General features: G+C 48.6%; 15 protein-coding genes and 1 long non-coding RNA gene across 32 annotated transcripts in view; 11 read left to right on the forward strand and 5 right to left on the reverse strand.

Moving 5' to 3' along the window:
* Positions 1–9,302: 9,302 nt before the first annotated feature.
* MAPKAPK2 (MAPK activated protein kinase 2) lies at positions 9,303–31,510 on the forward strand. The gene is made up of 10 exons (XM_065854638.2): positions 9,303–9,743; positions 25,760–25,899; positions 27,578–27,642; positions 28,387–28,466; positions 28,575–28,701; positions 28,984–29,059; positions 29,165–29,289; positions 29,547–29,632; positions 29,722–29,802; positions 30,037–31,510. The coding sequence occupies exons 1-10, from the start codon at positions 9,495–9,497 to the stop codon at positions 30,178–30,180; spliced, it is 1,173 nt and encodes a 390-aa protein (XP_065710710.1). The 5' UTR covers positions 9,303–9,494; the 3' UTR covers positions 30,181–31,510.
* Positions 31,511–40,749: 9,239 nt separating this feature from the next.
* IL10 (interleukin 10) lies at positions 40,750–45,271 on the reverse strand. The gene is made up of 5 exons (XM_065854595.2): positions 45,113–45,271; positions 43,850–43,912; positions 43,450–43,602; positions 42,762–42,827; positions 40,750–42,568 (listed from the first exon to the last, which is right to left on the reverse strand). The coding sequence occupies exons 1-5, from the start codon at positions 45,269–45,271 to the stop codon at positions 42,479–42,481; spliced, it is 531 nt and encodes a 176-aa protein (XP_065710667.1). The 3' UTR covers positions 40,750–42,478.
* LOC139829585 (uncharacterized) lies at positions 42,816–46,551 on the forward strand. The gene is made up of 3 exons (XR_011742118.1): positions 42,816–43,192; positions 43,474–43,617; positions 44,017–46,551. It is a non-coding gene; the product is annotated as an uncharacterized lncRNA (long non-coding RNA).
* Positions 46,552–48,696: 2,145 nt separating this feature from the next.
* On the forward strand, positions 48,697–62,764 carry LOC136110956 (interleukin-20-like). The gene is made up of 10 exons (XM_065854706.2): positions 48,697–48,790; positions 49,400–49,479; positions 51,068–51,287; positions 53,070–53,173; positions 53,271–59,717; positions 60,290–60,452; positions 60,552–60,617; positions 61,367–61,519; positions 61,845–61,919; positions 62,026–62,764. Exons 6-10 carry the CDS (start codon positions 60,294–60,296, stop codon positions 62,101–62,103), a joined length of 531 nt encoding a protein of 176 aa, XP_065710778.1. The 5' UTR covers positions 48,697–48,790; positions 49,400–49,479; positions 51,068–51,287; positions 53,070–53,173; positions 53,271–59,717; positions 60,290–60,293; the 3' UTR covers positions 62,104–62,764.
* Positions 62,765–66,125: 3,361 nt separating this feature from the next.
* Positions 66,126–77,000, reverse strand: LOC136110802 (polymeric immunoglobulin receptor-like). The gene is made up of 11 exons (XM_065854456.2): positions 76,786–77,000; positions 72,788–72,883; positions 72,209–72,541; positions 71,645–71,974; positions 70,700–71,023; positions 69,955–70,269; positions 68,714–69,044; positions 68,067–68,185; positions 67,612–67,737; positions 67,408–67,466; positions 66,126–66,732 (listed from the first exon to the last, which is right to left on the reverse strand). The coding sequence occupies exons 2-11, from the start codon at positions 72,867–72,869 to the stop codon at positions 66,601–66,603; spliced, it is 2,151 nt and encodes a 716-aa protein (XP_065710528.1). The 5' UTR covers positions 72,870–72,883; positions 76,786–77,000; the 3' UTR covers positions 66,126–66,600.
* Positions 77,001–94,187: 17,187 nt separating this feature from the next.
* On the reverse strand, positions 94,188–101,958 carry C21H1orf116 (chromosome 21 C1orf116 homolog). Its single transcript, XM_065854548.2, has 4 exons — positions 101,215–101,958; positions 98,169–98,299; positions 96,695–96,872; positions 94,188–96,223 (listed from the first exon to the last, which is right to left on the reverse strand). The coding sequence occupies exons 2-4, from the start codon at positions 98,259–98,261 to the stop codon at positions 95,004–95,006; spliced, it is 1,491 nt and encodes a 496-aa protein (XP_065710620.1). The 5' UTR covers positions 98,262–98,299; positions 101,215–101,958; the 3' UTR covers positions 94,188–95,003.
* A 2,113-nt stretch (positions 101,959–104,071) lies between these two features.
* Positions 104,072–108,162, reverse strand: YOD1 (YOD1 deubiquitinase). The gene is made up of 2 exons (XM_065854645.2): positions 107,910–108,162; positions 104,072–107,163 (listed from the first exon to the last, which is right to left on the reverse strand). The coding sequence occupies exons 1-2, from the start codon at positions 108,115–108,117 to the stop codon at positions 106,457–106,459; spliced, it is 915 nt and encodes a 304-aa protein (XP_065710717.1). The 5' UTR covers positions 108,118–108,162; the 3' UTR covers positions 104,072–106,456.
* A 149-nt stretch (positions 108,163–108,311) lies between these two features.
* On the forward strand, positions 108,312–123,299 carry PFKFB2 (6-phosphofructo-2-kinase/fructose-2,6-biphosphatase 2). 5 transcript variants are annotated; one of them, XM_065854829.2, is made up of 16 exons: positions 108,312–108,448; positions 109,163–109,288; positions 109,403–109,499; positions 109,892–109,958; positions 110,116–110,190; positions 110,304–110,360; positions 110,835–110,959; positions 111,313–111,520; positions 111,706–111,852; positions 112,419–112,523; positions 113,143–113,272; positions 114,243–114,305; positions 114,827–114,900; positions 116,443–116,622; positions 117,485–117,507; positions 118,085–118,285. In XM_065854829.2, the coding sequence occupies exons 1-16, from the start codon at positions 108,373–108,375 to the stop codon at positions 118,140–118,142; spliced, it is 1,611 nt and encodes a 536-aa protein (XP_065710901.1). In that variant the 5' UTR covers positions 108,312–108,372; the 3' UTR covers positions 118,143–118,285. The 5 variants fall into 5 exon arrangements, with proteins under 5 accessions (XP_065710901.1, XP_071673658.1, XP_071673659.1 ...); XM_071817557.1 differs by lacking the exon at positions 117,485–117,507 and having other exon boundaries at positions 116,443–116,634; positions 118,085–120,091; XM_071817558.1 differs by lacking the exon at positions 116,443–116,622.
* A 2,719-nt stretch (positions 123,300–126,018) lies between these two features.
* LOC136110761 (complement component receptor 1-like protein) lies at positions 126,019–133,884 on the forward strand. 3 transcript variants are annotated; one of them, XM_071817790.1, is made up of 13 exons: positions 126,019–126,244; positions 126,742–126,841; positions 127,355–127,440; positions 127,721–127,933; positions 128,667–128,849; positions 129,323–129,511; positions 129,993–130,190; positions 130,645–130,827; positions 131,147–131,335; positions 131,601–131,780; positions 131,937–132,103; positions 132,301–132,468; positions 133,805–133,884. In XM_071817790.1, the coding sequence occupies exons 1-12, from the start codon at positions 126,034–126,036 to the stop codon at positions 132,454–132,456; spliced, it is 2,055 nt and encodes a 684-aa protein (XP_071673891.1). In that variant the 5' UTR covers positions 126,019–126,033; the 3' UTR covers positions 132,457–132,468; positions 133,805–133,884. The 3 variants fall into 3 exon arrangements, with proteins under 3 accessions (XP_071673891.1, XP_071673890.1, XP_065710452.2); XM_071817789.1 differs by lacking the exon at positions 133,805–133,884 and adding an exon at positions 133,016–133,219; XM_065854380.2 differs by lacking the exon at positions 133,805–133,884 and having other exon boundaries at positions 132,301–133,219.
* Positions 133,347–138,702, forward strand: LOC136110760 (membrane cofactor protein-like). Of its 4 annotated transcripts, XM_071817793.1 has the most exons (9): positions 133,347–133,747; positions 134,098–134,240; positions 135,053–135,250; positions 135,383–135,562; positions 136,046–136,228; positions 136,788–136,976; positions 137,242–137,421; positions 137,753–137,952; positions 138,171–138,702. In XM_071817793.1, the coding sequence occupies exons 2-9, from the start codon at positions 134,204–134,206 to the stop codon at positions 138,327–138,329; spliced, it is 1,326 nt and encodes a 441-aa protein (XP_071673894.1). In that variant the 5' UTR covers positions 133,347–133,747; positions 134,098–134,203; the 3' UTR covers positions 138,330–138,702. The 4 variants fall into 4 exon arrangements, with proteins under 4 accessions (XP_071673894.1, XP_065710451.1, XP_071673893.1 ...); XM_065854379.2 differs by lacking the exon at positions 134,098–134,240; XM_071817792.1 differs by lacking the exons at positions 133,347–133,747; positions 134,098–134,240 and adding an exon at positions 133,821–133,958.
* A 4,213-nt stretch (positions 138,703–142,915) lies between these two features.
* Positions 142,916–145,892, forward strand: LOC139829575 (uncharacterized). The gene is made up of 5 exons (XM_071817795.1): positions 142,916–143,376; positions 143,583–143,642; positions 143,764–143,892; positions 143,988–144,600; positions 145,703–145,892. The coding sequence occupies exons 1-4, from the start codon at positions 143,136–143,138 to the stop codon at positions 144,182–144,184; spliced, it is 627 nt and encodes a 208-aa protein (XP_071673896.1). The 5' UTR covers positions 142,916–143,135; the 3' UTR covers positions 144,185–144,600; positions 145,703–145,892.
* Positions 145,893–147,028: 1,136 nt separating this feature from the next.
* Positions 147,029–157,036, forward strand: LOC136110759 (uncharacterized). 2 transcript variants are annotated; one of them, XM_071817791.1, is made up of 15 exons: positions 147,029–147,655; positions 148,637–148,828; positions 149,281–149,472; positions 149,677–149,773; positions 149,925–150,010; positions 150,245–150,439; positions 151,012–151,083; positions 151,475–151,498; positions 152,077–152,137; positions 152,323–152,433; positions 152,677–152,862; positions 153,237–153,305; positions 153,852–153,953; positions 154,601–154,805; positions 154,933–157,036. In XM_071817791.1, exons 1-15 carry the CDS (start codon positions 147,601–147,603, stop codon positions 154,942–154,944), a joined length of 1,659 nt encoding a protein of 552 aa, XP_071673892.1. In that variant the 5' UTR covers positions 147,029–147,600; the 3' UTR covers positions 154,945–157,036. The 2 variants fall into 2 exon arrangements, with proteins under 2 accessions (XP_071673892.1, XP_065710449.1); XM_065854377.2 differs by having other exon boundaries at positions 147,610–148,354.
* Positions 157,002–165,009, forward strand: LOC136110705 (membrane cofactor protein-like). The gene is made up of 12 exons (XM_065854306.2): positions 157,002–157,065; positions 157,510–157,689; positions 158,375–158,471; positions 158,876–158,958; positions 159,222–159,413; positions 159,802–159,984; positions 160,316–160,498; positions 160,634–160,727; positions 161,092–161,174; positions 161,793–161,996; positions 162,333–162,356; positions 162,599–165,009. Exons 1-12 carry the CDS (start codon positions 157,002–157,004, stop codon positions 162,640–162,642), a joined length of 1,431 nt encoding a protein of 476 aa, XP_065710378.1. The 3' UTR covers positions 162,643–165,009.
* Positions 165,010–165,727: 718 nt separating this feature from the next.
* On the forward strand, positions 165,728–184,856 carry CR1 (complement C3b/C4b receptor 1 (Knops blood group)). The gene is made up of 37 exons (XM_065854376.2): positions 165,728–165,800; positions 166,679–166,861; positions 167,473–167,655; positions 167,833–168,006; positions 168,189–168,371; positions 169,011–169,193; positions 169,361–169,534; positions 169,717–169,899; positions 170,186–170,410; positions 170,708–170,899; positions 171,156–171,255; positions 171,575–171,660; positions 172,290–172,484; positions 173,307–173,486; positions 173,593–173,784; positions 173,940–174,039; positions 174,199–174,284; positions 174,969–175,151; positions 175,523–175,702; positions 176,139–176,321; positions 176,463–176,645; positions 176,817–176,999; positions 177,176–177,358; positions 177,508–177,690; positions 177,871–178,066; positions 178,263–178,471; positions 178,720–178,819; positions 179,357–179,442; positions 180,181–180,360; positions 180,774–180,821; positions 181,178–181,360; positions 181,638–181,820; positions 182,964–183,143; positions 183,377–183,406; positions 183,553–183,628; positions 183,887–183,971; positions 184,629–184,856. The coding sequence occupies exons 1-37, from the start codon at positions 165,728–165,730 to the stop codon at positions 184,650–184,652; spliced, it is 5,550 nt and encodes a 1,849-aa protein (XP_065710448.1). The 3' UTR covers positions 184,653–184,856.
* Positions 184,857–185,938: 1,082 nt separating this feature from the next.
* Positions 185,939–214,478, forward strand: LOC136110754 (membrane cofactor protein-like). Of its 6 annotated transcripts, none has more exons than XR_011742110.1 (13): positions 185,939–186,170; positions 187,124–187,315; positions 187,521–187,617; positions 188,319–188,404; positions 189,474–189,680; positions 189,916–190,095; positions 190,532–190,711; positions 190,902–191,093; positions 191,420–191,446; positions 192,626–192,692; positions 208,304–208,410; positions 208,729–208,833; positions 209,371–214,478. XR_011742110.1 is itself a non-coding variant. In XM_065854371.2 (12 exons), the coding sequence occupies exons 1-11, from the start codon at positions 185,954–185,956 to the stop codon at positions 208,368–208,370; spliced, it is 1,512 nt and encodes a 503-aa protein (XP_065710443.1). In that variant the 5' UTR covers positions 185,939–185,953; the 3' UTR covers positions 208,371–208,410; positions 208,729–208,876. The 6 variants fall into 6 exon arrangements, 3 of the variants coding, with proteins under 3 accessions (XP_065710443.1, XP_065710442.1, XP_065710444.1); XR_011742109.1 differs by lacking the exon at positions 209,371–214,478 and adding an exon at positions 203,457–207,396 and having other exon boundaries at positions 208,729–208,876; XR_011742111.1 differs by lacking the exon at positions 209,371–214,478 and adding an exon at positions 203,457–207,396 and having other exon boundaries at positions 186,038–186,170; positions 187,146–187,315; positions 208,729–208,876.
* A 14,930-nt stretch (positions 214,479–229,408) lies between these two features.
* The window catches only part of CD34 (CD34 molecule), a 13,713-nt gene continuing 10,602 nt past the window's right edge, over positions 229,409–232,519 (reverse strand). The window contains exon 8 of one of the 2 annotated variants that reach the window (XM_065854556.2): positions 229,409–231,063. In XM_065854556.2, the coding sequence (XP_065710628.1) occupies positions 230,878–231,063 (186 nt within the window). In that variant the 3' untranslated portion in view covers positions 229,409–230,877. Of the gene's footprint in view, positions 231,064–232,309; positions 232,462–232,519 lie in introns of those variants that run through there. The other variant, XM_065854557.2, reaches the window with a different exon arrangement.

Raw genomic sequence — 232,519 nt, forward strand, 5'->3', positions numbered from 1 at the left:
GGAGGAGAGATGTATCAGAGAGAATTCTTTTCCCAGGCGAGCAGGTAGGAAGGCAGAGACCATGATTATAATAATTAAGTATAATTAAGCATAGCGGAGAAAGGATTGAAAGAAGTAAAGCACGTGCCCCATTCGCCCCAGAATCTACTGTTGTAAAGACCAGTAGCACTGTTGAATTTAATATGAAGTTCTTCACCATTTTAATTGCATTGTGAGAATACCTCGGATGTGCTGTGTTAGAGAAGGGTGCTATTGAGCAAGGGGATCTCCAGACTAGAAATAATGCCACCAGTTCTCTCCATGGGTGGTTTTGTGGCTGCGGGGATGCTGGAAATCCACGTGGAAATGCAAAAAGACATAAGCAAGAAGGAGCTGGGACCTTCAAGGGCTGTGTGGTGGAACCAGATCTTGCAGGGTGAGAAAAAGAATTGGGAAAAATAGGATTTCCACCCTGCCACCCTCAGCAGGAGCCTCAGCAGCTTGTGCTGCTCATTCTGGCATGGGCAAAGGAGGAGGAGAGGGCAAAAGAAGTGTTTTACTCAACGCTATTGCAGGTCTGACCGATAATGCCTGATGTCCAATTCGTGTCCTGCACCGCCCAGGGCTGTGTGCTGCAGTGATTTCTGAGCCTGTGTGCGTGCCCATCTTCTGTGCAGCCTCTGCCACGTCGCCGGGTGATGGTGACACTACTGATGTTAATGACAGAAGCTGCCAGTCTCTCCAGCAGGTGTTGGTGATGGATGGCATAAATGAAATTATACTTGAGGTGTGGGCAGCCGGTTGTAAAGTCATCACACAGGAAAGGTCATGCAAAGAGTTTACACCAGGAGTTCTCTGCTCTCCAAGCTGTAAGCACAGAATCAATATCTGGAGCGAGCAGAGAGGGATTTCTTTTGGTCTGATGTTGAACCTCTGAGGCACGAGCCGTATATCCCTTGTATATCCCCTTCATTGCCGTTGCCCTATGCACAGCTCGGGGTGTCGGAAGCCTTTGGCGCAGTTGGCTCTCGCTGCTGCCAGCTCCTGCCTGACACGGGACAGAAAAGGGCTGGACATGGGCAGCCCTGGGGCTCCTACGGCTCCTCGGCTGCTGCCTCCGGGCTTGGGCTCCTCAAAGTGCTTGGAGACGTGCTGCCCACCTTTTACTCCATACTGATAGGATTTAGGTGCTTAATTACCTCCTTAGATGCAGATAGACATGGAAACAAGGTGGGTGGTTTAAGACGTTCCTGGCTCTTTGCTGGATGTGCCCCGCAAGCACCACGTGAGAGCCTGGGCACTAAGATGGGATAATCACATTTTCCAGCGCTTTCCACCTCGGTGATCCCCAAAATCACCCCTTGAATCTGGTCATTTCTGTGGCTCCTGCTGGTCACAGAATTGCTGGGAAAGGCAGGAGGGAGTGTGTGGTTTTGGGGGGGGTGAATGTGGGGAAGCCGCTGGTTATTTTGGGAGCTGCAAGAGGGGAGCAAACAGCCCAGCTTTCATTTTCCAGCCAGCTGGTGCTGATTCAGGATGTTTTTGCAGCGACAATTACATGGAGCTGAGCCACCGAGGGCTTGGTTACGCGTTCCTGCTGCAATTAGGTGTGCAGCGGCATTTTACCGCCCTCATCGTTTTATTCCTCACTCCATGGGACACTGGTGGTGCTTTTAGAAGAAGAAATAAGGTGACAGGAGGGTAAAAGAAAGCCAAGACCTCCAAGATGGATTGTCTTCTTGTTCCTAGTCTAGTGGGATCACATGCTTTGCTATAACTATTTCCAGACCCCACTTTAGCACTTGCAGGACAAAGCATGATGCTTTGACACATCCCCATGTGATGGGAAATGCACAAGAACGACACAAACCTTTATAAATATTCTTTGATGATTCATGGGTTTTTTCCTATTAGGCTAAAACCAGAGCATCGCGCGCCCTTCACGCTGTTAGGCCTAATCACACACAGCTGATAAGATGGCTTTTATGAAACACCTCCTCAGGTTCTGGCCTCACTCTACGGCCCTATCTGTGACATGACAACGGCACAAAAAGATATTTGGCTTTTCCATAGAGCCACAACAAGCGCGGTTTCTGGTAGACCCCATTTCAGGTGCTCTCCCCCGTTCCTCCCCCTGTCTCCAACCTCCTTGATGCCATTTGCAGAGTTCTTCCTACACGATGCTGGGAGGGATTAAGCACGGCCGGCTCTGGGGACGGCAGGTGTGGGAGGTGGGAGGTTTGTCCATACTCTACCTGCAGCCATGGGGTGACCTTGTGCTTCTTTCACCCATCTGTAGCTCACGTAGGAAACTGTAGCCCTGGAAGAGCTGCCCTGAGCAGCAGAGGGGCCCTATGCTTGCAGGACGGTCTTTTCTTATTTTATATACATATATATGTGTATATATATATAAAAATATACAGTATGGCCTAGTTCAAGCCTGTATCTGGCTCTGGTTTGTGCTGTATCCAGCATGTTCCAGTGCACACCAGCACCCAAAAGCCTGTGGTACATGAACGCTCCATGCAGACATTACTGGATGGAAACGTCCCCGCTGCTCACAGCCCAAGCAAAACCCCTTTTAAAAAGTGAACAAATCTCTTCCACCCAAATAAATAAATCTTTCTAGCCTCAAAAAAAACCCCACAACCAGATACACCTTTAGCTCGTGTTGCTATTTTCTCAGTTGCTACACAAACAGATTTATTTCTGGCTTGCACCGCATGCCAGGTCCCAGCCCGCTGCAATGTAATCTGGTGTTATTGGTTTAAGCACGTCGGGGTGGATGCAGCGGTCGCAGAGCAAAGCCCCCTCAGAACGGCCCCCAGCAGCTGCTCGCCCTGACCCTGGCCACTTTTAGCCTGTTGCTCGGTGGCCCAAGTGTTTTTTCCACCATGTGCAGAAGCCCAGATAAAGTCCCAGCAGCGCCACGATGCCACCAGCACCTGCGCAGGAAGGGGGAGAAGCGAGGGGTGAGCTGGCTGGGGGTGAGCGGCCACCACCCCCCAGTGTTGTCCCCACAGCCCCTGTTCCCAACTATACCCAGAGCAGGGGCTGTGGGTGCCCATGTGCCATGGTTATGGCTCTTTGCACATCACTGACCCTCAATATAACCAACTAAGGGCATTGTCACCCCTCCCTCATCCACCTTTTCAGGGGATTCAGGACTTCACACGCTTTTTGTCTTCTCACAAGTTGCTCACACACCTGGGTGCCTGGGGTTCAATGAGCTCCAACTGGTGGTCATTGGCAATTAATATTGTTAATTGCCATAGGAGAAGCTTTGCTCCTGTAGTAGGGAGTAGCTGTGCTGCTGTAGAGGGGTGAGGGCTGTGTCTTGGCTCATTCTGTAGCTGATCCCCATGAGCCTTTCAGCGCTTTGCTTTGGACTCTGCTTGCAGGTAAGTTGAGCTCCAACGATGAGTCTTCTGTGGGTGAAAGTCAAGTGGTGGGTTATTAAAAGAAAAACTATTTGTGGAATTGTGGAATTGTTTAGTTTAGAAAAGAGCTTTAGGATTTTTGAGTCTGTTCTATTTGGGTTATAAAACTGCCTGGGTTTGAGTGTGTGGGGCTTTCCTAGGTTATAGCCTTGAATATATGCTTAAAAGCTTGTTCTAGGCTGAGGATTGAGCCCTGTTCCCAAGAAAAAAGATGCAAACAACAGTGAGTTGCTTCTGCAGGCAGCTTGGCAGGGCCTGAGCTACTCTGACCCTTTGTTTGCTGCACAAAGCACCTGCAGAGGCTGCACTGCAAAAACAGAGGGGAAAACTGAGGACCCTGTACTTGTGTTAGAGCAGCTGGTGGACTGGAAGGTGGCTGGGGGAGAAGGAAGAGCCATTCCAGTGTGGCCATCCCATTAACATGGACACATTGGTGAAAATTGTCCCCTCCAGCTCACACAGCTCCTTTAGGGCAGCTTGGGAAAGACAGCGAGTGGCAGCGTGTGGGCTGCATATGTCCCCCTGGATTAGGGCCAGCCTAGGAGCTGCTTATGCTAACGGAGCTAATCTCCATAATCTTGTCACACAAATGCCTTCTTGCTGCTGGCAGGCTGGCGAGGATTTGGGTTATATGTGGATGCCAGCAGATGTAAGTGCGCTGGGAGGTGACATGGAGAGGGGGCACATCTGGGGCTTGTGGGGTTCAGCCTGGGATGGTGTGAAGAACCTTTTCCTGTGACCTGCTCTGGGGTCTTGCCCCATCAGTCCTGAGCTGGGGCAATGTGACAAAGCAGACAGCTCTGTCCTACAAAATAGGACACATTTGCGTGGTGACCTCCATGGACTGCAGTGGCCCAAGAGCCACAGAGGACAGGGTGTCTCTCTGATGGGGTCCCTGGCACCTGAGGGACCTCGTTTTGTTCACCAGATCGGGCGTTCTTGGTCTGATTGCTGAGCTGAAGTCCCATCCCCCTCCATACTGGCATTGCTATGGATTTTCTTAGAAAATAAATAAAGTAAATCTGTGTTTGGGGTAATTGAGGTGAGGGCAAGATGGGAGAGGCTGATTGCTCCTTGTGTCAAGGCCGTTGTCTTGCTCTGCTGCTCAGATGTGCCTTAGGCAAAAACTAATATTTGCTTGCAAGCTCAGTTTTCCCTTGTATGGGATCTGTGGTTTTGCTCATCAGTTGGCCTACATCCCTTTCAAAGCAAATTATTTTAGAAGATATGTATTTCTGAGTAGCCGTTTTTGTGGCTCTCAGTTAAGGAAGTACATTTGGCATCATCTTGTGGATGATGAATCAGGATACAGTTTCCAGATAGGAAAAAATCCCCCTGTGTTGAGAAAAGCAGTGTAATGGGTCAATGCTGGGGGCTTCTATGTGTTTTTAATGTGCTTTTTCCTGGGGCCGAGTGTTCCTGGAGGCCGTAGGGATGCTGCCCGAGGTGGATGTGCATAAGATGCACCCATGGCACCGTGATCTGGTCCAGAGAAGTCCAGTGACCACGGGGTGTGCGTCCTCCCCTGTGCTGTGTGTCGGGGCAGCTGCCTGGCTGGGAAAGCGGGGGGAAAACGTCCTCATACCCGTCAATCAGGCAGATGTAATCCTGACCAATATTTCCCGACGTGTCTTGCGGTTACGGGCTCTGAGTGTCAGCTAGAGTATGTCCAGCAGGAAGGGTTCGCAGGGCCGTCCCGCTCCGGTATGTGAGCAACGCCGGAGCCTGCTGAGTGCTAATCTGCCGAGGGGAAGCCCGGCCCTGGAGCTGCTGCCTCTTCCCACCATGTGCCAAGGGGCATTTCTCCTCCTTATGCCGCAGAAGGGTGGTGCCAGTGGGGAATATCCCTGGCAAGAGACTGATATTGCCAACCAGAGACATCCCCTCCTCTGGCAGGGTTAGGAGAGAGGGTCTCTATCTAAATGCTGTTGCTCAGACTTGTCTCTAGACAAGCAAATCAAGGGTGAAGTGGAGAAAATCTGTGGTTACTTTTTGGGTAATAAATCTGGGTTATAATAGCTCCTTTCATCCTAAAGGATTCCACAGTGCTTTATAAATAGATACGCAAACCATGCACCAGGATCACTTCCAAGCACTGGGACGCAGCCGCTTCCTGGGAGAGCGGAGCAGCTGTTTGGAGCAGAGCTGGAGCTCCCGGAGCAATGCAGCTCCATGCAAAGCAACCCAGGGAGCTGGGCTGGCTGCTGGGGGTGCAGCGGGGCAGCATCTCCTTCCATCACATCTGTTCAGGTCCCTGCTGACATAGAGAGCTACACCAGGCTCCCTTTGTGTGGAAAACACTTGCAATGCTACGCTTCCAGTCCTTCCTCCCATCCGTATTCCAATCCTCCCATTGCTTTCCAAATGACATTAATAGCTGTAATGGGGATTAACAAGATCTTTTCAATTCAATTACCTCTGTCCTAAAAGCATGTGGGATTATTTAAAAGTATTATCATTTTTTTAAAGTGAGAGAGCTTTTCACCGGCCTCATGCTCACGCAAATCTACCTGGGGAGAAGAACAGGATGCATACAGCCTGAACCATCATTACCCTGATCTTCACAGCCTGTTTTTCCTGGTAACTCTGCTATAATCAAATAACAATCTAGTTTATTAGTTGCCAGGGAAAGCGTGTTAGCAGATCAGCCGCTTATGCCACGTAGATGTAAAGGCTGAGCCTGCTACTGGCTGTTGCTTTTTTCCCTAATGGGAGTGGAAGGAGGGAAAAATCACTTCCCATTCACATCCACATGAATTTTCTCATGGTTGAGGAGTGGAGGTCACTGCTGCTGCATTCCATATCCATAGTGTATTTGTGTGCAGTGGGCTTTTTCCTTTCTTTTAAATAGCAGAGGCTGAAGCAGCCAGATCTGCTGGGCTGTGCAGAAGGGGTTGTTCCTGTGATGAGCCCTGTGTGGTGGTTCTTCATCTGCATGATGTGTAGGGAGGGGAGTGGGTGGGTGGCAGAGGATCTGGCTGTTTCACACTCGCATCCCTCTGCCTCTGCGGGATCATAGGGGAGATGGATGTCCTGGTGCTTGTGGACCAGATTTCAATCGATTAAGGGAGTACCTGGGAATAGGTCCCCAAATCTGAAGACTAGCCTATTTCCAGCCTGTCTGCAGGATGAGGAGAGAGCGTTTTGCTGTGATCATGTGTGCCAGTGGCTGGGTGCTGCTCGCCTCTGTGCTTCCACATCCAGCCCAGACAATCTGCAAAGCGTTTGGCAGGTTCTGCACAATAAATCATGGTTTTGGCTTCCCTCCGAGTAGGCCTAGGAACTGCTGTGGGCAGGGGTGATCAGGGCCGGTTTAATGCATGTAGAGACCTCCTCTTGTCTTGTGATGTGGGGAGAGACCCTGGGGACAGCAACCAGCCCCGCAGCCCTCAAAGATGAGTCGCTTTATAGGGGGGACACGGATGAGTGGCGCATCTGGGACCCCAAAAGTGCCGGCTGGCTCCTGGGGAGCCCCGGGGCTCCATCCAACACCCCCCACACGCTGCAAAACGCTCCCACCCCCAGCACGGGCGGGGGCGGCAGCAGCCGGAACCCCCCAAAACCCGGGGCGGGTGGCGGCTGCGCGGGGACCGGGGGCCACCTCGTGGCCGTTCGGCCGCGGCGACACCGCGACCCGTTTGGGGCGGCGGGGAGGAGAGTTGAACTTCGCAACGTGCTGGGTGGCCTCGCCACCATCTTCCCCCCACCCAAGACTGAGAAGAGACCCCGGAGTCACCCGCCCCAGGCAGGAAAGTGGGGGGAAAATTTGTACTTTAGAGTCCCTGTTGCTAGCGGAAGGGTTGTCATTTTTTGGGGGCTGTTCCTGGAGCGAGAGCCCTCCCCTGGGATGGGGAATGGAGGAGGTTTCCGTGGGAAATGTGGGAGCTGGGGCTCCCAAACTGTGCCTCCTCTGCAGTGCTGTTTATCTTCGAAATAGCTGCAGGGTCGGGTTACAAGGCAAAGTGAATGAAACACAAGGAAACAAAGTAGCAAAATGGGGTCAGTCATTGAAACTAAAAGAAACAAAGTAGCGAAGTGGGACACTCATTTTCCTGTAGCCAGATTGCTCTGTGAAGAACAACTTGGGTTTAAATGCTGATTTCTCCAGGCGTGCTGAGACGAGCCGAAATAAGGGGAGGCAAATGATGGGAAAACCCCACAGAGCGTGCGGGCAGCTTTAAAGCATCTTTGATCTATGATCTGTTGTTACAGGGTACATTGGATTTAACTCTGACCCCCCTCAAAGCCCCTGGTTAATTGGGGTGAAGGACACAGGATCAGGTTCCAGGAGATGCCGCAAGTCCTGGAATTAATGTGCTTTCCTGGGAGGCAATTTTCTTGCTGCAAACGCTTACACCGTGATGTGCCACTCCACGGGTTTTGCAAGGGAACTCAGGGCCTATGGTGAGAGGCAACTCGACAAGAGTTTTATTTATAAAACACCAGTGCCTGGTGTAGGTTTACTCACTCTCCCATCTGGTGACTATCGCTGCCACCTCCTGACAGACGCTCTGTCTCTTGGTGCTAATGACGTATTTTGATTAGCTGGATCCGCCACTTCACCCGGCTATCGATCAGTCGCGGATTAAAAACTGGCTTTTAAAATCATGAGCTGGCTTTTTAAAATTATTTTTTTATGGGTGAGGTGGCTTTATTGGCTTGACTAAAAAATCCGAGAGGATGTTATTGATCACAGAAGGTGCTGGGCTGGCAGACGTGCACCAGATGCTTCCCACTCCAGTGCAGGCAGCTCTGCCTGTACGTAGGGACCGGCAGAGGTTGTGGCTTTGTCTTCACTGTCCTGGCCCGTTCAGACTCTGGATTCTGCTGTAGTCATTTTCTTTTGCTATTACTTTCCTTTGGTTGCAAATAGAAGAGGGAAGTCCCACTTGTTCTGTCCGTTGTGACACCAGTGAAACTGCTGACATTGGTGTGGATGAATGGGACGTGTCAGCCCCTCGGCTGTGCTGCTCAGGCTGGGCTTGCGTGTGTGGCTGGGCCTCAGGATATTGCTGTAGGCTCTGCTTTTTGCTCCTGGTATGGCTCTGGGCACACTTCTTCCTCCCTCTTCCTCGGGGCATGCTCGCTGCTTTTTGTGGGACAGCTGGGTAGGAGGGGGATGAATGTAAAAAAACACACACATTGTTTATTTAGAAAACAAGGATTATCAGTGACAAGCAGGCTGTGCTTTTTGTGTCCATAAACAAAAAGTCTTGATTTCCCATTGGAGAGATGTTCACTGGATATTGCTGGATGCCAGGCAGCTCCATGGCACATTGCACCTCGGTGCAGATCCCTTCTCTCTTAGCTGTGTCTCTGTCTTTATTGGATTCTGGACTGGACATGGAAATAGGGGTTAATTCGTTACTGTCAGAACAGCCCTAATTAATTTTGGACTGGTTTCTCATCCCCTGCCTTTCACTCGATGCTCTGACTGCTTGTGGTGGTGTTGACATCTCTTCTCTTCCTGGGAATCGGTTATCGATGGAGCGATCGGTGAACACGGTGTTTGGGCACCGACAGTTACCGCCCCGTCAGAGCTGTAGGGATGCTTTTCGGGAAGACGCCAGACGTGTTGCTTGGGTGTCACTGGGGGTGGGACTGGGAACCCCACGACCTGTTGACATCCCACCACGAGAGCTGGAAAACGGTGGGTGTGCTCTCCCCTGCCCTCCCGATGTTCCGTAAGCGCTAAGAACCCCCGCCAGCCCCCTCGGAAGCGCAAGGACCAGCCAGGGAAAGCGGCGGGACCGCGCTGCGCCGCCTTCCCGCGCCCCCCCGCCCCGTCCCGGCGGGCGCAGGCCCGGTGCCCGCCCCGCCCCGTCCCTCCCCCGGCGGCCGGGGCCGGCCGAGGCGAGGCGCTGACATCAGAGCCGGGCCGCGCCGGGAGGAGGAGGAGGAGGAGCCGCCGCCGCACCGGAGCGATCGCTCTTCTCGGGGCCGGGGCGCACCGGCGGGGGGCGGCGGCGGCGGCGCTGCTTCACCCCCCCGCCCCATCCCGCTTCCACGGGGCTCCGCCGGCTGCGAGTCCCGAAGCCCGGCCGCCCGGTCGGTGCGGCCCGCCCGCCGCCCGCCATGCTCTCCGGAGCGCCGCCGCCGCCCGCCGGCTTCCCCAGCCCGCCGCCGCCCCAACCGCCGCCGCCCCCGCCGCCCGCCGCTCTGCCCCACGGGCCGCCGCCGTTCTCGGGGAAGGGCGGCCTGCAGATCCGGAAGAATGCCATCACGGACGACTACAAGGTCACCACGCAAGTGCTGGGCTTGGGGATCAACGGGAAAGTTTTGGAGATCTTCAGTAAGAAGAGCGGGGAGAAGTTCGCTCTCAAGGTGCGAAAGGGGATTCGATATAGCGGGGGTGTAGCGGGGGACGGGGACCGGACGGGCGGGCGGGCGGCTCAGGGCTGCCCCCGCCCCGCCGCGGAAGGGGCAGGAGGAGCGGGCAGCGGCGGCGCTGCCTGACAGTGATGGAAGGTGTCTGCTGCGGGGCGGGGGGGTCCCGCCGGGGCCGGCCACGGGACAACGGGCAGCGACAGCAGGAACCGGGAGCGGGGCGTGCGACCGAGCCGGCTGGGACAATGGAGCCGGCTGCTGCCCGGCCGGCCCGCCATGCTTTAATTGGTTTTGTGTTGTTTTTCCCCCGTTAAAAGCATAGAGATGTGGCTTTCCGGCTTTCTGATCTAACATCTGGGGAGCCCACCTGGGAGGTTTGGAGCGGAGAGGAGCCCTCAGCCTGGCTGGTGTCACCCCGTGGGGTGACATGTGGAAACGGGGTTTTCCCTGCATGGAGCCGCTCATAGCACTTTGTGTACATGTGGGCAGCTGCTCGGGTGTCCCTGTCTGCTGGCAGGTCACTCCTGGCTCCAACTGTCTGAAATGGTGTGTGACACCGAGCAGCTGTCATCCCCTGCTCCGGACTGGGAATTTTTCGGTGTTGTTGTGTTTACCCCTTGTCTAAAACTTCTTTTTGTTTGAAAGACACATAGGTAAATAGCAGCTGCAAAGGTGTATTTTAGCACACGCTTGGTGATGCGACAGCTCCCTTGTTTTCAAAGGAGGTTTTGGAGTGAAGCGGGGAGCCTGTTCTCTCTGCCAGAGGGACTTGGGGAAGTTTGAATGGATTCACGACACGCTGAGCGGCGCTGGGTGACGTGGGTACAGGCAGTCTGTGCGGCGGGAGCGCCGTGTTCTCTAGCATCCGTGCAATTTGTGCCCACACATGAGCTGTTCAAACCCTCGGTGTTACCCTGAGAACCGTGAAGGCTACAAAAAACCCCACCTAAATCCATAACCCCCCACCTCTTTTGTTTTTAGAGCTGCCCATCTGTTGGTATCTGGGATTCCTAACCTGAATGAATGAATGAATGAACAAGTGGCTTCAGAGGCACAAGTCACACCGCAGGGGTGGTGAGGTCGGCAAGGGACGGTGCTGAGCCCCTGCAGTTAAGGAGGAGGGTTCAGTTGAGCAATAAAAGTTTGACTTTTCCTTCGGAAACGCAGGTATTTCTCATGAGTACTCCGAGATGACATGTGTTGTCATCTTGGTGGTTGGAAATCGCTGAAATCCTCTTCTGTTTTGACAGCCGGGCTCCTCCTCGCTTCTGCAGTTGACTCAAGTATTTAAAGCGTAGATTCCTGCACTTCCCTTTTGTAGCCCTGAAAGGGGAAGAAGCACAGAGGAGACAGAACACCGACGGTTCCTCCTTGCCCCTGTAGGATGCCCGGATCCTGGGGTTGGTGCCGTTATCCCGCCTGTACCAGAGCGCGGTGCAGGAGATGGGGTCAGGACTTAGTGCCGCGAGTCGTGTTCGTTCCTTGGCCGTGTTGAAAAGCGTCTTGGAGCGCGGGACTTCGTGTTGTAATGTAGGAGCGCGGTGCAGAACGTCTGCATGGCTCTTGGAAGGTGAGGTGTATTCGATGCTGAATCTCTGTTTTGGAAAAACGTTGGTCGTCTTCCCTCTGTCCCCTTCCCCGGCCTCTTCACACGTCCCTGCCGGGGAGAGAAGAGCTCAGCTGGGTGGTTGGATGTGTCTCTGGCTTTTCAAACAGCAGCACAGCTGCTACTGTAAGTGATTCCTTCCAGCCCCTTAAAAAGTGCTACTCTGTGAGTTTGGGCTCTTGGATGGGCCGGTGTGTACCCAGCTCACGAGCTACAGGCGTGGGTTATTTGATTATTGTATTTGGACTGAACTGCTGAGCCCAAACTCTGTCCTAGATGTGATGTGAGCTGACTTCATCCCCTCCTCTGACACGCAGCCGGGATAACATCTCAGTTAGAGACCTGAGGAGAGGTATTTGGGCCTGAATTACTCATGGGCTGCATCATTGTGGAAAGATGACCTAAAGCAGGATCCACAGAAATGATTGCATCGAGTTGTCATCTTTCAGATGATGCTTAAAAGAATCCTGATGGCCCACGGCCAGAAGCCACAGCTGAACTCTCTCTGTGCTGCCTGCTTTGGTTGTGCAGCAAACCTTTCCATTCGGAACATTGCTCTTTACATTGACTATTCCAGAATCTTTTATAATAATGCAATCCTCCGCTGGAGGGAAACAATTGTATCTCTCCCTGATATTAATGGTGTCTTCTGATTATGCTGTGCTTCCTTTTGGATCGTGAGCAGTTCCTATGCTGTTAAACCTCTTTCTCTCAAACAGAGAGCTGCATTTGCATTAGGGTTTTGCTGAGAGTCACTTTGCTTAAGTGAACTTTTCAGTGTTCCAGGAGAGTGTGGGCTTGGAGACACCATTCCAGCAGCAGTGAAAATGTTACAGCCAATTTTCTCCTCTGTCCAACGCAATAGTCCATGGTAGAGACACATCATTAAATAGAATGTGTGTGAGTTGTTGGATGGTAGTTAAATTTTGGTATAGTACCCAGGTGAAAACAGGAGTTATTGCTTATTTTGCTAGTTTCCCACCCCCCACTTCTATTTTATTGTTTTGGTATCGAACAATACCCGAAGTGTGGCATCTCTGAATTATCTCATGGGAAGCAGGCCACTGACAGTCCCACTGACCCACGACTTGACCCTGTTTGATGTGCAGTGATTTACTGCAGGACGAGGACATAAAGTCCGTGGAGAGGTGATGAGCGGAACTGAAATGCAAAGCCTAGGTGGTTTCTTACCCCTTTCTTCTTTGTACCTTGGTGTGATTTATTACTCGGCAAAATGAGGGTTGTAATTTCGGTAAAGCCTGCTGTATGTAGGTCACTGCTGACCTGACTTGGCGTTGTTGGTTGTGGTCAGGCTGTTGGCATTAGTGACTCAGGCTGCGACAGTGGGGCTGGGAGCAAGGTCTGTCTCGCCTGCTGCAAATTCCACTCCGAAGACTAATCTTTAGGCCGGATACTGGGCTGATGGCTGGCTGCCTTACTTGGGTGAGGAAATCGGTAAGCCAGACCAGAGAGCAGAGGCCAGTAATGGTGGATGGTGAGTTTTAATCTGTTGCACGCGTCATTTGATGGAGCTGTTTGTGGAGCGGGTTTCCTTTAAAACAGATTAGCAAACCTCACTCCTAACCCCAGCTTCGAAGCAGGAAATCCTCACCTGGGCTGATGAGCTTGGAAGAGCTTTGCAGGACCTTTGAGACTGTTTGCAAACCTGCCCTGTTTCTTGAGCACCCTTGGTATTTCGGGGCATGTTTGTGAAACCCTCTCAGTCTCGTTCTCAGCCTCATCAGGTAATCTGTGAGTGGTGGTTCCTCTGGTAGAGAAGAGGGAAGGAGCCCAGTACTCGTGCGGTTTATTATCCTTACAAGATGCCTGTTGTGGAAATGGGGCAGGCATCTCATAGCTGGGAACGGAGCTATGTGTCTGCTGTACTTCTGCTTCCCTCCTGGTGGAAGGATATTTTCTTCCTAACTCTACCATGTATTTTATATAACCAGAAACGTCTTTGCTGTGGCCTACTGTGCAAGCCATGGTCGAAAAGCTGTGGAAAGTGTAGTGCGATCACCGGGACTTTTCCAAGGCAGTGATTTATTGACCAAAGGAGCCTACTGACTCAGGGTTTGAATTTATTTAAACCATCTAGGATTTGCCATAATCTCTTCTAAATACATTACACGTTCAGAGCAGTCAAACCTACAGCTGAGAAGGACTGATGATGGCCTGGGAGCAGGGGCTTGGTTTCTCCTTTGGCACATGCTCAGGAAGTGGTGGGGTTCTTCCTCTTAATAATAATCTAATGTCATCAGCCACAGGTCTTATAAAAACAGAGCGATGTTTCCCACATTTTCAGAGATGGGGAACAGTGATGCAGTGATTTACCAAAGGTCTTGTGGTTTGTTAGAAGCGAGACTGGGTTTAGGGGCTGAGCTGCTTGCTCCAGGATGAATCCTTCACTTGCAGAAATCCTGCAGGGTGAAAATCCAGCCTCTGTGTGTGCGATGGAATAGCCCAATACAACCAGCTAAAACGATTCGTTGATCATTCACACTGAGCTCCTACTGGACTCTGGCAAGGTTTCTGCTGAGGTGCCGGCTCTGCCTCCGGGTATCGAGCGACGGAGAGCAGGTGCTGAGCTTCGTCAGACACGTGCTGATTATTTCAAAGCATTCAAAGCAGTGTATAAATAATAATTTGAAGTTAGGCAGACTGAGAGCTGGGTCTCCTAGTGTGTTTGCTGGATGATGGGTAGGCACAGATGATGAAAACTCCCAGAAAGGTCCTGCCTAGGAAGCCTGAAAGAGTGAGTTGGTGACTTCTCTCTTCCCAGAACCCTCCAGGATGTGCTCTGGGATGTGATGGGATGAACTCCTGACGGGCTGTGCGGGTACGTGGGAGGCATCCGGAGGAGAGGCTGGATCAGAATTGGCCATTTGACCATTCCTGCAGCACAGAGAGCAGCGTGGCTCTGGCTTTGGCGTCTCCTGAGCCTTCATGGTGGGCTCACATGCCCCACACTGGGGTGGTCCAAACGCTTTGCAGCACAGGCAGTCACTGATACTATTTTAAACCCAACCCTTTTGCTGGGGTTTGCTCTCTCTGCTGTGAACCTGGGAGGAAAGAGGCTTCGTGAAGCAACCCTTTCCTGCAGACGTCACCGGCTTCCCGACGGCCCTCGCTCGGCTGCAGAAATCAGGCTCCTCTCCAAGCACAACTGGCCCCGCGCGCCTGGCCTCAAGTTGCAGCATTCAGGCAGCATGACCTCACCTCCTGGTTTCCAAGAATAACGCGCTGCCTCCCCTCCGTCCCGCCGGGGCTGTCTGCAGCAGCCCAGGGTGGCTCTGCTGGGGCTCCACTGTGGCCAGATGTCCCTGGGCAGCCGCAGTACATTCGGCTCCTCTCCCCTTTGCAGGCAGGGGTGCGGGCAGGAACCAGGAGAGGGTCTGCTGAGCTTGCAGGCTGGTTTTGGAAAAGGGAGGGTTTGGTGGGGGGAGGATCTGTGAGGACCAAGGTGATCCTATTATCAGCTTCAGGAGCCTGGCTTGAGCATGGGCAGTCACCTTGGGTCGGTGTTTTGCCAGAGCTGTTGAGCATCGTGGTCATCTCTGGTGGGGACATTGGATTTTAGAATCATAGAATCACAGAATGGTTTGGGTTGGAAAGGACATTCCCAGCTCCCCCATCCCACCCCTGCCATGACAGGGACATCTTCACCAGCTCAGGTTGCTCAGAGCCCCGTCCAGCCTGGCCTGGGATGTCTCCAGGGATGGTTCAGCCACCACCTCTCTGGGAACCTGGGCCAGGCTCTCACCACCCTCAGGGCCAACAATTTCTTCCTCATGTCCAGCCTGAATCTCCCCTCCTGCTTTAATTTTAAAAGCTCCTGAGACCTGTATCCCACTGAAAGTGGCCCCCATCCCCTCTGTGGATGCTCCTCATCTTTCCTGGCTGCAGGATGCTAAAATATATTCTCCTTTCAGCTCTGGCCAGCACGAGGACTGTGTGTGTGACTGGTGCCTGGAGGCTCATTTTGGAGAGGGCTCTCGTCTCTCCGGCCAGTTCCCCTCTGGAGAAGGATGGGGAGCAGCGCACAGGGGTTAGAGCAGGGCACGCAAGAGCGAGTCTGAATGCAGAGAGCTTTAACAGCCTTTTAAGCTGTTGTTTCTTTATACCTCATGACTGAATCATTTCAAAGACTTCAGCCTTTTAAGATCTTACCAATTTGAGGTAGGGATTATAGTGACCGGAGGGTTTAATGGTTGCATTAACTTGGTGTTTACTTCATGGCCTCAGGAAGAGACTAATAGCCACGAGTGCTGGTAGATCCCCCTGACCTAAAAGGACCGGATACATGAGCTTTGCTGGAGATTCTGAGAGCCACAAAAATGTCATTTGGAGGGTGGTGGGACAGTACCTGCCATCAGCAGGGGGGTTACAGGATGGGTACCAGTGCAGCTCCTCTCTGAGCGCTGTGGGGAGCACGTGGAGCTTTGCTGCAGCTTCTTCAGGCTGGTGCTGCCAGCAAGGACAACAGCATCTTCCTGAGTTACTCCCATACAGCTGCTTTGCTCTGACAAAGTCCCTTCTCCCAGCGGAGAGGACAGGTGAGCACGTTGGCTCAAGTGGTTTTCAGCCGGCACGGCATTTGCCGTCATATGTAATGAGATTATTTAAGCTATTGGCGTCAGGGCTGCATGTGATTATGTGCCTGGCTGGCCCAGCAAGCTGTAGCCTAAACTAGAGATAAAGTTCAAAACGCGAGCCCAGATCTGAATGTTCCTGGGGCGCCCAGCCAGGCTGGGGCTTTGCAGCCCTGCTCTTCCTAGGTATCCTTGCCCAGTTTGGGCTATAGATTTGGGATCAGTGGAGGGATGAACTCATTTCCCTTCATCATAATTAACTTTGGTGCCTCGCTTTGTGTGGCTGCAGCCAGCTCCCCTGGGCGCTCCTCTTGAGTTCAACCTCTCCAGCTCTGCTGGCCCCAGAAAAGGGGAATTAATTTGGCTCAGTGTTGTCATTGCCATACACATCTCACACTGGAACAGGTCCAAAGGGGTATGGCACCTCCTGGGTTTCCGTGGGATGGACATGGGTGGGAATGTCTTCTGTTAAGTGTTCAGAAATGGAGCAACTGCCCTCTCCATCTGCTGCTCTCCTCTGGCCCTGGTTCATGGCACTGAGCTGGGGCAGCCTCCTCAAAGGCTCCTCGGACCTCCTGCCAAACGCGTATTTTCAGGGAATACGGCTGGAACGCGTGATGGGGCTGCTGCGGAAATTCGGCAGCTCGACCTGCAATTCCAGTAGCTGCAGCTTGTCGCTTCTTGTGCCCGTAGGTGCGGATGGGAGCTGGGTGCAAGCAATGCTACTTGGAAATGGTGATGGCATCCACGACATCTTAGCTGGGCTGGGGGGAAGGCAGATACAATCAGAGCCAAACAAACCAGCAAGTACGCGTAGTTATCCTCAACCTACTTCAAGAAAAAAAACAAAGCAGGGGGGAGCTGGTCTGGGAGGATGGATACGGTCTGATTTTCAGTAATAATGACAGCCTTATTGCATCTACCAGCTCAGTGTTTGCATCAGGAGAGTTTTAACATACTATGTATTCACTTGTTTCAGCAAAAAGGTGTCACCGTGCTACAGGAGCCATGGAGCTACATGAAGCCATTGTCACCTGTACCAGCCTCTTCCCACCCGCCCGGTCCCCTCCAGGCTCTGCTGTGACTCCCTCATCCTCTGCAGCCCTTTCGCAACCTCCCTGCCCATCGCGCTGGGCAGATTGCGCAGAAAACCCCGGCAGCTCTTGCGCAAGTGGCTGCTGTGCTGGGAAGGGCGGGCTTGCCAGAAGCTTTAAACCCAGCTTATCTCCTGGAAGTCGTCAGAGCTGTGAATCTGATGTTTTTGGGTGGGTACCTCCCGTGCCATGGGCAGTGCTGGTGCAGGGCATGACTTTTGAGGAGCCTGGGGGTGTCACAGCCACACCTTCCTGGGCTTCCAGAGAGAACATCTTCCCCTAGGAGATTGGTAGAGATTTGCCGAGGTGTTTATTTTTGTCCACAGTGCTTTTCCCAGCAAGGAGCGACCCTATTCCCAGTCCGTGTGTTTGTGTCACTGGGGCTGCTGGAGCCCTGGGGTGGGCGGGCGGCTGAGCCGCACAAAGGCTGCCCTGTCTGCTCTTTGGCTCCCCACAGCCCTAAGCCCTTTTCCTGAATAAGTGGGATTGAAAAAGCTTAAATTTGTACAAAGCAGGACCTGGGAGCCCCTGGCCAGCCTGGAGAAAGCAGCTTCTCCCCGTGCCCCGGGGCTGCCCTGGGGTGAACTGGTGTCAGTAAGGCTGTCTGTCCATGGGGTTTTTTTTTAAGGACTGGGTATGGGAATACCTGAGATGAACAGCCTGGCTTGCTGGAGGAGCAGCAGTAGCTGCAGGAGGAGATGTTTTTGTTAGTTTAAATAGCCCTGCTTTTATCCTTTTATCCCCCTTTCTATTCTAATCTACCAGGCAAAATGTGTCCAAAGCGTTCTCTGTCTGTTCTGTTTGGTGAGAAATCAAGGAGCCTGTTGGTAAACGCTGTCTAGCAGTGGGGTACTGGGCATCCATGAGAGGATCAGTGAGTCTTTCCCAAAGTGCCTGTGCTTTTGTATATCAAAAAGATGCAAGGGCATAAAACCTCTGCTATGGACCCCTCTGTGCTGGTTTCTTTGTGGGAGCAGCCTTTAGAGACCAGAGTTTCCCTCCTGGTAACACTGAGGGGCTTAAAGTTTCTCCTGCTATGGTGTTTTTGGAGGTGTGTGCACCCAGACACTTTGCAATGAGTTTTGCACGCTTGTTGGCTGAGGTATTTTGAGGTTACAATGCTGGTGGTCTGGGCTCCATCCAGGCTTCACCAAACCCCCTGGGCTCTGCGACTGCTGCCAACAGGTGCCGTGGAGGCTCTCAGGGCTGCCCAAAGCCTGGAGGGAGCTAATAATAACCCCTGTGTCCCGAGAGCTTTCATGAGGTGCCAGCAGGATGCAGAGAAGGGCTTTTTAAAAATAGAAACGCAACTGTGTTTTCCTCCCAGCTGCAAGAGCTTAAGGATGGCTGGGGTGTGCATCCCAGTCTCCTCTCCAGGATATGTTTGCTGTGCCCTGGTGGTGACAAAACCCATGATGAGGGTGAAACTCTACTAAACAAACAGCCAAGAAAGGGCAGAACGGTGCAAACTGTGCTGTCGTCACCAGGCTCGCAGGTTGTGTAAATAAACCCCTCCTCAGGCTTGGCACGGGTGGAGGAAACGCGTCCCCAGGTTGTGCCACTTGTAGTGTGGGGGGTGAATGGCGCTTCAAGAGTGGTTGCCCTCCGTGTGGCTTTGTGTTTTGTTTTTCTTTAAATATATATATATATTTCAATATACATTCATTTACACTGCTCCAGGATCAGTGGAGGCTGGGCCAGTCTGTCTGTCTGTCTGTCTGACACACAAGGGAAAGCCCCCGGTCATGCCGTAGAGGGCTGGTGGAGGTGACAATGTGCTGTGCCTGGGGTGAGAAGATCTTTTTTTTAACCTTTTTTTCCAGCTGTGCCTGTGGGAGGGAAGTGCAAAGGACACAGGCCAGTGCTGAGTTAATGGTTACATTAGTGTTTGTTTCTGTATTAATCATGCCTGTGAAGATCAACCACTTCCTATCATAAAAGCACATATGTGCACTTTTCCGTTCACGTGCCTGGTAGCTCTGGTAGGAAATCTGGCGATGGACAGGAGTTGGGGAGGGGTTGGAAGGAGGAACTGACCCAATCCCCAAAGCTTTGCAAGGAGGCAGTGGTGGAGCAGATCCACCAGCCACAGCCGTGTCTCACATGAAGATATCTGCTCCATCAGGACCTGCTCTGTCCCCGTTGGATTCACAGGAAGGTCCTGGCCTGGGTGGTGGCTCCAGACCATTGTCCTCCCTGGGATGTCCCCCTGCGTGGCAGGACATGATGACACTGTTCATCCATGGCTAATGCCTGGGCTGAGATCTTGGCCTGGTGCGTTCTGGAGAGACGAATATCAAGTGAAAAAAACCCATCATCACTGAAACCCAGTGCTGCTTCTGATGTACAGGAAGAGGATGATCCCCAAACAAAAGCCTGGGACTGAATGCTCCCCTAAATCTTATTTTTCTCAGATAAGTCAAGCTGAAACTATCTATTTCTCATCATTAAACACCAGCTCCAGCCTGCTGCTGGTGTCGTGAGTCAGCGGGGATGATTCGTGCTGCTGCCTTGTTGCCATTCACCTACTTTGACTTTTCCCTGAGAGTTTCGCAGCCCCCTCCTACCCATCCCCTCCCTCCATCCTCATCCCTAATGTCCCCATCATCCTGGTGGCCGTTCCCTCGACATCCAGGGTGCTGCCCCTGAGCACCCGCTTCGGAGCTTCATCTCCTTGAAATCAATGTGCCCGAGAGTACTTTTGCTGCAGGGAAATGGGTCCTGCAGAGTGGGGCTGGCTGGGGGGGAGCACCCCAATTGTGTGAGGGGCACGGGCCCCTGGCAGGTGGCTCTTATTTAAGCCCAGGCTTCACTTCTGCTCTTCGCCTTTGTGTGCCTGGAGAGGCTTTTGTTGCAGCCTGAAAAGGCTGAATAGCTGCTGCATCTGTCGCAGGGGAGAGTGGGGTGAGGAAATGCTCAGCAGATGCCCTGGGGAGGGGGTGGCTGTGGGATGGGGGGTCCTAAGCATCCCCCAGTGGGCATGGACCCCCCTGGGAGCTGTGGGCAGGGGACTCGGCAGCGCCTGGGCATGAAGGGTTGTGCAACCAACTGGTGCTGCGGGTCTTCTTGTGCAACAGCTGCCTCTTCCCTCGCCCCATTTCCATCCTCTGCCCCTTTGCAAAATCACCCCCAGGAGCAGGGCCGAGGCTGCGTGTTCCGACATCTGCCTCTGTCAGCGTGCTGCCTGCTTCTACTGGGGTTTTTAGGGTTTTCAGCTCGCCTCTCGCACACGCAGCATCTTCGCGCCTGCCTTATTGCTTGTGTGCGGCCATGCGGGGGCAAAGCTTTCCCTCGATAGCTCCAGGTCTTCCTCTGATAATTCAGGCTCAGAGAATGCGGCCGAGCAGCTCGAGCGTGTGTGTCAGTTCGCGTTTGCTCGGCCTGAATTGCATCTCTAGGCTTGCTCGCTCTTTGTCGCTCTGTCTAATCTAAATAATTCTTTACTGCCGGGATGCTTTTTCCAACATCTCCATCTTCCCTGAGGCCAGAGAATGTGTGGGATGACCTTTTATTCACAGAGGTGGGGATGAAGCCACTGCACTCACGTGCTGCCCGAATGGTCAAAGCCTCAGCGTCCACCTGGGTGCTGGTGGCACCTCCAGAAGGTGGGGAGCTGGCGGCTGGTCCTGTCCTGCCTTGCAAAGCGTGAGGCTCTAATAAAACCACCACCATCAGAGAGCAGCAGCCACTCTTCTAAATAGTCACCACAGCATGGGACACGCTGTGGGACCCATGCGTGGTGGCTCTTCTGGACATGTCACCTCTTCTCTTTGGCTTTCTCTTGGTAAAACCAACATGAGGATGAGGCTTTTACCTGGTCTGTTGGAGCTTAAAGCTCTCCAGACAGGGGATCTGTGTGCATGGGGAGAGCAGGAATTACCCTCAGCTTCAGAAAGCCCTGTTGCCTCAGCCACTTCTGGTGGTGGTGGATGTCAACAGTGGGGCTGGGGTGAATGTAAAGGTTTATGTAAGAGCCACGGTGATGTGGGGGAGGTTTCCTGAGCTGCATGTTTAGTTGTTATGCATTGCGATTGAACCATGAATTTCCCTGTGTTTGGTAACATAATTCTTCTCACAGGCTTTGGGACTCGTGATTTTATTTCTCTTGCATAGTTAATAAACGGTAAAAGCAGAACGGAGCTTTGCTGCTTCCATGCCCTTCTGCTGCTTGCTCCCTCCGAACCGCCTTCAGCAGAGGCTGGAGCAGCTTTGGGGCGATTACCTGCGGGCTCCCAAAATGCACTGGCATTAAAGGCAGAAAAAAAGACACACAGGAGATGATCAGCTGGATCCAGGTCCCCCAGGGCTGTGTCTCATTGGGTGGGCGTGGGGGTCGATGGGGGCGATAGGGCTTTGCCTTCCCGGCGCTACGAGGTGGGAACAGCCTGTGCAAAGCATCCCGCACCGGCTTGACAAATGTGTTAAGCAGCTGATGCCAGTTGGCAACTACTTCGTGTGGAAAGATGAGAAGAGGCAAATCCTTTGAAGAGAAACCCTTTGACTTTATTAGGAAAAAATGCTCCTTGCCCCGTGCTAGGGGAACCCGGAGCCTGTGTGTGCAGTCCAGGCGGGGAAACCTCTGCTCTGCTTCCCTGTGGATAACTTGGGAGGGTGACAGCCTGCCCTCTCTTTACTGTAGGTTTATTTTTGTGGCAACTTAAGAAGGGTTTATTTTAACCCCCACGGTGCGGGCAGGTCCCAAGGGGAGCTCCTCGGGATATGGGTGCGCTCCTGTTGCAGGGGGTTGTTGGAGAGGCGGTTGCCGCACAGGGCAAGGCATGTGGGGTGTGCTGCTCCACTGGGAACCGAGGTGTGATCAAAATAGACATGGGAATAAAAATACCCTCCCTGCAAGAGCAGCTGGAGCCAGAGCACAAAGGGGCAGCCTTGGAAAATGAACAGCTCGGCATGCCGGTATGTGCCTGATCCTCAGTTTTCATGGAAATCACCCATGGGAGATGAGTTTTTGCTCACAAGCTCTTGGATGGGGATGTTTTGCCAACGTGGGTGAGTGCGCCGTGTTCTCATGGCTCGCCGAGGGGCAGCAGCGTTTGGGGCTGCGGTGGCACCCGTGACAGGTGGCAGCGGGATGGGACGGTGTGGTTTGGGACCTCTCGCTGTGCTGGTGGAGGAGGGAGCTGGGAACCCGCCGTGATTCATGGCTCAGCATCCCGGGAGAAGGCGGTGAGACTGAATCAGCGGTGCCAGAAGAGGACGCGTGCGGGCGAGGGAACGTGAGCGGCTCTGGCCCCCGTGTTTTCTCTGGCATCTTTCTTCCTTCCTCGCACCCGCCCGCCTTCACTGTGCTTGGTGTGACGTGATGGGGGGGGAAAATTCAGCTCTATGTGCTGCCAAGAAATGCGACAGACCCCTTGACCTTTTTTTTTTGAGCTAAATCTCATTTTTGATGGCCGTGGGGAACAGCAGGACTGGCCGGAGCCCTCTCAGTTTGCAGCCCCATTTCTTGCGCTGCGGATGCAGCTTGACAAGGTTTGGGTTTGCTGGGTGGTGCCGTCCCCCTGTAGATGCCCCCGTGAGCTGTTTTCTTTTCAGAAGCTGTTTCTAGGGTTGTTCTTTCAAGGGTGGTGAAAAGCCCAGAGCTGCTGTAGGAACCCAGGAGGAGCTTTTGCTGCCAGGGGGCTCCCAAGCATGTAGAGGCAGGGGCTGCACCCCGTCCGCTGATGCGACAGCTTTTGGAGCCTTCAGCTTGGGGGTTTTAATGAAGCTAATGAGCGCATTTAGCTTTGCACATAACTAATTTCTCTCGCAGCATGTAGTGGCTCCTGGGGGAGCTGGGCTGAGCCAAGGCACAGAATGGTAGCAAACGCCGTCTGCCGAAATCTCGGAGGTGTCAAGCTGCTGCGAGGAGAGCTGAAATGAGGCTGAGAGCTGAAATGAGGCTGAAAGCTGCATTTCTTCCCTAATTGTGATGATGGTAGAGTGGCCCTATCCCTGCTCTCCCTCCTTTCCCGCAGACCTGGTGGGAAGCAGAGAGGGGACAGTGCAGAGCTCGGAGGTGGCACAGCTTTCCTGGCTGCCCTGTCACACCTGCTGAAGGGACACCAGGACATGGAGAAACTCTCTGATGATAAGAGGTTCAAAGACCTGCACCGGTTGCAAAGCTACATCTAAAGCACCTAATCCCGCATCGAGGGAAACGCTCACAACTCGTCTGTGTGTGAATGAGCCCCCTCCGCAGCGCTGCCCTTGTCCCCTGTTCCAGGGACACTTGTGTAACACCGGGATCCAGTTACTGCCCGTGGCGGTGCCTGGGATGTTGGTGCTGCAGCCCTTCTCTCCTGCTCTGGTGAGAACCATGCTTCCCATCTGAAATAGCAAAGAGTCTGATCTTCAATGAGCCCTCCCTTGGAAGGGGAACAGGAGATAAGAGAGATGGAAAAGCTGAACCGAGAGCAGCTGTGGGCTGCTGGGGGTTTCCAGCGGGTTGTGCGTCTGCTGCCGTCTCCCCTCCATGAAGGGTCAACTCTGGCTGTGCTCTGGATTGCTGCGGTTGCAAAATCTCCTGCTTCTGAAGGTGCTGGGAGGGGACAGTGACCCCAGGCTGGTACCCTCAGCTGGCATGGGATGGGGGCATTTCACCCTTGCTGAACCTCGAGGAAACACGAGATGCTTTTCCCATTCCAGCCTCCTCATTGCGAGCCAAGAAATATATGGTTTGGGCATCGCCACATCCCTCCTGCATCCCTCCGCAGCAGTGACAGCCATCCCCGCGCAGCCTCCTTGCGTTTGGCCTTCAGCTCCCTGTCACCACGCTGTCACCTGCCACTGGGACCATGTCCTAAATAGACCAAATGATTCTCTTAAGGAGGTTTAATTTGCTCCTCTGCCAGGCGGGTGAGCAGCCTCTCTATCCCGCGGCTGGAGAGCGCAGGGGCAGCTGTTTGCTTGCCTGCGGGTGCCTGAATACAAAAGCAAATGTCAGGGCTGTGCTGGTGCAGGTAATGGGGGCTGCTGCCTCCTAGTTCATTAGAAATATAATTAAACCCCTTTAAAAGTGCTCTGAGTGGCCTTTAAAAATTAGAGATGTATTTCTGTACATCTCTTGTTTGTCTTGTGCAGAATGATGTTAACTGTCAGCTTCCTGCTGTTCAATTTTCCCAGCGCATAATTACGAAGTGTTTTTTTTCTCTTTTAATTTTTTTTTTTCCTTTTTGTTTTGTATTTTTATTTTCCCTTCAGTTTCCTGGCTCCCTGTGCCAGGTTGCTCGGGAAGGGGCTGCAAATAACCACCAAGCTTTTCTCCAGGCCCCTTCCCTGCCTGTGCGGCTGCTGGGGGGGCTGGTGCTGCGCTCACTTATTGCTTCAGCAGGGTCCGGTTTTTAGGGTAATTAAGCAACGGAGGAGCAAGGAGGGACTGAACAACCTCCTGCCCTGTCTTCCTTTCACCTGAGGCTGTTGGTGCAAAGTGGTTGTGCAAAGGGTGGTTGTGCCAGACCAGCAAAGCATCCAGCGGCTGATGCTTTTCCGCTCGCCAGCTGGGCGCTCTCCTTCACCAAGCAGCGCTGAGAGAGGACAGGGGGGCAAGAAGTAAATTTCTGTGTCTGGCTCGGTAAAATGACCAAACTTGCTGTTCCCTGCCGCTGTGCATGGGGGTGGGATGCGTTTCCACGTGCCCCCTCCTGCTGCCGCACCGAGGTGCAGACCTGCTCCTGCGCCTTTCGCCAATCCTGGCCCCAAGAGCTGCTGGGGACAGGAAGGAAAATGAACTCTACTTAAGATAGGCACGTTTGTTGCTCTATATTTAGGAGTTTAATAATTAATGCTGGTTGTTTATCCTGACAAACATGGTAATTAATAGGCTGTGGTAGACGAGCAAATCCTTCCTGCACCTGGGAACTGCGGGTTGTCCCTGGGAAGGGCAAGAGCTTTATTAAAGAGCTGCTGCTGCTTATGAGAAAAGCTGCTATTTTTAGGGAACATCTGGCTGTTCACTTTGTCCCCTCCCCAGCCACGTGTGGCTGGGTGCTGGTGGCATCTGAATTGTGGAATTTTAGAATCAGAGAATTGTTTTGGTTGGAAAAGACCCTTGAGATAATGGAATCCAACCATTTGCCCACCCCGGCACTGCCCCAAGTCCCTGAGAACCTCATGTCCGTCTGTCCAACCCTCCAGGGATGGTGACTCCACCACTGCCCTGGGCAACCTGTTCCAATGCCCAACAGCCTTTTGGGGAAGAAATTGTTCCCGATATCTGTTTTTGTGCCTGGCACAGAGCAGGAGGGTCCTGCCAGCCCCACAGAACATGATGATGTTGTACAGGAGGTGATGGGTGGGCAGCACAGCCAGGGGGTCTGCAAAGGGGAGAGCAAAGATGCTTGGTGGCACACAGGGGTGCAGTGGCATGGGTACCAGTGTGCAGAAGCTTGTTCATAAATGCAGTAAGATGTCTTGCTGTTTGGTGGCACAGGCTGGTTGGGCACTTGGGAGGCATCTTAGAGGGCGGGAAGGTGGAATAAGCTTTTACAGCCTTGGAAGGGAGGGCAAGGAGCTTATGAGAGCAGGTGGCTTCACACTCTTCCCACTAGATGGGGATGGAGGCATTGCAGAGCACGCTGGAGCTTGCCTCGATGCGCCCACAGGGAGCACCCACGCTCACCCTTGGTCCCTGTGTGTGCTCCAGGTGGGTGCTGTGCTAGTGGGGTGTCACAGCCTGGCTCTCCTGGGGGGTTCGGGACTGATGGGGTCTCGGTTCTCTGGCAGATGCTGCAGGACTGCCCGAAGGCCCGCAGGGAAGTGGAGCTGCACTGGAGAGCATCGCAGTGCGCGCACATCGTCCGCATCATGGATGTCTATGAGAACCTCTACCAGGGGAGGAAGTGTCTGCTCATCGTCATGGAGTGGTGAGTCCCCGGCGGTGCCGCTGCAGGTGGACTCTCCCCACCGGAGCACCTGCAGCCCTGCTGGGAGATGCTAAAAAGGGGGGTGAGCACCTTCCTGCATGGCTGTCGGGGTGCTGAGGACCCCAGGGAGCTGCTATGCTGGGGGAAGCAGCCCACGAGTGGTTGCGGTGCTCGCCCTGGATGCGACGCTGCACCGCTGGCGTTGGAGGGACGGCGGGAGCTGCGCTGGTTCTGAGTCATTCTGAAAAACTCGCTTGGCTGTCAGGAGGCTTCAGGCCTGTGGTTATTGCTGCAGATAGATCATAACCAGACTCGCTTTGGCCATTGAAAGTGGGGGTAGCCAGCGGGTTCCTGGCATCCCAGCCACCTGCGGTGGGGTCTGCTGGGCAGCGCGCAACCAAGCTGAGCTAGTGCATCTATTAACGCTGCTGCAGCCCTTGCAGCAGCAGTTGAGTGACTCTGGTTTGGGTAGATGTTTGATATAACCTGGGGAGGAGCAGGAGGAATGAAGGGGAAAGTATTGAAACCACATCCCAACCGCAGCTGTGATTTGATGCAGCTTCCTTGCCAAAACCTCTCCTCTGGCAAGCCGGTAGGTCACCTGGGGGGGCAGCGGGTGCAAGGAGCTTCGCCGGCAGCTGCCCGGGTGGCTCTTGTGTGGGAAGAGGCTTCTGAGAACCACGCTGGGGTGCCTGGGGATGCAAAAGGTTTGTGCGACGCGTCAGCTCATGCAGGAAGAAAGTGGTAGTTGAATGGTAGGAAATGAATCCCAGGGGCAGTGACAGCTCCCAGCAGCGTGTCTCTGCGGTAGCTCCCCATGGTCCGGGGGATGCTCTGGGTGTGACGCCCATAATAAGGCACTGTTTGACTTTTAACGTGAGCACATGTGTCTCCTCGTGCGCTCCGTGCAGCTGCTCTCTATCTGTATTGCAGATGTCTAGTGAACGTCAAGGGTGCTGGCAGGAGATGCTATCTGCGCTGGGAAAGCCTGGAAGTGTTTCTGCTCGAGTTAGATAAGGCAGGGACAGGAAGCTCTGTTATCCCTGTTCTCATGGAGCATTATCCTGATCTCACTCCTGATCTTTCTGGGAGCTGAGATTTTCCTTGAGGTACCTGGGGAGGGAACCACACCAAGGTTTCCATGGTCGTCCTCCAACACGTTACGTGAGAGCTTGCTCTGCTGCAGCAGGGTTCAGGCTGTGCCTCCCCCATCCCATCCACGAGCCCATATCAATACAACGATTCTATGATACTGCTGACGCCTTGCCTGAGCCACAATCTTTGCTCAGCACTTCTGCACGGGGTTAGCACACCGGCAAGGTGGTTGGCTTGCGAGCGAAACGAGGCCAGGCATACCGGGAGCGCTCTCGCCACGTTCGAGCCATGTTTGCTGTCTTTACTGTAAATGTTTTTCTGTGGGCTGGTGGGGAGACCACGTCCGTTTGAACCCGGTGTCTCCACCGCCAGCGTGAAGCCTCTGCCCAAATCTTTTCTGGAAGAAGGAGGCTCTGAGGTGCCCCGTGCTCAGAAACACCGACCCAAGGGCTTGGATGGAGAAAGGGGTTTGTGTCTTGCTGAGCTTGCGCAGCTCCTGGCTGAGCAGCAGAGGTTTCGGTTCCGCTCGTGTGGGGTGCGAGATGGGCACTGCAGCATCTCACGCCTCCTGCTTCTCTTCCAGCTTGGACGGTGGGGAGCTCTTCAGCCGAATTCAAGACAGGGGAGACCAAGCCTTCACAGAACGGGGTACGGAGCCCATGGGGATCTGAGTTTTCATCTTTAGACCGTTTCTTGCTGGTTATAGGTGCAGCCCATTCCCTCAGTTGCTCTTTTGAGTTCCCAGCAGAGTTTTGTGCTTGAGGAATGAGGAATGTGGGTGCAAGTGGCCCTACTTTTCACACTCAGTTGAGAGCAGGATTAGGGGATGTTTTCTCAGCTGTGCCTGTGCTTCGTCCATCCCGTGACAGCACTGGCAGGAGCATCAGTGACCTTCAGGAACACCCGCTCTCCCTCCAAAAAATGATGACCAGGTCCCGTGGTTCTCATAGGTCTCATGAATCTCAGCCCCTCTACTCCTGTGCCTGTGAAAAATGCCCACACAACCCAAACCCTGAGCCTGTTGGCCCCATATCCCACAGGGAACAGTTTTCCCAGCTGGTTACCCTGTGGATTTGGGGTCCCTGGTGATGCTGGAGGCCAGATCAGCCTCCCAACCCTGGAGTGGGGCTTGTGTGGTTGGGTTTTGGGGCCAGGGACTGGACCCTGCCCCATCCCTCCTCCTGGGAGTTTCTCTCCTGTTTACTGTGGGTTCCTGACCCAGGGGTGGGTGCTGGGGGGGGGTTCTACTTCAAAAAGGGGACTTTGGGCAGAGGAAACCTCTTCAGCCTCAGCCCGGCTCTTTGGCTTCTGGACTGTGGAGTAACCCAGGAGCAATGCTTGTTTTAACTTACTTATAAAGGTTTCTGATGTTTGTTTGTTTTCCTGCTTCAGAGGCTTCAGAAATAATGAAGAGCATTGGGGAAGCCATCCAGTACCTCCACTCTATCAACATCGCGCACCGGGATGTGAAGGTACCATCCTAAATACTCGCCCAGTGATGCTGAGCCCCACCAGGCCCATGGCAATGCCACAACTCCTCCAGCTCTGCTGCTCACTTCTTCTTCCCTGTCTTTTCACAGCCCGAAAACCTCTTGTACACCTCTAAAAGGCCCAACGCTGTGCTAAAACTCACGGACTTTGGCTTTGCTAAAGAGACAACCACGCACAACTCCTTGGCCACCCCATGCTACACGCCGTACTACGTGGGTAAGTGGCTGGGGGGGTCTGAGCTGGCAGGTTTGCAGGGCTGGAGGGAAGAGCTGGGGCGGTTGATGATGCTCAGTCCATCAACTCTGTGGCTGAGGCTGCGTGGGGCTGCAGGCAGCTCTTAGTGACTCCACCATAGAATAGGTTGGGTTGGAAGGGACATTTAAAGGTCACCCAGTCCACCCCCCTAAAATGAGCAGAGGCACCTTCACCCAGACCAGGTAGATCCCTCTCGCCTGGTGCTGCCACTTTGACTCAGGACTTTGTTTCTCTCTTTACCAGCCCCAGAGGTTCTTGGTCCGGAGAAGTATGACAAGTCCTGTGATATGTGGTCGCTCGGAGTCATCATGTACATTCTGTAAGTCCCACGGGTCCCTCTCCATCCTGGTGAGGTCAGAAACCTGTGGCGGAGCTGAGCCTTATGGGGCAACACGCTGACTTTCTGCTCCCCATCCTGGCACAGGCTATGCGGGTATCCCCCTTTCTACTCCAACCACGGCCTGGCCATCTCGCCTGGTATGAAGAAGCGAATCCGGATGGGCCAGTATGAGTTTCCCAATCCTGAATGGTCCGAGGTGTCGGAGGAAGGTAAATGCGGTCCTTATGATGTTGTGTCCCCAGGCTGGGGTCTCCTGCTGGGCGCAGCCCCAGGCTTGTTGTGGGTCACCTCTTGCTGATGCAGCAGCTTCACCGCTCTGCTCAAGAGGCTTTTGCTGAAGGGTTTGACCAGAGTGAGTTCTTTGGCACAGAGGGGATAGAAGGTGCGTGGGGCCACTGATGGGTGTTGGAGCATGGGATAGAAGACCCTCAGGAGCTAACTCCCAGCCTTACCCAAACCCTTCCAGTTAAGCAGCTGATCCGTAACCTGCTGAAGACGGACCCGACCCAACGCATGACGATAACGGAGTTTATGAACCACCCCTGGATCATGGTGAGTGTGGGGTTGATGGGGATGAGGATGGGGATTGGGATGGGATGGGACGAGATGCCTGCAGCTCACGCTCCTCTGCTCTCTCGCAGCAATCCATGCAGGTGCCCCAGACCCCGCTGCACACCAGCCGTGTGCTGAAAGAGGAGAAGGATCTATGGGAGGACGTGAAGGTAAAACCTCTCTCCATGGCTGCTCGCAACTCTCTGTGCCACCTGGGGACTGTCTGCTTCTGCCTTCTCAGTGCAAACTGGGCTGATTCGCACACGGTGTGAGCGTGCTGGCTCCTGGGGGCTGGGAAAATTGGTGGTGGGATGCTCAGACCCTGCTGTGATTTGTTCCTATGGGGGTTCAGGGGGAAAAAGAGGGTGCAGTGCTTTGCTGATGGTGCTGCCTCCTGCCCGCAGGAGGAGATGACGAGCGCGCTGGCCACCATGCGAGTGGACTACGAACAAATCAAGATCAAGAAGATCGAAGATTCCTCGAACCCTTTGCTGATGAAGAGGCGGAAGAAAGCGAACCCCACCGAACCCGCCGCGCTGCCACACTGAGGGCCGCCCGCGCCCACTGGCCCTTGAGAAAGCAATAACTATATATATATATTTTTTAAGAAAAAAAGACAAAAAGAGACAGACTGTTATATCGAGCGCATGGAATTCAGACATTTTTACCAGACTAGTTATTTTTAGCTACCCACCTGTGTTTATGACCTTTCTGGAGCAGGTGGTAAGATCCCCCCGTCAGATCCACATGTTTCGGCCGGGGGTTTTTGTCCTGTAGGTGAACGCCGCCGATAATTGGATTTTCTCTTTCTTTTGTGAAACAGTTTTGACTTTTATTATTTTTTTTTCCTTCCTTCCAAAGACATGGAAATTCCTGTGGTGACCTTTTTAGGGTATATATAACATATAAATATTTTTTAAAAACTACTGTAGAGCTGAAACCCAGACAGTGTGTTCCCTGTGTGAGTGCTGGTTGGAGATGGGCTTTGGGTTTGGGAGGGGATCAGGGGGACAGGGAGGGACAGCTGCCTTGTCCCCATCCTACTGTGCATGGCAGGGCTGGCACGGGGGGTCCCCATGGCCACCGTGCGGCTTTGCCAGCCTGGAAAACTGCTGTTTTTAAAGCAGGGTAGCCAAAAAATAACCCCAACAACCCCTCCCTGACGTGGAAGCCTTGACTCTACCTGGCGGCGCGTGGGGCAGGTCTGTGTGTCTGTCTGTGCGTGGGGTGTGTGTCGTGTCCGTGGGTGCGGAGCTGCTCATGGCTCCCCCACCGTGGCTGTACCTGTGCCTGGAATCCAGTTCTGACCTCAAGGGGGGACGGGGGGGGATGAGCAGGAGGTCAGGACTCCCCCACATCCCCCCCACTCTGCAGGGACTGCTTCCCCCAGCCCTGGGGACGATGCTGTCCTGGGGGGTCCCCAGGGAATAGCAGGTGGTGTGGGGAGGGGGTGGCGATGGTGTGGGGCTGTAGCTTGAGCTGGGACAGCAGCACTGTCCCCTCCCTGGCCAGGGCTGGGGGTCCTGCTGCCCCCCCACCCCTGTTTGGCTCCTGCCAGGGCGCTGGGAGCGATCCTCTGCTCCCCAGAGCAGGATGGCTGCTCTCAAGTCTTTAGTCCATGAGTTATTATTATTATTATTGTTATTATTTGTCATAATGTTTCACTGCGTTAAATGTGTTTGAATGGGGAAAAAACAATTTTTTAAGGCAATGTTTAGTTTTTAGGCGATCTTTTAGACACTGTATGGAATTGTAATTTGTTTTAAAAACCAGTTTTTATCCCTTTTTTTTTTTTTCCTCAATTTTTTGTCTGTTGGCTTATACTAATCTTCCCAGTCTGCTCTTCAGTCCTTTGGATTAAAGACACGTAATGCGTCACCCAGTCTCTCCTCCTTGCTTGTGTGGCTGTGAAGAAACACCCTGATGCTCCAGGCTGGGCAACCACTCACCTGATGTCTCGAAATTGCTGCTTTCTTTTCTTTCCTTTCCACCAAAGAGGCTGAGCTCCCCCAGATTGTTCTTTAGGGATGCTCCAAGGATAGAAATGCTGCATCCCTTTGCTTGGGGCCAATCACTTGAGATCTCATGGCGAGGTCTGTCCTGGCTGCTGTCAATAAGATTTCATCCCAGGCTGGGGTTTTGGGGACGTGGCTGTGGGTGCTGCGCCCTGGTGCCGGCAGGGGACACTGCGCATCCACTGTGGTGGCCTGGCTGTGGGTGCTGGGACACGGGTGGCCCCGGGGCTGTCACCAGCCCTGCCTGGTCCCCGCTGTCCCCTCTGCACTGGTGGCCCCAGGGTGCACAGTGAGGGCTGCACTGTTTTTTTTTGGCTGCTGCTCGTACCAGCACTGAGCTCCAGTGTGTGCAGGAGGGGAGGAAGTGGTGAGATCCCCAGATGCCTTCCTTCTCTTCCTCCTCCTCCTCCTGGGGCTGTCAGTGTGGGCAGCGAGGGGGTTGTAGAGGGACTTGGATGGGTCCTTATGGGTCATTCAACTCCAAACCATCACTTTTTTGCTTCCTGCATTTGGGACTTTTCCCTGGGGGACTCAGGCTGAGCTCTGAGCCCCGGTTGGGGACCCCTGGGTGAATTTGCAGCCCCCGAGCTGAGCGCTGGGCGGGGGGGAGCACAGCGATGCTGCTCAAGAGCTTTGCCAAACCACAGAACAGGGAGACTCCAATACAAAGGGCTTTATCTGATTATTTGTTTCATTATTTCATGCTTGGAGCCTGGTTACTTTCCACTCCGACTGATGGAGCCGCGTTTTCTGACAGCACTGGCTGAACAAACCTTGCGCTGGGGCTGCCGAAATCTCTCCTCTGCCCCAGCTCTGGGTATCTCTGAACTACACGAGATCCCTGGGGTCAAAGGGCTGATGGTTCTGCCCCAGCATGTCCTGGGATGAGGCAGTAAATACTGGGGATGGGGGCACGGGGAGAATAATGGGGTGTCTCCCAACCTTTCCTCCCCTTTTGGAAACAATCCCAGTGCCCCAGATGCCTCTGGACCTTTTTGGGGTATTGAGATGTGGGGTGGGACGTGCACCCCATAATGCAGGTTGGCTGTGGTACATGTGATGGAGGTTTTGGACCAGATGTGGTGAACTGGAGGGGATGCCCTGATGCTTCCCCTCATTGATGGGAGCTCCTTTGCTCAACCCAAACCTTCAGCCCTGGCTCTCACTTGACGCTGCATCTTGCTGGGTTTAATGGGATGGATGGGGTGCAATGGGCACCTGCAGGAGTGCCCTGAGGTATTTTCAGCCTACACTGGGCCAAAATTCAGCCTGAATCTGCTCCAAAGCTCACGGTCCCATGCCATGGGGTTTGAAGTGCTGCACCAGTTTCCCTGCAGCATCTCTGCGGGTCCCACGTGGAAGATCCCAGCCACAGGTGTGTGCCAGCAGCAAACAAAAATTGCTGGCACATGTTGTGGTTTGGAGATGCACTGACTGAAAAGGTTTTGTCTTTTCAAGAAGTTGGCAAAATGCTACCACCGTGCAGCAGCGTTTGCTCAAAGTGTAACGTGAGAGGCTGAAAGTGGAACTCGGAGCTGCCGGGGTCCCGAGCTGAGCTGCCTCTGGCTGACGCAAACTCTTTGCACTTATAAATGCTTAAACAAGCACTTTTTACAGGCTTGATGTTGTATCTGTCTGGAGGAAGCATTTGAGTTGTCTTACAAGAGCCTGGAAGGCTGCATCTCTTTATGGTGCTTTTAATTAATTTGCAAAACCTGAGGGTGTTGGTTCAGATCGTTTCCCCCCCTGAGGAGCTGGGGGTAGTGCAGGTTGTGTGTGTAATTGGTAGGACATGGGGTGCAATTGTTGGCCTCAGCCCTATGGGACCCCTCACCTCCCAAGCATCCCGTATCACCGCTGGTGCTCTGTTCCCAAGGTTTCTATGCTGTGACCGCATCGGGTTGAATCAGGCTCATGTTTTTCAAGGTGTAAACGATGCTGAGCTGCAGTTGCAACCTCAAGGCTGTAAATTGGGCTGTAAATCAAGGTGTCATCTCCCCTGCGGGTCTAAGGGTGAGGAGAGGTTGGAGTTGTGGTGTCTGTGCACCCCAAAACCCAAATCCCATCTTTGCTTTAACGGCAAGGCTGTGTCTCTCAGATGGAGGGTGCAGGATGACACGTTGTTGCTTTTGCTTAAGTGGGTGTTTTAATGACAGGGTGGGAGCAGAGGTGGAGCAGGGAAGGCTCTGGATCATTTGTCCCATTCCTGGCAGGTACCCGGGCTGCTCTGAGAAGTGCTGCTGCAGGATGCTTCTGGGCAGGAGGGAACGAAGCCAAACCCCACAAAGGTGCTGCAGGATGGGAGCTGGAAATGGGCAAGAAGAGAAGCTTTGGTGACCTCCTCCTATCCCACAAAAGGCAAGCAGGGAGGAGTCATTTCTTTATCTGCCAAGTTCCAAAACAGTGAGCTAATACTCTGAACCCTGACAGTAAATCGGGTCTGTTTGCATGATGCTGTTTGCTCTACCAAAGCGGAAACGTGGACTGTACAAACAGGCGTAGTGCTGAGAGGTGTGAAGTACAGGCAGATTTTTCCAGGGGCTCAGCCCGCAGCCACTGTCAGCTCTGACGGGCTTGCGCAGCTTCAGCGTTTTGGAAAAAAACCTAAAGATTTTATAAACAAACAATCCCGGTGATAAAACTCCAACCTTGCTTTGGGGAGTGGAGGAATAAGGTTTGGGTTTCCTTTATTTCCGAGAGCCTGTTTGGGAATTCACCGTGCAGAGTGACACAAATCCCAACTCCAGCGGGAAGATTGGTGACTTGAGATGGTTTCTGCCTGTGGATGTCACACACGTCCCTGCTTTGGGAGAGGAAAGGGTGGGCACGGTGTCACCCATTACCACCACTCCTCCTCATTCCCACCCCAGCAAAACTCTCTTTGGAGGGGCTGTGAGTTCATCGCAGCACCCCAGACTCTTTCTTTCTGTCACTGCTTTCACAGTGTCTGTCTGCGCGGACAGAAACAGAGCTCTGTTTTCTGTAAAGCTGTCGATACGAAAAGGAATAGCTGGGTCAGTGTGGGCGTCGGGTGAGAACAGAGACTTACTCATACAGGGTGATATTTTGTTGCTTTGGGTTTGAAAACAAGATTTTTAGACAGATTTGTTCACAAAGCGCTGTAAATAAATAGGCTGAAGAAGAGAGGAGAGGGCAACTGCGAGCTGGGGGAATACTCGGTGCTATTTGCTCACCTGTCTCAGGTAAGGATGGGAACAGCAATGTGAAGGAATCTAGTTTTGTTTGGGGGAGATGAGACTGATGCTGTGCATCTTGCTTGGGGAAAAACACTCAAAGGGGAGCCAGGATATAAAATATTTGAATTCGGCACCTATCTGGGCCATGTGAGAGATGATGGCCACAACTATTTTCCACTTTTTGCAGTACAGATGCTCTGAAAGTACAAGTTATTCAGCAAGAGGAGGAAGTGGTCTGGAACCAGTAAATAGTAACACTGCACACTCTGGACACCTGTACTGGTTTGTACTGTCACTGGGTTTGTCACTGGGTTTGTACTGACCTGTGCTCGACTTAAAAGAAGACATAGATGGTTGAGTTCAACTCGAAGCTAAAAACGAGCCACCAAGATAAAGGGCAACCAGATAAGCATCCGTGAGTCTCTCTTGCCAACTCTTTGAAAATGCTTCAAGCCTAACTGGAAATGGAGAGCAGTGAAATTCCACACCCACCCGCTGGAGCCTGGTGATGACTGTCAGTGCTTTTGGGTGATAACGGTGAACAGAGGCTGCTCTGGTGTGTCAGTACCTTGGCTTCCCCCAGCCCGACATGAGGGACCGGCTGGCTCAGCTGCCACCCAAACGTGCCCCAGGCTCCTTGGCCATCGCTCTGACTTCTTCCCAGAAGCAGGACTCACAACAGGACACCCTCTCCAGTGTCTGCTCAATAGGGTCCTCCTCTGAAAACCGGTCTCCCATCACCCTGGGTTTGTCTTCAGCTTTGGAGAGCTGTCACAGAGAGGCAGCTGGATTTTGTAGCTCTAGACACAGACAATACACAAGCAAAATGAGCAAAGCAGCGTGCAGCTTCCTTCCTGAGGTGCCCTCTATCCAGGTCTTGCGTCTGAACTTGATTTAAGGTCTTCTGGGTGTGTTTGGGGCCATTGTCCCCTTACACAGTTGCATTATGAGCTTGATACCCTTTTCCTTGTTAATCCCTGGGCTGTTGTGTGACTTCTGACTTTCCCCTCACCCCTGTGACTCTGGCACTGGGCTGGCTTCATTTTAGCCGTGTCCTATGGACATGATTTGGACCCAGGCTTGGAGAAGCCTTTGGGCAGGTTCCTCCCCCACCTTGTATCCAGAGGACACAGAGCTGATCAGGAGCAGCTGTAGAGGCTGAAGGGACATCATTTGTGCCAACACTCATGTCTTGCTTTGGAGCTGAAGCTGCAGAATTCAACTTGCATTTAGATTTCATGTAACTTTCGGCATCCTGGTCCACCACGTAATCCATGTACGTATGTACCGTGACGACAGCTTCGTACAAAATCAAGGGACTCTACGCGTGACCTGCTGACTCTGAAGGAATATGTGAAAGATTCACCACAACATTTTTAATTTTTAGTAGCTAGTAGGAAAATAAACCCTTTCTCCTCGCACCACCTTCTTATTTTTAGCAGCGAACTTCCTGCTAAGGAAGAGAAAGAATTTCTCACTATTGAGTGGATTGGTTTCAATCAACAGCCTGGCTCTGCTCCAGGTAGATCGGCCGTGCTCGCTGCTACCTGAGAGATGAATCACGAAGATCTCTGTTTCCCTGTCTGTCGATGCAAGAAGTACTAATAGCTGCTGGTCCTGCAAGGCCGGATTGCTGACGGCTCCTCGGTGCGCGGCTGCAGCAGCGCTTTGCTGCTCTCCCACAGTGTTGGTCAACCCTGGAGAGCCCCAGAAGGACAAACTGTGCTCGGGGCCTCTGTGGATGTGTGGGACAGGAAGGCACGTTGTGCAATTGAGACAAGACCGGTTGTGCATCTTTGCTCATTTGCTGTTACCTCCAGTTTTCTAACGATTATGATTGAGAGCAGATGTTTTCCTGCGGGCTGTCTATACTTGCAAGCCTGCTCTAAACCTAGTGGAAGCTAACTTCAATCTTCTGGTGGCCAAGCAGGCTTAGACTTAGGTTGCATTTCTCTCCTGGGTCAGCTTGCACCCCAGGTACGGCTGTACAATTTTAAAAAAGCAAAACTTTCTGTGAAAAATCAGATCATGGTTATATTTTCCTAAGAACTGGGATCAGTTGTATCATAGTGTTGTCAGGATTTCCCGCTGCAGAGCTTAGCATGAAGCATCTTGGCACAGCTAAACTGTTTAATGCTACAAAAATACCAGATTAATGAAGGACCTGTTAGCATCAGGCTTACTTGAACCTGGGTTTAGAGGGGTTTTGCTGAGGGTTTGCTGGAGCAGACTGTGAGGTTGCAGACTGTAAGCATTGCAACAGAGTCAGGAAATGAAGTTTCAGCTCAGGGATAAAGAAATTGGGCATTAGTGCCAGGAAAGGAACCTCATAGTCCAGCTCCATTGTCTGGAGCAAAGAAGAGTATTTTGTTGCTTCAGGGTGTGATGAAATGGTGGAGAGACCCTGCCAAGAGGCAAAAAGCAACAGAACGCAGAAGGCAGAGGTGAAAAATGAGAACTGGCTGGGTTAAACTGCTGAATTGTCAGCCCTATCCAGCTGAGGATTTCTCCCTGGGATCTCCAGCTCCTCCTTCATCAGAAAGCCCAGGGAAGCGCTTTGATTTAAGCATCCAAAGCGCTGACATGGATGGGAACCAATTCAATAAAATCCCTTTCTTCCTTCCTCTTCATCATCATCTAATATCCCCGAGAGCAAGTCAGTGCATCTGTGCCATTCTCTTTCACAAATTAATGGGACAGGACCCAAAAATGTAATGAGCTCCATGTATCTCTGTGGCATCACATTGTCATCACACGCTGCAGGGCTTCTTGTGAACCACCCTGGGGCCGAGTTTCAACATCACGAGCCGAATCCTCCCCAAAAGCCTCAGGATGTAGCGGGATAAAGCGATTTAGCGCAAAGGGGAAAGGCAAGCGGCTGCTGTTCCTGTTAGGTGGCTGTTTCTCCAGCCTGCCGCGGGTCTCTGCACCGCGGAGGGTAACCAGTGCCCAGTCATTGTGAAACCGCCCGCGTGCGGAGCAGCCGGAGGCAGAGCTGCCTTGGTTCCCCAGTGGGTGCTGGGGGCTCGGCGGGCGGCACAGCTTGGGAAAGGAGCTTCGCTGAAACCAGGCGCTTTTCTGAGAACCAACCCCATCGCTGCCAAGCGTCCCCGCAGCCCCTCGCATCCCCCATTCACCAACTGCAGGTGCAAGCGGGGGAATTGCGTGGCTTTGCTAACCCCGTAGCCCCCTTTTATCAGACAGCTTGGTTTGCTTTCTGTTCCTGACAATGTCTGCGGCAGCAGCAGAAGTGATGCAAAGCTTCCTCTGCTGAATCCCTTCATCTCGCCAGGATGCTCATCTCCACTGGCTCTATGAATAATGCAGGGAATTTGGTGATGGGGAGAGTGGGATGCAGATGTGGAGCTGTTCAGCTCCAGCTTCCCATCACTGCCCTGGTGCTGCACCTCGAGACGGAGGTGGGTGTCTCCTGCAGCTCTGCACTGGAACTTTGGACCCTTACTGGTGAAGCAGGGTGGACATGACTGGGTGCAGGGCCATACTGATGATAATGATGCCTGTTTGTTGTTAAGGGCTTTTTTGGGGGGGTGTTTGTTAACCTACGCTTTTTCTATTTCTCTTGCATCTTCCTGTGCTGTTGGAGAGTGGATGACTTTGTGATAGGAACCTGCAGAGCTCAGAAAAAGGCCAGGACAAACTGCTGTTCAGTGTTAGAGGAAAGAAGAAATGGTAATGGCAGGGCAGCTGCCAAACTTTTAAAGCATGCAGAAAACTGATGGTTGGGCTCTTGCAGGTGACAAAGTGACAGGTGACCAACTGACTTTCTAGAGAAGCAAGGCCTATTCCTGAACAAGCTATAACTGTGCAGGGTTCCCACCCTGGGTTCTATCCCCAGTGAGGGGCACAGGCAGGAGCGATGCTGCTAGTTCCTGCCCACAATCACTGAGCAACTGTCCTTGCTCCTTGAAAGCAAGAGCATCCGCTCATCGGCCTCACGTGCAATCCCTGTGGGAGCTCTGCTTGCCAATGTTACTGGTGCCAAGACCACAAAGGCTCCTGGCAAGGAGAAGAGCAGGGCAGGGCAGCCCCCGGCCACCCTGTGTGTCCAGACCCCACACCACAGGGCACAACACTCATGTCCCTGCGTGCCTCTTGCTATGAGACAACCGGAGATGCCGCTCCTCCACCTTACAGGTAAAGCCAGAGCACAGATGAATAGGTGTCAGGCTTAGATTTTACTTGCAGAAATACTGAAAGTGGAGCCCCACGGGGAAAGGTGGGATGTGTGGGGTCCCTGGGTCTGAAGGGACCATGCTCTGGTTGCTCCATGGGATGCTGGACCCAGGTGATGGAGATGAGCCCTTCCCAGAAACAAGGCCCATGAGCACCAAAAGCGCACTCGTGGTGAGAGGGGCACCGGCAGCATTTAGTAATCCTGTGCCCTCCCACACTCGGTATTAGTCAGGCTCTTGCCACCCAGGTGCAGTCGAGATAAGAAAGTGGCAGCCGATGCCGTGTGCCCAGCCGGGGCACGCTGCCCTGCTTTCCCTGACCTCTTTCGTGACAAAAGCCCCAATTTCAGTCACGTGCTGCTAAAATCTAGGGCGCCCAGAGGCACGAGCTGCGTGGGGCTGAGTGTTACAGCCGGTTAAAATTAAATAACAAGCAGCTGATGCTTGAGCACCTCTGGAGCCCTCAGGAGTTTTGTCTGTGCGCACATGTGCTTGTGCACAAGTTGCAGCAATTAAACTAAAGCGCTTGTGAAACCACTAACTGCTTACCTGTGTGAAGCCTGTGTGCACACTCTTTTCTCTGGCTGGGAATCACATCTTCTTGTGAACTGGGATTCTCTCTGATGGGGAAAAAAAAAGCGGAAGAAGCGAAGTGACTGCCTGTGCTGTGGCACCTTGTGACAAAGCCATGTTGCGGGCAGCGGGGACGATTGCCAAGTGCTGGTAGTGATTCATCTGCTGCGGCTCAGCTGGTTTCACCATGAAAAGCCTGCGTGCTGGACTTCGCCAGGCACTGCGGGTTGTCCATGGTCCTGTGCTGCTCCGGGCACGCTGCTGGGCTGTCACAATCATGTGGCTTTAACCACAGACGGAGCTTCTGTTGGATGAGCACGGAGTGGACTTGCTGAAGAGGAAAGTGAAAATCAGGTGGTGGTTCTCGGCACCGGTGGCACTGGCTGATGGGTTGTGCTGGGAGGCAGAAACCCCCAGAGGTGGCTGGACTTGCAAGGGCTAAGAGCAGCGAAAAAGCAAGAGGCTCGCAAGTGAAACAGAAACATGGCCAGGTGGGAACAGCAGCTGCCCCGGGCGGCCAGTGTGAGCTTGAGTTTGGAAATGATTCTGCTGGTTGAATTCTGGGTTTGTGAGTAGCAGAGCTGCAGGTTCCCACGTACACACCTGCTCGGTTTTGTTAAAGATTCAGCTGCTGTGCATATGGATCCAGGTGCATAGATACATAATTCCCAGTCTGGGGAAAAGCAAGCTGTTCTGTTGTTAATTTATAGTAGTCTAGTTCTTGGCTAGGATCTACTCTCTGATCTAGGATCAAGGTCTCATGCTGCCTGAGAACAAATGGAAAGTGAAGACCAACTCAGTAGATAAATGGAGGACCATGGGTCCAGCATTTCTCTACTGTAAGAAATCACTGGCAGGTATTTTGCTCCAGCAAATTTCACCAGAAATTTGCATTTAGGTGTGAGGATCTCATGTTTTCTCACTCCCCGGCTATTAATGCAGACAACACATCCTCAGTGATTCTCCTTGCCTGGATCCGTGCCCGTTGGGCTCTTGCCCAGCGCAGTGACACTGGGCACAGCATCCATGCGCTGGTGCCAATTTACAGCCCCGTTAACAACTTGGGAGAACAGAACAGAGGCTTTATTCTTTAGGAAGTCTTTATTAGCAAAAATAAAAGATTTCTTTTCATACAGATACATATGCACAAGTTCACACAGTGACAGGAGCTGTGGCCAAGGTACAGTGCCCCCCACCAGAACGGAGCCGCTGATGCTCTTGGCTCTCGCTGCTGCTCTGGGAATGTTGTTGCTTCTCCTACAGCGCTGCAGTTGAAGCGTTTGGTGGAAAAACAGGTACAGAGCTGGCTCAACAGGAGCTTAATGTGTCCTAGTTAGAAGCTTAATTAAAGTTTTACAGTGTTTGGCTCCCACGTTGCCCTTGAGCCAATGCCACCCGGAGCAGCATTCCTTGCTCTGGGATACCCAGTGTCTGCCAGTAGGAATGCCCTTCTGTCACCATAAATATACAAACAGAATAAATCAAGTATAAATAGCCTCTCTTCAGCGGTAACCTACACAGCAAACAACAAGCTGACAGTGTTTCACCGTATCGGTGCCTTAATACTTCTAAATATTAGAAGCAGATGTCTCTGGTTTATGGTCCTGTAGTTCTTGTGGGGACACGCAGGAGACAAGGGGAAGGGGAGCCCCAAAATCAGCAGCTCTGGGGGGCACTGAAGCGACTCTGGTTGCAGGTTCCCCCCCCAGCCCTCGTCTGCTGGGGCTACTCGGGTGTAGGGTTAGAAATAACACAAACCCGAATGTTGTCAGTGCTGTTTGCAGCTTTTTGAATTTGAATGCAAATTACCCAAGCCACCTTAAAATGGTGGTTAATTAAACAGCCTCTAACTTCTAAAAGAAAGAAATAACCCGACAAAACTAAAACCAAAGAAACAAAACTCAAAGAAACAAACACACTAAAAAATAACCAACCAAAAATACCCCAAAAAACCAAACAAACCCCCTCCAACAACATGGCAAGTAAAACCCAATCAAAGACTGGAAAATAGATCAACCTTCGAAAGTGCAGAGTGGCTGACCCAGCAGCTCTGGAAGTCAGTCATTAACAACATTTAAGTCAAGTTCTATTAGAACCAAGTATTTCTTCCCTATTACAGTTTTTTCTTTCATCTGGATTAATATATAGGCTGAGTCTGGAGGTGGGATTAACTGATCTATTTCTCTACATGATCACAGGAGTGCAGAACCTCCTCTACTTTGCTTTTCAAGTACAGAAGAAAAAGTGCCCTTGGTTGCATTTACGGTTCTTTTGCTCGGTGCAAAGCCATGGAATAATTTTGACTATTTCAGTGCCTAATTCCAGCTGCAGAATCAGACACAGTGACATGGCCATGCATTAAGAAACCAATTGATTGCATAAATAAATAGAGGGATAGAACACAAGGAGAGCTCTCATTTGCTCAGAATTAAACTCTGCTGAGCTCGGAGCTGGAATTGCTCCTGATCAGACACCTGTACTCAGTGAAACTGCTCTCAGGATTAACTCTGCTTGCCGTCTGCTCCCCACAAGAACGCTGCTTTGGGTGTTATGAAGCTATGAATAAAATAGCCCTATCATAAACAGTATTAAAATATTAAACAATAAATAGTATTTTACAAGCTCATCACACTTTTCTTTAAAACATATTGTAAACACAAACACTGAGGTATTAGAAGTAATAAATATTAAATTCAGCTGCAAAAAAACCCCCAACTTTTAAATACAATACGAAACTTGAAGATATTGACCTGTAATTCATGACTTGAACCCTAAGATAACTTAATCTCTTGCGTGCTCTTGCAACTTGAAGTGATTCCTGAAAGAACAGCAGGATTTGGTGTGGAAGGTGCAGACCCGTGGGCATTTTCACTTCCTTCTCATCATCAAGTACTCTTCGACATAGTTGATGAAAATGTCAAACTCTCCCATGGCCTTGTAGATTCCGTTCTCATGCATCTGCAGGTGAAAGCCAAGCCTGTTTAAGTCTGAATGTGGCGATATATGTGATGCACAATCTCTAAATATATTCTTACTCCACCAACATCTGCTTTTCTGCCCAGCCGCTCTCTTCTCTGTCCTAAGTTGAAGTCAGCAGTAAAATCCAGTGGTTCCTCCCCACCCCAGCGCAGCCACGCGAGCGGGTCCTCACCTTATCGAACGTCTCCTTAATGTGCTTGATGGTTTTGCTCCTCTTCTCGCACGTGAAGAATCTGTGCTGCAAAGGGACGAGAGCAGCGGCTTCAACCACCCGGGTTTCCTTCCCGGCTGCACGACAGCGGCTCTCCCCTCCTCCTGCCCCTCGTCACTGCCGCCCCGGCCGTCTCCACCTTCCCCTTCCCTACGTGGGGCTCTCGGGGACAACAACTGCGGATGCTTTGGACCATCCGTGGATGAGCGGAGCTCAGCAAGACCCGAGCATGGACCCGAGCTGTTTCCCAGCCCTGGGCGATGGCAAGCCCGCCGTGGTTCCTCCCCAGGGCAGGGTTCGTCATCTCTGAGTGAGCCTGCGGTGGGGTCACAGCCGCACCAGGCGTGGTTTTGGGAGGCATCATTGAAGAATTGCGCTGCTCAGGCACCCAGGTAAGAGACTGGATGAACCCTCCACCCTCCCTTTCCTTATCTTTTCAGGCATCTCTTGGGCGGAGCTGTGCTCCTGAACAGAGCCTCTGAATCATCATTATTTAACTAGTGAAAACCCAGAGCCCTGCTCCTCCGCACCATCCCGTGTCCCTGCTCCTGGGGAAACCCAGAGCCCGCTCCCCACCCTGCTGCTGGTCCCTGCCTTGCCAGAGCGCTGGTTTCATCCCACCCACACCGTGATGCTGAGCCCCACTCACACAGCGCTTCATCATTGCCTTCAGGTTCCGCAGCAAGTTGCCCAGGTCGCCCATGCTCTGCTGGTGAAGGGTGCTGGTCCTCATGGCGCTGGGCAGCACCTCCTCCATGTAGAACTGCATCATCTCCGACACCGACTGGCAGCCGAAGTTCCCCTGGGGCGAGAGGAGGTAACGGCGTTGGGGCCGGGTACCAGCACCCGTATGCGTGGGTGTTATTTGAATATCACAATCATGGTGTGGGGGGAACCACGCGTCAGCCCCACCACAGCCACACGTGTGCTGCTCGCCTGGAGAACTGTCTCTCTGTGACACTGAAAACACCCCACTTTACAATCTGCTGCCTTTCTTACAAACCACTGGCAGAACGGTAAGAAACTTAGATGAGATTCGCAATTCTTACCTTAAATTCATCCAGCAGTTCAGAGCTGAGTAGCTGGATGCTAAGTTCATCATCTTTTGATTGCTGTAGAAGGATGCAATGAAACATGAGCTTTAATTAGGCAGGCAGTTAATGCTGATTTTCGCTTCACTTTACTGAACGATCATTTTGCTTGCTTGCATTCACAGTTTCCCTGAAGCGAAGGCAGAGAACGCACAGCACAGTGATGCCAGACACTGGAGTCACCGATTCCATGGTTCATCATCTTGCAGGGCAACTACCCTTAGGTCAAGACAGCAAGATAATGAAATCACAAACTCCAGAACCACTGATTTCGTTAAGGTGACGCTCCTCCCGCTGCTGCCAGCGTTGCACGCTTGCAGCTGCAGAGGGTGTTAGTGCATGAGTGCTGGTGCAAACCCTGTGGCTCTTCAGGTGGGTGTCAAAGTTACAGCAGGTAAATGAGGTATCCACCCCAACAGTGGTACCAGAGCTTCAAAAATATCCCTTTTAAAAATATATATTCCTTTAAAAATACTCCTTCCCATCATTAACTAAGGAGATTCACAGCAAGCTTTAAATCTAAGGTCTTGGTTGCGTTCGTTTGATAATAAATTCAAGCCATGTCGTTAGCCTGAGATTTAATCTGGAGAATTATCTTGTTTTATTGCTAAAACACACTGACTTCAACTAAACCAGTAACACAGATGCGAGCAACTATCCCTATCAGTACTGATGCAACAAGTGCTCCGAGTACATCTTGTGCTGCTTTCTCAGCAACCCTTGATGCTCCGTTAGCTGTGATGCAAAGCAGCGACCTTTCACAGGGACTACAGCAAGTGCTGGTTACTGCAGCATTTCTCCAGTCACAAAATACCGCGTTCAGTCTTTTGTGGCTCTTTCAAAGAAAAAAGCCTGTAGCAAAAGGTTTCCCTTTTCATCCAGCAGTGATTCAGCAAGGCTGGACCTCATTGCCATGAGGAAGGGACTATTTCCTTCCTATTAATTCAGTGAAAAATTTGGTATGCAACATTCAGGGTGAAGCCTGGCTACCAAGGTTCGCAAAGATTCATTATGAAATCTCTTGTAACTAAAACTAGGAGGAAAACTTTTGCATGTTGTCGCTCACCCAGCAACGAAACTGAACTTCTCTTGCTCACCCCCCGCAGCCCATAGCACAAGACACAACCGAACCATTCCTGCCAGGAGGAAGCTGCCTTCCCCCTCATCCAAATCACTGAACTTTGCAAAATAAAATGAGAAGGAAGAGAGGGTTATACTCACAAAATAATCCTTGATTTTCTCGAACGTGATGCGCAGCTCTTTGAGCTTTGCAGGCAGCAGCTCGGAGAAGTGCAGGCAGGAGGGCTGGGGGGCCGAGCAGCGGGCGGGCAGGGCGCAGGCAGCCAGGAGCAGCAGGAGCAGCGCTGGGCAGGTTTGCATGTTGCCAAATATCAGCTTTTCCCCTCCTTGGTCCAACCCTGGGTTGAATTTCACGGGAGGGTTCAAAAAGCCGATCTGCAGCCTTCACCTTGATGGAGCCCCTAATTTATACTCTCAAAACATCACTCCATTTCCTCTCCCCATTTCCTGGCGAGCAATATTGGGGTTTTAAGTCATTCATTAAAACCAAATGTCACTTGGGTTTCCCGTCAACTTTGGTTTCCTGTTCACTTGACCCCCCTCCTCTCCTCACACCCCATCAAATCTTTTGTGCTTAGACTCTGCATTTTTTTTTCATTGCTTGCTTCTTGTAAATTTAAATGTGGCTAAGGAGGAAAGCTTCGCATATAATGGGAGCAGAAAAGGTGCCACGTGAGGTTACTTCTGCATTCGCACAGTTACTTTTTATTTTGAGATGAACATCTTATTGTTAGAGGGGGGAAAAAGTGTTTCTGTTTTTAAACCTCTGTATTAAACCTGCACTTGGGATCCCCAGTACTGTGTACAATGCAGTAGCATTGCTTTAAATGAGCCTGCACAAATACGCTGTCTACTCCTTCAGCATTCTGATGATATCCTGGAAATATACATTATATATATATATGTGTATATTTGTCACTTAATGCATGTCTACTGAACTCAATATGCAGCTGGGTGGAGTGGGGTTTGTGCCACAGAATGCGGTATTTTGATGTTGGTGTGTGCTGCTAAAGTGGACAAGCAGGTCATGAATATTGGGGTTTCTGGCTTTTTGATCCTATTTTGTTTCCTAGAAATGGACACTGGCTCTGTGAACTGGGTGTACTGTGCTAACTGAGACTTATTGTCCCAGCTCCGATAAAATTACCATTTCAGAACTAGAGATCATTCCTCTGACGTCTCTCTTGTTTTCCCTTTTCCTCTCTTTCATGTTCTCTTTCTAAATATATTTAGTGCACACACCCTTGCTTCCTTGTGATAAAGATTTCACTGATGAATTTGAGAATCTGTTACTCAAGAAAGAGAAAGTGAAGATGAATTTGGCTTTTTTGAATCCCGATGGTTTTCTCTGAAAGCTCCCCTGTTATTTGGGAATAGCATGTTCTTCCCAGCCTTCCTGCAGCACATTGCTTTGGACAAATCACTTGTTCCTTCGCTGCACTGAACCTCTTTCCAGTCAAATTTGCAAACCTCTGTGAAGGGACTTATTGCAAAAGAAAAAAGAAGCTGGAAAAATGCAAATTATTTTTTGTTACTGTATATTTAGTTTTGTTTTTAAAAAAATAAAAATGAAGAGCAAAAGAGGGGAATATTTGGTGTACGTATGTATGAGTAAGAGTAAAGGGCATGAAACATTAGTAATCAAAGTGTTTGAGGAGAAGACAATGTGGGATTTTGTGTTCTGATTTGTTTTCCTTTGGTTGTTGATGTTGCCCCTTCCAGAGGGGCCGGGGAAGGCTGCTGCCAGTGAATCACTGCAGGCACACTCGGTTGTCTGAATCACAGCGTGTGTCACGTCTTTGGTGACCCATTTTCTTCCCCTGCTCTAATGCGGCCGTGCGGTTTCTTCCCTTGACCGCCAGCAGAAGTTTGAGAGAAGAGCGAGCAGCAGGCGGTGGCTTGGACAGAACCCACTAGTCTTAAACTCAACCTGTTTCTACTGGTAGTTTCCCACCTTTCTTTGCTTTCCCCCTGAGAGATTTTTTTTGCTTATTTTGAATTAACTCGAATCTGTCACAGGTTGACAAAGCTTTACTGCCAGGGGAGGTTTACATTGGATATTAGGAACAATTTCTTCCCAGAAAATGTTGTTGGTCATTGGAACAGGCTGCCCAGGGCAGTGGTGGAGTCACCATCCCTGGAGGGGTTGAACAGATGGAGATGAGGTTCTCAGGGACATGGGGCAGTGCCAGGGGTGGGGGAACGGTTGGGCTCCATGGTCTTGAAGGTATTTTCCAACCAAAATTAGTCTATGATTTTGAGACCTGGCCAGCTGCTTGAGTTTCATAAGGGCATCCAAACTGATGTGCTAAGAGCAATGGGTATGATGCTGTCAGGACACAGTGCCCTGGAGCAGGTCCATGGCCCCAAGCTGGCTCCATCTCTGGGACCAACGCCTGGGACTAAACCCGCTCCCTTTGCTAGAGGGTGCAGCCCCAATAACTCCTCTGCAAACGGGGTCCCCTGCAGCAGAGGGGTCACTCCCAGCCTCAGCTGTAGGTATTTTTGTGGGATACAAAGCCAAGGGGCTTTGTGGCACACGGGAATCTCCTCTGCAGCGGCACGATGCCAGGAACCCTCCTTCCATCCTACCCAAGGGCTGAGCACTCATTTCCGAACTTCTCTTATTTTAAGCCATCTGCAGGTCTCCGTGAAGTCATTTCACTTTGACACCCAGAGCGGTTCTTGTGCAATTCCCTCCTCCCTGTTTTGGAACCTGGCTTGTTTTTGGTTTGGGTTTATTTTTTTTGATACAAGCGTAAGCCAGATGTGTCCATTCCACAAAGGAAACTCTGGCCTGCGCACAGATGAGATGCTGCTCTGTTTACCTGTATTTCCTTTGCCGTGTCAGAGATCTTGACGGTGCAGTTTCGTTCTGACTCACTCCTGCTTACTGCTGTGGAAAGGCATTGACTCTGCAGTATTACGAAGTAGTTGCATGAATGAATAAAGCACCTTTTCCTAAAGAGTGTCCGGGGGATGTGGGTGTATTTCTAAACCTTTAGGAAACAGCTTTCATGTTTGCCAAGAAGATCGTTTCACGAAGGAAAGTGTGTTACTCAAAAGCCATTCATGCACTTTTACCCCACCTCCCACAAACTTCTGAGAGCTGCGTGTTCACAAGAAATACTCGACAAGACAGCAGAATTGCAGTTCTGCGGTAAAACAGAGGCATTGAGGCGATGGCTTTTCCCCCACAGCGTGGCATGTGGAAAGGTTTCTCCTGGACATGGTCCTGGGCAAACTGCACTGGCAGGGCTGGGGTTCGGTGATCTCCAGAGGTCCCGTCTGCTGGCGCGGGTTGGCATCTCACACTTCTTATCAAAAGAGATGCCTACATGTGTAGATTTTCTTCTGTGGGCAAGGGGTTTTTGCCTTCTTGACCTCTTGCATTGCTCTCAGACAAAGGAACATTGCATGGTTTATGCACTCTGTATTCTAGATATCGCTTTGGAGGATCCCCTAGATTTCCAGGCTATCATAATGATGTGTTTCTTTCTTTCCTTTTCAAAAATTCCCCATTTCTCATCCCTTGAGGTTCGGGAGATCTGTTGTCAGTGATGCTCTGGGGGAAGCAGGGACTTGGTGACCTTTTATTCACCTTGGGTGAAGAGCAGTTTTGAAGTAACGTCATTTGGCCTCTCGGCTGCCCCATTGCTGATGACTAACAGTTCCTGATGGGTGAAGCATCAACTGGACCGCATTTTTTTTCCCCTTTTTTTAGCTGGCAAGGCGTGACGTTGGATTTTGTACTTCTGGAAACCTCCTTTCTAGCGCCCTTGTCACAATTAGCAGTGTGACTCATAACGGCCTCAACAGGTAAACCCCAAATTACTCTTTGGAAATTTAACCCATGTCATTGTTCATCTTGTAACATCTAAGTGTCCAGAAATAGGTTACTAATCATGAACAGAGGACATTATTATGACCTCTAATGTGACTTATACTATGACAAAGGGAGAGCCTTACATAAGAATTACTTACCAGGTCCAAAAATTCCGTTTTACTTAAATCAGGCTGGAATCTTGACCTAAAAGCATCGAGTAATAGAGACTTCCATCTGTAGATTCAGTGTTTTGGTGGTTAACTTAACTGAGAAATACTTGCACTTTTTAAATTGCATACATAAAACTCCCAGTATTTGGAAGTCTGATGCATCCTGTAAGGCAGGTGGAGAATAACATTCCTATTTAATATCTTGCCCTGGGATTTCAGGCTGCTTTCTGCAAACCTAGAAGAGCGAGCTGGGCTTTTTTCCCCACGTTGCATGTGCTTTGCCATTTTCAGGCACTCTTGTCACTGCATCTTCTGATGAGCCCATCAATGCAATGTCAGGCCAGGAGGGGTTATTACCTTTCTTCTATTTTATTTCCTCCTGAAATAAGTTATTGGCAGGGATTTTCCAATGTCCTGTTTCTGTCCTTATAGGAACTGATGAGATGTGGGTGCTGTCATTTCAGAGAGTGGGGAGTGGGTGCTCTGAGCAAGGATAAACGAGGCTTTCTCTGGTAAGTTAAGAAGGTAAAAGTATGCAAAACCTCCCTAATATGTGGTCCATTTTGACTTACCCAAATATCTCCTGCACTGAGTTTTGGTTTTGTTTTTTGAGCATCCTACAGAGGCAATTTTGAGCAACTCCTATCTCGAACAGGTCATTTCACAATTGCTGTTTTGATGAGTTTCTTTTCTTCTAGTTTTGGTATTACTGGGCTGTGTGCATCTTCTACAGAATGTTGTCTTTGTCATGATTTAGCACCAACACTATGACCCATAATACAAATACAAACTATTTATAGTTGCGAACGGTCATAAGACAGAAACTAGTTATCACGGTTTGAGAAATCAGATAATGCAAACCAGCTGCTCGGAAGCGTAACGTGATCGGCGAGGTGAATTACGGAGGCAACTTCACTCACTTTCCACAGCAGCAGCAACCCCCTTGGCCTGAAGCCCGAACATCAACCCAGGTCACTCACGCAGTGGAGTTTTGGGGTTGTTTTTTTGCCTTTTTATGTCTTTTTTTTTTTCATGGTGCCAAGCAGCTCATGATGTGGGTTGGGAAATCCTGGGCTTTCTTATCTTTCCACCCTACGACACGCAGATAAACACGTGCTGCGGCCGCTGATGCCGCACGTGATGGCTCATTCTCGGCGCTGTGAGGGATGCTGCAGCATCCCCGGTGCTGCCAGGGGGGTTCCCACATGCCCAAACCACAGTTTTCTGCCCCAAAATCATCAACGTGATAATGGCACGGCCTCTGGGACACCCTTGAGAACCATTCTGTGCAGGGCAAACCCACGCTCTGAGCCAGAGTGTTACTCAACCAGGAAGAAAATAGCGATGGCCACGCAAGGCTGTATTCAAACCTGAGATTTCTGCGGCCACTCTGAGAAGCTGGGGCAAAGGGAACAAGTTTCATGATGCAGATTCCCAGAATAATCAGCTCGAAAGCTGCTGCTGGCACTGCTGCCCTTTCAGAGAATAATGCAATAGAATAGGGTTCCTAGAAGGCGTTTGGTTCGGTTGGTTAGTTTGTTTTTTTTATTGAATTTGTTGATTTTAAGCTGAGGAATTTTAAATTAACCCTAATTAATCTAATGAAGCCCTAGCACAGGGTGAGCATCTGTCTGTGCCACAAGTGGGGAGAGAACAAAGCAGCTTTGACCTCACCTGTGTAAGCAGAGATTGTTTGAATGAAAACACGACCCATCAGAGATGTTTTCCAGTGCTTTCAGAGGTTCTTAAATATTTCTTTATAACTTTCTACCTTTGTGTGTTCAGATCTCCCTTCTATTGTTGATGTTTGTTTGCCTTTTTCTTGGTCGGTTGGTTTTTTTGATTGGTTTTGTTTGTTGGCTTGTTTTTCTCCCACAGAAGAAGACATTGCTGGTGATATGATCTGGTTGTTCCTCCTGTGAGGTATCTTAATTACATAGGACCTGGGATCTCTGCTCCGCTTCTGTTCAGCACAGATATTATCATGCTTTTTAGGCAATTTTCCCCTGGATTTATCTTTTTGTGGAAGCCCAGGGAAGGTTTATTTCAGTAATGAGATTGACCACTTGTGTCCATTTTTGGTTGTTGCTTTCCATGTAGCTTTTGAGGGCTGTGAGTGGGAAGTGGAAGATGAGTCCGAATGGTGGAAACCCCCTCTCGCTGAAAATGGTGTTTAAAAGAAAAAAGAAGAAGAAGAAGAAAGATCTGAAGCGAACTTCCCCTGTTGTCTCCTGCCTGTTGGGAAAGGAGAGATTGGCGGTTTATTGCCCTTTCGGTAGAAGAGGTTGGCAGCCTCTTTGCTGCAAATATCAAGACAAATGTAAGAACCTCAATCCTTGCAATGCCCTGATTTAAATTTATGGCTAAAAGGGGGTTTTGCTGGTTGCTGGGAGGGATGTATTTCTGCCAGGCCAACCGGGATTAATGGAATTGTGCAAACAAGAGGTGGAAAAAAGTGATTAAAATAGCACCCAAGCGTTGGGGTTTTTTAATTACACATGAAGAATTTTTGACAAATATTTGGATCTGATGTATTTTAAAATCTTCATAGTGGAATAACAACACAAGGAGACTTGCCAGTGTGGGATTTGGTACCAATTTGCCTATTTTTTGCCTCTTTTCCCTGTCCTGACCCTCCCATCTCTGCCCGGGGCTGGAGCGGGTAGAGCTCTGAGTCCTGCATCCCCCAGCATCACCGAAACCACCTGCGACCCCTCATGGTTGTGAAATCGAGACTGACTCCCAAGTTAACACGTGCTCAAAGCAATATTAACCCAGTCAAAACCAAAACTTGTCTTTAAGAGCTGGGCTCTGTACAGAATCCACAGATAATTTACTGAACCGTAAGTTTCGGTTTTGGTGAAAGCTATGACAGCTCTGACCAGCTATTGGAGTGATTCATTTGCTCCCCAAATCGAGCAGATAGCAGTGAGCACTCAGTTTCTCCTCTATTAGGCATCATTTGTTGCCTGCACCATCAGCACATTTCACCCCAATGGGCAAATCCAGGCGCCGTGGGACAGCCTTCTAAAAAAAATGCCCTGCATGACTTTTGCTATTTCATCGGTTTTTAGTCCTTCCAAAGAACAAGACCGGAGGAACGTGAGGGCTGGGTGTCGCTCTCAATGGCAGCAGCAGCGTTTGTGATGGATATTCCTCTTCTCCCCGAGACTTCGCTGAGGTTATTCAAAAAGCCACACCATCCAAAGCTCTGACTGATCCTGGGGTGTATTAGAAGGGGGGTGGTTAGTAGATCGAGAGAGGTTCTCCTTCCCCTCTACTCTGCCCTGGTGAGACCCCATCTGGAGTATTGTGTCCAGTTCTGGGCCCCTCAGTTCCAGAAGGACAGGGAACTGCTGGAGAGAGTCCAGCGCAGGGCAACAAAGATGCTGAAGGGAGTGGAGCATCTCCCGTATGAAGAAAGGCTGAGGGAGCTGGGGCTCTTTAGTCTGGAGAAGAGGAGACTGAGGGGGGACCTTATTAATGTCTATAAGTATATAAAAGGTGATTGCCATGAGGATGGAGCCAGGCTCTTCTCGGTGGCAAACAATGATAGGACAAGGGGTGATGGGATCAAGCTGGAACACAAGAGGTTCCACTTAAATTTGAGAAGAAACTTCATGGTGAGGGTGGCAGAGCCTGGCCCAGGCTGCCCAGGGAGGTTGTGGAGTCTCCTTCTCTGCAGACATTCAAACCCGCCTGGACACCTTCCTGTGGAACCTCAGCTGGGTGTTCCTACTCTGGTAGGGGGATTGGACTGGATGATCTTCTGAGGTCCCTTCCAATCCCAAACATACTGTGATACTGTGATGCTTTGCAGGAGGAAGTGGGGGTGGTTTGATATTTCGAGAAGAAACAGCCCCTCTGCTTAGCAGCGCCCTTGCCCACTGTGCCTGCTGCATCTTAAAGTCCTTGGTCTGATGTTCCTTCTCTGGGGGTGCAGATCATTAACCCCAATAACTCTGCGCACATGCTGTTCTATTTTTCGTGGTCTTTTTCAATCTCTACGTGCTGCAGACAGCACCTGATAACTGATCCCTTTTCTGTGACTGTTCATTTGAATTTTCAAAGTAAGGAACTTCAGCTTTGGTTTTCTCAACAGTAACGAGTCTGTTTGGACCAAGAGCAAACTGCTGGGGACCAGCACCCCAGAAGCTCTTCCATGAGTCATGGCAGCATCCACGGGCTTCAGCTGGGGATCCCCAGGTTGGCTATGGAAAGCCTCTATCCTTAAAATGACCTATTTTCTTCAATTTCAACTGATTTCATATTTGGATCTTCTTTGGTCTCATGTCTCTTTCAGATTGCCCTCTTTCCAAGCACAACCCAACCTCCACAGGACTCCCCAAGGCTGCAGGAACAAGAGAAGCCTCAGGATGGTTGGTAATGCAAATTAAGATTGTAGCGCTAATTGCAAATGAGGGAAAAATATATGGAAAATTAGAAGCAAGTGTAGTAAAGAAATATAAATTCTGCAGGATTCTGCACAGAGGCTTCTTGTGGGTTTTGAAAGCTTAAGTTTGATTTGCTTAGATCATTTTCACCCTCGCTGATCACAGCTCTCTCCCTCAGAAAGATCTTTCACCAAAGTTTCGTTTCTCTGTGAAAAACTGGTCCCCCCAGCATGAACGCTTCTCACACAGCTCCAAATCTTGCCTGTACTTCAGCATTTTCTTTTTCTGTACACGGCATTACCACTTGTTTAGAGAAGCCCAATTGCTAATATGTCAGATGGCCACATCAAAAAGCCTCAGAAACCTCTCGGAAACTGAAAAAGCCTCACTCGTTAAGCCCGTATTTCATCTCGCTGGCAGATCTGAGTGACTGAGATCACGTTTGGAGACCGGTGCAAATCTCAGTAGGACTTGATATTGTTCTCCTATAAATGCTTCTGTTCATGTTCAATGGCAGGGCAGTGCTTCTCAGGCAATGCTAACTCATTTTTTGCTGAAATAACCAATTTCCTTAACATAGTAGGAGTGGGAATGAAAAATAAAAAGCCCACACCATTGAAATTCACTTTCTGACTTGGAAATCTTACTGAAATGATCACAAAAGCGTAACATGTACCCAAGCAGGGGGACAGCTAAACCTTTCCGATAACTCCTGAGCTGTTACACTTTTGGGGTGAATATTTCCCAAGAGGAATTTGATTTTTCCAGCCTGTTGCTGACACTAGCAGGAATGTGTCAGACTCACCGGGGATCATCCCTCGCATCACATGCAGCTGATTTTGAGCACAGCAGCACTTGGGCTGGAATTGTGACTTTTTGAGCAGGCGCTTTGCACGCTCGTGTTTGCAGGCAGAGGAACCCCTGGGCACAGAGGTGCTTGCTGAAACCCAAGTGATAGACAGTTAAAGAAAAACTACCAGGAGCTGCTCTTTAGCTGTATCATTAAACTGTAAAGACCAGCAATATGCATTTCCCTTTGGGGAAGATGCCATTTGTGATAACCAAAAGATGAATTTGCATTTTATCAAAACAGGGGAAGCAAGTATTTAACCTTCAACGCCCCCCACCCTGGTGACTAAATCGATGGTTTTCTGCAGAACAGATGTGTCGGTGTACAAGATCCTCCACCACGCTTTTCCCCTTCCAGAAAGGTGAATCTTAGAGGTGTGTGTGTGGGAAGCACTCCTTTTTGCGTTCATTTTTACCTTCTTCGGGTGAAATCCTGGCTTGGCGGCAGCGCTGCCATTGGTGAGTGACGCAGATGAGTGTCACATCTGCTCCGTGAAGGTGGTGCCTGAGATAGCGTCATTTTCTGTGACGTGCGGCTCTGCGCAGCCAGGAGCCGGCCATTGGCCACCCAGCCAGGACAGGGTGAGCTCAGGGCCACCCGCAGCAATGGGGTGATGGTCCCCAGGGAGCTGGCTCCGTCTCCTGTCTGGTGGGACACACACCTGGGGACATGCAGAGCTGGGCCATGCGTAGCAGGAAACAGCAGAAACAGCCCCAGAGGGACAGTTGTGGGTGATGCCCAGAACCAGGATGATTCTGATGTTGTCTCGAGGTTGGGGACACTCTCCCAAGCCCCTCAGCACTAGGAAAGGAGCTGCTCTGCCCATGAAGGGAGGTTCTAACGCTGCTGAGAACTCCATGTATCACGAGCCACTTGGGAAGAAACGCCAGAAAACAACCTGAATTTGGTTGCCATGGCTTTGGACGTGTCCTGCGTTTGACTGAATAAGTTTCATTTCGTTAAGTTGAGCTGTGGCTAGCCTGTTGCTCCCTAAAAGGCAGTACTCAGTGTTTGATTTTCGGTATTATTCAAGTGGTTATGGTTAGAAACGTGACTGAGAAGAGGGCACACGATGTACCACACCTAGCAGCCGATAACTCGCTGTAGAGGTTCAGAGGTTTTGTGTTTTTTTCTGAGTCATTTGATGAGTTTACCGAGAAAAACAGTTTTTTGACTTTTGTCAGCAGCGTTGCAGAACTGGGGCTGAGCGGGCACCGGGGCTGGCGAGCCTGCAAGTAACGGCCCCCTGGTTTCTGTCGATAATGAACTGCACTAACGAAGAAAGAGAAGAGCAGCCAGATTTTTGGAGGCTGGGACAGGGCACTGGCATCCACGGAGCACGTTCCCATTGCAGAGAGCAAAGTGCGTAAATGCAGAAGCTGATGGAAAGGGTGACGGTGGGACAGGTGACACCCATCTGGGTGTTGGTGCGAATCCCCAGGTTTCCAGCGCACTGTGCCAGGTTAGCACGTGTTCAAACGAGATCTGAAACGGGCTCTGGATTGGAGGGCCAGGTGATTGCTTGGCATTTACAGCACTACTCAGAGCTGCAGTCATTCTTCCCATTAGCACCCAGGGTGGGGCTGTCTGGCAATTTACACCACTGCCAGTAGAAATTAATGCATAAAACCCAAGCAGAAACATTTTATTCCGTCTGTGGAAACAGAATTATGTTCCTTTGGCAAGGGTTTTGGTGAGCTACAGTATTACCAGGAGAGCTGTACCATCCTACAAGTGTATTTGTTCAGGGTGGCCAATTGGTTTTTGCAGAGGTGTGTCAGGAAGAGTTCCTGAGGTCAGATATTGTTGCTGGACTTTGTTATTAAGTCTCAATTTTTCTTTTATTAAAATTACTGGAGGCATTTCTACCATTCGCACTGTCTAGTTCTGGGGATCTCTACACAAACCATTATCAGCCTCATATCTGAAATGCTGGTGTACCTAAAGCTGCTGTAGAAATATGAGTAATAACAAAGCCTGGCGAACCAAGAATGGTCTGTAAAGTATTATCAGATCTTCTTATAGCATGAAACTACATTGAAATGCACTACTGAAACTGGTACCTTATCACTCGGAAACACTTTACTGGAAATCTAGTGTTAAAACGTGCCTGTGGTCAGTTCTTGACAGCATGACTCCTGCAGATCAGAACAACTTGATTATGTATTTTTAAAGGATTTTTTTAGGATAAACTCAAAGCGTTTGGATATTTGAAATACTAAAGCTGGGTCAGCACTGGGTTGGTAACTCACAGTGAGTAATGTGCACAGGGCTTGGCTCTCCAACCCCAGTGCTGGAGCAGAGCTGGGAGCTACAGCTGAATTTCCCCGACGTAACCGGCTGTCGATGAGTAGGTGTCTCATCTCCTGCCATGCTCCCGGGCTCTCCAGGAACGTCTGATTTATTACTCATTTCAACAAGCCATTTGTCTGCAGCAGTCTGGTGCTTTCGGCTGTTGTTGAGATGTTTCCGTTGCCATAGCAGTGATGCCAGCCCCGCACGGCGGCGCGGATGCGGATGCTCAGCAGGGTGAGGCTGAGCATTGATCCCAGCAGCTGCCAAGAACCTGAGTGGGCCAAGAGGCTGCTCCAAGCGTTGGTTTCCAGGCTGGACCAGGGATGTTCCCTTCGGTCCCACCAATGCTGCCAGCTGCTTTTGTGCCTTGTGGAGTCACATCACTGCAGATGTGAGGTGGCAGGAGCTGTGCTGCTCGCCACAGACTTCATAGAAATGATTTTTCAGACAAGCTGGTGATACGCAGGGTTTAGTTTTTAATTCGCTAGTGTGGTGGCAGCTGCTTAACAACTGTCCATGCTGCCTTTGCTTGTATTTTGGGTCACAATTGCTTTTAGTGTGCGCCGTCACAACGTGCCTACTGTAAAATCCCAAGGGAGGAGCCCTCCTGTGTTACCTGTGAGTTGCCTGGATGGGTTCGTGGGAACAAGACCACCTCCTCACACACTGTCCAGCACTGCTGCACACAAAAGGCTTAGTTATTCTGTAAGTGCCCGCAGCAGTCAGCTGGTATTTTACTATCTGAGCACATCTGCCTTGTCACAGTGCTGTGTTTCAGAAACCCCTGTTTCTCCTTCTCCTCCTTCTTCCCAGAGCATATGAGAAACGTGAGGATATCTTCATGTTGCTGTCTCTGACCAGTAGACAAGAGTCTCACTTAGGCTGCCTGGGGAAAGCCAAGCCTGGGTGATTTGCTTCCATCAAGACTTAGTCCAACGCATGCAGAGATCCCTGCTCATGCCGTCCCATCTACTCTGAAAAGTGAGGGTTTCAGACCTCCCCCAGGTCCAGCCCTTTGGGTAATCAATCACCACCATTGCACACACACTTAAAAATGAAAATGAAAATCTATCTGGGTTGTCTCCCCACCTCTGATGTGGTTATTCTTCTCCTTGGCCTTGTAGTGAGGGTGAAACTCTTTCCTCTGCTTCACAAATGGTCAGTGACAGGACAGAGAGGCCATGGGACACTCAGCCAGGACCCTGCAGAGATCTGGAATGGAGCAACATCCTGAACCCCAGTAATACAACACTTCACTCCTGTTCCTGTATCACCCCAACATCTTTCCTCCACCAGCCTGGCTGGCAATGTTGAAGTGATGACTCTTTCTTGATTCCTGGCATTTAGCTGAACTGTGTTGACTGTCAGCTCAGTTAACAAAAGGAAAAGAAAAATCCCTTCTTCTCATCTGAAATTTACATAATTAAGTAAGAACTCATCACCTCTTTCCTCGTTTCCTCAGAGGCTGGGTGTGCACCGGGCTGCCTGGGAATGCTGCTGATGCTGCTACCTCTGCTCCGGGTGAAATTTTTGCTGCAATTACAGGCAGCAGCTGGGAATTGGGGGAGGAAGGCAGCAATTAGCAGCCTGGAGTTGCTGAGGATCCCTCCAACACCTCAGCAACAGCAAACACAGCCTGCTGCAGATTTGGACCTGCCTTTTGGCCATTTTACTGTGTGAAGGCACAGGAATGAGAGAGGCAAGTTTAGTATTCGAGGTAGTTTCGGCAATACTGTATGCGATACTATGACTAGCCTGGGCATAAAATCTATTTGCCTAGTCTTCCCCTGATGGTGGATTTACTTCTAGATTGAGCTTTGTTACCAGCAAACTTCATCCAACAGCTCTGGCCCACGAGATGCACCTGCATTGCAACAGGATGCTGCTCTCCCCTGGAGCACCGCGGCTGATCCAGATGTTGGCGGTGCGATTAGAGGGGTGTCTTTGCCACCTCTATGGCCTCTAGTCCATCCAACCTTCCCTACTGAGTACAGGTGGTCTGATTAGTTTTTCTTTAACTGCTTGTTTTTGTTTGTAGACTGGACTTAGCTGTCTCCCAAGGGGTCACAGAACAACCAAACCAGCCTCGGAGCCAACAGCATGGTGAACCAGCCTGGGTTTTGGACCAGTATGGCCATATTCATGTGCCAGCACATCCCAGCTGGCAAACCCTGGTTCCCTGAGGACAGTCGATCAGAAATTTTGCTATGAAAACATGCCTGGCTGTGTCAGTTTTGCTCAGCAGCTGATGCTTGTGGCAGGGTAATTCTAGACCTTGCAGTCAAAGTCTTTGCTGGTGGGTAGAAGTTCCCTGCTGCCACTGAGCTGGTGGGTTTTTAAATGTTTGAGTGAATTTTCTGCCTTTCTGCAGGGCGATATGTTTGGATCGTGCATGATGATCACCTAAGTCACCCACGTTCCTGACAAACCAAGTGACTTCTGGCACTGTGGTGGGAGCTGTGTCACCCCAAGTCCTCCCTGCTTGGACCTATGCATTTCTGGTCTCCAAACACCAGGGGTGTGCTAAAGGAGATAAGTGTCCATCCACATGAGGACAAAGCCTGAGAAGTGGGTCCCAAGGAGATAAGTGTCCATCCACATGAGGACAAAGCCTGAGAAGTGGGTCCCTTGATGTTGATGGGTGAGGGCTCCATGTGCCAGGACAGAAATGGAGAAAGGTCTTGCCGGCTTTCTGAGTCACGCTACTTTTACCAATGCACCTTGATCTAAGACCAGAATCTCTCTCATCTTGGTGTATTTGGACCATGGGCATCCCAGGGGGTTATACTGCTCAACTTCTTGCATCCCACCATCTCTGTGATGAGCTGGGAATGGACCTTCTACAAGAGGGACTTGGCAGAACAACTCCAGGATGGGGTGACCGTACCAGCTTGGCATTTTGGGGATGTAACCCCCACAACGGTCCCTCTTTTTGGTCATGTCCTGTTTCCCGAACGAAAAAATGATGCAGCAATGCCAAGATTTCCCGCCTCCGTGGGTGAGTGAAGCACGTGTGGGTGAGAGATTTGGTCCCTTTCACTAGCTCATTAAATCAGTGAGTTGCAAAGGGAAATACAGGCTGGGGAAAGCTAAAGAAAAATCCCAAAGTTAATCCGATTTATTTCCTCCCGATACCTGGATAAAAATGCGTTCTTGGGAGCTCTTCAGGTCAGACATCAACGAGATAGGGGAACCCACATCAAAGAACAAGGTAAAATACTGATCTTTATCCTTTTGCTCTATGTGCTTGTGCCTATTTCCTTCTACTCCTATAATTTCTCTCTGAAAGGGCTCTTTTTTCATTCATAACCTTGGTTTTCAGTGCTATCAGAACTTGCAGCTGAAGGTCGCTTTTTCTGAGGGGAAACGTTTTCTTCTGTGATCAGACTTTGGGATCTGCTGCTTTCAATCACAGTTCCCTCCTGTTGCTTCTGAGTTGTAGACTTTTAAAAATCTAATTTATCTGCATTTATTTTTCAGAAGAACTTTATCTGCTTACATGCAACCTCAATTGGTATTTTATTTGGATTTTTTTCCTTCTTTGGGGATCTTCTGTTAAATATCTGGGTTTATTTGATTTTTGCTCTTGCACATGGGGAGTGAGAAAGAAATGGGTAAGAGATACTAGTCAGTGTGATTTTTTTAATACACATGTACATGTGCTATATATAATACATATATTTTCATAAGCATCTCAACTGTGTTATTTAGGAAATATAGCGAGGTGATATCATCTTCCTTGACCAGGTCTCCCAGGCATTGAGCTGTGTTTGCATCCCACAGCAGCATGAAGGGATCCCCCTTGTTCCTCTGCCTCTTCTCCACCATGTGCTGGATGAATTTGATGCTGACAGCTGGGAACAGAATCTTCCACTTCGGACCCTGCAGAGTTTCAATGAGCGTGACTGAGATCCGATCTGGTTTCACTGCAATTAAAGCCAATATCGTAAGTGTTTGCTCCGGGCTCTTGTGGAGCTGGGGATGCTCTTTAATGACCCCTCCTGAGCCGGGGTGTGTGTCACCATCTCGATCTTGTCCCCCGCAGCAAGCCAGGGATCCCATCAGGACCCTCAGCATCTTGTCGTACCCGCACTCTCTGCACAAGGTGAAGGTAGGTGTCCTCACCCTGTCCCTGCTTTTATTCTGAATAATTCTGACCAGCTAGCATCCTAACACCCCTCCTGGGGTGCACCAGCTCAGGGCGCTTGGGGATGTTGTTCAGCACCGTGACTGCTGCTAAGTTCCTGCGAAACGCAGACACTGAGCAGATCAGGGAGGATAAAGTGCTGTGGATCACGTATGTGAAAAGAAGTGGGTGTCCCGGTTCCTGCACCGGGTTTTCACCCTGACTGGCTTTCTAGAAATGGCTGGCAGAGATTGTTGTTGTTGTATGTGATGTTTCGGTTGCAGGAGCTTTAGCTCTGACTCCCCACCGCCTTGGTTGGTGGAGGCAGAGTGAGGTGAATTGGGATTCGGATGCAAAGTTATTGAAGAATACAAGAGCAGGTGAATGTGAAATACATTACAAATTTTTTGCAGCTCTCCTACACTCTAAGGCTCTAAACATTGGCCACTGCTTCAGGTATCAACCTGTAATACCAGCTGCAGAATCAGCAATTTATTTTGCTGACTAGGACTTGCTGAGGGTGGATCTGGAAAATCAGTCTAAAATAACTTCTTATTTATATTACCAGTTTACACCAAGCATCACTGGAAAAGCTTTATATGAGTCAAACATCCGTCTGCGCTCAGCTACGGTGCTTGCTGGTAGAGATGGTTTATTCTAGAGAAGGGCAGAAAGGTTGGTGACTACAGGTTTATGGCGCTTCGGATCTTTTAAAAATGAATTTATTCCTTAAGTCTTCAGACAGATGCTGCATTGCCCATCGCCTCTCCAACTTCTACGTGGACAAAGTCTTCAGACACTGCAAGACCGAGGATTCATATGTCAACCGCAAAATCAGCAGCATAGCCAATTCCTTCCTGAGCGTAAAGAGGACGCTCGCGCAGTGTGTAAGTCTTGGCAATTGCTAGAGTTTAGTTTCCTCTGTTAGGATTTGGTATATAAATATAGCATTTGGCGTATAAATAAACATAAAGTTACAAAATCTTTATTTATAAAATGTTTTTAAGAGTTTTCAAGAATTACATTTATCCTGTCCTTCTGTCCATCAAAGTCAACTCTGTTCTTAACTGAAGTCTGATTTAAGGACCTGCAGCTTTTTCCAGAGTTTAACAAGGTCTCAGTCTATACAGTAATTTCCAGCATAATTAGAAACCTATCTCTTATTTTTAAAAGTTAACCCCCCAAACTAACGAACTCTATCTTATTTTTTAGCATGAGCAAAATAAGTGCCTGTGTGGACAGAAATCCACTGAGAAATTTAAGCAGATACTTGCCAACTATGAAGCGGTAAGTTGATAACTAAGTTTAGTAATTAACACAGCTATTCAGATTCTCTTTACAGTGGCTTGTACTCTCTACCTTTGCTCACAACCTATTCTTTATATCATTTCAGCTGGATGTCACATCTGCAGCAATTAAATCCCTGGGTGAGCTGGACATCCTACTGGACTGGATGGAGAAATCTCCTTAGAGAGCAGAAGCTGTTAATGACTTGCTAACGAACTGCTGGGACATTGATAACATCAGCAGTGAATGGGAAAATAATGTGCTGTATCAGTGCAATTTCTCATCTATGTTTGATCCAGCACTGATTGTTTCATTAGCCAGGTGCATGAGTGAATGCATCAATCTTGCATTAAGATGGAAATACCGAGTTAGATCAAACTGGTGTAACCCTCGCTTAGCTGACTTCCACCAAAGGATGTTCTCCAAGGGAGTATCTAAAAGGTTTTCTATTGCTAGCAGACATAAGCTATGATCATTTAATAACAGTACTGAGTGCCTGCTGGAACTACTCTGGTGTAGTTAACGCTGCAGAGCAGTGCTCATAAATTTAGGCTCAGTCTTAGGTGAGTGCTGCTGCTGATTGCTCTGGCTGAATCGAGGGGCACAGGGTGGGAAATGCTTCCAAGAACAGGTCCTGGCAGGTGTGTCAGGCCTTAGAAATCTGTTTCTTTTTGAGATGATATTTTCTGCCTTATCTCTAAAAGAAGATTTTCTATGCAAGATACGTGGTTGCTGAATAGAAAAAGGTTCTTGTATGTATTGTGTAATTTACTGACACTCAGTAGTAAGTCGTGTGGAAATCTGTTGCAATTACTGTAAATAAACCCCACTTGAAACTGTCAAAATTCTGAGGAATTTTGTGTTTCTTGTTGGTGCCCCGAATTTGCTGTGGTGCCCTTTCACAGCAGATATTGTCACTCCAGGTGGCGGTGGCATCGCAGAGATGATGCATCGTTCCTCCTATACCACGGAGACCAGAGTTTAGACCTGAAAGATACCAAATCACCCCAGCTTGTCCATGAGACCATTTTTATTGTGCATAATGCATCACTTTGGTCTGTTTTCATCCCTTTTGGGCTCTTTTAGCTGCACGTACATTGCTGGTACCTCCCGGTTCTGCATGCTCTAAATCCCTTTTCTACTGTGTTTTCCTACAAGGTGTTAACACACATATTGCTGCAGTACCTGACAGTGGCAGAGGACTAATGTGTTAGTAAATGAACCAAGACCACCCAGATTCTCTCTCCAAGCAGCTAGAAGGTGTTATGCTGCTTATTAGCACACGCTGTTTGGAGAGCAGATGGAGGTTTATGTCCCTGGTAGCACTCTAGTTCTAATATTTTAAGTGATAAAGTCTTACTGCTGCATTCATTGGACATAAACCTTGATTAAGACTGGAGGGTAGATCTCTGGCTTGGTGCATTTTGGTAACACCTGAGCTGAGCAAGGGGACAACCTTGGGACAGCCCAACACTCTCCAGCACTCCCTTTCCTGCCCATGGGCAAGATTCAGCACCTGAGATGGATGCAGGTCTGGTTGCTCCCAGCTCAGGCAATTTCTAATGATGCTGTAGACATGACATGGGGAAGATTTTAGCTGCAAAAGAGGCTCTTTAACAGGATTTTTGCGATTATGGAATAAGCTGCTCATGTCTTGGAGAAGGAGCTAGTTATCATTTTGGTTTTGCCCCCACCACAAGACTTCCAGCAGCATGTGGGCATCACCAGAGCCTTGTGTCAGTCTGGTGGGCACTGTGCCTTTCATTGGGTGCAGAAGAGGAGGAAGCTCCTTGTCCCTTCCCAAAACAACCCAGTTGGAGACCTGGCTGGATGAGCTCACCAGCATTTGCCTATAGAGCATATCATGCTGAGCGGGATTTGGTGACTCACTTTTAAAGGAAAAATCTCCTTGACGGCTCCTGATCTTTCCTGAAATATTTGCTTATGCCAAAGGAAGATTTCTCAGGGCTTTAATTTGCTTAATTTGCTTTCTCATGGGTTTTTGCAGCATAACTTTCATTTGTCCCAGAGCCAGGGCATGAACGGGTGAACTCGTCCCTCCACGCTCTGTTAGGGTTCACAAAAGCTGATCTTTCAACACCATCACCCTTGAAATCAACCATTTAAGAGTTACATGTCTTGCATGTACCACGGTTTTCTGTCAAAACCATAAAAAACTACATTAGGAACAAAGAAGAGATGCAATGAGATACCACAACTCATCACGGACCATGTTTGCCAAACTCTGGTGAAGGAGATGGGGCTGCTTGGTGAGATCCTCATGGACCTGTGCATTGATCATGGTGGGCTCTGCATCACAGCTTGAGTGACCAGCGTGAGTTTTACTCTCTATTGTCAGCTTATGCTGTCACAATTATTAGTTATCAGATTTAATTGATTTTGTACCCTGTGTGGAGGGTTTTGTGCCTCCATCCATGCCTGTCTTACTGCTCTCATGGCCAAGTTGCCACTTTCCCGCCTGCTGCAGCAGCCCAGGGACATGTCCCTTTGGAAACGAGGTACCAGGTGGAAATGCCAGCGGTGGGAAGGAGCAGAAACCATGGGCTCAGCTCACCCACGTTTCTCACCCTCTACACCTCTCCTGGGAGTGGTTTAATTCATCCTTGTTGCTCCCAGGAGGAGCGGAGCTGAGACCAGGACGCCAGCAGGCAGGCTGAGGAGGAAGTGGATTTGCAAAGGGGTTTTCTCCTCTCGGAACTTGCCAAACCTTTTCCTGAAGCTTTATGACTGCTCACCCCCCTGGGGACGCTTCCCAAGCGCACGCCTTTTGTATTGCACCAGAACAATTCGTTCAATTCCAGCAACTGTGGGCGGGCACAGACCTGTCTTGGCCCCTCCATGCCTTTTCCAATATCCCAGCCCCTTCCAAGGGGATGCAGCCCGGGACATGAGGCAGATGAGCTATAACCAGACATTTCTGGTCCTGGTCTTGCCATTGGTAAGGTGCTGGATATTGCGATGTGGATGTGAGAGCAGCCCTGAAAACACTCATACTGCTGGAGCTGCTGCCCTCCTGTTCACGGGGAGCCAAGCTCGCCTCTGCACTTATTGTGGGGATGTCCATGATTCAGGAACAATTTGGTTTTTATATCCTTAATGAAAACTCAGCGTTTGCAGGCTAACGCAAACAGCCATTGCTCAACACTTCGCTGAGCTACCGTACTGTTTTAATTTCAAAATGTAGCTAATATTTGACTAAAATAGAAATAGACTTGTGGCGTTACTGTAAGACCATCAGCTCAGGCTCTGGCCTGGGTGATGCTCCTCATTCTTTATATGTTATGCCTTGCTATCAGAGCTGCATGTGACCAACACAGGCTCAGGAATTTGAAGCTATCTTTGTGGTTTCTGCCCCTTTTCTCCCGAAAATCCATGGCCCTGTCGGACACCCCGTCACCCCCTCTCTTTGCCAGACGGGTATCAGCCCATCCCATTCCTGTATTCTGGGAAAACTGCTTATCTGCTTAATCACAACTTCTTCATCCTTGATGCTCCCTATGTTGCTTTATCTGAGGGGTATTCAGCTTTCTGTACCCGTTTCTAACTGACAGACAACAGTCTCGTGCTGCTGCTTGGAAAACCGTACATCAATAAATTACTTTTCTCTGTTTAGACATCCACGCTCAAAAATAAGACCAAGAGACAACATTTAATTGCAGTCACTCTCATTTCTGCCTGGATAAAAATGAGGTCGGCCAGGGAAAATGTGTGAGTGACGTGTGGCTCAGGTTTATTAAGCAAAGGGTGGCTTTCCAAGACCACTCTCTGTGGCAGAGGAGGACGGACTGGGCTCAGTTGTTCCACCTCCAAGTCAGAAATGGGAAATGGTTGGTTCAGCTGCTCTGGGGAGTTTAGTCTGTACTATGCAAATGGACACAGTGAACACTGGTGCCTAATGAGCTATATAGGCTGCTGGTAGGTTGTCATGCTAATTAACGTTCATGCTGTGATCAGTTCCTGCTGTTGATGAAAACGCATGTGAGAAACATTACTTGTAATATTGCCTGTTTATCTCCATTAATTGTGGGTTTTTTCTGCTGTCCTGTGCCATTTGCAACACCTGATGTGATGCTGTAATGCTGCAGTAAGAAGAGAAGAAAGCCCCCCCAACCAAATGCACCCTTATTGCACCTTTTTGGGTGCACTTTCCCCATACCCTCCCGCTGACTTCAAGTCCCCCCGGTCTGCTGAAAGCCAGTGGTAATTCTTTATTGCTTCTGCATAAAAACACTTCAGACCATGTCTGGTCTGCAGGTACTGCCCTCTGGGTGAGAAAGCTAAGACGAATCAAAAGCACGAGTCATTGTTCTAAAGGGTTTTCCAGCTGCCTTTAAAAGAAAAATGAGTTATATATGGATTTTTAATGCCCCTTCTGGCCTTTGAGAGCCCCCCATGTTGGAAGAGCGCTGGTGGGGCTGGTGCTGTCACTGGGCTAAGCCACCTGCTCACTCAGACCTGTGTTTCCAGCCCAGCCGCCCTATTTGGCATCAAACGATTCCTCCTAAATCACTGCTCAAAGCTGGGTTTAAGCAAAACAAAAAAGAAAAGGTCAAGCTATAGCAAATCATAGTAGCAATAAATGGTGGCACTTGCTGATGTCTTGCTCTGATCCTCAAGGTAGAGCCAGTCCCAGCTGCTGCCTTGTCTTGGTCCCTCACCTTCAGATCTGACCCTCCCATTTCGGATGGGACATGTCAGGGACAGCGCTGTCCTCGCCGGAGCCGCCCTGTGAGATGGTGTTGGAGGTGAGGAGGTAGGTGGAGTAGGCAAGGTCAGCATCCTCCTTGGAGCTCTGGGGAAGGACAGAAGGACACTGTCAGTGAGCAGGGACAGACAGCAGCAAGTGGTGGGGGCAAGGACAACATTAACAGGGCCATGAGCTTCTCAGGATGACTGGGGCAGACTGGACAAGTGGGACAATACGGCAGGCCATGAGAGCATCACGCCTTTGCTCAACCCTGGGGAAGACTCCGAATATTTGCGGGTTTGGGACTCTGTGACTCTGTCTGTCCCAACGTGTCAGCACCCAGCTCACCTGTCCTAAAGGTTTTACTGCTTTCCTGAGAGTTTCCTTAAATTGCTCCAGCTCAGCTCTTGGCACTTACAACACCCACATATTGGTTAGGGACTTCTAAAAAGAAAGATTTGCATCTGGCACCTTTGGTTATTGCTGAGTGGTGCCACTTGGTCATGATCTTCCCTTTGAAGATCCCTTCCAGCTCGAACTATTCTATACCTGGGGCTGACTTGGTACACTGCATTATTACCTCTGCTAAAATGTGATGTCAGGAAAGGGTTAGGATCCCCCCCATGAAGGCTGATCTGCTGCAGGTGGCCAGATACAGGTACATGGAGAGCACCTGGGTATAAATAAGGCCCCTGGGAGAGGGGATAGCTCTCTTGGCAGAGACTGGAGGGCTGTGGTGGTGTCTCCCATGTGAGTGGCCTTTCTCCTGCTTCCTCTTACCCTTTTTGCCTTTTTTATCTCAGCAGCACTTTCTGGGGTAGCTGCGGCGGTGATGAACTCTGTAGGGAGAGAAAAGGAGGTGTTAGGGTGGGGGGACAGTCCCTGGGCAGGTATTTCTGCACCTTTTGTAGGGTCCTTCTGCAAACCCATCCCTGGCACCCCATGTTCTGGAGATGGAGAACAAGTCCCTCAGTCAGCACCTACCATCCCCTCCGATCTGAGTCTCCTGGGTCTCTTTCACGCAGGCGTTATTGCTCGCGCTGTACTCCTTCACACTTTCAAAGTCCGACATGCTGATGTTGGTCCTGTAGCTCCCGACGGACACCAGATCTGTTGAGAGGGAAGGACATCGATACCTTGCACCCTTGCTCAGAGTCAGTGCAAGCGCATCAGCCTCTGCATGGTTTTGGTGCAAGAAGACACTGTGCAATGCACTGTGCCTGCAGATGGGTGGGCTCTGTCTCAGCCCAGGCACCCTGTGTGCTGGGTGTTGGAGCCACGTGGATGGGGACAGTGGCACAGACCGAGTCCCTCATTTCCCCTTGGTGTGGTGGGGGGACAAGGGGAGCAGCTCAGCCCAGCAGAGATGGCAGCATGCACAGGGTATCACCTTCATATTGCTGATGGTTCTTGAGAGACTAGAAAAGGCAGGAACTCACCAGATCTCTTCAACTGTCTGTATTTAAAAATGGCAAAAGCTGCCACGAGGACCAGGATCGCGGTACCAGCAAGGCCCAGGGCTAAAGGAAGTGTACTGTGGCCCTGGTGTTGATCAGAGCTGGAATGGAGGGAAAAATAGATCACTAAGCTGTGAAATGCATTTCTTTTAAATTATTCAAGACTGAGTAACATATGTGAATGTCTGGCAGTCCAAAAATGGTATAGGATGATAAATCTGAGTGAGTGTGATGCAATTCCAATAACAAACTAGATCCCAGCATGTCACGGGGATAAATAAATGTGTAGGACAGAGGTTGTACCAAAACAGCTGCATCAGCAGCTTGGTTATGAATGAGGGAAGGAAGGCTCTCTAATCTTGACAGAATTATTTTCAATTAGTTTTTCTGTATCTGGAATCTCTTGTCATTCCCTTCTGGGACTGTATTTTCTTACTCGGGCTAGAGATAGATTTCAAGTCATCTCGCCTTTTGCTGCTTTTCCTCAGCTGTTTTGAGCTAAGTCCTTTGGGAACAAGACTTTTTGGTTCTTTTGCTGCTAAGCTTTATGGGCAGTGTGCAAACACAGTGCGAGCAACAGGCTAAGAAAATCTTCAGCAATAGTTGGCAGAGGCTTGCAGAGAACTCACCTTTCTGAGTCAGCTGCACCTCGCACTTCAGCATCACTGTAGGCTCTTCCTTGGGGAATAAAACCATCTGCGGCAGGGCTGGGGACCTCGGCAGGATGATGGTCCTTGGTAGGGATGGGGACATTGGCAGGATGAGGGACCTCAGCGGGGACCTCGACAGGAGGACGGTCCTTGGTAGGAATGGGGATGTTGGCAGGATGAGGGGCCTTGGCGGGGATGGGGAGCTCAGCAGGGATGTTGGCAGGATGAGGGACCTCGGGTTGGCTGGGGACCTCGGCAGGACTGGGGTCGTCAATATCCAGGAGGCCCAGGCTGCGGCCGGCACCGGTCCCTGTATTTCCAAAGGAAGAAAGGGAGTTAATCGCATGAGCATCAGCGCGGAGATGGTGACGCAAAAACGGGTTGGGTGTATTTGGTGCCTATGGGACCTCAGTGGGTTTTGGCTGTGTGTCTGAGGCTCTTTAAAATGGGATTTAGAGATCCAAAATGATCTCATTCCAAATAATTTATTGAAAAAAAATCTGAAGTTTTCTCTCTCTGCCTATATACTTTTGAGAAGTCTTGCATTTCTGAGTTCTGCCTCTAACATTTCCAGAACAAATTTTGAATACTTGATTTGCTTTTATTTCTAGCTCTTTGCCCACCAAAGGCAGTGAAGTGAGGATGTTTCTCTCTGTTTTCATTTTTACCATTATCCACTTGAGATAGTTGTGTGTGGGTGCTATACTTTTTCTATGGTCAGCTTCTAACAATACCCCTCACTGAGAAAAACGTCTTAATTCCAAAATACTGCACTGAAGTTGAGACTTAAGCCCCTTGCTACCCAAGGGGAGTTGGTGATAGCCCTTCCTTTCCTGCTCCCTACTCTTTTCCCCTTTATGAAGATAATAAGCAAGATGTGTCTCTGAACTATGTGCCGTCCTTCACTTAAGAGGTGTCAGATGTTGCTTAATCTAAATGATGCTACAAATTGTCCAAGCAATTATCAGGGATAAGGGATTTTTAGACTAGTAGGGTGTTTTTTTTAGTGCTTTTTTGACTGAGAATCGGGGAGAAGTAGAAACCAGTGAGTGGTTGAAAACATCTATGACATGCTGTGCAAAACCAGGGTGATCTTGGCACCTGGGAGGCTGCCTGGATGAGGGTGCATCTGTTTTGAGGTGCTGCAACCTAGTGGGTATGGAGAGAATTTTTCCCTCCGCCCGAGTCCCAGCCTTGAGGAGCCTTTTCTTGGAGCTCACCTTCAGTCACCTCCAGGTACACTGCCATGGTTTCCCCAAAGAGGCCATCACGCTTCACTCCACACCAGTACCACCCTTGGTCTGTCTTGGCCACCGAGTCAAAGCTCAGGACAACGGTCTTGTTGTCAGTGTCACAGGTAACGTCCAGCTCCGACTGCCTCTGGTCAGCAGCTGGCATGGGGGTGCAGCTGGCATCGCCCCACTTGCACCAGTATTTCTGGTAGGAGTAGTACTTGCAGGGGTAAGAGCAAGTTAAATCCAGCCGTGAACCCACTTGCGCCTCCACTTCCTTCTTTCCCTGCAGTCCTGGCTCTCCTGTGAGGGCAAACAGAACATCAAGGCTGATGTTAGTGGGTTTGGTGGTGGGAATGGTCGTCAATGGGGAGTGGTGCTGCTAGAGATGGCAAACTGGGAGATGTATCTCTGAGGGAAAGTGGTCCTCACATTGCTAAGTGGATGTTAAAGATGCTGTATATGCAACTCTGAGTGAAAGCTGGTTATGGTTTGTTTTTGCAACACTGAAGAAACACTTGCATGAGAAACTTCTATGAATATTTTCCCATCAAACTGAAACATTTTTCCATTTTAAAGCTACTGGGGTGTGGGAGAATGGGCACAATGCATTGTCTTATGTGTAGACGTTCAGAGCTGGACCTCACATCTCTTCCCCGCTCCTTTGTGGTGCTTAGGGGGTTGTTTTGCACCTACTGAGCAGGCAGAGAACTGACAAACCATGAGCTCGTACCATCTATGACCTTCAGCTCAACTGATGATTGCTGCTCCTTCTCCTCGTCTGTCATGCACCAGTAATAGCCTTTGTCACTGTCCTTCAGCTGGTTCAGGATGATGGTCATCGTATTGTTAGCCAGGCTGTCGACCATGGCCACTCTTCCTTCATATGGGCCTGACACGTACCCAGTGGTGTCAATGATCCGAGCGCACCCATTCTGTCTCCACTTGCACCAATACTTCATTGAGGACCTTTTGCGAGGCTCATAGTGGCATTCAAAAGTTACCGAACTTCCTTTTACTCCGATTATTGTGGGCTTTACTTGAGGAACATTCGTCTCTAGAGAGAAAAATGACATGAGCAACTATAAACGTCTAACTTTCGCCCATGTGGCACTCCCCCAAGAGAATAAATATTATGAGATCGAACAAAGGGGTTTTGGCTAAAGCAAGGCTCGGCAAAGCTCAGGGGTACAGGTGGTAGGGGACTGTTCTAGCACTGCTGGGAATTGACCCTAATGGGTCTGTCAGGCCTTTCTTTTTCCCAAATTCTCTGCGTGGTTGTTGGCTTTGTGTACTGATGTTTCTAAGTCCCTTTGATAGGCGAAGGGCACATCTTCTCCCTTCTGTCATTTTGATATTTAAGGAATTAAGACCGGAAGAGAGAGTTTGCTTGTCTCAAACTGGCAGGCTGACTTTGCATTCTGGAATTTTGGGCTAGCCAGGCTAGGGAAGACAGCTTAGCCACTGCTGGGAAAGTTAATTCTTGATACAGGCTCATTAGTGATGGTTTAGTACCTTACAGATAGTTAAATGAATAGAAAGAAGTATCTAGATAGATGAGAGGATAGGATAATAGCACTCTGCAAAGGGAAATTAAAGTCGTTAAATGAAGTGACACCGCTAGTGATGGTTCAAAAGAGACGAAGAAGGGAAAAAACACTGGGAATAGTTCACTCACCCTCATAGACATGCACATCCAGCTCCTTTGTTTCTCCGTTCTCCCCATACTTGCCAGCCCCACACAGGTACAAGCCCGAGTCTTCCCAGTCCATCTGGGTTATCACGACGCTGAAGGAGCCTGGAGACTGCTCGTTCGTCAGCAGAACTCTCCCCGTGTAATCCTCGTCAACATTCCCATGGCTATCGACGATGTCGTGGCAGCCGTCTTTCTCCATCTTGCACAAGTATTTCCTCATGCTGTCGTTGTCCTCCCCGAAGCTGCAGGACATGGTCAAAGTGCTGTGCAGCTTCACGTAGAAGAGCTCAGCTCCCTCAGTTTCATGAGGACCTGTGCATAGAGAGACCATAGTGCTCACCAACTGCTCCATCAATAACTCTGTGCAACTCCCTGACACCTCAAGAGTTTTATTTTTATTATAGGTTTACTCTCTACTTTGCTATATTATATGGTTGCATGCCACTCCTGGTCAGAGCACGATCTACCCAGCTGTGTCCCACATCTGTCACACATTTCAGGAGCCAGAGAAAACAATACTTCAAGGAGCCCCAAGGGTGTAATTACCTTCAGAAACATCCAGACTGACTTTGTGGGAGAGCCCTCTGCCATTGATACCGATACCACACTGGTAGGTGCCTGCGTCTGCCGCTGTGAGCCCGGAGATGTCGATCTGGAAGTTTTCTGCCTCTGGGTAGTCGGTGATGGAGATTCTGCCTCGGTAGCCTGGAGCAGCGTAGCCGCTGGTGGAGGCAACGGTCCTGCAGCTCCTGCCCGATTCCCTGCACCAATACTTTCTGTCGTGTCTGTTCACGCGGGTGGGAGGGTAGAAGCATTTCACAGTAATAGAGCCATTGAGCAGACCATAGACCTGCCCTGGTCCGAACACGGGGCTTGAGACTGCAAGAGAAAATTGTGTTGGCTCTAAATTCTAGTTGTGCTATGTGAACCCATGGGACTGCCGAGGAGGTCGGGTGCACTGAGGCAAGCATGGACCCTGGGCATCGTCTGATCTTAAATGTCCCATGGCAGTGATGGTCACCGATGGGGTAGAGGCACTCCCTGAGCCCTGTTTTCCCCCTTATTAATGTCACCTCTGGTCCTAGGCCACCCACAAGATTTGTGCCCCAGACAGGTTGCACTTACTTGCTGCCTTGGGGGGGTATCTGCTGTTTGCCGATTCAGCTGGGAGAAAAGCAAGCAAAAAGGCAAACGCCAGTAAAGTCATTTTTCTTGCATTCCCTGGAAAAGACATAAAAGTTGCTGAATAGTTTGCAAAATGACTAAGGTAAATGATCAAGTCATCTAATAATCCTTGTGCCTGAAGGATATGAGGGTTGTGGGTACTTGAGAGAAATATAGCGTTTGATGACATCTATCAAGCAATGGGATGGGAAAGAGGGAGCCGATAACTCTGCTCTGGTCTGCGTTGCTGCACGACTGCCCATGGGTCTCACCCCAACACCCCAATCTTGCCTGAACTGAGTGTGCTGATGGTGGGAATGTGCATTTCCCAAGCGTGGCTGTTGATCTACCTGCGTACTCCAGGTTCTAGAGGACACAATAGGTGCCAAAGAAAATCTTTATGAACATTCAGGGGAATTTGATTTCATGGTATCAAGTGACACAGTTTTATTAAGGGTAATTCCCGGTAGAAGAAAAAGGCTTTTATTTCCGTGTTAAGATGAAAGGTGTTCTGTTGTGTGCTCTTCCTTGTATTGTGATTTTTAATTGCTCAGTAGCCACTTGTCCATGACTAATAATTAACTCACTGAGAATGAAAAATGCTCTTTCATACATATCCCAGGAGTAGCCAGCAAGACAAACATAACATATTCTGCAGAAAGCAAACACCGTGGCACAAAAAGGGCCTTGATATTTGCCTCTTGCTAACAGCAGCTCCTCTGGCTGATGGTCACCTCATTGCCCTCCAGCCCTTGCTCTGCATTGCCAGCAGGATTCCAGTTCAGCTTGCCCTTTCTTGGTAAAATCTGAATAATCTGTTAGCCTGATTCCTTCCCAAAGCAATCAGCTACTTCAGGGTTACAGACAGCATAGCTTTGCACATAGGAAAGAGTTACCAAGACCCCTTTTTTTCAAACAAAGATATAGTTGTGCCCAGGAAGATGTGTGCAAAAGTGGTGGCATCAGGGTCCTCACATGCCTGTTAGGGCAGGAAAGAATGTTTGTGTCTCTGAGGACACGTGTGCACTTGTGCCTACACAAGAACAACAGTTCCTGGGTGCTTGCATGGCCAACATCTGCAACTTCTGCAGCTCTGAGTTGCCTTTAGTCCTGTTTCCTCATGTTGTTAAAACCTTCCCACACTCACTGAAGGAATGAATGAATGAAGGAAGAAAGCTGCCATGTATAGCAAGTCCGAGCAAGCACAGCCACTGCTTACGTAAAAATCCGTGCTGTATTTCCATGCTGATCCACTGAGCTGGATGCTTGAAACCCCTTCTCTGCTACCTGTGCTGTGTTGCACTCTGAGACTAAGACTTCCTAGTCCAGAGAAATGGCACAAAACGAGCTTTGCTGGTCACTCTGCAACAAGCAAGAGCTGTTCGAGATGCTGGAGGAGAATTTCATCAAGATATTGGTAAAGGAGCTCTAGTCCCTTCTTGCTTTCAAAGAGCACTTGCTGCTGGATTTGCTGTCTCTAGTCAGAGCACAAGGTTTAAACCTCAGAGCTCCGGGGAAAAGGCCACCGATCTCATATAAGACGGAGTGCAAGTAAGTATCTGTGTGAGTGACCCGTGCTGTGCTTCTGGAGGTGGAGGGGGAGCTGGAATGAGAGAGGAGACTGAACAGCAAATGTTTGCAGGGGGTTACAGAAGCATCAAGTAGTGCTGCTTTGCTATGTGTTGGTGAAAGCTGCCCTGGAGCTGACCGTGGAGGCAAGGCTTCATTTCAACCTTCATATCCAGATGCACAACCACATATATATACCGTAATGACAGGCAAAAACTCCTTAGAGCTTGTAACATATTTCCGTAAGTTGGATTTTGTTATGTTTCTTTCTGTCACTGGTGCATTAGAGCTCGTTGTGCATGTGCACTGCACCAAAGGGGCTTCACTGGTCAGTGCCGAGTGAGACGCGGATGCGCTGCGATGGGGGTTTGGTGCGAAAAGCCGTACAAACGGCAAAACTACAGTGTACTTTACAATATAATGACCTTCTTCTTTGCTTTTCAGCTCATGATAGCCAAATGTTTTTGTTATCTTAGTATCACCTTGACAGTGAATAAGATGATCTGGTTTTATTTGGTATGTTGCCATGAGCTTAAGCTTCACTGCGTTTTGCTTCTGCTGAGTGACAAAGGGAAGTTTTAATGTTGTGTATAGAGCTCTGGGGAAGTCAGAACCCCTCAAACCTCACAGTCACTCTCCCTTGCCAGTACGGACATGCCTTCAGTGTCTCTAGCCATAGAAAGTGGCTTGTGATGTATTTTCAGATTTATAATGATTTGAAAGAGGTCAGGACCCAACCCCTGAGTTACGCAAACCTGAACAAGCAGCCACTCTTGCTGGGTATGAAATGCCAGGGTTCAGCTCCCAAAATCTGCCGACTCAGCTGCAAGGCTGGGCTCTGTGGAATTGGGATGGCCCTAATGCAGCTTGCCAGGGATCAGCACGGTTCAACCCATTAGCTATTAACTATTGCTCTTACCTGTGACCAGTGTCAAGGACGTGCCACTGGATCAATAAAACGTTAAGATTCAGTCGTCACGCTTGTATTTCAAACCTAGGAGTACTTCCATTTTGTAGAATGTTTACTGCTATTCAAATATATGAGAACTAATAACTTACAGAATGGAGTGCATGGACAGAATGGACTTCTTGCTGCACAATGCTGGGGCTCTCTACAGCTTTATGTTGCTCATCAAAATCACAGCATAGGTGGCCTTACTGTGAGTTTTATTTGCTGTAGTGAGACGGGGGAAAGCCACCACTCCGCTTTCATGGAGTTATGAATGAGCGAGCAGCTTGAAGACAAAAGATCAAGCTGACCTAAACACATACAGAAATGAAATATTTCACGCTCCAAGACAATGCCTCCTTTATAATGTGGAATGAATAAACAGTAGGCGCTAATTTGGTGATGCAGTGAGCAGAAACAGCTAGGCAGTTCTTACTGAAGGTTATAAGGATTTACTAAGAAATCAGCAGTTTTTGGGAATTTCTGCAGTACTTGTGACCCTCCCAACTAACAATGTTTGTAAGTGCCCGTTACACATCGTCCTCTATGAGCAATATATCCTGGAAAACAAATGCAAAAGAATAACCAGACAGCCCTGACTGAAATTCCTGCTGAAATTGTGCTGCTGCCCTAACTTTATGTTCCTTTAGACTGTTATTTGCTCCATACGCTAACCTGTTGCTTTACAGATATGAATGTCATGGTTCATTTGTTTCTTGTCTCTTGGGCTGGAAAGTGAAACCAACTCCAACCCTATTAAACTATTATTCTACTTTAACATTGTTGATATTGCAAGGAGCAGGAACTTCCTATAATCCAGCAGCACTTACTGTACAGCCCCAGTCTGTACAGAGAGGTTTACTGGATGGAGGGACAGTGCCAGGGCACATAGGGGTGACAGCAGCACATCCCATTCACTTACACTTCAGTATCTATTTATCCTCCTTTTATCTGTGCAATCTTAATAGCTCTTCAGAGCTTGTTTAGGACATAACTGCTTTGGTTATCTTCTTAAATTTCAGAGTCTGCATCCCTATGATTATCTCCATGCTGCGATTCCAAAGGCTGTAATGACCACAGGTTGAGTTGCAACAGTTTAGATTCCTACAGTAATGTTTGCTAACATTTCTTACCTTCTGTGTTAAAACTTAATGCAAATATCGCAATGATAATTAACTTTTTACAGAAAGGAAAGATTAAAAATCTACTGCAGGGAAGAAAACATGAACATCATAAGCCTGATCCTATGTTTCTGACCTCCTTTGAAAATAAATCAGCCTGGACACCTATTTGCTGCTTTTTCAGAACTGCTGTTTCTCTCCACACATCTGTGAGGAAAAGTCCTTAAAAGTGTCTCAGGACTTGTATTCTTCTCCTTGCCCGTCTCAAAGCAGCAGTACAAAAGATTTTGCATTTCAGACAACGAAGCAGCATTACTTACACTCCAAGATACTTCTGCAGACTGCTTTGAATTCTTGCTTTTTCTTTTCAACTGGCCGCTTCTTGTGTTGCTGGTGTTGGTGGTCGACTCCAGGACCTTCTCTGAGTGTCCTGCCTCCCTGTTGCAGCCAGACACTGGGCTCTGGCAGTGCTGGGCTGTTTTAAATACTCCTCATACCTCTAGCCCTGCATTTCCACCTATTCTGCCTTAAAGGAATAGCATCCAAAAACCCTGGCAGGTGAGCACCTCCCCACGTGAGTGCAGAGAAGCCAATGCCCAGCGCAGCTCTGCTGTTATTTACCTCCTGATTGCAAGTGGCCGTTGCACAGCAGCTGCCCCATGGTGCCTGCGTTGGGTCAGGTCCATGGAAGGTCTTCTGCAGCTGCGATTCCTTGAGTTGAAGATGGAGACCTAGACCTGGCACAAAGCCACAGGGGAGCCCTACGGGGTCTGAGTCTAACACAAGGGTCTAATCAGCCCCCTCCTCTTTGTTAGCATTGCAACCTCACCCTTGAGTTGTGACCATGTTTCCCATATCCCGGGCAGGAGAGCCCATTTCTGCAAAGACTGACCTGGCTTCTGAGCTTATAATAACCCAAACCAACAGTGGAATAGCTTTGGAGGGCAAACCTGGACAAAACCAGGTCGTTGTGTGCTGGGTTTTTGTTTATTTTTTAAGCTATCGCACATTTTTTGGAAACCAGTGTCCCTAAGAAGCCCCTGGTTGGCCCTGGTCTCTCCTTTCCCTGCTCTCTCCAGCCCCTCAGCCTCATGGGGAGAGCAGGAGTCTGGGTGGGCAATGGTTGGTCCTGTCTGTGCAGACCCAGAGTATTGCAAACTCTTTAAAATGAAAAAACAATTAACAGGAGCTTTGCTGCCATCCTCAACCTCGCTTCTCTGCTCTCCTGCTCTAGGGCCCAAATACAAATTCCCCGTGAAGTGTGGAGTTGTCAGAAATGGAACTGCAGGAGACAGGAAAATTAATGAAGATGAAGGTATTTGTGTTGTGTTGGATGAATCATGAACTTTTCTTTACCTTGTACTAATGATGCCAAAGCAGTTATTTCTTCTAACTAGTGAGTCAAGTGAAGCTGTTTGTGGCTGCTCTCAGTGAAAGCTGATGAGCGTCAACAGGATGGCAGCTCCGGGCATTCCTGTTGTGCCTGGGAAAAGTGGAAGCCTGACCTGGAGTTGGGATGTTTAGCAAATTTGTCAGATCTTGAAGGCAACCCTGGAAGTGCTTGTCCTCCAGCTAGGAGTGTCATGGTCCTTTCTTTCCATGAATGTGCAGCTTTTGAGGCGAGGAAGGTGATTTTGAGGTTAGGAAAGCTGTTGCTGTGCTTGCGCAGGGCGATCTGGTGGGGATCTTGAGCTGAGAGTAGAGCCACAATCACTCCTAGACGGGAACAGTCGCTGATCCCCTTGTGAGCAGCATCCTTCCCATCGGTGCTGCTCCTCTGCCTGTTCTGCCATTACTCTTTATTTTTGGACATAGAGTTGAGCTTGCTTGGCCATGATAGGCACAGGTGTGTTTGCTTTCCTCTCGCAGGCACCTGTCCTTTGGGTGCCAGCACATTGGCTTCCCCGTTCGCCTCATCTCAATCCCGCAATTTGCAGGGGATGCATTTTAAAGGCTTATGGAGGGTGTGCAGGGGGAAGGCAGCACGGCCATGGGTTAGGAAATCCCGGCAAAAACCAGACATGGGGACCAGCAACCGCTTGTGTATCTCAGGGAAAAGAGGTTTGTCCAAGGCGGATGAACCGTTTCTTCAATCACTCTGCTCTTCGCCCTTAAGGTTTCTGGTAAAACACATCTGTTGTCCCATGCAAATATATTTACTTGCTTTAACAGAAGAGGAAGCGTCCTCTTGCCAAGTCACAGGTTCCAAAGCACTTTGGCACCTCCAGAAAACAAACAACCCCGACTTTGCGTTTATTTTCCAGGCCGAAGCACAGTTTGCAGCATGGCATGCAAACCAATGCTGCTGGTTGGGTCCGGACTGCGTTTGGGCTGAACAGATTTGATTTTGAAGCTGTGGATAGTTCTGCAGAAGAGGTGGAGGCAAAACAGCACCTGAGAATTTTGGTTTAGATTGAAGTTGGATATGGTTTACACCTTACAAAATGAACTAGTGGATAAAGACTTAAAGAAAAAATAATCAGAAAACTCTCATTTTTTGCCTAGCAAACCTTCAGCCACGAGGGTCCTTCCTTCCCACGCCTCCTCCCCAGCTTTGCTTTTCCTCCCCTGCAAGACCCAGCTGGGGTTGCACTCAAATAACTTGATTTACAGCTGCATTATTTTATTATCTTTTCTACCAATGATGTAGCAAGTGGCTTTCGAGCAGCCTGCGGGGATTCAGCTCTCGGCTTCTGAGCAGAGCAGCAAGCAGCACCGGGCGCTTCGCCGTTTGTAGCCGTGCATCAGCTTTCCATAGGGAAATATTCGAGCTCATGTATATGGGGGCTTTGATGGAAGGGGGTTCTGCCTCAAGTCTTCATCAGTTGCCTTGAAAAGTATTCTTTTCCCTGGAGGGTTGCTGTAAAAAATAATAATTAAAAAAAAATCAATCAACCAAACAAACAGCACCGAATCCAAAGCCCCTAAACAGGCAATCAAAAAACTAAAGAAAAGCAGCGATCTGGCATTGCTTCTCTGCAATATTTTTATAAGTGATTTCATGGGTGTTTCTGGGTTTATGCCCAACTTAATATTTTAAATGGGTCTGATATTTCAGGGAGCACCGAGAACAGAAAACTAGAAAAATGTGAGTTGGAGGGGAGTTCTTGGAGTCAACCTCCCGCTCAACTTAACAGGTGAGTTACCTTGGGCTTCACCCCAAACCAGACACCTAGAAACAAGACATAATTAACAACTTCTGGTTTTCATTCTCATTTTTAGAAGGTTTTCACAGATTGTTTATTCTTTATTTTCAAGGTTTTTTGGGAGTGTACTGTTTCCTTCTCATTCTTTGCATTTAGGACTGCACGAGCCCTTCATACAGCTTCAGCAAGGAAACTTGAACAGTTTTAGCGAGTTGAATCACTCTCCACAAAATATTCTAGATTTCAACCTTATCTACTTTGGTTTTTAAGCCATTCTGAAGGCTTCTTTTGGCATTTATGGTATATTCTGTGAATAGCTTTGAAAAACGGGATATCTGTATATCCGTATTCTTCTTCTGGACAAGTCAATGGGTGTTTCAAATAGGGAAAGAAACACATATGTAGATGTAGTAGCATGCACAGAGGTGGCAGCTCGTTCCAGAGGGTGCAAATCCTCACGATCACTTATTTCCTTCTGCAACGATCTGGCTTTAAAATATTATCACCTGCTTATACAATCAGAGAGCTTGGATCTATGCGTGTTGTAATGAGACTATGAAATGCCATCACCGAATTTTCGAATGCTATCCCACTGTTTGAATTTTTTTTTAATGGAGAAGAGTGCTTTTCACTGATACGAATTTCCACAAATTGGATATACTTTAAAATATTTGCTCAGCTGTTTTCTATAAGAGTTTCTCTCTGAAGAGCATTGGTACTCCAAGACAGGCCCACTGTTCTTATATTTTGCCAGAAGACATTGATTCTTACATATAAGTCGGTCATCCTGAATCTTCCAAGGATAGCATAGATTATCCTGCACAAAAAAAAAAAGAACAATATGATTGCAACACAGTGAACAAGAATTCTCTGTAATACTGCAAGAGGTCAGAAGTAATCAGACTTTATTGAAACGAGCAACCAGGAAGAGTGATAACGTGTTTACTGTGTGTAAGCAAAAATTATAGTCAACCCTATAATAAATTAGAGGATTAAATCCAAGTCTTTTGAAATCTGTGGCTCACCGTCTCTTGGTAAGGAATAAAGGAAGTTTGGCATCAGAACATAAATCCTGGACTGTGAGATCTGAATTGCTGAATTGCAAATCTGCTGTCTATTTTGTAGAGGTATTTTATATACTAAGCTGTAAACACTCTGCTTAAAGTGTTTTTATTCTCTTGTACCAAGGGAGATGATGCTTGCAGTGCCAGCTCCAGAACACCCACCTACATTTGCCACATTCGGTCCTGCATCCCTGCACTTTTTCTGGACTTGGGGTTTCCTCCATCATTTGCTCTTTTACGGGGTTTGGATCAAACCGAACCGGAGCTGCCTCCAGGTCTCCCATGGCACTTCTTTCTCCTCCTTAAAAACCAGAAAATATGCAGGCAATGGAGGGAGCACCTCCTCTAACGCCTATTTAAACAGACAAGCATGTCTTAACCAACACCCGGTTAGGTCCATTATTCCCCAGTCTCACTGCTGTGAAAAATATGTATTTCCACTCACCGCTGTCCTCACTGAAGGTTTTTGCCCTTAAATTTATCTCTGGGGACTCAGTGTGTTATAGAATAAGATGTGCCTGTATTTTTTGAAAATCAATTGTTAGCAGGGATTTTTCGGGCAAGGTTTTGTCAGCTTTGCACCAAATGGGTGGATTTGGCCCCAAGGAGCCACCTGGCATGGAGCCGCTGGTCCCTGCCCTTTACGCTTCAGGATTTCCGAGCACTCATGGAGCTGTAAATCTTCTATACACAAAACCTTCGCCCTGTTTTCAGCAGGACTTCAGAATTTCCGTTTCCTTCATTTGCTTTTTGTTTAAACATGTATATACATATTTATATATAAGGCAACTTCTCTGGGACTTTGCAGCAAGTACAGTTGCACTTTCAGGCCGCACTGGTTGTAGACTGGGTGTGTGTGTCTAGAGATGGGAATCTTCAGTGGGTCGGACTCCAGCTTTTGGAAATCGCAGGTAAAACCATTGCAAAACAACCACCACAACCCAAAAGGTGTTGCCTGGTCAACTCACCCATCTCCTTTCGAAGCTTTATTTTGATCAGGACAAGAGCAGTGACAGTGATGAAAATCAGTAAAATGAGAGCTGGTAACACGACTGGGAGCAGATGTGATTCACTCGATGAGCTGGAAAGATAAACCACCAGAATTAGATTAGATTTTTATTCTGATACAGGGTGGTTGAAGTACCTTGATGCAGGCTGTCCTTTTTACATCAAAGAGCATAAAGGAGTTATAAACTTTGACTGAATCAAAGGAGAACAGTCAACAAAGTAAAGATGGAATCATTTGATCTGGAGTTTGGCTTATGAGGAAGTAAATTCCACATGAATTATCCCCTACAAAATGAAAACAAGCTATTTTCATGATATACATTTACAAGGGAGGTTCAGACCCTTTCTTTACAAGTTCTCATAGAATCATGTCATAGACCCTTATGCTTTTGGAGAATGTCTATGTACTGTCTCCTTGCAAAAGTGATATAAGTGCTATTTGAGCTTTGCAGACAGAGCAAGCTTTGCCAGGAACTGTGCAAAATCTGGTCCTTTCTACAAGAGCGTGGTTTGTGATTGGTAACGTGCTCTCCCCTCCTCTTTCTGGCTGGATGGTGGGGAGATACAGCTGAGGATGATTGAGAGGATGGTGCTTCTTTCACCAGTGAAACCACTTGCACTGGGATGAGCTGCAGGACTTGCTGTAGATAAGTACCGTGGAATAATTACTGGCCAAAATAGCTCATAGCCTTTTGATTAACCTTGTCCAAAGATAGCTTGTTATGCAACACAGAGCACCCAAACACTGCCTGGGTTACTGGCCACCTATAGGGACCTGGATAGTGTGTGCAGTGAGGTGTGTACAGCTACTGATTCACCAGCAGTATTGCTCAAGCCTGATGTTTCCTAATGTCTTGTCTCCATCCCAAGCAAAGGAAAACAGACCGGAGCGCACCTATCGGCTCTGGCATTTGATCTCCAGCAGAGACCAGCACCAGAAGACTTGGAGACAGGTTCAAAGACACATGCTGCAGATGGACAGGGGATAACCTTGCCTTCTGCTTTTCTAATTTCTGATGTCTCCAGTTGGTGTTTTCAGCTTGCAACCTGTGCACAACCTACACAGTACCCAAGCAGTGGGGCAGATGGGCCATAAACCACCAACTCAGTGCCAATGAGAAGCGTGACCATGAACTTACCTCTCATAGTTTTCAGCTGGTGAGGTTACAAAGGTGCCAAGGGGGTTAGGGGACAATGAGGTGCTGATGGTCCTGGTTACAAAGGTGTCAGGGTGGTCAGTGGGCAGCAGGATGCTGGTGCTCTCGGTTACAAAGGTGTCAGGGTCGTCACCAGACAGTGGGATGCTGGTGCTCTCGGTGCTGGTACCTGTCACGTACATCAGGCTCGTGATGCTGTTCTCGGTGACAGTGTCCACCGCGTACATCAGGCCTGTGATGCTCCTCTGTGTGGGCATCCCGTAGGAGGCTGAAACTGATAAAGTGGGTTTCACCAGAGTAGATGTCTCTGGGTCTTGCAGAGAGCAGGTTTCTACAGAGAAAATTATTTTGAGGCTTAAATATCTACCTTTTTGCAGAGACAAGATGCTAGATTTACCAAAGATTTATCCATTTTACCTTGCATCTCAGCATGAAAAAACATGCAGCACAATATGACCAAACCAAAGCGTTTCTATTTTCCTTTGAGTCCTATAAAAAGCAGCTTGGATGTACTAATGAAAACCCATTAAGACTTGGCAATCATTCATACTTTAACCCCACTATTTCTGTCTTTGCCAGCAGACCAGCTGCATGGATCCGTGTATTTACGTGCTGCAGTTCCTAAACCATAAGATAACCTCCAGCTTTTCTTCAGACCAAAGCACATGTCTCTGCCCTGCGCTTACTAGGATAAGGATGTCGTATGCCAGGGGTTTGCATCGTAAATAATCAATAATATAAAGCAGACAAACTAAATTTCTTCTGAAAGCTTAGCTTACACCCCTGCATCTGAAAACCTTCACCATCACCTCAGTTACTTGCCAACAACTGTAAGGCGAAAGGTATAGCTGATATTCCTCATAATGTTGTTGTATTCGTGCATAGTACAAAGGAGAATCTGTTCCCCCAATGGCCGCAAAGGAGAAAAGAGTGACTTAAAAGGGATTTACTGCATTTCAAGCCACCTCACCACCTACCCTTCTGGATGAGCAGTTTCACAGAGGACGTGTGCTCTGTGTGCCCGTTCTTAGCCCCGCACCAGTACCATCCTGCATCCTCCTCTCTCAGGTGGCTCATCACCACCGTGTAAGTCCCACTTCCCTGGGCACTGCTGGTTATTTGTATTCGCCCTTTGTAGGACTCATGCACGAACCCATCCGCATCCACGAGCAGGGCGCAGGAAGCTTCCTTCCACCTGCACAAATACTTCTTTTCGTAGTTCCCCTGGGGATCGTAGTGGCACTTTAGGGACAGCGAGCCTCCCACTGTGCCGCTCAGAAGTTTGGGTCTCTTGGGAAGGGTGGAGGCTGCAGGTTGGAGGGGACTGTGTTAGTATTTTGTGCTCCTCATCCAGGGCTACAAGAGACCCATGTGGTCCCCAGTGCCCTGTCCTACCTGTGGTCACCTGCAGAGCCACCGCCCGCAGGCTGTCCTGACCGCTCAGCCTTCCCGTCCCGCACATGTACAACCCCGAGTCTTCCTTTTTTAAGTCATTTATCAAGATTTTGAAAGCTCCAGAGCTCTCCTGAGGGGTGATAAAGATTCTTCCTTGGTAACTCTTTCCCACGTAGCCACCGGTGTCGGCTATGAGAGCACAGCTGTTTCTTCCCAGTTTGCACCAGAACCTCTTCTCACCACCTCGAGTGTCCCCGGGTGGGCACAGGACTGTGACAGATCCACGGAGCTCCCCCCGGACAAGCTCAGTCGGCCCCAGCGCAGCAGCGTCTGTAGGGAGAGAGCATAGCATGCACCGTTCCTTTTACGTTTATGAACAGCTGATTTGGCCAAATCTGGGTACTTTTATACCCCATCATTGTAAATATATGGTTAATAGCACAGAGTAGGAAAGTCTGATATGTGTGTTGTGTGATGATGCCCACTGCCCCCCACCAGCACCCTACCTGCCAGCACCGTCAGGTTCAGGCTGACAAACAGGGCCCTGTTGGTGGTGCCGATGCCACATCGATAGGTCCCCGTGTCATTCTTCTTCAGCTCTGTCATGGTCACGGCGAAGGTACCGTTCTGGGGAATGTCCTCAAGGGACACTCGCCCCACGTGTTGCTTCGAGATGTAGCCGGTTGTAGAAATGACAGTGTGGCAAACTCCGTTTCCTGCTGTTTTACACCAATACTTTCGGTCGTGTTTGTTGGCTGGCGTGATGGAGTAGAAGCACTGATGGGTGACTGATCCTCCAACCTTGCCTGTCAAAAACCTGAAGCCGTACAAGGTGCTTGAGACTGGTTCTTTTGGGGAAAGAAAGAAAGAAACAGAAGCTGTTGGTTGCTCAGGGACATGCAGCTCTTTACCTGGTAGAAAACAGGCTCCTTTGGGTCAGGGGGATTATTGTCGTGCCTTTCCCAGCTCTCTGCAGAATTCTACTGGGCAGGGGGGTTTCACCTGTTCCCATTTTGCAGGTGGAGGTGTCTGATGTCCAAGCGAGGATTCAGCCAGGGTTTACCTGTGTCCTCACTTCCCTGTTCTCATCAGCATAAGAGGCTGGAGAGGTGGTTTTTTGGCGACTCACCTTGCAGCAAAGCTGCTAAGAGGAAGAGAATCACCATGTCCAGCCTTCACAAATATTCACCCGGCAAACTTCAAAGATCTAACGTTGGGTACGGGATGTCTGTGTTAGCAAAAAGAAGAGAGAGATTGCAGCTGGGATCTGCCAAAGTGAACCACCCCGACTGCCCTGATGGCCCTGGCCTGTGACATGGCCTGGCCCAAAGATAAGGGAATTTAGATAAAGGAATTTTAAAAAGAAAAACAAAAGTGCTCTGCAGCTCTCACAGCCCTGCGTTAGATCCTCTGCTGTGGGGGTGGGATGGTTACTAAAGGTGTTGCTGGTGATGACAGGTCCCTGGTAGCCAAAAGCTGGGGGTCAGTGGGGCTGGAGAGGCCCTTGTCACCACCATGAGACGTGGCACTTGGTCCTGCAGATGGACCTGCAGCATCAAACCATGTCTTTATTTTTCTTCTTTTGTTTTCAGCTCCAGAACCACTAGGAAACACTGCAGATCCCAGGAATGCCCACATCCTTTAACATTTCCTGTGGCGCCCCACTTATCTTCCTTTTTTATTTTACTCCATTGCAATTTAACTTTGTGCAGAGTGTTGTTATCCTTCCTTGGCTCTGAACAGAATTAGTGTTTGGGTGTCTCTGTTTCAGAGAGGAATTGCTTCCTTGTCTGAGTTAAAAATTAACTGTTGATTGCTGCAGTGTTTTATCCTACGGATTCTCTACTAAAATTCTTTGAGATTTGCCTAACCCCCCGCAGCTTCTCACGCCCTGTGTTGGGGATGATGTGTACCCCCCCAGCTGTGAACTCTCTACTTGCAAACTCAGTTCTCTCCCCTTTGCTGCTGTTCCACTGATGGGAAGCACGAGATGGGGCTGCAGAAATGTCCTCTTCCCTTTGCAGCGCAGGCTGAAGCGCTGCGGTGATGCAGCTGGCACAGCATCCCCTTGGAGCAGGTTCCCCTCCATCTATTTCCCCTTGTACGAGGCAGCTCTGCCGTATAGACGTGTGTGCTTGTGCACAGCTGGCTGACCACATCTGCCAGCACAAAACAGCTTCGTGTGTCCCCAGCAAACAGCAAGGAAGACATTCAGGTCACCTCAGCTCTGTGTAGCTTGACATAAGGCAATGGCTCCACCAGAGCCTCTGGAGTTTCCTCATTGCAGCTGGACAAAAAATCTCTCTGTTAGGGGCTGGCCAGTTAAAAAATGTTGAGTTTTATTTAATGCCATAATGCCTATCAATCTGGAGGACATGAAGCAAGCTGACAAGAATACCCTGAAAGAGCTGGAAGTCCTTATTTACATCCAGAAATCAGGAAAAATATTGTCCCTATGCTCATTTAATCTTTTCTGATGTACCCCACTGCAGCTGAGCCAGGGCACTCCCTCTTTGCCTTATTTTTGGGCTGGGGACATGGGGCAAAGTCCTGGCACCCTGAAAACAGGGAAGCAGCTGCCAGTTTTGCCACCCGGAGGCCAAAACTTCATCCTGTGCTGATGTGATCCTGATGTTCAAGTCAGCAGCTGAACGAGACATTTTTCCTAAGCCGGTGTATTCTGGGCTGGCAGTAACATGTTAAATTCTCCCCAGCATCAGCTCATGAATGACAGAAATGCCATGAACTTGCCTCATTAGGAGGTGGGTGCTGCACTCACACAAGCACCCAGCTGCAATCACATGCAATTATCTCACAACTCTACTTATTCACCCCTTTTCCCACCCTGCAGCAACAAACAGCGTGTTAGCAAAAAGCCTTGTGGAGCATGAACTCCACCTGCTACAGCCACCACAAAGGGCTTTCTAGCTGCTAATAAGGTGATATCTCACTTTTTCCAGGAGAAAAATGACCATGGTTCTCTTGAGTGACTTCAGCTGAGCCCCCTCATCCAACCCAAAGCACTAAAACTGCCTTTCCTGGGTCGTTCGCAGCACCCGCTGCAGCTGAACCACGTGTGGTTTGCAGGTATGTGATGGTTGATGTGCAGGGAAACAAGCAGCTGCAAGTGAGTTATGGATTAAAAGTGCAATCAGCAGATAGGCACTAAGAGAAAATAAGGCAGAAAGTGGAAAGAGCTGGAATTATAAAATCCCAGAAACAAAGCTTTTGCTAAGAAGTAAACTGTATATGGTTGGTGGTTTGGTTTTTTTTCCTGTCTTTATTTCAGTTTTGTATTGTGAGAATGTTTCTATGGTCAGTTTTCTGTACTCATATCATTAAATCAGTGCCCTGGTGCCATGCAAAGTGAGTTAGCTGCCCCTATGGAATTGGGCAGAGTGTCTCTGTGTGGCTCTGCATAAGGATTTCTCTTGTCCGCATGATTTTTGTGTGTGCTCTTTGCAAAAAGAAGTCAGCAGGCTAATTTACAGCTTTAAAAAGGAAAAAAAGCACTTTTTGTTTGTTTGTTTTAAAAAAAGGATTTCAGCATGAGTTATAATGCATTTATTGCTATGGCAATAATGATTTTAAATTTCAGATCTGTGAGATATTGTGGGTGAAATCCATAACAGTAGCTCATATAATTGCTGTGTAATAGTATTTTACTCCAAATAGAAGTATTTTAAGGGTAAATTGAGGCTCACCTACCTTAGACTGGGATGCTCCTCTTGCTGGAAGTTTTCTCCTGCTCTGTCTCCCGTTTGGAATTGGTGTAACAAAGTAGTTTTTGCAGTTTGCAGATCAGTTAGGTTGTTTTTAAATATATTGATGCCCAGGGTTTAAAAATGGATGCACTTAGAATGTTCCTAAGCCCAGATGTGCATTGCTGAGCAAACTGGGGGCAGTCAAAATGCTTCACAGGAATAGTAGCGATGCCACCAATATACAGAGTATGGAACCCAAAAATGGTCATTTTTAGCCACCTAATGATGCAAGTGACATCACAGAAGGGGGAAACTTAAAAAAGCGAAGAGGCCAAGGAGCAGAAATTGCAAGTTGGAGAGGAATTCCCCTGCTCTACAGACAACTTGTGAAGTTTTGACACAGAGCAACTGTTTCCAAACAACAGTAGTAAATGCTCTTTGTGAACCACTTCCACGCAGAACTTCATTTAAAGCAAGAACTTTGTGTGTTTTTCCTCAAACTTCAGCAGTCTGAATGAACCTGGATGCTTCATGTAGCTCACACCTCCTTCCACCCCTTCCTCTTTATGAATGCGAGACAAAAAGATCATTTCTGCTTTGAAGGCTGTTAGAAAACAATCCCAGCAATGAGAACAAAACAAGTGATGATGCTGGGCTGGTACAAGTGCTGCTTAACCAACAAGCACCTTTTTGTAGTCTGGTCTTTCTCCATGAGCATGATTGTGTCAGATCATTGCAGCCGGGCTTGGCTGAGCTGAGTTACCAAGCAGCTAAATAGACCCAAGTTGAGAAATCACGCTGGTGTATCACTAAGGCACAGGGGTTTTACCTGAAAATATCTTTAATGCACTTAATAAGTTGCTATTTCGTGGTGATTAATTTATCTCTAAATTTTATCCAGCCACATTTTAACCATTGCATCCTTCAAATTTGTCAGGAAAGGCACCATCACCCATCACCAAACCCAGAGCTTTGCACAGGTACAACCAAACCCCTGGGCATGTTTGGGGCTTGGTTCATTGTGAGCAATTATGGTTTGTTCTGTGACAATGGCCACGCTCGGCACCTCGCAGGACCTGAAGATACAACTAAGGACAGTTTGTTCACTCACGCACACACAATCCCTCTTCTGCACTAACCAAATAATCTTAATCAAGAGAAGCGTAGATGTGGCGACAGTAATTTCAAAACTATGTAGGCATGGCTGCAGTTGTGTTATCGTGAGGGACTTTGGTCTGGTTTTCCTTCCAATAAAAATGATTGATTGAAAATAAACATCTACTGGTGGCATTTCTGAGAACAGCCTGGGCTGGCTCCAGGCTGTGCAGGGTGGGAGAAGCGGCGTGTGGTTCAGGGTGTCCACGGCAGAGTTGATAGAAATGACTTTGTTCTGACCCGATGGTGTGCTGGTAGGATCCGAAGGTCTTGCTCTTCCCCTCCTCGAGTGCAAGCACGCTTTGAAGATGGATTATTTTGTGTAAGTGAGTCACTGAAACACTTTTGAATCTCCCTGGGTGAAGATAAACCTCTGCTAAGCCGTTTTGCTTTCTTTATCAAGATATGATTACTTATATTGCAGCAATTGTTTCATACTAAACCTGTGTGATAAACTTCCCAATATTGATTAGGCTTCAGCAGAATTTATTGACCTAAGGACATTTATTACCGCATCAATGGCAAAGCAATAGAATTGCCCTTATATTAGCGATAAGATGTGACACACAAAAGTGGTGGTGGGAAACCAGTAAGGCTGCTCAGTGTCATTTCTCCATGCTACAAATGTGGCTGAAATGCTTATTCTGGAGGACCAAGCACGTGCTGCCATGGGGGTGAAGCTGAGACCCCCAGTGAGGACCAAGCACTGTGGGGACCTGCAGCTGCCCTGGGGACACCCCAGCTCTGGAGATGGACCAAAGGGGCTGGGAGAAAATTTACACCCCTGATTTGGGAAGTGTTCTGTGCCTTCGAAGGTTCTTGTAGTTGTTTTATTGCTTCTGATAAGGCAAAGCCTCTCTACATCCGCAGCAATGTTAATAATTCACGTTAACTGTGGTACTAGCTTAATTACCGCATACCTGTTCCTCTTTTCCTAAACCATTCATATGGCCACAGTACTGGGGAAGGCAAATTCCCCTCTGCTGAGCACCCCCATCCTTTCCCCTGGGTATGGGTCTGAGCTGGATGTGCAGGCGGGGAGAGGCACAGGAAGGACTTTGTGCATTATTTCTGATTTACCTTGCGGTTAATGGGGTGTTGGACCCCACGTCCCAAGGCAGAGCGTCAGCAGCAAACCCCCTCGCATCCGCAGACCCCGCTTAGCAGCATCCCTTGCAGCGTTTGTTCCAACCCCTAACCCTCAATGTCCCTCCTGCAAAGGCCCCGGAGCTGCAGAGGCACAGTGCCACCCCGTGTCCGTGTCGCAGCCGGTCACCCGAGGTGGTGTCACAGACCTGATGTTCGCATCTACCTTTGAAACGCGAGTAAAGAGGCTGTTGAGCTCTGCAGAGCTGCCAAGTTTGCTCCCGGTGCAGGTTGGACCTTCTCCCCTGTATCTCTGGGCATGAGGTTCCATCTGCTGGTTTTCTTGGGGATCTGTGAGCAGGGGGACAGCAAGAAGTCCCCAGGCCACAGCTGGCAGATGGGTACAGCTGGCAAACGGGTCTTCTAGAGACTTATTTCATTGTGATTTATTCGGATACGGTTTCCAGACCTCTTTGGGTACAGAGCAGTACCCACCTTTGGCTCCACATTATCCTTCACGTTATTGAAAGGGGCACAACCCATCGCTCGCGGGAAAATAACAAGCACATTGGGGTGTGTTGAAGGTAAAGCAGCAGCATCCCGCTGCTGGCTGGTTAAACACAGGCACAAGGAGTGTGCACTGTGTCACTGGTGGAGCTACCTGTCCCTTTCCCCATCACAGGGTCTGGCATCCCTGGGCTCCTTGTAATAAAATTGATGAATTCAGCTTGGGATTGCTGCATCCCCCAGCAAACTCCATAGCCCACATTTAGATAGAAAGGAGCACAATCACTGGAGAATCGGAAGAAACAGGGGATCCGCACCAGGCAGTGCGGAGTTTGGGGAGGGAGAGATCAAAACCAGCGACAGGCGCAGCGGGATTGCTGTCAAACCAGCTCTCCCGAAAGGAGCCAGTTGAGCCAGGTACTAAGTCCCGAGTTGCTCTGAGGAGCAATGAGGTGGCAAGATGTTTTGGGTGGAGGCCGATCACCTTTGACAGGGGTGATTTGAAGCCGTAATAACAAGCAATCTTATTCACGGCAGCCCTGCTTCCTCACCCATCTGCAACAGGAGCACTCATCTTGGGCTCTGCAGGAGGAACCTGGGTGTCCCAAGCCAACCCCAGCTTTCACAGAATTTGTTCTTCTGGGCTATGCTTGTTAGGGAAATTTATTTTCCTTCCTGTAACGAGCAGGTGCTGGCTGGTGAATCTCTTCCTTATGACCAGTGTGGTGGGCACTGTGGAGCACCAGGCATCGCGCCGGGGCTTTGGGCCAATGTGTTTTACCAATGTACAGTTGTCGGGGTTGCTGTCAGCATCTCAGCACAGCTTGTCCACTCAGAGTTGATCTGAATAAATCACAGCCACCCCTATTTGCCCTGCAGTGCAAGCAGGAGTTAATGATTAAACTCTAGCTGGGGCAGTGTTCTTGGAACAAGGGAGATATGTGATCATTGCGCATAGAAGCCTGTGCAAGGAACGACAGTGACCCTTTCTGTCTCTTGCTAGACTTCAGATTAAAGGACATTTGGAAAGAAAGAACAGCTGAGATCTTTGGCAAGCAGGAGCTCTGCTAAGGGTGGTCTGGTGGCTCACTGAGCCCAAACTGGTGGTTGATGTGGCAAGGGCAGAGCACACAGTAGGAATGAGGAACATTGCATCTAGTTTGGCTTTGAGATACCAGGTAGATTTGCATGGCTGGTAAGTAAAGCAAAACAAACCCAGCCCAGGTTTGATGTTCCCCAGCTGGAGACGTGTTGGGCCAGCAGTAACCAACCCACCTCTGCCCTCCTGTGGGACACCAGCCCCAAGGCTCCCTGCTGACACCCACACCGGAGCTGCTGCTCAGTGACAAAATCTGTCATTAAGGTGACCAATATCTCCTGGAGACTTTGGCCCAGTACAGCTGACATTCTTTGATACTGCCAGAATTTAACAAACTTCTCCTGAATTTGATGTTTGTAATGAAAGATGTGCGCAAGAATGCTTTTAATTGGGATAGTAGGTCTTGACATGCTCATGTAGACATGGAAATGATATGTCTGAGCCGGTATGGGACTGATAGTTAAGGAGGAGACGAATACTCGATGCAAAATGCAAAGCTGAGTGTTTTCTTTGGGTCTTCTCTAACATCACTGCACTGTGTACACACCGTCTGTAGAATCTGCATTAAGGCATTGAGGGCGCATTTATCAGCTCTTCAGGTTACTTCTGAAATACTATCATCTCTCTTCAGGGCTGTTTTCTTGGCTGGGGTCTGCTGTGGTTTTTGCCTTCCAGGTACAAATCAAGCATATTATTCCCAGAATTAAGTAGCACGTGGGCTACTTTCAGAAGTACCCAGAGCCCAGGAGCTCAGCTGGAGTTTGGCTCAACCTGGAGGCAGATTTTATTTCTGTTCTTGCCTTTCTCCTGCCCATCTCCCAGACACCCCCAAATGCCATTAATAGGCAGGAACAGCCTTTCTCTTGCCTCTCTGTGGGAAGAGCAGCATTGCTGCAGCATCTCCTCACACCAGCCGTGTGGGATGGAGGACCACAGCTGGGGCAACCAGGAACTCATCTGCTTGCCCACCAGCTTTTCCCCCTTATACAAGAGAGCCTCATCACCCCATTTGGGCTCCTGTTAGTCTGCAAATTGAGGCTGTTTTGGCTGCTCCTCCATCAGGTGATGGTGGGATCTCAGGGGGTCTTGGTTGAGGAGTTGCTGGAGACTCTGCTGATGAGAGATGCGGGCTAGAGCAAAGGTAAATCTCTTTCTTGGAGACTGTGGATCATGGGTTTTATCAGAGCAGAAGAGTTTTGCTCCCTGTGGTCCTCGGGGAGAATTTATCTGTGTGTCTTTAAATGTAAAGTTGCTGTGAGTGATGCTGCTTCCCAGCCCTCTCTGCAAACAAAAAGGGGGAATATCTGAGTGAACTGACAGACTGGAATGGGCCCAAAGTGCAGAGAGGCAGCAGGAGACGTTCCCACCCAGCGCTGTGCTCCTCAGGCTGGAGACTTTCAAGTGCAAATGACTGAATTTAAAGGCAGGGAGAGTGCAGTGTAAATGAAAGAGGAGAGGAAAATGCAAGATCAAGCTCTGAGTGAAGGGGTCAGCCCTCAGAAGGCGGCTCTTGCAAGAGATCTGGTAACCCCATCTTTTATGGACTGGTGTCTTTCTAGAACAGATTTGCTTGTTCCAAGCAGAAGGTGTTTCCTTCAGGGCTCCCAGCTCCTCCAGTAAGACCAGAGCTCTCTCATCCCTGTCCCATCCACCAGCCCCCTGTAGAAATACCATAGAGAAAGAAAACTTAGCAGGCATCCATGGATAAGTTTGTCAGGACTGAGCTTTCTATTCTCTTCTAAACCTGTGTGGATTTTGCCCTCCCCTTCTTTCTGTCCAAAACCAAAGCTCGGCACATGCCTTTTTGGAGAGGAATTCAAAGCCGGCTCTGGGTATTGCCAGTAAAAGCCTGTTTAGTATTCACAACACTGTCTTTAAAAGCTGATTGTACTGCAAGGTCGGCGATGAAAATGCTCAAGCGCAACTTTATCTTAATGCTGCAAGCAGTTAATTAACATAAGTAAATTGTTTAGTGTAATTGCCTCCACGGGTCAGCCCCTCTCGCTAAAGGAAACCTACATTAGTTTTGAAATTAAATTGCCCGTTAGGACCAAAGGCGCTTGCTTTATTAGCAGAGGCGCTCTCTAGATGTCCAAAACTGAAAGCCAGGATTGCATGGAGGATTATTTTTTGGTGAAGAAATTTAAATGATCCTTTCAAGCTAAGCTGTTAGTGTGGCTTCTCAACCACCACAGCTGCTATGGGAGATGGTGCAGGCTGGAAGGGATCGACTGGAGCATTGGCAGATCCCATGTCACCCATCCCAGCCTGGCAATGCTGTAGCAGACTTTGCACCTGCTTATTGTAGTGGAAGACAAGACAAACTGAAGGTTAGAACTCATCATTTAGCTTTACCAGAGCTTTGATTGCAACACGAGAGTAAACCTGTATTGTGCAGTCATTTTCTCATCATATACAAGTTTATTACAGAAATAAGCCACCTTTGTTCTGAAAGGGGCACAGCATAAATGTTGACAGCATCAGCTGGGTCTGCAAGGTGTGAGGAGAGTTTGAGAGGGAATGAAATGGTGTTGTCTCAGATCTGCATCTCTGTCTTGTTTTGGGCAGCACTTCTGTCACCAACACAGAGTCCATCACTTCTTCACTGTCCCTTCATGCTGGATGTTTGTGCTATATCCAGGGTGTCGGGGCTGGATGTGAGAGCAGGCAGAGGTGACGGTGGGACTGGGCACTTGAGCATGGGGAGCGTTGCTGAGCCCCCTCTGGTGTCCCTTGGTCTGGCACCTTTCTGTTTGGCAGTTGTGGCTCTTGGGAGGCACTTATCTCTGGCACATGAGTGCTCAGGCCCATAGGCTTTTGATAAATTTAACAAAACCCCATCAAATCCTAAAGGAGCAGCAGAGTCCTGCAGTTCTTCCTGGAGAGGCTTTATCCACGGAGAACCTCTTTTAAAAGAAGTCAAAACCTTAGATCCATGTCTTCCCTGTTGTGATGAATCCCCAAATGACCCTGTAGGAGAATATGTTCCATCCACATGCTGAGTGATGCTTTATATAAATAGCTTATAGACACTTGCTATATACAAAATACTATGTACATGTGGCATTACTTTATTTGGTGTGAAGCTCCGAATACCTCTCATGGTGCTGCTCCCAAGATGCTGGGGCAGGAGATCACAGCAGAAGATGCTTATGGTTGTGGTACCTGGATCCAGGATGAAAAGCCCTTTCTCCAGCAGCCCCATCACTTTGTGGGGCTACTCCTTCAGCAGGCCCAGCTTCTTCAGCGCCTCTCGCCGGTTCTCATCCGTCGTGTCCTTGGGGGAAATCTTCACGCTGACAGAGGAGCGGGGTGGCCTGGGGAAGCTCTGCAGAGGGTGGGATCGCCACTTACTGCTCTTCTCTGGCTCCACCTTCTCCACGGGCTCCTTTAGACCAGCAAAGTCCTTCCCTGCCCCAAGGGAAACTGGCCGGGGGCGGCTGCTCCTGAGGAAGCTCGGGGCGAGCCGCTCGATGAAGGACATCTTGCCCAGGGAGCTGCTGCTCTTGACGTTCTGCTCCTTGGTGCTGCTCATGTAGCTGCTCAGCCCCACGCCAGAGCGTTCCAGGGTGTTGGATTTGAAGTTCATCTGTCGGATGCCCGGTACCGACCTCTCTGCCATGCTGCGTTGTGCCCCGGGCTCTTCAGGAACGGGGAATGGCATCTCTTTTGTTTGGGCTTGCATGGTAGGTTGAAGGTGGCTACTGGGTTCCCTCTTGTCCTGGGACAATCCAAGCTTCTCCAAGGCCTCCTGATGAGCTTTCTCCCTCTCCTTGGGGTCAAGGTGCCCTGAATTCACTTTTTCGGCAGCGGTGTTGCTGGCAGAGCTGGATGAGGACAACAGTGGTGCTTTCACCTTCTGGCCAGGTTCTGTGGCCAGCGGCACTGGGCTGTTTTTGCTGCTTTTTAGGATAATATTTGGTGGCAATTTCCGTGGCTTGGGGGCAGTTGGAGGCCCACGCTTGGCATCTGGGTCCTGAGGGGCCTCTTCCACTGCGGATTTCTCTGGCTGGCCCCAGTTAGTCCAAGTCTTGGTCTCCTTGGCTGTTTCCCTCTTGGCATCCGAGCGATTGCTCCGTGACCACTCGAGGCTCACCAGGTCATCCTGGAAGGGATCTGGAGGTTGGATAACCAAAGATCCCAGGGACTTTGTCTGGCTTCTTGTGTTGTCTTGGTCAAGCCTGTTGTCCTTGGCCATCTCCTGTGATTTACCCCCTGGCACTGGGTCCTCCACTGTGCAGACAGTCACTTTGCTCTCAGAAGCTCTGTTTGCTCTTTGTGCTGTTGCCACAGTGATGTTCCTTGGAAGGCTGTGATAGCCTGGGCTTGGAGCCGCTGGTGGAGTCGAGCTTGAGAAGGCAGAGATGTCCTTGGCACTCCTCTGTTCGGCTGCACGCTGCTGACCTACGCTTGGAGCGGGAGCCCCGTTTTCCAAATCTAGGCAAAGAGAGAGATGTGAAGCCATGCAGCACACAGGACACCTTCCAGTCTGCAAAATACACTTCTTCACACCTGCTAAGCCCCTGCAGCCATGGCAGAGTAATTGCACCCAGAGAGTTTACCCTGACCCCAGCTAACGTGCCGTCGCTAAGCAAGCGGATGCTTTGGATTTGTCAAAGCGCGTGTTGAGCAAGGAGCCTTCTTAGTCTGTGTGAGCCTGTTCAGAGCACCAGCAAAGATGCTCTCTCCTGCAGTGCTGCTGCCAGCAGCTCCCACGCACCAAAAAATGCAGTTGCTGCCCTCCCCATATCGCTGCATCCAGCCACCGCTCACCAGAGTGACAAAAACAAGCTGCTTTAGCTTCTCCCATGTATGAAACTGGGGCCATGCTCCCTCCCTACCAAGGGAACGCAGCCCAGCCTGAAAGTCCCTTTGCAAACAAGGCTGGAGCATCAGTTTCCAGCTCACCCTGGGGGAGGGGGTCTCTTTTTGGCCGTGTCCCAGGCAGCTTGGAGGGCTCCACATAGTCGGTGTCATCGGTAGAGACCCCGCTGTCTGCTTCTGCATCCAATGAGCCGATAGTTTCTTCTAAGAACATCAAGCACTCTTTCTCTTCCACAGATAAGTAGTCGTAGCTGTTATCGCTCTGGAAAGGAAAAAAGCAGCCCAGGTAGGAGGCAGAGGTGTGGTGTTATTCACAGCCCTGGCCAGTGACTATTCAAAAACTGATACCTGCAGCTATAGAAAACTAGACAACTTCCTCTAAATATTTAGATACTTAAAGACCATTTTTATATTACCCTACTATGAACACCAGAAGATGGATCATTCTTAACTTGGAAACTTGGTCTCTACCTTTTAGTTCTTTAGTTTACTTTGAAATATGAGCAGATAGGTTACATGGGCGGTCTATAGATACAGACATCTATACTGATCGGCAATGCTGTATCTTAGAAACTTGTATAAATATCAGAAATCCTGAAAGCTTATCTGTGGGTGGTGGTCTCCTTGTTCTCCTATTCATACCCCAGCTTCAAAATCAGTATGGTAAGATCCTGTTTAGTTGTTGTTGTATTTCAAGTATCATGAGCTATGATTGCTGTGGAAGTGCCAAGTTACAAGGTGACACGTGCAATATATAATGAAAAAAATGAAGTGCAGGAAAGGATGGAGTGTGGATCAGATCAATAAGCACAGAGAAGTTGTTGCAGGTGAAGCTGTTTTGCAGAGAAACACCTGTCCAAATCTTTTACCATGCAATATTGCAACCAGTTTTTCCATCCCTAATAAATTTCTGAGGGTTTGGTTCTGGTTTGCAATACATCAAATGGGAAACCTGTCCAGGACCGAGTGTTGCGCTTACACGTATCAATTAGGCTCCAAGTCAGACAGGATGTAATTAGTCCATCAATCTTGGAATCAGTGTTTGGAGACAAACAAGCTCTAATGGACAGAGAAAAATTACGCATCTACACCCATGGTCCAAACTCACCTCTGCCTTAACTGGGAAATTAATCTCTTGTCAGCTGGGAGGAGTACGGCCCGCTGGTTTTTCCAGGTGAAATCACCCTGTTGGAACCAGACTGACCCAGTTCTCCAACTGGTCTCACTGGGGAGCTCACCAGGCTCCCCGTGCACCCTCTGTCTCTGCATCTCCGAGCGATGCAGGAGCCGCTGGGCTCTCAGGGTCATTTCCCCAAGGACACCTCGCAGGAGCGGAGGAGAAGTGGTAGGACGGAAAGTCTGAGGTTGCTTTGGGGCAGGAATTGAGTTGGTCCTTGTACTCCCTTAGCGTGGGGCTGCATCAGAGCCCTCGGGTCCTTCCAAAGCACTGATGGAGCGCGGTTTTGAGCAGAGATCAGACCAAACTCCTTCCTCAGCCACCGAGAGGGGTGAGTTGAGCCCCTGCCGTGCCCAGGCTGGGTCCAACGGGGTTACTTACACGCTGCGAGTGGTTGGAGGCTGTGCTGACCATGCTGTCGCAGCTGCCAGAGTTGCAGCCGGCCATCCCCAGCCCCAGCTCCTTCCTAGGCATATCACAGGCTGCGTCCGGCACGGGGGGCAGTATCCCGGCTGAAGCAGAAGAAAGGAGAAGCATTAAGCTGCGAGAACCCTCGGAGTAATGCAAGAAAGGTGGCTCAGCTGGAGGGAGGACAGGCAGGCTGGGAAAATGCTGGATGGATGGATGCAAACGTGCTCGATCCTAGGTTTTTCTCTTTGGGAGAAGGGGCTTTTGAAAAGCATCCTTGGAACTGAAGGTCTCCCCAAAGGAATTGAGAATAGAGGAAGCTTTGGAGCGCCTGTCCACAGCCATCTCATGTTGGTGGTTTAATCATCTCAGGATGAGGTGGTTCCTGAGTGAAGGAAGAGGCTGAAAGCCCAGCTCAGCAGTGATCCCAGCCCAGTGAGATGTTGTCCCTCTACGTACTCCCTGCCGCCAGCTATGCAGCTGAGCTTCTCTCCAACTTGTGAACATGCTGACACAAAGTGCCACTATTTGGTCACAGCCTTGCTATGCTTTGAGGACCCTCTCGGTGAAGCGCTTTCTCCGCCACCCTGCCGGAGGTGTCACAGCTTTGGGGAGGTTCCCCTGGACCTCAGGGTGCATTTGGCATGGTTCGCATGGAGCCAGGCTGCAGAGATGTCCCGTGTCTGTGGGCACGCTGGGGTGTCACAAGCAGCACCCCAATGTTCTCTCTACCCATGGCAATGCAGCCCTGCTGCTGTCTGGGTGCATCCTGTGCCCCCCACACCAGTGGGACCCCAACATGGTCACTGTAGCTGAAAAACAACTGGCCGGGAGTTGAGTTTTGCTCACAGAGTGCACGGCCAAGAGAGCTCTGCTGCCTGCGGGGAGAGGCTGAGCAGCCTCCAAAAGGCGTAATTACTTCTGGATGTAAAGCATTAACCTCCCAAAATTTACTGCCACCGCCAATTAGGTGTTTTCTTCACACGCACCGCCCATCCTTTGGGAGAGAACGGGGCTGCGGAGGCTGATGGCAGCAAAACAAACGCCTGCTCCAACACACACGGACCCACGCGAGAGGGTTTGCTGGGCAGAAGACAGAGGAGCTCTTTGTGCTGTGACCTGGCCGCTCCTGCTTTGCTCTTTTTTTTTGTAGCAGGATCAGGGAATTAGACGGAGAGATAAGTGAGCAAAGCCAGCTGCTTGTTCAGAGTGTTAGACCCTGAAAGAATTCCTTTGTAATTGGAACATGCCGCAAAAATCAGATTTCGACGCCCACGCCCTGACAGATCCGATCTTTCTGCACAGGAGGAGTTTAATATTTCAGTCTCACTTTTGCATTATTTACTGCTTAAATCATATTTCAGTAAACGGTGGGTTTGGAGCAGCAACACCCTTGATTCTTCGAATTTGAATAACTTTATAGTTAGAGCTTCTACTCATCAGAAAGCAGAGACACCATCTGAGTCTGGGGGTTTTTGTAACCTGCACGGCTTTGCCGTGCACCCGCATATTTGCAATGTGGAATATGAGTCTGTTTCCACGCAGCTCGGCTGGGATTACTGCAATGCTCCTCGCTGCCTGCTGCGCAAATTCGGGAGAGCAAAAGGCTCCTGGGGAAGCCGAAGTCTTGCTCAGACTCGACGCCCGCAGCTGGAGCAGCTGTCAGAGCCAAATCCTTGGTGCAAGGCAGCAGGCTGGCCCGCCTCTAATTAGGGGTCTCCACAGAGCTGATTTCTCCATGAGGATGCCCACTGTTAGCAGCTCATCGGAAGAAATCATTTGCTCTCTTTCTAACAGCATTTTCAGGGCCAGAAAGCGGCTGCCCAAGGTTTTGCACCCAGCTCGCAGGGAGGCAAAGTTCAGCCCGGAGCTCGTCCCATACTGGAGGGGATCTACGCAGAAACAAGAAGTTCATTTTCCTGCTCTCTAGTTCTCTGATGCGATTATGGCTCTAACGCGTTTATCCGACTTGGGAAAGAGGGAAAAGCAGCCTTGAAAAAAATCCCAGTGTTTATGATTCAGGAGGATTTCACAGTTCTGCTGAATAACGTGGCAGTTCAGCCACAAACTAAGCTATGACCGAGCATTACAATTAAAAGACGTGGTACTTGAGAAGCTCTTTTCCAATGGTTTATATCTTCCCCCACTAAAAAAAAAACACTTTTAGAAGAAGCTATTTTTTTAATCTAAAATAAAAGGTCAGTTTATGCAGCTTTTGTCACAGCTGCCATAACTGTCCTTCACAAAGCTCACTGAACCCTCAAACATCAAAGAGGTGCTGGGTAGCAATTAATGTTAATTGCTTTATATGAGCAGCCTACTTTCTTTTTAAGCCCAGGACTACTACAAGCAACTCTACCAAGGCTCTCCAGCAATGTTAAAGAACCTGGGTTAGTTTTGCTGTCTAAAGCAGAGGAGCTGTAATGCCTCCACCAGCAAAGAGCTTTATCCTGGCCAGCTTGAAACAACAAAAACAAAGCAAAACCCCCTTTGCAGGTCCCATCTCGGCAGCTTCTGCTCTGCAGCAGGATGGATCCCACCCTGGGGTGAAAGGAGACTTTGGCAGCAGATCTGCAGTTCCTCCTATTTAAACAAGTAAATCAAGTGCACGGAGCATTTGCCTGAGCTGTTTGGTCTCCCCAGCTTTCCTCCCGCTGCCGCCCCATCCATCTTCACTGCTGCCGCCTCCTGTGCCACCTCCACCGCGCTTTTTCCCCTTCCCAAGCAAAGCCCATCTGTAGCCCCACGGGTGCCCAGAGCCCCGTGTCCCCCCCTGGCAAAGACACCCAGCCCTCCACCCACAGCCCGTTCAGCAGGAAAAGGACAGAAAGCAAAAGACAAGAAGGAATAGAGATGATGATGATGATGATTATTATTATTATTATTATTATATTTTTTCTTTTTTACCAGTTCGTCTGTCGTTCCACGTTGCCCAAGTCCTTGTCCCTGCCGTGCCTACCCCAGGACTTCTTTACTTTTCCGGGCTAACCAAACAGAGCCGGGTTACATATTAACTCACCTTCCCAGCGGAGATAAGGCTGTGTGGGTGCTGGCAGATCCGTGCTCACAGGTGAGTCCCTGGCCCCTCACCTGCAGCACTGAGAGAAACTCATCTGCACCCCTGCTCCAGGCTGGGGGCACAGCACGGCCGAGCCCCTAAAACAGCTTCATATTCTGACCTGAAGCAGCTGGGTCCCTGTGTCCCGTGCTCTCCAGCAGCCCTGCCCAAGCGGTTTTGCTCCAGGTTGCAGAGGCGCAGGCAGCGCAGGGTGCCGGGGAGGCTGCGGGCAGCTGGGCTCGGTACCACCCAGCTCGCTCACTTCCCTGCTCAAGCTGATGGCCTCTGATGTCCTCACACGGGTTTCGCTCCTTAATCCGCCAGCCTGTTCTGCCGCATTGCTGCTCGCTGACACGCCGGGGAGCCCAACACGCTGCCCTGACCAAAGCGCTTTTGTACGTAGTAATTAAGTCCTTTCGCTGGGTGTTTGCAGCGGGTGCTGCTGAAGGCATCGCCCCCACGACAGGTTTATTCTCTTTGGTGGTTTTGTGCATGAGGTCCCTCAGCTCAGGGTAAGACCCGGTTCCTTCTTGGCTCTAAAAGCAGATCGTTGATGGGACGGGTATATACTTGCATATCACCAAAGTTATCCCAAGAGACTGAAAGTTTGCCACCTGTAAGGAGATTCTTGTAAAGATGGGGAAAAAGCTGTTTTAGAAGCAGCTGGGAGAACTGCAGTGATTTGTTATTGCCCTGACTTCGGGCTCTCCTATTAAAATTAGACTTTTTATCTCTGATAAACAATGCTTAGGTCATTGTTCCCCCCCACCCATAGCACAGACTTGTATCTGCTCTGCAAGGTGTTCCTCATTGGGTTACTATAAATACGCAGTAAACTTTCAGGACTGATACAGCCACTAGATTCATTCAAGTTTTTGTGTTTAAATGATTTTTTTGTTAGGAGAAGAAGGAGGTTGTGTTGCAATGTGTGTTCCCTGCTACACAGAACAGGGAAGTGGAACCAGGGGTTATTTAAAGCCATGGAAGGATGGAGGGAAAGCAGAAGAGCCCCAGCTGTGCCCTGTTACAAAGGGAACATGTGCTGAGGAGTAAATCAAGCAGCTGGAGGTTCCTGGAGCCCCAACCAGCCTGTGCAAAGCTGAGAGATGTGGTAGCACAAGGGCTTAAATCTCAGCAATAAACCGGATAGAATTGCTATCTGCAGGGCTCTGCCTAACTCAGGAAAACATCATGATTTATTAAGAGAAGTCTTGAGCTTCTCTGAATCAGATGCACAGACAGAACCTGTTCTTTTCTCACATTCCTCTTCCTCCAACGAATATAAATAGCGACAACCCAAAATAAAGAGTGATTTCATATGGACGGCATGAAGTATATGCAAGTAGTGGAGTGATGCAGAGAAAACTCCACAGTGCCGTGAAAGGACTTTGGCATGTTAACAGACCTGTCGTGCCTCGCCCTGTTCACAAACAACAGAACAGAAGTGATTCAGTCCTGGCCCCGAAGGAAACGCATCCGTGCGGCGTCACCGATAAGATACCTGTCCGGGTAATGACATTTATTTGACTCTGGGGGACTGTTGGACACTTTCCTTAGACCAAATTGTGTGTACAGTACGTATGCTGACAAATCACTTATGAAAAATACTAGGGAGTTAATGTCTAGTGTTACACAGCAGTTTAGAGAAGTAATTAAATCTTAATATGGCTGGGAAGTAAGCAAGGAAACCTATTTATTATCCCTGTTTTACAGAAAAGAGGTAGAGAAGCGTGGTGATGTGTTTCCATAGCCTGGTTAGCATTAACTCCACATCAGCAATGAGGAGGCGGCTCTCAAGGTAAAATACAGTTCCCCAATGTTTTCCCCAAGGCTTTAATTAAAAATCATAGAGAAGGACACTGCAATCTTGGACAACCTGGTTCTGTTGACTGCCCTATCGCATTCTTTTGCCTCCTCAGACTAAAAGGCGTGAAAAAAATATTGATTTCAGCCCATTCTAAGTGATCTTATTCTGCAAAACCACAATAGCAGTTCTACAGCTGGCCACATAGTTTGATATAAAACGCAGGCAGGCGTTTCATTTGTGTGATTAGGAGCTGTAATTCTCCAAATAGCAAGCTGAAAACTTTTTGTTCCTCTTACCCAAGAGTTTGTAAAACTCTTTGTAAAATACGGTCATGAAAGGCCAGGCAATTAGTGCATTAGGCTCTTCTTTAATTAAGGGAATTTAGTGCTGGTGAAACAGCCAGCCTGGAACCAGGAAACCAGAATTCTTTCAATTCAAGCTCCAAACAGATTGGTAAAATCTGTTGGTAAACACAGATTGGTAAAACAATCCCAACAACCTGGCTTTTAATTTGATTTATTTTTAATTGCAGTAGCCAGGGCCCGTTTAGTCCCCACGCTCTGTGCTGAAGCACTCAGTGAGGAAATGAGTGCTCATTTCACATGGGAATAAGAGGACCGGGATTTACTTACAGGCTTTGTGGACTGGGATTGGGCAGGTGACACTTCCTGCTGCTTCCTGAACCCCCTCTGCTCCAAAATATCTGTAACACCTTGATGTAATATTAATAAGAGCTCAGTGTAAGCGCTATTTGTGATGTTCAGTTCATTTTACTCATACCAGGATGCCATTTTTTGATACTTCTGTAATTGTATCAGATGCTGGTAAAAAGCGGAATAATACTTTAAACGTATCTGTATCTCACATTTTAAATAATGTAGATATGTTTTGTTTGGGATGGTTTAGGAGAATCCCACAAGGTTTTCCAACTCACAGGTTACATGTCCTTTGAGTTTGTCAGCACGTAACAGCACCAGCTTTTACACAGATGAATTACAGCAGGTCAGTTGATGTTATTTAACCAAAGAGATTTTATTTTCTAGGCAACGAAAGAAAACATCCAAGCAGTGATATTGACACATCTCCCTCAAACGGAACTGGTTCTCTGTTAGCAGATTCCCAATGCAAACATGATATGGCAAAGCTAAACACTCTGGATTAAATAAAGCTAATTTTTAAAATACTGCAACTGAGGAATACCCAAAAAAAATACTTCTACACGCTTTCGGAAATCCATCCGGGATACAAAGCTAAAAATTGAAGTGTTGCTCCCCAAAAGTCGATGCGTTTGCAAACAATAAATATGCATCTTCCACTTCCCCCGAGGGCAGTCGCCTTGTCCACCTCTCTGAGGTAGCTGTTGGGTCCGTTTTACAGATGGCAAAGGGTGAGGAGCAGCTCCTTGTCCGAGGGGTCTCACCATTCAGCGTGAGAGCTGAGAATACAAGGTAGGATTGACAGTCTCTTGGTCTCAGACAGTATTTCATGTCAAGTAGTTCAAACACAGTGTAATCTTCAAGTTCCTTTGACCTGGCAGGTATTTCTTTAGGTTTATAAGCATCGGTTTTAATGGTTTTGTTTGGTTTTTGTCTCTTTTTTCGTTGTTTTTTTAATCTCCTAATGATAGGCTTAAAGTAAGGCGGGGTTTAACACTGGAAGCTAAGTGTCTATTTCTATAGGTAACTCCCAACAGTGCTAACGTGTGTTTTAATACTGAGTTAAAAAGAAACATGGTCCATAGTGCTCTTAGTGATTCTATTCTTTATACTTAATTATTCATGCCTCAATTTAGCAAAGTACTTCGGTAATTGTGTTCCTTCTTCAGTAAGACCCTCCTGTATTTCAGGGTCCAACTGGGAGCCTCTGCTGAGAACTTCAGTGGAACGCGCTTTTTATAGGAAAGATGATTTTGCTGCACCAGGAGGCCTTTAAAATTGGATCTTGGATGCCACTTGGAAAGCAGGATTATTTCTGCCTCGGTCCAAAGACGCACATTCTTGCTCCCCAGTTGTAAAAGTGCAAGGAAGGTAACTCGAAACAGAGTAACAGAAGAACAGCAGGCTCAGAATATTTTAAAATTCAATTAAACAAACGTGTGGCAGGCATTTCAAAGGAAAAAAAAACAAAAAAATCCCTTTCAGTAATATGCACCTTTACAGCACCTTTTAAAAGACCTCAAAAGCACTTGCTGTTAAGCCTCACAACCCTGCTGTGAGGTGTTAAGATTTATTAAACCCACTTCAACTTCCCTTATTCTGAACAGTACCAGAAGTAGGGCAGTTTATGCAGCTTATTCTGTTCTGGAAATTAAGCTGCACCCTTCATTATCAGAATTAAAGTCTTGCTACTGAACAGTCATCGCTGACAAATCCAACACGTTAAGGCAGATGAAGAAACTTCAAGCCTCCCTTCCGGGATAGCGTTCTGCCCTTCTGAAAAGGGCAAAACTTTTAACCAGTAAAGAGTGAGAACTATACCTTAAAGTGCGAATATACAGTATTCGGAATCTGGTACAGCTTAGTAACACTGTGGCCGCGAAGTCGGCTATAGCCAAGTCAAGTCTGCTTAAATGTATTTAACAGATGCAAATCAAGTCACTTCCCTAACTACTATATTTCCCTCTTGCCAGAATTTCAGACAGTATTATAAAGAAGAATCCAAAGTATTTCAAGAAACATGCCTATGTTCTGATGCAGTGTTAACAAGGGGGTTGGATAGTTATCTTTCAAGCAACTAAATACTACCTACGGAGGATTAATAAGTTTATTCAACACTTCACCATCTACTTGTTAATTTAAAGGCTACCTTAAAGCTTAGAGGCCATTTCTTTCTCTACAGCCACAACTTCACACAAACAATCCATACTATTTCAGATGGTAACATACTATAGGGCAGCTTTGAGAGACTCTTTCCATTAAAAATTGTGCACTGAGTGAGCAGTTTCCCCTGCAAGAACTGCTTGTATGTGCAGAGTCCAATTCCTAGTGTAAGTAATGCTGACACATGTTTCCCAAACTCTTAGATTAAGTTAATTACCCTGAAAACATAATACAGAGAGATTAATTCAGCAACTTAGAGACTAGATTTTTAAGCTAGTGTTGAACGAGCCTGGTTTTGTATGTCGGCTCGGATCACGTACACAGAGATTTTAGAAATCAGGTTTTAGCTGCCAGTGTGTACCACTATACTATAAATTAGCATGTGAGACGCTACCCATTTCAAATCCGTTGGGAAGGTCGCTAAGTGTAACAAACCTGTGCGTCTTGGCCGTCATGAAGTTAATACGCTTTTCAAGCTTTGTGAACGGAATTTTATGATTACATACAGCTTATCAGGAAATCCAGAATTTTATTCCGGATCGGTGAGGTAGTCGATGTAACCATCCTCATGCAGGTGTCACACTTCTCCGAAGTTGGTGTGTCCGGTCTCCTTGGCGTGTTCTCTGGCTTCCACTTGGCCGGTTAGTCCCTTCTGGCACACCATGCATCTCAGCGTAAAGTGATTCACATCCGTGAACTGCCTCTTCCGTCTGGCTTCATCCGCCAACTCCAGCGCTTGTGCGAGAACAACATCATCAGTTGTGGAGAAAATGGTCTGGGGAGGAATGTCCGAGTCGAGGATTTTGCGCTCGAGCGGATCGTAATGAATTCCATCGTAAATTAAAAGCACCCGCTTCGTGTAACCGGCATCTTCCCCAAAACGGTCAATTCTGACTGTCTGCGTGTCCACCACACAGATTTCGCACTGGTAAAATTTGGATAAAATGGACACTTCGATGGCTCCTCCCCAAGTCTCTTCTCTTCTGATCCACTCACAATACTCCCTGTTTGTTTTCCCTAGAACTGCCTCACAGTAAGATTCAGGATCGCTCGCTACTATCTGGGCTATGAGGCTACGCATCTCTGGAGCGCAGGCTGGGTCGTAAACACCTCCCTCCACCACATAGTAGACGCTGGTGAAGAGACAGGAGTTATCCGCCGGAACAACCCTCCTGGTCAGCACAGGCGCGGCTTCCCTCACAGAGTTGGGCATCGTTCTTTTGGCGACTACGGGCGAGTCGGTCTTGGGTTTGGATGTGTCCTCTTCAACTATGAGAGTATCGCCTGGCAAAGAGAGGAGGAGGAAGAATGGTGAGAAATACAGAGGTGGGAGTTCACAGAATCCCAGAGTGTCAGGGGTTGGAAGGGACCTGGAAAGCTCATCCAGTGCAATCTCCCCATGGAGCAGGAACACCCAGCTGAGGTTCCACAGGAAGGTGTCCAGGCGGGTTTGAATGTCTGCAGAGAAGGAGACTCCACAACCTCCCTGGGCAGCCTGGGCCAGGCTCTGACACCCTCACTGGAAAGAAATTTCTTCTCATATTTAGGTAGAACCTCCTGTGTTCCAGTTTGTATCCACTGCCTCTTGTTAAAGGTGATGCTCCTAAAACGGAACGACATGGCTACGTTGTTATTATTAAGGACGGCGTTGTTATTATTAAGGATGGCATTGTTATTATTAAGGATCGCGTTGGCTTTCCTGATGGAAAATAGAAACTGCCAAAACAGCCGGTAGCACCACAACCCGCTGGGTGTAGCTGGTGGGCTCTGCTGTACTCACCTGGTGGGTCCCTGTCCCCGTCCAGCCCCCGGGAGTCCCGCCGTTCTGCCTCCGCACCCCAGGATGTGGCCAAACCCCCCACGGGCGAGCAGAAGCCACCGGCAGCCGCGCCGGGAGGAGGAACCGGTTGGGGATGGGCGTGCTTGGCCGCAGCCTCTTCTAATTAAGGTAATTACACCCGGCGAGGCAGCGGAGGCTACAAAACGCCGGTGCCCGCCCCCCCTTGCACTGCGCAGGCCCCGATTCTCACCCGAGTGGATGCCGAGATCTCCGAGCCGCCGCTCGCCATCGCTGAGGTCCAGGCTCCGCGGCGGGAAGCCGAGCAGGAGGCGCTGCGCCGGGACGGGGACGCCGGTGAGGGCGGCCAGGGCGGCCTGCATGTCGCGGAGGCGGGAGTGGGCGGTGAGGCCGGGCAGCGGGTGCGTCCCGCTCCGGGCCTTGCAGCGCAGCCGCAGCATCCTCGGCGCGGCCGCCGCCGCCCCACCGAACACCCGCCACTTCCGCTTCCGGTCCGCCGCTCCCGCCCAACTCTCGCGAGACCACCCGCCGCGACGCGTCATTGGCTGCTGCGCGCCGGGGCGTGACCAATCAGAGAGGCGACCGCGGGTCTCGTTTGCATAGCGGGGCCCGCCCGTGACGCAGCGCCGTTTCGCCGGGGTGTGATTTGCATATGATTTGCATGTGATTTGCATGTGGCGCGGCGGCGTGGAGCCATGTCGGCGGCGCCCCGGCACGGCGGCCCCGGCTGGGGCAGGGCCGGGGCCCTGCGCGGCGGCGAGAAGAAATGCTGTGAGTACCCCCGGCACGGGGAGGGAGGCGGGAATGCGCATTTAATAGTTAAGATTTGTTGTTTAAATTATATAGATTTCGGGGGATAACGCTGCTCGTGCCGCTTAAAAAAGCGCGCGTCTTCCTCAACGCGTGTTTCCATCCCGCGCGGGGACGCGCTGTCAGTGCCCGTCCCGGTGCCGTCCCGGGTGGACGCGCCGCTTCTCCCGTTCCGCCCGCACCCGGCGCCGCTCGCCCCATCGGTCTCATTTTTGTAACTTTCGGACGCCGTGCTCACCCCTCTGGGTCGTTTTTCCCGCAAACCTGCCTTTTCCCGGGCATTTTCCGAGCTCCCTTTAACTGCTTTTTGAGCGAACGTGACCGTTTTGTTAAAAACATCTTTCTTGTGCCCTTGACAGCTCCTGCCCCATCGGTAAATATTTTTACCGCTAAAAGATGCACATTAGTCCCATTAGGCACAGCGAGTGCACGGTTGCTAATCCGCCTCATTAGCTGGCACCCAGCAGATGGGCCAGCCAGAGGTTAATTAGCTGCAAGGACATTATAGCGAGCCTGTTATGAGATGCACGGTGACCGTCTGTCCGTCCGGGACAAGAGGCAGCTCTGCAACAGAGATGGCTTTACTTGGGGCTTGTGAGTTGCTCTGTGATGCTGCTGATGCTCCTGGGTTGTTGTTTTGTTGGTTTTTTGTTTTGATTTATTTTCCTTTTTCAGCATGGGCTTCCTACATGACCAACTCCCCGACGCTGATCGTGATGATCGGCCTGCCCGCGCGCGGCAAGACCTACGTGTCCAAGAAGCTCACCCGCTACCTCAACTGGATTGGGGTGCCCACCAAAGGTACATGTGGGGGGATCCCCGGTGCGGGGACTGCTCAGCCCTTTGCAGAAAACACTGTGAGGTCTCACTGCAAAATGCCATCAGTCTCACACCCGTGCTTTTTTGTGTGTGAAGTGTTTAATTTAGGAGTGTATCGCCGGGAAGCGGTGAAGTCTTACAAGTCCTATGACTTCTTCAGGCACGATAACAAAGAAGCCATGGAAATCCGCAAGTAAGTCGGCGTCCGGGGGCTGAACCGATCCGCGGTGGTCTGGTTACTCTCAGGTCTTGGCAGGCTCCTGTGTTTGAGCACAAAATAACATTTAATGCCTGTGAAACCAGAGGAGGAGGTAGCGCAGCCCATGCAGGGATCCTGCCAGAGGGGCTGTACGTGGGAGTTTTGTCATTGACTTTGGTCTGACACAAAGAACAGGGGCTGCGAACGCTTATCAGTGAATAAAATACAAAGTAGGTTATAGATACTGATGTCTTATGGCCTTCGCAGCTCCTGGGAAGATGCAGGGGTGGGTGCTCCATGGGCAGAGAAAGGGTGTTTAAATCTCTGCCCGGTGATTTGCAGTCTGAATGCTTTACATCAGCTCTAATACACATTTCTCTCCCCAGACGTTGTGCCTTAGTGGCTCTAGAAGATGTGAAGGCTTATCTCTTGGAGGAATGTGGACAAATAGCTGTAAGACTTTTCTGAGCTAAATGTGGTTTTATTACACATCGGGGTAGTTCAAAGCTTCCCAGGGTGTTTGGGGACCTGATTATAATCCCAAGTGATTTGGGGCTGGTTTAAAAGCTTTAGATAAACTTGCTCTTTGCTACTTACTCTTTTCTTGTAGGTGTTTGATGCGACCAACACAACTCGAGAAAGGCGGGACCTGATCTTAAATTTTGCTAAAGAAAACGCTTTCAAGGTAGCGCTTCTATGTTTAACGTGTCGTTGGAGTTGCTGCACCAAGGGGCTTTATTGCTCCCTTGGGCGGGAGTTCTTGACTCTCTGAAACATCCTCCCTTGCCTTCTTTGTAGGTGTTCTTTGTGGAGTCCGTCTGTGACGATCCAGAAGTCATCGCTGCCAATATCCTGGTGCGTTTTCCAGGCTGGGCTGCCAGCGCTGGCTGCTCGGCACAAGGTCACCCGCGGCGATAGCTCGCAGGAATGCCTGCAAATGCCTTGCTCTTGGGTTTCGCCTTGGAAATGAGCAGCTAAGGCTTGCAGGTTTATAAAAGCTAAAGGCACGGTTGGTTATTTGAGAATGTGGAAACCGAATGAAGCTGAGAAGCGTTTGACCTTGAAGCGCGTTCTCTTTGTCAAGGGAAGACAGGCAGCGAGTGGCTTGCAGGGGCAGCTAAAAGCAGCCAGCTGTGTCTGTCCCGGGGCCAAGGACTTCAGAGCCTTCAGAGTTGCCCTTTGTTTCCTCTCCAGGAGCAGGTTTTTCCACAGGGCAGCGTTAAACAATGCGTGTTTGTTTCAGAAGGGCAGAATAATGTTATTCAGTGTTGCTTTTGCTCCCTGTCGAGTTTGCTTAACTCTCACAAAGCACCGCTGTCTGTTGAGCAGGAGGTGAAAGTTTCCAGCCCCGACTACCCAGAGAGAAACAGGGAGAACGTGATGGATGATTTTCTGAAGAGGATAGAGTGCTACAAGGTCACTTACCAGCCTCTTGATCCCGACGCGTATGACAAGTAAGCAAAGCCCTGGGGTACATTTTGTCCTTGCACACATGAGCTGCTTTGCTTTGTCACGTCTGTTCTCCGGCTCAGGATGCTGCAACGCGTCAGCTGCAGCCTCTGCTCCCCCAAAGCCCAATTTGCTCGTGTGAAGGTGATATCCTCGCGTCCCAAGTGAAAGAAAGGACTTTTCTGTAGTATAATGCAGCTCCTTGTTTAAGCACAGCAGTTTGGGGTCTGTTCTGTCTGCTGGAGTGGTAGTGCCGATGCCTTTACTAGAGGATAGATAGCTAGATTACACCCGCAGATGCACGTGCTTCATTTTTAAAACCAGTCGTGTGGGTGTTCTTATTTTATGTTGACTCCAGAGATCTTTCCTTCATTAAAGTGATCAATGTGGGACAGCGGTTCCTAGTAAACAGAGTCCAGGATTACATCCAGAGTAAAATCGTCTATTACCTAATGAACATTCATGTCCAGCCACGTACCATCTACCTTTGCCGACACGGTGAGAGTGAATATAACCTTGTTGGCAAGATTGGTGGGGATTCTGGTCTGTCGCCGCGCGGGAAGCAGGTACGTGTTTGGCAGCACCCCGGTTGCTGTATTTGCCCCGTGTCGTGCGAGCAGCGGCAGAGCCGGGTTCTGCATCCAACCCCTGCCAGGGGCAGCTGGATCTTGCTGCAACAGCCTTGAAATGATGCTTTGAATGGTGGCGGCAGCTTCTGCTCCCTCCCGACCTCCCCCGGTTTGTTTTGCAGTTTGCTCAGGCGCTGAAGAAGTTCATCGAGGAGCAGGAGATTGTTGACCTGAAGGTGTGGACGAGCCAGCTGAAGAGGACGATCCAGACGGCCGAGTCCCTGGGGGTCACGTACGAGCAGTGGAAGATTCTCAACGAGATCGACGCGGTGAGCGGAACGCTGATTGAAGCTTTTAGCTTTCCTAGGCGGAAAAATCATGTTTAAAGACAGATTCACCGTGATAAATCTGATTATTTCCTGTTGATTTATATCTGTGTCTACACATAATATACTCCAGCCGTCATCATGAGGTTTGGGACAGGGCTGGTGAGGACTGGAGCTGTGAGACGTTGCTCTCAGCTGGTGTTGAGAAAGAAAATACCACTGAACACCCCTGGCTTTTGTCACCCTGGCTGTGACACCAACCTGGGTGGACACAGGTTGCTGCTCCTGCTCGAATTCTTTCCAGCAGATGAAATTGTGGGGTTGTTGCTGTGGAAATGATCGCTCGTTTTCACCTCTGGCAAAGGGGTTTTGAAACAAAACCAAACACCCGTTTTTCAAACCGCCCTGGACGTGTGGTGCACAAGTGCTGAGTATGTGACTGTGTCAGATATACCTGAAATTTGTGTCACACGAAGGGATTTCTGATCTCGGCCACTTTCTTTTTCTTTTTGGCATTATTGTGCCTCTGTGGAAACAAAGCGGAGTGTAACAGGTGCTTCTTCTCTCAGGGGGTGTGTGAAGAAATGACCTACGCGGAAATTGAAGCCAAGTACCCAGATGAGTTTGCCCTGAGGGATCAAGAGAAATACCTTTATCGCTATCCCGGAGGAGAGGTGAAGCCCCTTAAGAGATAACAAGATACAGTAAACATAAATACATATGTGCAGAATGGAAGTTTAACTTTTTCTGCCAGTATTTGTATGAGAAACTGAAAATACCAGGATCCTCAGTTCTCCCTTAAATTAAAGGTTGATTTCCTTTATTGTGGTATGCAAATTATGCCTTTCGGTCATTAACTGGGTCATTTGCCCAGTCCCTTGATGCTCCGATGCAGGGGGTTTGTGCATCGTGCTGCATTGACCGAGGCCTGAACCGTCCCTATGAAAAACATCTTGGAAAGAAAACGGTTGTGGGTGTGGTATGAAGTCATTTCTGGTTTTACTTCACAACCTTCTTGAAATATATCATTTACTATTATATTTGTTTTTCTGACTGCGCTGGTTAAGAGTTACCAGTAACCTGAATCCTCCTGTAATCTGAGTGGTGCTGACATTAAATTTCACCTTCTGTTTTTCACTTCTTTTTTCCCCTGTATTTACCACATCTCCCATAGCTTCTGCCTTTTGATACTTTAACTGATGCTTTCCCGAATGTGAAACTGTGCTAATTACTACTTCTGCTTTAAGCCTCTGTTTACAAATCCCCTTGTAAAAGTCCTGTTTTGCTTTTCAGTCCTACCAGGACTTGGTCCAGCGCTTGGAACCGGTAATTATGGAGCTGGAACGCCAAGGCAACGTCCTCGTTATCTCCCACCAGGCGGTTATGAGGTGCCTGTTGGCTTATTTTCTCGACAAGAGTGCAGGTACGGAAATAAACGCCTGATGTTAAGGGCTGGCTTCTCTCTCCGCTTCCTTTGCTGAGCGTTGGGGCGGGTGGCTTGTAATTGCTGTTTTGATTTTTCACAATGGAAGAACTGTGTAAAAAAAGGAAATATAAATAAAAGAAAACGTTTCTGAAACACTTTTAGCCACTTCAGCAGTGCAGGGAGCTTCGCGAGGAGCTTTGCTTTGTGAGAAATGCACACGCGTGCGCTGCTGCTTTTCTGCTCAGCTCTTGTTTCTGGAGCTGTTTTCACCAGTAGCAATGACATAATATCAAGGGGAGGATTTTTTTAATGTAAAGAAGTAGTTTGCTGCTGCATCGGTTCCCTCTGGAGGGTTTGCAGCAGTGCTACATCTCAGCAAAACGCTGCCCCCTTGCATGGCAGGCTGGTCCAAGTCTGCTGCATTATTAAACTCCGGTTTACACTTGAGTTTAAAGCTACTTTATTAAACTCTGAAAGTTCATCTTTATTAAACTCTGAAAGTTCATCTTTATTAAACTCTAAAAGTTCATTAGACTCCAGTACCACTCACTAGTCAAGTTAATGAACTTTTAATCAAGTTAGCTAGTGAACTTTTAGTCAAGTTGATGTCAAATTTCTAGTACAGTCAATAAACTTTATTTCAAGGTAATAAACTTTCAGTCAAGTTAATGTCAAACTTCTAGCACAGTCAAACTTTATTTCAAGCTAATAAGCTTGAAATAAAGTTAATCAACTTGAAAGTTAATGGACTTTTAACAAAGTTTGAAGTAAAACTCGCTGGGCTGTTGCTCGGCTGCTTTCCCCCCATGTGCTGCTGGGGGGGTTTCTGCCTTGGCAATGCTGGGCACTGGGCCTGGGGGGGTACAAACATCCAGTGTTTGATGTGAAAGGTCCTGTTTGAAGCCTGGAGGGGGTGGAATGGGTGGTCCTGGCCATAACCCCCCACTGACGCCCCTCTCTGCCCCAGACGAGCTGCCCTACCTGCGCTGCCCCCTCCACACCATGCTCAAGCTCACGCCTGTTGCGTACGGTAAATATTGCCTTTTATTCCTTTTGTTTCCTCCTCTGGTTTGTGTCGGTGTGCGGCACCAACCGGACTTGCTGCAAATATCTTTAATTTATATTAAAATCCAGCTCTGGAGAGTGGGAAAGTTTTGGGGAGGGATGTGTGGGTGCAGGGGGGTTCTGCCGTGGCCTCTCTTAAATAAGCGATGATGGTGGATTTGCCCTGTTGCTGAAGCCCATTTGTGCCTCCAAACTTGGATTCAACTCTGGGGTGCAGCAAGTTTAATATAGGTTTTTCTATATAAACCTGTAGTTCGCATAATACACGGCTGTAATTTTGCCATGAAGGTCAAAGCCAGAAAGAAGCTAAAGTGTCAAATTCTGCTAATAGGGTGAGCTGTTTATTTATGAGCTGTTTTATTTTTAAAAAAAACAATATAACACATTTATTCCTGCTCGCTTTCCATGCTGTTTTCAGTATTTAAGAAAGAAGATTTTCAATAAATTAACTTTCCTTAGATAAACTTCTCTTTCTTTTGGGTAAAGGTTGTAAAGTGGAGACGATTACCCTGGACGTGGAAGCCGTGAACACTCACCGCGACAAACCCTCTCTCAACTCAGTAAGTCCTGCTGTGCAGCTTCTTCCCTTTTCAGAAAGAAGTAGATAAACTGAAATGTGCTTAAATACCTGCTAGAAATAGCCGTTTGCTTCCAGTGACCAGACAGACTTCAGAAATAATCCCCAATAGCAGAATTAGTGGACTGAATTAATGTGCTTCCCAGGCCAGAGGGGGGATAGTTTTCAAAGCTGTTTAGGAAGGAGAATGGGCAAATTTAGCATCTATGTTTTAAATTCCAGGTCTCATTCTCAGTTTTGCAGTGAAGTATCAGTCGGCGATGCTCGTTTGCGTTAATTGAGATCATTTCGACAAGGCTCGCTAAAAATGTTTGAGGTGAATTCTTCTTGGTGAGGTTTCTCTTCTAAAGGTGCAACCAGGGGCTGGTTCTTGAAGGCTCGTGCTGAGTTTGCTGCCTTTGGGAGGAATGGAGGGCTTCTCCTTTTCTCTGCAGATTTCATGTGCCTTTTCCAAGTATTCGGTGCAGGGCAAGACTGTGGTTTCCCAAAACTTTGTATATATTGGAGCAGAAGGAGATGAGTCCAATTGACCCCCTTTGCTGTGGGTGTTCTCTGAGCGCAGCAGTGGAAACGCTGCAGATTTTGGCTTTATTTATGAAATCCCATCTCTGCCATGACTTAAATAACCGGCCACCTACCTTGTTCAGCAAAGCGCTTCCCTACATGCTCAATCTGCAGAAGCTGCTGCTATTTCAGGTGTTTGCTTTTGCAAACGCTGTTGTGCAGAAGGACTGAGCTGTCGGAGGATGCTGTTAGTGATCGCCTGTAATTAACTCCCCCATTAAAGAGCACAAAGCAACTCTTCACTTTCCCACCTCATGGCAAATCTAAGCGTATTGCATTTTAATTTTTGGGGTGTGCATTTAGGCTTTTAGCTGCCACCCGTTGCTGTATTGGCTGATTGCCTGGCACAATGGTTATTTCTGTGTCCCTGTGCCAAGGGACCATAAACAAGGCTTGGAGAAACTCAGAACCTGCATCTTGTGGCCGGAGGGTTTGCGGAACTAAATCCAGCTTGGCTGCGAAATGCTAAACTTGAGGAGATTGGGCAAGATTTTGGGGGCTGGTCCCATTCTGGTGGTTTCCAATTGGGTATTTATTAGTTTATTGTGATCTCTGTGCAATGTTCATGTTGGGATGGTTGTCGCCCACTCTGAGAAGCTGGAGGTTCTTTGTGTTCTGTGCTTTCCGTGGGCAACACGTCCGCTTTGCAGGAGACGAAACACAAAGAAGGGAAGGTTTTCTATCTGATTATTTTCTTGTAAATTGCTTGCAGGGGGGAAAAATAAAGGAAAATAAATTAAAAATAAGCCACCTAAGCCAAAAAAAATCCCAGAGGGAAGTAAAACTGCTGAAAAAGCAGAATTTTTCTGCAGACTCTGTGCTAGATGAGCTGACGGAGAGGGTCGTTTCCCACCCCCGGGAAGGCACGGAGCGATGTGGGGATGCCAGAGGTGTGTGTGGTGCAGTTTTAAACTCTGGTTCACCTTTCCATTCCTTGCGATAACGCTGCGCCTGGGATCAGAGCAACCCCCGTGCCCGCCAGAGCCCCGTAAGGATGAGAAGAAACAGCTTTACCCCGCGGGCCAGCGCAGACGCGGTCGAGCGCCCGCGACATCACAGCGTTGGGAGCCAACCTCTTGACCCGCTGGGGTTTTTCCCGTCCCTGGGAGCTCGAGATGGGACCGAGCGGCCGCAGCTGCAAGTTGGTGTCCAGGTGGTACCTTCCCTGTGTTCCCCCACCCCACCATCAGCTCTGAAATGCAGACCCTGCCCAGAGCCTTGAACAGCGTCCTTGTTCCTGCCTGAAAATCCTTATGGATTAGATTCCCTTCAAACAAACAAAAACCAACAACAACAAAAAACCCCACAACCTGAAAAAACACAAACACCAAAACAAAAAAACAGCATCAAAAGTCACCCCATTAAACTAGAATTGTGGTACCAGAGGCTTTAAACGTCAGGCTCCCTGCAGGCAGGTTTTGGTCAGTGTGATAGGGTTAATTCTGGGTGATATCTTGCTTTCTCGGTTGCAAAGAGTGACAAACACCCACTTTATCCAGATTTGATGCTGCAGCCCAGAGTGACTGGGTTGGAAATCTTTGCGTCCGTGATTTTCTCGGTACCTGTTTCCCTGCAGATCCCAGTGTCAGCAACTTATGGAACAAACTTTGGGCTCTTTGGGTACCCAGATTCAAGTGGCTTGGGGTCCCTGTTTGTTTCTTTGCTCATTTGTAATTGTTTCTCTGCCAAATTAGGAGGTTTTTGTGCCTGGCAGAGGGGGTTGCTGCTCAGGGTGTGTGCTGGGCTCCTTGTGCAGGGATGGCACCATTAACAGAGCCATTTAAAAATAAATCAACCTTGAAGGAGGCATCTGGGCATCACAGCACATGATGTCCATGTCTTGCATCATCTCCTGCTGTGATACAAACCTGTCTTGACCTCCCTAACGTGACATCTTTGGGGTTGCTTCACTTCTTTGTTTGTTTTGCCGCTTTTACTATTTTTCGATCTCCTTTAAAACGCGCTACGAGCTATCCTGTGCTGTTTCTCTTTTTCCTTTGCAGCCTCAAGGGGGACATGCTTGCCTGTGAGTACCACTGACACAGCTTGTATGTGCTCGCTTTGGGGTTAGTAAGTAGGACTTCTCTTGATTCACGTTGCATGGAAGCTACTCTGGGGGAAGACAAACATGGAGCAGAAGGAAGTCTTGCTGTAGAAATAACTTGATAATGGGAGGATGGAATATGATACCAGGCTGAGCCCAGGGGCTCCAGCTGGGCTTACTGGTGCCTCCAGCTGGGCTTACTGGTGTCTCATGGTGGTGCTGGCTGCTTGCAAAAGTGCGTTTCACCCCGAGCTCGCTCCATCCCTGGTCCCTCATCCATCTCCTCTCCCAGGATGAGATGTGGTGATGTTACTGATTGCAGGGCTTTGGCAGGAGCCGTTGGATCGTAGCCTGGATGGGAGCGGTGCTGCCCAGCCCCTGTTCCCGGTGACTCGAGGGGTCTGGGTGGGTTTAGCAGGTGTTTGCTGGAGGAACCTTTTTGTGGGGGTGGTAGTTGTCACTGCATCCTCACCCTCGTGTCCGCTCAGAGGCATCTTTGGGGGTGAAGAGAGCAGGACGCTAAGGGGAGAACATGTCCTTGTCTGTCCCCCCTCTGCAGGGAGCCAGCAGCCAGTGTCACCTGCGAGACCTCGGTGTCCCTCCCGGCCCCCGAGTGACAGGCTGGGCTCAGAGGTGCCCTCGCTTTGCCGCGTCCTGCTCCGCTGGTGGCCATGGCAGACCCCGCCGCAACCCCTCGCTTGGCTTCTCGGGCATTTCGCCTCCTGCGCTACACGCAATGCTGGCGGTTTTTGTGTTGTATAAAGTGTTTTATTTGCAGTTTTGTTGTTCTATCTCGGGGATACGGCGCTTGTGTCGCATCCTCCGGGAGGTGCCACGTTTCTCCCTGTGTGCCGGGGTGACAGCAGCACCCAACTGGTCCCTTGGGAGTGTGGGGACCTCCCTCTGCCGGGGAGCACCCAAGGGTGGGCTCAGAGGTGACATGCGCTGTGTCCTTGGAGGCTTTGGGCTGCTGGGGTTGTTGCTGACCTGCTCTTGCCCTCAGCAAAGCTCTGCTCCCTCCTTACCTCTTTCCTGGGCCTTTGGGCAAATCCCCTCGCTCCTGCTGCTCTGGCATCAAAGGGAGAGTTGGGCTTGGCTTGAAGAAAGTAAAGCAGTGGCTGGTTCTGCTTCCAGGTGACAAGTGTTAGGAGAGGATGTGGGTTTGGGTGGTCCCCGTGGCGATGGGACGCAGGTCCCGCTGCCAGAGGATGCTGCTCATCTCTTCCCGACGAGGAGGGCACAGCTCCTGCCTCTGCCATTCCTCCAGGCCACAGAGTCTCCTGTTTGAATGTATTTGGCCATTCGAATGTGTAGTTTTTGACTTTAATTGCACTTTGTCCTGGAGGTGAAGCTCAATGAGACTGCTCTTTCTCCATCAGCGGTATTTACGCACATGTCGTAGGATACAAAGGTATGTGATTGACCCCGAAGTGACGTGCCTCCGTCTCCTATTCTCTAGTTTGTGATTGTATTCTTAATAATGCTGCAGAGTTTTCTTACTGGCAAAGCAGCGTGACTGTCTTGCCAAAGCCGCCGAAGCGCACAAAGCACAAATACTGCTGTAGAGCATCTCCCAGTCGGGATGGTTGATTGGGGAATGGTCCAGCTGGTAGCAATGCAAAAAGGGGGAGTTTCTCCCCAAATTGCCCGACTCCCTGGGTTTCAGAGGTCTTGATGTTGAATATGAGGGGAGAAGGATAAAAAATCTGAGCTGGGGAAGCTTGTGATAGATCTGATAAATCGTTGTTCCTATACTGATTCATATTAATTTAGAAGCAGATTGGAGGAAGGTTATCCGTGGGCTAAAAATCAAAGCCTTGCCCCTTTGGATTTGCCTTTGCTCTGAGCCAAAAGGAGTTGTGTGTTTGGAAAATGAATGTATATGCCAGCTTGGCAAAATGACTTTTCTAATGCTGTGCTTCAAGTGTTTCTTTTTCCTCTGCATTTAAACAAATAACACAGACTTCCTAGGAGGGCTCGCAGATAAATGGAGGTAACTTGGTCCAACAGCCTCAATTCCAATACAAACCTTCCTTCTTCATGCTGGTGTTTTGCTTGAGAAAGTTGCATGTGAGCAGCTATTATGGATTATCGCTGTCTGATGATGGTTACTTTAAGTGTCATTGGCGGGAAAGATGTTTAGAGAGGAAGATGTTTAGGTTTTTTTATTATTTTTAAATTGAAAATAGAAATACATAGGGTTTGGATTTCCTGACTGTTGGATTTTAAGTGTTAATTGTCAGCAAATTGGTTTGTGGAGCCCCACGAAGAAGTCTCTGTGCTCCAAGACTTTGCATGAACAGCAGCTGTAGGAGACCCTGGCTGTCAGCTTTTAACTTGTGTGATTCTGCATTTCTAAATACATATTAATAATCCAGTTGTACTGAGCTGAGCGTGTTCATCTCGTCTGTCGGACCCTCGGTGAGGCAATGGAAGGAGTTTTATCAAACCTATATGTATTTATTGTGGCTAATATACAACATGATGACTGTAATGTTTTTTATGTTGGCCCTGGAAGTGTATTTTCCTATGGAGAAGATAAATAAAAGCGAGTAACCCTGCATAACCAGCCTGCTTCATTATTGCCGTCCTTTGAGACAGCCCAGTAAAGCTGAGCTTGCATGGTCTCGGGCTCAGACTGGGAAACCCTTTTGCGTGGAGCTTTGCAAGAGGTTAAAGGATGATGCGAACTTACCCTGTGTATAACCTGTGCTGTTTGTCTCTTATTTGCAGAGGATGGCTGATTTAACGGTGTAGAGGTTTGCGCTTATCCGGGATGCAGCTGGGATTGCGGTGGCTGGGATGAGCATCCCCGGAGCACAGTGACCCGTGCACCCCTTCGGCCGGTACTTCCCTCTGAAATGTGTGTTATAGAGCCTGTCTTTCCTTTCTGAACGCTGAACTCTCTGTCAATGAGGTTGGAGAAAGCTTATTATGGAGATTTTTCAACCTGCTTTTTAATACGTGTGAGCTGATGTATCCCTGGGCTTTCTGGGTGTTAAAATAGCGCCCTATGTCTTTCCTTCTTGGTTAGATGGCAAAATTAACCGCAGCGTATGTGAGGGTAAAATGATCACATCCACACTTGCTGCAGCAGCTTTTCTTTGGTAGACATGTCATCAGACCCAATCCCCAAGTTTTTATTCGACTGTTAACCATTTTCAAGTTAAAATGCAGTTATTGTGTTATTTAACCAGAGCTATCATTTGACTTTACTTTTTGCTCCTGCTGATTTGAATCCCCCGATCGGAGCCTTTTCCTTCGCTCTGGGAAGGCGTTTTGCACAAGGTGTAACACGAGGCGCTGGTCAGGTCAGCAAATCCTGCAGGACACCTCCTATGAGAACCAAAAAGGAATAAAAGCTCCTACGCTGGGAATGATTTTATCTGTTCTATCAAAAGATGAGAGCACCGCTTTGCTCAGGGTCGGGGAACAGCCAGGGTTTGCAAAAAGCCCTTGATTTTTACCAGTTGTCTTTGTAACGTACCAAATTTTAGGCCCGCAATGAGTTTTTAAACTTGCCTATAAATAAGCTGTGAATATAACTGAGGTATAATGCTGCCTTTAATATAGAATTTAAGCTGCTTTGGTATTTAGTGCATAGAGGGTGCAGCTCATGTGATGGCTGCATGTTACTAAAATCTCCTCCCGAGGTGTGGGGGAAGCAACACCCCAAATTTAGTTTCCTCCCATAAGTCTTGACTTACATTATGCCCAACTCTATTTTACCGCACTCCTTCTGTTCTTGCACTAAGGGCAAAAATCCTCAGGCTGGGTGAAGAAGGGAGCATTTAGGTACAAAGCAGGAGGCTGTTCTGGACCTGCAGTTTCCAGGGACTCCAGGATTTATATGAGCACCTTCTGGGGCCCTGGTTGCGTATTTTAAATGTATAAATGAATGTTGACCATACCCACCCTAGGTGTCTGTGCCCTGGCTTTGGCTGTGGAGGAGCTTGAGGTTTACCTGGGCATTTTGAGCTCAAACCCTGTTGTTTTAAACACTCCCAGAGCTTTAATTTGGTCAAGCTGAGATGGAGAGGCCCATGGTAAAGGCGCAGGCTCTAATCTTAAACCTTTAGGATTTATGTGGAGCAGAAGCGTGTTGATCCAAAGCATTTGCGCCATGCATAGAAGGAGGAAATTCAGTGGGTGAGAAACTGAGTTTTATTAGTTCTTTGTTCCTTGGGCTGTTCCCACTGGGGCACAGGTTTGCTGCACCTTCTGCAAGAGCAGCACTCTCTGGTCTTTGCTTTTACGTGTTCCAGTGCTTAGAAATAAGCCAGAAAAAATGATAAAAGGAAGGAAAAACAAAGTTGAAGGAAGATTTCTATGCTGTTGAGTGGTAAATCGCACTGTCGCTCTCCAGTAATGCTCTAAACGCACAAATTTGCAGCGCATCGGGCTGGCTGCTCCTACCAAGAAACCTGCTCTGCAGGGAAGAAGGAGTAGAAACGTACTGTAGGATGTTTACGCACACTATGCTGTAATTACTTGCTAAGGAGTTAATTATATTTGTATCGTTGGGCAGTTAATGGTTGTAGGGAGACAAGAATATGTATTTTTTTACCTGCCAAGATTCATGAATGTAGCTGCTAATATGTTGGAGGTCATAATGTTGTTAATCACTGCTAAAAATCAGGTCTGCGGTTTTGGATCACTGACTGTGGGCCTGTCATTCCTATCGAGCGGGTCCTTGTTTTGGGCTGCTGGGTGGTGGGATGGAGCCTCTCAGCCTCGGTGCTTAATTAAAGCCTAACTATTGCCTTTTCCTCCTGTATGTTAACTTTGCAAAGGTGTAAATACAGACACAAAGGGTGTCAAGAGCAGAGCAGCAGTGGATTTGTGGTTGGCATCGTTGCTGTGCGGGTTAATCATGATGTGGCAGGTCCTGCCGGGCTGGGGCGATGCCAGGGACCCCAAAGGGGCTGGCGGGTCCCCGTGCCAGGCATTTCCTTGAAATCACCTGATTTCCTTGGCACCGTGCGTGCAAATACTCCAGAATAAACATCGATTGCACAACGTGCCCATGCTAGTGCTGTCAGAGCAAAGCTGGGTGGGTGGAAGGGGTGAATTCAGGGGATTCGGTGCCTTGGTGAGTGGGTTTTTTCCCTGAGTTTGGGTCCATCTGTTCCCAGCACAGAGGTGGCGGTGCCTGCCGTCCCCTCCAGTGAGCGGTGGCAAGGTCACCCATGGGACCTGCATCGCTGTCCCTGAGCTGTGATCCATCAGCATTATGGGTCATTTTAGAGAGAAATGATTGCTTGAGCAAAATCCCTCCTACCTCTGCTGCCCGTGATGGGGAAAATTGGAAAGCAAGGGAAAAGGCTTCAAAGCAGGCTGGGTAGCTTGACTGTGTGTACACTGGCTGTGACGCTGGAGCTGTCACCTCTCTGTAAGGCGTCCCCTTCCCGGAGCTGGGCGGTGGGTGACGGGGAAGCCAAAGAGCAGCCTTGGTTGGAGCAACATCGCTGCCAGGAACCGCCTGCCCCAGGGGTATGTCCCAAATGTCACCCGCGTGCTCTTCTGAAGGTGCCACCTCCACCTTTCCCGCTGCTCCTCTGTCTCTGAACACTTCGAACCGCATCTCTGTATTTAGTGTTTGCCCAGATGGATGCTGCTTGGCATTTTGCTGTGTTAATGCTTTGTAAATTTTCATTTTTAGGTTTTAAAAATGCGATGTGGGTAAACTTGTGCTGTACGTTGTGCACTCTGTGAGGTTGAGCCTGAATATCCCATGAGCTTTTATTTACAATAAAAAGATTTTTAAAAATCTAGATCTAGTTTCCTCTGTTATTTTTCCATTATTGTTTGATATAACTATTTTGTGCTGGTTTTGTGAGGTGATGGTGAATTCAGGGAGCTTGTGGAAGGTGTTTGGAGGGTCTGCAGGGGAGCGCAGGTGTCCCTGGCTTTTGGGAGTTGGGCTGGAAATGGTGAATCCTGCACCCTGGAGCTGCCGTTCCCCTTCCCTCATCAATTTAAAGGGTGTTCTTATTGGGACTTTTGGAAATCAAATTTTCAGGTTTTCTGTGGAACTGTTATGGTAGGAACAGTTTGTTTTGGTTTTATAGCAAGTCTCTCTTCTTAGGAGGAGAAAAAAGGTCGAGAGGAGCAACTGGTGTGACTGGTTTCCAGCATCTGCAGCTGGAAAACAGCTGGTCCCGAAGGGCCTCGCCAGCCTCAGCCTGAATAGAAATGACCTTGGATGTGGTCAAGGAAATCCCCTTTTATCCCATTTATTCTGCTGCAAGCTGTGGGTTGAGGAAGCCTTAGAGATGCTAAATAACCTCTGGGATGCCTGTGGGGGAGCTGCTGATTTTTCCAGCGCATAAATCAACTTGTTCGGAGTCATCTGGGGAAAAAAAGAATAGAAAGTTTGTGTTTGAGATTAACTGGATTCTTGTAAATGTTTAGTGGAGATCAGTGCCTGCTTGGGAGTGATGAGGTGGTTGTGGCAAGCCCCTGCTTGTGGGGTGAGGACAGGCAGCCTTTTGCTGTGTGTTACAGAGTAAGAAATAAATCCCTTTCATTGCATTTTGGCATGGACTCCGGTAAGCTTCAGAAAGGTGATATATCCTGCTCGATATAAGAATGTGGTACATTCTTCTCTCAGATTTGGCAGGACAAAGCAGCACCTGCGAGAAGCCCAACCCGGGGTAAAAGGGCCATTGCCGGGTTCCTGATGGTGGTTCGAGCCTGGATGAAGCTGCACAGCCAAACTGCAAAAGGAGCAACTTCCGCAGAACTCATGTTACTGGAAAATGACCCCAGATTCGGGAAGAGCTTTCCACGAGATGAGAAGCAGCTGGGTTTCCATCACGGACCCGGAGCGCTCAGCTCTGAGCGGTGCTCCCTGGGACCTCGTGTGCTGCTCAGCTCCAGCTGGTGCTGCTTGCAAGGGATTAAGGTGAAGAAACCAAAGGTTTTGGAGGTCAGAAGAGATGAATTGACATGCCCCAGCGTGGAACAGTCCTCTTGAGGAGTCTGCCCCGGTGGAATGGGCGGCATGCTGCTCACCAAGGATTGTTTCAGCAAAGAGCTGGCAGCTCCACACAGAAAACAAACAATTTCAACATTGGCTTGGGTTGCATTCAGTTTTTCTAGTGTTTCACTTTGTGGGTTGAACAAACTACTTCCTTCTCGCTCAGAGGTGGAGTTAATGATTTATGGGTCAACTGGCACAACTCTGGTTTTCTGCAGAATTCGGCTTTTCCGCGTGGAGCCAGATGTGAGCGTGTAGGAGGGTGGTGACTCCTCCTTTAGGGCTTCGGTGCTGGAGCTGGGGGGAGTGGACAAGGACAATCATCATTTTGTCTTTCAAGAGCCGAACACGCCGGGTCTCCCCATCTGCTGCTCCAGGTAAGATGCCTTTGAGCAATACGGCTTTAGGCGATGTTGCTCTTTGGAACTGGACTGGAACCTTCTTTCAACTCGAGCAGGTACAAAGATTAGTAAATTAAATCAAATGAAACCCAGAGCTGTAACAAGGATTGAAGGAAATCCAGAGGAATCAAACAGCAGTGGGGAGAGTAAGGTTTGGGGCAGACAGCATCAAGATGCTTATTCCCAGGAAGAAGGTGGGCGCTTGGAGCGTGCATAATGTTGGGAGGGTTTAGGCTTATAAGTGATGATCTGGGATAACAAAGTCAGAGAGGACTCTTCCTGATCTCTAGGGGTGCCAGGTTAGTTCAAATCGCACTTAAATTTCATTTTGTAAAGCAGATTGGTCTCCTGAATGACTTGTTAGCTTGTTTTACTGCAGTTGATGTTATTTGCACAAAACCATTTTATCTCTGGTTAGATATTCTCTCTCTCTCTGCATATAATATTTGTTATGGGACTTTATTGTCGCTGGCAGAGTTTCATCTGACTATGAATTTGCTTCCAAGAGATTTATTATGCAAACAAAACGTTCTACCCATAAGATAAGTTTCAGGGCACTTTATTCCAAAAGACCTAGATAAACTCATGGCCCTGCAGGTATTAACTTGGCTGGTTGGCCAGGAAGAACGCTATGTTGGCAATGCAGTGGTTTTAAGTCAAACCGGACAAGCTACAAAATACTTCTGTTATGGTTTGAGTGGAGCTGTTAATCTTTCTTTCTTTTCGAACAGGGAGGCTGGAATAAAGGAGGATGCTGGCTTTGGAGCCGGGGAGGCAGCGGGACCGCACCGCTGTCCTTGGGTTGTTCCTTGTTGCTGCTCTTGTTGTGGCCGTCCAGAGTAAGTGAGCGAGTCTGTTGGGATGAACTAAGGTTCTTCTAAGGAAAATCTTCTCCTGAGGTTCCCAAGACTTGGATGCTTCTCTATTCCTTGTTGCTTTGCATTTCGAGAATGTTGTAAATCTTTGTGCACAGAATCCCTCTTCCTTTGGCCCCCTCTTCCTTTGGCCCCCTCTTCCTTTGGCCCCCTCTTCCTTTGGCCCCCTCTTCCTTTGGCCCCCTCTTCCTTTGCCTTCAGAGTAAATCGGGCCTGAACTCCCCCTGCTTTTCCTCCCAGTGTTTATCTGATGGAGTTTCTGTCCGTAGGTGCCTGTGATGTTCCACCACGTCTCCCATCTGCAGAACTCAAAGTGCGATACCAGGGCATGACCACCTTTCCCTATGGTTTAAGAGTGGAATACACCTGCCGTCCAGGTTACATGAGAGATCTGAATTTCCCAAACACCCTTTATTGTGCACGAAACAGTAGTTGGCAAGGATCAATGGAGTTCTGTATACGTGAGTATATTTGGGGTTGACTTTTGATTTTGGTTTTCGTTCGCTGATGCTATCCAAAGTGACCTCATGGGATGGCGGGGGATCTCTTGCATTCTGCTAAGCACTAGCAATGATGGCAAAAGGTGAAATCTGCTTTGATTCTGGCTGTGTTTGCTGCTTCAAAGGATGTTGTTCTGCTCAGGCTCTTTGTAACTCTTGGTTAAAAAACAAATATCTCAAACTTACAGTAGGAGAATCCTTTATATGTGAAGAAACACTGTTGTGCTTGCCAGGGTTACTGCAAAACCCCGCTAAGAATGCAGAGGCTGCCTGCAGATCATGATGTACTTCTTAACAGCATCGTGAATCCTGGGATAATTTAGGGTTGGAGGGGAAATCTGGAGGTCTCTGCTCTACTCCTTACTCAATATTGGAGGAGCCTTCTGCTTCCCTGCCGCATTTTCCCCATTATTCAAGAAGCTGAACTGAGAACTAACTCCAGTGCTGTTGTCCCCCAGCAAAGCCATGTGGCTACCCTGGAGAGCCGGCCAACGGCAGACTCGTCCTAACAGAAAGATTCACTTTTGGTTCATCAGTGAACTTCACCTGCAACACCGGGTAAGCCAGGAGCACTCAGGGCTCAGGTCCCTCTTCCCCAGTGATTTCTCGGAAGTTTTTTCCCCTCTAGATGAAAACCTGTGCTGTCAGAAGCCTTACTACTGTAGGTGATTGCAGGCTGTGATTGAAATACCTTTTAAGCTTTCCTTTGGGAGTCTTAAGACTGAGTTTTCTTAATCCCATACTTTGAGGCAGTTCTTTCCGATCTCAAGTTTGCTCTTCTGGCCCTCTCTAAACCATTTCTAGTATTTCAGTATCTTTATGAAGAAAAGACATCAATGCTGAGCTCAGAGCTGTAGTGATAGATATTTTTCCTTAGAAACCACCTATTTTTTTAATTAAAAAAATCTTTCTGTCAAAAGCCAGTGTGTCATTGAAAAAACATCATTGATGGCAAATTTCTGATGAGCTGCAATTATGATAACTAAGCCACAACCATCCTGATAGTGATGTTATAGGTAAGACATCAAGGCTGAGCTTGTCAAGTAATTCCCTTTCCTGTGTTTCACACAGGTACAGACTGATTGGAGATTCTCAAATTCAATGTGTGATTAAAAATGGGGCTCTTACATGGGACAGAGATATTCCCATCTGTGAGCGTAAGTAGAGTTCCTCAATTATCTCCTGCTCAAATGTTACCGCGGATGGGTAAAGAGGCCGTCGCATTGCCCTGCTGAGGATTTCAGTGGGTCAATAATTTTTCCTTTATATTTCTCTTCCTGCATCGTTCTGGTGTGCAGAGCCCTGCCCTTCATTTCTGACCCTTCTGGCACCTCGTGTTGCCATTTTTTTTTCTTACCAGACCTTTGGTTCAGAATGAATTAAGTTCTTTCTCTCTTGTTCTTCTTCCCCCTACCATTTCTCCCCCCTCTTCCCCAGCAATACCGTGTCCACCCCCTCCAGAAATAGCTAACGGAGAGCACAGCGGAGCTGGCAAAGACCGTTTTGAATATGGAGTGTCCGTGACTTACCGGTGCCATCCTGTCAAAAGGGGAGAGGCGCCTTTCTCGCTGGTGGGAGACGACTCTATTTTCTGTACAACCACAGATAACCTCAATGGTGTCTGGAGCAAGGCAGCCCCAGAGTGCAAAGGTGAGCTGCTCCCATGCATGTTTGCACACTCAGCAGGGTTCTGTGGCAGCATCAGCCCACAGCCCGGTCTGCTAAAGCTGTTTTCTTTCTTGGAGCCGTCTGTCTCCTTGATGTTGCTGGAATTGCCTGTTGCAGATGAGATCTGCTTGGTAGCAGGGACAGGATTTCAGATCTCACATCACCGGGATGATGTCTGCTCGTGGTCACCAAGTCAGCGGAGACATGGGAGTGGTATTTTATTAGTGATTGCAGAGCAAACGATGCCTCTTGCCAGCCTGTGTAAAACATAATGCCTGCAAAGAATGTGGAAAGCTGCTGTGATACCTGCTGTTTTTTCTATGTTCTTTTTATGTTTTGCCTTAATGAAAACTGTGAAACACTTTTGGAACAGGCTGCCCAGGGCAGTGCTGGAGTCACCATCCCTGGAGGGTTGGACACACGGACATGAGGTTCTCAGGGACATGGGGCAGTGCCAGGGGTGAGGGAACGGTTGGACTCGATGATCTTGAGGGTCTCTCCCAACCAAAATGATTCTGTGATTCTATGAAATAAAAGAACGCTATAATAAGGAGTAAGGAGTTCAAAAACATCACATCAGCGTGCTACATCGCCTTGTCCATTTTCAGCCTTTTTTGCTGAACGCATCTTATGCTACAAGTGTCTTTTTAATACCCTCACTCCCCTCTTGAGCATAACCGCTGATTTCCTAAGCAATGGCATTTTCCCTGCACAGTGGTGAGCTGTGAGCAGCCGAGCGTGGAGAACGGGGAGCTGCTGAGCGGGTACCGCGCTGCCTACACCTACAAGGACACCGTCATCTTCGACTGCAACTTTCGCTACGCCATGAACGGCAGCGACACGTCCACCTGCCGAGAAAACGGCCTCTGGGACCCCCCGCTGCCGCGCTGTCAGCTCAGTGAGTGCGGGGGTGGTGGGTTTTGGTTGTGGTTTTTTGGGTTTTGTTTGTTCGTTTTCAGCTGATCTCCCTGTAGCACTGAGGTGACTTTAGGGATTTATCACTCGGGGGTATAGAGAGTAAAACCTTGTCCCGTTCAAGCTGGTGAGCATTTCTCGGTAGGATTCAAAGAGCCTAAATTAACCTTTCTATACTTAATATTTCTAAAGCTTGTTGGTAGAGCCTCAGGTAGTATAAACTTTCTTAGAAATTACATCTCATTATAACAGCGAAAATTACCATGCATTCTAGAATTATTCATGTTTTCATTTCTCTTCTGCATTCACTCTTTAGCATTACTGAACTCAGACAATTAACTGGATTTCAGAAAGAACAATGTGAGCCCATGATTCTTCCCCCAAATTCTCTCTTATCATTATGGGCCTCGCTGATTTATCTCTGGCAATGTCCTTAAATTGCTGTTTCATTCTTAGGTAGCTGTACTGACCCTCCAGATGTTGAAAATGCCATTAAAGCAAAACTTGCTGGCAATTTGTTTCCTGTGGAAACCGTCATTACCTACGAGTGCTGGGAGGGCTACCAGTTCAGCCCGGGAGAAACCACCCGGCACATCAAGTGTCTGCCGGATTTTACGTGGACCGAAATTCCACCTCCTTGCGAAAGTAAGTGTATGTTCCTTTGGTTTATTTACCCTTGTAATTTGGCAAAATTATTACTGAATGAAGAGACTGTCTGTGATTTGCAGTTGTGCAGATTGCAGGGTGGGCGACATGGGGGGATGCTCTGGGTGCCCAGCTTGGCATGTCCCTGCTTTTTGCTGTGACACTCAAACTCCTTTGATTTGTTTCCCAGCCACAGGGTTTTCTGTACTTTATTTACCACCTGTGCCTTCTAATCCCTTAAACCTGCGGAAAAAAATCACTGTGGTGTCAAGAGCCCCTTGCTCCATCCAAGTGGAAGCTGCAGTTGCAGAGACCCATGAAAATACCCTGTCCCCAGGAGCACCCAGGGAAGATGTTGGGGCACATTTAGCATTGTGATGTCTTTGTCTTACAAAAGCATTCATCCTCCTGTTTACAATGAATCTGCTGTCATCCAAATGGCTTTGCTGTGGTTTCACGCTTGCAAATGTTTGTTTCCCAGGAATTCGTTGCGCAAATCCAGGCATCAAGAACGGCAAGCCCTTATATCTGTGGGAAGATAGAGACAGTTATGGGTATGGAGACAGACTTGAAATTACATGTAACGATGGCTACACTTTCAAAGGTCATGGTGGTAGCGTCGTGCTTCAATGTACAAGCGATGGTAGATGGGACCCAGCAGCACCAGAGTGTACTGAAAGTACGTGAGAGCTGGTAAAGCATGTTGGCTTGGTGACTACTAATTTTTGACTGCAAAGGTTTGGCTCACTCTGTGCAATGTAGTTGTCTGCTGACATTTGCAGAAAAATCTACATGTGGCCTTAGATGACGGTAATAGCAGGATGCACTGCCATGTGTCCCCAGATCTAGTCCTGCTGTGTTAACTTGGAAGAAATAGGCAGGAAGAGATCCAGATGGATCATTTTATTGCCTGGGGATTGCTGTGGAAAATGTATGAGGTTTTAGCCTCCTGATTGTAGAAGCAGAAACTCCTTTAGAGTTACAAAGGAAGCTTTGAGACCTCCATCTGGATGACAAGTCACCTTTTTTTCTAGGGTTCAGATGGTTTTGCTAACTGTCTTCTCCATAGAAAGCATCTTCCCTGGAGTTCTTTCTGACAATACATGACATCCTTTATTTCCCATTGTTGCTAGCACCTCGTTGCCCAAAGCCAGATACTGCTCATGGAAAAGAGGTTTATAAAAGCAGAGATGACTACACGGTTGGGACCCGAGTGAGGCTGGCGTGTGATGAAGGTTATGCCCTCAGGGGCCAGGCCTCCATTGAGTGTCAGGCTGGTGCAAGCTGGAATCCCCCCTTACCATTCTGTGACAAAGGTACGTGTAACCCAGCGCTGAGAAGAAATCAAACATCAGTGTTCAGAAGCATCAGTCGGTAGGTGACCTGCCATCAGCAGATGCTTCTGGGGAGTGGGACAGTGATCATGGGCTCATGGGCGGAAGGTGTTCAGGTGTCCTCTCCCTGGAGATGTGACCCAGGTGGGAGCTGAGCAAGCAGTGGGAGCCCTGAGCTGGTGTCAGAGGCGAGGAGCCAGGCAGCGACTTGGTGTCAATTTGCCTTGCTGCAAATAAGGTAACTCTTGTATGTATTTCCCAGATTCTCACTCTTTTCATCTCAATTCTCTCTGTTCCCCAGTCTGTGGGCCCCCTCCACAAATCATCAACGGGCAGCACTCTGGCTTGGGATGGGAGCAGTTCCCCTATGGCGCGGAGGTGCAGTACAGCTGTGCTGAGGGGCTGTCCCTCATTGGGGACGAGTTCATCTACTGCACCTCTGATGATGGGGTGAACCTGACATGGAGCGGACCAGCCCCGGAGTGCAGGGGTGAGTTGTTTCTCCTTCCCAGCTCCCCCATCCCACCCCTGCCATGATAGGGACATCTTCACCAGCTCAGGTTGCTCAGAGCCCCGTCCAGCCTGGCCTGGGATGTCTCCAGGGATGGTTCATCCACCACCTCTCTGCCCAACCTGGGCCAGGCTCTCACCGCCCTCAGGGCCAACAATTCCTTCCTTGTATCCTGGTTCCCCTTGGTCCCTGGGGAAGGGCAGCATCCGAACCCACCGCTGTCTCCTCTGCTCTCTCCCCACAGTGGTCCGGTGCCCCAAGCCCGTGGTGCAGAGGGGCAGGATGACTCCGCAGAGGTTCACCTTTCCCTACGGGGTGGCCGTGCAGTTCTCATGTGACAAAGGCTTCATTCTGCAGGGCGATGCCGAGAGCCGGTGCCTGGCCGATAGCACCTGGCACCCTCCCCTGCCCACTTGCCAGCCAGGTGGGTACCCGACCCGGGCAGGTGCCCCGCGGCTGCTTTGCACAGATCAGGGGTTGCTGCTCCTTTCAGTCACCAGCAACAGGTGGAATTCTCAGGGGATTTTTTTCTTCCATCTCCTCCCATTATTTTATTTGTTGGTATGCATTTTCCTTTCAGTTCGGTGTCCCCAACCAAGACAGGAGGGCCTAATAATTTCCTCTCCTAAATTATGGTACGAAGTGAACGAAAATCTGTCCTTCTACTGCAGACTTAATGACTATCAAGCAGTAAATTCAGTAGCTACCTGCTCAGCTAACGGCACTTGGATACCACCGCCCACGTGTGTAAGTACCACCCAAGTCCAGGTTTTGTCTGTATCTTGCCCTGTTTATAGTCTTGCATAGCCTGGTCTGACTTAGTTCATGTGGCTGCTTCATTATGGTAGCGCTGGCCTGACTGAGGGGCTGCAGTGGGAGGAGGATGCTCAGCACACAGGTCCCTGTAGCAGAGTCTCATGCCTTCTCTTTTGGTTCTTTTAAAGAAAAAGCATGATACATGTAAGGAGATCCTTCATATCAGGGAAGTTTTCCAGTGTGGAGTTCCACTGACAGAACTGCAGACTCTGCTGGAGGTCCGGAAACTCTACCTGGAAATCCAGAAACTGGAAAAGGAACTAAGAACCATAGCAGACGGCTGACCATCATTACTGGTATCATGAGAACCATCCTTTTTGCATGTTGAATAATCATGCTGACTAAGGATTTTTTTGTGGCTTTGTAATTTGTACTAAAACTTAAGTAGCCAGAACAAAATTTATCAATCAGTCAAGGAACAGATTTGGTCGTATGGGGAGTCAGGAAGTGACTTCATTTGGCTCATTCAGTTAGAGCTCACTGGGTTAGGTTTAGTACATCACTTTATACATTTTAAAGCTTTACTTTTAGACATGTTTGTTGTTCTGACGAATGCGCGGCTGGAAAGGAACTGAGTGGACAGTAACTTCTTGTTGGAGCTGTGCAGTTGCTGTATAGACTTGTGTGCCAAGAGCCACCAGCCCAATTCACCCACATCTGCTGCACCTCTTCAGCTGCAATCCAGTACAGCCCAGCACTACTGGGTTCATATATGTTGCATTCATTATTGTGAACAAGCAATTAACCGCCTAATTCACTGTGACCTTCAGAACAGGCACGGTGAAGAAAACCTCAAAGCCTGTTTTCCAGCAAAACGAAAAGCTAGGTTTTCTTCCCAAGCAGGACAGATGTATCTGAGGCCATGGCAGTGTCCATCTGTGTGTGTGCACAGGGAGCAGTTGTTGGAAATATAACTGTAAAGAGAGAAGCAGCTGAATTGTTTCTGCAACGTCCAGCAAAAGGGAAGCGCTCTGCTAGCATGCATCTTGTGATCAGACCAGTACTCCTGCACTGTGAGATTATAATAAAGCTGCAACTGTAATGCCAGCTGTGTCTGCCTTTTAATCGTTCTGTATGTAGTAAAGGGAAGGGGTGCTTCAATAATTATTGCTTGATTAGGCACGGAGGGCTGCTATTCCCTGAGCGCAGTGTGGGGGTGTTTGTGCAGCAGCCTGTCCTGGGGTGAAGGTGCAAAGTGAATGTGCAGCGCCCATCAGCAGCTCCTTGCCCTTCAGAAGTGAGGCTGGGATGCTGCAGAGCTGTTCCAGCTGTAAAACAGCTTTATTCCCGCTGTCCCCACCGGGGATGGAGGCAGAGCGGCGTTCTTCCCCGCAGCACAACCTCGCTGGAGAGCTCGGGGAGGTCAGAAGGGCTGGGGGGTGGCAGCGTCACCGTGGCTCGTCTGGCCTGTCCCCAACTTCCCACAGCCGCTTCCCCTTCCCCAGCAGCGGGTTCTCAGTGCGGAGAGGCTCTCGCCTTCCCACGGGAGCTCTCGCACCATGCTGGTGTTTCTCCGCCATCCAGGGCAGCTCCTGGCCGTGGCGATGCTCGTGCTGCAGCCGGCTGGGAGTCTCGGTGAGTGTCGCTCCCCTGCTCGTTTTCTTCGCTTCTGTCTCTCTGCTTTGCTTGCAGATCAAATACGTAACAAGCAGCAAAATTCAGCGGGTGACCTTCCTCTGGCCAAAGTCGCTGCTACCCTCTTTCTGTGCCTGATGTTCTTGGAAGGATGATATCAGCTCGGGGATGCTGCTAATTGCCTGGTTCTCCTCTTCACCTGCACCTCTAGGTACTTCCAAAGAGCCTCTCAACATTCCTAATGCTTTTCAAGTCTTGTGTTGGGTCACAGATCCCCCTGGCACTGGTGTTCAGTACAGCTGGCTCAGAGGCCACAAGCTTGTCTCCAGGGCCAGGTTACTTGTTTGCAGAACTTCTCCTGGTCCAGACTTCAGAACTTGCGTCACAAGGAATATAAATCACCCTTTGCCTCCATCATCCGTGCAGTAACTGAGAAGTTGTTCCTGGAGTCGGAGGATGTCCTTATGGTCAGGGGCTAAAGATGAGGATGGTGGTAAGATGGGGAAAGTCAATTAGATGGGTAATAGTTTTTTACCATTTAATTACAATTTAATTAAAAAGGTCATAATTAGTGATTTGAGCGGTATCAGGTTGATACGGAGGTTGATGCTGAAGCCCTGAGGCAAATGATGGACGTGCTGAAAGCAGCTGGTGAACTGTCCTGCATCCCACAGGCTGGCTTCAGCACAGAGCTGGGGGTCTGCTGACTAATGACTGTCTCTAGGGAGGGCAATAACTCTCAGTTTCTGTCTGAAAGTCGATAGTTCCTTTAAAAATTGGCCTTTTGAGAAACTTCTCCCTGCGGAGGCAGCTGCTGCCCCCTGGCTGCCAGCACGGCCTTTACACACTTTATTTTATTTTTTTAAATTCACGGTGGTTCTCAGAAGTCCGTTGTCCCAATCGGAAACGTAATACTTAATACCCGTGTCCCAGTACCTAAGCTGAGACCTGTAGAAGACCTGTGCGAGTCCAAAGATGCTCTTCCCATGGGTACCAGTATCAAAAGCAGCATCACCAGCGCTGCCCGAGCACGGTGCAGGTGTGACGATGCCTCCTGGATTGCTGCTCTACCAGGGTATGAACCAGGGATGTTTTTAAGAGATGCACACTGTACCTCTCTTAAAAACATAAAACATAAGCTCAAGCATGCCTCTTAACTCCTAATCTCTCTGCCTGGGTTGCTACATCTACTAAACTGATTCATCTTGTCTTACTTAGCAGATGGAGGTGCAGTGACAGTTGCTCACTGCAGCTGCACTGAGTAAGAATTGCCCTGAAAAGCCCTGTTTGTTTGGTGATCCACAGAGGGTCAGTGTCCCGTCCCAGATATCCCACATGGACAGCTGAAGCCTGCACAGAACATCACCTACGGCAGCACAGCCACGCTGGAGTGTGATGCTGGCTACATCCCCATGGGTATCAGCTACAGCTCCATGGGTACCAGCACCCTGCGGTGCATGGCCAACGGCAGATGGTACCCACGGACACCCGCCTGCACCCTAGGTACGCACACAGCCCTTTTCTCCTTTCCTTGTCCCCCATATGTAATTACCTGCTTGTATTTAGTCCCCAGCGGGTCTGTGGGAGAGCCTTCCCAGCTCTGACCGCTTGTGCTGTCCCCTACTCTGGCACCAGGTCACTGTCCCTACCCTCCTGCCATCGACTATGCAGACCGAAACCCTCAGCGCGAGTTTCCAGTGGGGACAAACGTGATCTACTTCTGCAGATCTGGATACACTTTGCTCCCCGACGTCTCTCCAATAACCACTTGCCTTAAAAATTTCACATGGTCCGCAATCCCAAAGCTTTGCCAGAGTAAGTACAATATTTCCTTCGCTGTAGCAACAAAGCATCAATGTAATGATGTGGAAATAACATAGTTTTCAAAATACCCACTAGTGGTGCTGTGCCATAAGGACTTCGTTGAGCAGCACTTTGGCTCTCACTAATTATAGTTTTGCTGTTCAAAGGGCAGCATGGCTGAAGAGAAGTAACTGCCACTCACGCTCATTATTTAGCTGTTCAATGATGCAGTGATGCAGCTCATCACATATCATCCCTTCAGCACAATTTGTAGCTAATCACAGGGCCCAGATCATTCTTCCAAGAGAAATGGTTGTTATCGCATAATTACCATCCCTAAGCATGGTTAGAGATGTCTGTCAGCATTAACAGGCTGCCTGGCAGGTTCTTTGGGTCAGCAAGGCACCACCGTGGGAAGACACCCCATGTGAATGTCTCCTGTTGTCCTCCCCAACCCAACCCATGGCCACTCTTTCTGATGCTGGTGTTCCCCAGAGGCGCAGTGTCCCAGCCCCGTTATCCTCCACGGGAGAGAGCTCAGCCCCGGGAAAGCCAAATACACCTTTGGGCAGCAGGTGGAATTTCAGTGTGACCTTGGCTACGTGCTGAGGGGCGGGGAGAGGATCCAGTGCTCGTCTGATGGGACGTGGAGACCCCCCGTGCCGTACTGCGACAAGGGTGAGCGTGAACGGTGCGAGGGCGGTGGGTGTTGGGAATCGCATCTTTGCAGAGGGTGGAAACAGCAGTGAGAAAATCACATAACCCGAGCATCACTTCTCGGAGAAGGTGGCGTTAGAAAATGGGGTCTAAGGCACAACATTAAACGGCTTTAATGTTTTCATTTTCTATCAAAACTGTAAGTGAATAAATGTTGAGTAATGGGACTTGCGCTGTTTTCTCGCAGGACTGTTTAAGGGGTTTATGATAGTCACAATGACCCTGTTCATGAGCAGGATCGTGGAAAAGAGGAGGGGGTAAGGGAAGGCCAGCTGAAGGGGAAGGTGTGGGGACAATTGCTGTGGTACTGGGGCTGTGCCGTGCTGGGCTGGTTCCCTGCATCAGCCTGGGAACGCTGGTAGAGCCAGGGCCAAAGCTGGCGAGAAGCAATGAGAACTTTGAGTAGAGTAACCCTAAGTATAAACCTCGAGAACTGGCTTCTTCTGTTACTGCCCTGCACTTCTGTCTCCCTGATAGAAGGAGGAAAATCTTCATTTTTCCTTTCTCTATTCTCACATAGTTTGTGGTCCCCCTCCAAAAATTGCCAACGGGCAGCACTCTGGCTTGGGACGGGAGCAGTTCCCCTATGGCACGGAGGTGAAGTACAGCTGTGCCGAGGGGCTGTCCCTCATTGGGGACGAGTCCATCTACTGCACCTCTGATGATGGGGTGAACCTGACGTGGAGCGGACCAGCCCCGGAGTGCAAGGGTGAGTTGTTTCTCCTTCCCAGCCCCCCCATCCCACCCCTGCCATGACCAGGGACATCTTCACCAGCTCAGGTTGCTCAGAGGCCCGTCCAGCCTGGCCTGGGATGTCTCCAGGGATGGTTCATCCACCACCTCTCTGGGAACCTGGGCCAGGCTCTCACCACCCTCAGGGCCAACAATTTCTTCCTCGTGTCCTGGTTCCCTTTGGACCCTGGGGAAGGGCAGCATCCAAACCCACCGCTGTCTCCTCTGCTCTCTCCCCACAGTGGTCCGGTGCCCCAGGCCCGTGGTGCAGAGGGGCAGGATGGCTCCGCAGAGGTTCACCTTTCCCTACGGGGCAGCTGTGTGGTTCTCCTGTGATGAAGGCTTCGTGCTGTGGGGTGATGCCAAGAGCCGGTGCCTGGCCGATGGCACCTGGCACCCTCCCCTGCCCACTTGCCAGCCAGGTGGGTACCAGTCAGGAGCTGAACCAGCAGCCCGGGTGATGGTGCAGAGATGTTGGGGTGCAGCATCGTGTAGCTGTGTCTGTCCTCAGGGCTCCTCTAGTGCCTCCACCTCTTTGCAGAAGAAACAAACTCCCCAAAGCTGATGCTTACCAGACAATAGCTGAATTTTTCTCAATGGTCCTGTGTAATGGAGGCTCTAAACCAGCTCAGTTTTAAGTTCACCTGCACTGGCTCAGCCTTCACAAATTTCTTAGGTTGTGGGGTTTTTTTCCTACCTGCATTATGATGACCCTGCTGCTGAGCTGCTTTCTGCTGTGGGCTTTTCTTTCAGTTCGGTGTCCACAACCACAAGTGCCCAACGGAAGGCTGAAAAGCACTTTGGATGATCAAGTGTGGTACCCAGCAAATGCGACTGTTACTTTCGAATGCCTTCAGGGATACCACTTTTCAAACAATGGAAACGCATCTTTAGAAGACTCCAGGACAGCCACGTGTTTGCCTGATGGCAACTGGACACCGTTGCCCACGTGTGTAAGTACCGCAGTCTGGCTGAGCTCCTGGATGGATGCTGCCTGGCTTCTAATACAGAAAAATAACTGCTTCAACTTTTTAAAAGCTTTTGCTTTATGGTACTAATGAGTGATGCAGCTCATGGCAAATGGGACGGAGGAGTGGGTGGCTCTTCGTTTGCAGTTCACTCTTACATGCCTTTTTCTGGGTTTTCTTTGTGTTGTTTTACTTTCTCACAGAAGGAGGAAGGTGATGCTGATGTATGTGAAGAGGTTCATTACATTAAGACAACCTTTGAATGCGGTGTGCCTATGGCAGAAGTGAAAACTCTGCTGGAAATACAAAAGCTGTTTCTGGAGATTAAGATACTAAAGGTGAAACTAGGAATCTTGAATTAGTGAGTCCCGTAACACACTGTAATGATCACCTTTCTTTTGATAGTCATAGTATCCATAAGAAGCTCTCAGTGAATTTATGGTTTGTGCTTGCACGCCTGTAGCCAGAGAAATAATAACCAATGTGTGGGGAGATTGCTTTTGTCATGCTGGGTGCTGCAGCATAGAGGGATTTTTGCTCTTTTCCATAAATCTGACAAGCTTGATTTGCTATTTAACAAATGTGCTATTTCACATTTTATATTAGGAAGAAGAAAAAACCACCAACAACAAATCAAGCAGCAAAGATTGTTCTTATTATTCGATAAATGATGACTAGTTTGTCATTCTGTGATGCAGCAATTATTCCAGGATTACAATAAAGATAGAGGTGTAACTACGGGTGTCTTGTCGTCTGTCACGTTGGCTGTAAATCAGGCAGATTTCCAATGAGGTCCCACCTTTATACACAAAGATGCTTTGACAATGCAGATTCCAGTGGGGAGATCTGCAGTGAGAGGTACTCCCAGACCCACTCCAGTTCTCCCAGTGTCACAGGGAGAGCAGAGCTGCACCCTCCTGGTCTGGCACCACATTGAGCCCACCTGGGATGGCAGACAGAAAGTGTCTGACCTGCCTGTGCAAGGCTTGAAACCCATAAGCACGAATAAGAACTCGGTGTTATGTGTGTTTGAGTAGCCTTGACTGATGTCAGACGCGATATTTCAGAGTGTTAGTCAGTATACAGATAGTCTTTGCTCACACCCATTTCTCATTACAAATGAGTCAGGCAATCAGGAAAAAATTAGCCAACAAAAAGGAAAATGCTTTTGTTTGTTTGCCTCACTAACTCTGCTTATGGAAGATGTGTGTTGTGTTACCTGCCAACAAATAGCTAAGGAGGCATTTTCCTACCCTGGATGCAGCTTGAGGCTGGGTGGGGGTTTTTGCTGCTTGAGTAGCATTTGGCTATGGTAAAGTTGTGCTAATCAGTGCTCGCTGCCAGCCTCAGGTCAAATAAAAGTCTTGAGTTATTCTCCCATCCCTTATAGTGAGGCAGGAGGACCAGGAGGCTTTACCCAAGCCTGTGGATGACAGTTTTCCCCCACCCCGACTGCTGGTCTTGTCCTTGCTGGAGGGTTTAGCACCGTGGGTGTTCTCTTTCCACTGCATCTCCTCCCAGCTGCAGAATCAGCCCTGTGGAGCTAACGGTGCTCCACAGAGGAGCACAGAAACTGCTGCAATGAAGTGGGGAGCACCGGGACAGGGGAAGCACCCAGGCACCCTGAGCTGCAGGACACCCACCGGGGCAGGGGGGTCTGGCCATGCCACGCTGCTCCTGGCCTTGCTGTGGCTCGTGGGCACACCTGTGGCTTGTGGTGAGTACATGGGATGTTGGGGGGAGACCAGCAAGACCTGCCCAGCTCCCACTTTGCTGCTCAGCAGCCGGGGTGGTGATGCCACCACCCCCAAGCCTGGGGACCCATTGCTTGATGCTCTCATGGATGCAGCCCTGCCTGGAGGGGAAGCCTGGACCAGCCCAGCCGCCCTCTTGGGATGCTCACTGGGGACAGGGCCAGTGAGCAGGGTTCTCACCTGGGGAGGTCTTCTGCTGCCGCAGGTGACTGTGGGCCCCCACCTCGCATGACCCACTCCAGACCGTCCAGTGATGAGCACAGCAACAGCTTCCCGGTTGGATCCAGGGTGACGTACACGTGCGTGGAAGGCGCCATCAAAATCCCCGGGAGGTCGGACACGGTGGAGTGCCTGCCCGGCGCGCTCTGGTCAAAGCTGCCCGAGCCCTGCGGCCGTAAATACCTCCTTTCTCTCAAACACAGCTCCCTCCCCTGCCTCTCGCTTGGCTGAAAATTGCTGCCCCTTATGTACCTGCCCCTCCTGGCGAGGTAAAACCTGCTTCCCTGAGCTGCTGTTCCTCAGAGCTGCTGATGGGCACAGGACCTGTGCCTGTGATCAAAGGGATCCATCGGATGGGGCTGGAGCTCAGGGTGCTCGTGCGCTGCCCTGTGGTGCATGCACATAATTTCTTACTTCCTACTAACAGCTTTGCTCACGCATCTTCACCTGCGCTTTGCAAAAGATGCGTTCAGCAGAGCAGCACCCTGCTATGAAAACAGAAGTAACCTGCCAAGAACACGCGGAGCTTTTTCCAAAAGAGCATTGCTGAGGTTTATTTTGCACGCTTCCCTATGCGTGTCCTTTCAGACCCACTTTCCTTGACCACCAGGGAGCTGTGCTGCCCCGACAAGGTTGCGGTTTGCTGCCCTGTCCGAGGCGGACGAGAGGATTAATTTCTTCCCTGTTGGGGCCAACGTGAGCTACGTCTGCCGCCCCGGCTACGAGAACACCTCACAAAGTTCCCCCACCAGCACTTGCCTTGAAAACCTGGTGTGGTCGGAGGCTGCTGAGCTGTGCAGGAGTGAGTATCTCTGCTCCGCTTGCCGAAAAGCAGTGGTGGGGTTTGGAGCAGCTCAGGTACCTGTTCCCAAACTGTGGGTTGTTATCCCAACAGCTACATGCTTAATACAAAACGAAGTGCATATTCCTTGATGTTAATATTTAAGGCTGAACAGTAGGAGTATCAATAGCATTCTTTGTTGTTGTTTTCTGATTTTCCTGGCATGAACAGATCTGGTTTGATTTTCATGTAGGGAAATAGGCTTGCACCTGGACATGGCATATGCACAGGACAAATGTCCATTTGCAGTTCTAGCGTTGACCTTCAGAATTAAGACAAAGCATATTTCTTGGTGAAATCCATATCATAATAAGGCTGATGTGGCCTTAGTACATTTTTCACACTTGAGTAACTTACCATCCATCTATCGAAATGGAAACATGCCTACAAATACCCTGCTCTGCCCCACTGCGAGATGCTCGCTGATGCTCACTTACGGGGATGCTCACCTTCACCTACAGCTGATTCTGGCTCATGCCAGCTCGGCTGGCACACGTGGGACATAAAACGCTTTGGTACCTTTGGGTATAACCCTCTAAGTCCCTTTTTTATTCCCCCGTCTCGCAGGGAGATCCTGTGGTGAGCCGGGAGCGCTGCCCGGGGGCAGGATGATCCCTCTCACGGACCTGCAGTTCGGTGCCAGAGCCACCGTGTTCTGCCATGACGGGTGAGTCGTGGGGTGATGCCCTGAATACAAAGTCCAGCCCAATGCAATGGACCTGTGGACATGGGCTGGGCTGATATTTCACAATATATCACCCATATGGTGTTACTCTGAGTGCTTTTTCCACTTGAATTACAGCTTTGGGCTGGGGAGGAATAAGACACAGCTGAAGGGAAGGGCCTGGGCTCTGAATTTATTGCTGTTTTTTTCCCTTCAAGCATCACCCAGAGGCAAATTAACTGCCCCAGGGTATCCTCGTAGCATCAGTTTGTAGCTACAGACTTCAAAACGAGTTACTCAAAGTATTTCAGTGTAGCGTATTTGAGATATATTGAATAAAAAGGGTTTAGGTGGGGATTTTTACAACTCAATGCTGTTCAGCTAGAAAACTGCAATGAAACACACTTTCCATCGGTCAGTGAGCTGACTCACGCTTTCTGCCTGCTTTCAATCAGGGCACACATGCACTGCACTGCCTTGCAAAATTAAGCTCTTAAGAGTCCCACTAGTATTCCTTGATCCCTAGAGGAGCCAGCTGGCACCATCTGGCTTGTTCTGCCCATCTTTGCAGCTGCTTCAAATGTGCCAGAGCTTTTTCCTTCCAGATATTCCCTTAGGATGGACTCTGGGGAAGTGACAGCACATCCCACCCTTCAGGGGTTTGGTTCATCTTTGGAAATACACATCAGGGTGGAGGGATAATGTTATCCATCTAGGCAAGATCAGATAGTAGAATTCCTGTCCAAACAATGATTCTTTTTTGAACAGGAGTATGTGATTCGGAGATTGGGAAAGATGTCAAAAGATGTATTAGTTTCCAGCAAGCCAATCCAAAAGCTGCTTTAATGCAATGTAGATCCCTATAGCCCCCCATCGTCCCTGCAGTACCTACATGTGAATATTTGCAGATACCACCACCAGCCATGACTTCTCCCATCCTTGTGATGGAAGATGCTCTGCAGTGAGTCTAAAAGTAGAATAACAAGGATCCTGACAGAGAGCAAGGTGAAGGGGATCTCCTGTTAACCAGCTTCTATAATACCCACATGCCTGCTTGCACTGTTTTCTACACTCCTGATCATACTGGTATGGGGGAAAAAATTGTTCTCTGTTTCTGGATAGTTGCACAATTTTTTCTTTTATTGTGTATTTTCACTTAGGTACAAATTAGTTGGGAGCAATTTCATCCAGTGTCAACTTAAAGGAAACGATGTGGAATGGAGTAAACGTCCAACTTGTGAATGTAAGATTAATCCAGCCTTACTTTTGGCTTCTCTCTGGTACGTCCTGCACACTAACGTCTGGTCTAAGCCTGTCTTCGTACACTGTTTTTGTTGATATTATGTGGCAGATCCATCGCCAGCACTGCAGCTGAGATAATAACTCGTTTTGCTGCTGACATTGTATCTCAACAGTTTTGTTCCCACGAGATCAACGTTTTTTACTCATGACTTAATGTAGCGGTGAAGGTGATGGGATGAGATCTCAAGGAACCGCAAGCCGCAGCGTGACAAGTTGCCTCTTTATTTTTGTGACACTTGGAGTGAAAGGGAGAACAGCAGGACAACAGAAACACTTCACAAAGCAAAGGGAGATGGAGACAGAGGGCAGCGCTAGTTACTCATCTTCAGTTGCCCAAATAGTTTATTCTCTTTGAAAATCTCAGGTGAACTCTTAAGAACCATTTTGCATGTTCATGATTACTGAAGTTCTTTGCAACACCCTCTTTCCTGCAGTGATCACCTGCTCTTCACCTCCTCGAATTACCAATGGAAAGCATGATGGTGAAGGTGTAGAAAAGTTCGTGTATAACTCAACAGTGACTTACAGCTGTGACTATGGATTCCAACTCGTTGGGAACGTGAGCATCCGTTGTACAAACAGGGACAAAATAAACGGGGTCTGGAGCGGAGCGGCGCCTGAATGCAAAAGTGGGTTAATCTGAGTTTAGTGTTTATTATGAGTTCAGTATTTAGTATGCGCCAGCTTAAAATGTGATTGCTTAGTGCAGAACATAGCAGGTGTAGGTTATACTGCACTTTTAAAGGGAAAAAATGCAATGCTGCTAAAGTAAGTAAGGAATTGTCTGTGCAAGAAAAGCGTAGGGCTGCTGGTAATACTGTTCTTTATAACCTAGAGAAAAGCATCACTGTCAAACTGGGAGCCAAAGAAATGGAAAAGAGTCCTTCTCCCCAAAGTAAGTCGAAATGATTCTACGCTGAATCGAATCCCACATTTCCCAACCTAATTTGCTCCTTTATCCCATTTCTAGAAAAAGCCATCAGACGGATTTCAAGCCTTGATTTTCATTCTTTCAGTTTCCCGTGGAAATGGCATCCGGCCGTCCAAGAAGGCTTTAACGTGGGAAAAGAAGCTCAGCCTTTATAAAAAGTCACTCCAAAATACCATCTCCTTCTCCCGCTCTGCGTCTTTCTCCAAGACACCAGGTCAGTCCTGGAGGCTCATTCGGAGCTCAGGGGGCTCCCTGCTTACTCCCACTCCTATACCTGTGATTTTCATGTTTTCACCTGTTTGTCTTCAGTGTCAAGGGGCTGCGTTTCCTCAGCATCCAGATTTGTTGTACCTTTGTACAAAACCCAGAGCTACTATTCTCCTGGGACCAGACAAGGATCCATGTGTCTTCCAAAGTACACAGGGCTCTCCGGCATCCTCCCGCAAGCCGGCTGCTTTGAAAACTTAAAACGGTCTAAAATTGCATCATTTTGTGGAAGTGAGTGATACTTTTTGTCACCTTCTTCTCTTTCATAAGATTTTTCTGTATAATTTACATTTTTCACCGGTTGGGCATCTGGTTCAAAGCTCAGGTTTGACTGCACCAACCTCCTCTTAAAAAAGCTTTGCTTCGTGTGAAATGTATTTTCATTTGTCAGTTGTTTCTTTGCCCTCATGTTATTACAGATTTAACTCTTTTTCTTTTCCATATTGAAAAGTAAGAGAACTTTGTACCATTTAGCCTTAAGAGTGCTGGGGCTCCTGTCCTTGCCCCGGCAGCGAGAGGTGATGCTCTAACACCAATATGAACCTTGTTCCACACCAGCGCGGTCGTGGGCGGCCAGGAGAAGCCGGACATGGCAGAAATGCTGCTACAGCAGATTCCCCATCCGTTGCAAAGGATTCTTTTACCCATAAAAAGGGTGAGTGTCAGCTGTACCAAAGCAGTTTATTCATGATAGGGCTGCTCTCCTGTGACACCAGAAGAAATTCTGGGAGGAGGCATTTGCACTTTCCTTGCGTTTGCATTTTCCTTGCGTGGTTGCAGACATCTGGTACGTGCTGCTTTTCCTCCAGTTTCACTGCAGATGTAGACAAACCACACAGTTTAATGGGATCCCACCCATCTAAATATATAACTGGCTTTCGCGAACACAAATAGCACTGTAAGCATGAAGCATGCAAACCCTTCCCCGTGTCATTTCTAAGCGCCCCACACGATGCTTGTACTTGACTCTAATTTGTTTTAAAGCAAAGCGTAAGCTAGATCAAGTCTGTCCCACATATCACCATTTTTAAAAATGCATTTTTATGTATATGGTTTGATATTCCAAGAAACTGATTGAAAATCAAGAGAGTGCTAATTCCCCTATTCCTTCCCCGACCTGGGTTTTTCTCTCTTTCGGGAATTTCCCAACATCCCGAATCCAGTTATCATTCCCTACTGATCTGCCCAGCCTGTTTTGGGGCTGGGAAGCTGCAGTTCCTCGGAAACCCCTCAGGCCTTATGCAGAACTTCTGACGGAGCTCAGTAATGGCACAACCCCTTGCACTCGGTGTTTCCACAACCGCACATTTCCTTGCTCACTAGCAACACCGACCTGCTGCCATAACAATCACCGTAAATACACACGCACAGGATGGGCTGTTAAAAAACCCCAATCTCTCTGCTGGGCTGAGCTGCTCCTTTAAATCACCAGGAATTTCTGGCTGTAGCACCATCCAGTTGCAGCTACACCCATGCAATCTGTCCACAGCGTTGTGCCAAATGCAAAATACCCACTTCCCTGTCTTGCAAACTTCTGAGGCCGTTTCTCTTAGGAAATTACAGCGCTTCACATGCTAACGTGCATATTGATCTGATTGATTGATATCTTCAGTCCTTTAAGCACTTTCTTTAGCAAAAACTTTTGCATCGGAGATGGTTTATTTTCAGTTTGTTCAGGCTGCATGGAAGATAACGGCTACGAGTGGTTTGTGTATCTATTACTCTCATATTGTAAAGGAGCCACTTCTGCATTCCAGCTGCGGGAGGGCGGCTCCGTCACGCTGCCGGCTCTGAGCACGTTGACTACAGGCAGACACTGAGAAGTAACTGCTAAATTTACTCCCTGGTGGAGTCACACGCAAGAGAGAAACTGGAAATGTCAGGTTAATGCTGTATATCATCTTTGTCCTATACAAAGCACTAATTGTGCTGTATTTCGGTGCTTTTCTGGGGGGTTGTTTTCATTTAGTAATAAATGGTGATTTTTTATAAGGGAAAGCCTGCGAATTCAACTGCCTGCTGTTCCCTTTTCTTATTTTATGCTATTCTCAGGAAAGTAGCCTCTTTTGGAGATATCCCAACGATGGTCGGGTTTGCTGTTCAATCCATTCTTTATCAGCACCCATATATCCGCTGGTTTTGCTGGAAACCTCCCACTGTTCCAGCCGGAACCTGGTGGGTGCACAGAGCAGCACAGGTCCCGCTCCCCTCTCAATGTTCTTTCGCTTCTGCCATCGCCATCTGCTCGGCCTGATCCGTGCAGCGCGGGCAAGGGATGTCAGAGCGAGATAAAGCAAAGTCGCCCTCGGCAGCCACAGACCCGCTATCGCAGGGCTCAGCTGCTGGGGCACATCCTGCCCTCAGCGTTTTGGTGCTCGGTCACGTTTTGGGGCAATACGGGGCAAAATGGAGAGTGAAGGTGGGCAGCAGAGGGATGGGATGGGCTGAGCCTGGTGGTCTTGGCAGGTACAGGTGTCTCCTGTATGGCCTCAGGTAGGATAGCAGCCTGGTTTAAGCAGTTAATCTGAGCTCTGTTACAATGGGATTTCACCGAGTTGGAACTCCAACAGCTGGTTCTGACATGCACACAAATGAAGCTGTTCCCTGAGGAGGCTCAACATCACAAGAAGCTCTTGCCAAATACTTCTCAACATCTCGCTGTCCCATGCTGAGGTCACTGCTATAAGCTATTACAAGAGAATTCCACAGCATTTAAAGCATTTTATTTTTCCTGTTGGCAACTTCGTTTCGCACTGTGCAGCCACCATCCCAATTCAGATCTCAGGTGACCAGTGACCTGTAAAAACATGTGGCCAAGACACCTCCGTGTAATTTGTCAACATGTTCACAAGTATTTTAAAGGAATGTGTTATCCAGGCTGCTTGACTCCTCCCTTAAGAGAACACCCCTTGGCCTCATTACTTTTGTTATATATGCTTGGAGCTTAAATTGTATTGGAAAGGGAAATAAAGTTAAAAAAAACTATCTCTAACTTTGAGTTTCTCAGTGGAAACATTGCTGTTTCCTGGATAACAAAGGCAGACAGAGGGAGGCGGGAAGGTGCGGGCAGGCTGCTGGCTGCCCTTTGTGTCTAACTGGGAGAATTACAGTGGAAATGCTGGTGTCCTCACTGTGTTATTCTGTGTGTAGGTGTCAGCAGAAGCAGCTCAATTAGCAGCTTCAAAGCGGGGCTGATTTGTAGCCTGCTGGTCTCCCATGCACCTCTTGAGCTGGAGGAAAGCCCTCTCTTCTTGCAGAAAAACTCCTTTTCAGAGGCAACTCTTCCTAGGGATGGGCAAGTGATGTTTGAAGATGGTTTGGGGGGTCTGGTGCCCCTGAGCTGTGCTGGATTCCCTGGGCCAGATGCTGTCAGAGAGAGCAGGAGGCACCGATGAAGACACAGTTCTCATCCCTGCAGGCAGCAGAGCCAGTGCCAAGGGGTGAACGGGACCTTCTCTGTGCCTCCCGGCTTTGGGGAGTCCTGCAGGTTCACAGCTGGAGCTGCCATGTGCTGCCCTTTGTGTGGATTTTTGTTTCTTTTCCTTTAGGACTTAGCTTCGGCGAGAGGGCTGTCTTTAGCGGGAGGTGCAGATAAACGATTTGAAGGAGAGGCTGAGGCAGCGGGTGTCTGGAGAGCCCCACCGCATTCCTCTGGATGCCAAGAACGTCTCCTGGAGCAGAAAAGACTTTAATTAGAAAATTTCCCGAGGGTGAGATAGCAGGGAGGGGATGGGCAGCGGGCAGGAGTCGGGCCATGGGAGCGGCACCGCTTTTGGCTGCGTGTCCCGCAGCGGAGGGTGCTGCTGGCAGCCGCTTCCTCCCGCTGCCCGCGCATGGCAACAGCTCCCACTCGTGTTCTGGAGAAAATCCCTGACCCCTCCCCGGAGCTCCGGGAGTGGCCGCGCTGCCCAGCAGCCCCCGGCTTAACACCCGGCTTGAGCGGGCGCTGCTCGGCTGCCGGTTCCACTCCGGCTCCCGCTCCTGGTTCTGCTCCGGTTCCTCTCCGGGTCCCAGTGCCGCTGCCGCTCCGAGTCCCGCTCCTGGTTCTGCTCCGGTTCCGCTCCGAGTCCTGGTGCCGCTGCCACTCCGGGTTCTGCTCCGGTTCCACTCCGGCTCCCCCTTCCGGTTCTGCTTCGGTTCCTCTCTGGGTGCCGGTGCCGCTGCCGCTCCGGGTCCCGCTCCTGGTTCTGCTGCGGTTCCACTCCGGGTCCTGGTGCCCCTGCCACTCCGGGTCCCGCCCCGGGTTCTGCTCCGGTTCCCGCTCCTGGTTCTGCTCCGGTTCCGCTCCGGGTCCCGGTGCTGCTGCCGCTCGGGCCGACCCGGGGCAGCGATGGGCTCCGGGCGCCGCCGCTCGTTCCTGCCCGCGCTGCTGCTGCTGCTGCTGCTGCCGCTGCTGCCCGCGGCGTGGGGTGAGCCCACGGGGAAGGACGGGGGAACCGTAGGGTGAGCTCACGGGATGGGCTGGGGGGGTGTGCGGTGAGCCCTGTCACCCTGGGGTGTGCTCCGTGGGGTGGGGTGGGTGCTCCACACGTGGGTTTGCTCCATGAGCGGGTGGGCTGCGTGTACTCCACCCATTCTCTGCTCTGTGCGTGCGTGTCCTGTGCTCTCCTTCAGACTCATATGTCCGTGTGTATTTCTATTCACGGAGCTTTAGCAGAAGCCCCGCTAAATCCAGTTTTATTTTGCCGCAGGTGACTGTGGGCCATTGCCAAATATAAGCCACGCAGAGCCCCTAGAGGACACTAAACATCAGGAAAGCTTCACGGTGGGCTCCAAAATCAGGTACAGATGCCTGACAGGTTTTGTTAAGCGCCCCTTGATGTCAGATACCATCCAGTGCCTTGCGAACTCCCAGTGGTCCAACCTCCCGGAGTTCTGTGACCGTAAGTATTGCACTTTCTCTAAAATTAGTTGCTTGGAGATGTGTGCTGCTTGTGAAAACATTTACCGCTTTAGCAATCGCTGTTTTGAGGGTTTCCTCATCCAAAGTGACGCACGATGAAGTTGTTCATCATAGAATCTCTTCCTGCCTCTTTTTTCCTAACTCTGCCTGCTCTGTCAGAGCTGCTGCTTGTGCAGGAATTGGAAAGGAGGTAAGCGCTGTGCTTGGGAATGATCGAGAGAGAGCAATTTTTAACGTTTAAAATCTTTTGCTATGAAATGGTCACCTAGGGATGTTTTTGAATTACACAAATTAACAATCGCACTCTTAAAAATATTAGCGGTACCCATATTCTTAGGGAGGCTTGGACTTACGTTTATTCGTAGTTGAATGCAAAATATTGTTATTTTTTTGCTTTGTAACTGTTAATTTTGTCTCTGTTGTTGTCACCAGGTAGCTGTCCCAGCCCGCCACGTGTGCATTTTGCTAAAGTATCACAGGAACACGAAACGCAGAATTTTTACCCTGTTGCGGTCACGGTGAAGTACGTTTGTCGCCCAGGCTATGAGGCTTCCACGGACCAGCTCCCCACCAGCACTTGTCTTGAAGATTTGACATGGTCAGAAGTTCCCGAGCTGTGTCAGAGTGAGTGTCTCCATATCATTTCATTTTCTCCAGTGTCCTCCCACTGCCGCATCCTCAGTGCTGCGTTTTGAGTGCTTTTTGAAGTGATGTTGAGCACGAAATACCATCAGCTGCCTGCTTTGACCTTGCCATACTGTCATGAAAAGTGGGGGTTTTTTCCTCATCCTTCAGGTATCCTTAAGGATAACCTTATTCTTTTTTTAGGGAAATCTTGTGGTATTCCAGCAAATCCAGAACACGGTGAAGTTGTTACAAATGATCACCTGCTTGGTGCAAGAGCAACTGTAGTTTGTAACCGTGGGTGAGTGTGAAGTCACCAGTCACCTGGCTGGAGTCACTGGTGTGTGAGCCGGGACAAGGGGCTTTGCCTCCTGAGTCCTCAGCACCTCTCTGGGGTGTCACATTCTTGGTTGGTGATGACAGGTTTGCTGATGTGCCTTTTATCCCTGCAGGTACACATTAAAGGGAGCCTCACCTCTCATCTCGTGTACCCTAAGGCAAGGTGAAGTTGCCTGGAGTCAAGTTCCAGCTTGTCAGCGTAAGTGAACCTGTCCGGTGCTCGACTGGAAATACTAAATGTTCCACCTGAGAAATACTAAATTGTTGTGTTCATTTTACTAAACGGAGTTAGTGGCCAGTGCTCCCATTTCAGCCCCTGCTCCTGGTGCAACGTGAGCCTGTGTGCAAGCGGCCCTAGGATTTTCCTCTCTTCACACCGTGAATCAGAGCATCCCAGGGCTCACCTCCTCAACTCTTTATTTTTCTCCCCCAGCTATTTCTTGTCCTCCACCTCCAACCATTCCCGATGGGCAGCACAACGGGAACGGTACAGAGGAGTTCGCCTACAACTCGGTCGTGATATACACGTGTGACCCCGGGCTCCAGCTTGTAGGAAACGAAACTCTTCTTTGTACAACAGAGAACAGCATTGATGGTGTCTGGAGCAGCTCTCCTCCTGAATGCAGGGGTGAGCGTTGCTGGATAATCATCCTGTTCTCACGTAGTTTTTTGTACCGTGTGGTTAATTAGTCCTAATTCGCTTCTCTTGGAAAGAGAAGGACCCCAGCCTGGGCAGGCGATCCCATAGGGTTTGTTTCCGGGGAGCAGCACCTGCACCCAGCAGCGATGGTCAGCAAGTGCTTTGCGAGGTCCTGAGCTGTGCTGAAGAACAAACGCGCACCATCACACACAGATTTACGTTTTTCCACCGCTTTAACAATGTGTGAAGCGTGTCGGTATCTGCAAAGCTGGTGGACTAAAACCTGAGAATGGAGTTATATCTTCTATATCTTCTGTCCAACAACCCTTGGGCAGCACAACCAAGGGGACAGCAGGCTTGTAGTGTCACCAAGAGGTCCCTGTGTGACTCTTCCACAGATCTCACTGTCATATAGCCACAGATGCACAGGTCAGAGCTCACCTGCCCATGCTATAATACATTTACTCCTCGCTGAAGTATTTTATATATTATATATAAATGGAGAATTATCTACAATAAAATTCTGACTCGTTTTCCTTATTTTGTTTTTCTCTCTATAGTTAGAGCTACAGCAGCAACAAACCAAACTGAACCCTTGGAAGAGAGGACAGCAAATAATTTGTACTGGCTAGGTAAGAGTTCAGAAGAGGTTTTCTGCCTCGGGGCGGTTTTAATTGCTGTAATTGCACCCACATCAGCCACCTGTGACCCCACAAAACTGTTGGTTTTCTGACCTCCTTGTCCTTCCTTCATTTCTTTTGGTGGGTCCATCTTCCAGTTTCTAAGGGGTTCACACAGGCTTGTTCCCTGGTCTAATCCCCTTTTCTCTTGCTCCAAAAGAGCAGCATGACGTGTGTAATAGTTAATGACAGATTGTTCTATAGCACTTTGGCTTCTCAGCAGTGTTATGATTATCTGGGTTTAAATAATATTGTTCTGTGGGTATAGATTAACTTCCCTGTTGACTTATCAGCTTTGTTGGCTTCATTTTTTTAACATCAATTTCATTGTTTTCTTCTCTAGTGGGTGTCATCTTTATGTGCATTGGTGAGTAGCTTAAAATTCCAAATATACTTCCCTAATGTGAAGCTGTTATTTGCCGTTAAATACCTGGAGTCTGTGGTTTTGGTTCATTCATTTTACTGCCCCTTGTACTGAGCATCTCCAGTCAGGATTCAGGGGGGTTCTGTTGTTGCAAGCAACTGGGTGGATTGTCCAGGTCCCAGTATAGAACATTCCATCAGTTTGGGATGAAATGAAAGGAGCCAAAGAAGCCACTGTAAGAAGCCAGCCAAAATCTGTACACCCTGTCACTCTTTAATTGACAAGACTGCTTTAAAAGGCCTTGGCAGGCATTAAAAGATGAGAGATCAAGTACTAACACTGGTCTGTTTAAAATACAAAATAAACAGGTGCTGTCTATAACAGCATTAACCAAATGAGGATCCCACCCTTAAGAAGATGAGCATCCATCATACCTGGTGGTACTTTCTGTGCTGTGTTCAGAGATCAGGAGGGGTTTGCTGCCAGTGTTTTACTAAACTGCAGTATTTCACTTCAATTACATACCGATTTTGTTGTTCATTTTTAAATCATTTTTGCTTCTTTGCTTGTTGCGGTTACAGCTGTGATTGTTGGTGTGATTGTGGTTCTTCTCATCAACAGATGGAAAGACAATAAAAAACGGTAAGCGAGCCTGAGCTACCCTCATCAGCCATAACTTTCCCTAATGATAACTGGGTATTTCCTTTTAAGCTCTGAGTAATATTAATGGTAATAACCTTCAGTATGTATTTGCACGTTTAATGCTATTATTCTATGTTGCTAATTTGCTTTTTGTTCTATGAACTTTCTCCTTCCCGTCTCTTCAGCTCCGATAATGCGTGTTTACCAGAGCACGAAGTGAATGGGAGGGATCTACCAATGCACCTGAAGATAATGGATGATGGGAAGCAGCCCGTGCTGTGGCATTCCTATTTTTGGTAGGACTGCTTGTTTGTCTGCCCAAAACCTCATGCTGACCGTACCCACAGATCTCACCAGTCCTATTTCTGGCTACAAACCTCGCCGTGCCCAACCACACCACTACGGCGCATCTTTATGCCTCTAAATTCTAACGCCGCTCGCCGAAGAGGCAACGGCTGTTTCGCGGGAGGGTTTGGTGTTCACTGGCTGCTCTTGGGGTTCAGCAGGAGGGATTTCCAACCCGTTTTTCTCACCCACAGCCACACAACGAGTTGCCACGTGTGTCCAAGCTGTGAAGAGCAGCTCCACGCTGCCCTGGCCCCCCGTGCCGTGCCCGGGCACCGCGGTTGTGCCGCCTGCGAGCGCTGGCTGCGTGCCCAGCCCGGGACACCACGCACCTACTGTGTCCCCAGCATCGAGGAGACCCACAGCCCAGCAGAGCCGAGGTACCTGTGCTGGTTTGCCTGAAAATGGGTTCATTTCCTTCGTACAGTTAGCAAACTTTCTTTTCCACACCTAGCACTCTCGTTGTTTGGACTTAGTTTGAGAAGAAGCAGATAACACCCCAGCACAGAGCTGATGTTTTTAGCTGCTCTGGTCTGACGGCCAAGGACATTCTGAGCGCTTTGCCCACAGGGGTGAGGCAGCAAGATAGGGGGACAGAGCTTGACCGACATCCACATTGATCAATAAGAGGGTAGGCCTTAATTTCGAGAAAACCGGGTATTTAGGAAAAAACAGTAGTTCCGTAGGGCAGCGGTTATTCAGAAAGCCACATGTTCAGATGGATTCAGGTTGGCTTTTCTTTCTCTACGTTCAGCTCTCCGGCCAAAGCTGCAGATGCAGGAGAAGCTGTGAGTGACACAGAGCAGCTCGCGGACCGTGAAAGGTTTGTCTTCCACTTAAAAATAGATGGACGCCAAGGTGGGATTGAATAAAAATCACATCGGAGTAGAGTAGAACTGTATTCAGTAGAAAATAAGGGTATTCTGCACCTCCTTGTTTATTCCCACTTCTTTCCTGTCTTGATACTATGCTGACTATTGTAGTGTTTAAGTACTATTAAAACGCTAATCTCTTTGCTTTTTGTCCCCTAAAACAAAGGCACTCTGGACAATTTTTGTGATTTGCTCTTTCAGTGCTTTTCAAAAGCATTCAGTAGGTGTTTCTCCCATTTCCTCACTTGCGTCGCTCTCTGCCAGTCGCACCATACGCTGCGATGGTTGGGAACTGGGGATCTAGATCATAAAGAGGCACAGAAACACCTCCTACATTTTAGCCAAGTGAGGGAGGTTGGTTATAGAGCCAACTCCAGGTTTTCGTCCTGTCTAGGACAGTTCCTCAGTCCCAAGGAAGCTGGAGGTGCCCAATTTCAGGGGGGTTTTTGAGTTTCCATAGAGACTCCATGTGCATCCTCACCGGTTCTTCTCCACAGCGGCCACCACATCTGTCCCATCTGCGAGGACTGGCTGCGCGCCCACGATGACCAGCATGGGACCCATCATGTGGCACCCACCAGGGAGCAGCAGGACCAGGGGTGAGTGCGGGGCAGCTGCTTTACTTGAAATAAAATGTGAAAAATGATGAGGGTACGCGAACATCAGTTCCGCTTGCTTATAGCTCGGTATGAGGATACAAGCGCGGTGCGTTCTTGCGAGCAAAGAGAGGTGAAACTGGTGTGAGGTTTATTTGGATAATGCAACTTAATCTGGTTGAAGATATCCCTGCTCCTTATAGGGGGTTGGACTAGATGAGCTCAATGAGCAACGAGGTGACCAAAGTGATGCTGTGTGCTCAGCTTATTTTTTGATGCTTGCCCATGCGAGTCTTGTGCTCTCTCAGGCCAACAGCGTCACCATTGACAGAGGCAAATTCAAATAAATATTTGGTTAAAATAAGTGTGGTTTAATGTGAGCATCTGCCTGCTTTAGCTTTTGTAAGTACAAACTTCTTTTTAGCAATCATTTATTTCAAGCTGTTCCTTGCTATTCACCCTAACCCTGGAGGCGCTGTTTCAGCTCTGCACTCACGAGTCGCTGTAAGTTTGAGTTTAAAGTGTTAATACATTTGAAATTGTTAATGAAACCAGGTTTTGTGGGTGCCACAACCTGTGTGCTGTGGCTTGGCAAGGAGCAACTCCCGACATCAACCCACTGAGCCTCACCCTTGGCTTTCTTTCCGCAGCCCTGGGGGCCCCGTCTGCCCCCCCTGCGCAGACCAGCTGCACCTCTCCCATGTCCACAGTGACACATCGCGCTGCCCCGTGTGTCCCCTGGCCGTGGAGGGGACCCTGGCTCACCTGGTCACCCAGAACACCCCTGGCTGCCACGTCTGCCCCGTCTGCATGGTGCCCACCCATGCTCACCTGTGCCAGCCCTGGCACCCCACGGTAGGGACCTGGGGACCCAAAATACCCCCTGGGGGCCACCACGGCTGCAAAGGTCGTTCCTGCCAAAGCCCATGGGGTGCAGAATGCAGCAACTAACCCGAAATAACTGCTTATTTCCCTGTTGCAGGATAAATGCTGATGGCTGTAGCATCCTCAAGCTGGTCAGAGGGAAGGGTGAGTTGCTACACTAACTCCTGATGTCGTCAGGGACGAAGTTCTAAGTGCAATAAGGCAACCTGGAGTCAAGTGTTTGACTCCACAATCAATAATTTCTTCGTAAAGAAGCAGGAAAATCAAATGTGCTTCAACTTCAGCTCCATGTTGGTTCAGTGCCTACTGTTTTATTTTTGCAGCTCTTACAGTGAAGCTTTTAAAACATCAGTAAACGTTTCTTTCCACTAGGAAAACAATTTCATGGTGAATGCCCTCTTTGCACAGTCTTACAAGATTTACTTGTATTTTTTTAAACTACTTGTTTACTCTGGTTCCTTTACTAATGTGCAGATACAAGTGTGAAACTTGCAGTATTCATAGTAAAACTGTTTTGTAAATAAATGGAATATAAAATAAGAAATACTAATATCCTGGCTAGGGTTGGTGGTGGGGTTTTTTCAAATTTTATTTACTAATCAAATCTTATCATACAGCGCTTTGAAGGGTTTTGCAGTCTCATTGTTTGCCGGGTGTAATCAGCCGCTAAATGCTGCTGTTGTGTTGAAATGTTGTCTGGAGCGGCTTGACCAGCCTTTCCTGGGAACTGGGATGACGAAGACTGTGCTGGAGCAGAGCCCATTTCCACCCTGGGCAGGACTGGGGCGGTACTGGGAAGGTGTGCGCTCCTTTCCGGATACGACCTTCCCTTGCCCAACCCCGAGTATTCCTGCACAGGTCATATTCTCTGCCCAAAAAACCAAGCTGCAGCTCCAGCAAGGTGTTCAGAGGACTAAACCAACTGCTCCCTGCTTGGTGTGCGTGGGCTTGTGCTCGTTTTGTATTGCTTTGATGCGGAGGCAAAATAAGCGATAAGAAGAAGATGTAAAAATTGCCTTTCTGGTTTATTGGTGTTTGCCAAGAGGTTAAATTTGTTGGTGTTCTGGCAAGACAGGCAGTGCTGGTAGGACAGGAAGGGGTCGTGCAGTTATCCAACCCTCCTGTTGTATTTGTTATCGACTGGGATGTAGCACATTTCTGCGGGCTTGTGCTGATGGGCACAATCCTGATGCCGCTTTGAGGAGGGAGAAGCAATGGCCACCTGAACACTCGAGGTGCCCCGTGCCCTGGTGACATCCCCCACTGTCCCCTTTTGATTGTGCCCTCAAACATGAGGCTGGGGGTGCCAAGTGCTACCCCCAGCACACCCTGAACCTCACCTTGCTGACACAGAGGGAGAGGTGCCATGAAGAGATGGAGGGATGGTGCAACCCAGGTGTGGCAGCAGGACAAGGGCTCTTCAAGGGGGAGGCTGTGGTGGCCTCAGGCTGCTCTTGAGTTGAGGGTTACAGGCACGGCGATGGGCTGGACCAAACTCTTCTCACAAGTAGCAAATGATAGAAGGAGAGAAAACAGCCTCAAATTGCGCCAGGGAAGGTTCAGATTGGATATTAGGAAAAATTTCTTCACTGAAAGGGCTGTGAAGCAGTGGAACAGGCTGCCCAGGGCAGTGGTGGAGTCACCGTCCCTGGAGGGGTTTAAAAGACGTGCAGATGAGGTTCTAAGGGACATGGGTTAGTGCTACATTTAGGTCGTGGTTGGCCTCGATGATCTTAAGGGTCTCTTCCAATCAATATGATTCTATGATCCCTCGCCCAGCAGACACTCCCACGCATTTACAGCCTCGCTGAGGATAAATCCTTTAGACTGCGTGCTGGATTACTCACCCCTTGCGTATAAACCGGCCGGGAGCGCCCACCGGAGACACACGGAAAAGAGCCCTGAGCCCAGCGCCAGCCGCCGCTGTTTAACTGTTTCTCGGTTATTAAGCCGCATCATTTCGTACCCGATAAAGGAGAAAGCGCAGTGGAGCCAGCCCGGAGCGCCCTTTCTCCCTCCAACAGCCGGAAAAAAAACCCTCCGTCTTGCCGTAGCGGTGGTGACACCCCCAGAACAGCCCGGCCTCCTCCCGCCCGCCCCGGAAAGGGCTGGGGCGGTGCGCTCCTTGTCGCTACGCACCGCTGCGCACAGCCCCGCGGAGCGGCCATGGGGCTGCGCTGCCTCTGCGCGGTGCTGCTGGCGCTGCCGCTGGCGCTGCCCGGCGCCTGGGGTGAGCGGGGACACGGGGGCAGAGGGGCTGCGTGGGAAAAGGGGGAGGCTGTGGGGCGCAGGGATGGGGCTGCGTGGGAAAAAGCGGGGGGATTGTGTGGGGGTGTCTGTGGAGCGCGGGGATGGGGCTGCGTGGGGAGCCCCGGCCGTCCTCGGTGACAACCGATGGTAAGACAAGGGGTTCAAACTGGAACACAAGAGGTTCCACTTATATTTGAGAAGAAACTTCTCAGTAAGGGTGACAGAACACTGGCCCAGGCTGCCCAGGGAGGTTGTGGAGTCTCCTTCTCTGCAGACATTCAAACCCGCCTGGACACCTTCCTGTGGAACCTCAGCTGGGTGTTCCTGCTCCATGGGGGGATTGCACTGGATGAGCTTTCCAGATCCCTTCCAATCCCTGACATTCTGTGATCCTCCCCCTCACCATCCTCCCTGTTCCCTGCAGGTGTCTGCCCTCCGCCACCGAGGTTTGTCTTTGCCGAGCCCACTGCCCCCCTGAACGAGTCCTATGCTGTGGGGACCAACCTGACATACAGGTGCCGCCCGGGGTACACGATGGTCAAGTCCCCCGTGGTCACCTGCCTCTCCAGCTCGCACTGGTTGTCGAACCCTGACTTCTGCATCGGTGGGTTCTGCCCCTTCGCGGGCTCTTGGGATTGGGGTGGGGGGTACAGCCCTTGCTGCACCCTTGCTGCTCGTGGCTCAGCACAGCCGAGGAGGAAGAGGATGATGCTCCCCAGCTCACTGCTCTTAGGAGAGCTGAGAACAAGCGCCCACCCTGTGTATCTGTCTAGAGTTAGCCTTTCCACTTAGAAAAGTTAATCTCTACTCTTAATTACTTTGCTATCTGGTGCTATAGTGTAAAAGCTATAATATATTCACACAGAAACAAGGTACAGTGTGGAAAAGGCTGTGGAAGTCTGTTGTAATGCAGATGCACTGGCCCTAGGGTGGTCAGGGGGTCCCTCCCTGTCCCCTTTTCGTTCTCGTTGCCTTTCCCTACTGACTAAGACCTCTGCCTCTGACTAAAGACTCTTTATCAGTTTCCTATCTCAGTGAGTGTATAAACTTTGTCTTCTTTTATTTCCCCTTAGCTTTATCTGCACTTTCATTTGCTTTTTATTTGTGTTTTTCAGTTTCTCGGAAGTTAATGTGGATTTTGTATCGTTTCTGAAAGTGCTGATACTTGTTCGTGAGGGAAGTGCCTGATAAACAGTCAATTAGCCTGTAATGACCCTGAACAGCACTGTCACCCACGTTTCACTATCACGCTATTAAATAACGCTAACGCTGATCACTTGCCCTTCCAGGGAAGTCATGCGGTCCACCGAACATCATGAATGGCAACTTCGAATACACGACCAACCTCTCGCTCGGGGCGACAATAAACATCACCTGCAACGTTGGGTAAGAGTCAGCCTGGGCTCCTGGTGAGTCCATGGAGCTGGGGCCATGGGTGACCTGAAGGGCTGAGGTGTTCTGGGGGTGCCGGGAGGGGTGCGAGGGGGGAAGCGTGATTACGGTGCATCAGTCACACCCAGCTCTGCCCAGGAAATAAGCTGCTATTTGGAGCTACCACTGCACAGCACGGGGCTGAACCGACTCGGGTGGGGATGCCGTCTTGGTCACGCTCCTGTGAGTTTGTATCCACCCATGGTACGCGTCAGATTTCCTCTAACTGCATCATATATTGCATTTCTTTAGGTATTGAGTGCTGTTATAGGAGGGCTAGGGCGTACCGTTAACTTCGTGGATTTCCCAAGGTTTTCCTTTTACTTTTTTCAAAGAGATTCAACCTTTTGTTTTCTTAGGTACCGATTAATCGGGAAGCCATCTGTGCAATGTATACTTGGAGGCAATGAAGTTTTTTGGGATGATATTCCACACTGTGCCAGTAAGCACATCTGAAATGTTTGAAGCTATTACAGTATATCTGGTAGTGTGGGGAACGGCAGGTGGATGCTCTCTTCTTGGCTCCTAATGCAAATTAAATTAGCTTGTCCAAAAATCTCCGTTTTCAAATGTATTCTAAGAGTTTTGTTAGTGCTGTGTGGGCTTTTTTGTTTGTGGTTTTTTGGGTTTTTTTAGTAGCTAGACCTCAGTTTCATATTTGATGGAAATGTTCTTGCATTTTCTTGCTGTTGCTTTCCCGTGCAGTTATTCCCTGTTTACCACCTCCCAAGATTGAGAACGGGCAGCTGAACAGTGGGAACAGAGACTTCACCTATGGCATGGCTGCAATTTACAGCTGTAACGACGGTTTTGATCTTATTGGAAAGAACACGATTCACTGTACAACAGATGATAACCTTAATGGAATATGGAGCGGTCCAGCCCCTGAGTGCAAAGGTAGATGTTTTCTTTCTTTATTCCTTTGACTTTGCTTCTCATCCCTCTCCTGCTCTGTGCTTTCCTGGTGGGCTGCCAAACATGAGAAAGTTGATCTGCGTCTAAAATGGTTTACAGAAAGCTCAGTGCAGTGATCTCCCAGGTTGTGGTCAGAGGCAGGGCTTGGTTTACTGGATTATTCAGCCCATAGAAATCCTCCCTCTCCCCACCTATGCCTCGGGCTTCCCGCAAATGAAAAATCAAACTCACATGCGTGCAATTTCTTAATGACGTCTCTGTTCACGGGGTGCAGGTCTCTTAGTAACCTTCTTGCCTAATGCCTCTGGTGTCACGGCAGGGCTTTTCCTTCATGTAATAAATACTCTTGTTGTCTCATCTTCACTTGCAGTGGTCAGGTGTGAAAATCCAACTGTGAAAAATGGGAAGAGGTTGTCTGGCTTTGGCCTGGAACACAAGTATAAAAGTACAGTGACTTTTGAGTGCAATCCTGATTATTTCCTGAATGGCAGTAGCGTAGTTACTTGTGAAGCTGACAATACCTGGAAGCCACCTCTGCCAACATGTGACCCAGGTGAGTCAAACCAGATTTATTTCCTGGAGAAGTGGCACTGAATTAAGGGCTGTTGGGCAGATCAGCTCCTGAACCTCATGCACTTGTAGCTGTGCCCTTGCAGAGCATCCTGCCTTGGGTCGGTGAGACAGAGATGCTTTCACGTCTCTATCTTTTCTCTGGTTAAGCAAACTGCTGCTGTTTGCTAAACAGGTTGGATGCAAACTGTGTTACAGGCACTGACTCAAACAGGTTAAAATGTTACATGCTCCAAAGCGTGCATTTTGCTATTGTCACACAGACCCTTTGGGTAATCTTCTGTACTAACCTTGCTGTTGTCTCCAATTGTTAGGCTGTGGTCCTGCTCCCCAGTTCCCTTTCGCTGAGTTAAGCAGCGCTGTGGGTGACAGTTCTCCTGCTGGGACTGAGCTGAGCTATCGGTGTAAACCGGGTTACACCGCGGCACAGGGAAAATCCTCTGTCGTCCCTTGTCTGAGCAATAGGACGTGGTCTGCAGACCCAGACTTCTGTATACGTGAGTATCGCTGTTCCTCCCCTGTTGTGACCATATGAGCGATCTGTTCACGCTTGGGATGTTATTTATTCTGGGATGTGGGTCATGCCCATCTCTGGGTATGAAGCAATTCCCACGCTGTTTATTTTCCTCTAGGACAACAATGTGCCCGTCCAAACATAGAGAACGGGGATGTGAACGCAGATAGTTTCCCGTTTGAGACAGTTGTGACGTTCACTTGTCGTCCTGGGTGAGTGGATATTCTCATTTAAGCAAACGAGACTGATAGGGGGGTCAGAAAACAGGGGTCACAGGCAGGAACATCCATCACCCCCCTCCCTCCCCAGTTTCTCAGTGCAAGTCTGCAGTGAAACCATATATATTATGTCTTCAGTGAGAGGAGCATGTGGCAATGTGTGTGCTTGGTAATGCAGTGAGCTGCTTCAGTTTGGCTCTTATTAGTGCCCTTATTTAGTGGCTTTGATGTGGCCAAATCCCATTTCATAGCAGAGGCAACTTCTGGTTAATAACTTGCCTGTGTGCAGTGGTAGGAGGTGGGGGATCCCTCTCTGTGTTGTCTTCTGGAAAGTACTAAACTACTTCTTTTTCTTTAGGTATGAATTAAAGGTGCCATCTGCCAAATGCGTGGTATCAGGAAATGGAGTTGATTGGGATCCAGCATCTCCGTACTGTGAAAGTAAGAGGGAAAACCCCGCACAGAGCCATTCAGATCACAGTTGGGACTGCACCGGTGTATCTGCCTTGCTGGTGGGCTTGGGCTGCTCTGACTTGTGCTTCTTAATTAAATCAACCATAAAATTCAGGATTTCAGTCCTAACTCCTGCTGTGAGACCTTATGTGCAATATTCTTGTACAATTCAGAAGTTATGCTGGCAAAGCAGGAGCAAGGAAAGAGCAGAAATAATAGAAAAAATCACAGAAGGAAAGTTTGCTTTCTCCAGTTACCATGGAAGTACAAAGATAATTGGATGTTAGAACTCTGTCCACTCAATCTGGTATGATGCTGATATCGAGTGTTATGAAGTCAGTGTTCAGTGTTTTGTGAAGCTAGAAATGGGCGAAACATTTCTTCTAGACTGATTAGTCACTTCAACAGCTTATTTCATGGCCTGAGATCCTGGAGTTGTGGCTCACAGGCAGTAACCAATGTCTGGTACCAAGCAAGAAAGCTCAAAGTGTTTTCATTTGCTGCGAGATGTGTGGCATTCGGCTGCACCTCCTTTTCCCCATACACTTTGTCACCTTTTCAGTTAGGAAAAGTTCTCAGATGTTCTTGCTGATGTTTCTCTCCTAGAACGGCTCCCAGTTCTCTGTGAAGAGCCTCCCACAATTGCCAATGGGACACACAATGGCACAAAGGGCATGGACTTTGTCCAAGGCTCCACCGTAGCTTATAAATGCAATCACGGCTTCACCCTTGCCGGAGAACCCTTTCTTCGGTGCATTGCGAGAGATCAATACCAGGGAGCCTGGAGCAGCCCTGCTCCTGAATGCAGAGGTGACTGTCTCCTGTGTCTATCTTTAAAATACTTATTTTTCTCCTTCCTCTGTGAACTCTCAATTCTGATAGTTCTGCTAAGGAGTAAGCCTTCGATGCTTCGTGAAACAGCTTCAGTTAAAATCTATTGCTGAAAGAGCGTGATTATGTTGCGCCGTGGACTCGCAGGCTAATGGGAACGTCTCCTGGTAAATACAGCTGTGTTTTAGCAGCTGTTGGGCTGTGCAGGGGTCCCGTTCTGCATGTTGCTTGAATTGTGCATTGGTTTTGATTTGTGTTGTGTAGTCTGATGAATTACCATGCTGAGCTTCACGTTTTGCCTCGCTTCCTTTCCAGGTGGAGCAAACATAATCATTGTTGGTAAGTAACACATGTTCCTGAACCTCTGTACCGCACTCTTGCCTATTCTTATACTATTATCTCCTGTGTGTTCAGCTTGAAATAAGCTTCAAAGCCTTCCACTGCAGTCTGTTGTCAGGTTTATATCGTTGCTGGTTTAAGATCATGGTCTGAAAAGGGGAGCGGGAAAGTAAAGGGGACCAGGGAGGGAAAAAATAGTTGAGTATGTTTGAAGACTGAAGCTTCTTATTTGTCTCTTGTAGGAATCTTCCCCCTCCTTCTGGCAATGCTGGTTATGAACATCTAGAAGCAGGGAGGCACCTGTAGATGTGGTGGATGTGATCACGCTCATCCCAATGCTCTGCTTTTCCATCCTGTGAAATTGGCCTTGAATCCTCGACCAACCAACCTTGGATCACGAAGCCAAGACGCTCCTGCCCGGGTGACACTCGCGCTTTTGGCTGCAGCAGCCACATGTTGTGTTGGACCCAACAGCTCGTGCCCTGGGATGGGGTGAGAACGCGGTTATCCCCATGTTAAGTCACAATGATGCCGAAGACCTTCATACTGTAGTAAGACTCCAGAAAATCATGCACTTTGAGTACCTCCAGATATTCAGTTTTTCAGCCGCTCTAAGGTCATGTTGTGCCTGGTCCTGAGTAGGACTCACGAGTTTGTAAGCGTCCTGGTGTGAAAAGCGCTGCCGCTGCTAAGAGGATTAATGGTGAATGTCTTCATGGGAGTGATATATGCTTGAAAAAATTAAGTTTGATATAAATAGGATGCATAAGTCGAGTATTACCTGTGGATACTGAAAGCACTGGAAGTCTTCATATACAAGCGCAGCTGTAGCTGTTACTTCAAGGCAAGTCTGAACGACTGTACAAATACCAATCCTTACAGGCCAGTAATTTTACTGGAGAGAAAAACAATGGAAATGCCTTAGAACAAAGAGCTACTATTGTGTTTCTTCCTGTATGTATGAAAATGAGTTTTAAACGTCAGCCAAAGGTCTCTCTGTGCCCTGGCACTGTCTTTGTATCATGTTGAGTTTTGTGGAAACACCTTTCCTGTCCCTGCAGTGACTCGGTGCTTCTCTCCCAGCCGTGAAGCTGGAACCGATGCGGGTGGATGCTCAGGGCAGCAGAGCTCATGGGCAGGTGGTGTCCGGGCCGAATGCTGAACTTGCAGGTGTCCCAGCAGATGCCACCAAACATCAGGAACCTTTTCACTTTCTGCTCAAATGCCGCCTGCCCGGGGTGACTCTGATGCAGGGAATCACTGTCTGAATTTGCACTTTGTCGGGTGGTGCTGTGCACCCTAAGCCCAGCTCAGCCCAGGATGCCTCAGGGTGATGCTGAGGGAGGACAAGCAGGATTTTGGCCTCTCATACCAGGCAACTGCTGCTCTGATGCTGCACCCAAAGCAGATGCTCATCAAGCCAAAGCCTTAATTGACTCCTTTGTGGGGGTCAGGACACAAGCCCCACATCTTTTGTGCACTTTGTTTTCCTGCTGTCTAACCTGACCTAGTTGATTGTTGTGTCGAGGATGGTTTGTGAGGGTGGATGTAGGGGAGCGAGGCAGCGTGCTGTCCCCAATTCAGGCTTTGGTTGTGCCACAAGGACAGCTCAGGTGATGGGATCTTGCCTTGTCTGAACCCAAAGACAAAGGCAAAAGTGCCCTTGATTTGTTTGGCTGATAGAAAACCCACATTGTGATGTTAGTGTCCCTCCCTGGCTTTAACTCCGCCTCGCTAAATGATCATTTAATAAGCAAAAGGGCTGTGTAGCATCTTGAAAAATTAAGTGAAGATCTGAAGGCTTTCTGGGAATCTTATTTATAAGGAAAACAGAACTGTGATGGGATTTAAACTTGTATGCAGCTATTGCCTGAACCTAGCTTGAGAAACCGGGACTTTTAGCTGCTGGTAAAGGAAGTTATTAAGGTTCAGGGTTCTGCCTGATGCAGAGGTGACACATGTGTGAGCTTCTGATGACGTGCACTTGGGAACAAGAAGTATTTGAAATGTGTCTGTTACATATTTTTGTTTCTGCATTTTCACCAGCGCTTTCCTGTTAACAGGAACATGCGTCTAATTAGAGGGCAAAAACACCAAGAGCCATTTCTATCAACACATTAGCCGTGTTCCAAATGACCCCACAGAGTTCTCCCTTCCCGGCAGAGCATTATCCTGTTCAGCTGTCGCTGGGGCACCACAAGGTACCGTTTTCGGAAGCCAGTCTTGCAGAACAAGCACTTGCAGATTGCTGGTTATTTTTATTTCTCTCTTCCCATAAGCCATGTGAGTGACTCAATGAACAAAACACAACTGTAAAGCCTCCTAGCTTAGTATTTGTTTTAATCCCAGTGCAGTTTTTCCTACTGCATACTCCAGAGCGTTTTTTCCCAAACTATTTAACACCTGATGTGGGGATAAGCTTGAAATGATCTCTCCTCGCAACCAAATGGAAGGAACTGTAAATGCTGTGACGTAGTTTGTGGCTGTGGTGACCAAAGTTTACCATTGAAGAGTGTTTATCTACTGTGTTTGTTATTGAGTTGTACATAATTTTACTTCATTAGTGAGTGTAACCAATCAAGTGCAATTCTGAAATCTAAATCTTGGATATGTGAGTATTGGAGGCTCTCTGCCAATAAAAGGGATAAAAAGACTTGAGTAATGCATGTCTCACTGCTTGTTTTAGGCTCAGAAAGCCATGATGTGAGATGGGGAGCTGGAGGTCGTTGCGGCTGCTCCTACATCAAAAAGTCCCATCGGTGGATTTTTATTCATGCAGCTGGTGGTGAGGGATGATGGCAGGTTGGATGGGTCCTGGAGCAGCCCAGGTTGGGAGGATTCGGGTCCTGACCCGAGCATCCACGACCCTGAGTGACAGATGTGTCCCCAGCTGCTACTGGTCCTGCATCTGCAGGAGGAGGGAACGTCTTGCTCAGCCCTTCGGTTCTATGTTCCGCCCAGCCCTTCCTATCCATGTCCCTTCAGCCAGCACCACCTGGGACCTGGGCCACCTCCCTTAACCAAGGATGCTCTTCACCGGGGCACCTCTGTGCCTGCGCCCTCCCCTCTGTCACAGGTGCCCACGGGCCACACAGGGGGTTCCAGGGGCCTGTTGTTCCCTGAACTGGGAGCCAGAAATAGCAGCAAAAGCAGCATGTGTGACCTTCAGCATCCCCAGGGGTGGTGGCCATGCCTGCACTGTGCTGGGGAGCCCACGGGTTCTGGTCCTGCGGCCCCGGGAAGCCCCGGCAGCTGCGGCTCCTTCTGCATGTGGGGCAGCAGGGGGAACTGGGGGGTAGCAGGAGGAACTGGGTTGCCTATATCTTCCCACAGCCCCCCCAGGAGCTGCAGTCTGCGCCGGGGATCGGAGCATGGTGCTCGCCTTTGCCCTCCGCCTCCTGGGCAGCTCCACTTTGCTCCTGGCCATGGCGGCCGGGGCTCAAGGTAAGGGGGGGCGGTGGGTCTGTGCTCCCGGGGCCCTTCCTCCCACTGCTCTCTTCTTCCTCATTGCTGCTTCTCTCCTGACTGATCCTTTTGCTTCTCCCTGTCGGGCAGATAAGAGCCCTGTGCTGGTCCCAGGTGGAGCTGGGGATGCCAGCTCTTGAGCATCACTGAGCCTCAAAGCTCCTTGGGCAAAAACAACCCCCTGGGATAGCACCAGGGTCTCCTGAGCACTTCAACAGCCAGGGAAATGGAGTTATAACCTCACTATGGGAGGCTGTGGAGAGACTTTCACAACCTTCTCGTAACAAGGGGCTTGACCTATGTGTTTAAACTGCCAAAGTAAAGCTGGTTATGGAGATGGCGTTCTACGTCAGTGAGATGAGGAGCCTGTTGCAATCATAGTTTGTGTTTGAGCTTTGTTAAGCTGAAACCTGAGATAAATAGAAATGTTCTGGGACAAGGTAGGAGAGTAAAATGGCAAACCAGACTGTGCTGTTTGGCGAGGCTGTGGTTCTCCAACAAAGCCAACCTGCAAAGTGGTGCAAAGGGCTCAGGCAAGATGGGCTGCACCCCTTTATCAGTAACCCAAAGGGTATTACCTGAGCGATGTGTTTCTTTTACCTTCTTTCCACATTCCCGCACCTACTGCAAATATTTGCCGAATGAACAAAAAGCTGCATCCCTGTGGTTTTGATTCTGAATGTCTCCCTGTCTGTCTCTCTCACTGCCTCTCCATCTCAATGCAAACAAGCCACAGTTCCCCTGGAAGCACAACCAGCAAGTTCATGGCCAAGTTCGCCTATGGGTCCCTTGTAAGGCGCAGCAGAGCCTTCACATTTGCTGGCAAAATCAATGTTTTATTTCTCTCTCTTTTCCAGCCGCCCGATGCTGGTTCCCACACATCTCATATGGGAAGATTGTATCTGCTGGTCGCCCTCCCTACAAGAACGGGGACACTGTGAGCTTTGTGTGCAACACGGGGTACACCTTGCAAGGCTCCCACACAAGCACCTGCCAAGATAACTCCAGATGGAGCCCACCTCTGCCAGTCTGCAAAAAGGGCAAGTGTCCCAGCATGGGGGGAAAGCTCCCTCTTGTGTCCTCTCAAATCTGGTGGGAAAGCAAAGCCAGGATGCATCTGTCCTCCTCGCTTCTCTTCTCAAACCAAAGTGCTGCTAGTTTGGCTCTCAGAGAGGCAGAAACAGAAAGGATTTGGGGTGGGACACGAGTCCTGGTGCTGCCTGCCCTGTCTTGGGCTCCGAGAGGGATGGGAAGGGGTTAACCCTGGGCTGAGCTACTGTCCCTGGGGATTTTTGTGACTCTGCTTCTGCTCCGATGTGGGATGTTTTCATCTTCCTCCTGGAACGGGAAGCAATCACAACTTCTCGCTGCTCTCACTGCTTCCATGTCCATGTATGTTTTCTGCGAAACCCCACGATGTGCCTGTGCGCTCTCCTGTCGGGACCGTCCTTATTATAAGTAATTTCCTCTGGACACAGCACAATTAGACTTTGGTGTTGCTCTACCTTTTGTTAGCTAATAGTTTGGCTCAGCAAATGGAACAAAGACTGAGCAGAATTCAGGATATTCCCCTGATATTACCCAAACAGTCCTAGTAGCAAACAAAATGGCAAACGGCTGACTCACGGGGCAATTTCTTTTCCCTCTCCAGAGGTGACGTGTCCCCGGCCACCAAACATCGCCAATGGGCTGCACAACGGACAGTCCTCGGGCAAGTTTTCCCGGGGAGTGACGGTGTATTACAGCTGCAAGGAAGGATTCGAGCTGGTCGGGAACGCGTCCATCCGCTGCAGCAAGAGCGGGGTGTGGAGCAGACCCCTGCCCCGCTGCGAAGGTGCGTGGATGCCTCATTGCTACATTTGAGGGGTCAGCAGAGAGGATGCTGGATGTCCTGGTTGTAGGAACAGCACTGACAGGTTTATGGCAGCAATAAGAAGGGTGGGGATGTGTGTCCAGGATCTGGTCCATGCATTGAAGTTCATTTAAAGGATGCTGTCTGTGTTCCCTGCAGCAATCGGCTGTGAGGTACCCGAGGTACAGAACGGGAAGGTCTACAAGCCACAGAGCACCTACAAAGCTGGAGAGACTCTTTGGTTTGGCTGTGATGCTGGTTATGATGCAGACACTGATGAGAGTCAGTGCCAGCCTGGGGGGACCTGGGACCCGGTGCTCATGTGCGAGAGGGGTGAGTGCGGGAGCCGCTGTGCCCCCGAGGGCAGCCCTGCCCATGGGTGCTTTTGCAGGCAGGAACAGCGTGTGCAGGCAGAGCTGTTCCTGCCATGGGCTTTAACCCAACAACACAGCATCACGCCAATTCCCTTCTCCTTGTTCTCTCGCTGAGTTAGACTTTCCATCTCTCTCTTGCAGTCCAACCATGCCCTGCACCTCCAGAGGTCACCAATGGAAATCACAACAGCCAGGGAAAAGCAAACTTTACAATGGGGATGTCTGTAACGTACACCTGCGATCCTGGCTACTACCTGGTTGGAAACGCCGTTGTGTTTTGCAGAGCATCTGGGAACTGGAGCCTGCCCATCCCTCAGTGTGAAGGTGGGTCTGTGGTTGGAGCCCTCGGGGGAGAAGCCCAAAGTGTGGCTCTGAGCACACGGGAGACCCTGAGTGTTGTCACTGAGCCCTTAAATGAGGGATTACATTCTCCTTTAATGAAATACACAGTTTTATAATATGTAAAGAATAAGCTTACACTTGTGAATGTGGAGCTGGGTATTTCTATGCCTGTGGCTGCACGTGCTGTATCTCTCGCACTGGGACTGGGTGCTGGTGACCCCGCAGTGTGTGTCCAGAAACTGGCACATCACTTGATGTGACACCGAGGGCAAAGGGGTCTCCAGAGCCAGCACCTTTCTCCTGGAGCTCTGGCTGCAGCGCACCCATGGAGAGCCAGCTGGGGATGGTGCTGGGGACCAGGCATGGGGCACGACACAGCCTCGGTGGGAGACTGGATGGATCCTTATGAACCAATTCAACCCTCCCTGTCCAGAAAAGTCAGAGGAGAGACGGGGCACCCAAGGGCTGGCTGTCAGGATGGATCTGCCAGCAGCTGGGGTGGGAGCCCTCTGCCGTCCCCTGTCACCTTTCCCCACGTCTGACATGCAGATGTTTGAGCTGAGCTGTCTCTCAGGCATTGCCCCTTAGAATCTCTCATGGGCTTTTCCCCTCCCTCTCCAGAGGTGACGTGTCCTCGGCCACCAAACATCGCCAACGGGCTGCACAGCAGACAGTCCTCGGGCAAGTTTTCCCGGGGAGTGACGGTGTATTACAGCTGCAAGGAAGGATTCGAGCTGGTTGGGAACGCGTCCATCCGCTGCAGCGAGAGCGGGGTGTGGAGCAGACCCCTGCCCCGCTGCGAAGGTGCGTGGATGCCTCATTGCTGGGTGTGGAGCTGGCAGAGAGGGTGCTGGTTCTAAGAACAGTGCTGACAGATTTATGGCAGTGGTGAGAAGTGAGATGTTTGTGTGCGCAGGATCTGGCCCACGCATTGAAGTTCATTTAAAGGATGCTGTCTATGTTCCCTGCAGCGATCGGCTGTGAGGTACCCGAGGTACAGAACGGGAAGGTCTACAAGCCACAGAGCACCTACAAAGCTGGAGAGACTCTTCAGTTTGGCTGTAATGTCGGTTACACCACAAACACCGACGAGAGTCAGTGCCAGCCTGGGGGGATCTGGGACCCGGTGCTCACGTGCGAGAGGGGTGAGTGCGGGAGCTGCTGTGTCCCCGAGGGCAGCCCTGCCCATGGGTGCTTTTGCAGGCAGGAACAGCGTGTGCAGGCAGAGCTGTTCCTGCCATGGGCTTTAACCCAACAACACAGCATCACGCCAACTCCCTCCCCCTTGCTCTCTCGCTGAGTTAGACTTTCCATCTCCCTCTTGCAGTCCGACCGTGCCCCATGCCTCCGGGGGTCCGCAATGGAAATCACAATGGCCAGGGCAAAGCGTTTTTTACCATGGGGATGTCTGTAACGTACACCTGTGATCCTGGCTACTACCTGGTTGGAAACGCCGTTGTGTTTTGCAGAGCATCTGGGAACTGGAGCCTGCCCGTCCCTCAATGTGAAGGTGGGTCTGTGGTTGGTGCCCTCGGGGGAGAAGCCCAAAGTGTGGCTCTGAGCACAGGGGAGACCCTGACCATTGCAAACAGATCCTCCGGGAAGGTTAATCCCATGAACGAGTGTTGCATGGTTTAAATTATTATAATTTCAAGCCCTTCTCTTGTGAAGGTGGGGCTGGGGAGGTTTATGCAGATGGTATGTAGCTTTATTTGCGACATTAACACGCTGTGCGCTTTATTTCCTTCTTGTTCCGACTCCTTTTGCACATCACTTTGGCACGTCACCGTTTCCAGTGACCGTCTGCGTAAACCCAGATATAGAGAACGGAAGGCAAGTTGATGTTCGAGGACTGATCTCTGCGCCTGGGCAGACGGTGACATTTCAGTGTCACACAGGTTACAGCCTGCAAGGCAGCGCTCAGATCTCCTGCCAGGAGGATGGCAGCTGGCACCCTCCTGTCCCCGTCTGCGAGAGACCCCACCGTGACCAGGAGGTCCCAAACAGCCTTAAACCTCGAGGTAAATAACAACAGAGCTGCTTTGAGGTACGCTACTATTTTATGTCCTTTAACCCCGTTCAAACAATGAGATTAAACCCTGTGAGTGGAAGATTTAAATGCATCCTGGGCATAAGAATGTGATCCTCTGGAATCCTTTGGGAAAACAGGTTGTGTTTGGTTAAGAATGGCTATATTAATGAAAATAAATGATTTTGCAAGGCAAACTAAACACCTTTCCTCGTAACAATGTTCTTTCTGTGCTTGCACCCAGCGTGCCTGTCCAGCCTGATTCTCATATATGTTTCTTTCTCAATAGGTGGTTGTGGTGCTCCTACAAGGTTACACTTTGCCGAGCTAAAAGAGGAGCATAAAAATGACATTGCTTTTTCTGTCGGGAAGACCGTGCAATACACTTGCCGACCTGGATATGCTAAACACCCAGGGATGTCACCTACTATTACCTGCCTTGAGAGCGGAGTGTGGTCAGAAGCACTAGAGTTCTGTAAAAGTGAATAGCTCCTTGATTTGGTGTCCGTTGTTCAAGAAGGAATAGGTGCTAGGTTCTGTCCATGCTGCAAAAACCTTGACCTTATTCTGGTGTTCAAATAGTATGTGACTAGTAAAGCCATGTAAATTCATGCTGTTCGAAACCCGTTTGGGGAGTAACTGGGGATGGGGGCAGATTACTGAATTAATAGTTGCATCTGTTGTTCTGTGGTATAGATACGTAGAAGCCTAAAATGAGGGTTTTTTTCCTTCACCAGAGAAAAAGTGCAATCATCCCGGTGAACCTGTGAATGGAAAAATCAGTTTCCTAACAGATCTCCTGTTTGGGTCAACAGTGCACTACAGCTGCGAAGAAGGGTAAGTCCTGGGTTTGGCTACTGCTTTACACAGCAAGGAGAGATGTATTAGGTAAGTCTCCCTTTTTTCCTCCCATTCATTCAGTCCTAATAAATGGATTCTATAGAGAAGCCGCTGAATAGAGTTCGGTGCCTATATAACACATATGGTGTTCCCTATCTTACGTATACATGTATATACTATGAAATGGTTGGGCAGAGTGAGGAAGGGAACTTCTCCAAGGCCAGTTTTGCTGATCACAGCGTCCGAGGCGGTTGGGAGGAGACAGTAACTCAAACTGCAATGACTTGGGATGAACGTTCACCCCTTTGAACACCAGGCACAGGCTAATCGGACAATCCAGCAGACGATGTGAGATTTCGGGCGGACGCGTTGAGTGGAGCGGCAGCGTTCCCATTTGTCAGCGTAAGTATCTTATAGGTCCACGGGTCTGCATGGATTTGGTTAATATTTCCTAGCAGAGAATGACAAATGTTTCCAAGGAAAGCTTTCACGGGGAACTTTCCTGCTCTGTGGGCATGAAAAATATCAGAAGGTTTTGATGCTATAAGAAAATGTCCTGGCAAAAGGTACAAGATCTCAAGTGGGTCATAGGAAGTGATGTCTCACCTGGAGCTTCTTCAGCAGGACTTGGATCTCCTGTCTCTAACATCACAAGCCTATTACAAGAAAGGAAGGGAAAATATTATTGTTAGACAGAGGGAGACCAAGGCACAACCCTAAGGAGAGGCAGAGAGCCCTGGGAGGGCCAGAAGCAGAATCCCGAAGTCCCAAACCACCGGCTCTCTGAGTGCAGATAACTGATGTTGTACACAAAGAGATGCTGCGCCGCACCTCAGCAATTACACCCGCGTGTTTCTCTGCTCATTAAGTACTGTTGCTGATTAGGTGATTAGGACTCTCTCCAGCAGTTCCCTGTCCTTCTTGAACTGAGGGGCCCAGAACAGGACGCAATACTCCAGGTGTGGATGGAGAGATTTAAAGCACTTTGGTGCTCTCATTGAATTTGGAAGCCTTGTTCTGCACCCCTGCAGGGATCCCTTGTGCGCCACCTCCGGACATCCCCAACGGGAAGCACACGGGCAGGCTGCTGGACGAGTTCCACTTCGGCACGTCAGTGACGTACACCTGCAACGCCGGGTTCCCGCTGCACGGAGAGCCCAACATCCACTGCACCACCCGCGATGGCAAAACCGGGGTGTGGAGCGGCCCCCCACCGCAGTGCGGAGGTAGGGTTGTGTGTGCGCATCCCACAATCCGGGTGCAGTCCTCCCAGCGCTGCTGTTCTGTGTTCAGAAAGCTCAGGAGACCTCCGAAGTGTTGCACTTCTTGCCCAGTCACCTGCAGGGGTTGATCTGCAGCCATGGCTGGACCAGTCTTGGGCATCCCCAGCCTCATCTTACTGTTTGGTCACTCAGTTTTTGGCATCACTGGATGCAGGCAGCACATCATCTGTGGGAATATTATTTCAGACTAGTGTCTAACGCTGTTTCCCCCCAAAATAAGACACAGTCTTCTATTAATTTTTGCTCCAAAAGATGCGTTAGGGCTTATTTTCAGGGGATGTCTTATTTTTTCTAGGAACGACAATCTACATTTATTCTTGAACAAAAGTTCGACCTCTATTCAAATACAGACATGTCATCACATTCTGGAACATCATCATAAGTCTCCAAACCCTGAATTCCATAGTGAATTTCTGGCAACTCTGTTTCCTTTTTCCGTGTACAACAATCTACATTTTTACTGATATTCACAAACAAAAACCAACATTTATTCAAATACATTATATTGCCAAATAATTTTACTATTTTATATGTATAGCTGCCCGGATATTATTTAAATTGACCTTTTTAATGAACGGTAACTAGAGCTTATTTTTGGAGTAGGGCTTATATTTTGAGCATCCTCAAATATCCTGAAAAAATCACACTAGGTCTTATTTTCAGGGTAGGTCTTATTTTGGGGGCAACAGGGTAAAAGGCATTGCAGCTGTTAAGTGGCTTTGCAGTCGCACAGCTCTGCTCTGAGTATGTGTGCTTCTTTTCCAGAGGCGAGATGTCCTGTCCCACAGGTCCAGAACGGGAGAATAGCATCTCCTAGGACTGCCTACACGCACAAGGACACTGTCACTTTTGAGTGTGAGCCAGGCTATGTTCTACGTGGCCACAGAGTGGTACAATGCCAACTAAATAACACCTGGGAGCCGCCCGTGCCAGTCTGCGAGCAGGGCAAGTGTTCAAACAGTGTTTGTTCGTGTTAACCTTCCCCTTGGTCTTCCAAATCTGCGTTTTCTCGTCTCCTTTGACAACTGGGCTGGCTTCCCTTTCTTGGCAGCTGGTTGCAATGCACCTCCCAGCCTGGTGTTTGCTGAGCCGAAGGAGCCGTACAACAACCAGAGCGTCTTTCCCGTGGGGAGGACGGTGAATTACGTCTGCCGGCCCGGGTACACCCAGCAGCTGGGGATGCCACCAGCCATCACGTGCCTTGAGAATCAGACATGGTCTGTGGCGCTGGAGTTCTGCAAAAGTACGTCCTGCAAGTGCTGAAAAAAACCCTAAAGTGTCAGGCTTGGCTGGATTTCTGCCTTTATTTTCTGTTTTTCTTTATGCAGTCTGCTCTCTGCCAGCATCCCCGGGTGGGATGCGAGGGAGCAGCTGATGGTGGCTGATGTTCCCTTCCAGGGAAGCAATGTGCTAACCCAGGCGACCCGGAGAATGGCAGAGCTGTTGTCCTGACCGACCTCCTCTTTGGGTCCAAAGTGAACTACACTTGCAACAAAGGGTGAGTCTTGCTGAACTCAGGTGTCCAGTGAGAGCGAAGCAGATTTCCAGCTTCACATGAAGTTGCCAAGTCAAAAGCCTTGGCTGTCATTTTACAAGCATTGCAAAGGAATCTCAGGTCTCTTAATGTAAGTTAATAAATCCTTCTGTGTGGCTCCAGGTACAAGTTGGTGGGAAGCTCTCAGAGAACATGCGAGGTCTCCGGCACACAGGTCTCATGGAGTGGAGATGCTCCTGTTTGCCAGCGTGAGTACGCCACAACAAAAAGCCCTTGGAGATGGCTTGCAAGAGAGAGTGGCACATCTTTCAGGCCAAAGATTTTACGGCAAAAGATCTCTCAAGTTGCTCTGTGTGTCAAATCTTTCATGTTTCTTTTCATTTTGGTTTGATTTGGATGTTTCTGAAAATGCTTCCCGGTCCAAACTGGGAAAACCATTCATATTTCAAACTCCTTGCTGCTGGTGTAAGTGTTATGTATAGGAATGGTGTGGCCAGTGTCTCTCTGCATGTGTCATGAATGGTTATGGAAAAGGGGGTAAGAATTGTCCCACAGCCTTCAGACACAGGTGGCAAAGAAGTGACTCTCAGGAGAGTGTGGGTGTTCCTTCCCACGTGTGGTTCTTCCCATCAAAGGTTTGTCTCAGGATAATTTGGGTCACGGTATGCAGAAAGCATGACTGCTGAAATGGTGTCATCCCCGTCCCTTCCCATCTTGGGAAGCGCATGTCCTGCAAACCCCGGGCGCTTCTGCAGAACTGATGCTAAAATCCACCTTGCACCCACTGACTGGAAGGCAGCTCACGTGACAAACACTTATTCAAATGAGTTAATGGAATTAATTGTCTCCCTCCTTTGGTTTTTGAAGGTTGGATTTTTAATTCTCTTTTTTCTTGCTCTGTCCCATATTTCTTATCGGCCTTTCCTTCGCAGAGGTGAAGTGTCCTCCTCCTCCGGGCATCGCCAATGGGAAGGCCAGTGGCCAACCCTCGGCCACCCACCTGCCAGGCTCGGCCGTGCTCTACACCTGCAGGGACGGCTACTCCCTGGTGGGGAACGGCTCCATCACCTGCACCGCCGCGGGCACGTGGAGCCGGCCCCGGCCCCGCTGTGAAGGTGTGCTGCTGTTGGCTCCTTTCCATGGAATCACAGATTAGTTTGGGTTGGAAGGGACCTTAAAGCTCCCCCAGTGCCCCCCCTGCCATGACAGGGACATCTTCACCAGCTCAGGTTGCTCAGAGCCCTGTCCAGCCTGGCCTGGGATGTCTCCAGGGATGGTTCATCCACCAACGCTCTGGCCAACCTGGGCCAGGCTCTCACCACCCTCAGGGCCAACAGTTTCTTCCTCATGTCCAGCCCGAATCTCCCTCCTTTAGTTTAAAACCATCACCCCTTGTCCTATCATAACACACATTGCTTTCTTTCCCTGGCCCCTTCTTGCTTCTTGTCTCTCAGCCTAATTGCTGCCTTGTGCTCTTCACTTCCAGCAACTGGCTGCAAAAGACCAGAGATCCAGAACGGAAGAACAATGGGGCTGGAGACCGCGTACAGAGTCACAGACATTGTTGTCTTCGAATGTGATTTTGGTTACGCCTTGAAGGGCTCTCAGGAGTCTCAGTGCCAGTTTGGGGGCACGTGGAACCCTCCTGTCCCCATCTGTGAGAAGAGTAAGTGTCAGTGAGGTGGAGGGTGGGAGCTGATTTCTTCTGAACTGCTGTGTGATCATAATCCCCATTCAGACCCTTTTAACACAGAGCTCTCACCTCCTTAAACGAATCCACAAAGAGAGCGAGCCAGGCTGGTGTCTCACCTTGTTCACAACCACAGAAAGGCCAGAGCAAGCTGTTTGGGCCACAGATGGAAACTAACCACTGTAAATACCTAAACAGCAAGACATTCTCTTCCCTGAGGTCAATAAGCTAGAAAAAAATGAAGGGAGGAAGATGGGTGAGCATAGGATGGAAACATAATTCATACATTGACGTCTCTAGCTGCTTGGTTAAAGTTAATGGGAAAGAAAGAAGTTAAAAGGCTGCTTTACCCTACAGTGGGTGTTTGTGGTACCAGCTCTTCACCAGTTATGACTTTTTCCCCTCCTTGTAGTGCTACAATGTCCTTCCCCTCCAAAGATCAAAAATGGCCAGCATGCGAGTAAGGATGTGAAAGTGTTCATCCCCGGAGTATCAGTGAGGTACTACTGTGACCCGGGGTATGTCCTTACCGGGAAAACAACAGTTTCTTGTTTGACATCTGGAGCCTGGAGCATCCCTTATCCCCAGTGTGAAGGTGAGCTGGGAATGCTGTCACCCATACTGAAAAGGGAGACCATTGTGCTCACACAGCTTTATTGCTTGCACAAAGAAAAGGGGAACCCCCAGCCATGGCAGCTGCCTCCCCAGCCCATGCTCTGCTGCTTTTTACCTCCAGTGATCACCTGTGCAAGCCCCAGCGTCCAGAATGGAGATGTGGCTGAAGGACAGAGCGCTGTGTACCCTCCTGGGGCCAACGTCACCTTCCAGTGTCACCCGGGCTTTGTGCTTCATGGTAGCAATGAGGCCGAGTGCCAGCTCGGTGGCCACTGGGCACCTGCCATCCCCACCTGTGAGCCAGGTGAGCACCAACACATGGGGCTTTAGAAAGAGGATGCTCAGGGCCACCCTTGTGCTGGGGGGGCCCTGAGGTCCTGCTCTCTGCCTCGCTCGCACCGCTTCGGGTGTGATGGTGTTGTGTTGTGTTACAAACACTGGGCAAAATCACCAATCTGTGCTCCGGCCCTGTTAGCGCTGCCTTGTCCTCCTCCTCCCGTCATCGCCCACGCCACGCACAGCGCGGAGCTGGGGACAAACTTCACCAGCGGCATGTCCGTGAGCTACAGCTGTGATCCCGGCTACCTTCTTGTTGGGGAGGCGCAGCTCAACTGCACTTCTTCTGGAGCTTGGAGCGTGCCTGCCCCACGGTGTGAAGGTGCCTCTTTCACTTGTGGATATGCTGGTGATGCAAAGAGGGAGGGAAGAAGGGGTGAAAAGCAAAAATCCACATACTTGTGCTTATGGAGTCTCAGTCCTCTAGCGCTGAACAGGAAAATGAAATGCAAAACCCAAAGCCCGTCCCGTTCTCAGTGCAGATTTCCCTCCCCATAGGACGGCTGTGTCCCTCCCCATCGGCAATTGACCATGGCCAGCACGACGGTGAGGATGTGGGACTGTTCATGCCTGGAGAGTCTGTAAACTACAGCTGTGACCCTGGCTATTCTCTTATTGGAAAAACAACTCTGTACTGTACGGTCAATGGAAGCTGGAGCATCCCTTACCCCTGGTGTGAAGGTGAGCTGTGAATGCTGTACCCATGGTGAAAAGGGAGACCCTTGTGCTCAAACCGCTTTATTGAATTTTAACCTCACAAAAACAAAGGGGGAACCCCCAGCTCTGGCAGCTGCCTCCCCATCCCATGCTCTGCTGCTTTTCACTTCCAGTGGTCAACTGCACAAACCCCAACATCCAGAATGGAGATGTGGTTGAAGGACAGAGTGCTGTGTACCCTCCCGGGGCCAACGTCACCTTCCAGTGTCACCCGGGCTTTGTGCTGCGGGGTAGCAATGAGGCCGAGTGCCAGCTCGGTGGCCACTGGGCACCTGTTGTCCCCACCTGCGAGCCAGGTGAGCATCTCTCCTGTGCTCAGCTAATCCTGGAGCTGTCAAACTTCCCAACTGGCATGGGGAGGGTCTAATCATGCTCCTAGCACACGCAGGAGCTGTGTCACTTTGGCTTTGTGCGCGCATCCTTCCTGCATGTCACCCCGTCCATGACCTCTTTGCATTTTGTTTTGTTGTCTTTAGTGCTGCTGCAATGTCCTTCACCTCCAAATATTGACAAAGGAAATCACAACAGCCAGGGCTTGGAAGTTTTCCCTGCTGGGATGGTGATCAACTACAGCTGTGACCCTGGCTACAGCCTCCAGGGAGAGGCATCGATCTACTGCACCGACTCTGGAAACTGGAGCCTCCCTCTTCCCCGCTGTGCAGGTACATTGTGATTTCATGATGGGAGTTATGGATAATCTGGGAATTTCTGTCACTAAAAGCCTGTAGGATGTTTCCTTTCCCTTACTCTTTCCAAAATTGTGAATCCTTCGGTCCTTCCCCTTTGTTTTCAGTTTTGCTTGTAAACTTTCAACTATATGTACGTTTTAAACCAACTTTACATAGGGGATACCCCTATTTTCCTTTGTGTTTTCTTTCCCGACAGGTGGCTGCGGGGCACCTCCAAACTTAACTTTTGCTAAGCTGACTGAGGAATATAAAAACCTGACCGAATTTCTTGCTGGGGACACCGTGCGATACAGCTGCCAGCTGGGATACACGAGGCACCCCGGAGTGTCCCCAACCCTGACATGCCTCAAAAACCACACGTGGTCTGAAGCGCTAGCGTTTTGTAAAAGTGAATAGCTCCATCAGTTTGGTCGTTGGAAATGGTTTAAGTTACATTTGTGGGTTTCTGAAAGCAATTCTTTTTAAAAATGGTTCATACATGGCTTTACTAGTCACATAATTTGGGCAGCCATTGGCCTTGTAGAAAATCACGTTCTTTATTGGTGTCTCAATGTGGACAGATCCTTCAGTTACCTTCTCATAGTGCATCACACAACTGCAAGGCAGGAGTTTAAACTCAGCCTTGTTCTTTCCCAGGGAAACAGTGTAAATACCCAGAAACACCAAAGAATGGCAGAGTTGTTGTTCTGACAGATCTTCTTTTCGGGTCAACCGTGAGCCATACGTGTGAAGATGGGTGAGTCCCACGCTGCCTTTGCTGAGTTTGTTTTCTGAGCTCCGTGTTGGGCAACTTCTAGTCAACCTCAGAGCCCTGTGCAGGCCATTCTTTTCCAGAATTCATATTTTGCTTCCAGTTATGCCATAGTCGCCTGGTCAGTAAAGGGACAAGTGTGTCTCATTTTTTCCCCTGCCTATGCTCAACATATTATTTTGCAAACTTGAGTTTCAGTTGCCTTCTCAGATGGCCGCTCTCACGGCAAACGAGCACCTGCTGCGAGGAGGCTCCAGCGGTTTGGAAATCACTTGGGGCCAAGTCCTAATTTAGCGCCTGCCTGATCTCACCCACAGGGATTTGTGATCATTGCTGTTCCTCTGGAATCTGGGAAGAACCAACTTGGGGGTCCTTTCATTCCCATGTGTCAAACCAATAGGAAAACCTCAGTGACCGGCCAGAATCAGGAGGCTGCAGAAGGAAATTTTGGGGGGTACTGTAAGAGCATAATCCAAGCTCAATGATTTGGTGTCAACTGCTGGTTTTTGTGTGTAACTGCAGGCACCGGCTGGTTGGACACTCTCACAGGCGATGTGAGGTTTTCGGAGCAGACGTCGCATGGAGTGGTGCTCTCCCTCTTTGTCAGAGTAAGTAGGTCACCGCTAGATCCAGCCCAGAGCTGCCAAATTAAGTCCTTCAAATTGAAAAGTGGCATTTCCTTAAAATAAATAGAACCTGGAGGAATAAGACTGGTTTTTAAGCATAATATTCCTCTAGGATTGCTTTGTTTTGCTTGCTTGCTTGGTTTCTTCTAAAAATATTCCAGCTTTTGATCTTTCAGAGTTACATAGAATGAGGAGTTGTGAGATGCCCACAGGGATTTGTCTCTTTTGTTTCACAAACATAAATAATAAATTAAGGAAGAAATGTGTCTTGCAGTAGAAGAGTGGGATATTGAGTAAAACTGAACTGAGATCTTCCAAATAGTGTACGGTTCTTCAAACCACAAGGCTGTTTTACAGGGTTTGATCAGTGCAATTAGTCTTTCTTTCAGTTGAAATTGCTTTGGAAGGCATGAGGATGGTATAGTAAAGCAGTCACAAGACTGACTAACAGCACTTATGAATTTCTACGTCATTTAATGTATTTAGTTGGATTGTGTTTGCATAATTCTGTTTACAGGCACAAAACGATGTTTATCTATACAATAATGTGGTAAACCTAGGGTACCTAAAGGAACTAAAAAGCCCACAATTATTGAAATTACTCTTCTGATTACTACCTGTGAAACTCTTCTGAGCAGCAGCACATCACAGGTGGACTTTATATGTGCATATACAGCATCCATATGGCTCCCCCTTTGAGATGACAAATTTGTTTTTCAGAGGTGGTGTGTCCGGTCCCACGGATCCAGAATGGGAGAATAACTGTTCTTAAATATCGCTACACATACAACGACACCGTGAGCTTTAAGTGCCGCAAAGGTTTCACCTTGCGAGGCCACCGCACGGCTCGGTGCCAGGCGGATAAAACGTGGGATCCTCCGGTACCCATTTGTGAGCAGGGTAAGTGTCTGCACTTGTTAACATTGCGCATCCCTCCCCGACTGCTCCTACCACTCACCAAAGCCAAAGCTGACTTTATCCATCCTGTTTGCTCCAGCTGCTTTAAGGAGAAATCACAAATTGTTCCTTTTATTTATGATGTTCCTCTCAAACAGGAGATAAGCTGGGTTTTGGGTAATGCTGAGAGCAATTTGCACTTTCCCACCCTCCTTGTTGCAAACCATAATCCATGTTCTCTTTGTTTCTTGAAAGTGAGAAATGTTTTAGCTTCATGGCAGGACATTGACTGTCAGAGAGAAATGACCTGTTTTTTGCTAGAAATATAAAGGTGGGATGATGGAAAATGAAGGTAAATTTGTGTCTTGTATTTGCTCAACCAAATGTGTATTTTAAACTCTTAATGCTGCATCTAGATGGAATGGCAGAACGCTATCATCATCCTGATACCACAATGAAGCCAGGTAGGTCTATTATAAGAAGATATACTAACACTAACTCTTCCTCCCAACCTGTCCTGCTTTCTGCAGTGCAGGTTATTTGTGCTCTTTTTACTCTCTTGCTGTCACCTTTTTTTAACTGAACATCACCTTCTCGCCCTCTCCTCTTTCGGTAGTGAAGCGTCAGCCTCCTCCAAGCACTGAAGGGCAACGTTCCTTCGTGTAGGAAGAAATGTGGGTGATGCTTTAGAGATGATTTGGGGTGAAGTGAGTGCAGAGGGTTGGGGAGGGCTGGCTCTATGCGTTGGATTCAGCAAGCATATGGTTTCCCCTCTTGCCTGTACGAGCTCTGTTTTGATCTACATTTCTCTTTCTTTAAGTGCTGCGCTGTTCCAAGCCTGCAGATATCACCCATGGGTCTCTCATTGGCCCACCAAAAGCATTTTTTACCCCTGGAGCATCTATAAGATACACGTGTGAGCCCGGGTTCTCTCTCGTTGGGCCAGCATCCATTTCTTGCACAGAGTCTGGAGCCTGGAGCCATCCTCCCCCGGTCTGCCAAGGTGTGTTTCTGTTGCAGAGAGCTAAGAAGAAAGGATATTTGACATATGACTTGCCTTAGGGAAAGGTTTGTATAAGGATTCAGTCCAAGCTCTCTACTACAGAATGAGTGATAAGAATAAGATTGAGTTTATACCCACTTCCAGGGTTATAAAATTCATCCTAGGTGAAGAAATTAAAAGGGCACAATCAAGGCTGCAAAGGTGCCTTAACTTCTCTCTGGCAGCCCACTGGGATCCTCATGTTAACGCTGTCATTTGTCTCTCCCCGACTTGCCAGTTATCAGGTGTTTCCACCCTCCAAACATCACCAACGGGAAGCTGAACGGCAACACCTCCAACACTTTTTCCTACGGAGCATCCGTATCCTACAGCTGCGACCCTGGTTATTCGCTCGTTGGGAACGCTTCCATCAAGTGCACGGTGTCGGGAGCCTGGAGCCGGCCTCCTCCTCGGTGCAAAGGTGTGTTAGTGCTTACTCCGCTCACGTTTGGAATTCCTGTGGGCAGAACCATGAATTCTGGAAGGCAATTTTAATTTTTGCACTTTTTGTAATCTCTGATCTCGTTGCTACGAATGAGTTGTATAGTAACTTTCCGTTATTAGAACCTTTTTAGTAGAAGAGCAGAAACTTTTTCCCTTCCCTTTCCTCCCCTTTTTGTGTGTCTCACTGTGCTGTAATCACTACCTGCAAACAAAGGACGTGATTACATCAGAGAAATTGTCTCTGATGCATGATCTGTATGGTCCACATGAGCCTGACTATTTCCTTTTCGGCAAATGCCTTTATATCTGTGACTTGACTCACTGGGAAGCTTCGTCATCAGGTCAACTTGACTAAAGGCAAATTCATTCCTATGTTCCTGCATGGAAAACTGGGCATTCACTGGAATAAATTCATTACCCACCCAGGGTGCTTCCTTGGTGGAGCTGCACCCACCTCGGTGACACAAGAGTTGAAACGCGCTTTGACAACAATGAGAGGAAATAATGAACCGAGCGCTTATGTAAATAAGTCAGAGGCTCTTTAAAGGAAGCAGTCTCACAGAAAAATGCTCCACATTCTCATGGCTCTGAAGTGCCCTTAGTAACCATTACGTGTGAAAGTAAAAACAAATATTAAAAAAAAGGCAGGAAACAAAGGTTAAAAGTTACACTTTGATGTTACCCCTTTGGTCTCCACTGAGAAGCTTCGTCCAAATTCTTGAGGTTGGACTGTCAAAGGTGATTAGAGATGGAAATTGAAGCCATCAGCTCACCTCACTGAAATCAGTGGTATAAACAGCTAAGGTGGCTGGACTAATTAATACATTAATTATTGGTAAATAATATGGCTGGTGATATCTTTTAAGAGCAAGGGACTTGTACAGACTAGAAGTGGGGTATAGGGGGTTGGCTCAAAGGGCTCTTCTGCAGCAACTACCCTGTGCAATAAGAATTACCCTATAGAATAAGAATTAATCCCTGGTTCAATTCAGAAAGAACTCAAGAACGATGTTTTAAATAACCCTCAGTTTCATTTCTTGTATTTTATAGAATCACAGAATCACTTATGTTCCTTCTCATTAAATGTCCCTTTTAAATTTCCTTTTACTTCTAATTTCAGAGATCAGATGTGTATTCCCAGACATTCAAGGTGTTAAGAAAGCTGTACAAGGAAATACTTATCGCTCTGGGACTAAGATCACCCTTGAATGTGACGACGGTTACACGTTGGAAGGCATCAGTCAGACTCAGTGCCAAGAGGACTCAAGCTGGGACCCTCCTGTCCCAGCCTGTAAACTGAGTGAGTGAAATGTAAATGAAGCAAAGAACAAAGAATAACATGCAAATGCAGTTTAAACACGCAAATGTCTGTTTTAAATAGGCACATACATATAATTGTATGATTTTTAAGAAATACTGTATTTTGGGCCTTAGCAGCAAAAGCTTTGTGTGATTCAAAATGATTAACCACCGCTGAGAAACACTGTATTTCATTAAATAGTTTGTTGATTTTTCTCTTTCTCTTCCCTTCAGCATCACGCAATTCTGGCTCAGTAGGCCTAGGTAAGAAATGTTTCCATGGCTGATCTTTAGCAGTGGCCTTGGCGGAACCGTTTCTCTGTTTCTTTTGAAGATACGCCTTGTTATGTCTTTTGTGCCGATGGGCTTTAATACGTAAAATGAGAATAACACATGCTCTTGTCTCACAGGAGTGGCAGCCGCAGGAGTCCTGCTCCTCCTGGGGGCAGCCGTTGTCTGGAAAATTATTTCTAAGCAGAAAGAAGGGTAAGGCGGCCTTTGAGGTGTTCATGCGTGTCCTTTGTTGCCAAATCCCAAGTTTTAAACACTTCATGGACTGGGAATATTTGCCTGTGCCTGCCTGGGTCTGGTGATTTGATATCTTCAGCTCGTTCTTGCAAACTGTACAAGGGAGCTGGAATCGATGGTGTGGTTATGTTGTTTTATTTCTTTTGCTAAGAGGAAACCAACCTGAGTGTTCTTTATAAACCAATACAGTTCACTGTTTTCTTCTTTTTCACTTAGCTATTATGATACACATGAAAACTGCAGTTACCAAACCTCTCTGAGTGAGACAACTGAGCAAAAACGCTCATGTCTTCCACAGAAGGTATAGATTTCTATTCCTCAACATAAAATATCGCTTATAGCTGCGAACTTCTGTTATTCCAGCAGAAAATTAATTCCCCTCCATCTTCTGGTAAATGCTTCATTTTGTTGAATAAAAGAGGCTGTTTTAAACATCCTGGGGTTTTCAAACATCCTATTTTTCTTTCTGACACCACCCTCTGTGTGTGTTTCCTTTTCCATAATCTGAATAGATGACATTCCTGGGTCAGACTTTCAGGCTTCTGATATAAATTTGCTTTTGTGTGTTAGACTTACAATGCCAGAGAGCTTGCTCTCCAAAAAACCACCTTAAACAGCTTTAGTGTTAGAAAATGACACTGGCCTGGGCCCTTACGGTTTTTCGTGTGCTTTTACACTTGCTGCAATGCCATTTTTACTTACAGACCATCTACTTTCTATACTGAATCTATCGCAGATAACGATGAATTTTCACTGTTAGCAGCACTCTGAACATAATCAGCTTTGACTACAAAGCGGTCTCCATAAACACTAACACTTCTTATTTTTTTAGGGCTAATTTGAGATAATTCCCCCTCTGAAATAATGCATTTCCCAGAAATTATGATGTAATCTCTAGACATCAGTGTGAACACAGGAGAAGTCCAATTTTAACACTAGCATGTCATTTTTTTCCTAGGCTGGGCACTTGTGCTGCTGCTAACCGGGCATTGGAGTCGTTCTCCGTACACAGAGCGGCTGCAGGGAAACGTTGCTCGTGTTGAGACTGGAATTCTGTGGCAAAAAAAGAGGCACTTTACTGCAGTATCAGATGATTTTCCTTGTGTTCCCGTTAATTACTGCAGAGATCTAACGAAGTTCAAATCGCACCCAGTACAGATGCTGCTTCAGAGGGATTTCTGGGTCCTGCTGCATTTCTCTATTTGGACACCCTGCGATAAGCAAGATCCACGGAAGTGTTCTTGCGCCTCCGTGGGACTCATCGTTTCTTAAACCCAATATTGTCTTAATTAGCAACCGTATTCACATTTGGAGCTGATTGTGTCCAGGAATGCTTCTTTGCACCATTTCCCTGCAAGTGCTTTAGGTTTTGTCTCTTGTAAAGGAATATTTAATGAAGAACTGTTGCTTTACATAACAGAGGACGTGGCACCTGACCCCAGCAGGTGGGAAGGACCAAGAGACATCGGACTATGAATCCTTAATGTAAAACACAGTCTCTTTCTGGAATATATACTGATACCTGTATGCATACTGATACCTGTATTCACAAGTTAATTTAGGGGGAAAGGGCAGCTGAAATACCAGGAATCCATATCTTAAATAGATTGATAAGAGGAATGGTATTGTATGTAAACTGAGGCAGGGTGGGTAGTCTGTAAACCCTAAAGTACAATGGGGAACAGGGGAGGGAAATTGTGGCTGGAATTTTGTATCAAGGAGGGGCTTTTTGCCCCATTAAGTGTGCCTGCCATTAGGTACAACACCCGCTGTTGCAATATTGTTATTAAAAGAATTGCTTTGCCGAAGAGATCCTGCCTGAGCCTATTACATTTACAAAATAATTGTTTCCTACAACTAGCAACTGTATTCATGTCCGCAGCTCTGCGATTGCATCCAGGAACGCTTATTTGCACCATTCCCCTGCGAATGCTTCACCTAATAAAAGCTGAAGGTGGGAAAATGATTGCTTTAGGTTTTGTCTCTCCTTTTGCATGTTTTTTTCTCTTACTACAGCTCGGCAACACAGGCGCTTTGCCTTTCAAAGGAGAAGGGTTATTCACCCTGGGCTGTCACACAGGGGCGTTTATTTTTAGCGTGCTTTTGTTACCGTTCAAAGCGCAACGAAATGCGCTTTGAAGCTTTTTCCCCTTCGCGGGCGGCTCCTGGGGATCCCTCCCCTGCGAAGGGCCCGGCGCCCCCGGGCTGGGGAGAGGCCGCCGCCATGTGAGGGCGGGAAGAACCCGCCATGTAACGGCCACCCCTGGGCGCGAAGGCCCCGCCATGGCGGCGCCCGCGCTGCGGGGAGGACGGACCGCGCATGCGCCCGGGCCCCGCGCTGCGTCTGCGCTGCCGCTGAAGCGAACGGGGAGCGGAACGGAACGGGACGGAACGGAGCGGAACGGAGAGGCGGGTTCTGCCGGGCTCATGGGGTCGCCGCCCGCCCGCGCCTCGGGCCTCTTGTTGGTGCTGCTGTGGATCGGCGGAGCGTGGGCTCAGGGTGAGGAACGGGCGCTCGCTCCCGCCCGCCATGGCGGGGGTGAGGCCGCGGGGGACACACGCGGAGTCCCCGGGCCCGGAGAGCAACCGGAGCCGGTTCACCCCCTTCCCCAGCACCCAGGGTGCTGCTGGGGCCCTCCCGGGGCCTGCTCGGGGAGCGGCGGGGGGGAGAAGGAAATGGGTTTAAGCGGTGGTGGAAACAATGAGCTTTCCAGGCGGGTTCTGTGCGGTTTGGGGGCGAAACGGTGGAATATTAGCTTGTTACAAAATAGGTGTGCAGGTGGGTGCTGATCTCACCCCTGAGTATGGGGTTGGAATTTCTTCCATGGTTTGTTTCTAAACAATAATATAAACTGATTAGAAAGGAAATCAATAGGTGTCGAAGATGCGATGGTCTCCAAGTCTTGCAAAGACTGGGTGGATCTGACGTTTCTGTCTGGGTTGCGAGGTCTCCGATGTGTTTGAGTTTTCAGTTTTCAGCATTAACAATTCACCGTCACCTGGAAACGTCCCCGGGTCTGCAGGTTGTGAGGCTGGTTTTAAACTCTCCTCTGTGATCTTAGGAAAGGAGATGAACTGCAAGCTAAAGAGGCATTTTACTGTGGGTACAGTGAATTAAATCGTGTTTAACTACAAGAATAAGGCGAAGAGACAAAAAAAAATGAGCTGGGAGGAAATGCGTTGTCTGGGTAGAATGCTAAAGAACTTGAGAACACAATAAGTAACCTGTACTATAGTTGGACATTGAATGCAGTTGAAATATAAATTAAAAAATGGAAGCATAGTTAAATATAAAGACAGCTCTGGCTTTTAAGAATGTAATCTCTTTTGATTTACCAATGAGTCCTTAGAACCTGCTGAATTAGCCTGGATTCTGTGCCATGATGCCTCAGCTTGTATCTGCTCTTGGTGAGAATATTGTGCGTTGCTTTTTCCATCCTCTTACTCTGATAGACGGGTGTTTGCCTCCGGATAGGCTGCAATATGCCGAGCCGGACGAGAATTCCAGCAAAATGCAGAGCTTTCCCATTGGAACGGAGGTGTCGTACATCTGCCGGCCAGGGTATATGAAAATCCCCGGGAAATCAGCAACTCGAACATGTGAGGACGGCTTTCAGTGGTCACCCATAGAGCAGTTCTGTACAGGTAACGTGTGCATGGGCTCTTTTACTTTTTCCCGTTGTTATTAAACCATTTTAGTTGTTTTTCAAGTGAGAATTAGTATTCTGTAATCTTTTAAACAAAGCTTGAAAAACGTTAATGACTGTAAGGGCAATATATGCCGAAGACTTAGTCTTTGTATATAACTACAAACATGTAGATTTTTTTTTTTCTTTCCCCCTCCCCCTAGAAAGAAAATGTAACCATCCGGGAGAATTAGCACATGGTTTTATTAATGTGACAGATCTTACATTTGGTTCAAAAGCTACTTTTTCTTGTCAAAAAGGGTAAGTATTTTGGTGAAGTGAATGAATCCTCTCTTATTTTATTCCGTTTAGACCAGATTTGAACAAGCCCAAATTCTCTTACGCAGGTTCCATTCCAGTTCTGGCTTGAAATGTCTTCTGAATTCTACCTGGAGCAAATGACATTACAGTTATTTTCTATTTGATTCCCTGGTTTTACTTGCTGTTTGCATCAACCAAGGCTTAAGCTCTTTAGTGAGATTCCATGGAGTGAAAACTGAAGTGGTACCTCTATTCATTTCTTTGAATGCTCCAGCAGCAGAGGGAATAAATTTATATATTCACACCCTTCATTATTATATTGAATAATCACCCATCTGTCTTGGGTATAGTAAATTACATCAAAAGCACTAACCTCTGGTGAAGTATTTTCCCTCCCTTTTCTTTTAACAGCTTATTTTTTCTAGTATTAGTAACTTTAGGGCTTTATTATTAGAGGGAACACATCTTAAAATGACGAGACATCTATGGGTTCCTTTAGCGACGTCTCATTTGCTTCTCTTTTGTTTTCGTAGTTCAGACTGTTAGCAACATTTAAAAAAATTAAGGTTCTTATTACAAAAAAACCTCAGTATGTCATGTCCCCATAATCACAGAATAGAATTGTATAAAGAAAGTTTCTCTGTTGGGAGAATTGAGAGGTGTCTTAAGTTTCACCTCTTTAAAAATTGTTACCTCTCTAGGTTCAGATTACGTGGAAATGCTGAAATTTCCTGTGTAATTAAGAATAAAGGTGTTGACTGGACTGGTGATCCTCCTTTCTGTGAACGTAAGTAAATTACTATTGTGTTTAAGCTGATATTCAGATGGTGGTGGTTCACTTAAAACCAGCTGTGCAGTAAACTTTCCAGTATAGGAAATAGCAGCATAGGGAAAAGGGACCTGGGGGTCCTGGGGACAGCAGGGTGACCATGAGCCAGCACTGGACCCTTGTGGCCAGGAAAGCCAATGGTACCTGGGGTGGGTTAGAAGGGGGTGGTCAGTAGGTCAGAGAGGTTCTCCTGCCCCTCTGCTCTGCCCTGGGGAGACCACACCTGGAATATTGTGTCCAGTTGTGGCCCCTCAGTTCCAGAAGGACAGGGAACTGCTGGAGAGAGTCCAGCGCAGCCACCAAGATGCTGAAGGGAGTGGAGCATCTCCCGTGTGAGGAAAGGCTGAGGGAGCTGGGGCTCTGGAGCTGGAGGAGACTGAGGGGGGACTCATTCATGGGGATCAATATGGAAAGGGGGACCATCAGGAGGATGGAGCCAGGCTCTTCTTGGTGACAACCAGTGATAGGACAAGGGGTGATGGGTTCAAACTGGAACACAGGAGGTTCCACTTAAATATGAGAAGCAACTTCTTCCTGGTGAGGGTGGCAGAGCCTGGCCCAGGCTGCCCAGGGAGGTTGTGGAGTCTCCTTCTCTGCAGACATTCAAACCCGCCTGGACACCTTCCTGTGGAACCTCAGCTGGGTGTTCCTGCTCCATGGGGGGATTGCAGTGGATGAGCTTTTGAAGTCCCTTCCAATCCCTGACATTCTGTGATTCTGTGATGTTAAAATAGGACTGATTTTAATTTTAGCTTTTTGGAACTAATGGGGATGTGCCTGAGGAACAACCACAGAAAAATATCAGTTATTGTGGTACTTAAATTAGTTGAAGTCAACCTGTTCTTAAAATTGAGACTGCCTATAATAAAGGACCATTGGTGAGTCTTGGTGATAACTGAAGCTTGTCTTAGAAATAGCTACGTGTCAGATTTTAAATGAAATTACTTGCAAATCAAGGCTCGCTATTTCTGAGATGAACAGGGTGACTGCAAAAATCTGTCAACTGATTTGTGTGATTGATTTCTAGGAATTCCTTGCGAACCACCTCGCAAAATAGCCAACGGGCACTACACCGAAGCACAGAGCTACGCGTACCAAAGCACAGTTACCTACACGTGTGACGAGGTCCCGAAAGGCACAGATCCCTTCTCTCTCATCGGCCCAGCTACTATTTACTGCACATTTGATACGGACCTGAATGGAGTTTGGAGTGGACCACCTCCAGAATGTCGAGGTTGTTGGGATTTTCTTTTTATATGCTGCTTTATTATGGCCTGTGTGACTCCAAAATGTCAAGATCTGTCCCTTTATTGGAAGGGGGTGGAATGGACTTGCCTATAGAAACGAAGAAACAGATCCTCTGGTACTAAATTTGGAATAGTTCCAGTGGAGATGAGATCAGCTGCATAATGGATATTAATCGATAATGACACAGGATATGACTAAAATTTAAATTTTACCTATTTCAGTGGTTAAATGTGATAACCCGAAAGTTGAAAATGGGGGAAAACAGGCTGGATTTGGACCTTCCTATAGCTATGGGGACTCAGTCGTGTTTGAGTGCAATCCAGGCTATTTCATGATCGGACCAGAGGTGATTACCTGTCAAGAAGATAACACCTGGTCTCCAAAACCAACTTGTGAAAAAAGTAAGCCTTTAAATAAGAATCCACCTTCTCTTGTATGTCAAGAATGTTGTAAGTCTTCTTTGTGTTTGAAGGAATGTTGTAGAGCACAGTGAGCGAATGTTTTACATGCCCAAGAATTGAGAACCACTTCTGCAAAGAGCATGTTTGGCTATTCCATTATGAATGAGTGTGATAAAGCACCTGGAAATGAATTTAGAGCTTACAAAATTAATTAACCAACAAATATGTATTTCTTAGCTACCACATCATAAGTTTGTATTACCTTAATGAGTACCCACAGTGATGTTTCTTTTAAAGGAAACATTTATACTTAAAATTGTGGTAGACTATTCAGATATGCTTATCTGTTCTTCTTATACAAAGGCAATGAATTATGAAATATTTAAAGTTTAATATCGCTGCACTTACTTTTAAATTCCTGTCTTGTTTACTGAAGGTGCATGTGGTGCCCCAGCGATCACACATGGAGTGGTGGTTCCAGTGAAATCTGGATACGGAGCAGGAGAGTCCGTTCAGATCCGGTGCAACGCTGACTGTACGTTTCATGACGGCACCGAAGAGATGGCGGTGACTTGCCAAGGAGAGAATACGTGGAGTTCTTTGCAAGACTGTGAATGTGAGTAAAACTCAGAACTGGTAAAATCGAGGGCAGAGTGACAAGTTCCAAAGGTCTTAAAAGTTTGACTGAGCTGCTGATATTGCCACAAATGTAGGGACTTTTTGATGGCAGTTTCTTGAATCTGCTTCATGAGCCGGTTTTGTTCTTGGAGTTTATTTCCTTTTCTTTTTTTCCCCTCTCTTTCCAGGTGGGCCTAAAAGTTCTGGTTTCACTCCAGTAATAAATCATGGTAGAGTAATTGATGGACAAAAACCTTCCTATTCTGAGGGGGATTTTGTTACGATTGAGTGTTATGCAGGCTACACGTTACACGGTGAAGCTCGTATTCAGTATACTGGAGAAAACCGATGGGTTCCTGGAGTGCCAACTTGCCAGTTAAGTAAGTATGAACTGCAAGAATTTCCACTAGAATAAAATACATGTAACAAGCTTTACTTCTTGGGGACATACTTTTGTATTCAGGAGAAATCACTTCATGCAAATATCCTTCTTTCTGTTGACAAAAACAGGGTTTTGGTAAAGTCCATTTAGAAATAGGAATATTTTAAGTTTAATAAGTGGCATGATATAAGCTGTCCTGCTGCAAGGGTTGTGTTGGCAGAAGTCCTTGATAGATTTGAAATAAATGTGTGAATATTTTTGTAATATTGTTCAAATAAAAAGCACGTGCTTTCCTCTTGTGACACTAATTCCCTCTGGTTCTAGGTGCGTATATCACAGCCATCATCTGTGGTAAGTATCTTGTAAAACCTCAACAAGACACGGTGTAGATTTTATTTTTCATGTCAAATTGCTGTTCTGTTCATCACCCATGACTGCAGTAATATAACGTGATTTTGGAGTTTTGGTGATTTGAAAAATGCTTCTCTGCTTCTAAAGCTGCACAGCTCAAGAAAAGTTAAGTAATCTTAGCAGTTATCAATTAATTTCATGTCAGATGTTTCATGTCAAGTGGTTAAAGAGGGAACTGCTGGGTATGCCCAAGTGGAAGAGGAGAGTTTATAGATCATGAAAGGAGGGGCTGGCCACTTGGGGAGAACATCAGGCTGTTGTCAGACGATGTAGGGAGGCAACTAGGAAAGCTGAGGCCTCCTTAGAATTAAACCTGGTGAGAGGGGTCAAGGACAACAGGAAGAGCTTTTTCCAATACGTGGCAGATAAAACTAACACCAGAGGCAATGTAGGCCCACTGATGAACGAGACGGGTGCCCTGGTGACAGAAGATACAGAGAAGGCAGAGGTACTGAATGCCTTCTTTGTCTCTGTCTACTCTGCCGGAGGCTGTCCTGAGGAGCCCCATGCCACTGAGACCCCAGAGGAAGGCAGGGCAATGGAGGAGTTTGCCTGGGTTGATGAGGACTGGGTTAGGGAGCAGTTAGGCAATCTGGACATCCATAAATCCATGGGTCCGGATGGGATGCACCCGCGGGTGCTGAGGGAGCTGGCTGAGGTCATTGCTGGACTGCTCTGCATCATCTTTGCCAAGTCTTGGGAAACGGGAGAGGTGCCTGAGGACTGGAGGAAAGCAAATGTCACTCCAACCTTCAAAAAGGGCAGGAAGGAGGACCCAGGTAACTCTAGACTGGTCAGCCTCACCTCCATCCCTGGGAAACTGATGGAACGACTTCTCCTTGGTGCCGTCTCAAGGCAGATCAGGGATGAGAGGGTCATTAGGGGCAGTCAGCATGGCTTTCAAGGGGAAGTCGTGCTTGACCAACCCCATTGACTTTTATGAGGACACAACAAGATGGATGGATGATGGCAGAGCGGTGGACGTGATCTACCTTGACTTGAGTAGTGCATTTGACGCAGTCTGCACAGCATCCTTACAGCTAAGGGGGCTTTTTTTTTCTGTGTGAGCTCAAGATGATCTTTATGACTAAGACTTTTCTTTTTTAATTCTTCCTAAAGTGATTGTGGCCGTTGTGGTGTTCCTGGCAGCCTTCTGGGTCTATAAGAAACACTGCTCGCAAAATGGGTGAGTCAGCCTACTTTATTGTTATTGCATTATTATTATTATTATTATTCTTGCAAATTTCTAAATGACTGAGCAAAAGCAGCGCTAACGCGTATGCAAATTTCTTGAGCTTTATCTGCCCTTTCTTTTTCAAATGCTGATGATGACACTGAGCTTATCACAGCAGCTGATGGGATGCCAAAGTGCCTAACAGTATATTTCACTTTGTTTTTGTATCTGCTCTTCAGATAAGCTGCTAATTAACACTCGCACTAATTTCAAGGAAGGAAGAACCCTGTTCTTAGGCTTGTATTTACCTTAGGTACACTTGCTAAGGAAAGTACTGTTCGCATCTGCTCTGAACCATGTCAGTTTATCTCTTAAAACCAGTGGGAGTGTTGGTACCCTGTTTCCTTGAAAATAAGACCTACCCCGAAAATATAACCTACCCCGAAAATAAGCCCTAGTGTGATTTTTCACAATTTCTGAGGATGCTCAAAATATAATCCCTACTCCAAAAATAAGCCCTAGTTACAGTTCCTAAAAAAAAAAGTCAATTTAAATAGCATCGTGGCAGCTAAACATGTATAAAAAGTAAGCATTTTCTGGAGCAAAAATTGTATAAGACCCTGTCTTATTTTTGGGGAAACGGGGTGGGTGTGGAGTTGTGTTATTTTATTGCTGAAATTCCCTCTGACCTTGCTGGTTCTCTCCGGCTTTAAGTGCCAGAGGGGTTTAGTGAGGTGAACTAAGGAGCTTCCTCTGACGTGCCAATGGTAGTGGAGGGTTACCCAGAGAACCGCTGTGGTTTGTGGTTTCGACCGGGAACAACTTGAATAAAATCATATGGGCTTAGTTACAAGGGAAACACAAAGACAAATTTGGTCTAAACTGGTGCTCCTGTGCTTTTTGAAAAAGCAAATATGAATTTTAGTGAATGTAGCATTGCCACTGGCATGTTTAACATGTGAATCCCCTTCAGTTTTTAACTCCTGGAGCAGTAATGATTGATGTCCTGATGTTAAAAACTTGCAAAACCAACTGTAGAATCTAGAATACATGTAATAGCAGTAGCGTTCTGTTTTTAATGAGCTGTATAGGGCCCTTTGAACTTTATCTTCAAAACAACTGATTGCTATGGATGATTTTTCATGGAGGGGTGGCAGGAGATTTGAATGCCTCTTTGTGCATTGCTTCTTGCAGTAGCGTCTTATTTTATCTTCTTGAAAAAAAGCCTGTTGTGGTGGAGAAATAGTTTGTAACATGCAAAATACTGGGAATTCAGAGCAAATTAGGTGGTACGCATAGGGTATTATGATAAGCATCTCATCAAAACTGTCTTAAATTCCAACAGATTCTGTTAAAAGGCGTCCGGGGTACGTGAAGCAAAGGAAGGGACACTTTAAATAAAGTGAGCCAGGGGAAATACTCCCGTGGTTCGTATTTATAATGAGGTGCACACAATAATACTTGGGAGAGCCCCGAAGCTTCTGTCCAGGGAGGTTTTAGTTATATTATCTTCCATGTAGCAGGATGGTATCATCTTGGTGGGCTCTGCGTACTTTAGGACTTTAGTGCTTTTGAGCAGCTGATTTTCATCCATTGCTTGGACAACCTGCAATCCGGATGGTCAAAATAAGAGTACGTGGGAGTTCATAGTGTTAGGGCAGCACTTTCTACCTTTGTGGAAAGGCTTCTCAGGGTGGAGAAAGAACGTTATATACCTGAAAATTTACAACGTGAGAAGTCTTAGTGCGCCCAATGCTTTCCTTAAGCTTCCTCGCTGTGAACTTCTGGCTACTCAGCTTCTTTCTTGTCTGGAAACCCTGACCTAACTTCCTTTTATTAAGACCTAGATCTCCCTATTCAGTTTTCTGAATTCCTGATGTAGCTGAGCCTTTGTGAACTGTTGTGCTTTCCATGCCTCGTATTTGCTGGCTTGTTGTCTGCAAATTGAAGCAGAAATCTTTTCTTGCCCTCTTCTTTCTTCTTGTGTTAAATCTGCCAGTTTTATAGGACATTCAATTAGACCTTTTTCCCCTTCTGCTGTTCAGCTCGTATACAGTTGATGAGAGTTGCAAGGAAGCGTGTATTTTAAAAACTAATGTACCAGCTGAGATGGAAGAAACTGCACAAATGAATTAATCTTAAAAAGGTATACACTTTCCACTTAATTTGGACTTTTGCAGTGAAGCTTGAGTGTCTTTTTTTAATTATGGTTTACTTAGTTTTCCAGAAGTGTGGCATTGAGCTTGCTGTGAAGCTCAGGTTCCTGTAGGAAAGACTGTAATTAATTCCTTCATTTTGGGTGGATAGGATGTATTACATAAATAATTATCATTCATTGTCATAAATGATATCTTCCCGTGATTGTGTACGATGTATCTTAGGTTTGGATTATCTTTAAAAACATGTTTTTCTGCAAGACAGAAGCTCCATATATACTTAGTAGAATGTTTGCATCTCCTTCTGTAATGTGAAATAGATTCCAGGGGTGTGTTATTGTGACACAGAATCCCAGAATGTCAGGGGTTGGAAGGGACCTGGAAAGCTCATCCAGTGCAATCCCCCCATGGAGCAGGAACACCCAGCTGAGGTTCCACAGGAAGGTGTCCAGGCAGGTTTTGATCTCCACTTCTCAAAGCTCCAGAGCCCCAGCTCCCTCAGCCTTTCCTCACACGGGAGATGCTCCACTCCCTTCAGCATCTTGGTGGCTGTGCTGGACTCTCTCCAGCAGTTCCCTGTCCTTCTGGAACTGAGGGGCCACAACTGGACACAATATTCCAGCTGTGGTCTCCCCAGGGCAGAGCAGAGGGGCAGGAGAACCTCTCTGACCTACTGACCACCCCCTTCTAACCCACCCCAGGTACCATTGGCTTTCCTGGCCACAAGGGCCCAGTGCTGGCTCATGGTCACCCTGCTGTCCCCAGGACCCCCAGGTCCCTTTCCCCTACCCTGCTCTCTGATAGGTCATTCCCCAACTTATACTGGAACCTGGGGTTGTTCCTGCCCAGATTCAAGACTCTACACTTGCCCTTGTTATATTTCATTAAATTTTTCCCTGCCCAACTCTCCAGCCTGTCCAGGTCTCTGGATGGCAGCACAGCTTCCAGTGTCAGCCACTCCTCCCAGCTTGGTGTCATCAGCAAACTTGCTGATAGTGCACTGTATTCCCTCATCCAAATCATTGATGAATATATTGATTAGTACAGGCCCCAGTACTGGCCCATGAGGCACTGCACTGGATCCAGGCCTCCAACTGGACTCCACCCCATTGACCACAACTCTCTGGCTTCTTCCCTTCAGCCAGTTCCCAGTCCACCTCACTACCCGCTCATCCAGACCGCACTCCCTCAGTTCAGCTGTGAGGATGCTGTGCAAACTATGTCAAATGCCTTACTCAAGTCAAGGTAGATCACGTCCACCACTCTGCCATCATCCATCCATCTTGTTATGTCCTCATAAAAGTCAATGAGGTTGGTCAAGCACGACTTCCCCTTGGTGAAGCCATGCTGACTGCCCCTAATGACCCTCTTGTCCCTGATCTGCCTTGAGACGGCACCAAGGAGAAGTCGTTCCATCAGTTTACCAGGGATGGAGGTGATGCTGGCTGGTCTAGAGTTACCTGGGTCCTCCTTCCTGCCCTTTTTGAAGACTGGAGTAACATTTGCTTTCCTCCAGTCCTCAGGCACCTCTCCTGTTTCCCAAGGCTTAGTTGGACTGTTCCTTGTCAGTATTTTGTCACTACTACCATAACAATCAGAATTTGAACTACAAATACTTTCGTAAACGAGTCTTTCCATTCCTGTCGCTTTTCTCCATTGCATGAATTCTGAGGTGGTGATGGCTGAAATGTTCCATCTCTTGTTGTAACTTAATACAAAGGTCTTTTCAAACGCACAGTCTTGATTTTATTTACTTTTAAAGAACGAGTCACTTCAGTATTTTTATAAGCTTGAGATGGCCCATATGAAAATTAAGCTTGGCTTTTCTTCCAAAATAATGTAGGGATTAAGGAATATCCTCTTTACCTCTGAAGTAAGATGTTTCTAACTGATATAGGATTCATTTTCTGGGTTAGTTTGGCTTATTTTTGGAGAGAGAAAAATGAATTGAGGTAGAATAGAGCAGAGTTCTTATGTCCAGTCTTACCTTTTGCACATAACAGCAATAAGAGAAATTAATGGGCTGGTATGTGGACACGCTATTAAGCCAGGAGTTTTTTATATGGTATCTAGAGCTCCTTAGCGATGTAGAGCAATAATGCAGCAGTTTGGCATGGGATTTTTCTGGAAAGAAAACCAGGAGTTACTCAAGAACTTGAAAACACATCTATATGGATGTACTTCTGAATTTTAATCCTAATATGTCTCAGTATTGTAAATCTGCAGTTAGCTGGCTACAGAATGGAAATCCTCACAAACTAAATTCAGCTTCTGGTTATAAAATATTTACTAAACAACACACCGTATTTAAAATAAATTATATGGGTGCTTCTGACGTAGCATCCAAACTGGTGAGGACTCCTGCAACTGTTCTGGTTTTGGTTTTTGATGGTCCTAGGGCACGGTCCGTTCTGCACTTGAAATGATGCATTTGAATCAAATGCTCTTGTGCTCCGTGGGTCATTCTGAGCAGTCCGCTTGGGGAAATGAAGCAAAAAATCTCCTTAGTCTAGTGGTTGCTTAGCAGAAAGAGGACAAATAATGATTTAGTTTTGTGATTTTACCCGTTGATTTAACGATAAAACTCAGGATGTGCTTTCGGAAGAAATGTGGAAACTATTGAAATGTAAAATCTCTGATTTGACTTGTTTTTTTGTTTGTAGGAAACGTGACAGCACTCCATTTACTGCCGAATATAGGAGCTGTAAAGCATGAATGAACTTTTTGGGGGTGGGAGGGAGTTTGCAGTTTAATATACCCATCAGAAATGGAACACGATTGCACTTGCATTGAGCTTCTATCAATGAATACCTTGTACCATGTCTTATACTACTGATTAACTGTAGTAGGAGGTCATTAATAGGGTCAAAAGAGTGTGTGTGTTTATCTAAATACCTGCTTTTTGTTATGGGCCGCTCATACTGTCTTTTCTGTGGATGTGAATGGTCTTCAAGGCCCATTATTGTGGTGTGAACGAGCGCCTGTGTTGGGAGCGCTGGGCTTAATCCTGTCCGTGTTGTACCAGCTGCTGCTTTCCGTGCTACCTCTTTTCTTACGGAAAACTGCCCAATATTAGTTCTGCTCGCTAAAATCTCAACGTGCTTCTCGTTCCTTTTTTGTGGTTGAGGCAGTATAAACGATGATGTTGTCTCTTGCCTTCTGAAATGCTTTATTCTGAATTTCCTCAAGAGATCGGTGAGATTTGAGGCTCTGTCTTTTTGAAACAGTTCAGATCTTATACCCTCTACCTCTTTGTCTGCCAAAGTTGGTTTCTGTGTGTTTAATTAATTAAAATGTGCCTTTAAATCAGGGGTTTATAGCTTTTCTATTTTCTTTAAGAAGGCAAAAAGAAGTCATATATATTTCTGGCTCTTTGATATAGTCTCAGAGAGATTTGTTGGGACGGGAAATGGAAGGTTTCTGTAGCAAAAATACCTCCTACCAGGGTACCTAATGAAAGGAGGGATCAGCGGGAACCATCTCCCATCAGGAGCACAGTCTGTATTTCTTCAGCCTTGAGTTTTGGAGGTGATTTTGTTGCTTTTCAGGATAGAAAGGGCACTGTATGGATCCAGCTTCCTTGCTTTTTTTTTTTCACTCGAAATCATGTATTCCACCTAAAGCATTTTAAATCTCCGTATCTAGACTACGATGCTGAATGTGGCTCTGTGATGCAGTCACAGATGCAGAAGCCTTTCCCTGTTGGATTCCCTTCTCTTTTTATGTCGAAGGAAAACCAAACCAGTTTAGTTGTGGGGCTGCTGGAAGTGCTGGTAGGTGTGCTTGGTCCCTCTCAGGTGGCTCTTTGTTCCATTAAATGTTTTAATCAAACTCCCATCACGGCATTTGCCGTGAATTAAGACTCAGACTTGCATTATAACTGTTCCTTTAAACGCATGCTTGCTATTCCCTATTAAAACCAAACGTTTAATTAGGACAGGCTTTGGGAATCTCTGAGTTTGCCACCAACATCCAAGCACTTTCTAAGAACCGTTTTTCCCAGAAAAATACCCCAAATTGCCTCATTTCAGCAGCATTTAAACTGTTCTCGCTTGGCCGTGGTAGCTGGGCGCTGCTATTGGAATGGGTTGTTTGAATAACATCGCAATATTTGGGGCTTTATAGGGTTTTGGGGACGGTGGTTGTATTGTTATAGGCTCTGGTTGTTAAAAGGGGGTTTTGGCTACATGGAATGTTCATTGCTCAGCTGTGCTACCTAATTTGATAATTGTAAAACGTATGATAAAATACTGGAAATAGAGCATCGCGGTCATTATTTAGCTTATTTATGGCGTCTTCAATGTTTTGAAATATACTGAAATGCACTTAAGGCGAAATAACTGTAAAAAATGGCCTTATTTTTACATGTTTATTTTTCCAGATGTAAAGACCGGTAATGACTTGTAACGTTACAAATAAAATGTTAAATTATTTAGCAGTAAGCGTTTGTCTTTCATTCGTCGTGTGGTACGCAGCTATTTCCCCATTATCCTTAAGGTGGTTTTTCAGCGTTAGGTGGTGGCTGTTGAGACCGTAGTTTGCAGCGAGCTCCCCGAATTACTTAACGGTAGCGTGGAAAATGTGTTTTAATTTGCTGAGCGGTCTCATAGCCTTTTGGTTTTTCTTTTGCAAGTGCAGAGAATTTCCCAGAACCTCCAAAACGTGCTGAAAACGTTGGTAAAAATGTGATGGAGCGGAGGGAGATCATCGTGTGGCTGTTGTGATGTGACACTAAGTCCAGAGCAAACCCCAGTGTTTTGCAACACTTCTGTCCAGCGTGTGACAGGTGTAATCCTCAGGGAATATACCTGAAGTATTTTAAGTAAAATGTTCAGTAGAATGCGATTATTTTTAATTTTATGTACTTAAATTTCCTTTGCCAAGCAATGTGTGGAGTCGGCTGCCTTGTAGAATGAAGTTCTCAGTGGGTGGAATAGAAAAAGCTAATATGCCGTCTTTTAATTTGTGGTTGTGATGCTCCAAATCGGTGTGGATTGCAAATGATGGCAAAGTGGGGATGGCACAGCCTTGCAATGTGAAGTTTGGGGATTGCAGTGAGCATTGGTGGGATGGGCGAGACTTAAATGCTACAAATACTCAATACAAACGATAAAAATACTCGATCTTAAGGGCTTCTTCCAACCAAACTGATTGTATGATTCTATCAGTTAATTTGCCCTAATTGTACTGAATTCTGCATCTTTTTTACTAAAGCTCAGTCGCACGTTAATTATTTCATTTTAGAGTGAGAATTGAGTCGTGAACACATGAACTTGGAGCTAAGAAAAGGGCTGGATGTACTGAAAATGCGTTGTTGCCATCTACTGGTAAAACCAGCTGTGTTCTCCTGGTAGGAGTCAGAAAACTCGGGTCCAGCATTATGTGGTTTCATGCTAAACAGTGTGAAGTGTTGGTGGTTGGTAGACTGCCCTGTGCGATGCTTAAAATGGCTGTAAACCGCTCGCTGTTGAGCGAAACGGTGAGAACAGAGCTGGGGACCGAAATGAAGAGACTTGCAGCCAGTGACACAGGTCACCTCTCTACCTGAGGCAGAGCCCAGTACCAGGTATCACACGATTTTATTCAAAAGGAAAATAATTTAATATCTGAGGAAATAACAGGTTAAGGCAAAGAAATAGCAGGTGGACGTCGCTGGTCGGAAGGTTGGGGGACCCTGGATTGCTGGAGGTGAAGAGTCTTGGGTATGTGTTTGAATAGATGCTTCATTTTCTCGGGAAGCATCGTCCCTCCCGGTGCCTGTGGTGCTGTGTCCTCCTTTAGGGTGGGATGTTCAGCCCGGGGTTGTAACTCGAGGTCAGAGAGCAGCCGAGCGCACCGTCCGCGTTTGTGAAGCCAGAGCGGGGGCTTTTTTGCTGGGCTCGCTTTATTATAAGGACTTTTGGGGGGGGAAGGGGAAATGAAGTTCTCCTTTACTGTTGCTTTTCCCCCTACATCATAACCGATTTCAAATGGTGCTAGACAGAAACTGAGACTCTGAACACCAAGAGAAATCGGTCAGCCTGTGTAAGAGACATTGTCCTGGCTCAGAGAAGAGTCCTCTTGTAGGTGGCAGCTACACGTTCTTTAAGGACGACTGTTCAGTGGTCTGATCAAACGCTTCGTCCGCACAGCAATCGTCTTTTCTGTGTATAATAACGTGATAGACAAGAGCGAGGCCGAGCAAAAATAGTTTAGCTTGATTTTTAGGGACGCAAGGGTATAGAAGTCATCTGAAATAACACTAGAAGTTACCAGCAATAAACTTAAAAAATAATTGTAGAAAAAGGTTCTTTGTACACCAGCATGGTGATGGGCAAAGGTGCTTTTGTGTTTAACTTGCTGAGGTCAAATTGTTGGAGGGAATTTGCGCGTTTGCAGAGCTGGGAGCTATAGAATGATGATAAAACTCTGGAGGTAGAGTCCCCAAGCACAGAGTGGAAATAGATTTAAGTTAGCAAACTAAATGCTGGTAATAGTCTCATAAAGTTAACGCGCTCTGCCTGTCCAGGTGCAAGGACCACGTTGGTTTTCGTGCAGCTTTCGGATCACTTCACTCTGGACAACTTTAACTCAATATCCATTGTTTATTAAGTAGAAATACATTGGAAAGCAGCTGTTCCTGCGGTGGCCCTGGCGTGAGGGGGTGCAGACAGCGCCTGGAGGAGTGTCTAGGAATCGGATGATGTTACAAAGTGGATGGCTAGCAAAAAGAAAAGCAAAAACATTGGGAAAAGTGCTGGTTTAAGGAGTAGAGGCCATCGGTGAAGTTAGTGGCTGCTTGGGCTCCTCCCACGCTGTAATTCTTGCTCCTAGAACACTGATTTCAAATGGTGCTAGATACAAAGTGGGAAAATCTAAGCCACCATGTGAAACCAGCTTCCAGAGGAAGATACGTCTTGTGTGCGGCTGCGGGCTGAGAGTCCTTCATCTCCACCATTCCTAGAGAAAAATCCATGTATTTCATTTTATTAGCAAGTAAGACCGTTCCCTTCGGGTTGGTTACTGTATTGACAGGCTAGTTCTGACTTTCCAGCACTTACTGGTCTCAGCAGCATCAGGGGGACAGGACAAGTCAGGTGCTTTTTGTGATGGGGAAAGGAAACGTGACTGTCGTGATGGACCTTCCTCGGGCTGCTGGATCCCACGCTCTGTAAAGAGGTTTTTGTAATCACAGATTTTCACGAGACAAGTTTTAAATTCTGTAGGGACAATGAAAACAAATTGTGCAGAACCATCTTTGAGTGTGGGTCGGAACAAAACCCAGAAAGGGAGCATTTGCAAATCGAACGGTAAATTGTTCGACAGAAGTTGTCGGGGAAGGAGGAGAGTGTGAAAACGAGTGGCTGGTGGTTATTGGAAATGGAAATGGTGGTTAACCGGCACTCTGTGTCTCAGTACAGCAGGAATAGATGGGGTGAAGCCTGTGAGTGACCACACATGTGGATAATTTAGGAGCTATTGAACAGTGTCTGGTGCAGGAGCTGGTATAAAATGGAACAAAGCGAGGCAGAAGTGGAGTTGGGAGTTTCGCTTCTCGATGGCCTTTTTTTTTGGCAGCTCTTTGCGTTTAGTTTTGTAACCAGATCCAAGAATCTGCCTGGGTGCCTACATCCTAATGCACACCCACGGGCAGCAGAGGAAGAGCTCTGAGAAAAGAAAGAGCACGTCCTTCCAGCAAAGGGCTGGAGGAAGAGAACTGCACTAGATTACGGTGGCTGGGGCTTTACTGGAGTTTCTAAATCCATTATCTGGGGCAGCAGGGTGAAAGACAAGCAGAAAGCAGGTTCCCTCCCCAGCGTCTGTCTTGCTGGCACAGTTATTTGCGAGGCACCCGCTATCATCAGCGTGAGATTTACTACTGAAGAGCTGGACAGAGTTTTGCTGCTGACTCGAGGGCAGTTACCGCACAGATAAAGGCACCACCGCAGCGTCTTTCAGAAACAGGCTCGAAGTGAGGGTTGCTTTGATTTTTTTCTTGTTTCGGTAGTAAGTGTGCACCTAAAAAGAAATCTCGATGAGGGTTTTTCAGTAACAGTTGGTGGAAATGTCACTTGTGTTTGTGCTGCAGAGTCTGAACACCTCCGTGTACCTTCCCCTCTCCCAAGGACACCAACCTTTCCAGAAACACCATGCAGCAGGTGAAGAGGGGGGGCTCATTCGCTTTAGCGTAATTAAGATGCTGCTGCTCCTCCTCCAGGCTCCCTAAAGGTTGTCCCATCGCCTTGACCCCCTCTCAGCATTCAAAAGCTATTTTTCCTCTTTTTGCTAAGCTGTAGGTGCATCTTTTATGAAGGATACATCCCTGATAGTGGATGCTGTGCTTTCCAAACCTTAGGAAGGCAGCATGAAGAGGGAAAGAGAGGAAAGAGAGCAGTTTGAGGGGCTGTGAAACACAGCATACAACTGTTAATATGCACACACGCAATAAAATAAACCAGTGCTCATCTTGAGCATTTGCTGGGTGTGTGTTGAGTGTGGACATATGGACACACACATATGTGTGGAGACAAGCAAGTACTATCAGCTCTAGTTGGCTTTGTCAAAGTGTTCTGGAGTTTTCACTAAATAATAGCAGAAAAAGTACAATATTATCATTTTGGGTTTTTTCCTCCTTTTGCAGCCATGGTTTAGTAGCAGTACTGCCCTGTAGCTTCTTTCAGAGGAATATCTCAAAGCCTTTCATGGACTTCACACTGCTTTATACCTTATATACGACACAAAGGCAAGAAGGGCAGAAATCCCTGCCTCCCCATGAAAGGAACCTCCTCCCTCGCCTAAGACCTTTAATCTAGTCTGCAGGAACAAGTCTGGATGTCACAGACCTGATTTGCCACAACCTGCAGCATAAATGGAGGCACTTCTGGGACGTCCACAGTAAGCAAACCAAATCTGTGCATCATATTTTTTTTTCCTCCATTTTCAAACCGCAGAGTGAAACTCACGGTTCATCAGCCTCTGATCTCCCCTGGAGAACATATTCCTGTTTTACATACAGAAAATCTGAGCTCGACGCATGGTGGGTGAAGGAACGAGTCAGAGCAAGGCCAGGTGTGGGACAGCACAAGTGGTGACCTGCAGGGGGGAACTGAAATGAGGGAACTTCTAAGGTTTCCAAAACACCTCCTCGGCCTGGGCGAGCGTGTAACTGCAGCTGTTGTGTTGCTGTGTGGCCCTGCGTGGGTCAGGTGTGGACAAATGTGCCACAGCTTGCACCCTGAGCCAGCCCTTGGGGTGGGACACCGACCAAGGCTGGGTAAAGGACGAGTAGATGCTGCATCGCTGATGCTCGTGGCTGGAAAATGGCTCTATAGCGATGCTACTGCACCCACACAAACGTCTACTTATGAGTCTAAAGCATCATGGAGACTTTTTTTTCCCTCCAGATCGCGTTTCCCAGTGAACATAACCGACTCCATTAGTCCTACTATTGTAGCTTTACAATTGCAGTATAAATAGTAAAAAGTTAAAAGGCAGGAGGTCAGGGTGTGCAACCCTTGTGCTCTCTGGCAAACACGTACCAGTGGTTCATGTGCAGCAAACCTCATTTTTGAGAGCAACATTATGAGACGATGGGCCAAACAAGCCTTCGTTTTATGGTTCTGCCACACTGATCCACATTTTCTGTGGTAAACAGAGTAGGCTAAAAAAAAGTGCAGGAGGCCTTTAGGTTGCAGATTACAGCTCTTTGGAGAAACCTGGAGATAGTTCATAACAGGACAACATCACTAAAATAATTAGGATTTATCCACAAGGCCGCTTTTTTGGTTTGGGGTGGTTTTGCTTGTCCCAAAGCTACTCTGACCTGAAGGGAGTGGGTTTAGCGTGGTGATGGATATTAGGGCCACAGTTTCTAATCTCCTCATCTGAAATTGCTTTGACTTGCCTGCAGTCTCACCATTACCTTCCCCCTTTGCTTTCGTGAGGGCTCCTCAGCAAAACCACAGCCTGTTTGGAGGGTGCAGGAGCTACCGAACCACCAAATCCTATTGAGGAGTTCAGATTTCACAAGAAACAGCGAGGAGAAACTGGGCAAACTTACACTGGGAGAAGAAAAAACATCACAGTTCCGTCACGTAGGTCATGGAAGAGAAACTCATCACATTTAGCCATGACAGAACAGCACATTACAAAACTAACTATGCTAAAAAAGAAATACCCACCAAAGTAGCTGAAACCAGAAAAGTCATTTTTCGTTCCTAACTTCTGTACCTACTTAGAATATAAATCTTGATTGCGAGTCTCGGAGGCAGTCGCAGGAGTGTTGTTGTGATTTGTACAGTCGGCTCAGAACGCCGCGTTCCCCCAACGCCACCGTTCCAGCTGCTTTAGGTAATGTCAAGGAAAGTCATCTATTGCCTTCTGTCATTTAAGAGACAAAAGAATGTCCTGTGCCAGTAAGGAAACAAATACTGCCAGAGGTTCACTGAAGTATTACCTGCCCTTAGCCCGGCTGTTTGAACCCCTGCCACATCTCAATGGCAAAAAAGCCAGAGAAAAGCATTGACCCTGTTTGCTTTGTGCCCATTCCCATCCTTCTCTCAATCACTGTACATTTGAGAGCTACCGTCAATACTTAAGAAGCACTCGAGCTGTATATCCAAATACAAACCCAGTGGCTGCTGGCGGCCACCGTTTGCACTGGGTAGAGAGGGTTTGTGTGGGGAGGCGCAGAGACGCGCTGGACTCAGAAATAGCTCTTCCTTGGAAAGCTGAAGGTCTGAATCACACTGTGTTGGCTCAGTTTTTAGCAGACGAGCTATCACATATGCCTCCCTGTAGGCGAAGAGTCGTCACCGGCATCAGGATTAGCAGCCGGGCTCTTTCCCTTTGAAAACCAGAGAATAATGAGACTGAAGGCCAAGGCTGACGTTAGGCACGGTCAGGGCAGGAAGCTTGGCTAGTAAAACAGGCGGTTGGCTAGCAGGGAGGATCCCTGTGTTCCTCTCTGTACAAAACAATCTTGATAACGTGCCCCCAAATTGAACTTAATCATTGCAAAAATAGCGACAAAATAAGATCAGTTAACCGCTTCACTGCTGCCTGTGAAGCTGAGAAGACTCAAGCCAGCCCTAAGATACCTATTGCTGATCTTGCTCTGAATCGGCTGAAAATACCGGCGATGTGGACAAATAGGAACAGCGGAAAAAAATACAGAAACCTGAGAGAGGACAAGACTGAGCTAAAGCACCTGAACCAAAAACTCACGAGAGACGCCACCAACTCCACAGACACCGGTGAACGTGGAGCAGCCTGCGGAGTCCACACAAGAACAACTGCAGAAACAGAAATGCAAATATATCCAGACTCTTTTCCTTTTTTTTTTTAATCACTGGAACACAGTGTAAGTTGATGCCTCATCCTTAAATACACGCCACTCCTGATTCCCAACAGTCCCGAGGAGATCTTGGGGGAAAAGGGGGTGAGGGAACTAGCACAAAGTTTTTGTAGCTAGCTGCAGAAACAGCTTATAGATGGGGATTTTAAAGCACTTTGGAGATGCAGGATTTTGGGGATTACGCTTTTGGACTCACTGCCGCAGTAGCATTAACTTTCAAGCCTCACCTCCAAGTTCAGGACTTGCTACGAGCTACAAGAAATGCAGCTTGGGGGTTCCCGAACCAATGAGTCAGGGAGTGACCTTGCAGCCGGTCCCTCTCTCGGAGCCGTGCCAGGACAAACAGCCCCGCTGAAACCATTTTGTGACAGTCCTCTTGCTGCCTTTGCACCAAAACTTTTGGGTGGGTGCGAACAGAATAGAGCACTCTCTCCATGTTGTATAACACAGGCAGCTTCGCAACCTGGGCTCGGGACTATCTATACATACAGACATATAGAGGAGATGGGCAGCTCATATCTCTTGCTGACATCTCTGTCCATTAGCATCAGTGATACAGATACTTAACGGACTTGAATCTTACCCTTCCCCCAGCCATATGAAACTGTAAGAAAACACTGTGAACAAGATTTAGGAAAAAAATACACAGCAGCAGTTAATTTTCTGGACAGGTCTGGAAGTGATTTGTAAGAAGAGTGAGGGTAAAATTCTTGGCATTGGGACATTTTAATGAATTTTCCCAAATAACAAAGAAAAAAAAAAACCCAAACAAACAAAACATAGCCTCATAGACTTTTAAGCTTCTCACAGCATCATTAAAGCTCCTGACACAGAACCCGACGCTGTTATTTGTACGATGTGGAAATGAACAGCAGCAGCGCTGCAGGCTCAGAGTCGACTCTGCGAGCGACAAAATGGCCAGAGGTGCTACCAGGTTCCTCGGGTTCCCTCCCTGCCCGTGGGTGGTGAAATAGGTGGATGCCGATAGCCCTGGCACTTTGGGTATGGTTGCGAAGTTTAGCATCAATATTAAATTAATAGCGCTAACCGTATTCGAGCTTGTGCCCTCATCAGCTCAGCTCCGTAAAGCACAGACAGGAACCAAGAGCAAAATCGGGCTGCGTCACAGATGTAACATGACCATCGGCAAAACAAGTGCAGAAAGAGATCATGGCTGTCTCGTCAGCCAGAGAGCCTTCCTTCGGTCTCGAAGCAGAATAAGAAGGTAATGCTTTTAAATTTATATCGCGAGCGTTTGCAATCCTTAACTTCCTTTAGCAAATTTTGCAGCCCTTCGGCGGTCAAAACTCCCGAGAAAATTGCGTGTGTTTTGCCAACGGACCAAACGCATTAACGAACACTGCGTCATAATGCCGCACTAAGGCTGAGAGAGATGCAATAAACCCCACTTCACAAAGGAAGGAAAGCAAAATACAGAAAAATGAATCAGCTTACACAATGTCACACACACAAGTGTCAGAGGGAGGAAAAAAATCACAGCTTTCCCGAGCCCTTTTGTGGCAATACGCAGAAAACCATTATGGACCAGTTAGCCACGTACAGCTAACATACAATAGCAACACCATCCCTATGCGCAAAATCGCTACCGTCCTACGGAAATATGCCGCGTCCCCTTCTTAGCCAGTCCCACAGATTTACCTGCCGACAGTAACCTCAATTCCTGAGTAATGAGATTTACGGACGAAGTTTAACATTGAAATAACTCCTCTGCTTCCTTACTGCCCCTGCACTTGATCACAATTAAACTGTCACTGTGGCAAAAAGATGGTAGCAAAGGGAATAAAACCAAAACCATCCTTACGGTGAACACACGTATTCAAAGAGTACGCATACACCTGAGCAAGTATACCAGTTGCACCTCCTAAAGGACTGAAAAATGCCATTAAGAAGCACTAGCTTTGCACATTAACGAGGTCCCACACCCCACAGCCGCAATGGGGAAAGACGCAACGGGTTGTCCACACTCGGTAAAACAGACTCAACCCACCCGTCCTCCATGCAACCGAGCGTCTTCTCTCAGTCCAGCTCCCAGCTGGACAGAATTACCTCCGCAGATGCATACTGTTGCTCTAGGTGTGTGTGTTTATGTCTGTCTGTCTGTCTTGCTGCAGGGACCACCGTCATGGCTGCTGTTCCTGTTGTTCCCCTGCTCTGCGGAACTGGCGCTGCAGGAGTTGAGGATGCTCCGAGGGAGCCGGCTCCAGCCAGCGAAGGCTCAGTGAGTCAGGAGGGGTTGTGACGACTGCAGCAAGGCTCTGAAATTCCCTACGGAATCAGGCAGAAAAGGCGGGGAGGGAGGAAAAGTGGAGATGGGCAAGAGGGGGAAAAGCGGGGGGTGGCACCTACTGTTTTCTTCCTCCCTCCCTGTTCCTACCAGCCGACGGAGCCGGCATCCTCCTCTCTGCCGTACTGCGCAAATGAACGGAGTCGGGGATAAAAACCGCAGCGCCTGCGGCCTTTGTAACAGAACAGCCCGAATTCGGTCGGGGTGGGTGGATGGGTGTACGTACAGCCCTTGTCTCTCCCTCTCTCCCAGGCTGCTGCCGAAGCCGCGCAGACCGTGGTCACCGTACATTTGAGCTGGTTCTGAACCCAGCGGTTGTTGCTAAACAACCGGACCTGACGCTTGAGATGTCAGCGAGTGAGTAATACAGATTAAATGCTTATGCTACCATATCCTTAAACTTGTTTAAGCCTCAGCATGCTGAAAGGCTACGGGATAATGTTCCCTGCTGTACGAGAAAGCAAAGTTACCGCTCCACTGCATAACCGGGAGACTTCCTCAGCCAGAAGGACCAAGCTCAAAGCTGGTTGTGTCCTCAGCACTTCCAGGCAGAGTTGCCATCTTCATTGCTGGTCGCTTTAAGAAGAGAGGTGAAAAAATAGTATAGTAAATGGTTAAGAGAGAAAAATGTTCTCCCCTTCGTTTCTTCATCCTCTCTCCAGAGCTGCCCTCGGTCTCCCCTTCATCCTCACCCAGTCCTTCCCAATCCTTCAATCCCTGCTTTCTAACACTTATTTCTTCTGCAAACCTTCACAGAGCCATCCCTTAGGGCTCCCTTCAGCTCTCCCTGATCCTACCCAGCCTGTGGCAAACTCACACTTAATGCAAACGAAAGCTGAGTTTGGGCAAGCATTTTTTTCCCTTCTTTAATTATTCCCACGGCATCGTTTCCAGGTGCAATCCCTGCTCTAAGCAGTTTGCAGCCCTGCAGACACTTAACCGCTTACAAGGCAGAAGGGGGAAAGTGAGGAAGCGAGGAGAAAAGCGAGGAGAAAACCCCAAACCCCAGGACTTTCCCCTTCCCCGTGCTTTGCAGCTCTGACACGTCATCGTTACCACCGCACGGCGAAACGAAACCTCGCGGGGCACCCGTGGGCACGGGGTCCGCACCGAGGGGTTAATGGCTTTGCTGCTGCCCCCTGCCCCTGCCCGAGGGGCGCCCAGCGGGCAGGGTGCGGGCAGGGTGCAGGCAGGGAGCTGCCGGCACTTTGAAGCAAGCGAAATCCAAACGTTGAGATTTGACACCCAGCCCTCCGCCAATCAGCGAGAGCTTTTCACCTGCCATCCCCTCCCTCCACCAATCGGGTGGCGCCGTTGCGGCCGAGAGCCCGCCCCCGGGCCAATGGGGAGGCGGCGCCGCCGCTGGGTTAATGATGCAGCAGTCCAGGGCCGAGTATCACATGGGAGCTGGCCGGCTGCCAGCATGGAGACACGGAGCGAGCAAGGTAAACAACTTTCCAACGCCAAAATGATGACATTTAATCCCGAAATGCTAGCTTCCCCGGCTCGGCTCATCCTTAACCCCTTTCAGCTGCTGTTGGAAGCGTCTGGAAGGCACCGTCTACCTGTCCCCAGTGGGGTTTTTTTTTTTTTTTGGTGGGGTTTTTTTTTTTGAGCGAACTGGACGACGTGCCCTGCAATGATGACTGCGTCACCGTTTTTACCACTTTGCGAACTACGCAGTGACAAACCTCCGAGCTCCGAAACGCAGGGCGCCTGTTAACCCCTCCACCAAACCCTCGCCAACATGCCAGCCTCTAGAGAGACAGGGGGGGAATAAAAAGCCCAAACAAAACATGCAAACAGCAGTCTTTGCAAAGTTGTCATCTCTCCCCCACGACTACTACCCTCCTCTGCAGTACAGCAATGCCGGCAAGAGTGACATTAGTACAACCTGTGCCATCGTTCCATTGAGAAAACAGCTCTGACGCAGAACAGAGCAATCATACCCAGCCTAAATAATAATAAAGGCACTTCGGGATCCGAACTTAGGGACGCCGGGGGAAAGGGATGCCCTGCAAATAATTAAAATACGTAGCTGCAGCTCAAGCCCCATCCTGATCAAAGGGTACGTACGTGGGAAAGACGAACCGGACCGAAGAGCTGCTGCCCGTGCACCATCTGCGCAGTCCCCAGCCCTCCGCTCGCCGTGGAGCGCCGCAGAATAGAAGGTTCCAGAAATTTCCTTTCCGTTAACCCTTTCGGCGTCTGCCCACTCTCCCTCCCCGCGGGATTAAGCGCGCCGGGTCTCCAGCATCGTCAATGGGTGAAACCTCCTACGCCAACCGAGCCCAAATCCCGTCTTTAAATGACGCTGGATGGTGGCAGGAGCCCAGTCCCTGGTGTTTGGTGGCACTTCTGTTTCTGGAGCCCTCTGTGCCTCTCTTGCTGCCTCTCTCCCCTCTTGCTGCAGCAGCAGGGCTGTTGCTGGTAAGACCTATCGACAGAGCTTGCTCTCTCACTCTCTCGCTGAGCTCTGTGACGCAGCTCTAAATTCTCCAGCCTGCTCCCTGTGTTATAAGAGCGGAACTGCAGCTTTCCAGGGAGCCCGTGCCAGCGGTGCCAGGGCCAGGCGAACCGAGGGGAACGTCGCTCCTGGACTCTGCACCTCTTTTTGGTAATTATTATGTTCCTCACCTCCGTTTCGGCGCTTCCTCCGAGGCTCCCAGCCTCGCATCTCCTTCTCTGCTTCTGAGTCATGCTTGCTGGGTTAACTCTTTTAGGATTGGTAGTCAGCAATACAAATCTCGAACGAGCGCAGCTGAAACCACAGCCAACTTTGTGGTGGTTTCTGCTTTAAAAAAAACACCAAAGCAAATCTTGGCTCTAAAAAACAAAAACGCACACACGCGCGCACTCACTCGCACGCGTTCCAGTAGAGAGTTAGTGCTTTTTGATTAACCGTTTCGGCGACAGGAACCACTATTCAACTTCCTAAAAGAATATATTTGAGGCCTATGTCTTGCAAATCCTCAGCAGGCAGTTACCCTGGAGCACAAGGCAATTTAAAAGGAGCTGGTACTGTGGACAAACACGGGTCTTCTGGGCATAAAAATCTGCTGCTGGACCCACAAGATGTTGATCTGAATGTGGTTCAGTGCGGCAGATGCACGGTGCAAGATAAGGTACTGAAAGTGCTAGAAAGCCATGGGCTCCTCTTAATCTGAACAGGATTAATAAGTGTTATCACACGCACAGATTGAAAATGACCAGGGAAGTAATAACTGCGTTCCTGGAGTCACCAGAACGCAGTCAAAGAAAATCCACAAGCGGCTCTGTATTTCAGCCCAGCAGGCATCACCAGGCAGGTCAGATTTTGCAGGTGGGCACTGTCTCCTTGTGTCTGCCCCAGCACGCTCTCCACTCTTGCAGCCTCCGAACTGGGCAGCATGGAGGAGGATCAGGGGCAGACCGAGCATCTGGGAATCAAAGAGGAGCCGGCACCGTGTGCGGGAGTTCACGCGTCAGTCTGCACGGACAAAAGAGCCGGCAGTCCATTTGAAAAACATCAAACCGAGACACAGAGATCACTACAACGCAGCTACATCTGCCATTTTCATTCCGGACTTCAGAGCTGGCTGCGAGCTTTGGGTTTTCACTACAACCAAAGCTGAAGTAACCGCTTTTTTTTTCTTTCCCCCTCTTTGCAGCGTCTGAAGAGCCTGAGCTATTTTGGGATTTGTCTGTACTACACTGAAAATGACACCTGTTACGCACAGACACAAATGAGAAGAATTGCAAGCTCCCGGTTTCTCAGATAGGATTCTGCAATAAGACACAAGAATCCTATGAGCTGGTGGGGAGCTGGGAGAGCAGCACAGGCTCTTGGTGTGGGATGAAGGGGATGCGAATCGAACAGTATAAAAGATGTAAAAAGGGCTGTTGTAGCTGATGCAAAATGAAATCAAACCTCCGTGTGGCCAGGAGAAGTCGTGCTCAGTCAACTAAATGCCACAAGACGTTGGTTTCTTACGCAACCAAACCCATGGGACCTTGAGCCTTACACAGCTTTGTGGCCAAAGCTGCATTAACTGCTTCGGTTAATGAAGGTACAATTGGCAGAGCGCTCGTGCAATGACTCACCCGCGGTGACGCTCGCGTTGGGGCTGCTGCTCTGTGCCATGGGGGTGTCTGGGCTGGTTCCAGTGACCCCCAAGTTCTCTCCAGAGCTCCACCAACACTCAGATTTTCCACATTCCCCATTTTCCCCGTCGGGAAATTCCAAATTGTTTCTTTTTGGTTGCTTTCAGGGGAAAGACAGCATTTATTTTACGGTTTACTTTCTTTTGACAATGACCGGCCATGGGACTTTTCTACCTTTACCTGGCTCTGGGTATTCACTTTATGGTGGTATTTGGGCTCCCGAGAAGACTCAAAGCTGTGCTGAGAGACACTCAAGAAAACACAGCACAAGGGAAAGCTCCAGCACTCGGAACTGAATAATGAGATCCCCAAAAAATAAAGTTGTCTTCTCACCCAGTTGAGTCAGTTAAATGTTGGGCAGGCTTTGGCATTTTCTGGGAGCTGAAATAAGGAAATAGAGGCTGTGATTCCATAGTAGAAATCCAGGCTGCTTTTCTAAGTGGAGCCCATGTACATGTTTTGTTGCAGCTTTATTTTCCCCTCTCCAGACTCGGTCTAAAAGCAGGAGGCAGAACTTCGGTTCTGTAAGAACTGACTACGAGGGGCAAGCTTGGGAAATGGGAATAATCCATGGCCATGGTGGGAGGCAGGGGAACACAAGTATTAATTCCAAAGCGAGGAGTGACCTAACAGCTGAATACAACTGTGCCCTGGGCTCTTACAATGCTGATTAAAACCAAATTGATAGTGCTAGACAGTGTAATAAGATATCACGACTTAAGCTTGAACAGTTCAGGCTGGATGTTAGGAGAAAAATCATATATTTTTGGGAGGGTGGGAGGGGTTGAGCCCCCAACATCCTTACCAAGTCTGCCATCAATTGATAATTTCCCTCAGCATCATAAAAGGATCATTAATTAACGAGCAAGCAGAGGAGCTGCGGGAAACTGCACCTAAAGGTGCGTCCTCAGTTCTCTGGCACCTCCTCAATAGCAATAACACCCCCCATCCCGTGTTACAATAATCTGACCCTCGTGCGCGTTGTTATTGGGGTTGTGGCTGATAAAACAACCTCAGCCATCCGCTGGGGAAGGTCCTGGGGTGTTTTAACGAGGAACGAAGCCCTGCCGGTACCAGCCGGGGAAGCCTTGGCTCAGGTTTCGGTTTAAATGCCATCGGCCGCTCCTTCCTCCGACTACAGGAAACTGCGATTGTTAAAATCGGGGCATGTTCCTGTTTAACTAAAAGGCTGAGATCAAATAATCCAGCGGCCTCGGTTGTGCCAAACAAAATTCCTGCCCGAGACGCGGCAAGTCTGAGCAGCTGTAAATCTATAGAATAACCCCCGGACGTCGGCGGCCGTGCGCGTCACCTCGGGGAGCCGAGAAGAGCGAAGAAGCGGGGAAAGGAGTGTAAAACGTAGCGATAACGCTTAGCGCAGTTTTCTTCAGGTTACCAACCCGAAGTGCTGCAAGTTGCTTTTAAATAGTTTGTTTTTCAAACGCTGACGTGGGGTGAGTCTTTTTCGGAATGTGACATTTGTCAGCACTACCTCTTCCTCCCCAAACGCTCACAACCTCAGCAAAACGATGTTTTCCAATAAAAGTCTATTGTGACACAGAATTCCCAGCCAGCTCCATCCAAGGAATACCCACAAAACCAGGAACAGCACAGCCCATGTGCCGGGACGGTTTCCCCAACCCTCACCAATCAGAGGGTGATTAATACTCTTTTAATCTGAATACCGTAATAGAAAATGGTCCCTAAAAATATCTTACTCAACTTTTTGCTGCAGTAAAACCATTGACTGCAAATAAAGAAGTAATATTAGTTGCTGCTTGTGGGAACCAGCAAGTTTTTTATGTTTGCTTGTTTAAAATTACTATATTTTAGATACAGGAAGGCTGAATTAAATAAAAGTTAAATAATTTGACCCACCTTGGATGTAGAATTACTGATACGGAAATTCAGGAGTTCCTTGCTCCCAGGTTTTATTCAGGTTGTGCCTCTTGCTTAATTATCGTCCTGATTGCCCAGAAGGCCCCCAGTCAATTAGTGATTCATGAGCATCACCTGGCTTGGGGAGGAGATTGATAGGGAATTATTTCAAGGAGGTACTTCAAAGAAAAGCAGAAATTAAACTTTAAGTCTTCCTTCTCTTTTCACGTGTACGTGGATAACAACAGACGATTTGTGCTCTTGCAGTCCTGTTGCACAGATTTCCAGGAAACTCAAGGCTGGCAGCTCCAAAATAAGGATATTTGCTAATGCAGCTCCCGGAGTCCATACAGAACGCTCCACGTGCACATCAGCTTTTGTTGCACTGTGAAAAGTTAAGAGTGTCACAACAAACATTTAGCTTTAGGGGTTTTTTTGAGTCCCAAAAGGTTTATTGTTATCCAGACGAGTTTCATTAGCGAACACCACAGCAATGGCCTCTGCAGTATTGACACGGCTTTGCCGGTGTGTGTTATCCCCACCGGGGGCCCAACAACAGGAGGAAGAGCAGGCAGGTGTGTAAATAACAATTAAAAAGCCCTTCTGAAATAGGTTTTAAAGTCGATTCCGTGCCCATGGCTGGGTGCGCACAACTGACCGTCCATGAAGATGGGGACGGGGTTTGTTTCAGAGTCCCGTTTGGGGGCTGGTTCAGGGGAACGGGCGCAACAGCTGGTGCTGAGGTCCAAAGCCAGGGGTGCGGGTTCATTCCCAAGAGCAGCTGGGGTTGTGTTGGTATCGAGGAGCCACATTTGTGTAAACCGCTTGTATTCTTTGTGCAAACCGAGCCCATGCAGCAAAGCAGGCGCTGAAGTGGAAGTGAAAACCTGGCCCTGCCTTTGCAAACCTGCAGTCCTGGGATTTGCCCTGTGAAGTCGAAGAAAACCCCAGCTGGAATTACTGAGATCCGTTCCAAAGAGGTGGCACCACCTTTGCAGAACGAGCTGCTTCAAAGCAGATCTTGTGCCCCGTGTTCAAGGTATTTAACATCCTCAGCCCCCTCCCTGGGCAGCACGATGATGGAGTTTGACGTGGAGCATCCCCGGACACCCCAAGCAGCAGCTTTTGCTCCCTTCCAAATCTAAGGAGCCAAGAGGGCTGAGACAAAAGTAATTATTTCAGCTATTAGCTGCTAAGAATAGAGCCGGCGGGGGTGCCGTGCAGGGCTGAGGTGCACAGCCGGAGGTAGCACAGAAATAGCCGATCCCCACGCTCAGGAGCGTCATGAGTCACCAAAATACACAGGGAGGGAGGGGATGGGGATAGGTAAAATCCACCCTTTGGCTACATGGAAAGCAGAACACACCCCTGGGCTGATTGCGGAGTTTTTGGGGAGAGAACGGCATTTTGCTGAGGTTTTCCTGAAGGAGAGGGCATCTTCCCCATCACCAGGCGCTGGACCACCCTCCCGCATCCCACCCACAGGTTTCTGCCGCACGGGGAACTTCAAATAGCCCTGATGCTGCTGAAAGGTACCAAAGGGGGGGAACGCAGCCCTGGGGCCGCACCAGCCGCTCCTCCTCCCACCAGCCTCCCATGGGCACGAATATTTGCAAAACCCAATATTACCGGGGAGGGGGGAACAGCGGGATGGTGGAATCTATTGATCTCCAGCCAGCTGTATTTCACGGTGTTTTCCTAACTTAACCGCTAATCTCACTTGAAGTTCCCTTTACAAATACATTCTAAAAGGTTAAACAGAAGAACAGCAGCTATTTAAATACGGGATCAGTAAGTGATGAGGTGCTCAGCTGGCTGCGCGGGGATGTCTGTAACATCTTGTCCTGATGCTATTTAGCAAAAAATCACATTGGTATCGCTGCATGTTTTTACTCAATATAGCTTGGAAGAGGCAATTTGCCTTCTGTGCTGTTTGTGCAGCCCAGGGTACAACACATTCCTGATCTATGACGAGGTTTCCAAACTACTTAGTAAAATGAATAATAAGGGTAGTAAAAGTTGTACAACTTTGATTTTTACACAGCAACCTTTAGCGTTGGGTTTTCCAACATGGGGAGGAAATAGGGGTTTTTGTAAAAACCACCATACCCACCCAAAAAAACCCCGACAAATTCAGGGTTTAAAAGAAAATTGTTGTATCGGTCCTGGGTGCGACAGGAAAAGAAGAGGGTTGAGCTCGATAGAATTGAAGATCTCAGCTGGAACACAGACAGGGCACCAGACAGCTGGTTAAAAATAGATTAATCCTAATTACAGCCGCACTTCTGCTTTTTTCAAGGTTCCCCGTTCCACGTGGGGACGTGGCCGCTGCGACCGGAGGGGGGAACGGTCCCCAGGGCGGCAGCGAAGAGGCCGGGGGGCACACGCTGCCCGTTATCCCCCAATCCCGGCATCACACCGATGACACGGAGCGGTGGGGACGGCGGCAGTGACCGGAGCGACAGCAGCGTCGCGGCCGATGGGCGCAGGATAAGCTCAGCCCAGGAATCTGCTCTCCCAATGAGCAAAACCAAACTAAGCAGCTGGAAAACGGGGTTTCAGGTAACTCGCGCTTTGCTGGTTAAATATTTAACCATCTCCACTTCCCACAGGCTCCTTGAACCGCCAGCACATCCACAGGAACTGCCATTAATCCCTATTTATTTCCTCCCAGACAACATCCATACAGAGACTTAGTACCTCATAAGCAGAACTACAAGATGTTTAGCATGAAATAAACATATTTAAGCCTTTGCTTTCAAACTACAGTAAGTTTATTTCTCCTGTAAAGCCTATGAAAACAACTCTTTTCCCACCCTAAAGGATGTATATTCATTACCAGTTTAGCCAGAAAAATGCATCCCTTTGGCTATAATGATATTTGGCAGAAAGCAGGAGTTAATGCCGTGTTTTCTCTGCGTTTCTGTAGCAGCAATGAGAAGGGAAGCACGAGGGCCCCTCTGCTCCAGCTGTATCTCGGGCTGTGAAAACCAGCGATGGAGAGACCTTCTAGCCGGTAAAACAAAGTACAAATTTCATCAAACACTCCTGCAATATCTTGGATTTGTGTAACTGGGGAGAAACTTGCCCGCAAGTCCAGGGGAAACAGTGAGAATCACAGTCCGGCTTGAGTCTGCTCAGATGTTTAAGGAAATAATAAGTCCAGGTGGGTGTTGGGACACGGGAACGACAAAGAGCAGGACCTGAAATGCCAACAGCATCGTGTTCAGGGCTGAGGTTTTGGGGATGCTAAGGTTTTGGGGGTGCTGAGGTTGTGGGGATGTCAGGGTTTTGGGTTTGCTGAGGTTTTGGGGATGCTGAGGTTGTGGGGGTGCTGAGGTTTTGGGGGTGCTGAGGTTGCGGGGGTGCTGATGTTGTGGGGGTGCTGAGGTTTTGGGGATGCTGAGGTTGCGGGTGTGCTGAGGTTGTGGGTTTGCTGAGGTTTTGGGGATGCTGAGGTTGCGAGAGTGCTGATGTTGTGGGGGTGCTGAGGTTTTGGGGATGCTGAGGTTGCGGGTGTGCTGAGGTTGTGGGTTTGCTGAGGTTTTGGGGGCGCTGAGGTTGTGGGTTTGCTGAAGTTTTGGGGGTGCTGAGGTTTTGGGGATGCTGAGGTTGTGGGGGTGCCAAGGTTGTGGGGATGCTGAGATTGTGGGTTTGCTGAAGTTTTGGGGGTCCTGAGATTTTAGGGGTGTTGAGGTTGTGGGTTTGCTGAGGTTGTGGGTTTGCTGAGGTTGTGGGTTTGCTGAAGTTTTGGGGGTGCTGAGGTCTTAGGGATGCTGAGGTTTTGGGGGCGCTGAGGTTTTGGGTTTGCTGAGGTTTTGGGGATGCTGAGGTTTTGGGTTTGCTGAGGTTGTGGGTTTGCTGAGGTTTTGGGGATGCTGAGGTTTTGGGGGTGCTGAGGTTGTGGGTTTGCTGAGGTTTTGGGGATGCTGAGGTTGTGGGTTTGCTGAGGTTTTGGGGATGCTGAGGTTTTGGGGATGCTGAGGTTGTGGGTTTGCTGAGGTTTTGCGGGTGCTGAGGTTTTGGGGGTGCTGTGTACCACGATGCCAGTCAGTTATGTCCCCCTAGGGACACTGAGGCTCACGGGTGTCTGATGAACACACATCGTTAGTTCTGAGCAGGACCGTCAGTTCAGTGAACAGTGGTTGTACCCACAGCTCATGGGAGAAGATTTCACTTTTCCGTTTTTGACACTGATTTCCTCTCTGCACCGAAGTGCAGATCCAGGATTCAGGGCTCACTTTTCGACAGTTTTAATTAAACGAGAACGACGCGCTGGCAGAACAGCTGGTACCTTTGGGCTGACGTCCCTGCTTTGATCTCCGCAGAAACCAGCGTCCCATATCCCAGTTTCTGGCTGTCCCGCAGTCCTGGGTTGTCTGTCCTGCTGTCACCTTCCAGCTGCCCGAGTTATACCCTGGGTAGAAGAAAAATCTCCCATTAAAATTCACCAACAATACGACAATTGGCAAACAAAACAACAGGGGAAAAAATAGGCATTCTTAAGCAGCTCTCTAAGCATTATTATGCCACAATTTAAGCTCATCTGGTTTATGGGTGCACCCCCAGCGATGCTGCCCGTGCGCAGCAGCACAGAGCGATGGAGACGGGGGGCAAATAGCGGTGAATGCGTCTGTCTGCAGCCGCTGCTTTTAGAAACGGAGCGAGAGATGGGGAAACGTGCTGTGATTCATCCCCATCGCCTCGGTCCCCGCTGCCGCCCCCGCTGCAGCACCCACGGGTGCCGGAGCCGCCAGACGCAGCTCCAGCTTCAGCATCGCCTGCCGAGACGCTCCCGAGCACCCAAACCTGATGCCACAAAGGTACTGAAGGGAAACGAAATGCTTTTTATTACCGAAAATTATCATTTTTGGAGTGTTTTCATCAGCTCGGCTGAATAACCTGACATATTTTGTGGTTCCTGCAGGTACCGGCCGAGGTTTATTTCTGCCTGTTGTCTCAGCCTTGAAACTGGGATTGTAAATTGTTTTGGCTGGGGATAAACTGTCTTTGCTGCCCTCTGGGTCTCAGCTGAGGCTTCTAGACAGTTCTAAAAATAAGTCATTATAAGCTATTATCTTTTAAAAATGCTTGTAAAAAAGAGGGAGCGAGCAGAGGCTCCTTTCCCAGCTCTTTTCTCCTCGAACTGCCAAGATTATTGCTTTTTAAATGGTGTCTTCTTGGTCAGTTCTCTCCCATAAAACATATGCACACAACAGTCTACAAGTATTTTGCACTTATATAGCAATAACAATTTGAAACCCACTAGTAAGTTCTAAAATCCAAGCGATTAACAAAATAAAAATGAACCTCAAAAAAATACCTTTCTGCACAAGTTGGTTACTCTTCCCAGCATGGAATTATTTTGCAAACAAATCTCAGTTAAAGGTTGAGCTTTTCTAGTTGTTTTCCCCTAAGAACAACTAGATATTGTCATTTTTGATGTTATGTAGGGTTTTTTCCTCACTTGGCCAATTCTGCTTAGTCACATTAGATTAGATTAGAATGGGAGACCTTTGCTTTGAGCGATTCCTTTGTGTAATTCGTAAAGTAGGAAACAAAACATTCAACATTACAAAACAAAACAGATGAAAATACTTTCAGCTTTCCTCGTGTTCCTGCCAACTATTTTCCTTTTAAAAAACTACACATAACCCAGCTCCTCCTCAGCCTGCCCATGCTTGTATCACTTTACTTTACTCCTTTAAAGGGGAAAGGAGAGCTGAGGATTAACTCTGAGCCCGCCTAAGGCAAGAACTGGTTTTAAGCCTCTAAAACGTCTTCTAATACTATCCTTCCCCCCCAAAAAAACCAAGGCAATAAGAACATATTGTGAAGAAGGTACAAACTTTTAAGACTTCTTTAAATACATATTTTGAACAGCACCCCAAAGATCACCCATATTATTAAGAGAACACAGTTTATTTGCCCATTGAGTGCACTGGACACGAGTCTCCGCTTTTCTCTTTTAGAGAATTCATCTTAAATACGCAGAGTGTGAAGGCTCCGAAAAATCAGAGCTTACATAAGGCCATAAGGCTTGGGGTACACTAAGTAATAAATAACAGAGGCTTGCAGGAGGTTGATTCCCCCTGAACCCCAACTCCATCCTTGTTGAACTCAACGATTTTGTTTGTGGAAGTCTCGGAAAGTTTAACCTACCAGCTCGGGGCTGGGTGGTGACTTTGGGATTTGCAGTGGCCGCCAATGTGCCTTTCGGTGTCTCAGGTGTGCACAAAACACCGTGGGGTGTTTTTGCTTCATGCGCCGCTGGCCTGAGTTAACCCGTAGCCCTATTTTCCATCGGTAACCACGGCAACCTGCATTATCTCGCGGAGGTGTCTGTCACCCCGTGGTAGTAACACCCTGCTCGTCACAGCCCAACCTACAGTCCCACCGCACGTGCACGGCAATAAGAACCAACCCAAAAGTGAGGTGGTGTTTGCAGAATCCTCGTTTCTAACGCAATTCGGGATGAGTAGGAGGTGGGAAGAAGGCAAAGCGGGTCCTGGCGATGCCACCAGCTCCTCGGTGGCCGAGAAGGTGTTTTGGGGTGGATGGGACACGAGCGCACCCTGCATCCCGCTGCAGCAGAAGGGATGCTCGAGGTGAAACGAAGAAATAACAGCGGAGTTAATTAGACTGTTAAGCAGCATTCCTTATTTTATCAGCACTGGGGAACACTGGGGATCACCCTCCATAAGCGCTCCAGCGACTGGATGCTCTTGTGTTGCTTATATTCATATAATTATTACATATGCATTACAATTTTTGAAAATTTTTACATACATCTATACTAAGAAATAATTGAGGATGTTAGTTATAATTGTTTAGTTCCTTACGATACATCTATTAATTATTAGTTAAATATAAACTAAGCACTCTGCTTCTAAGCAATATATCGCTTAATCTTCTGTCTCTTGTCATGCAGAAGGATCTAAAACTTGAAAAATATCCCCTCGTTTTGCAGGTGGTCGGAAAGCATTCATCTCACGTCAATTGGTTAATGATGGGCACGTCTTTTATAACTTAATCACAGCGTGCATTAGTTTGGCAGCTTCTCTTCAGGGTCACTGGTACCATCACCTTGGCAGGGAGGGGGATCCTGGTACCTGAAAGCAAAGGGGCTGCTCTAAGACTTAAACCTGTACCACAGCTGCTCATTAAACCCGCCCGGGGGTGGCAAAGCGGAGGTGTTGCCTCTGGCTCTGAGCAAAGCCTGGGAAATTAAGCCCATCCTGTCCCAAAACTGTCATTTTGCACTGGCCTCTGACACAGAACAGGCTCAGTTTGCAAGCCACAGGCTGGGTTTTGTGGATTTCAACCCCTAACATTCTGTGATTTAAACGACGATGCAAACGTTTGGGTTTATTTTTCTTTCCGGAATAAGAAATCAAACTGGGGATGAAGACAAGAAGTCTGCAGTCGCTCCAGAAAGCAGTCAAATATCCCTGCTGCTATAGGTCGGCTAATTACAGATAACAACACAACAAATTACAAGTAAGAAAATGTAGACATAAAATAACTTTGTGGAGCTTCCCTACTGCAGAGTATCTTTAAAAAGCCTTCTAGAAGGCCTCTTACCACACCTTTATTCATTATTTTTGTAAGAAAAGAGCATAAAAGAACTTATTCTAAACTAAATATTTAACCACATAGCAATTAACCAACAATGATGAATGGTAAACAGTCCCAGTCCCACGCTAAACCAGGACTTTAAAGCCCGTTTATCTAAGCTAAAGCTGCTCAAGGGGAAAGGCAAGTTTATTGAGTAAACTTTGTCTCAGCCACCTCGCTATTAAACCAGTCCACAAACAGAAACTACACCATATATTCCATGAGAGAAAAGAATACAAGGAACAAGAACGTAACAACCCATCACGTGGAAGTTACAATGCTATCTGGAGCAATTATCCCGAAATATAAAAGCAGAGAAAACACGGAGCTGTAAAACAACCGCTTCCAACCCCCTGTGGCCTTGTGCTAAAATAGCAATAAGTGAGGGACAAATTCCGCCCGTTGTTCCCAGTTGGCCCAGGGCACTCGTTCCCACTTATCCACTGGGGAGGAGCCAGACGGGGCAGGATTTTACCCACGGGGATCCCTTTGCTGAAGTGTAACAGAATTAGCTTATTAGTAGTAACAGTATTAGTATTGTTTTTATTATTACTATTACATTTTATTGTATTTAGTATTTTATGATTTTATCTTACTTTTACTATTTTATAATATTTTTATTTTGATTACTTTTATTATTTTAAAATACATTTTCTTTTACTTTGTTTTATTTTATTTTACATTATTTTATTTTATTTTACATTATTTTATTTTATTTTACTTTATATTATTTTACTTTACATTATTTTACTTTACATTATTTTACTTTATTTTATATGACTTTATTTTATTTTACATTATTTTATTTTACTTTATTTTATTTTATTTTATTTTATTTTATTTTATTTTATTTTATTTTATTTTATTTTATTTTATTTTATTTATTATCTTTAATTCATGCTCCCCCCAGGGAAGCAGCGCACCCCAGGGAGGGCCGTTCCGAAGCCACCCCCCCATCCCTTCCTCTCCCCACCCCTGCATCCCCGACCCAGGCGGCATCCCGGGGGCGGAGCGCAGGGAGGTGCGCGGGATGCGCACGGGATGTGCGTGGGAACCGCGTGGACGGGATGTGCGTGGGATGCGCACGGGATGTACCGGCCCCGCTCCCCCCACCCGGCGCGGTACCTGCCTGGGGCTCAGCACCCGCGCAGCTCCGGGGATCCGTGGCCCCCCCTGCAGTCAAGGTCACCCCACGCTGACTACAAGTCCCAGGAGGCCGCGAGTGTCGCCAAGCGCGGGGGGGGGGAGGAATTGAATCGTTCCGGGCCCCCCCCAAGGTACCTTCTCCCAGCGAATCACGGCGTTTTCCTCTTCATTCCCATCACACCCGCGATGTCCGGAGCTGGGGAATGGCTGAGCAACCTCTTTAAAATCCTGCGCAGGAGGGGCTGATCTATTTTGGAATTTTCTTCAGTTTAAAAAAGAAAAAGCAGCAGGAGGAGAAATTAATGTCTAAAGGTTGGGTTTTAAATGCTACGTGTTCCTTCCAGGTCTGCAGCCACTATCTGTGTCACTGAGCATCTCTGTGACCACCGTCCAGTACCTCCACCATCATTAGCGGGTGTTATTCTCCCTCCCTCTTAGGATGTAGGGGGATAATCATTCCCCATTTAATGGATGGGAAACTTGGCACAGCACAGATTAAGTGATTTGCTGACAGGCACATAAGAAAATTGCACTAGTCAAGCATTCTCTCAATTATGCCATCCTTGTAACTGCATAATTTCCCTGCGTGATTCCAAACGTGGCGTGTGGGGCTTCATCTCTGCGAAGAGCGTGGCTACCATCACTCAGCACCCACGGGTCACACTGGTCCGTGTCCTCAGCATGGGGGTCCACGGGGCACAAAGCCACGTCTGTGGTCCCACAGACTCGGACCTGGGGGTGGCAAAGGCTGCCGGATCCAGGAGGATGGTGCAGGTAGGATGTGCAGGTATGAAATCGTACTATTCCCATTATGAAACCATGTTATAACAAGGAATCCGAATCACGGGTAGGTTACGTGATTTACCCGAGGTTATACAATGTGTCAGTAGCAGAGCAAAGAACCAAACAGGCCAAACTGGCCTGTCCTTCAGGTTATTCTCGGTGAATTAGTCAAGTCCTATCTCTGCATCTATTTCCAGGGATAGAACCTCTGATATAAGCTCGTATTGTGAGCTGATTCTTCCTTCCCAGCCCACGTTTACAAGGGACACACGGGGACGCTGCACAAACACCCGAACGCCACTTCGCCCTTTGCCGACAGCTCCTTCCGCAAACCCAGTGGAAATTCCCCGCTGGTGCCAGCACCGGGGCCTCCGGAGACCGGCCGACCTCCCTGGACCCGGCCGGGAGCTGGGACGCTGCCATCTGGGTGCAGCATTCCCGTTGCAGCCCCGGGGATGGATAATCCGGAGCGGGGATGCTGGTGGGAGCTGAGCCGGGGCTGCACCTGCCCCTCGCCGCCTGCGTCATCCCCTGCTTGCTTGTTTTTTCAGGCTCCCCTGCCCTCATTTCAATGGGCCTTGCCTGCCCAGCCTCCTAATCTGCCACTAAGTGGGACTGCCGATGAACGCCGCGATAAATTTAGAAAGAAATCTTTGTGTGGGTCAGAGGAAAAACACGGCGGCCCGGGGAATCCGAGCTGCGGCTCGGTTTGATTGCCCTCTGCTCTCTGCCTGCGCAGCGCGATTTAACGCGGAGTTTCTTACCCGTGAAAGCAAGAGGGATCCACGGGGTTTATAGCCGCTCCTCACCCTGCTGGGGTTTATCAGCCGGGGATGCCTTCTTAGAAAAATAAGCAGTTTTAACAAATATTAGTTACAAAAGAGCGGGGAGGAGCGTCGCTTGCAAGCGGCCGAGCCGCCCAAGCTCAGAGCACAACCTGACATTTCAGCCAGAGCCTCTTAAAGAGCAAGTTTACCTTCCCCTAGGACTGGTTTATGAACAGAAGGAGGGAAGGCAGTTTTATTTAATTCCCCTTTTGGGCTCATCAGGCTCCGATCCTCCTCAGCTGCTTTTGTAATCTGTTAAATTGCTTTTAAAAAAAGAAGACAAAAAATAATAGCATTGGCGGTTCAAAATCCTCCATGAAATCACGACTCCAGCACCGCTTTCTTTACTGAAAGTCTGAACGCTGTTAGAAACTGGTTTATCATTTGCTGGTAAATCATATTGTACCAACACAAGAAAAGGAGAAGTATTTTCTGAATGTATTTCCTTTAATAAGCTATTAAGACCTTGTACTACTAATTAAACTATTAATTAGACATCTTATCGTTCCTAAACATGTTAGCACGTTGCCAAAGCAGCACTAAGCCTCTGGGGCAGGCAGAAGATAAGAAAAGAGGGAAGATGCAAACATGAAGATTAAAAAAATGAAGGAAAAAAAAAGAATCACAAGAACCAGAAATACCAAATAAATAACCAGTGGTCGGTAATATATTGCTTAATTTATAGGAATTAAAAAATATGTAACTTAAATGTCACAGGTAGAGACCCTTGGGACATCCTGTCTTATGCAAGACAGAAAGAAACAAAACTGTTTTCATACCTTTGTTGTTCCTACAGATAGAAACTGGAACCAGTCTCCTTTTCCCCAAAAGAGCAACTTGTCATCAGAAAACCAACAGAAAGACTGGCCAATTTTTATTATTCTCTATTTCAAATAGGAAAATCTTAACTCAATGCAATTCCCAATTCCACAGCTGACCCCGCCAAACAGCATCCCAAGCTTACCCCTTCTCATCTCACCTGGGTTTTTTAAGGTTAGAAAAGAGAAACCTGAAGGCTCCCAGCACTTAGCACACTTCCTTTGCACCCTATCGAGGGGTTTCCTCCTGCCCTCGTGGGTCCCTAAGGAATGAAGAGAGGAGATGAGGCTGCGAACGCGGGAGCATCATCTCACCCGGCACCTTGTGTTTGGGACGCGGGTCCTGGCTCGCACTGATCCACCTGCATCTCTGGCTCCATCTCAGGCTTTGCAACACGAGCTTATTAAAATGTTTTCCGAGCCCAATTCTTCAGCGTTTGACGGTTTATCTCAGGGGACAGATAATCTCATTTACGTCTGTTGCTACAAATCAAAACACCAGCAAATTAAATGGATCTGAAGGCTAAGATTAAAGACTTGGAATTAAAACACCTGTGAAGTGCCTGTAATGCAAATAGTTGTAAATGTCATTTTTTTTCTGAGAGATGGAAAAGCCCTACACATATGCTGTTCCTTTTACCTTGAAAGCAAAGGCCAAAATTACTATTTAGTTGCCGATGTCCCCACTCATTGGACTAGGTGACCTTTCAAGGTCCCTTCCAACCCATATTATTCTATAATTCTAAACATCACACTGCTGCAGACATTATATACATGGGCATTACATGATACTTGTTTCTTTTCTATGGTTAGTAAAGGAAATGGGCTTGAACATCACCTTTTACCAGCGTTGGGAGGTGTCTTTATGGCCACCTGATGATGACTGAGCTTTTGGCCAACTCCAAACTGGTACAACACACCGATTCAGTGGGACCAGCGGTAGGAACTGGGGATTCTCCCCATTCCCAGGAATGAGCTCTGGCTCCACCAACGCTGCTTCTCCACCAGGAGCAGAACACAAACCACTACCAACCCCACCCGTGTTCCTGCATTCCCTGGGCAGCACGTGGTGCAGCAAATATTGTGGAACCCCCACACGAGTTTTGCAGGATCGGGCATCGAACAAGCAGATGGGAAGCGGATTGATGGGAAATCAATTTTAGAAATTTCACTTGAGGTGTTGCCTCTTCCTAGAACGTGAGCTTCAAAGCCCACTGTACCTATTACTTCTTTTGTAATTTCATCATTTTAATACGTTCACCTCTTGGTTGTATTACCAGCCGGACTCTTCTTGTGCTGCAATGTTACCAAGTACCAGTTTCCCACTAGAGCAAAGGATTAAACGCTTTAGCAAAGCACAACCAGCAGATAGCAGCATTGTCATATATAATATACCCCAGCCTATTGCTGCTGCTGTTCCAGAGCCATGCAGAAACCTTGGTGCATTGAAGGCTGTGACCTCCCTCTATCTCCGTGCAAAGGTGAACACTTACCTCTTCTAATCAAAGGGAAGCAGCATTTCTGTAGCCTGCGTTGTAAACTGCATTGAGCAAAATTTCACAGGGGGGATGAAAATCTTGCAAAACAAGGCATCTACCCTTAAACTGCACAATGTGCAAGTATCCTATTAGTCTAAGTAAATCTGTCCCGCTGGATCTGAAGCATGGAGAGCACCAGGAGAGCTCTCATCTTTTCTCTGGGAGACTCCAAGGCAAATCTCTGGTATCTTCCAAAGGCCATGAGTAAGGATTGGACATGTTGCTGCTTGTGCAAGACTGATCCTGCTGCTGAGGGTTCTTGGGGCAGCTCCTCCCAGTGCTAAATCAATGGAAAAACAATCAACAACCAGCAAGCAGAGTCAGGACCCACTTTTCTCCCACCTGGGATGTGCTGCTTTGCTGTGAAGGGCTGGTGAGATTGCAGGGCAGGAGTTTTCTCACCTGGGAGGGTGGTGCTGGTTTTGTTATCAAAGGGATGGAAGATCCACTGGGGGACATAGTTAATGAGGCTTAATTAAAACTTGTTTGCTTTGATCAATTTGATTGGTTTCAGCAGTGCACAGAGCAAGCCACCCTCGACTCACAGTAGCATTTCAGGTAGAAAGGTATTCCTTTATTTCTGAAAGAGTCTTGGATTTCAACCTGCAGAAGCATTTGGGGGCTGCCTGGACAGATAACAAAGCTCCCACTTCCATTTCAGGCTGGGACACGGACATGTCATTTAATAGCTGTGGCACATTTATATTTAACACCTATATTTCCCACCATTTTTCCTCTGGGGCTGCTTCCATGCAGATAATTTTCACCAGGGTGTTTCATGCCGATGAAATGGTCCCCACCAACTACACATGTATGTGCCGTATAGGAGCAGCACATGGGATCATGAGCCGGGCAAGAGCACCTGAGTCAACCCTGAACCACATTTTTGGGAACGCAGGTCTCTGTTGGAAGCTGAGGTGGCTTTAACCCTCCAAAAAGGCCCCCCAAAGTGGCCCAAAAGCCCCTAAAAGTGGCCCAAGAGCAGCTGCAAGCCCACAGGCTGCATGGGATGGTGAGAGGAGGCGGCTGCCCGGCCACTGGCAGGGCCAGCGAGGAAGGAATGCGAGGGGTTTGATAAGGAAGGAATAATAATAACAACCTTTTCTGCGGGCTAGGGCTGAGCCTGCCCGTGTTTACACACAGGCAAAAAACTTCCTGAGCTGGAAGCGCAGCCTTTTCCGCTGGCTCGGCCCCGTTCCTGCTCGGCCACGGCCGCTCTCGGCATTTCCCTCTATCTGCATGTTTTAGGGAAAGCTTTTGTCTTGCCAAAGCAGTTGACTGCAACTTTATTGTCTCTGCTTGGCCCTAGGACATACCCTGAGCTGTGAAAAACACACCTGATGCTTGATTAGATCTCCTACTTTGGATACAGCCAGTAGTGCTGATTAGATAAACAACTGCCAAAAGAAAAAAGCCAATCCCAGCTCCCTATCCTACCCCACAGTGCAAAACAAGCCTTTGCAGCCGCCGGAGCCCTTGGGAGATAAAGTCATTTCATTTTCCTGCATCTGGTTCCCTTGCAGCCAGGCTTTCAAAGGTCAGATTACCCCAAACTACAGCAAAACTGGCAGCAGCGGTTTCCAGCCGTACCTGGTGTGCATCTCTCCAGCAAACAACACCAGGAAGGGTCGGGCATCCCAAAGAGGAGGGGACCAGGTCAGTAAAGACACCCAGCCTCAAATCTCCCCCTTTCAAAACAGCTCGAGCATCCCCACAAGAACAGGCACTAAAGGGCCGCTTGGAATCACCCTGCAATTGAGGCAGGAAGCATTGCTGGTTCTTGCAGTGCACAGAGTGACGAGGCCTTCATCTTCATTGTCATCTCCATCTTCATTGTCATCGTCATCTTCATCCTCATGCACACACACACACTCCTCGATGTCAGACCCCACTCCACACTCCTACACAGTCTCATTTATCCATCCAGCAATTAGCCGGGCGCCTTAAACATCACAAAAATCAGACGCCGAGGTTTAATAACACGGCCTACGCCGCTTGTCCTGCGGACGTGTGTGTTGAGAGACACACAGAACAAACCACAGCCCTTAGTCATAGCATTTCTGTTGGGAAACAACCTCTACGCGAGGCGTTGTCCTTTCATCGCACTGGCACACGGCACAGCCAGAGCCGCGCGTCCCGGTGGGATAAACGCGCTGTTGTTCCAAGGACACAACCGAGAAGCTGATTTTTAATACTCTCTTTCTTTTCTCCAACTTGGGTTATTTACAATGAGATTTGGGAGAAGCAATTTCCACCGAAACAAACAAAACCTGAAAGATTTTAAACCGTGCTTAAATGACTCTTGCACCCATAAAAACAGCCCCACGTAACGACGGACGTCGCTGTCTTTCTTACAAGCATTGTACCAGAAAAGGTTGCGGTAAATTCACTGGTAAAAGGTTGTGGTAAATTCACTAGGGAGAGGGTATATCGGCTTCAAGGGGCATTTTTGTCCCTATTTCAGATGCGGAGGTCGCTGCTGGTGCCAGCACAGACTGTGATCCGAGTGACCTCTGCTGAAGTGCAACCTCTTGGGGTCTTGCACAGCAACACTGGGCTTGCACAACAGCAGCTTTAGCTCCCTAAAAACAAGCTGTGCTTGCTTGGGATGGAGCCCAAGCCCAGCCCTGGTCCCCGTCTCTCCCTGCACGTAGCTCAATGATGCATTTTGCAGCTCCGCTTTCCTGGGAGCAGGACCCATGCAGAGCTGCAGGATCCATGCAGAGCTGCAGGATCCGCTCCTGCTGCTGGGATTTTGGGGTTGCCCTTCACTTACCAAAGCCAAAATACACCATGTACCCAATGCAGAAACACCCACAGCAGAGCCGAGTCTCCATCCAGCACTGCATCCCGCTGGGAGCATCTTTTATTCCTAAAGTCCTACAGCTGTATCAAATGTTCTTCATCTCCTTAAATGACTGATTGCTGGCTCTGCCTCATCGAACTCCGTCTCCAGTCTCTGACAGGAAGAGGCTGGGGAAGATGATAGTTTTTTACTCTAAAACAACCTCTGCGTACTGGTAGGATTGAAAAAAGAAACAAGTTTGGGGTCTATTCACATTTCAGCTTTCAATTCCTTGTGGAAAGTTTTACACAGAGCTTCAGCAAATTCTGCTGGAGTAGGAAACACTACAGAAGACCTAAAGCACAAGGAGGGGGATTAAATGCCTGATGTTCTCGGAAGAGGAAGAAATCCTGCACTTAAACATGAGATAAAAAACAACTCTTAACCAAAATTCTTGGAAACCTGAGAGGTCTTTGTCACTGAAATTTAACTATTTCAATCGGCCTAACGCGCTGCCACCAAAAATTTGGGCTGTTTGGAGTCTGGCTCAAGGCTTCTGTAGCTTCCATCTGCCTCTGCTTCAGAGCTGTTCGGGGTAAAGGGCACTTGCATTTCCCATTATCTTCTAACAACAAAAGCAGAGAACAGCTGCAAAACAGTGTCTTGTGTGGTCAACGGGAGAAGCAGGAGGAGGCAGAGAAGCAGGTTTTTGGCAGCTCCGGTGCTTAATGTGCCGATTTTGAAGTTCTTCACAGAAATGATAACCAAAACAACAACAACAACATTCTGCAGTTCCCTAATTGTCCATAGAAAACTCTCACCCTCTCTCATCTCCTGCATCCCCGAGGATGCTCCTCTCATGCGGTTCACATCTCGGTGTCGGCGGGGCTGTGCTGCCTGGCCGAGTGCCCGTTTTTGGAGGACGCTTGGCCGTTCTCCTGAGTCCCACCGTTGAGGTTCGGCTTCTCCTGCACCTCAGCTTGCTCCTGGGAGGGCGTCATCAACAGCGTGTTCCCCTGGCTCCCGTTCTCCGCGTAATACGGGTCTTCAGCCTAAACGGGTACGTAAATCACAAAAGGCAGAGTTAGGGAAGGGAAAGGGCTGACGGCACAAGCGGCTTTGATTGCAGGCAACGGTTTGGCTGCCGGTGCTTCCTGAACAGGAGGGACAAACAACTTGCAGGCATGGGGACCTGCTCTTGCTGAGCAGAAGGGTAGCAGAGAGCCTGAATCACGCCGTGGCAAGGCGAAGCAAGAGAACTTTAGCCAGGAACTGGGGTTTTTTGCCTTTTTTCTCCTGGGCCTGGAAAGAGAAGCTGTCAGTTTTCGTTGTTTTCTCATAACCAGGTTTTGGAGCTGACCCTGCCATGGGTCTGCAAAGCTACGCCGTGACTGACCACCTCTGCTTTCCAGGATCACCATTGAATGAAAGCTATGGAAATGGTCTCTTTTTAAAATGTATTTATTTCTTTTCCTTTCCCAATCCTTCCTTTCAGCCTGTGAATAGATACAAGCTCAGAGCAAGGTGCCAGCAGAGGTGCAGGGCGGCATTCCTGCAGATGCAATACACACTGCGTGGCTTGGTATCACTACTGCTATGCTGTTTCCCCAAAAATAAGATAGGGTCTTATATTAATTTTTGCTCCAAAAGATGCCTTTTTTTTACATTTATAGCTGCCTGGACGTTATTTAAATTAACCTTTTTTTAATGAATGGTAACTAGGGCTTATTTTTGGAGTAGGGCTTCTATTTCGAGCATCCTCAGAAATCGTGAAAAATCACGCTAGGGCTTATTTTCAGAGTAGGTCTTATTTTTGGGGAAATAGGGTATGAAGAACAGAAGGTCTGGAGATCCAGAGCGCCACAGAACTGTCTCTGTTCCCCACCATGAACACTCCCCATGCGTTGGGCCATGGCAGGTCCAACAGCAACGCAGTGAGTGCTGGTGGTCCCGGGCTGTGTGTGCAAATTCCCAGCTGGTAGCAGATATGAGAGGCAGGTGAAAGCCTCTCTCCTTGTCTGCTTGGGAGCATCCAGCACCCACAGCAAACTGCCGAGCTTCCCATGGTTTCCCTCCTTTCTGGCCATGAAATAACCTCCTGGCTTCCCAGGACACAACTGGTCAAGCACCCATGGGGGAAAACACGGCCCGTCCTCTCTTTACAAAGGGCTTGTGTTCCCAAAAGTCGCTGGTAGGGAATGGTCCTCAATGGCCAGCCTGCCTGGAAAGGGGAAAATAGAAATAGGAAATTTCTTCTTCTTGCTTTCTTAATGTATTTTATCACCGTGGCTTGTTAAGTGAGGGGAGAAATAGCCTTTATTACAGCATCAGTACAAAACAGACACGTAACTCCAATGCAGCAAACGGAAAGTTAAAGTGCATCTCTTTTAATGACAAATTTATAAGGTTTTGATGTCTCTGGAGGGGTCTTGCTTGATGAGTTCTTACTGCTGAGCAAAAATAACTGTTAGACCTAGAAGTACGAGCGAAAAAGGGGTGGTTTTCCCG

The sequence above is a fragment of the Patagioenas fasciata genome, chromosome 21 (assembly GCF_037038585.1).
Source record: "Patagioenas fasciata isolate bPatFas1 chromosome 21, bPatFas1.hap1, whole genome shotgun sequence".
NCBI classification, from domain to species: Eukaryota; Metazoa; Chordata; class Aves; order Columbiformes; family Columbidae; genus Patagioenas; species Patagioenas fasciata.

Bases quoted from the DNA above. Each gene is read 5' to 3' on its own strand.
- MAPKAPK2 (XM_065854638.2), top strand. From the start codon at position 9,495: ATGCTCTCCGGAGCGCCGCCGCCGCCCGCCGGCTTCCCCAGCCCGCCG. The intron at 29,060-29,164 runs GTAAGTCCCACG...ATCCTGGCACAG, and splicing joins GGAGTCATCATGTACATTCT to GCTATGCGGGTATCCCCCTT. The intron at 29,803-30,036 runs GTAAAACCTCTC...TCCTGCCCGCAG, and splicing joins ATCTATGGGAGGACGTGAAG to GAGGAGATGACGAGCGCGCT.
- IL10 (XM_065854595.2), bottom strand. From the start codon at position 45,271: ATGCAAACCTGCCCAGCGCTGCTCCTGCTGCTCCTGGCTGCCTGCGCC. The intron at 43,913-45,112 runs GTGAGTATAACC...ATCCTTCTACAG, and splicing joins AGAAAATCAAGGATTATTTT to CAATCAAAAGATGATGAACT. The intron at 43,603-43,849 runs GTAAGAATTGCG...CTCTCGCCCCAG, and splicing joins AACTGCTGGATGAATTTAAG to GGGAACTTCGGCTGCCAGTC.
- LOC136110956 (XM_065854706.2), top strand. From the start codon at position 60,294: ATGAAGGGATCCCCCTTGTTCCTCTGCCTCTTCTCCACCATGTGCTGG. The intron at 60,453-60,551 runs GTAAGTGTTTGC...TGTCCCCCGCAG, and splicing joins CTGCAATTAAAGCCAATATC to CAAGCCAGGGATCCCATCAG. The intron at 61,520-61,844 runs GTAAGTCTTGGC...CTTATTTTTTAG, and splicing joins AGAGGACGCTCGCGCAGTGT to CATGAGCAAAATAAGTGCCT.
- LOC136110802 (XM_065854456.2), bottom strand. From the start codon at position 72,869: ATGACTTTACTGGCGTTTGCCTTTTTGCTTGCTTTTCTCCCAGCTGAA. The intron at 71,024-71,644 runs GTGAGTGAACTA...TTTTCTCTCTAG, and splicing joins GGATGTGCATGTCTATGAGG to AGACGAATGTTCCTCAAGTA. The intron at 67,467-67,611 runs GTAGGTGCTGAC...CTCTCCCTACAG, and splicing joins GACTCAGATCGGAGGGGATG to AGTTCATCACCGCCGCAGCT.
- C21H1orf116 (XM_065854548.2), bottom strand. From the start codon at position 98,261: ATGCCTAGGAAGGAGCTGGGGCTGGGGATGGCCGGCTGCAACTCTGGC. The intron at 96,873-98,168 runs GTAAGTAACCCC...TTTCCTTTCCAG, and splicing joins CCTCCAACCACTCGCAGCGT to AGCGATAACAGCTACGACTA. The intron at 96,224-96,694 runs GTGAGCTGGAAA...CTCTTTGCCTAG, and splicing joins AAGAGACCCCCTCCCCCAGG to ATTTGGAAAACGGGGCTCCC.
- YOD1 (XM_065854645.2), bottom strand. From the start codon at position 108,117: ATGCTGCGGCTGCGCTGCAAGGCCCGGAGCGGGACGCACCCGCTGCCC. The intron at 107,164-107,909 runs GTGAGAATCGGG...TCTCTTTGCCAG, and splicing joins AGATCTCGGCATCCACTCGG to GCGATACTCTCATAGTTGAA.
- PFKFB2 (XM_071817557.1), top strand. From the start codon at position 108,373: ATGTCGGCGGCGCCCCGGCACGGCGGCCCCGGCTGGGGCAGGGCCGGG. The intron at 110,361-110,834 runs GTGCGTTTTCCA...TCTGTTGAGCAG, and splicing joins TCATCGCTGCCAATATCCTG to GAGGTGAAAGTTTCCAGCCC. The intron at 114,901-116,442 runs GTAAGTCCTGCT...GCCTGGGATCAG, and splicing joins ACAAACCCTCTCTCAACTCA to AGCAACCCCCGTGCCCGCCA.
- LOC136110761 (XM_071817790.1), top strand. From the start codon at position 126,034: ATGGAGTTTCTGTCCGTAGGTGCCTGTGATGTTCCACCACGTCTCCCA. The intron at 127,441-127,720 runs GTAAGTAGAGTT...CCTCTTCCCCAG, and splicing joins AGATATTCCCATCTGTGAGC to CAATACCGTGTCCACCCCCT. The intron at 130,828-131,146 runs GTACGTGTAACC...TCTGTTCCCCAG, and splicing joins CTTACCATTCTGTGACAAAG to TCTGTGGGCCCCCTCCACAA.
- LOC136110760 (XM_065854379.2), top strand. From the start codon at position 133,672: ATGCTGGTGTTTCTCCGCCATCCAGGGCAGCTCCTGGCCGTGGCGATG. The intron at 136,229-136,787 runs GTGAGCGTGAAC...ATTCTCACATAG, and splicing joins CGTGCCGTACTGCGACAAGG to TTTGTGGTCCCCCTCCAAAA. The intron at 137,953-138,170 runs GTAAGTACCGCA...ACTTTCTCACAG, and splicing joins GGACACCGTTGCCCACGTGT to AAGGAGGAAGGTGATGCTGA.
- LOC139829575 (XM_071817795.1), top strand. From the start codon at position 143,136: ATGTTCATGATTACTGAAGTTCTTTGCAACACCCTCTTTCCTGCAGTG. The intron at 143,377-143,582 runs GTGGGTTAATCT...TTTATAACCTAG, and splicing joins AGCGGCGCCTGAATGCAAAA to AGAAAAGCATCACTGTCAAA. The intron at 143,643-143,763 runs GTAAGTCGAAAT...TCATTCTTTCAG, and splicing joins AAAGAGTCCTTCTCCCCAAA to TTTCCCGTGGAAATGGCATC.
- LOC136110759 (XM_065854377.2), top strand. From the start codon at position 148,276: ATGGGCTCCGGGCGCCGCCGCTCGTTCCTGCCCGCGCTGCTGCTGCTG. The intron at 150,011-150,244 runs GTAAGTGAACCT...TTTCTCCCCCAG, and splicing joins TCAAGTTCCAGCTTGTCAGC to CTATTTCTTGTCCTCCACCT. The intron at 152,863-153,236 runs GTACCTGTGCTG...CTCTACGTTCAG, and splicing joins CACAGCCCAGCAGAGCCGAG to CTCTCCGGCCAAAGCTGCAG.
- LOC136110705 (XM_065854306.2), top strand. From the start codon at position 157,002: ATGGGGCTGCGCTGCCTCTGCGCGGTGCTGCTGGCGCTGCCGCTGGCG. The intron at 160,728-161,091 runs GTGAGTGGATAT...CTTTTTCTTTAG, and splicing joins ACGTTCACTTGTCGTCCTGG to GTATGAATTAAAGGTGCCAT. The intron at 161,997-162,332 runs GTGACTGTCTCC...CTTCCTTTCCAG, and splicing joins CCCTGCTCCTGAATGCAGAG to GTGGAGCAAACATAATCATT.
- CR1 (XM_065854376.2), top strand. From the start codon at position 165,728: ATGGTGCTCGCCTTTGCCCTCCGCCTCCTGGGCAGCTCCACTTTGCTC. The intron at 170,411-170,707 runs GTAAATAACAAC...CTTTCTCAATAG, and splicing joins AAACAGCCTTAAACCTCGAG to GTGGTTGTGGTGCTCCTACA. The intron at 171,661-172,289 runs GTAAGTATCTTA...GCACCCCTGCAG, and splicing joins CAGCGTTCCCATTTGTCAGC to GGATCCCTTGTGCGCCACCT.
- LOC136110754 (XM_065854370.2), top strand. From the start codon at position 185,954: ATGGCGGCGCCCGCGCTGCGGGGAGGACGGACCGCGCATGCGCCCGGG. The intron at 190,096-190,531 runs GTAAGCCTTTAA...TGTTTACTGAAG, and splicing joins AAAACCAACTTGTGAAAAAA to GTGCATGTGGTGCCCCAGCG. The intron at 190,712-190,901 runs GTGAGTAAAACT...CTCTCTTTCCAG, and splicing joins TTCTTTGCAAGACTGTGAAT to GTGGGCCTAAAAGTTCTGGT.